Source organism: Mesoplodon densirostris, chromosome 11 (genome assembly GCF_025265405.1).
Source record: "Mesoplodon densirostris isolate mMesDen1 chromosome 11, mMesDen1 primary haplotype, whole genome shotgun sequence".
In the NCBI taxonomy this organism is placed as follows: Eukaryota; Metazoa; Chordata; class Mammalia; order Artiodactyla; family Ziphiidae; genus Mesoplodon; species Mesoplodon densirostris.
This window is the reverse complement of record NC_082671.1, coordinates 103,519,098-103,807,455: the sequence shown is the minus strand read 5'-3', so window position 1 is coordinate 103,807,455 and position 288,358 is coordinate 103,519,098. Positions and strand designations below refer to the sequence as shown.

The 288,358-nt window shown below is 36.8% G+C and overlaps 1 protein-coding gene and 1 non-coding gene across 13 annotated transcripts; both read right to left on the bottom strand.

The window, feature by feature from the left end:
• Positions 1 to 60,320: 60,320 nt before the first annotated feature.
• TRNAE-UUC (transfer RNA glutamic acid (anticodon UUC)) lies at positions 60,321 to 60,393 on the bottom strand. The gene has a single exon. It is a non-coding gene; the product is annotated as a tRNA-Glu (tRNA).
• Positions 60,394 to 81,665: 21,272 nt separating this feature from the next.
• Positions 81,666 to 282,911, bottom strand: KCNC2 (potassium voltage-gated channel subfamily C member 2). Of its 12 annotated transcripts, XM_060112721.1 has the most exons (5): positions 282,231 to 282,911; positions 90,469 to 91,396; positions 89,944 to 90,073; positions 87,742 to 87,761; positions 84,177 to 84,211 (listed from the first exon to the last, which is right to left on the bottom strand). In XM_060112721.1, the coding sequence occupies exons 1-5, from the start codon at positions 282,909 to 282,911 to the stop codon at positions 84,177 to 84,179; spliced, it is 1,794 nt and encodes a 597-aa protein (XP_059968704.1). The 12 variants fall into 12 exon arrangements, with proteins under 12 accessions (XP_059968698.1, XP_059968709.1, XP_059968701.1 ...); XM_060112715.1 differs by lacking the exons at positions 84,177 to 84,211; positions 87,742 to 87,761; positions 89,944 to 90,073 and adding exons at positions 81,666 to 81,763; positions 88,235 to 88,399; XM_060112718.1 differs by lacking the exons at positions 84,177 to 84,211; positions 87,742 to 87,761; positions 89,944 to 90,073 and adding exons at positions 82,714 to 82,775; positions 88,235 to 88,399.
• Between the last annotated feature and the right edge of the window lie 5,447 nt (positions 282,912 to 288,358).

The following is a 288,358-nucleotide window of genomic DNA, read 5'->3' as shown; positions in this document are numbered from 1 at the left end:
TCATATTTTGAAATATCTAATTAAAATGAGATAATTCTGGGGCCTCCCTGGTGGCGCAAGTGGTTGAGAGTCTGCCTGCCGATGCAGGGGATACGGGTTCGTGCCCCGGTCTGGGAGGATCCCATATGCCGCGGAGCGGCTGGGCCCGTGAGCCATGGCCGCTGAGCCTGCGCGTCCGGAGCCTGCGCGTCCGGAGCCTGTGCTCCGCAACGGGGGAGGCCACAACAGTGAGAGGCCCGCATACCGCAAAAAAAAAAAAAAAAAAATGAGATAATTCTGGTAGGAGTGAACAGTAAGAAGGTGAGAGAAGGTTTAAATGACCAAAGTCAGAAGAGACAAAGCAAACATTGCTACAGGTTTTTCAGATATTAAACAAACCAACCAATGAAAGGGTATTATGAAGCATTTTATGCCAAAAACCAGAAAACGTATATTAAATGGATTCCCTAAACAGTTTTCAATTTGCCATGAATATCATATGGTAAATATAAAGGACTGTGCCTTTAAGACCCAAGTAGACTATCATCTCTTGGCCAGTTAAGATCCCCCACAAAACTCTAGGTAACAAAACTTTCGAGGAAATTATTTCCTGAACTGATCAGCAGCCAGCCTTTGCCTGTGGGTCTTATTATCTTGATAGTTTCTGTTAGTTTAGAGTTTTAATTTTCCTACAGACCTTTATGTTTACACTTCCAACAATATTACAGTTATTTCCCTGTGGACAGGCATGACTGTGAGACCAAAGCAGGTAAGGTGACCAACTACCTGGTTTGTCCCAAACACTCCCTGATGTAACCCTCATAGTCCCACCTCTTGAAAAACCCTCAGTCCCACAAAAACTGGGGCTCTGATCATCCTTGAAGTAGGATGATATGTATTTTTAGAAACTATGGTTTCTGCTATGGAAAAACACATTAAATATACCTATAAATATTAATAACTAATATTTTAAGGTGTAATGAATATGAAATAGTGCTCATCAATCTTACCTGTTCTAATGCTTTTCAAGTCAAATTATTTACTTTTTTGTGATCTCCTTTTGTAATTTGGTGTATTGCAACATCTAATTATATAAATACTCAAATATTTAGTGAATCCCTCACTTGGTAACCTAGGAAATTTAAATTTTTCTTCACAAAATCTCTGTGCATGTACACTGCCCTGAAAATATCCATACAAGTTTATCAGTGGAATAGCTAGCATTCAGACAAATGTATCTGCCATTTATCACATCTGATTGAGAAATGAGTTTCATTAAATGTTACTGACTTTGCCTTCTGAAATGTTCCATCTTGATCACCTCTTCCTACCTCCTGTGAGAAACAACTAAACAGTATGTTCATTTTAAAGCTCCTGGAAAACTCAGCAAGAAATGAAAATTCAAGGGCTTTTGTGCTTCTAATTTTTATTTAGGCAACGGAGAGGGTTATTCATATAGACTACTTCTCACCACAGGATGGAGAAGATCCCTTTTTAACATGACATTATTAAACACAATGAGAAAAAAAACATAGGGGAAAGATTCTATAAATGATTCTGTGGCATATGTGATAATATAGAAAAGAGGTCCTGATATATTACTAAGTGGAAAAAATAAGGAGATTATAAAGTGGTGTGTGGATTCTGATCCTCTTTTTTTTAATATATGTATAAGTCTGTTACCAAGTCTGTAAGAAAATTCACCTAGGTGTTAACATGTTATTTATTGCTAAGAGGTGTGATGTAACTGGAGAATTTTACTAAATTCATTTTGCTTCTCTATTTTTAAAACTCTATAATTCATATATAGTTTTATATAAAAATAATGAAAATTATTCAACTAATCAAATTATAAAAATTACTCATTTCTGAATATTTGCATGAATAATTCAAAGCAATACGGTATCATCCAAAGTGCACTGGATAACCAATCAGGTGACTTTAATCCAAATTCTGGCTCTAGTTCTTAGTGACTATGTAAAAAAGGTGAGCCTTAGATTTCTAGGGGGCTTAGATTTCTCATTTAAAGAAATTAAAATGTCTCATATGGTTTCTGGGAATATGAAATGAGATTACATATGCAAAGATACTTTGAAAGCGCAACTGCTTTTTAAATACTTAACATTGTTTTGAAATAATTGCTATTTGTGGTTTTTTGGCTGGATTCAATTTTCTTAGATTACGATTTAAGTTTACTGCTAGCTGGTTTGTATATTTGAAAGAAAAAATTTTAAAGCTATTTTAAAAAACAGAAAACTTCGTATAAATAGTCTTTAGTTAAATCCTTAGTGGAGAATAATATGTTCCCAATAAAGTATACATGTATTCCTTTTCTTAATTTTTTTATTTTTTAAATTTTTGGCTGCGTTGGGTCTTCGTTGCTGCACGTGGGCTTTCTCTAGTTGTGGCGAGCAGGGGCTACTCTTAGTTGCAGTGCACAGGCTTCTCATTGCGGTGGCTTCTCTTGCTGTGGAGCACGGGCTTCAGTAATTGCAGTGCATGGGCTCAGTAGTTGCAGCATGCGGGCTCTAGGGCATGCAGGGTTCAGTAGTTGTGGCTCACCGCCTCTGGAGCACAGGCTCACTAGTTATGGCACACGGGCTTAGTTGCTCCCCAGCATGTGGGATCTTCCCAGACCAGGGATCAAACCCATGTCCCCTGAATTGGTAGGTGGACTCTTAACAACTGCGCCACCAGGGAAGTCCCATATTCCTTTTTTAAAAAAAAATCCTAAGTATATTCTCAAAAAGTATTTTTCCTAGCATTATGTATTTTTTCTATTTTGAATATATGAATGAATAATTATCTCAGAGAGCTATATGGTTTTAAAACAAAAATGAGTCAGATTAATTTAGATACTTTTATTCACTATCAGATTAGCAAGAAAAATGTATGGAAATTTGAAATACGTTCCCAAATTTCTTTGAAATTGTTGTCTTAAAAGATAACTATCACATTTCCAAAACCACGTTACTTGGTACTACTGGTAGAGACAGGGATGGCTGTGCCATTTGTCCTACTGTGCATGTGTTTAATTCCAAGTGAACATAGATATATTATGAAATGAAGCCTTGGTTTTATAAATATTTAGGAGAAATATTTTGAGAATCTGGTCCTCAGGCTATTGAATGGCAAAAATTTTTTAATTTAGGCTGATTTTACTGGTTATAACCATAATGTCTCTCTCAACCTCATGTCTATTTCAGCTTTTAATATTCTAGATCTATAGCAAAAAACTCATGTTTTCTGATTTTATGCTTTTCCCTAATAATTGGTCAACAACATGTATTTGTATGCAGAGGAATTAGAGTACTTCACTAAGTGTGAAAATAAAAAGAAACTGAATGTGAGGTTACTGCAATTTACAAGTCACAGATCTATAAAACAGTCAGATTTCCCCATCCAGTTAAGGAGAAAACATCCTAAAGATTTTCTTTTTCCTGGTAGTCTACTGATATTGATTCAGTGCTTCATAAAATCTCAAGAGTTCATCCTCTATCCCATTATTCACCTTTCTACAGAGTATATATACAGCCCTGGTTGTGTTAGGTCTAATTTAGGTTCTAAACTTGCTGGTCTGTGACTAAATCTGAATTCCTTATGCAGAGGGGAGCTGTGTCAAAAGGAGATATTTGAAGATGCTGAAACTCCTAAGATGCTGTTTATGTGATCTCTAAGCCATGTTCACTAGAGACACTTCCCAGTGGTATTTTATCAGATTCCCACCAACTGACAAAAGTTGAGAGCTGGATTGCCATGTTTCTTGATGTTTATACAAACTCAAATCTACTCAATAACCTAAGTAAATATTCTTTCCACCTTGTAAAGAGTTCTTTCTGATTAAAAGCATGTCCTTAACATGATGTAGAGGTGACGTTATATTCATTAGAGAAAAATGGTGAAATGTTTCCACCCCCCATCTCTATCTCTAAATATTTAGCAGAAATCTTGATGATGCAAAGTAGCTTTTCACACTGTCCTAAAATCCTTCATCTGCACTAATTTTTACGCTTTGGTAATGTGCCATTTGATTCTCTTTCATGCTTAAAATAGAATTGCATTGAAAAGGAACAAACATGGGTGGTTACAGTTAATGATCTATTACTTGGGTATCTGAGCATAAAGAGACTTCATGACTCAAGGGAATAAAGAAAAGTACAAATGAACACTTTTAATCACAGCCCAATTATACTTGTCCAGGAACACTGTATTGTTTATAGAAAGCTTCTTGAATACCACATTACTGTTTCAAAATTAAGTCCTTTTTTTCTTTTCAGATGTATCTCATATTTCATTTCTTTGCAGTGTTATGCATTTCTCTCTCTTCATGTTGGAATGCATGACTCGCAATAGCATCAATAAACCACATATGAAAGAATCACTAGAGATCCATGAAGTAAAAGAGAGAAAATTTCACAGTGGTATTCCCTGTGCCTAGAACAGCACCTGGCACTTAGTTGAATAAATGAACTCATCATAGTCCATTTGCCTCCTGTACTCCAGGGATACTATACACCGTTTAAATTCAATATATATGTTTTCCATATGGGTGAACTCAGCTTAAAGATATCCTATATGCCTAGATTTTCATCAACAGATGCTCACACTTTTTATTGTAATTTTTTAAATTTAAGTTTTTTCTTAGGTTGTGCCTACTCAGCTATATTCATTGGCCATTCCACAGGTAATATTGGTTTTATAAATTAATCATATTATTCATAAAGTTTTGCATGGTTTTAATAGATTCTTTGAAGTTGTGCAGTTTAATCCTCAGTCTTGACCTACTATAACTATCTAAAAATCCTCTTTGAGTACTTTGTGCAAAAATCTTTCTAAGCAATTTTGGTGAAATGTTACCATCAGTGGAATGCAAGTAGGCGAGTCAGACATTTTTCTCACTGTTAAGCATTCAAGATGGGGGCTTATTCACAATGTTAGTATTCTGTTTGCAAAAGAAGGCCCAGATATAAAGTGAATATTTTAAAAATAGAAACCAAATTTAATATATAGAGTAAGAACAGGTAATATACGTATTCTGTTCTTTAGCCCTTAGAAATCTGTTTATTCAATGATATTGAAAAACACAGAATTTGTGTAAATTTGGCAAACACAAGGTCCTATACATTCTCTAAAATAGAATACATGTGCCTCTCAAAAAGAACTATTTGAAACATGACTAGAAAATGGAAGAGTCTCTTTTCAATTTTCAGAACCCCCTATTAGATGTGTGCTACACAAAGGCAGCCAGGTTTCAAGCCTCAGATTTAGGAAGAAATTGTCTTCACTGACCCTCTGAATTACAATGCCTGAAGGTTCAGTCTTCTTTGACATTTGGTTAACAGTTTATATAATCTTCATCTTTTATTTCTGATATGGACTAGTTGCATCATGAAATGAAAGTTGTGTTTCATACTCTCAGGGATACAGAGATGACATGGTTAGCTTTCCTTAGGTGATATCCTGTAAAGAGAGAGGCCATGTAGAGAGAGAATATTTATGTACCACTGAATATAGAAAATGCCAACAACGTGCCAGAGAGTCCAGAGAAGGAAAAGGACGAGTCTTCTGGTAAACATCTCAGAAGCATCTGAATTTAGTGATGAACTATAGATTGGGAAAGGATTAATGAACATTGTAGTAGGCATGCCAAAAGAATCTCGTGTTTAGGAGAAGAAACTGGTACAAATAAAATCACAGAGGTGTGAAAGAATCATGGACCACATTCAGAAAACTAACAAGAAGCTAACCTAAAGGAAACATAGCCCTAGAGAAGTTGAAAAATGAAGAAACTAAATGACATGCATAAATATGTGCCTTCTATAAATCAGGAAATGAAAATAACTGCTTGGGCACTGCATACAGATATCTCTGTATGAAAATATCCACATGTGAGTGCAGGAAATGTGGAGAGAAAAAATGACTGCGTCTGAAATAGGTCAGCTGATTATGCAGCACCTGGCAAAACCTTGGTTCACAAGCTTATTTTGGAAAGTTTTCATTCTGTCCAAAGGAAAGGATAAGAAGGGATGCAACAAAGGAGACTGAAAGGTCTGAAAATAGCTTGGTACTTTGCCAGAGAGTGAAGCAATGCAAGTAATTGTGGAAAAAATGAGAAGAAAGGGAAAGACTGAATATTCTAGAGTAATAGCATCAATTCTGTACAAACTCAACAGTCGACTACAACCAGAACTATGGACAGATTTATCAGGAAGAGTGATTTGCAAATGTCAATTTGAAAAAAGTGGCCTGTATGCCCCTTGCATAAATAAGGTTCGTTAGTTACAAACACTGATTCTTCTCACAAATTATTTATATGAACCTAAAAACAACCTAAAGAGACAGGAGAAATTTTCTTACCATCCAGAAAGAGAGGATGTGATATTCTTGCTTTTTTTTTGTTAGTGTATAAAGTTGTTATTCACAAAAATGCAAGTATAGCTCTCAACTAGCTAAGTGGAGGAAGATGAAACTTCCCTGAAGTACTCTGCAGGTGAGAATGACCCTAAGTTAAAGCCCAACCCAAATTCACATACTAGTACTGTTTTGATAATAACTATGCCTGTCTCTCAGCTCTCCAAACTAATTACTTTCCAGATTAGTAAAGAGAATTGCCTAAGAGTTAGAGAAATCCATCCCCGCCCCATCACTCTTGTATTAATGTAAAAGTGTTCTCAGCTTAAAATAAGGTGGCAAAAGAAAGAAAAAGTCTCAGAATCCCACAATTCAGAATAAAATTTGGGGAGTATATATACTATCAAATGTTCAATCCAAGCAATAGAAAATGAAAATTAAATATTTCACATATATAAATATGTGTTCAACTGTGTACAAATGTGAAGTTCCTGGTAAAGACTTACTGAAAAACACAGTGAAAATTAGAAAAGAAAAAAAAAATCATCACTTGCATGAACTCTTTCAGCTGAAGCAGTATTTACTTTTCAACTATGCTAACAATGGAACATATCTATGAACCACTGAAAACATTAATGCAGTAAACCTTCACTAATTAAAGTAAAGAAAGAAGAGGAAAAGGAAACACTGCCATGAGTAGAAATAATTCCAAATTGTATAACGATTTTAGAAGAAACAGATTTTCCAATTACTCTTCATTTTAGAGATGAGACTATGAAAGATCACATCAATGTAAAGAAAATATGGTAATAATTTCATGTGATATTCACACATAGCTGACATAAATTATTATCCAATATTTATTTTGTTTAAAACATTTCTTAAAATGAGCACCCACCAGTACATTTCATATATTACACAGAGGTGTGTTTCTTTGAGAAATTGCTATCAATACAGTAGTATGATTATTACATTATTTCAGGTTGCATATTATTGATTTCAAGAGTTAAATATTTTAAAAGTTCAGATGATAATTGCACTTTTAATATTTAAAAATTATATATTTCCTTTTCTTCATACAAACTTTTCATTAATGAAATTGAAATTGAATTTGGGGAGATACACTAGTCCAAGGAAAGAAGGAAAACTATGTAAGCTGACACATTTCAACAAAGGATATCCAAGTAACAAACTTCAGCAAAAAATTTTGAATAATCACTAGTCTGTAAATATCAGCCAATGCCTCAGTTTCTTGACTTAAAGATTAAGAGACCCTGGAATAAAATCTGTGTTTTTATGCAAACTCTGCACATTTCTTATCAGTAGAGAGACAGTCTGTAGATTAAAATGAGCACTCTGATGCCAGACCACCTGGGTTTAAATCCTGGCTCTGCCAGATACTGGCTGTAGAGTCTTAGGCACAGGGCCTGCCAAGCCATGCTGGAGTCAGACAAATGAAAATGTGTGTCTCTGTGTACATGTATCTAAATATTCCTCCCTATTTTGAACCAAGCATAGAAAGTTAATACAGCTTTTATATGTATACACACACATAGGTCTTATAGATACACTGTATATATGAGTTTATATATATATACACGTGTGTATGTGTGTATGTGTATAGATAGACGATAGATACACAGAGATATATCTCTGAATTACCAAATCCATTTGAACACCACTGTCAACCTTCATGAACGTGCCCAGCAAGAGGACATGACAACCGCGTACACTCAGGAACAGGGAATTGATTGGAAACACCTACTCTGGTTGTACAATCTGTACAATCACACTGGGTCATAAGACAAACACAACCTGTCTTTATTTTAAATTTGGATATTTTGCTTATCATGGATTTATTTTTTGATTTTTAATTCATTGCTTTAAATATTATTAACCCGGATTATTGGGTTTGTAGGCATTATTACATTTTTCACAAGAGTAAAGTGCCTCACTTGACTCAGCTTCTTCTCGTCCCTATTTAGACAAGTTATTTAACTGTTCTGTACCTTATTTTCTTCATCTAAAAATGAGTTATTGCTTAGAAAGCACTTAGAACAGTATTTGCCAGCACTTAGTACGTATATAAAACATGTTATCATTATATTATTATTCCATTAACCTTTTAATTAATATATCTACTATTATTTTTAGAAGACTTGATTTTCCAAGGAATAGCTTCCTGGAGTTCTTCATTTATTGGAAATATGACTCAAGGTAGAACTGACCTCAGAGCAAAGGTTAGGATTATAAGGAGACAATACAGCCATTCTTAGCATGTCCTCAACATGCCTAAGAAACAGATTGTAGGCTACTGGATTTTCATAAAAGTCCCTGGTCATAGCTCCTGAGAATTTAATGGAAGAAATACAACAAAGCTAAGAAAGAAGCAGAGGGATCAGCCTCTCCTTCTGGGAACATTCTCCCAACAGGTTCTTTTTAAATATTTTCAAAGTGTATGTTGATGTGATACTTATTAATACTATGATGGAAAGATAGTAGATGAAGGAGTATGAAAGCAAGAAAATGACACACCTAAAGAAGGTAAAGTCTAGGCTTCTTCTACAGGCTTAGCTACCTCTTCCTGCCCCCAAGATATCCAGGCTCAGGGATGTCAGAGCCTGGCTACGCTTCTGTGGAAGAATTAGAATTCAGGCCCTTCCCTTTGGGGAAAACAGGCTCTACGACATAATTATCAGCCTGACAAGAACATTTAGTGTAATGTCAACAAGATATTGTTTTCCAACAGCTTCTACAGGGAAATATATTATTCTTAAGAATTTAGACAGAAATAAAAGTGTTATTTATGTTTTCTGGCGGATCTTATTTCTTTATTTTCTGCACTTTGAATAGCAGAGTTCCCTTTCATGAATATTCTAATCAGGTTGAAGATTACAGCCATAGCAGAGAGTTCCCCACAAATGGCAATACCCGGGTAGAGTAAAGCAACAAATATCTGCCTTTGGCAGCAGGAGAAACTTCTGATTTTTCATAAATAGCTCCAGTGCATTTTGGGTATTCATATCAGGAACGCTAGACAGTTTTAAAGAAAGAACTGTCATGTTTTGCTTCCACATTTGCCATTACACCAGGCTGAGTTTTATATTATCTGGCTGTTCTCTCAGTAATTAGATCATTTAAATATATGAAAAATGTAAACTAGGACTCTACTGCTTCTAAAAGAATGAACTAACCTTGTGAATGACTGAATAAATGAATGACCCATTGACAGAAAAAGTACAAAAGTCTGACATGTTTTCTTATTCTTGACACCCCCTGTTAATCTTCCTTGGCAATAAAACCTTCTCAGTGAAAAGGACAATTTTTTGACTGGTAAAAATAAAATTAGCCTAAAATGTCACTGGAACATTTTTGAACTGGGAAAACTATGCCAACTTGAGGAAACATTTTTTCTGTCAAATATTTGGCTAGAAGAAATGACAGAACCAGCCAATAATAAAAAGCTCCACATTTTTAAATAATAGAGAATGTTCTGAACATCTAAAAGTATACAGGAGAGGTTTGCAGAAAATCAATTATCTTTAAATAATCATTTAAAACAGCCATTTATATTAAAGTCATTCAGTATAGATCATAAAGGATGTGTGCCCTAATGATAATGTTTAATTAATACTGCTTCTTACCCTTTGTGGCAGATAATGAGTTGAAGTTTTTAAACATATGAAATTACATAGCAAATTGATGTGTTTTCTAAATAGTTACTTCATGGATATGGACAAATCAAATACGTTTTATCCTCTGTACACATTCAAGGTTATATATATATATATAAAATATAATTATATACATTATTAATATATGTATATATTACTTTCTATATGGTAGACATATAATAGGAGTTTAGTAATAAATATAACATACTCTCTGTTCTAAATTAATTTATATCCCAAAGGAGGGGACACCTAGGCAATTCCAAGGCCACCTGCCATGAGCTGTGACAGCACCTAGGAAGAATTAGTCTTGGCATGAATGGGTAAGGAAAGTCTTCTTGGTGTACATAATGGCTAGAAGAATCATAACAAATGAGAAGCTAATTAAAAGTCTGATTAATAGGTAGAGAAGAATATCCCTAAAAATCTCAAATTGTGGTAAACATGCCAATTGCGGTGCGTGTTACAACGACAGGGTCTTTTAAGAGAAACCACCCCAATCCACTTGTCTAAGCTACAGCTGTGGCCCAAGTGCAGCCATTTTCTGGACTCCACTGTGGCCTCTGCCCTGGCCTGGCAGGGTGACCTCTGCAATAACAATGAGAGGTCAATCTTGTCACTGCTCTTTAAAAAGTAAAACAGTTGGCAATTTGAAAAGCTGCCGAGAGAAAGACCGAGAGAGAATGGAAGACATAAGTAATCTGAGATTGTAAGAAAATACACAATAGATGTTGGTAGAATCTCTGTGTAGATACCAAGTTGAGGGTGAGGCAAAAGAGAAGCAGTGTCGGAAAAAGTAACTGCTGAGCCAAAGGCAGAAGAAAAGAAGGAAGGTCTCAGCTTTGGGTCTAGTTTTAGTCTCCATACGACCCTCTCACTTCAATCTCCCTCACGTTTCCTAAATTCCTTGCCTCCTCACTGATCGTTGAAATAACTTTCCTATGTTTAAAGTAATGTGAGTGTCAGTCCCTTGAAGCCAAATAGGTCTAACTCTAACAGAAGTTATCAGCCTTCATTATAATCTATAGAAATGTATTTTAAGATCCCCAAATCATTTAAATTACCTTAGTGAGAATACATTTTAAGGAAAGGGAGAAAAGAAGAAAGCTTAAAACAATAAAGATGTGGGGACAAGATCACATAACTTAGACTAAGGGAGATTGTATGTGTTCAATCTTATTTGTAAAAGGAAAGAAGAGGAAACATCTCTTGGTAATATCTTGGTGCACACACTGACATTAAATGGATATGGAAGAACCACATGTTTATACTGAGTTCCTGCTCACTGGTCAAAACTGCTAGGCATCACCTCGGAAAATGGCTCTGCAGTTCATCTGGCCAATCTGCATAAAAATATCAATTATCATGGTCCAGTGACCACATATTTTCCACAGATGCTTTGAAGTTGTCATTGAGTTTCTCACTTAAGTAGACAGAGCCAGGCTCACTCCTGATGCTTGTTTATTTAGCCTCAAAGGGTAAGAGAAGGGAAATGGATTGACATTGAGCAACTACTGTGTTATATGCTGGGTGCTTTTCATTGGCCATTTTACCTAATCCCAACAGTATCTCCATGATTTAGTGTATCCTTTCTCTGCAGATGGAAACAGTGACATCAGAGAATTGTCCAGAGGTCACATTACTGGCATTTGAACTCAGTCTGCCTAGCTCCAAATCACCTATACCATGCTGCCTCCCGAACTCCTGGACAGATTTTCCATTTTCATGCTTTGTTTAGCCTCCACAAATTGCTTTATCCTGAAACGCTAGAGACAAAGGGCACCAGGAACTGAGGTTGCCGCTATGGGTCACACAGGCACAACCATGACACTGAAGGAGATGTTTGAAAAGAGACTAGAGAATGTTTAGCTATTGTGGACAGACTCTGCTGGGGTGATTATTAAGTCTACATATAGAAATTCTCATCTAAGAAGGGAAGACTCATAATCCAACACAAGCCAAACACATTTGGATAATGGCTGTCACAAGTTAAAAAATGCATATATTACTCCCTCAACTTTCAGCCTTTCCCTCCCTTCTCTAAAGAGAGAAGAAAGGGAATAGGATGGTCTTTCTTTTCCGTTTTTCCTGTTTTACACTGACAATGTCCCTATGTCTGTGAGGGTAGGGAGACACAGTCAGTCTTGCCCAAGCCTATCCCTTGAACTCTATGTTCTGGCTCCCAATTCTGGGGAACAAGAATTTGGGCAGGGTACAGTCAGGATGGCCTGTCTCTGTACCATGATATCTAGGTTTCATCCAGGTAGCACAAATGTCAGGATATGGCTGAGACAGCCACAGGTCTTGGACTTCAGTTCTTTCCCACGTGGCATGTTCTGGGTCTGGGAAGTCCAGGATGACTACCTCACACTCATTACTGGTATCTGGACTTAGGTGGAAGAACAACTGGCAAATAACCAGTATTGCTTTCTTTTTGTATATCCTCTCCACATGACCATTTTGGAATTCCTCACCAAAATGGAGGACTCAGGTAATTCGACTTCTTTTTTTTAAATTTATTTTTATTATTTATTTTATTTTCGGCTGCGTTGGGGCGCACAGGCTTTTCTCTAGTTGCAGAGAGTAGGGGCTACTCTTTGTTGCGGTGTGTGGGCTTCTCAGTGCAGCGGCTTCTCTTGTTGTGGAGCACTGGCTCTAGGTGTGTGGGCTTCAGTAGTTGTGGCACTTGGGTTCAGTAGTTGTGGCTCGTGGGCTCTAGAGCGCTGGCTTGGTAGTTGTGGCGCATGGACTTAGTTGCTCCACGGCATGTGGGATCTTCCCGGACCAGGGCTCGAATCCATGTCCCCTGCATTGGCAGGTGGATTCTTAACCACTGCACCACCAGGGAAGCCGAGGTAGTTGGACTTCTAATGTGGTGTCCAGTTTCCCCTAAAGAGAGCATTTCAAGGGACAAGAAGTAAAACATAGCAGATTATTAAAGCCTGAATCTAGAAACTGGTGAGACTTCTGGTCTAGTCTGTTGGTCAAAGAAGTCACAGGACTCACTCATATTCAATGGAGGTGATATAGACCACCCCTCTCAATGGAGAAGTTGTTAAAAGTGCGTTGTTAAAACTGCCATACCAGGCTTCCCTGGTGGCGCAGTGGTTGAGAGTCCGCCTGCCGATGCAGGGGACACGGGTTCGTGACCCGGTCCGGGAAGATCCCACATGCCGTGGAGCAGCTGGGCCCGTGAGCCATGGCCGCTGAGCCTGCACATCCGGAGCCTGCAACGGGAGAGGCCACAACAGTGAGAGGCCCACGTACAGCAAAAAAAAAAGACACGAATAACATTAATCTAGATACCGTCTGACTTTGCAGAAATGGATATATTTCTCGAGGACAAGCTACATAGTTTCATAGGTACAAGTTAAAGCTCTACGATATCCACTGGATTGATATTGAAAAACTATAATATTCTTCCTCCAGCATAAATTCGTTTTTATAAACAGACAATTTGATCATGCATAAACAAGTGTGAATTGCTTCCTTGCTTTTTATTTTCAAATTCAATAGTGTGGATTCCTATAGTTTGCATAATTTGTAACTAAAGACATTTGCCTAAAAGAAAAGTAACTTTCCGATGAAATTCCAGTTATCTTATAAATTTAATATATACATTTTATATCATAGAAGTCACTTCACAATTTATTTATTATTGAAAATTTAATTATGAGATGTAGACCTTAGGAATAATGTGTATCATTTATTTCCAAACCATGAAAGAGCCATTAAAACAATGTAAATTTTATATTTCAAGAATATTTTTAGTGTGTGTACATAGCTTCCACAACCACAAAAATCACATCAGCATGCAGCAGAAAATAGAAAATTTTAGGTAAAGTAAAAAGAATATTAAAAGAAAATTTATATTATTAAATTTTCTTACATAGGCTGTGACTTGCTACCTTTCTGTGGTTTTTTTTTAATTAGTCCAATTCTATATGGGGTATATAGAAAATTTAGCTGTCATTGAGATATTGAAATACAGGAGTCTACTATTTAACAAATGAAATGCTAAGCAATGAAAATGGACTAATAATTTAGAGGGGTTTTATTTTAAGTATCTGTCAATTAGAATGAATGCTCCTATTGACAATTAGTAATAATATAATCCTTTTAACTAATATTTTAAAACTTAAGTTACATAATAAAATTATTTATCTAATATAAAAAAGAGATTAAACATGGACACTGTCAAGCAGAAGTCAGGTGATAATGTTAGGAATATTATAAGGGAATCCTTTCCATTACTAGACATGTGTTCCCTCTAATTCTATGAAACATTCACAATGCACTGGCAAATGAACACTATATGAAATTTAAACATAGTTCCTGCCTAGTAATTACCTAAAATAATTTATATGAAAAATCATCCTCTTATTTAACTAAAAAATTGTTGGTATGCCAGAAACAAGATGATTACTGTAGAAGGAATTGCTAAGAGCCTTGAAATGCCTGGGTTACAATTACAGAAATATGACCCTGAGTCTAAAATACAAATAGAATTGCACATAATCAAAGTGTTTTCTATTTGAATCCGAATTTTTAGAAACCAGGTCAACTGTCCCTAGTAGTTTCCTGTTGAGTCCACAGAGACTTCCTTCAGCTGAGTCTGTCATTGTTAGTTTTCGTAAGTGAAAAATGTGCCTTTCACTGTCCCCTCATTCCTGTTGTTCACTCACTTTTAGATAAACTATTCAAATACTACCAGAGCTACTAAAATTGAGAATTCAAAAACAAACGTCAGTCCTAAACAATGAATTAATCTACACCTTTTTTTCCCCAGCTTTTTTGAGGTGTAGCAATATACAAAAACTGCATATATTTAATGTATCCATTTTCATGAGTTTGGACAGATGCATACACTTGTTATATCATCACCAAAATCAAGGTAGTAAATACATCTGGTACCTCTAAAAGATTAGTAACACCTAATATGATGTCTACCCTCTTGAGTTTTAGAATGCACAACATTGTGTTAATTATAGGCACGGTTTTATAGCAAATCTTTAGAACTTATTCATCTTGTATAACTGTGATTTCAGACCCACTGAACAACAACACCCTACTGCCCCCTACATCCACCCCCTGGCAACCACCCATCTACTCTCTATTTCTATGAGCCTGATTATTTTATCTACTTCATATAAGTGAAATCATGAAGTATTATCTTTCTATGACTGTTATTTCACTTTAGCATAATGTCCTCCGAGTCCATCTGTGTTGTCGCAAATGGTAGAATTTCCTTCTTTTTTAAAGCTGAAGAATATTTTCATTGATTTTTTTCTATTGTTTTCTTGGTCTCTATGCCATTTATTTCTGCTCTGATATTTACGATTTCTTTCCTTCTGCTAACTTTGGGTTTTGTTTGTTCTTCTTTCTTTAGTTGCTTTAAGTGTAAGGTTAAGTTGCTTATTTGTGATTTTTCTTATTTCCTGAGTAAGACTGTATTGACTTTCTAAGACTTACCTCTTAGAAATGCTTTTGCTGCATCCCATAGGTTTTGGATCATTGTACTTTTGTCTCTAGGTATTTTTTGATTTCCTCTCTGCTGGTTCTTTGAAAAGATAAACAAATTGATAAATCTTTATTGAGACTCATCAAGAAAAAGAGGGAGAGGGCTCAAATCAATAAAATTAGAAATGAAAAAGGAGAAATTACAACAGACATCACAGAAATACAAAGGATCATCAGAGACTGCTACAAGCAACTATATGCCAATAAAATGGACAACCTGGAAGAAATGGACAAATTCTTGGAAAGGTACACTCTCCCAAGACTGAACCAGGAAGAAATAGAAAATATGAACAGACCAATCACAAGCATTGAAATTGAAACTGTGATAAAAAAAAAAAAAAAACTCCCAACAAACAAAACTCCAGGACCAGGTGGCTTCACAGGTGAATTCTATCAAACACTTAGAGAAGAGTTAACACCCATTCTTCTCAAACTATTCCAAAAAATAGCAGAGGAAGGAATACTCCCAAACTCATTCTATGAGGCCACCATCACCCTGATACCAAAACCAGACAATGATATCACCAAAAAAAGAAAATTACAGGCCAATATCACTGATGAACATAGACACAAAAATCCTCAACAAAAATACTAGCAATCTGAATCCAACAATACATTAAAAGAATCATACACCATGATCAAGTGGGATTTATCACAGGGGTGCAAGGATTTTTCAATATTGGCAAATCAATCAGTGTGTACACCACATCAACAAATCGAAGAATAAAAACCATATGATTATCTCAATAGATGCAGAAAAAGCTTTTGACAAAATTCAACACCTATTTGTGATAAAAAAAAAAAACTCTCCAGAAAGTGGGCATAGAGGGAACATACCTCAACATAATAAAGACCATATATGACAAACCTACAGCTAACATCATAACCTATGGTGAAATGCTGAAAGCATTTCCTCTAAGTTTAGTAACAAGACAAGGATGTCAACTCTCTCCACTTTTATTCAACATAGTTATGGAAGTCCTAGCCATGGCAATCAGAGAAGAAAAAGAAATAAAAGGAATCTAAATTGGAAAAGAAGAAGTAAAACTGTCACTACTTGCAGATGACATGATACTATACAGAGAAAATCCTAAAGATGCTACCAGAAAACTACTAGAGCTAATCAATGAATTTGGTAAAGTTGCAGGATACAAAGTTAATACACAGAAATCTGTTGCATTTCTATACACTAACAACAAAAGACCAGAAATAGAAATTAAAGAAACAATCCCATTTACTACCACATCAAAAAGAATAAAATACCTAGGAATAAACCTACCCAAAGAGACAAAAGACCTGTACTCTGAAAACTGTAAGAGGCTGATGAAAGAAATCAAAGACTACACAAACAGATGGAAAGATATACCATGTACTTGGATTGGAAGAATCAATATTGTTAAAGTGACTACACTACCCAAGGCAATCTACAGATTCAACACAATCCCTATCAAATTACCAATGGCATTTTTCACATAACTAGATCAAAAATTCTTTAAATTTATATGGAGATACAAAAGATCTCAAATAGCCAAAGCAATCTTGAGAAAGAAAACCTGAGCTGGAGAAATCAGGGTCCCTGACTTCAGACTATACTACAAAGCTACAGTCATCAAAACAGTATGGTACTGTCACAAAGCAGAAATATAGATCAATGGAACAAGATAAAAAGCCCAGAAATAAACCCACTCGCCTATGGTCAATTAACCCATGACCAAGGAGGCAAGACTATACAACAGAGAAAAAACAGTCTCTTCAATAAATGGTGCTGGGAAAACTGGATAGCTACACATAAAAGAAATGAAACTAGAACATTCTAACACCATACACAAAAATGAAACTCAAAATGGATTAAAGACCTAAATGTAAGATCAGATACTACAAAACTCTTAGAGGAAAACATAGGCAGAACCCTCTTTGACATAAATTGCAGCAATATCTTTTTTGATCCTTCTCCCAGAGTAATGGAAATAAAAACAAAAATAAACAAATGGAACATAATTAAACTCAAAAGCTTTTGCACAGCAAAGGAAGCCACAAACAAAATGAAAAGACAACCCACAGAATGTGAGAAAATATTCACAAATGATGAGACTGATGAGGGATTAGTCTCCAAAAATTACAAACAGCTCATGTGTCTCAATATCCAAAAAACAAACAACCCAATCAAAAAAATGGGCAGAAGACCTAAATAGACATTTCTCCAAAGAAGACATACAGAAGGCCAAGAGGAACATGAAAAGATGCTGAACATCACTAATTATTAGAGAAATGCAAATCAAAACTACAATGAGATATCACCTCACACCAGTCAGAATGGCCATCATCAAAAAATCTACAAACAGGGCTTCCCTGGTGGTGCGGCGGTTGGGGGTCCACCTGCCAATGCAGAGGACACGGGTTTGTGCCCCGGTCCAGGAAGATCCCACATGCCGTGGAGCGGCTGGGCCCGTGAGCCATGGCCACTGGGCCTGCGCGTCCGGAGCCTGTGCTCCGCAGTGGGAGAGGCCACGGCAGTGAGAGGCCTGCGTACCGCAAAAAAAAAAAAAAAAAATCTACAAACAATAAATGCTGTAGAGGATGTGGAGAAAAGGGAATCCTCTTGCACTGTTGGTGGGAATGTAAACTGACCCAGCCACTATGGAGAACAGTATGGAGGTTCTTTAAAACAGTGGTCCCCAACCTTTTTGGCACCAGGGACTGGTTTCATGGAAGACAATTTTTTCACAGACCGGGGGGAGGGGGGATGGTTCAGGTGGTAATGTGAGTGATGGGGAGTGATGGGAAGTGGGAGATAAAGCTTCTCTCGCTCGCCACTGATCACCTCCTGCTGTGCAGCCTGGTTCTTAACAGGCTGTGGACCGGTACCAGTCCACGGGCCAGGGGTTGGTGACCTCTGCTTTAAAAAAGTAAAAACGGGGGGCTTCCCTGGTGGCGCAGTGGTTGAGAGTCTGCCTGCCTATGCAGGGGATGCGGGTTCATGCCCCAGTCTGGGAAGGTCTCACATGCCATGGAGCGGCTGGGCCCATGAGCCATGGCCACTGAGCCTGCACGTCCGGAGCCTGTGCTCCACAATGGGAGAGGCCACAACGGTGAGATGCCCACATACCGCAAAAAAAAAAAAAAAAAAAAAACTAAAGACGGAACTACCATAGGATACAGCAATCCCACTCCTGGGCATATATCCAGAGAAAAATATGGTTCAAAAGGATACATGACCCCAGTGTTCATTGCAACACTGTTTATAATAACCAAGACATGGAAGCAACCTAAATGTCCATTGACAGATGAATGGATAAAGATCTGGTACATATATACAATGTAATATTACTCAGCCATTAAAAAGAATGAAATAATGCCATTTGCAGCAACATGGATGGACCTGGAGATTATCATACTAAGTGAAGTAAGTCAGACAGAGAACAACAAATACCATATATCACTTATATGTGGAACCTTAAAATAAAGTACAGAATGAACTTATTTATGAAACAGAAACAGACTCACAGACTTAAGAGAATGAACTTATGGTTACCAGTGGGGAGGGGTAGCAGGGGGGGACAGACTGGGAGTTTGGAATTGACATGTACATACTGCTATATTTAAAGTAGGTAACCAACAAGGAACTACTGTAAATAAATGTAAAGCTGAAAAATATTCCATTGTATGTATCTACCACAGTTTCCTTATCCATTCATCTGTCAGTGGACATTTAGCTTGTTTCTATATCTTAACTATTGTGAATAATGCTGCAATAAATATGACAGTGCAGATATTTCTTTGAGATCTTGATACCAATTCTTTTGGATAAATACCCAGGAGTGGGATTGCTGGATCATGTGGTAGTCTTATTTTTCATTTTTTTGAAGAACCTCTATACTGTATTCCACAGTGGCTGCACCATTTTACATTCCCACAACAGTGTACCAAGTTTCCAATTTCTCTATGTCTTTAGAGACAACATTTGTTGTCTTTTGTTTGGGGGCATTTAAAAAAATTTTTTTTAATTTTATGTTGAGGTATGGTTAATTTACAATGTTGTGTTGGTTTCTGGCATACGACAAAGTGATTCAGTTATATATATATGTATATATAATTTTTCGTATGCTTTTTTATTATGGTTTATTACAGATATTGAATATAGCTCCATGTGCTATACAGTAGGACCTTGCTGTCTATTTTTATATAGTAGCTTGTATCTGCTTATCTCAAACTCCTAATTTATCCCTCCCCACCCCCTTTGCCCTTTGGTAAACATAAGTTTGTTTTCTATGTCTGTGAGTCTGTTTCTGTTTTGTGCAGCCACTATGGAAGACAGTATGGAGTTCCCTTAAAAAACTAAAAATAGAGTGAGTATATGATCCAACAATTCCCCTCTGGGCATATATCTGGAGGAACTCTAATTTGAAAAGATACATGCACCCCAAGGTTCATAGTAGCATTATTTACAATAGCCAAGATGTGGAAGCAACCTAAGTATCCATCGACAGATGAATGGATAAAGAAGATATGGTGCATATATACAATGGAATACTACTCAGCCATAAAAAAAGAATGAAATAATGCCATTTGCAGCAACATGGATGGACCTAGAGATTATCATACTAAATGAAGTAAGTCAGACAGAGAAAGACAAATACCATATGATATCACTTATATGTGGAATCTAAAATATGATACAAATGAACTTATCTTCTGTAGGGTATTTTTTTTGATGACAGGTGTGAAGAGGTATCTCACTGTGGTTTTTTCTTCCCTCTGAATGTTAGTGATGTTAAGCAACAACAAATTATAACTGCAAGAGAAACATATGAAATACCTTCTGTGACCATGAGATGTCACAAATATAATACTAAGATAGATTGTTAAATGCCAACTCCCTTTACTAGTACAAGGGAAGTGGTTTTTTTAATATTGCACACAATTATGTCCCTTGGCAATATGAAACAAAACTCAACCATTATGTGTCCTTAGCACTGAGAAAAAAAATGTGGCATGTCCCTGGAACTGATCCCTGAAAAGCAAGAGAAAGTCCAAATATTTGATTGAAAACAAAAAGGAAAAATAAAGTTGTATTGTAACAAAGAGCAATTGAATTGCAGGCAGCTCTCCAATTTGCAGCTAAAACCATTTGGAATATATGCTCTTAAAATTCAGCCAGTTGCTCCTTTAAATTGCAAAATGCTTTGAAGACAATAATAGAATGAAGTAAGTAAGATTTAGGTAAGTAAAAATGTCTGTTATGTTCTTGGAGAAACTAGACTGATATAAATGAAGCAGTTAGAAAATCTAGGATAGTTTGTGATTTGGTGCTGAACTATTTAGTACAAACTATAGGTCCCTAGGAGTTCAAAAAAAAGGAAGAATTAATGTAGCATAACATGATTTTTGAAGACTCCAGAGGCTTGAACTCTGAGTCTTAAAGATGACCAGAATTTGGAGAAGAAAAAAAGTCAGAGATGTTTTTATACATCTTCTGGAAGGAAAAGAGTCTGTGGGAGAAAAAAGGTAACTAATTTTTTCATATGTATAACGTCTTGCTTTGCTTATCAATAAAAAAAATAAGAATTTTATAAAATTGTTGTGAAAATTTAAGGTGACAATATGTGCAAGGTATTAATACTATGCCTGAGACATTTAAGCCAAAGAACTTAATAAGACAACCGGCTTAATAGGATTTCTTCAATTAAGAACCAGCTTAATATAAGCAGCCAGTGTTAACTAGTTGCCACATATAAAAAAATAAATATGTTTTCTGTTAGGTAGCTGAGTTTTCTGTTACTAAAAGTGACAGAAGCTATTTGGTTATTTATTAGATCAGTGTGAAGCAATGTCAGTGTTGGGTGGAAGGTGGATTGATTGATTTCTACCAGCTCTTCCTTTAATCTTGCATTCTTCGAGTTAGTATAGCTCTATTATGGATCAGCCTGATGTTTCCTGAGAATAAGAACCATCCTTAAGCTCTGGAATACAGTGGACAAAACAGTGTTTCTTATGACAAACTTCTTCAGAAACTTACAGCATTTACTTTGCTGAACTGTTGTGTGTCTTTACTTTGCTGAACTGTTGTGTGTGTGTGTGTGTGTGTGTGTTAGTGGGGGAGATGATTACTAAGAGATAATTATTGTTTGGGTTGGATCTACATTTTTAGAGGGAAATGGTTCAGTTCTACATTAAGCACTGACTAAAATTTTCCCTCTACATTTTATCCAGATTTATTTTCATAACATTGAAAATGTTTTTCTAGACTCCTTTCAAAAACAACTAGTCTAAGAAAAAAATCATGATGTGATTAAAAATGTCTAAATATGAATAAAAACTCTTCTTGATTAAGTACAATAATTAAATGACCTACTCACAAATTGAATTAATGAATACATTTCACATGGATCCTTATTGAAAAACCTGGGGTTTCAAGTATTTGTATTTATTTTATTGAACATAGCCTATAGGTTTCTAGTTTTATATGACACCCATATAAAATAGTTATATCCAGTTTCCAAATAGGACATGACTTTAATTATAATTCCAGAATTCCATGTCAGTAAGGGATTCACTGATAATGTGTCTAATATGGATTTCCATATTCAATAGAATATTAGAATATTAATGCAAATATTAAAAAACTGCAGTTAGGAGCTATGAAGACTTAATTCACTGTTCTCTTTTTTATTTACAAAAGAGAGGAATTTTCTAATAAAAATTTATTATGGTGTCAAGGTATTAATGACAATAATATACCATGGAAAAAATCTTAAGCAATACTTTTTTTAAGTTAATGTGAAGTATAGATGAAAAGAATTCTCTAGGTTAGAGGTGTATGAACTTTTTTCTTTACAGGGGCCAGATGGTAAATATTTTAGGCTCTGTGGGCCATATGTCTCTGTTGCAACTACTGAATTCAGCCATAGCTAACTGAAGAAAATACACAGATGCATAAGTGTAGCAATGTTATAATAAAACCTTATTTACAAAAGCAAGTGGTGAACCAGATGGATTTGGCCCACAGGCCTTAGTTTACCTTAGTTCACCTAAGGTGAGCAGTTAAACATATTTCTTATACAAAATAATGGATCCTTAGATCCATAGATTAAGAAGTATATTCTGCCAAATCCCTGAGGATTTAGTTGGGAGGAAAGGTGTTTTCTTCAGATACTTGCACACCAAGGCCTCAAGGGTTTCTCTGCCATAAGCTAAGACTCCCTTTTTAGAAGTAAATGCTTGACTAAGTCTGCAGAAACCTCTTTAGAAACTAGACTCTCACAATTAGAAAACATGGAGGAAGAAAAACACAGCTGCATAGGATGCTGTGGACCGGTAATCAGTGGAATTGCTGGTTATTTTCTGTGAGGACAATAGATCTTAATTTAGTTCTGCTATCTTCTCCTATCTTTATGCTACATACTCATCTTTATCCTAGAATAGCGTATATTGAGTATAACATTGCTGCTTTATCAAAATTCCATGATAGGTATATTTTTTGAGGTTGATTTGGCTGTTAGAATTTAAATGCTTCATGATGTCAAAAAAAAATTCTTCAAAACTCCCTTATCCTAGATTCTGTGTTATGAGAATCTATAATATCTCTTTCAATGTCTCCTAACACAGAACCACAGGCTACCAGGAACTTAGGAAAAGCTTTCACAATATAAAGAGGTAGAATTTTTATTTGAACTAAAAATAAGATCCTGTTGAATAGAATATATTTAACAGGATAAAGGATAATCTTTCTCTCACCTCTGGACAAGAGAAAACATCTTGATGTATATCCTTCTGTCATTTGAATATTAGAAATACTTCAACCAATTTCCTGCTGTTGACATAAAGGTCATTTCCAATTACTTACTGAACCAAGTAATGTTATGATGAATATTTGTACACAAATCTTTAATGCCAAGGATAATTCCTAGAAGTAGAATACATCAGACTGATATTTTGAGGCCTTTCTATGCAACTTTGGATCAGTACAGGATATTTTTGTTTTAATTTTGCCATTTTAACATACAATAATAGTAATTCAATGGTTCTTACATCTATATTGAATTGAGTTTAAATTTTATATGTTTAATGAAGATATATTCTTCCAACCAATATTTGTCATCATCCACTTGTGCCAAATACATCAGAGGGTCCTGGAAAATACAAGATTGCTATTCCTCTAGGAGTCTAACTTGTGGTGTATATGTCTGTCAATTGATCAACAAATATTTACTGAGGGTCTTCAAAGCACTGAGTATATAGCAATGTATAAGAGAGAAAAGGTCTTTGTTCTGAGGTGGTAAGAGAATGGTATTAAACACAGTGAGCTAATATATATTTCAGATATTAATTCTACAAAGAAATTGGAGTAATATGGTAGAGGACAAGCAGATACAGTGAGGTTTGGAAGGGGAAACCTGCTGTATTTAGAGGAGTCTGATGAGGCAGCATTTAACTTGAGACGAGTGATTAAAGGAGTCATGTTAAAATCTAACTGGAGTATCATCCAGCTTGGTGAAAAAAAATTACAAAAGGTTCTGAGATAGGAGTGAATCTTCTATCCTGGAGGGTTAGAAACACAACCAATGAGTCTAGAGTATGAAGAACAAGGTAGTGAACAGAGGGGAACAAAATCACAAAGTTAGGCAGTGAACAGATCATGCTGGATCTTGTAGGTCAATGTAAGAAGCTGGAGTTTTATTTTAAATATAATAGGAACCTATTGGACAATTTTGACTAGGGAAGTGATAAGAAAGGGGCTGATAAATTGTTAGAAAATGGAGTAAAATGATTAGAAACCTTGATGAACTAGCAGATCTGGTGGACAAAATAAATACATAAATTTAAAGATACAAGATTGATCTCAATGCTTTTGGAGGTCATATATTTACAGTGTGTCCATGGTGTGGTTACTTGAAGTCGAGGTAGAATTCATTGTATTTGAGGAGGTCAAAGAACTTTGATGGGACATACAAAGTGACACTGAAGTGAGAGAGGATATCAGGCCTCGGAAGGGAGAAAGGATGAGAGGCAGGTGTACGTGATGTGATAACAATATAAGATAATCAAAGATGTTAACCAATAGAATGTGCCATAGGTAATTAGCATAAGGGTTCATTACATGATGGTGAAGATGGATGAGTGATCAACTGGAAATATAAAATATGAGCTGGGAGAATACCACCTTACCTGGCATTTCTATAGTACATGGCTGTTAGTGGAGCATGGATCTTCAACTTGATATGGCTGAAGGGGTCAAGTATTCTGGGAACCAGCATATTTTATTTATAGCAAGAAGCAGCGGTTTGTTCTGCGATGAGACTGAAGAATGAAGGGAACACAGTTCCCTAGGAACATGCGTGTCTGAGGCACTTTAAGAGCGCTTGGGATGAATGAGAAGTGGAGAAGGAGATTCAATAAGTGCAAAAGAATGAGTTTGTAAGAATGGGTTATAATTGTCTTTGATCAGGTTCCAAACAGAAGTTATTATAAAACCTTCACATAAAGCATAAAAATAAAATTATCTCAGGACTTGCATCTCGTGGTGAAGACAGCCACAGGTCTTAATACCAAAGGGATTCAGGCTTTTCTTCATGTATTATTTATTAATTAAAAACCATTGAAGCATTTGCCAGGCACCACTGGGTGCTAGAATTATAAAACAAATAAGAATTGATCCTTTTCCTCAAGAGGCTTACTGTCTAGTAGAAAGAGGCAGAATGCATTTTCTAAAAGTGTATGTAAAGTAACTAAGACTAAGTATGTGTAAATTCATAAAATATTAATCATCTTTTTTTGCTCTAAGATCAAAAGTTCTTATTTTTAGTATTTCAGGAACTTCATACTACAATAATATTTGCTAAGTAGTACAGAATTCTAGGCTGAATTTCACCCTTGGTATGGCATATAGAGGGCAATGAAGTATGTATTTATGAAAGGTCTTAAGCAAGGGGCTTTTGTATAGAGAATCTTCTAAGACAAATCTCACATATACCTGGATCAGGAGCCAGGTCTTTCTGCCCAGTCCTGCCCTTTACAATGCAAATGTCCTGTTATATTATTTAAGGATGGTTTGGTCCCTATTCAGAGAAAACTAAGTAAGGTTGTTTGCTTAAAATGTACGCTGGACATGTCAGAAGTAGTCAGATTTTCTCATGCACTTATTTTATGACAGATCCAGGCCATAGACATGAAGCTTGGCAAGTGCCTTATAAATTAGAGCTGTGCTGAAGCCTACAGCAATGCTAACTGTAGGCTAACTCAAGCCCACCTTCCAAATATTCTTGCAAAACTAAAAATGATACAGTTACCTAACACAGGAAAGGAAAAAGCAATTCCTCCAAAAAACTAAGTGTCAAAGCATCCAATAACAGTCTTAGATTTTTAATTAATCTGCTTTATTTCTCTTTTTAACAAACCTAAGACTGTCACTATTAATAGAAAACCATGTAATATTATGTAATGCTTTTCTTTAAAGTTTAACCAGCCCTAATTCTAAAGTCCTGGCACAGTTTTTATTTGACAAAATTTCACTCCAAAGAAATGTGATGCTAATGTCACTCTTTGCTTCATTTTGAATATTGATTTGGTAATCTTTATATTATAAATGGAAATGGTCTGCATTATCTGTATTCTACCTTCTAAGAGGGCAGAAAGGAAAATGCCATCATTACTTAGAAGTAATGTATCTCTTCATTCACTAATTTAGAATAATTGTTCAGTATTATTAAGAGACACTTTATTATAATGGCAATAAAGGTTCCAGTATAAATCTAATATTCAAACTAGAAAAAAATCTATAATAAACCAATGAAAGATTTTTTCACCTCAGACAGTCTGACACATGAGCCCGTGTGTTTCAACATTAGATTAAACTTTCACTATTATAAAAAATTTATATAAAGTCTTATAGCACCATTTAGTTCTTTATAATTTGTTTGTGAATAGTATAAAAAAATACAATAAATCCAAAAAGTCTCAAAGAATTTTGATTATTTTTTAAATTACCAAAATTTTCTTCACTTTTGGGTAATTAATTATCATGGACTTATTACACATTCTTATTGACTTTCATCATTTTTATATTCTTTCTAGGAAATACTTGCCAGTACACGATTCCCCTCAGACTACTAAGAAGATGAATTTCGGGCTTCCCTGGTGGCGCGGTGGTTGAGAATCTGCCTGCTAATGCAGGGGACACGGGTTCGAGCCCTGGTCTGGGAGGATCCCACATGCCGCGGAGCAACTGGGCCCGTGAGCCACAACTGCTGAGCCTGCGCGTCCGGAGCCTGTGCTCCGCAACAAGAGAGGCCGCGATAGTGAGAGGCCCGTGCACCGCGATGAGGAGTGGCCCCCGCTTGCCACAACTAGAGAAAGCCCTCGCACAGAAACAAAGAGCCAACACAGCCATAAATAAATAAATAAATAAAGCAAACTGTCAACAAGTAAAAATAAAATAAACACTATTAGCAGATGAATTTGTCTTTTCCTGGCCTAGGGTTGCAGAATAGCTTCTATGGGCAAACTTGAAGCTTTTGTAATTATTCAATTCCAAAATTCCTTAGTAAAAAAGCATGTTTCAGTCAATATAAACAATTTTTAAAATATGGTGCTTAAGGTAGAACCATTTAGTGTGTAATTGTATGGACAAATATGAAATAATGGAAATAATTCTAATTGTCCAGTCCTGTGAACCCAGTATACGGGTACAACAGTTTTCTCATAATAGTGTTGAGGAGAGCATATTACATCTAGATTCTGAAACATTTTCTTCCAAAACAATAGTATGAACAGAGGTCTGATTTATTTCAAAATGAAGAACCTTCCCAAGAGAAATACTTCCATAAAGCTTTATCTTTTTGGTGAAGATAGATAAATAAAGACATAGAAAATGATATGAATATATTTTTTTAAATAAGAAAAATAAAACTAGGATCTTGCAATTCTCAGCATGATGGGAAAACTGTGCCCTTATAGCTGTGCTGAAGCCTACAGCAATGCCTTTGAACTAAAGCCCACCTTCCAAATATCCTTGCAAAAATAAAAATGAAGTTATCCAACACAGGAATGAAAAAACAATTCCTCCAAGAAGCTGTGTCAATTATCCAATAATAGGAGCTAGGAACTGGACACGATATATGAAACAACTTTTTTCAGACACTGGACAAAATGCAACTCAGAACTCTAATCCTTGAACTAAGAAAAACAAATGAGACGATCACTATCGTCACCCTGTCTTTCTGCCTACAGCCACATTCCAGACCACGTGAAGGCAAAGGAAATCCAAGCAGAGCATAGTTGTATCACTGAATTTAGGAGATAGAGAATCTAGTTTGGGAAGACTGAGAAGAGCTTCAGAAATTTGAATAGAGGTTGCCTTGAGTCTTTGGATGAACACTAAGCTGAGCGTGATCAGGTTTAAGCTCCATAAGGCTCATCAAAGAATACCATGGAGCTGTAAACTTAGCAATTCCCAAGGCTCTCACAGGACAGAGAGATACTCAAATTCCCAACAGAGTAGAGGAACTTTAGTGAGTAACCAAGCATTCATTAGAGACCCAAGAAGGTCATACTTCAGTAAAAGGGCTAAGATGGTGTTAGGGGTTACAGCTATTCTAGGTGCATCCTAACAAATGTTAAAATCTTCAAAAAAGCAAGTTGACCCAAGATTAACTTAAATTATTGTAAAACAAAACAAAATGCCCAAAATCTTTAAAGAAGAACAACCAAATCCAGACATCAGACAATTTAGTATTTACAATACCCAGCATACAATAGAACCTTATTAGACAAGGCGAAAAGCAGGAAAATGTGAGCAATAACCAGGAGAATTACCAATCATTAGAAATAGACACAGACGTGACAACGATGGTAGAATTAACAGATAGTTTTAAAAAAAACTATCATAGTTATGTTTAAGAACTTAAAGAAAACCATGAATGTAATGAGAAGCAAAGTATATTTATAAAACCAAATGGAACTTTTAGAGATGAAAAATACCTGAAAAAAAATTTACTGGATGCGTTAAATATCAGATTAGACACTGTCGAAAAAAATAAAAGACTATCCAAAGGTAAACATAAAGAAAAAAATTCAAAGTTTGAAAAAGTAAAAAGAGCCTAAGTGGCATGTAGAACAATATCAAGCAGTCTAAAATTCTGTGGTTGGAATCACAGGAGAGGAAGGAAATTCGATGGTGAAAATATTTGAAGAAATAATAAGTTTACATTCAGAGGATTAGATTTCTATTGACTTCTTTTCAGATATAATGCAAACCAGAAGAAAATGGAATAGATTTATAGTGCTGAAAGAAAACAACATTAAATTAAAACTTAATATCCAGCAAAAATATTTTTAAGAAATAAAGGTGATATAGAGACATTTTCAGAAAAAAACAAAAGATGAGAGAATTAATCGCCAACAGCCTTGCACTACAAGGTGCGCTAAAAGGAAGTCTTCTGGCTGAAGGAAAATAATTCCAGATAGAAGATCAGATCTACACCAAAAAAATTTAAAATTCCAAAAATGGTAAATTAAAAATAAGACATTCATTTCTTGTTTTGTAATTTATTTAAAAGATCATAAAACATCTTCTATTTTGCACAGTCACCACAAAAGTTTATCATTAAGTGGAAACTGGAAAGAGAGTGTTTAGTTTAAAATATGCAAGTTTCAATATCAGAAACAACCAAGCAAAATCTGACTTCATGGACCTGGTCAGCCTATTTTAAGTGGAGGAAAAGTAAAAAGAAAAATTGAGACAGGAATTAATTTGCAAATTTTGAAAACCAAAACTCAAGTCTTTTCACAACATGGCCTCAAACTAATTTTCTAGAGTTATTCCTTGCCATTTCCCAACATGTTACAGAGAGTTCATGCCTTCTGTATTGTTTTTATTGGTTATACTTTCTCAGCACTTCTTGATATTCTCACTACCTAGAATGAAAATTTCACTAGCTCAACAACCTTTAAATGTCTCCTCTTAGCCCAAACCTATCTATTATTTGAGGTCTGTTTCAAAAGTGACTTCCTCCATGAAGCCTTTCTTAATTCTCCTTGACAAAAATAATAGCCTCTTTTTTGAACCTCATGATACACTGTAAGAAACTCTTATACACATGATCTGTGTTTATATTACTTTTGTGCTCAGCTCAACTTCATTGGTCAGGCACAAGCAGAGAATGTACCTTTCTTACTGTGGTATCATCTATCTCATGCAAGATAAAAAGTGAATTAACATTTACTGAGTACCTACAATGTATCTTCAGGGAACTAACCATTTGAGAAATACTTATCTCTACCACAACCCAAAGAAATGGGAATTAATATTCCTGTTTTACATATGATGAAATAAAACCTGTGTAACTTGTCCAATATCACATAAATACGAAGGCAAAGCCAGAAGGATAACCTGTGATTCTATGACGACGAAGCATAGTTTTATTTCACTAAATATTCTATATAATTAACTGGCAAAAATAAATACAAACTGAACAGTTTCAGTTCAGGTAAGTTGTTAATGTACTAAGTATTTCAAAGATAAAAAGAAGGAAGGAAGGAAGGAAGGAAGGAAGTGGAGGAAAGGAAAGAAGCGGGAAGGGAGAGAGGAAAAAGAAAGTAAGAAAAGAAAGAAAGGAGGAGGGAGAGAGGGAGGAAAATGGCAGAAGTGGAGGAAGATGCTAACACATATTCGAAGCAGAAATGCCGAGCATTTTCGTTTAGAACATTTCATATAGAACACCCAAGGGAGTACAAAAGGATAAATCAAAGTAACTTTCAGCTCAATACAAGACAGCCATATTCTAGGGAAAAAAAAAAAACCAAGCTACTACTAAAACTGATAATTGTAAAGAGATAAAATTTCTATTGATTTAGATTTCTTAGAGTTAGAGGAAGTACCATAAACGATGGTACTGAATAAACGATGCCCTGAATTGCTGTTGGCAACTCCAAAAGCCATTTTATGAATGCCTGAACGAGAAAATATATTTCTTTCAAGTAGATCAACTTTCTTCAACAGATGTTACATATGTATATAATGAGATCTACATCCTTGGAATTAGCATGATGATGATGAGAGGACTTTTATTTTGTTAATAAAATAAACACATTAGTTAAAGCCTTAGTTACTACAAAAATGTCAGGAACACTTTCGTGCTATGGAGCCTCAAAGAATATTATTTCTTGCTCAATGACAGTAATTTTTTAGATAAATAAAGCCGTGGTCTCCACCTGTTCTTTTAAACATATGGTTTGGAGCAAGTATCGCATAAGTTGTTAAAATATTCACAAGTATTATTTGTGTATATAATCTGTCTATTTATGTGTGTATACATATATTTACAAAAACATACATATATATACAAATGTAGAATAAATCTATTTACAAATACCTCTGAATCTTGCTACAGAACAATATAAAAATGCTGGAGATTACCTACATTGATAGATACATATCACTGCCAATAAAAATAGTTGCATGATTTACTAACATATTTCAAAAAGTAAAATGCGCAGGTGTTATTAGCCTCCATTTTGGTCACATTAAGTCACAGACGTGCATTGTGATGACCACCACCAATGCTCTGTAGAAATATGTTAAGTGCTTAGGCATATGAAGTTAATATCTAAAAGATGTATACATCTCATAAAAATACACATGTAAATCTCTCCCTGAAGGACATTAACAGAGTTTCTCCAATATGAGATTTTAGGATATTGAACCATTTAAAAAATGTATTTACTAAGGCTCTCTCTTCAACATACATTCCAAAGTGGTTCATAATAACAATAATTAAAATTTAAAACAATGATGAGCTTCAATAATAGGAAGCAATTATTGAGGTAATAATCTGTGGACGATAACTTCAAGTAGCTAATAGCAAAGGCAAAATTATAGGGACTGAATAATAGTAGTAATCAAATGAACAATTTCTCTACTAAAAATTCTTATTTCACGGCAGCCTGGTTAATTAATATTGTTGGCTGCAAATCAATTAAAAAACAAACAAGTATATTAGCTAAAATGATTAAGCAGAACACCTTTCAAAATAACTGAGAAAAATATTCCTGAGCATCACACAAAAGACTCAGTTGATAAATATTTGTGGAAACATATCTCAATTAGGTAAGTAGATAAGAGACTTAGATGCAGTGGTGAATTATGGATCATAGTGCTAATTGATATAGTTTGCATCACGTCACAAATATTACCTAATGTTTAAACTCCATGAGATCAGTGACTTTGTTTACCACTACATTCACAGATCTAGCACTTGTGCATTGTAGATGTTATTTGTTGAGTAAGTGGATTAGAAGATGAAAAATCTCTTCTGAAAATATCTTTTGCGATAGGAAGATCCATATTTACTCCTTTTCCATAGATGATATGCACTTAGTCTTTTTCTGTAATCTCTTAATGAGTCCATGTCTTACAAGGCCATTTTCCAAGGTAAAGGGGCAGATATATCGCTAAATTGCTAATAAGGTGCCTAGCAGATTACTTTTTTTACTTTTTGCTTCATTTCATTGAACAACATGTAGCCCAGAAGGAACTGGAAAGCTTAACGTATGGGTTAAATGTTCCTTTTGATGTTTCACTGTGGCCCTGCACAGTAAAGCTTTATAGCTTCTAAGAAAACAAATGAAAACAGTAATTCAGACTCTGGTCTATCTATCTCTATAACCTTAATTTTTGTTCTCATTTATGGCATAGTCATCTTGGGAATTCTGATTACAAAATTTAACTGCTGAACCAACAGAGCAATTCAGAAGCAAAGCTGTTCAACCCATCAAAAAGGTTTGTGTTGCAGAGGGCAGAGGAAAGGCAGGAACCTCTTTACGTTCATTCATGTGGTCTTAAGAACTGACACACTCTGTCTGGTATCATAAATTCCTTGCCACTAGAGCCGACGGAGGTCTTCTGTTAAACCAGGTTAGTTCTCTTACCTGTTCAAAAATGTCCCTAGCCCCAGCTCTAATATATATGCTCAAGATTTCATGAAAAATGAGTTGTCAAAGCTACCAGCTCCTTGAATATGATAAATAGGCAAGAGATGAATACTGGGACTTCCCTGGTGATGCAGTGGTTAAGAATCCGCCTGCCAGTGCAGGGGACACGGATTCGAGCCCTGGTCCAGGATGATCCTACAGGCTGCAGAGCAACTAAGCCCATGCACCACAAGTACTGAGCCTACGCTCTAGAGCCTGCAAGCCACAGCTACTGAAGCCTGCGTGCCACATCTACTGAAGACCACGCGCCTAGAGCCCACGCTCTGCAACGAGAGAAGCCACCGCAATGAGAAGCCCGTGCACCACAACGAAGAGTAGCCTCCGCTGGCCACAACTGGAGAAAGCACGAGGGCAGCAATGAAGACCCAACACAGCCATAAATAAATAAATAAACAAACAAACAAATAAGTAAATAAAAATAAAATTTAAAAGAAGATGAATACTGTCAATGATTATGGGATTAAATTTTTTTAAAGAATATTAAAAAGGTCTTAGAAGAATTCTGTCCTAAAAAGAAAAAAAAAAGAAATAACAGACTCAAATTAAGATAAGTGAGTAAAGCCATTCATCACTGAAGTTAAGGGGCAGATCAAGAAAAGTGATAACCGCGGGAGGAGAGGCTAAAGTAAAATCAAAATACAAAGTAAATTTGTGATTCAGTATCTTGTAACTAGCTAGCTCTAGCTCATGTGTAAAAACAACGTGGGAGAGACCAGGGTAAATGTGGTGATCTATGGTGCTGGGTTCTGGAACTTCAAAATTCTTCAGTATTTTTTAATGCTTCAATTAGATGGGAAGGGCAACAAGTGGTTCAATAAGTGTCAGGGTTGGATGAAGAAATTACATTATATGTATTATCCAGGACACATATAAAACTTCCGGCGATTTCTCTTGTTAAAAATCAATATTCCAGGTCATGTGAAATAAAATTACTGGGATAGACTCCCAGTTGGCATTCTGGTTTTCTATTCCTGGATTGGAAATGTCAGGGCTGAGCTATGTGTTGAGTCTTGTCTGCTTCTCTCTATGAATAAGAGAATAGTATAAAGAAAACAGCTTTCTTGAAGTTAATGGAAAGGAAAGGTGATTAAAGAAAGCAACCCAAGGGCTTCCCTGGTGGCGCAGTGGTTGAGAGTCCGCCTGCCGATGCAGGGGACACGGGTTTGTGCCCCGGTCCGGGAAGATCCCACATGCCGCGGAGCGGCTGGGCCCGTGAGCCATGGCCGCTGAGCCTGCACGTCCGGAGCCTGTGCTCCGCAACGGGAGAGGCCACAACAGTGAGAGGCCGGTGTACCGCAAAAAAAAAAAAAAAAAAGCAACCCAGGAAGGAACAGCCCAGGTTCCTGAGATCTAGCCAGGGAACAGTAAACAACCAAGGTGTCACCATCTCCAGTTACGTGAAACACAGCCTGTTGCCAAAGATTCCAAGGATGATTCAGATCCTTTGGGAGAATTCAGTCTTTGAATATAGAAAATATTGCTCTATCTTTTGAGTTATTTGATACATATAATCTCAGCTTTGAGACACAGAACAGTCATAGAACAATCCTGGATTTTCTGAGTCAGTGCCAAATTAAAATTTTCTGTTGTTGATGTGCCCTAGATTTGGACTCAGGAAATAATGTCCCCTTGAATCTGACATCACTGGCATTAATAAAGCCCTACCTTAACTCAGTCAGGGCAGGGAAAGGAAGAAGGGGTTTTCTTAGAGTTCTAAGTCCCACACCGATTTTTAGCTTCTTAAAAGAAAGGACGCAGACTTTGAAATATCAAAGAGATCATGATAGTGAAGAGGTTGGCAGAGAATATGGATTATTTTTAGATAAAGAATATTTGCATACCTTTATCTTATTTATTATCATCGGAGCAGTTAGAAAAGACCCTAAAATAACCGTAGAAATTGAGAGCAGACATAATATAAATGCACCTGCTTTTATCTCTTCCATTCACTTGTTATGCTGTGTGCATGTATGTGTGTGTATGGGTGTTTTCTCAGCATTTCCCCCACTATATTGTGAGCGTTCTTCAGGTAGGGGTATATTTTTTAATATCTTTATGTTCTAGAGCCTGACTTAGAATAGGTACTTAATAAACGCATATTTGTTGCATCAATGCATGCATACTTGAATGAATGAATGCTATTCCCAAGACAGAAAAATTAAACAAAACAACAGCTACGTTCATTTTAGCTAACATGCTTAAATACCGTGGTGAAGAAGATAAAATCTTGGCTTTTAAACTGGAATGTAATTCGTTTCTCTAGCTCGGATGTAGGAAGCAGTAGGGGTCTAGGCTTGGAATCGTTGCCTAGCTTATCACTGCTTATCACTAATAAGGAAAGGTCTCAGAGACAGACCTGAAGAAAGGATCCTAAACCACTGTAGCACAGAATTTATTTTCTAGCTCAGGTACAGTAAATTCTTGATTATTTAATTCAGTTTCATGATCTGGTTTATGACTAGCTGTGGACTACAGGCCTTGCCTACGAGGAACGTAGAGCAAGCAATATTCTCTATTTGCCTTATTCAGTCAAGCCTTTGCACCCCTCTCTGCTACACTCAGTGCTGAAAACGTAAAGCTGAGTCAGCTTTTCAAAGGAAGAGGTGAAAAGCATATGGAAAACATGGAGCCAAAAAATCTGCTTGTCTGGAAGCAGGTCAGGTATGGGGAAAAGCCACATGAAGCAAAGACGGCCACTCTGGATGATTCTGGGAGCTAATTTCACCCAATGGAACTGTGTCACTCACTTAGCTTAAAACCTGGAGAAGCTTGCATTGCTTATACCAACTCAAGGCCTTCGGACTGGGTGTATCTGACAGACATGTTTTCTTAGGTCTATTCACTATTAGTCTTCATAGTATTTTAAAACTATGGTTTATCAACAATTACAATTTGGATTTGGGATACTTCACCAACAAAATGTGTAAGTCGACGTTTCTTGAAAAATTGGAAGTTGTGGTAACACTGGGTGATTACAGTTTGTGCTCTGTAGTAGCCACTTTAGATAATAAAGTATTCTCCAGTCTACCACAATCCTCATCACTCCTAAATAATCAAATGACTGTCAGGTCAGGACTCCTTTCTAGTGTACGAAGGAAAGATTGAGGAAGTGGTATGCTGGAGCTGGCTAGTTCTGGCTCAAGAGAAAGAGTATGCACGTCTCCTCCAAATTTCAAGTCCAATGGCACCTTGCTGGTAGCTTAACCGGTCAGGTTCTTTAGCCAACCTTGGAGACCAGTTGTTAAACATTTATCAGTGCACCACTGGATTGAGGTGAAATGAAGAGCAGCTGCAATTCACAAAGCCTCTTCAGTTAACATATGCTACCTGCTTTATAATGCTGGAGAGGGTGTGGAAAAAAGGGAACACTCTTGCACTGCTGGTGGGAATGTGAATTGGTACAGCCACTATGGAGAACGGTATGGAGGTTCCTTAAAAAACTACAAATAGAACTACCATATGACCCAGCAATCCCACTACTAGGCATATACCCTGAGAAAACTATAATTCAAAAAGAGTCATGTACCACAATGTTCATTGCAGCTCTATTTACAGTGGCCCGGAGATGGAAGCAACCTAAGTGTCCATCATCGGATGAATGGATGGGGAAGATGTGGCACATATATACAATGGAATATTACTCAGCCATAAAAAGAAATGAAATTGAGCTATTTGTAATGAGGTGGATGGACCTAGAGTCTGTCATACAGAGTGAAGTAAGTCAGAAAGAGAAAGACAAATACTGTATGCTAACACATATATATGGAATTTAAGAAAAAAATGTCATCAAGAACATAGGGGTAAGACAGGAATAAAGACACAGACCTACTAGAGCATGGACTTGAGGATATGGGGAGGGGGAAGGGTAAGCTGTGACAAAGTGAAAGAGCGGCATGGACATATATACACTACCAAACGTAAGGTAGATAGCTAGTGGGAAGCAGCCGCATAGCACAGGGAGATCAGCTCGGTGCTTTCTGACCGCCTGGAGGGGTGGGATAGGGAGGGTGGGAGGGAGACGCAAAAGGGAGGGGATATGGGAACATATGTATATGTATAACTGATTAAATTTGTAAAAAAAAACATATGCTACCTGCTTTATAGAAAAAAAATCACAATCCACAATAAAAATATACTGAATCTATGATGATTGACCTCTATACTTATTTTTTAAGCATAATATCAAATGCTCCATTCCAGCCTTACTGAACTGTTTGCTATATCTAAGATGGAGCACCATTTTTTCTTTGTTTCTTTGTAAATATTGTTCCCTTTTTCTGGAATAACCTTTCCATCTTCTCCATCTGACCAGTGCCTACCTGTCCTCTAAGATTCAACTCAGGTAACATCTTCTGCTGAGTTATCTCTTTAACGGGCTTCCATCTCTGTGCACTTGAACATGGAGCACATTTTTCTAATAGCTGTTCAATGTTTGGCCATTGCCTCTTTGATTGTCTCTTTCCCCTCCTGGACTTTGTGCCACTTGAGAATAGAGCTTTGTTTTTTTTTTTTTAATATGCTTATAGAAAGAGACCTGTTTTCCAGTAAACATTCAATAAAAGTTTTTTAATTTTAATATTTAATATTTAAGAATATGAATTTCTTTGTATTTTGAGACATTTAATGCCTGCTTGTTCTAGCTATTAGTACTTGCTGTCTGTTGATCAAAACAAGCCTTAAACACTGGAGATAAGTTATGGTGAGGGATTAGAATGGCAGAGAAGAGAAACAGCGTGGGTCACCAAGACCACAAGGCTCTCAGTAACTGACTGAATCAGAACTCTAGCCCAAGGTTACTGACAACAAATCCAATCTTTCCACTGGTTCCCAGCTTTCCTTTAATCCTATTATTTAATCTTATTACTCCAGTGTTTTCTCCCCACTGCTAAAAATTCCAGCACTGGTATTATCATCTTCCTAAAGGCACTGAGATTCAATACATAATGTAGATACCTAATTATTATAATTTAACACCTTAAATTTCTACTTATGAGTCCATTTCTACCTTTCCTGGAGTTCCTCACAGACATCCCCTATCATCATCTTATCATTGAGATTTATTGATATCATTTCATTTACCAACTGCCCTTTTCAATTTCTGTCAAGAGGCAGATGTTCAATCTGGCATCTCCCCTAGCTACAATCAATGTATATAATGCCACAGCTCCTTGATTGGCTTCAAAACATTTTCCTGTCCACAGACAGGAAGGCAGTTTAAGGTTTCTGATGGCACATTTCAAGGGATGCTGCTTAATTCGTCTCCAGTTCTCAATATCTTTATTGTTTTATACTGATCTTTAAAAATAGACTCTCTGATGTTGCAAGCTGAAAAGTGGTCCCAAAGAAAAGGAGATTAAAACCATGATGGTTCAATATAGATACTGGACATCCTATTGCACTATGAGTATTAAAATAAATGTGTAGGAGAAAAATATAGATGTTTTGGCCATGAGAAGTTAGATAATACCTGCTAGGTGATAAAGTTGTTTACTGTGTTTGTTGTTACTTTCCTATTCAGTTTTTTTTTTAAAAAAACTGCTCTTAATGTAAAAAAGTAATGATTTTCTTGGCAGTACTTATATATGATATTCATGATCCATAAGAAACATTATCAATTAAAGAATGTTTTTAGAATAATTGTTATATGGATTCTCTTATGCTGAATTAAAACAAATTGCTCCAAATACACTTAACAAAATAAATGTCATTTATCCAAGACCTTTATAAATTTCTCAGTGTTTTTATTTTTTTAATTTTTAAATTTTACATATTTTATTTTATTTTTTTAACATCTTTATTGGAATATAATTGCTTTACAATGTTGTGTTAGTTTTTGCTGTATAACAAAGTGAATCAGCTATACGTATACATATATCCCCATATCTCCTCCCTCTTGCATCTCCCTCCACGTGAAAAATTTAAAAATAGGAATAAAAAAAATCAAATAGTGTTTTTAAATGATTTTACTTAGAATAAAATGTGCAATCTATCCTCACTGAAATATTTCCATTAATATTTTCATACGAATGCTGTTGTCATTTGTATCATTTCTTTGCTGTCCATTGATTCAGTACACACAGCACAGCCAATGCTTTGGCCATTCTCCACTGAGTTTGGCTCTGCTCCAACTCGTCCTCCCTCCCCAACTGCTGAGACAATTCAACCAAGACTACCTAAAAACTGCAGCTGCAGGGCTTCCCTGGTGGCGCAGTGGTTGAGAGTCTGCCTGCCGATGCGGGGGACACGGGTTCGTGCCCCGGTCCGGGAAGATCCCACATGCCGCGGAGCAGCTAGGCCGGTGAGCCATGGCCGCTGAGCCTGCACGTCCGGAGCCTGTGCTCCACAACGGGAGAGGCCACAACAGTGAGAGGCCCGCGCACCGCAAAAAAAAAAAAAAAAAAAAAAAAAAAAAAACTTCAGCTGTAGTTGATGAATTTTGAAAATGGGGTGACTTTTAAGAAAACTTTTTCACAAAAATCATAATAGAAAACACACAATTTTTTTAAAAATTCCTCTAGCTTCTAGAGCTGTGTTCACTTTGCTCACTTGTTATAAATTGTTATTTTTTAGGTAGATTAAAACAACCTGGTATTTGGAAAGTCTAATAGACTGGCTTTTAGGTTTCTACTGTTCTATTTAAAGGTATTTTAAAGAATTTTTAGCAGTATTTGTACCACAGGGGATCCAGGTTATATGAGAAAGGTGGAATGAGGTAAGTGTTTCTCAAAGTGACAGTTATAAGTGAGTAAGACATAGGGAGATGAGTCACTTGGTCATCATACTGATCTGAATTCTCTGAGGACACAGACCATAAATTTGAAGGAGAAGGGCAATGCATTCTGCAAATGGATAGAGCATACGTCTCTAAAATGCTCCTTGAAATAAATGGGACACAAACGAGGTTGCTGTACCCTAACATGATCTCACCTCCAATCTTAGCAGATTTCAGAATTCTTGAGACTTCTTGACTATCCTCTTAGATCAGTGTGTCTCTAAGGGGGTAGGCAATGGCGTATTGACTGGATGAGACTCAGAGGCCTTAAGCAAGTCACTCTAAGCAAGTAAGTTACTCTGAGTATTAATTGTTCCATCTGTAAAATAGACCTTGTTGAAGAAAAATGTTCACAGATCTCAAAAATCCTGTGACATACAACAGTGCAATGCAGCCTCAAACCAAAAGCCATTCTATTTTCTTCATAGACCACTGTCTCAGAAGCTAGTGGAAAATATTCCAGTAAAACATCTAGTAATTCCTGAAAATTCTGGTGCTGTATATACATTATGTTGTTATATGATAAGGCACTAAGCATGTAGGTTAGATCTCAGTAAAATTCGTAATTGGTTTATTGCCAGAAGAAATTGGCAAACACATATAAATACACAAAATTTTAATTTCATCTTTGCTACTTAGGATTTTCATTTTAGCTAAATAACCTTAGCTATCTCACAAAACTCCTCTGAGTTTCATTTTCTTCCTTCTATAAAGTGGAAAGAAAAATCCCAATTCTGATTATATCATGGGTTATTAAAAGTAAATTAGGGCTTCCCTGGTAGCGTGGTGGTTGAGAGTCCGCCTGCCAATGCAGAGGACACGGGTTCGTGGCCCGGTCCGGGAAGATCCCACGTGCCGCGGAGCGGCTGGGCCCGTGAGCCATGGCCACTGAGCCTGCGCGTCCGGAGCCTGTGCTCCGCAACGGGAGAGGCCACAGCAGTGAGAGGCCCACGTAGCGCAAAGAAAAAAAAAAAAGTAAATTAAACAAGGTAAAAAAACTAGCTATTATATTACCTACGGATGACTTGTGTATATGAGTAGAAACCAAGAGTCTCTCATAAGCAGTGAATTGCTTTACTGGCACGCTCGGAAGAGGGGCTGATTTTTAAGTGAGATTCATTCATTCATTTACTCATTCAAGCCACACTGATATATTTCAAATATCATACCAAGGTGGAGGATACGGAGATACATAAAGCACACCCTGTACCTTCAAGACAGGCATAGTGCAGAAAGGGTTGTAGGCTCAGCTCCTTGTGGGCCACAGATATATTTTGTTGGTTAGCACAGTTTATTTAAAGTTTGATTTAGAAGACATTTTAATATACTCTCCAGTTAGCCACATGCTCAACCACTTCCCTTCTTCTTACATTAATCCACTTTATTCAAACATAATATATGTATTTGCCTCCCAAAGTTCATGTGATAGAGGTGTGATACAGGCATGATACTCCTTGCCTTAGCCAAATGAGCACCGTAGTATAGATGCCTTATTAATTTTGTTGTTTGACTCTCAGGCTACTTTCAAGAATGCATGTTCCCACACAAGCTGTTGGAATAACATTCAGATCATCCTTTCTTATATATGTGCCCCAAAAGCCTTTTTTTTCCATTTTTCTTCTGGATCATGCATATCTCTAAATATTTCTTAGATTTGCTGTATTTCACTATAGTTTTGCTGAAACATAGCCCTGCCATACAGGGTATGCTTCTGTTACATCCTTCTGAGGCCTGTATTTCCCTCAAACTCAACAAAGTGAAATCTTCACTACTAGACTGGTTTACTCTTTAGTATTTGCTCCCTTTTCTGAATTCTTGTAGCATTCTTAATGCCTATACCAGTCATTTGGGAATGGAACCACATTTGGAAACATTTCTTTAGCTACTTCAAATCTTTCTAAAACTGCTTTGTTTATTTTTTGAGAACAGGCACTGGGTGTTACATTCTCTTGCTTCCAGACCTTCTTCTAGTGAAATCTTGGTGAAGTATATTAACAAATAAGCAGTGAACGATGACACAACTCAAAATGTTACCTCAAATACATAGGTCTAATAATGTACATGGCACAGTTACATGAAATATAAAATTATATACTATATATAGTAAAAATTACTCTTAATTCTCAGAAGCAACATAATCAACTAAGAGTAACTTGTATGTCTACTTTATTCATCCTTAAACACAAACAACAACCAAAAAAAAAAAAAAGCTCCAAACTCTCATTCCATAGTTACCTGCAATAGCAATTATAATAATATTATCTGTGGTGCTGTATTATACATTAGTTTTCCTGGAGGGCTAGCCTTATTTTCTGTTGCACTTGAGAACCTCTTGATTTTATGTATAAACTTATTTTTCTGAGGCTAAGTGTCTTTACCTTATAAAATCACACTTTAATGCCTCTGGAAATAAAGCTTGTTCTGAGAAACTATATGGAAACCTAGAGACTATTATCTTAATAGTTTCACCTAATACATAGCTATATAGTCCGCTGCTCCGAGTCTCCATGTAATTCCTAGGAGACTACATTACTTTGACGTGCAAGATTTTAAGACTACATTTAACCATGCTTAGGCAAGTCAGTTATCCTTTGTGGCTTTATGCCATGTAAGACTGGCCTCTTTTTGTACACATTCATTTTTCTTTCATTTTCTTTAATGGCTCACAGCATGCTGGTCAGATATTCTCAAATGATTTCCAAGTAGAAAAAATGTAGATTTGGGATCTTTATAAATGTCTCCCAAAGGGAATGATATTTTTACATATAAATTGAAAAGAATTAGCAGAAAGTGAAATTATTACTGAAGAAGCATTGAACTTCAAATGAGGACATCAAAATTTGGCTTCCAGGGACTTCCCTGTTGGCGCAGTGGTTAAGAATCCACCTGCCAATGCAGGGGACACAGGTTCAAGCCCTGGTCTGGAAAGATCCCACATGCCATGGAGCAACTAAGCCCGTGAGCCACAACTACTGAGCCCACGTGCCACAAGTACTGAAGCCTGCACATCTACAGCCTGTGCTCTGCAACAAGAGAAGCCACCTCAATGACAAGACCGCGTACCACAGTGAAGAGTAGCCCCCACTCGCAGCAACTAGAGAAAGCCCGCACACAGTAACTAAGACCCAGTGCAGCCATAAATAAATAAATAAATGGATAGATAAATAAATAAATAAATAAATGTATTTTTTTTAAATGGCTTCCAGTTTTGTTAGTTAATAATGATACAGGGCCTCCCTGGTGGCGCAAGTGGTTGAGAGTCCGCCTGCCGATGCAGGGGATACGGGTTCGTGCCCCGGTCTGGGAGGATCCCATATGCCGCGGAGCGGCTGGGCCCGTGAGCCATGGCCGCTGAGCCTGCGCGTCCGGAGCCTGCGCGTCCGGAGCCTGTGCTCCGCAGCGGGGGAGGCCACAACAGTGAGAGGCCCGCATACCGCAAAAAAAAAAAAAAAAAAAAAAAAAAAAAAAAAATTAATAATGATACAACTTTGGTTGACTAACTTTTCTGAATTTAATTTTCCTATCCATGTAGTATGATAATTATAATCTTACCACTCATTAAGAGTAATTGAGAGGATCAAATAAAATATTTTAAGTGAAGAGATTTGCAAACTTTTAAACATTACACAAATGTCATAGTATAACTGCTAAGCATGAATAAATGATTGCTAGAGCCTCATACTTGGCACCATTAATTCTTGCATAGTCACAGGACAAGCCATTGTTGATGGAAATAATCAAGAAACAATCTATAATAGGAATAGGAAAGAGTTTTATTTGAACCAAACTGAGGACAATAAGCCAGGAAGACACAGATTCAAGAAACTCTGGACTACAAAATGAGGGAGGCTTATAAAAGGCAAAACCTGCAAAATTACGCAGACTATTTTTCAAGAATTAGGATTGGAGCTGGCAAGAAGTAAGGGTGCTTATTAAACAAGGATTGGAGGGCCTCCCTGGTGGCGCAGTGGTTGGGAGTCCGCCTGCCGATGCAGGGGATACGGGTTCGTGCCCCGGTCTGGGAGGATCCCATATGCCGCGGAGCGGCTGGGCCCGTGAGCCATGGCCGCTGGGCATGCGCATCCGGAGCCTGTGCTCCGCAACGGGAGAGGCCACAACAGTGAGAGGCCCACATACCGCAAAAAGAAGGAAAAAAAAAAAAAATTAAACAAGGATTGGTTGGGGTCCGAAAAGGTTGCATAGTTACAAGGGGTGAACTTGAGAGCATAAGCTTGCAGCTAGCAGCTACTAGCAGATATTGTTTTAAGAATGCCTTGCCGTGTCCTTGAGTTTGATACAGTTCAGAAAATTCATGTTCTCAGTGATGCAGGAACATGTCTGAAACCATATCCACAATGGCCACCCAGCTCCATTCCGAATGCCTGAACAAGTTACTCCATTTTGATTTTTAAATGCATTCTTTTCTTTAATGGTTAAAACAGATACACAATGAATGTTTAATAGGCTACAAAACAGGTTGTTCTAGTTGGTAAAAAATTTAAGTTAAAGCATGTATAATTCATAATGACTTCCCCATACCTCAATAGCAGAAAATTCCTCCCATCACCACACAGTATGGGAGTTGAGTGTACTCACTGACCTGTGGAATTATGTAGAGTCAAAATACAGTTTTGAATACATGAGAAAGAGGCCAGAGTTAGATATCTGAATGGTGAATAATCAGAACAAAGTAATTTTGAGAATAAGTTCAAAACCAGGAAATTCCATGTGAGAAAGCAGCAGATAGTGTGTGAACAAATAAATAGTACAGTGGGTGGTTGTTGTGATTCTAACCTAAATTTTCAATCAGTATACAAAATTCAGGTAATCTATCCAAGTAGAAATGGAGCAAATAATCAACAAAGAGCTAAGAGCTATGCATTTAGTAGCAGTCAAGGCAAGCAGATAAGCAGCTGGCATTCATGTAATCTCACAATAAAATTTCAATCTAGTCATGATAACATTAAAGTTGATTGGAAAAGGTCCAATTATTAGAATGATTTGTTAATCAACGAGAAAGAAAATGGAAAAGGAGTTCTGTTTGTTTGAGTTGTTTAAAGTAGTATATTGCAGTGGTTAAAGAATATAGCTAAAATCTCTGTTGGACAAACCACAAGGCAGATCTGACGTTTGGTCATGTAGCAATGGCCAAAGGAATCTCTTTACTTCCCAGCAACACTCTCAAAATTTAGGCTGGTACTTGCATACATTTCAGGATGAGACCAAGGATGGCATTAATAGGCTAATCTACTAGTATTAGAGGAGATTCATGCAACTCCATTGTATTTTGTATCTTTAGAGAGCTCACCTTGTACTCAATAGAAATCAATCTAAGCAGCATACAAGGCTGTAAAATTAAACCTGTGATAAGAGCTATGTCAAAAAGCTGGTGATACTATTAAACTTCTAAATTGGGCATTTACTTGCTTGTATATGCCAGGGAAATTTCCCTGAGCAAGTAATAACCGAATTAAAATATGAAGAAAAAAGAAATTAAGTGGTGGGGAGGATGAAATCGGCAGGAAGCATTCAAACAGAGGAACAGTATAACCTCTTCAAAGGTAAATATCTTCTCCCTTTCAGTATAGCCAGCCTTTGTGTTTTGTTGATAGTTTCCTTATTTGCAAATGATATGTCTGATAAGAGGTTAATAGCCAATAAAGAACTCGTACAACTCAATATCGAAAAAACAAACACTGTGATAAAAAATGGGCAGTGGACTTGAATAGACATTTTTCCAAATAAGATATACCGATGGCCAACAGGCACATGACAGGATGCTCAACATCACTAATCATCAAGGAAATGCAAGTCAAAACCATAATGAGATATCACCTCACATCTGTCAGAATGGCTGTCATCAGAGGCAGGAAATAACAAGTGTTGGGGAGGGTGTGGAGAAAAGGGAACTCTAGAACACTGCTGGTGGGAATATAAATTGGTGCCACTATGGGAAACAGTATGGAGGCTCCTCAAAAACCTAAAAAAGAGCTACCATATGATCCTGCAATTCCACTTGGGTATTTATCCAAAGAAAATGAAAACACTCATTTGAAATGATATATGCAGCCCAGTGTTCATTGCAGCATTATTTACAACAGCCAAGATATGCAAGCAATCTAAGTGTTCAGTGACAGATTAATGGATTAAGATGTGGTAAACAGATATTACGCAACCATAAAAAAGAATGAAATCTCTACATTTTCAAGAACATGAATGCACCTGGAGGATATTACACCTAGTGAAATAAGTCAGAGAAAGACAAATACTATATTTTTTCACTTATATGTGAAATCTAAAAAACAAAACAAGGAATAAAATAATAGAAACAGGAGGAGAGGAGCTTCAAGATGGCGGAGGAGTAAGATGCGGAGATCACCTTCCTCCCCACAGATACACCAGAAATATAGCTACACGTGGAACAACTCCTACAGAACACCTACTGAACGCTGGCAGAAGACCCCAGACCTCCCAAAAGGCAAGAAACTCCCCATGTACCTGGGTAGGACAAAAGAAAACAGAATAAACAGAGACAAAAGGATAGGGACGGGGCCTGCACCAGTGGGAGGGAGCCGTGAAGGAGAAACGGTTTCCACACACTAGGAGCCCCTTCGCGGGCGGAGACTGCGGGTGGCGGAGGGGGAAAGCTTCGGAGCCGCGGAGGAGACCGCAGCCACAGGGGTACGGAGGGCAAAGCAGAGAGATTCCCGCACAGAGGACCGGTGCCGACCGCCACTCACCAGCCCGAGAGGCTTTTCTCCTCACCCGCCGGGGCAGGCGGGGCTGGGAGCTGAGGCTCGGGCTTCGGTCGGAGCGCAGGGAGAGGACTGGGGCTGGCGGCGTGAACACAGCCTGAAGGGGGTTACTGCGCCATGGCTGGCCGGGAGGGAGTCCGGGGAAAAGTCTGGACCTGCTGAAGAGGCAAGAGACTTTTTCTTACCTCTTTGTTTCCTGGTGCGTGAGGAGAGGGGATTCAGAGCGCTGCTTAAAGGAGGCTCCAGAGACGGGCGCGAGGTGCGGCTGAAAGCGCGGACCCCAGAGACGGGCGTGGGACGCTGGGGCTGCTGCTGCCGCCACCAAGAAGCCTGTGTGCGAGCGCAGGTCACTCTCCACACCTCCCCTCCCGGGAGCCTGTGCTGCCCGCCACTGCCACGGTCCCGGGCTCCACAGACCACATCCCCGGGAGAACGCACGGGCGCGCCTCGTGCTGACGCAACGTCACGCCGGCCTCCGCCGACGCACGCTCGCCCCGCCTCTGTGCCCCTCCCTCCCCCGCGGCCTGAGGGAGCCAGAGGGCCCGAATCAGCGGCTCCTTTAACCCCGTCCTGTCTGAGCGAAGAACAGACGTCCTCCGGCGACCTGCACGCAGAGGCGGGGCTGAATCCAAAGCTGAGCCCCGGGAGCTGTGCGAACAAAGAAGACAAAGGGGAATCTCTCCCAGCAGCCTCAGGAGCAGTGGATTAAATCTCCACAATCAACTTGATGTACCCTGCAACTGTGAAATACATGAATAGACAACGAATCATCCCAAATTGAGGAGGTGGACTTGGGAGCAACGATTTATTTATTTTTTCTCTTTTTCTCTTTTTGTGAGTGTGTATGTGTATGCTTCTGTGTGAGATTTTGTCTGTATAGCTTTGCCTTTACCATTTGTCCTAGGGTTCTGTCGGCCTGTTTTTTTTTATTATTAAATTTTTTTTTCTTAATAATTATTTTTAATTTTAATAACTATTTTATTTTACTTTATTTTATTTTATTTTATCTTCTTTCTTTCTTTCTTTCTTTTTTTCCTCCCTTTTATTCTGAGCCATGTGGAGGACAGGCTCTTTGTGCTCCAGCCAGGCGTCAGGGCTGTTCCACTGAGGTGGGAGAGCCACGTTCAGGACACTGGTCCACAAGACACCTCGCAGCTCCATGTAATATTAAATGGAGAAAATCTCCCAGAAATCTCCATCTCAACGCCAAGATCCAGCTCCACTCAACAACAAGCAAGCTACAGTGCTGGACACCTGATCCCAAACAACTAGCAAGACAGGAACACAGCCCCACCCATTAGCACAGAGGCTGACTAAAATCATAATAAGGGGCTTCCCTGGTGGCGCAGTGGTTGAGAGTCCGCCTGCCGGTGCAGGGGACACAGGTTCGTGCCCCGGTCCGGGAAGATCCCACATACCGTGGAGCGGCTTGGCCCGTGAGCCGTGGCCACAGCGGTGAGAGGCCCTCGTACCACCAAAAAAAAAAAAAAAAAAAAAAAAATCATAATAAGGCCACATACACCCCAAAACACACCACCGGATGCGGTCCTGCCCACCAGAAAGACAAGATCCAGCCTCATCCACCAGAACACAGGCACTAGTCCCCTCCACCGGGAAGCCTACACAACCCATTGAACCAACCTCAGCCACTGGGGACAGACACAAAAAACAACTGGAACTACCAACCTGCAGCCTGCGAAAAGGAGACCCCAAACACAGTAAGTTAAGCAAAATGAGAAGACAAAGAAACACACAGCTGATGGAGGAGCAAGGCAAACACCCACCAGACCTAACAAATGAAGAGGAAATAGGCAGTCTACCTGAAAAAGAATTCAGAATGATGACAGTAAAGATGATCCAAAATCTTGGAAATACAATGGAGAAAATATAAGAAACGTTTAACAGGTTGCCCTGGTGGCGCAGTGGTTGAGAATCTGCCTGCCAATGCAGGGGACACGGGTTCAAGCCCTGGTCTGGGAAGATCCCACATGCCGCGGAGCAACTGGGCCTGTGAGCCACAACTACTGAGCCTATGCATCTGGAGCCTGTGCTCTGCAACAAGAGAGGCCGTGACAGTGAAAGGCCCGTGTACCGCGATGAAGAGTAGCCCCCGCTTGCCACAACTAGAGAAAGCCCTCGCACAGCAACAAAGGCACAACACAGCCAAAAATAAATAAATAAATTTATTTTTTTTAAAAAAGATCAGGAACAAGACAAGGTGCCCACTCTCACCACTATTATTCAACATAGTTTTGGAAGTTTTAGCCACAGCAATCAGGGAAGAAAAAGAAATAAAAGGAATCCAAACAGGAAAAGAAGAAGTAAAGCTGTCACTGTTTGCAGATGACATGATACTATACATAGAGAATCTTAAAGATGCCACCAGAAAACTACTAGAGCTAATCAATGAATTTGGTAAAGTAACAGGATACAAAATTAATGCACAGAAATCTCTTGCATCCCTTTACACTAAAGATGAAAAATCTGAAAGTGAAGTTAAGAAAATACACCCATTTACCACTGCAACAAAAAGAATAAAATATCTAGGAATAAACCTACCTAAGGAGACAAAAGACCTGTATGCAGAAAATTATAAGACGCTGATGAAAGAAATTAAAGATGATACAAATAGTTGGAGAGATATACCATGTTCTTGGATTGGAAGAATCAACATTGTGAAAATGACTCTACTACCCAAAGCAATCTACAGATTCAATGCAATCCCTATCAAACTACCCCTGGCATTTCTCACAGAACTAGAACAAAAAATTTCACACTTTGTATGGAAACACAAAAGATGCCGGATAGCCAAAGCAATCTTGAGAAAGAAAAACGGAGCTGGAGGAATAAGGCTCCTTGACTTCAGACTATACTACAAAGCTACAGTAATCAAGACGGCACGGTACTGGCACAGAAACTGAAATATTGATCAATGGAACAGGATAGAAAGCCCAGGGATAAACCCAAGCACCTATGGTCACCTTATCTTTGATAAAGAAGGAAAGAATATACAGTGGAGAAAACATAGCCTCTTCAATAAGTGGTGTTGGGAAAACTGGACAGCTACTTGTAAAAGAATGAAATTAGAACACTCACTAACACCATACACAAAAATAAACTCTAAATGGATTAGAGACCTAAATGGAAGGCCAGACACCATCAAACTCTTAGAGGAAAACATAAGCAGAACGCTCTATGACATAAATCACAGCAAGATCCTTTTTGACCCACCTCCTGGAGAAATGGAAATAAACACAAAAATAAACAAATGGGACCTAATGAAAATTTAAACCTTTTCACAGCAAAGGAAACCATAAACAAGATGAAAAGACAGAATGGGAGAAAATATTTGCAAATGAAGCAGCTGACAAAGGATTAATCTCCAAAATATACAAGGAGCTCATGGAGCTTAATATCAAAAAAGCAAACAACCCAATCCAAAAATGGGCAGAAGACCTAAATAGACATTTCTCCAAAGAAGATATACAGACTGCCAACAAACACATGAAAGGATGCTCAACATCACTAATCATTAGCAAAATGCAAATCAAAACTACAATGAGGTATCACCTCACACCAGTAAGAATGGTCATCATCAAAAAATCTACAAACAGTAAATGCTGGAGAGGGTGTGGAGAAAAGGGAACCCTCTTGCACTGTTGGTGGGAATGTAAATTGATACAGCCACTATGGAGAACAGTAGGGACGTTCCTTAAAAAACTAAAAATAGAACTACCATACAACCCAGCAATCCCACTACTGGGCATATACCCTGAGAAAAAACATAATTCAAAAAGGGTCATGTACCACAATGTTCATTGCAGCTCTATTTACAATAGCCAGGACGTGGAAGCAACCGAAGTGTCCATCAACAGATGAATGGATAAAGAAGATGTGGCACATATATACAGTGGAATATTACTCAGCCATAAAAAGGAACAAAACTGAGTTATTTGTAGTGTGGTGGATGGACCTAGCGACTGTCACACAGAATGAAGTAAGTCAGAAAGCGAAAAACAAATACCATATGCTAACACATATATATGGAATTAAAAAAAAATTGGTCATGAATAACCTAGGGGCAAGACGGGAATAAAGATGCATACCTACTAGAGCATGGACTTGAGGATATGGAAGGGAGAAGGGTAAGCTGGTACAAAGTGAGAGAGTGGCATGGACATATATACACTACCAAATGTAAAATAGATAGCTAGTGTGAAGCAGCCATATAGCACAGGGAGATCAGCTCAGTGCTTTGTGCCCACCTAGAGGGCTGGGACAGGGAGGGTGGGAGGGAGGGAGATGTAAGAGGAAAGAGGTATGGGGACATATGTATATGTATAACTGATTCACTTTGTTATGAAGCAGAAATTAACACACCATTGTAAAGCAATTATACTCCAATAAAGATGTTAAAAAAAATAGAGACAAACTCACAAATAGAGATAAGAAATTAGTGGTTGCCAGAAGGGAGGGGCATGTCGGTGATGAGCAAAATATGTGAAGGGTATTAAAAGGTACAAACCAGTTATAAAATAAATAAGTCACAGATATGTAAGGTATAACACAGGGAATATAGTCAACAATATTATAATAACTTTGGGTTTTTTTGTATACTATATCCTTACACTTTATTTATTTTATGTATTTAATATATTTATATTATTGAAGTATAGTTGATTTATAATGTTGCGTTAGTTTTAGGTATACAGCAACGTGATTTAGTTATATATTTATTTATATATATATATATATATGTTATTTTTCATATTCTTTTACCTTACAGGTTATTATAAAATATTGAGTCCCCTGTGCTATACAGTAGGTCCTTGTTGGTTATCTATTTTATATATAGTAGTGTGCATATGTTACTCCCAAACTCGTAATTTATCCCTCCCCCCACTTTTTCCCTTTGGTAACCATAAGTTTGCTTTCTATGTCTGTGGGTCTATTTCTGTTGTATAAGTTCATTTGTATCTTTTTTTTAGATTCCACATATAAGCGATATCATATGATATGTGTCTTTCTCTGTCTCACTTACTCACTTAGTATGATAATCTATAATAACTTTGAATGGTGTGTAATCTGTAAAAATATCAAATCACTATGTTATACTACTGATATTAATATATTAAAGTCAACTATACTTCAAACAAACAAACAAATAATCAAAAAAATGTTAAGTAAGGCTAGAGTTCTGATAGCAAATGGAAAAATGGAGAAAAATGAAGCTGTGAAGGTAAGTAAGGTCAGGTCTGGAAGACCTTGTTTATGGGCCCTGCCAAATATGCTGGAACTTTTGAAGGTTTTAAAGCAAGAGATCACATGTCTAAATTTACATACCGTAGAGCATGTGGCTTCAGTGTGAAGAAGAAATGCAATGATGCAACACTGGTTTTGGGGACGATTGCAGTAGGAAGGAGACAATACTGTGTTGACTAGGGCAATAGCAGTGCAGATGGAGAGAAGACCGATTTGAGAAACATTTAGGACATAAAATCTATTCACAGTGCTCACCTCTACATTGGAGGAAAGGAGAGGGCAATGGAAATTTATGTTGGAAACAGTGGAAGAGATCCAATTTAGGGGGACAATAGTGAGTTCACAGATGTTGACTTACAGGTGCCTTTGAGACATCCAATTAAGGATATTGGAACCCTAGTTGGAAATATATTTCTGGAGTTCAGAAATTTCAGGATGATATAAATATAAATTTCTCAGTGATTTGCATATGTTCGATAGTAGAATGGTTGAACTGCATTCAGACCTATTTTAATTTGGTGATCACTTTGCTGTGTTGTGGTACAATGTGGCTAGTGTTGCCAAATCTGGCTCCCTGTGCACCAATGCCGAATAAAAATACGGAGACAGAGAATTGGAAGATAAGAAATAGAGAGGCTTTTTATTTTCCTTGCCAGGCAAAGGGAAGACACAGTAGGCTAGAGCCTCAAGAACTGTGCCCCACCTTCCTGGGGAATTACAGGGATTCTTAATGGGGAGTTTACAGTCCAAAGTGACTGATAAGGATCAAAATGGTGAAGGTCTTGCATTCTTCTTCTTTCATTATTTCAAAACAGTCATCGCTGGAGTCAGGCAACCTGGTAATTGGGTCCCTTAGCCTCTGGGTTATCGGTCTACGACCTCCCCTCTGAAATGTAAACAGCTACAGGGGTGATTTGCTACAAGAGTTTATAGGGAGAGTAAAGAGTAAATACCAGGTACAGGATGTAAATTACTTAAATTACACAGGGTTAGGGGTGACAGGTTAGCTTTGTGAAGGACAAATCTAACTACAGACACAACAGATTTGTAACAGTTAAAATAAAGCTAGGACTGATTAACTCAGGCCAGTTTATGTTTCTTCTCTAGCCTGTTCACTGTTCCCTTTATTTTCCTGGTTATCAGGAGAGGAAAAACCTCATTTCTATTTTTGCTGCAACACTTGTCTCAACAGTATGTGACTGGTGAAGTGCATTTACTGAGAAAGCAAGTGGTTGAACTTATTCGCAGTTGGGGGTTTGTTTGATGCATGTGACAAAACAGCCAAAGAGGCCAAGGAATTGAGAGTATTATCAAGAGTGTGTTGAAATATGGCTAGTAGACTCTAAGGAAAGTGGAGATATTTGAAGTCAGGGAAGAAGTACAGGGGATCAGTGGCCTTGAGAGACCAATGAAGTCATAGATCAAAGCAGCTAGATTGGGAGAAGTTTTGAGATCGGAGTGTGATGAGCTTTAATTCTGACTGAAGATGAAATAGTTACAGGTGGCAGCAAGATGCCCCATCAGAATGAATGAAGTGGTGCAGTGGGAAAGAAACTCATTGGTAGTGAGGTCAAAGAGCTGGGGAGCTACATGTTGAACATTCCATGCCCTCAAAGCAATGATGAAGAGAAAGAATGAATTGTTATGCAAATAAAAACACAAAGACTTGACTTACATACTATTTCCTTGCTTAAGAATATCAAAGAAACTAGAGCATATTCTGTTCCAGGAACTTTAAAAACATTATCACAATAAACACTTTGGGGGGTCTCAGTTTTTGATTTCAGTGCCAAATATTTGTACATAAGAACCTAGTGCTTTTGGATATTTCACATTTTAGCTGATATTACATCCTTGTCTCTCATTATCACACACGCAAAAAAAGCCCAGAAAATATAGCACAGAAAAATATCTATTTTGACAGTTTTGATCATTAAGAAGCAGTGAAAACAGTCACAAGATATTTCCTAGTAGGCTCTTGGATAGAGAAAGGAAATGTAATTAAGATCTTGAATAATTTAATGATGTACTAATAATTTAATGGTATACTCTCTAGAGCATACCTGCTTTTACTGTGGTTGCTATTTCCAGATCCTATTTTCCAGCCAGCGATTTTTTCATGAGTTGTGATATTCACTTGAAACCTTAATCATTCTCAGACACCCAGCTTTAAAATGGAAGCTAGGGCTTTTCCCTCTACCTGAAGCTCACTTGAAAGGACTACAGCTGCTGTCAACTGCTTTCAAGAATTATGGAGGGCAGGCCAAGGGAAAGCCTTAAGAATAATGTAATAGTTGGGTTTTTTTGTTTGTTTTTTTATTTTTGTTTTTTAAAGGCACTGGTTATCCAGACTTTCCCTAAGAAAATTTCAGTGCTGAATTTTCAGGTCCCAGATTAAGATGCTGGTTAGATGCACAGTATAATCTAGGTAAGAATCTCTAATAAAGACCCTATTATCGTAAAATGAACCATAGCCAGCATCTAAAATAATGTTAACTGCAAAGTAACTAGGAAGCAAAATTTTCATACTCAAAACTCTAATTTGAAGAGTTCTATTAATTAAATTTCAATTTGTTTTTAATGTTATTCTACTGAATATATTTACCAAATTCTACCATTTTTACCTTTATTTACCAAATTCTATCATTTTTACCTAACACTGTGCACACACTTTTACCTTTGTTCCTGACTTTAAAACATAATCCTCATTCAGTCCCAATTAGCACCCTCAAATTTGTCTCTATCGGTCTCCTGGCTATATCATTGTTTCCATGCAGTCTTTATGATATCTCCCAAAATGACTCTTTAATTTTGCAAATGCTTTCCTTCCCCAGAGGGAAGATACAGTGATTGATCTCATTCCACCATTGTTTTTCAAGCTGTAGCAGAATAATGTCCCCCCATAGATACATATGTGATAATTCCAGGAACCTATAAATATGTTATGTTATAATACATGGCAAAGGGAATTAAAGTTGTAAATGGAATTACATTTACTAATCAGCTGATTTTAAAGTAGAGTGATTATTCTAGATTATCCCAATGTAATTGCAAAGGTCCTTAGAAGTAAAGGAGGCAGAAGAGAGTCAGAGTCAGAGATATTTACTGATGCTACACTGCTTGCTTTGAGGATGCAGGAAGGGGCTTTGAGCCAAGGAATACAAGTGGCCTCTAGAAGCTATAAAAGGCAAAGAAACAAATTTCCTTCTAGACGCCTTAGAAGGAACACAGCCCGGCCAGCACCTTGACTGTAGCCCCGAAAGGCCCACTTTAGACTTCTGATCTCCTGAACTGTAATATAAGTTTGTGTTTTTTAAATCACTGCATTTGTGAAAATTTGTTACAGTGTAAAGGTAAACTACTACACAAACTTTTACTTATGTGTCTATCAGCAATTTTCAGCCTCTGAATTCTCACCTTCATTAACAACTTGCACAGATTCTCTACCCACATCAGTGACTGGCATTGTTATCAAATCCGCACCAGTTAGTTTACTGCACAGTAGTTAGGGTTTTCCATTACTCAGTGGCAATATCCTGAAATAAAAGCACTCCCATAAAGGAAACATTGGAAAACCCAGAATTAGAGATGACAGAACTTCCAGTAAAGCTGCAAAGAAGGATCACTTTGCTTAACCTCTGCTCATATCACTCACCAGGCTTTCTCGTCTACAGGGCTGTTTTTCCCGTATTCCCAGATTCTCTTCTCTTATTGCTTACCAGATCCAGAGTCAAACTCATTTGAATGTACCTATATGTGTGCCCCAAAGTCTGTATCTAGGATTCATCCTAGGACAGTAATATCCCTTATTGTTGTTGCTAATTAAAACAGCTCGTGAAGTATCTCTTCCTCCTAGGTAGTTCACAACTAATTGGAGGAGATACATTGGTCATCTAACTAATTTGTCTAAATAAATAACAATTTCCCAAAGGCATATAACTTCCAATTATTTCTAATAATAATCTGAATTATTGGTTCTGACTAGTCCTGAGTGTTAAAAAGATGGAAAAGACTAGTCTGAAGATGAGAAAATCTGAATGATATGATATTTCTAAAGGATAAAATTTTAAATTTGTATCATTGACCTAATTATGTTGCAGCTCTCAAGTACTGAACTATTTTTCTTAAAATGATGTCAAGGTTATGAGCAACCTATCAATGTTTCTATGCTTATAGATGCTTCTAGTGTGAAAAAAAATAGCTTGTCCTCCTAAAAAGAAGAAAAAGTTGAATATCCTACTGGAATGTTACTCATTTTCTCATCATTTTTTTTCTTTCTGAGAAAGTAGAAAATTAAGTTTGTGTGCCTAGAGATGGCAATTTCTAAATTAATGAACAACCAATTGGTTGGATTTTTATTTATGAAACTGATGTATGTAGTACATATTAAACATACTTGTCTACATCCATAGATTTTTTTTTTAATCCCTTCCCTCTTGCGCCTCCCTCCCACCCTCCCTATCCCACTCTCTATGTCGTTGCAAAGCACCCAGCTGATCTACCTGTGCTATGCTGCTGTTTCCTACTAGTTAATTATTTTACGTTTAGTAGTGTATATATGTCGATGCTACTCTCACTTCACCCCAGCTTCACCCTCCCACCCCATGTCCTCAAGTCCATTCTTTATGTCTACGTCATTATTCCTGTCCTGCAACTAGCTTCATCAGTATCATTTTTTTTTTTAGATTCCATATATATGCATTACCATATGGTATTTGTTTTTCTCTTTCTGACTTACTTCACTCTGTATGACAGACTCTAGGTCCATCCACCTCACTACAAATAACTCAATTTCATTTCTTTTTATGGCTGAGTAATATTCCATTGTATATATGTGCCACATCTTTATCCATTCATCTGTCGATGGACATTTAGGTTGCTTCCATGTCCTGGCTATTGTGAATAGTGCTGCAATAAACACTGTGGTACATGTCTCTTTTTGAATTATGGTTTTCTTAGGGTATATGCCCAGTAGTGGGATTGCTGGGTCATATGGTAGTTCTATTTCTAGTTTTTTAAGCAACCTCATGGATAGGGGTTTGAGAAATGCATTCTTTAAAAATTAGCAGTAAAAATAAACATAGTAATAAATTTTTTCACCTTTCAACTCAAAAGCCCCAAATTCACAGACAGAATGTTTTAATTAGAAAACAAGGATAAAATAAACAGATTATCTTGAAGGACTATCATGAAAACCATTACCCTGATTGTGTACCTCAGAGTATACTTTCAAAATCTATTTGGAAGAATTAATATATTGATGATCCAATTAGAAAACGCATGCTTTTGGAATATCCTTTTGGTGAAAAAGAAATGCCATGCTATAGTTTACAGGAAACATGAGGGATAATGAAACCAACACCCAAATAAATAAATAAGCAAGCAAGCAATTCCTGCCACCAAATATGGGCTATATTCCTTAGATTGATGATGAACCTTTTAAAAAGGTTAACCTTTTTAACATTTTTAAAAAGGTTAAAAAGAAAAGGTATTTCTGAGAAACACAATTTCACAATATTTTAAGAGATATTTTCTTCTGGGCTGGTAGCCTTTGAAAGAATCCATCAGGTTGTCAAATCAAGATGAAATAAACCCGGATCAAATGGAAAAACAACAAAGCCTAGCAAAAATATTCTGAACCTTCTCTTATTACCCTTTCTTCTGGAAAGTTCAAGCAAATAATATTAGCTTTATTCTATTTGTGGAAAACAGCTATCCACTTACAATAGGTATGCATTGAAAAATATTGAAAAGTAAAATGACTTGTTTTTCATTATTTTAAGTGAACATTGTACTGTTTTACTGATAGCCTTACCCCCTATGGCCAAACATGAGAGAGAGAGAAAGACAGAGAGAGAGAGGGGGAGGGAGGGAGAGAGAGAGAGAGAGAAACACAGGTGAATACTGTGCCTGTATGGAACTGGGTTGTGACAGTTTGATGGTTTAAATAAAAATGTCCAAAGTCAGGTCTTTTTACCTATGTATAGATACCCATTGTGCCTAAATAAACTTTTCAAGAGGAATATTTGATGCCCAATCACCTCATCTGAACTGCCACGTAAAACAATATCCTTTATATTCTGTTTGTAAAAATGGAGCTCATATGAGGCTCACAATTTTGCTATTCTGAGTCATTAAACAGTCCACAACACTTGAGATAAAGAGTTTTTAGAAAATAAGCATATTATCTGTCTTTATACCATATTATTTCAGTAGTCAAGATTCCTTAATTTTTTTGTGAAGCTTCATATATGCCACACAATGTAAGCAATGTTTCATTATTACTCAAAGTTTCCTATTGCAATTTGGAAATAAAATTATTTGTGTCCACCTTAGTGGTAAATGTAGCTTCTTACGTTTTCACTTACAGAATTGAATGGCCCTAAATCCTTTGAAATTTAAATAACTTCAATAGCTAGAATATTAATTTTATCTTTGAGAACTCATACTCTTGAAGAAAAAGACCACTAATGCCAAATATGGTATTGATATATTGCCCACAGGATTATAAAACAAATTTACTTCTGGGTTACATAATCAACTACAACTTTTGGGAAATTTCCCTTTTGGCTACTACCATATATTTCTGTAGCCTCCAAACCAGAGAAGGATTTAAGGAACATTAGGAAAAATAAGACTAATTTGGATCTAAAAATTGCATCGTTAAACCATGGCATAAAAAAATCCAACTTTTATTCAATTATGCTCTACTTAAAGTGAAAAAAAGGCCTAGAATATGATCTTTAAATATTTCATGTTATCTCTATGTTATATTCTTTTCATGAACAGGTGAGAACATTACCAGTTATTTTGGATTGTTCTGTCAATTAATTGTAATACAAAAATCAGTGCGTTGGAAGAAGACCAAGGAGCTGTTGATTTGTGGGGTTTTTTGTTGTTTTTTTTTTTTTTTTGCGGTACACGGGCCTCTCACTGTTGTGGCCTCTCCCATTGCGGAGCACAGGCTCCGGACACGCAGGCTCAGCGGCCATGGCTCACGGGCCCAGCCGCTCCATGGCATGTGGGATCTGTCCGGACCAGGACACGAACCCGTGTCCCCTGCATCGGTAGGCGGACTCCCAACCACTGCGCCACCAGGGAAGCCCAGTGTTGCTTTTTTAAACAGACAATTTGAGAGTTTTTTAAATTTTTTAAATATTAAGGTTTTATTTAAATTTTATTAAAGCGATTAATGTTTTTAAATAGTTAAGTGTTCTAGAGCATCAGCTTCACGAAGGAAACAGTCTTTAAACTGCTTTGTTCACTGACACCAAAGCACTTAGGAGAGTACCTGTAAAATAGTAAGCAATCAGTAAATATTTTTACCATACCCTGAACTAAAGTCACCACATACTCAACAGAATTTGCAGAAAATAGTCATCTCTCTGATCTTTGGACGTTAACCTACCGATGTTTGTTCATTATATTCAAATTTATGTAAATAAAGTGTACTTTATTTAATAAGAATATAACGAACATTTGGGAATAATTTTTTTTCTAACTTTTTTCTTTTTGGTGTCAGATATCAGAAATTCAAAATATAATATTACAATATGTGTTCAATATTATGTTCAAATTTCTTCTCAATTTTATTCTAAGTTCAAGCTATGCATCCTAAAGAGCAATAGATTTATAATTACCTCAGCAATTCAAATCAAGAGAGACAACTTTCTAAAGTTGAAATCTCAAAAGATAAAGGTCTTTAAATTTTGCCTTTGAGGGTACTTCCATTTATAAAAACGATATACTTGAACGTTTTATGTAGCACACTTTGGATATAGGAGGGATTTTGCTTCTGGCTTAGGTTTACACCTGCCATTCCCACCTCACGCCCCTCCTCGCCCATGTCAAGAAAATGAGAGCTCCGATTCTCTAGTGAATATGCTTTCTCAAAGAAAATGACACAAACTAAGGCATCTGGTTCTGTCATGTCTTTTGTTTTGTTTCAGAATAAAGATATCAAGACGAGAATAAACTGCAAATTGAAAACTAAAACGGTCCTTTAAAAATGCATGCCTAAAAATTATACCCTTTTAATCATTGATATTTAATACAGAAACTCTAGATACTGCTTTGTAAGCCCAGAGTTTATTCATATGAATATACATAACATAATCCTAGGTAAAAGAGAGTGAATGCATGTTTTATTAGTAATGTGGTAATGTAAAGAGAGAAGTTGCATAATTAAATTATCCATTCCTTAGAATATTTCATTCCTCCATCAGCAACAAATTTTATTTTTATAGTGTTGAGGGTTTTTTTATAGTTTATATATATGAATGTGTTGGAAAAATGCTAAAAAAATGTATTTCATGTAGGTTTATTCAGTCACAAATATTGGAAGGGTTCGCTTATCTAGTATGTGGTTTCTTTGTTAAGTAGGACATGATCACCATTCTGATATTGTTCAAAAAGGAAATGTATAAACCTCTGATAGCTATATGGTATTTTGTTAGCTATATGATATTTAAAGTCAATTATTTTGGTTGTTTGTGTGTGTGTGTGTCTTAGTCTGCTCTCTCAACGAACTTATTCAATGCTGAGACAAGTTCAAAGGAGACGTTTGATTGAGGTTTTTGATGGCTATATTTTGAGTCCATTGGGGAAAAAAACCTCTCCCTTCCCTGATTCTGGTGTCATCCCTAAATTATCACTCCATTCAGGCCACCAATCTCTGTGGCTACTACAAATGGAGAAATCACTTGTAAATTTCCAAGTAATGAGCCCAGATGAGAAATTCTCAGATAATATCCCTGGATAACTGCAACTGATTTTAATTTGTATACATATAGATCTTCAAACAAACAAATACTGTCCTGCTATTCCACTACCTCAAATGTTGTCACTTTATTTTTCCTAAATAAAGCAATTTGGTGTAATTATTTTGAAAATGAGCATTATCTGAATTCATTTTTCCCTTTGGTCCTCGGATGAAAAGAAGTGAATTAGTCACTCTCAACAGTTCATGGCTCACTCTCTTTCTCTCTTTTTTTTTTGCAGTGCTCGCAGCTTGCGGGATCTTAGTTCCCTGACCAGGGATTGAACCCGGGCCCTCGGCAGTGAAAGTGCGGAGTCCTAACCACTGGACCACCAGGGAATTCTCAGATCTCTTTTGATTTTATGTTATTTTGTATATTTACCAAAATCTACGCCCCCATAATTGTCTTTCTCATAGAAAATCATTCTCAAATATTTAATTTGTTACCTGAAAAATATTTTGTACATGGAGAACACATGACATTGTCTTGTGTGTGTTTGCCGTGTTACAGATCTCATTCTTTTCTACATTTTCCCCTTGACATTATGTTTTTAAGATCTAGTATTGTGTTTACTGCTTCATTTGTTTGTGATCCAGAGATTGCTTTTCCATTGCCCTAGAAGTATACACCTAGGTTACTTCCAGTTTTCTGATACCGAAATTATATTTCAATGAAAGTCTCCATACGTATCCTCTGACATACCTGTGTGAGATTTTCTTTGGGACCTATAACTGGGTGTGATTGCAGAGTACATGCACACTTACTGTCACTGAGGAGGGCAAGATTGTCCTGTAAGACAACTGTGTCCATTTTCATTCATACAGCAATGCAGCCTTTCCACACTTCACCAATGCTTGGAAATAATCTGACTTTTTAAATTTACCAACTGATCAGAATAACGTAGCACTGCACTGTCATTTTTATTTGTGGTTTTCCATGAGATTATGAGCATCTCTTCATATGCTTACAGTCATTTGTGCTTCTCTTCCTATGAATTACCTCTTTGCCCATTTTTCAGTGGAAGTTCCTTGTGTGCATGTGTGCACACATTTGCATATTTCCTTGAAAACTAAGTTTTAGAATTTAAAGTGACATTTCAAGAAATAAATCATTTGTTAGATTTTGGACGTGTCATTTCTTGAACTGAAAATTTTAATTTTAATGTAGCAAAATCCATCATACATTTGCATTGTGATTGTCAACTGCACTTTTTTATTAGCTCAGAATTATTCCTTTCCAACTGTTTTTAATTCATTTGGAATCCAACAGTGATCCAATTATTCCTTCCATATTAGCAGTCAATTTTGTCAATGTTGTGTCCTATTAAACAGTCCATCTTTTCTGTACACATGGGTCTGAGTTCTTTATTCTATTCCATTAGTCTTACGTCTGTTTTTTTTCATAAGTACTACACTATATCTTTGGACTATATTCTAATTTTTGTAGAGTGAGTCCCTTTCTTTGCTCTTCTTTTTCAAAATTGGCATAGTCAATTTTTATGTTTTTTTATGTTTTTATGTTTTTATATAAATTTTAGTATACACTCATTAAATGCTTCAAAAATTCTATTGGGATCTGATTTAATTTATAAACATTTGTTGAGAATTAACACGTTTTAGTAAGTTATTTCTTCTATGGTAAGATTTTGTCTGTGAGCATGAAGAGATCTTTATTTATACAGGTGTTATTTTATGTCTTTCAATAGAGTTTCAATTTTTTTCCATAGAGCTTTTCTACATCTTTTCTTAGATTAATTACTAAATTGTTTTAATTTTTTGTTGTCTGAGAATGACACATTTTTCTAATATAATATCTAGTTGGTTATTTGTAGTATAAAAGGGTATTATTGATCTTTGTAAGTCAATTATGCCAAATTTATTTTTATTCAGAAGCTTTACAAACTATTTTATTAGTTCTATAGTGTTTCGAGTGATTCTGTAGGGTTGATCAAATAATATGCAAAAAATGACAGCATTTTTCTCTCTTCTAACCCTATAAAGATTGTATTTCTTTTTTCTTTTTTATAAAATTAGTCAGGGCACTTAGTAAAAAGTTACAGAGTAACAGTACTAAGGTACATCTCTGGTAATGCTGATCTTAAACAGAAAGTAAGTAATCCTTTCTGAATTTCCTGCAGGTGTTTAATATTACAGCTTTTAGTAAGCTATGGAAAATTTTCCTTACCTGTAGCTTCCTGAAAGTTTTTTTTAATCATAACTATTAATTGTATCAACTTTTTTCTGACTCTATTGAGATCACTGTTTTCCTTCAATTAATGTGGTAAGTTGATAAATTTTCTGATGTGGAATAGCCCTTGCATTCTTGGACCAAACTCTAATTGACCATTATGAAATATTTTGAATACTTTTTTGACTTCTGCATGATCATAACTTAAATAAGTCTATTATTCTTTTCTTTTCTTGTTCTTTCATTTTCCAGTTTGGAATCAAGGTTACATTAACTTCAGTTGAAAACTTCTATCCCCACATTCTGCAATAAAATATATAATATGAGGATAACCTGTTCCTTGAACTTTTGGAAGAACTCATCACTAAAGGCCATTGACCTGTGACTTCTTATTGAGAAGGTGGCATAGGCTCTAATCATCATGTGAATTTTTTAGTAGATAGTGGTCTACCCAAGTTTTCTATTTTGTCTTGTACCTTTTGGCATTTTACATCTTTTCCCCAAACTTAAACATTTCTGTTCAATACTCAAAATTTATTAGATAATTTTCCTTTGCTATCTTGCAATTACTATTGTGTCTGTAATTAGACATTTATTTTTCATTCTGGATTTTATATCTAAATTGCTTCTGTTTTTCTTGACCAGTTACCTGATGATTGTCTATTTATTAATCTTTTCACGAACGAGGTTTTGCTTAGTTAAACTTTTGTTTGCTTTTTGTTTCAATGCTCTCCTCCTTACCTTCTTCTATGTCTGGAGTTTTTTCTCCATCATTCTGTCAGTGGTTTACTAACTTCTTGAAGTGAATGCTTATCTCAATTTTTTCTTTTTATTCTCTCTTGCTCTATGATAAATGAACTTAAAGCTAAAAATCTTTCTCTAAGCAGAATGTTGCTGTGTCACACAAGTGTTGGTATATTGTGCTTTCACTGTTATGCAATTCCATGTACCTTCTAATTTATCTTATGATATCCTCTTTCAAGCAAGAATATTTAGTAGTATACTTTTAAGTTTACAGATGTATTGCATTTTAAGATGTTCTCATTATCAATTTCATTTTACTGTATTATGATCAAAGAAGATGATTTTTTAAAATGTTGTCTTCGAATTTATGAAGGTTCCTTTGAGACTTAAAACAAAGTTGATTTCTGTGAGTGTGTTTGAAAAGAATGTATGTAGTTATATATCCATTCCAGCTCTTGTGTTCTAGACCCATTGTTCTTTTACAAGAACATATCTATTTGTTTCTTATACATTTAAAAAATCATCTTATATTCATTAGTCTGTTATTAAAATTGTTAATCTAGTTTCCTTTGGTTAATATTTGCCTGAAATATCTTTTATTCTATATAATTATATTCAAACTTCTTCTGTTGTTCTTTTGTTTCAAGTGAGTCTAAGCACTGCAACAGGCTTCCGATTATCACTTAGGAAAGTGCTTTCATATACATTTTCTGTTTGATTCTTCAGCCTCACAGAAAGTAAAACAACCTACCCAGTTCTTCTGCTTCCAGAATCTCAATGCTTTCCCCTAGACCATAGCAGAGTGAGCAGAGTTTACTCTGAGAATAAGTCAACCACTTTCCTCTTTACTTCCAGTGCCCTCATTTCGATCCCCCCTGTGGAAACGCCATATTCACAAATTTTGACATTCACACTCTCATGAAACCTCACTTCTGCTCCATCCCCACAGTGTCTTACTAGATGACTGCTCAGCTCATAGGATTTGAGGGGATTTTTTATAGGTAATGATTAATTTGCTTTCTTCTCAAAGGGTGTTTAAATAATTACCAGCAACCTCCAGTGCCTCGCCTCATGTGAATGAATAATGTGGTAATTTCCAGCCCTGTGGCGGGGCTTGTGGGAAAAATGGTTTTGAATCATGGGGTGTGAGAGTAGCAAGAATTGGGCTTGACATGAGCTGAACCACCTTGTGTAGGCAGCTCTGTCTGCACTATCCACACAACAGCTTAGCACCCTCTCTGAGTAGGCAACCTAAAATTACAGGTGTGTAGAGGCCCAAGACTCAACTTCAAAAGATGACAAATATCAACACTTTTACAACCATTGAAAAAAATTACATTTATGAATTAATTATTTATGTATATTATGCTACTTATAAAGCATTTACTATGAATTTTAATTTTATCCAAAGAGTATTATAAAAGCATATTAACATGTTTTGCTCTATACTGTGTACTCATATCTTATGAAAACAATTGTCAACTCATAGATCAATTAAAGTCATAATTTTGAGTTTTTGTTTGATTTGTCAATGAAGTTCTTACGATGGCCTAAATGTCCCTAGGTGTTCTATACACCAGCTCATCCCCTACCTTTTTTCTTCTTGCTGACTTGGCTCCAGCACACTAGTTCCTTTGCTATTCCTTAATCATACCAACCACATCTCTGCATTTCTGTCCTCTCAGCTATAAACACCCTTGTCCCAGATTTATCCCCGGACCAGGCCTTCCCTGACTACCCAATATACATGCACCTATATCAACCACTCCCTCTCTTCACATTTCTATTTATTTTATACACCTTTTCACCAATTAGAATATGATAGATAGCATTTATTTATATAAATTCTATGAAAGCAAAGACTTTGGTATATGAAAACACTATGCCTAGGAGAACAACTGGGGATTCAATGATTATTTGTTAATGAATAAAGCAAAATAGAATTTAAGTACTATGCAAGTTACAATAGAAATCATGTAACTCTAAATTAATGATGTATCAATGAAAATAGTATAATGTTTCTGCAAATGTCTTAAAGTGCATGCTGTTTTATATAAATAAAAGACATTATTAAAAATGTTTTGGCTTATGACACTGTATAATTCCTACTTATTGCTTTTAGCAGTCAACATTTGTGGAGGAATGAGTTTTAATCATTTGAATCACATTTAATTGAAAATATTTGGAGATAAAAGCATGCTAATAAAATCACCAAATACCTATGTGCAAATTTTTAGATATTTCATTACTTCTATACTGTCAATTGAAAGATCAGTAATTGATTTTGTTTTGTGATTGGGGTTTTAGGTTATCAGAATGATTATCAGAACATATCATAAAACCTGGTGGCAGATGGTTTTTTGTTTTATTTTGTTTTTGAATTTTATTTTTTCATACAGCAGTTTCTTATTAGTTATCCATTTTATACATATTAGTGTATATATGTGTATACACTAATAATGTATATAGTGTATAGTGTACATATGTCAATCCCAATCTCACAATTCATCACACCCCCCACCCCCACTTTCCCACCTTGGTGTCCATACATTTGTTCTCTACATCTGTGTCTCAATTTCTGCCCTGCAAACTGGTTAATCTGTACCATTTTTCTAGGTTCCACATATATGCATTAATATACGATATTTGTTTTTCTCTTTATGACTTACTTCACTCTGTATGACAGTCTCTAGATCCATCCACGTCTCAAAAAATGACCCAGTTTCATTCCTTTTTATGGCTGAGTAATATTCCATTGTATATATGTACCACAACTTCTTTATCCATTCATCTGTCGATGGGCATTTAGGTTGCTTCCATGACCTGGCTATTGTAAATAGTGCTGCAATGAACATTGGGGTGCATGTGTCTTTTTTTTTTTTTTTTGGTTGTTTTTTTTTTTTTTTTTTTTTTGCTGTACGCAGGCCTCTCACTGTTGTGGCCTCTCCCGTTGCAGAGCACAGGCTCCGGAAGTACAGGCTCAGCGGCCATGGCTCACGGGCCTAGCCGCTCCATGGCATGTGGGATCTTCCCAGACCAGGGCACGAACCCGTGTCCCCTGCATCAGCAGGAGGACTCTCAACCACTGCGCCACCAGGGAAGCCCGCATGTGTCTTTTTGAATTATGTTTTTCTCTGGGTGTATGCCCAGTAGTGGGATTGTTGGGTCGTATGGTAATTCTATTTTTAGTTTTTTAAGGAACCTCCATACTGTTCTCCATAGTGGCTGTATCAATTTACATTCCCACCAACAGTGCAAGAGGGTTCCCTTTTCTCCACACCCTCTCCAGCATTTGTTGTTTGTAGATTGTCTGATGATGCCCATTCTAATGGGTGTGAGGTGATACCTCATTGTAGTTTTGATTTTCATTTCTCTAATAACTAGTGATGTTGAGCAGCTTTTCATGTGCTTCTTGGCCGTCTGTATGTCTTCTTTGGAGAAATGTCTATTTAGGTCTCCTGCCCATTTTTTGAATGGGTTGTTTGTTTTTTGATATTGAGCTGCATGAGCTCATACTTTGGAGATTAATCCTTTGTCCGTTGATTCATTTGCAAATATTTTCTCCCATTCTGGGGGTTGTCTTTTCATCTTGTTTGTAGTTTGCTTTGCAAAAGCCTTTAAGTTTCATTAGGTCCCATTTGTTTATTTTTGTTTTTATTTCCATTACTCTAGCAGGTGGATCAAAAAAGATCTTGCTGTGATTTATGTCAAATAGTGTTCTTCCTATGTTTTCCTCTAAGAGTTTTATAGTGTCCAGTCTTACATTTAGGTCTCTAATCCATTTTGAGTTTATTTTTATGTATGGTGTTAGGGAGTGTTCTAATTTCATTCTTTTACATGTAGCTGTCCAGTTTTCCAGCACCACTTATTGAAGAGACTGTTTTTTCTCTATTGCCTCCTTTGTCATAGATTAGTTGACCATAGGTGCGTGGGTTTATCTCTGGGCTTTCTATGCTTTTCCATTGATCTATATTTCTGTTTTTCTACTAGTACCATATTGTCTTGATTACTGTAGCTTTGTAGTATAGTCTAAAGTCAGGGAGTCTGATTCCTCCAGCTCCATTTTTTCCCCTCAAGACTGCTTTGGCTATTTGGGGTCTTTTGTGTCTCCATATAAATTTTAGGAGTTTTTATTCTAGTTCTGTAAAAAATTCCATTGGTAATTTGACAGGGATTGCATTGAACCTGTAGATTGCATTGGGTAGTGTAGTCATTTTCACAATATTGATTCTTCCAATCCAAGAACATGGTATATCTCTCTATCTGTTGGTATTATCTTTAATTTCTTTCATCAGTGTCTTATAGTTTTCTGCATACAGGTCTTTTGTCTCCCTAGGTAGGTTTATTCCTAGGTATTTTATTATTTTTGTGGCGGTGGTAAATGGGAGTGTTTCCTTAATTTCTTTTTCAGATTTTTCATTAGTGTATAGGTGCATTAATTTTGTATCCTGCAACTTTACCAAATTCATTGATTAGCTCTAGTAGTTTTCTGATGGCATCTTTAGGATTCTCTATGTAGAGTATTATGTCATCTGCAAAGTGACAGCTTCATTTCTTCTTTTCCAATTTGTATTCCTTTTATTTCTTTTTCTTCTTTGATTGCCATGGCTAGGACTTCCAAAACTGTTGAATAATAGTGGAGTGAGTGGACATCCTTGTCTTGTTCCTGATCTTAGAAGAAATGCTTTCAGTTTTTCACCATTGAGAATGATGTTTGCTGTGGGTTTGTCATATATGGCCTTTATTATGTTGAGGTAGGTTCCCTCTATGCCCACTTTCAGGAGAGTTTTTTTTTTAATCATAAATGGGTGTTGAATTTTGTCCAAAGCTTTTTCTGCATCTATTGAGGTGATCATATGGTTTTTCTTCTTCAGTTTGTTAAAATAGTGCATCACATTGTTTGATTTGTGTATATTGAAGAATCCTTGCATCCCTGGGATAAACCCCACTTGATCATGGTGTGTGATCCTTTTAATGTGTTGTTGGATTCTGTTTGCTAGTGTTTTGTTCAGGATATTTACATCTATATTCATCAGTGATATTGGTCTATAATTTTCTTTTTTGTAGTACCTTTGTCTGGTTTTATTATCAGGGTGATGGTGGCCTCATAGAATGTGTTTGCCATCTGTTTGGATGATCCGTCTATTGGGGTATGTGACGTGTTAAAGTCCCCCACTAGTATTGTGTTACCGTCGATTCCCTATTTTATAGCTGTTAGCAGTTGCCTTATGTGTTGAGGTGCTCCTGTGTTGGGTGCATATATATTTATAGTTGTTATATCTTCTTCTTGGATTGATCCCTTGATCATTGTATAGTGTCCCTCTTTGTCTCTTGTAACATTCTTTATTTTAAAGTCTATTTTGTCTGATAAGAGAATTGCTACTCCCGTTTTCTTTTGATTTCCATTTGCATGGAATATCTTTTTCTATCCCCTCACCTTCAGTCTGTATGTGTCCCTAGGTCTGAAGTGGGTGTCTTGTAGACAGCATATTTATGGGTTTTGTTTTTGTATCCATTCAGTGATCCTGTGTCTTTTGGTTGGAACATTTAATCCATTCATGTTTAAGGTAATTATCAGTATGTATGTTCCTATTACAATTTTCTTAATTTTTATGGGTTTGTTTTTGTAGGTACGTTTCTTCTCTTGTGTTTCCCACTTAGAGAAGTTCCTTTATCATTTGTTGTAGAGCTGGTTTGGTGGTGCTGAGTTCTCTTAGCTTTTGCTTGTCTGTAAAGTTTTTGATTTCTGTGTCGAATCTGAATGAGATCCTTGCTGAGTAGAGTAATCTTGGTTGTAGGTTCTTCCCTTTCATCACTTTAAGTATATCATGCCACTCCCTTCTGGCTTGTAGAGTTTCTGCTGAGAAATCAGCTGATCAGCTGTTAACCTTACGGGAGTTCCCTTGTATGTTATTTGTCATTTTCCCCTTGTTGCTTTCAATAATTTTTCATTTTCTTTAATTTTGTCAATTTGATTACTGTGTGTCTGGGCATGCTTCTCCTTGGGTTTATCCTGCCTGGGATTCTCTGTGCTTCCTGGACTTGGGTGGCTATTTCCTTTCCCATATTAGGGAAGTTTTTGACTATAATCTCTTCAAATATTTTCTCAGGTCCTTTCTCTCTCTCTTCTCCTTCTGGGACCCCTATAATGTGAACGTTGTTGCGTTTAATGTTGTCCCAGAGGTCTCTTAGGCTGTCTTCATTTCTTTTCATTCTTTTTTCTTATTCTGTTCCACAGCAGTGAATTCCACCATTCTGTCTTCCAGGTCACTTATCCATTCTTCTGCCTCAGTTATTCTGCTGTTGATTCCTTCTAGTGCATTTTTCATTTCAGTTATTGTATTGTTCATCTCTGTTTGTTTGTTCTTTAATTCTTCTCGGTGTTTGTTCTTTAATTGTTCTAGGTGTTTGTTAAACATTTCTTGCATCTTCTCGATCTTTGCCTCCATTTTTTTTCTGAGGTCCTGGATTGTCTTCACTATCATTATTCTGAATTCTTTTTCTGGAAGGTTGCCTATCTCCACCTCATTTAGTTGTTTTTCTGGGGTTTTTATCTTGTTCCTTCATCTGGTACATAGCCCTCTTCCTTTTCATCTTGTCTATCTTTCTGTGAATGTGGTTTTAGTTCCACAGGCTACAGGATTGTAGTCCTTCTTGCTTCTGCTGTCTGCCCTCTGGTTGATGAGGCCATCTAAGAAGCCTGTGCAAACCTCCTGATGGGAGGGACTGGTGGTGGGTAGAGCTGGGTGTTGCTCTGGTGGTCAGAGCTCAGTAAAACTTTAATCTGCTTGTCTGCTGATGGGTGGGTGTGGGTTCCCTCCCTGTTGGTTTTTTGGCCTGAGGTGACCAAACACTGGAGCCTGCCTTGCTCTTTGGTGGAGCTAATGGCAGACTCTGGTAGGACTCATGCCAAGGAGTACTTCTCAGAACTTCTGCTCCCAGTGTCCTTGTCCTCACAGTGAGCCACAGGCACCCCTCGCCTCTGCAGGAGACCCTCCCACACTAGCAGGTAGGTCTGGTTCAGTCTCCTATGGGGTCACTACTCCTTCCCCTGAGTCCTAATTCATACACTACTTTGTGTGTGCCCTCCAAGAGTGGAGTCTCTGTTTCCCCGTCAATGACCTGCAATCAAATCCCACTGGCCTTCAAAGTCTGATTCTCTAGGAATTCCTCCTCCCATTGCTGCACCCCCAGGTTGGGAAGCCTCAAGTGGGGCTCAGAACCTTCACTCCAGTGTGCGCACTTCTGTGGTATAAGTGTTCTCCAGTTTGTGAGTCACCCACCCAGCAGTTACGGGATTTGATTTTACTGTGATTGCGCCCCTCCTACAGTCTCATGGTGGCTTCTCCTTTGTCTTTGCATGTGGGGTATCTTTTTTGGTGAGTTCCAGTATCTTCCTGTCCATGATTGTTCAGCAGTTACTTGTGATTCCGGTGCTCTCGCAAGAGGGAGTGAGCATACGTCCTTCTACTCTGCCATCTTGAACCAATATCTCTTGGCAGATGGTTTTAATTCCACCACATAAATCAGACACAAGAAGCATAAATGACTATATATTGGCAATCAGATTAAATCTACCTCTATGCCTTTTTTTTTTCACTGTGGCAAGAAATTCAAATATAGCCATTGTTGGGGAATGTCTCTCTTTTTGTCTCTAAGATTCTATGAAAATCCCAGGATCTTATGCAGTCCAGAAAATGAAGGGCCCCTGGTCTTTTGTTCTCACTGAAAGCTTAAGGCATGCTTATATTTTAAGTTGGCATTTTCCCCTGGAGGAGGTAACATGCCAAGGGCAACAGCAGCTATATGCTGCCTGACTCATTCTTCACTTCCATTTTATTCTCCTTCGCCTTCCTGGAACACAAGAAACTATAAATACTAAAGACTCAAATTACCAGGCTCTATGGCAGCTTGGGTTAGCCATGTGATACCGTCTGGGCAATGAACTGAATGCAGAAGCTCGCTGGTATTGCTACTCCCCCCTGGTGTGTTGTACATGACTCACTGGCATACGGCTACTTCCCCATTCTGCTTCCTGGAAGAGATGTGAAGCTGGAAGTACAGATGCCAAATGAAAAGCAAAAGTATAAAAGCCAACATGCTAAGATTGGCAGAACAGAGAGCCAGCAAGGGCCTGTGTCCTTGAAAGCATTGCTGAATAGCTGGTACAATGCCAAGAACCAACCACCTATGAACTAAATTTTATTTCCAAAAAACAAGCACCTATTTGTTTAAAATATTTTAAAATTCTCTTTCTTGTAGCTGAGCACACCTCTAATTGAAATGACAGCCTTCGTTAAGGGGATCTTTGCCTAGCATGGTAGCCCTGCTACCTATTTTCCAAGCTCTCTAGACACATCATGCTGTAATTTTCTGCAGTTAGTGCTGCCTCTCTGGGCTATGGTGATCAAGTGGGTACAGTTATCTGTTGTTCCTGGTAACCTCCACAGCCTGCCTCCTTCCCAGTCTTAGGGAATTTCACCTTCCCCCAGAGTGGGCAGTTCCAGCTTTCACCCTCCAAGCACTTATTTTGTTCTCTTCCCCTGTGGAAAGATCAAGCACATTCACTGCAAATTGGTCTTTAGACCCTAAATTGAGATCTCTTCTAAAGGATGAGATAGAGGAAGGATTGGAATAGGGAACGTAGATGCTGCTGTTCAGTACTTTTTCTTTTCATATTAATTGCCCAATTATGCTATTATAACCTACCCTCTCTAGGTTTAAGTATTTAATTTAGTCATCCAAAAGATCAGTTTTAAATTCCAGGGTCTGTCTCAGCTACCAATCAGTCAAATGAATGATAGACACACCCAGTACATTGTTGGTTAAAATACCAGAGAACAAATTCCTGTATTTCAAACCTTAAGCTCTCCTATAAAAGACAATCACATACACAACCAAAGTTTAATTTGAAAATAGATTTTATCACCAGGGATAAAAGAAATAAAGTACCATTTCAACTTTATGTTATGTTAGCCACTTGAAATCACCTTCAATCCAGAGCTCATGTATTATGCTCATGTCAAGCATAATTTAAAGACATTTCCCTCTGTCTAAAAATAAGCAGAACTAGTTTTCAAAATGGTTAAGAATATTGCCTCATTTTTTTTGGCTAAAGAGAAATATGCTGTCATTTCTTCCACCTTATTAAAAAAAATCACTCAACTCCACATTTCTCATCTGCAATTGCCCTGTTTCTCTGTTCTCCTTTGTAACAAGTTTCCTCAAGAAAGTTTCTCTATGTGCTGTCTCTAGTTCTCCTCCATTCCCTGAAGCCTATTCTAATCAGACTTTCACTTCCACACTGCCACCAAAGCTGATCTTGTCAAGACTGGCAATAGCCTCCTCCGTGCTAAATCTGATGATCAGTTTTCACAATTGATTATTCCTTCCTCCTTCATTGCTTTCGTTTCTAAGTTTTCAGGTCCCTGCATTCTCTCAGTTTTTGTCCCACCTCACTGTTCGCTCATTCTCAATCTCATTTGCTGGTCCTGACAATTTCTCCTTACCAATGTGGAAGTGCCCCAGGAACCAGTCCTTAGATCTCTTCACTTTCTCATCTACACACACCCCTTGGTGATCTCACCTATTAGGATAGCTGTAAATGCCATCTTTATGCCAGCAACTCCCAAATGTTTGTCTTCATTCCAGACCTCTTACCCAATATACCTTTTACCTAATAACCAGGCTCATATATCCATCTGAATACTTAAACTATCCACTTGGCTGTTCAGTGGAAACCTGATATGTATATATTTATTATTTTATATTATTATGATTTTAAAATTTTTGGCTTGTAGGATCTCAGCTCTCCGACCAGGAAGTGAACCCATGCCATTGGCAGTGAAAGGAAGGAGTCCTAGTCCCTGGACCACTAGGGAATTCCCAGAAACATTATAACTTATACATAAATTAAAAATTCATGGGCTTCCCTGGTGGCGCAGTGGTTGAGAGTCCGCCTGCCGATGCAGGGGACACGGGTTCGTGCCCCTGTCCGGGAAGATCCTACATGCCGCGGAGCGGCTGGGCCTGAGAGCCATGGCCGCTGAGCCTGCGCGTCTGGAGCCTGTGCTCCGCAACGGGAGAGGCCACAACAGTGATTCATTTTCCTAAGAACCAAGAATAAAAAGTTCATCAATTTATTTTCTAAGGAAGAAATCTACAAGTAATAAATATAAATATACTTTTTGTGCCTAGCCATTTTCTTCAATAATTGAATCTTTCACAGATTATGAATATTTTAGAGACAGTGCTATAGATTTTTAAATGCAACTTTTAAATTAGTAAATAATGTGTTTCAGAAGCATTAAATAAAGTTCTCTCTTTTCCCAAATGTACTCTATTCTCCTCAATTCAAGGAAAAATACGCCAAGTCACAAACCTCAAGGAAGAGTTATTCTATCTTTGTTCATTATTGTCTCAGAAAAGAACAAACCCAAAGTCTTGTGTTACTGCTGTTGTTAACAACATTGGCCACTGCTTCGCTCATTCTCAAGCTAAATGAGGGCATGTTTTCCATTTTCACAGTATTGTGAGAAATGACTAGGAGAATAACCATGTTAATAAAACCATGACTTTAACCAGTTCAGAATAAAACTTCCTCCTAATGTGAAAAATAAACAGACAATTCCACTTTTGTGGATTTGGTATTTTCTAAAGAATTCTTAATAGACTAGGGAAGTCCCAACACCACCCAAAGATCATGTCTAATTTTGGGTGGTCTTAGTGTGACCTGGGGGTAATCTTGGAATCTCTTAAGCCTACTTTGCAGAATTAAATAGAAATTATATATACATATAATATTTTTATATTATTCAGGAAATATGCTAAGACTTTCCAATCGTATTGAAACTTTAAATTACCAAAGAGATTCTGCCGACTTCTATTTGCTGTTATAAAATGTAAATACCTCCATCTCTGAGATTTAGTCTGTAAACAATTTTTTAAAAACCATTGAAAGTATGTTCATGTTGATGCCAGGATGAATTTGAAAGGAAGATTTCATTATCTTTAAAGGCAATTGGAAATGGGTTTAGAAACTGTTGTCAAAATTTTGTCCCGTCTACCACACACAAAAAAATCAACACTAGAGAAAAAATTACAAGTTACTACACTATAAAAATTCTTTGTAAAAAACAGTAACATAATAATAATTATAATCATAATTGCAGTTCACATTTACTGAGCAGAATCTCTGGATACAATACTGTGCTAATCATATTACATGCATTTTCTCATTCATTCAAAACTCATGACAAAATTATGATGTAGATATTATTCTCAGAAGTTTACAAGTTTCTATGAAATTTATAGTTTAAGTTACTTGTCCTAAATCATATAGCTAGTAAAGGGTGAGAACAAAATTCCAACTCAAATTTGCTTTGACTCTAAATGCCATTTGCTTTACCACAGGTTAAGTAGGTTTATCTACAAAGCACAATAGGACTTAATTACTTGTGCTAATTAAGGGGAGGGGGCACCAGAGGAGATCTGTAAAGTGAATTTCTGATCCTGGGAGTTAATTCTGGCATTGCTGTTGAAAAAGTTTAGATAAATACAAAAGAGGTTTAAAATAGAGTAACCATAGAATCTGTGGCAAATTGAAGTTTAATCCAGATAGTTATTAGTGTCCAAGAAGGTCCAGACCAATAGGCGAGGCAGGGCTGTAAGAGGTCCAGGGACAGCGGTGAACACTGTGTCTACCATATCCTAGAGACCGTGTGAGGCCCTGGAGATGCTGAACAAAGGAGCCAAAGAAAAGAATAAATTGTTGACTATAGAGAGGTAAAAAGAAGCCAAATGATAAAATGTCTTGAATGGCAAGCTTAAAAGTTTGCATTTTATTCTGATGTTGATAGATGTACAACTAGGAAAGAACATAGATACAAATTTCAGAAAAATCAGTCTTAGTAACAGTTCAATTGAATAAATATGTATTGAGATTCTTCAGTGAGCCTGGTAGTGTGCCAAGCAGTAGAGATAGAGTGATGAATGCCTGCTGGGGGACTCCAAGGGACAGTGTCCAGAAAAAGAGCAGATCTAATTAGATCATTTTATCATATTTTTGGCAGTAAAATGAAAAGACATGAATGACAGCAACCTTTCAGTTTACTTACAGCTCCCCTTCAGTTTAATCCTTTCAAAAAAGGAAACTTAACTGTTTCAAAAAAGGAAAGAAGCTGAGTTTTATTCATTTTCAAATTATATTTATGATATTATTAAAATCTTCTAAAGATTTATTTCAAAATTAAAGTGACTAACAGAGTGGTTGGAATTCCTCCCCACTCCTACCCAACCCATGTAAGTCCTCAAAGTTGCTTTTTTTTTTCTATGATTCACCACAACTTATAATATCTATCAAGGAACTGTTAAAGACAAATTGTGTCGTACTAGTTAAACAGGCAGTGAAGATTTTATTTAAGACCACTGCAATAAAGGAAAGAGATGGAACTCAACTACACTGAAACAAAAGTGGTAGAGATTTTAAGCCCCGGGGTGAGCTAGTGAAAAGTACCAGAGGACGTTAGAGGGGAGGTTGGTTAATGGCCTCCGTGTTTGCTAATTGGCAGTTAAGAAAGTTAGGCTCCTACCTTCCCACAGAGACTAGGAGTTAGAGGTGCTATCTTTCGTGATTATTACATTTCAAAGAAATGGCTCCCCGGCCCTTGAGAAAGATATTACTGGGTTGTAGAACTGGCAAGAGCTAGGAGAAGACTTACACTTCCAAGGGGCAGAGAAAGAATTTACACTAGCAAGTTTTCAAAAGTAAATGCTCTAAGAAAAGTGTTGTCAGGGGCCGATGGTCAGGAAGAAACATGTTTTGTGGACTTGAGGGGAATGTTAAGGCATCTTGGTCATAACCATCAGTTGGCAATTCAAAAGATAACATTCGTGTCATGAAACAGGCTCATAGTTAAACCTAGTTTAGTTGGATGAAGGATTATTCAATGGTGTGAGGCTGTAGAAGTTTCTGCCTATGGATCTCGAGTGAACCACTTAGGTCAGAAGATGCTAAGGAGTAATTCTGTGTGTCCTTTTGCCACAGGTCCAACACACCGCATGTCAATACAAGGACATTTGGTGCCAAGAAAAGATGATATTAAAGGCAAATAATCTTATTTCCCCTTAATATTTTGACACTCAATGTTACGGTTGTTATGCATTATCAGTTCTAAAAAACAAGTAGGTAAATCTGAGCCTGGAGAAATTTAATTTTGGAAAATAAACCTTATAATGATATTTTTCCTAGGAATCTCATTTGTGTCATTAAGGAGTTTCACATTAAAAGGCAATGTGTTCTCAGTAGTACTCTGTCATGTGGTGCTCTTATAATAAATTTTTAAAAACTTGTACAAATACATTTTACACAAATCAAAACAAATATAAAGCTAGTGGTATTTTATATTTTGACAGTCATCAGTTGGTTCTGAAAACATTTAACCTTAATGTAAAAGTAAAGAAAGGATACTTCTTTGTCAAAACTGAAAGCAGCAAATAAAAACAGAGCATCTAAGAGAAAATTGTCTAAATTCATTCTTCGCTAGGGAACGTGAAAATTGATGGTCTCTTCTATAGCCCCCTGTGATGTAATGCAAACCTTTCAAGGTCTCCAGTGAAAAGAATGTCTGGTCCTTTTGTGCAGAATTTATTCTAACATGGCTAATGAAGCAGAATTAAATAATTATTCCTTTACCTTTGACTTGTCCTTTTGTTTATTTCACACTAAATGACCTTGCTTCAGGCAATATTCAGCGTTTGCTGCTTTATCTTTGGCTTTTCTTTGTCTCTGAATATCCAGCGGTACGTGTGTGTTTTAATCATTATTATCTTAGATTCTGGTGCTCTCTACCAGCCATCCGTCCAGAATTCCCATGATTTTTTTAAGCTTCCTGCCAGCACCCAGTGTGATAAGGAACAGCTACTGCAACAGGAGAAAACATCATTGTAGAGTGTTTAAACTAGTGCCCTTTGTTTCCAGTGAGACCAAATTACTGGTAAAATGTGAGCTCTCAGGGAAAAAAAATAAAAAAATAAAAAATAAAGAAATATACATTCAGTCCTTAGGTACTGACTTCATGCTTAATCCTTTGCAATAAAATTACAGGTTTTGTTTTATTTTTTATCAGAAAATTAGGCATATCTTTAAGTAATATACTTTCTCTTGGCCATTAAGAAAGAATTGGTTTTAAATAAGAGTTCAGTTCATTGCTAACAGATCTCAAAAGGAAATAAAAACAGAGACCATTGATTAAAGAAAGGTTTAATCAAAGGTTTCAGAAACTACCACCTTCAAATTACATTAAGAATCCTTTCATATGCTAGCTGTTTCATGTCACTATCCAGCACTCCTAAGATAAATGTGAAATTTTCACTAATGCCGAAGAAATTTTAATCATTTTGGTGTGATGACAAATCTTCCTGGCTTATAGACAAAAGTCTAAATGTTTACCAAATTTATAACAAAGATCAAAAAAATTGAGTTTCCCTCAAAAATAAGTTCCTTGATCTTGAGTTACATGGAATGTCCTTATATCATTTTTTATTATAAGAAATATACTGAGAAATGAAGAATAAACTCTATGGATTTATAATACATGCACAAAAAATTTTTTAAATGGCTCCTCAAATTTGGAATCACATTTAAGGACTATGAAAAAAAAAAAGAATTTCCTAATGAAGTACTTGGTTGGTCTGCTAGTAAAAGACTAGCTATACAGTAAATAGGGGCATGATATTTCTAAAATCTATAATAGCTTAATTCATGCTAATTTTTTGTTTGTTCTGTTTCATTTGTTAATAATATATATATGCTAAGTCTTTTTTAAAAACAGTGTATGTCTAGGACTCATCTCCAGATATAATTTCAAAAGTTTAGAGTTGAGCGCTGGCATTTTTTTTTTTAAAGGACACCAACAGTTTTTCTGATGCAGAGCCAGAATTAGAGATCAACATAGTAGATGGAGTTTTCAATGATAGGAATGATGTCTTACTCATCCGTGTTGCCCTGGGATGTTTCCATGAACATGCACATAGTTAGAACACCGTACATGAGAGAGAATGAACAGAGGCTAGAAAGGTAGTAGGCCAAATTGCAGCATGACTTGAATGATAGGTTAAATACACACACACACACACACACACACACACACACAATTAGTATTATAAAGTGAAAATAACAAAAGGGAAAAAAGTCAAATTGATAAAAACATTTGATTTGTGGAGTGGAAAATTATGGAATTATAGTTAATTTTTTAAACTTTTTTGATTTCTATAAGAGCTTTTACTATTTTTGTAAAAAAATTACTTTTACAGAGAAAAATCTGTTGGTGGGTAATCAATCAACATATTTACAGCTTGAAGTGAAGTGACAGATTTATAAATAACTACTGTGTGGTTCACATGATTGACAGTAAGAAGATGAATTAGGAGAAAAGTAGTTCTGATAAATATGTTAGGGAACCAAATAAAAAAAATGAGTGTAAATACCAGCAGCTGTGTACCTTGGTATTTACCCAGATGAACTGAAAACATATGCCCACACAAAACCTGAATACAAATGTTTGTAACAGCTTTATTCATAATTGCCAAAACTTGGAAGCAACCCAGCAACTTCAGTAGGTGACTGGATAAACTATGGTACATCCAGACAATGGAATATTATTCAGCACTAAAAAGAAATAAGCTATCAGTCCATGAAAAAACATAGAGCACCTTAAGTGCATACCACTAAGAGAAAGAAGCCAATCTAAGACTACATCCTATATAACTGTATGACATCTAGAAAAGACAAAACAAACCAGGAAGACAGTAAAAAGATTAGTGGTTGCCAAGATGAGGGGAGGGGTAAATAGTTAGAGCACAGAGGATTTCTAGGGCAGTGAAATTATTCTGTATGATACTTCAATAATTGATTCCTGTCATTAGACATTTATCAAGTTCCATAGAATGTACACCACCAAGAATGAACCCTAATGTAAACTATGGACTTTGGATAATGATGCATCAATGCAGGCTCATCACTTGTAACAAATATCACTGGTGTAGGATGCAGATAATCAGGGATGTTGTGCATGGTGGGGGGCAGGGGATAAATGGGAACTCTGTACTTTTTGCTTAATTTTGCTGTGAATCTAAAACTGCTCTAAAATATAGTTCATTTTTTAAAAATTGAGTGCTAGGTACCTGGGATCTGCAATGGAAAATCCATAGTCTTTGAACATTTTAATGTTCAAAATGCATATTCAGTGATCTGTCACTTTGACGTGACGGTTTGATAAATAAAAAAAGAAATCATGTAATACTAATTCAATTAAATTATTTAAAATTTAGACAATAGTGAAAACAATTATTTTAGGGGACAACAGGAAGTAACAAAATTTAAGATGAATATTAATGACACGGCAATCATGTTAGAGAAAATTTGTATAAATCTATAGTTTAATAGTGTCCAAGTATTTAAACAATTCATTAAATTTTGGCAGGGGAATTGGAAGGATGACAATTTTTTTCAGTAAGGAAAATTTTAAACCACATATGTTAATCATCATAAACTGCTAAGGATTTCAATTTTTTAACAGATTCATTTAGCTCTAAATGTCTTCAAGCATGTTATAAATCCTCCAAAGTCCCTGCTTGGTACTATAGCCTTTTAATATACTGATTGTCTCTTTCCAAGTTAAGTTCACTGTTGCTATTCAATTCATCTGTCTTGTGATTTATTTCAAAGATAAAATGAATATCTTCACTTTTCATTCATAGCTATTTAATCTTGATTTTTTAATCAAAATTTGATGGCAATTATCATCTATTAAAATGTATTCTTTCCCCATCCTACATATTTTCCCTTTTTACAGTAACTCCTACATCCTGACACAATCATTAAAAACTTTTTATCAGTAATTATATTTAGACAGATTTCCTTTTCTGAATCTCAGTTTCTTAATAGTCTCTTAATAATCAACACTGAGCACTTTAGACCTAGAAAAGATTCTGTTGATGCATTATGGGAAAGTGTTGGATTACCCAACCTTATTTCTCTTTTCCATTTTACCTTTCCTCTAATCCTGTTGGCATCATAGAATTTACAGGATAAATTTACACATAACCCCCCAATACAAATGGAATGTCAGCTACGTGTGGTGTGCTGCTGAAACAGTGGTCCATTACCCAAAAGTGAGACAGAAGCCATCTTTGGGAGATAAGGTATTTACAACAAGAGGCTCAGTAAATATTTAAACCATAAGAAACTATGACAGGGGAAATTATCTGTGACACAGTTTTGCCTCTGTGATTCTTCACTTCACCACCAATAAAATGAAAACAAAAAATATTTACCTCCAGAATCTCTGTGATGATTAAGTTGGAAAGTGTAAGTGAAAATTCAGTATTAGTCATAAAATGCCATATAAAAATCAAATATCATAATAATTCATAATTTTACCACTTCCGAATCATAAGAGAAAAAAGCACTTAGAAAAGGAAGACACTGGCTACATGCCTAAGACTTAAATGAAAATGTGAGCTATGTATGTTTATAAATCCTTTCATCTCAAATTTTTTTATAATGTATGAGTATTTGGTTTGGTATCATGATGCATAAAAATAGTAAAGCCTGTTGAAAACTCCAAAACAAAGAGAAGAGCCAAGAAAAGAATATGGAGAATTTAATCAGATAGGATTCAAGTTTATCCCCAGCTTATTTGCCTTTTATTCTTCATTTCAGTTATTTACATTTCCATCGATTATCAACAAGGATGTGCATGCACCTTGAGATGTTCACAAAATGTCCACAATACAGAGGTTCATAATTGGATTATATGTTATATTCAGAATCCCAGGGGAACTAATAGATTCTGGAAATACTGATTAAGCAAGATGAAGAATTCTTATACAGTTTCAACTACAACAGTTTTAAAGACAAGTACAAGCTTAATTTGCCACAAAACACAAAAAAGTAATTGATTGAAGAATATCTCTTTTATGCAAAATATACATTTTAGGATATAATTCAATTAATATTCTACTATATACTGACATTGTTCCTTGATCATTTAATAAAAAAATACTCTCATTGCCAGAATTTTATTTTTTGTAATATTAGTAATTGAGGTAACAATGACAAAACACTTCAACTATAAGTAATATTAGTGAGTTTTTAAAGTCAAACAATTCTTCAGAACTTAAACAAATGGGGATTCAAAATAGGTCAGTTTTGATAAATAGGCACTGAAAATTTCACAACATAATCTGACAAGCTGATCATATAAGTGGTTTATTAAAAAAATGATACAGTTAGTGTTTGTGGATCCAACCAACAAAGGAGAAATAAGGGAAATTAAGACAGACCTATACTACACCAATATCACTGCTTTTATGATTCACAGCACAATCTACTGCAACTCCATGAGGTGGTAATTCACAGAGGTATGGGCCTTACTTGAAGCTCCAGAGATGTTAATCATGAATTTGGCTTCCTCTGACGTGAGCTGGCCAAAGCTGTTGATCCGTGCACACACGCTGGTATTTACAGTTGTCTCATGGACGCTGGCCAGTCCACAAGCAGACCACTCATATGGGGAGCACCAAATGAGTTCCATCCACAGGTCTCTTACAAACTTTTAATGCCTCATAAAGACGGGAGGATCTCTTCCAAGTGCAACCTAGTCACATCAGGGCACATTCAGCAGCAGAACTCTGTTTCCAGTACAGTCCTTGGTATGGCTAAATTCCACAGTCCCTTTTTCAGAGTCAAAAATCCATGATAAATTCTGTACCACACTGCAGTCAATAACAGCAGCACCAGACAGTATATTAATTTCTTTACCATAAAGCTGTGTGTAATTATAACTTTCTATGTATGGTGTTATCAAAAGCATCACTGAATCTCTAAATATCAGATGTTTATGTCTGGGTAAATACATTGCTGTACAAGGTCTTTGACATGCAGGTCATGCTCTAGGACTTGGGAATATAAAGTAGTACTTGTTACGTGGCCAATCATAAAAGTGACAATTGTCTTCCTAACTGAAAATAAACATGAGCATTAGGAATTAGCAGAGTCTCTAGGATCCTAAATGCCTTAGAAATATTGTTTATCTCTCAAATTATAGTATGACGTTTTTCCTCCCTCTCATGCCCAGTACAGCAGACACACTACTGCTATTGCATTTGTAGGGATGTGTAAACAGAATTCCTTCCACTTGGACTGAATAAGACACCCTGGGGGTTTCATTGGAGTGAACAAGCAGAGAGGCTTGTTCCAGGTAACAAAGAAGGCAAGGGGCATGGGAGAAGACCCAGGACTAAAATCATGAACACCTTATCAAGGCATTTCTGTGCTTCATGGAGACACATGGCATATACACTTAAGACAGGGAGCTAAGACAAACGGACACAACAACATACAGGACAAAGCACCTGATTAAATACTGCCTGAAAATCTGATTAATCCTGTGAGTCAGAAAATTTAAGGCTGGTCAAGAAAGCTTCCTGTGAACAACAATGCTCCTTGTTGTTTGCAAAAAAAATTAATAATTAAAATAAAGGAAGGGGGTAAAAATGACAAGAGCTTTGAATGATATTTGGCACTCTGCCTCTGAAAATGATGACAAATTCTGGGATTTAAAAAAATATATATGACTCTAGTACCAAGCAGCAATTTCTATCTAAACAATGCAAGCCTGGCTGGCAGTTACCTTTCTCTCATGTTTTGTGCCTTCCCCAAGCCATTAAGTAAGAGATCTGGCCTCAGCTTGCGTGTAACCAGTAATGACAACCTCTTTGCAGTTATCTGTGTGCAAACAACCAGAGACATTCAGAACTCCAATACAGCATTTTGGAAGAAAAGTAAATCAATCAAGAAATTAAATCTTTTAAAACAAATATTTTTTTCAAAGAATAAGAAAAAAGAAATGTCAAGGAGAAACTCGCCCTCCATGGCCCACAATTCAACATGCAGAACAGTCGACCAGTGCTTTCACATCAGCAGGACGGTTCGATGCAAGTACACATATCCCGAGCCATCCATGGTCCCCGAACTGTGCGACATTGCTTTCAGGTGATAGAGACAAGATGGTCCATGCAAATGAGCTGACCAAAGTCATGTTGTGAGCAATCAAAATAGAATCCCAGACATCTTCAGAATGGTTTAGAGAGTCACAAGAAATGAAGTTCCCATGAAGTGGTTGGCATTTGGAAGCACACTGGTTTAAATATATCTCCCTGAAGATATGTTTATGTATTAGGGTACTGGCCAATATCTGATGCTATCTGTCATTTTATTGCGAAAGGAGATCAGGGCAATTAATATGGAGAAGTAGTAGCACTACCAGGATAAGATTCATTTAAAGCCAGGATAAGATTTGTTGGCTACCCAAATGGCATTTCTGACTTCAGATAGTAGTGTCATGCAGGACTGGTACTGTATTAATGGAGCTTGGAGTAAGTCTATGTTTAATTATTTCCATTATGGGGTAAACAGTACTTGAATTAAGACAATTAAGCCGACTGATGCAGTTTGGTTTACAAGATAGATGGGATGGGAGATCGAGAGCGCCTCAGAGGACAAGGAGAGTTGTAGGGTGATGTTACTGGAGAAAGCCTCAGAGCATTGCCTGCCAAGCCCGCTATGTTGTTTAAGCTTCGGGATTTTTCATATCCTTTTATGAAAAAATGCACAGACATCAGTTGAATTCAACCAGAAAATAGACAAAGACAAACAATATCATGCAGGGTAATCAAAAGTGCTATTTTTGAGCTCAAAGAATTTGTTTACAAAGAATTCAATATTGAGACAATTTACAACTCTAAAAAAAAAGAAAATGAAGCTCACTGTAGCTGTCACTTCCAAAAGATTAAACCAGCTATCACAAATTACTGTTGCAATACTTCAAAATCTATTCGTTCGCAGATTACAGTTTGTATCAATGTAATTTTGGCATACACAATATCAGAAAGCTTTTAAGAATTAGGCAAAGCAACTTAAGTAAGATATTAATTTGGCAAATATTTTTAAATTTCAGAATATGTTCCTTAAAAAATGAGCTATTTTTTCTCTTTTCACTTTTTATTATTACTAAGCTAATAAAGCATGCTTAACTTTAAGTGAACAACTCTTTTCCAGCATATTTAATCTTCCAGCCTTATGGGGTTAAAAGGATGATTCCTAAATAATGGTTTTTAATGCCATTATCTAGATGATGTAGAATGAATGCCCATTTCTAATCCCTTGTATTAAAAAAAAGTAAAAAGAAAAGAATATAAATTGAGTCATAATTTTAGTAAATTAAAGTCTGATTTTGATTATATATTTTCAGCTGACTCTCCCCTGCCAGGAATTGAGAACAATTTGATCTTAATCCACCTTTTCTTTCTATTGTCGTGCATTCTAATCTTTTGTTCATGATCATCATGAATTTACAGAATGAAAGACACTTCCCACAAGCTTTAACCTATTGATTTGCCTTAGCCACTCAAGCAACATCCCATCAAGGTCACCTTTGGAAGGATTCATATATTGCAGTATTTTTTATTAGAAAAGATTAGAGGAAGGTAAATGAGGAAGGGAGTACCTAGTATAAAGTTAGAAGTAAAATTGTCTTAAAAGCCAGGCAACTATTAACTGAATAAGTAGTTATATTATACAGCTTAGCAAATAAATGTTCTGACAGCTCCACTGAAAAAGTGTTGTAGATAGGAAGATGAAATAGCTCTACTGTGGGGTAAGGGTGGGATGATAGGAAGCTCTCCCTACACATACACCCACAAGCCTTCAGCAGGTTAGATGTCTTCTTTGATATTTTGTAGATGGAAATTTATGTCCTCCATCAACTACAATCAAGTTCTCTGGGACATAATTTCTGCTAATGAGAAAATTATCTGCCTATACATTTTGTTAGTATTTTGAGCTATAAAGCATGGGAGGTGGTATATATTTCATTCTCCTTTGGTGGCTAATGGAATAGATAATGGGAGAATGTCTTAATTAAAAAGGAATTGCAAGTCATTTTTTTCTTACATAGGGATCTTCACGTGCCTGGAGGGCTAGTTATCACTATTCTTCTGTAATGCGATTGGAAATATAACTGGGAATTGTAGAAAGAATAATTTATACAAGTTGACTTGGATATTTAGTGCAACCGAAAAATGTAAACTAGACTGTAAACACTGATTGGTTTTGATTAAAAGCAAACTCATGAATATGTATGAAACAAAGAGGTTGTTAATAACTAAAAATCATCCTTATAAAAATGTACCTTTTGTCCTCGCTGCCACCATGTTCTCTATAAGACTTCCAAAAAGGTAAAAAATCTGTTTGACAATTTATATTAATCATGCTAGTTACATGGAAATCTTGGTTGCCATTCTCAGTGTTTACTTTTCTGAATTATAGTTATTAACACAAATATTATTTATTCTATTTATAGGTCTTTTATTTTTAATAACTATGATTTCAATGTGCATTTGAGAAGGCTTCCCTTATAATTTAGTAACAAGTATTTAATTAGTAAAAGTATAAGTTATTCATATAAATATATTGTTCCTTTATTCTGCAGGTTCATTTATGAACAGAAAATTTGATAAAATTTTGCCTTATCAAACTTCTACTGAATGGAATGACTAAAAATATAATTCATGAGAATAAACAATGTTGAACACAATACATGGTATACAGTTTATACAGCTTTTAAGAGCACATATTAGTTTGGGGCAGTATTGAAACTGCCTATTCATGTACTATCAATGGGTATGTTTGTGTTCATGTAAAATGATTTCATAAAACTACTATATAAATGAAAACACAGGTTCTAAGTTTTGGGAGTTTACTCTTTTAGGGAATCCAAATGTTTTCTTAATGTATGCCCAACTACATTTACATTTGTTGATAGAAAAATAATACAATGGGAATCCAGTCATTTTTCTCATCTACATAGGGGAGAATTTTCATAACTCTAAAATCAGGTTAGGGTAGAAAGCAATTTGAAAGGCAAGGAAGAAATCATATAGGAAATAAATATCCAAGTAGGAGTAATAGGAGACATCTCTAATCTACATAAAGGAAAAAGGAGAAGAAATGAATGGATTTCTAATAGACATGACAAAATAAGACACTGAGAAGATTAAGTGAAATTAGCCAGAAATGTTATTAGACCTAGGAAAAGAACACAAATCTGCAAAAGAATTAAGCAAGAATGAAAATGAAGTTGATTATGGTGAGAAATGACAGAGAATAAAAAGCTCACAGATGAATTTTCAAAGATGCTCTCACTGATAGAATTTGTATTTGTGAAATAAGATTGAATGTATAGTTTTCTCATATAAACTGAATATCTTATGAATTGCTTTGCTCATGAAACTTTGCTATTTTATGGAAAAACTATATTTATATAGTGCTTTATAATTTGCAAAGTCTTTCTTCAGATGTGATCCCCTTTGACAGTTTAAAATTCAAAATATTTTCTTACCTGGAAAAAAAATTCTATCTAGATCCTTAAACATGTAACCCTAGTATAAATATTGCATGTGATACTTTATTGAATGATGCTCAAAATGCACATAAATCTAACCACATATTACATAAAAATACACATATACATATATAAGTATATATGTATATACATGTATAGTGATCTAAGATTACAATGCACTTAAAATACTATGTTCTATATTATTAGTTAGATATTATTTAATATATGTATATACATTTTGCGCAAATACTATGACAGAATATTAACTATCTTTATAAAATATTTTAAAATTGTTGTAACACGATATTTAAATGTAAAATAGCAAAAAATCAAATAAATCTATTAAGATCATTGAAATACATTTTGGTGCAAGGGACAGATGTAGAGATTGAAAGTTCTTAGAATGAAGAAGGATTTAAAATATGACATATTAAAGAAACGAAAGAAGAGTCCTTTGTCTTCTCTTTCGCGACTCACAGGTATGGAGACAGAAAGAACAATATAAAGTGCTCAGAAGAAATGAAAGAGAAGCACAACGTGGGTAATGAGCTATTTCAAAGACAGTAGTCATCACAAAATAAATATTTTAGGCTTAAAATGGTAAAGTATTCAATAGGAAGAAACTGCAATGAATAGCAAATAAGCACAATATTTTAAAAATGCACTTGCACTAACATGAAAGTTTTGGAGTGGCTTTTCATTCAAATTCAGTCAACTGCATAAGAAATTATTATTTCTTCATAAGAAATTAGTAGTTCTTTCTTTATTCTGTCAATAAACAGAGAAAAATAACCATGACACTAAAGCCACTGGAATTCTCAAAGTAGGAGGTAATCTAAGAGCATACCAGCACTTTGACAATGGTGGGTTATAAGTGTCACAAAACTACTGCTTAAGGAGAAGAAAAGGGTCCAATTGTTGGTTCATAAAATTTACTAAAACAAAGACAAAAACTAGCACCTAAGTAATAGTCATAGACACCTGGCACAATCTAGGGAAATGAAACAGTGCTGGAGTGGAGCTTCAGTATCCTGTCATATTCCTTAACAAAGATGTCTGTCCAATACAATGTATTCATTCAACAAATATTTATTAAGTATCTTCTATGTGCCAGGCACTGTTCAGTGTCAATTAAAAAAATAATAAACTTAGAATTATTCCTTCCCTGAAGAAAAATTCCATAAATACATTTTGTAAGTACACAAGTAGCCTTTCCAGTGATTGGGTATATTGTTCTATATGGCTGAGGATCTTGTACCTTAGCAACCTTCTGACATTCAGGTAAACCACTGGGAAAAATTGCCCAAATACTGGGTAAGAGACAACTAGACTAGGTTTAATGTTTTACTTTGAAAAAAGCTTTATTATTGTTTTAAATTATTAATTACTTATCAAATATATGCATAGTGTCAATTAGTGAGTTTAATTCATTGTGGGGAAAGAGATAACTTTTAAAGACTGCTGAATCCATTGTATTAAAATAATTAGACGAGTGACTTAATTTTTAAATACTTCATTACAATTCTGCCCACAGACAAATGAAAAACCAAAATATAAAAAAAAGAAAGAAGGGTGAAATGCCTTTTAGATATGACAATCAAGTCGGCTGTTATGATATGTATTTTTAAATGTTTATAAAGAGAGAAGATATGATGAGGAAAAGAGCACCATGATGGCACAGTTGCTCCTAGAAAATGATGAAAGAGCATTTTACAGCACTCCATATATTTGCAGCATTTAATTGCTAAGTCACCTGTTAGGATCTGATTAAATGCATGCCTACCTTTCCTGATCCCTCCATCAGAAGCACACGTGTAATCACCTGTCGTCAGTAGGAAACATGTTTCCCCTCTTCTGTGTTTGTCTCTGGTACTAGAGCGTCTGATGGGGAGCCTTTCTGGGGGTGATAGTGGCGGCTCACTTCCTGTACTGTCGTCACCTGATAACACTGGTCACAGCACCACGCCCAATGACAGACAGTGACGGATGAGGAAATGAGACAGCACAAAGAGTTTACGCCGAACGTCCAAGTACAGTCACTCGATATACAAAACACAACAATCACATCATGATAAGAGAAAGGACTTTCATCACTCCTTACAAAAATTTATGTGGAGCAAAATGGAAATGTATTGAAAGGGAGAGAAATGTTGCTTGGGAAATTTTAACTTCGTTTTGGATTTTATCTAATAGGACAATAACTTTTACAAAATTAATGTGAATTCAAAATAAGTGTGATAATGAAGTAGCACACAAATTAATATCTTTCCATTTTTGACATGTTATCTAGTTAATGCAAATAGACATCTTTGAAAGTGGAGCCTGCTGAAGGAAAAACTCCTAAGTAAATACTTGTCTTTGCAGTGCTTTAAGACACCTGCTTTTATTATTTTCTGAAAGTAATTTTCCCCAATAAATTGTAATGAAAAGAATCCTGAAGTTCACAAACTTTATGTCCAGGTTCTCTATTTTGAGGTGACATAATATTTTCGAGCATACCAGTGGAAAAAGATCAACTTCTCAAATGCGCTTGAAACAACGGTCTACTTCTATGTGCTTGCCAAGAACTTTCACATCCTATCAGCCTAGATACTAACTTATAACGACGTTTGCCCAGGCTGAGTGTGTCCTCCATTCCATGCCCTTCATACGGGCTCTGCGCGAGTACGTGAGAGCAGTCTAATGAGAGCAGCAACACCAACGAAATTTCATCTTTCATAAAGACATTCCTGGCATAACAATTCTCAGATACATATTGACAGAATTTGCAAAACAATCTACTAAATAAACATAAGGACTGCAAATAAAATCTATTAAAAAGCAGTTCAGTTCCAGCCAGTTTCTTTTTTTTCCCATCTACCCCATAATAACTTTTGGAAGCTAAGGAGGGAAGCTGTGAAAGTGTCACTTGCCTTTTCTGTTTGTTTGTTTGCTTGCTTGCTTTGTTTAATTGGTGTTATTTCTAAATAATGCAAAATTATTCACATGGGATTCTAGTAAGTCATTTTTCTACAAGAAAAAGATCAAACCTATCTAAGTTATAGGGAATGCATATATCTTAACTTTTCATAGTGGACAAAATCTAAATTGTGTAAACTAAAAAATATTTCATCTGTAGTAGACATAATAGACTAGAGATGACCCTATTGACTATCACTTTGGCAAACTGAATGTCAGTTTACAATCAACCCTAGATTATTTATGACAATAGAGAGGAGTAGCAATTCAACTAATTCAAGCAGTAAATCATCCAAAACTGAGTTCTGGGAGGGGACAAAGCCCAATGCAGAGTGCATAAAAAAGGAAATCCACAGAGAAATTCAACCTTGCCATTGATTAGCCAAAGCAGATTATCTATCCCCTGAATAATGTTGGGCTGATTATGTTACATAGCACCTTACCCAATCCAAAGGGCTTATATTGAAATGTGCTAATTTAAGAATAAGGAAAACTTAATGAACCCTCCATAGTATTACTGAGGAAGCTATTTACTTTGAAAAGGGACATCTTAATATCACCTCTTTGGTGTTTAGGCCTTTGAAATGTAAACGTCCATTCTTCTTACATATCTTCTTCTTGTGAATTAGGTTAAAATGCATGGCCCCATGTGGCAGAGATAAAACTGAGACAAACACGCCAAGCCAAATGATACGAAGATCAACATTTTGAGGATGAAGGATGGAAAATGTCCAGTATCGTACCATCACATCGTGCAGGGAAACAAAGAAACATTGGCACAAAAGCAACAAACAGGCAAAAGAAAATATTGGTACCATCAGCAAAGGGCATTCCCACTAAAGCAGGAGAGCTCTACAGACAGCTATGCAGACTTCTACTTAGGATTCATTTAGAAAAGCTATAATCTAGCTATCTACAAGCCTGACAAACAAATATTTTGTGAGGGGGTAGAACGGAAAACTCATGAAAATTTGCGGAAAATGAGATGCTCGCCTTCTATTTCAGGGACATACTGGTCTGTAAAGTATTTAATGGCATGCATTTGAAATTGTGCCTTACCTGATCTGTTATGTTCCGGAAGCCGATTGTCTTTGCCCAGACATGTGTCACCCTGTGTGCTATTACAGGCCATATTTAATTCTGTCTTGCAAAAAGTAGGCGAGGTTGCCTGAGGGGCAGGAGGGATGTGCTTCTTTCTTTTTCTTGGAAGTTTCTGCTTCGCCATTGCCAAGGAGTAGTACATTCCAAAATTGTTGACAATGACAGGCACCGGCATGGCTATTGTCAGTACTCCAGCCAGAGCACACAGGGCTCCCACAAGCATCCCTGACCATGTTTGGGGGTACATATCTCCATAGCCCAAGGTAGTCATGGTCACTACAGCCCACCAGAACCCAATAGGAATGTTTTTGAACTGCGTGTGCTCACTAGCTGAAGGGTCATTGGGTTGAGCTCCTACTCTCTCCGCATAGTAGATCATAGTAGCAAATATCAAAACTCCTAGAGCCAGGAAGATAATCAGCAGCAAAAATTCATTAGTACTTGCTCGAAGAGTGTGTCCAAGCACCCTCAGACCTACAAAATGGCGGGTGAGCTTGAAGATTCTCAGGATCCTCACAAACCTGACCACCCTGAGGAAGCCAAGTACATCTTTAGCAGCTTTGGATGACAGCCCACTGAGTCCCACCTCTAAGTAGAAGGGTAGGATGGCCACAAAGTCAATGATATTCAAGAGGTTTTTGATGAATTCAAGTTTATTGGGGGAAAAAACAATACGGACTAAAAATTCAAAAGTAAACCATACCACGCACACTCCTTCTACATACATCAAGGCAGGATCTGTTTCGATTTCATACTGTAGAACGACACTTGTGCCATTGATGACTGGTTCTGTCTTGTTTTTAACAATATTGAAAGCTTCATGTGTCTCCAGGCAAAAAGTTGTGATTGAAACCAGGATGAAGAATAAAGAAGCAAAAGCAATAAACTGTAGAGAAAAAAAAAAGAAATAAAAGAAGAAACACAGAGTGATCTAACCATAATATATTTCAAACCAAATCTAAATGTATCAAGCCCTGTAGTAGAAAAAGTATAAACATATATTTGAAGATTTCACTTGGCATGTTACTCAAGTGTAAGAAGACATGTGTAGGGAACATTCATTAGAGTTGCACTGATGATATGTTTCAAGTTCTGTTTTCAGCTTATATAGGTAAAAAGTTTTGATTTATGTTGGAAAATAATTTGACTCTTTTGTGTAACACACTATACCTGTGAAAAGAGCATAAAAATCCTTGCAAAAGAATGTTAAAGGGCAACAGGCTGAAAAAAAACAAATGTAGACAATGGCTCCAGATATTTTTTACCATCCTAGAAATCTTCACATATTAGATCAAGATTTACAACCATAAATATAAGGTGCAGTCCACAATGATAGAAATTTGGTAACCACCATATTTAACTGTAGGTTTCTTCTATAATGTTCAGATTGTCATGAGGTATGAACATGAAAAAAAATTTGAGCTATGTTACCATTTATATTATATCAACTTAAGGCAGAGTCTTGTCCAAAAAAGCAAATCTAGGAAGAGTAAGCATCAAGACTGAAGAGAGAGAAAGAGTTAAGGAACAAATTAAAAGGCAGTCTTCTTCCTGTCCTGAAAAAGAACTCCAAATGTTAAAGTAATATGTTATAAAGTTGCAGGTTTTTTTTAATTCAACATTTCTTTGGTCAATAATATATGAATACACACCTACTAATACAGAATAATAATAATAATAATAAAAGCTCTCACTTATATAGTTCTTACTAGCGCCAGATGCTCTTCAAAGCAATTTACGTAATTAACTCATGTCAACACTACACCATCACCTTTTACAGTCACAGAGTTTGTCACTTCTCCAAAGTCATAAGATTACAAAGTGATAGACCTGAGACACTAACTTGATAAGTTTTGCCCCCAATTCTGTTCCCATAACTACCAAACTCTCAAATGTAGAGTACAAATATGTTGAAACCTTTATTTATCTTGGGATCACATACTTCTTAATATTAAAGATCTGAAAACTTGAAACCCAATTGTTTTATTAAATGGCACTGTTGCCATTTGCCAGCACCAGAGGCTTTCAAAGAAGCTGGCAGATTCCTGGTGCTCTCTGATAATGCTCTTAGATTGAGCATGCTTAATGAATACCAAGAGACTATTCCTTGAATGTCTAAACAAATGAATTATTCAGGGGGACAAGGTCATCAGTCAAGTGGAGGGAGGCCATTATTTAGAAATAATAGGGTGTATCCCAAACCCAAAGCTCTTCCCTAATATCCTGCATCTCAACCATGACATTGAAAAGATCTAAGTTTCAAGAAGAGAGTGAAACCACCTCTTTTTTTCCCCCTGGTTGATCTTCAATAGACGAGATATACAGATCTCGCCAAATACATAAAAGATACACAAAAAGACTAAAAAAAAACTTCGGCCTGAGATTATCTGCTTTAAAGGACTACACAAATACCTGTGAATAAACAAAACAATGGAATAGTTTCTAAATATACACAATTCTAAGACACAAAACTTTAGAAACAAAAATTGTCTGTTTTTATGTCATTGGAACTTGCATTTATAAATATTTTTATTAGCATTATTTAAAGAACTACATGATGATTTTTGTATTTGTATTATTCTTCATTGTAATCTTTATAACTCAGTATATCTTTAGCTTTTAAAGACTTTGTAAATCTGCTGGAGTGTGATAATACTATAATAGGAAACTAAAAAGAGTATAAAGAATGGAAACAAACTTTGATATTCCTGGAAATATACAACATTCATCTTAGAAGTACCTCAGTATTTTGCTTAAAAAAACAGCTAGAAAGGTCATTTTTTATTTATAAAGGCTAAGGACACTAGGTATGGTCTACAACAAGAGTTGTAACTGAGAACCAAAGTATGCTTCATAATAACATGGTAGGAAATTGGAAGTTGGCCTCTGTCAGCCTGCAAGTGAGAACCTTGGAAGGAAGTTGAATTCTGAAGAGAAGGAAGTGGAAAATGTCTCTAAAGAGAAGGAGCAGTGGCCCACAATATGAGCACAAACAACTGAGAAATCCCCCCACAGGTACAGCAGCAGAACTGTGGGAGACCAATGGAGAAGATTAAATTCTAAGATGATGCTTGCTCTGTTATGCCTTCAGCAAAAGGTGGTTGTACAAAACAGCTTGGTGTTGAAGGTGCTTTGAGTAATGAAGGCATTGGACCATGGGAGAACAAAAAGAGGACATCAGTCAACCACGAGAGGCAAAATACGTACTGAGATTCAAAACCATAAGAGAGTAACAAATAAAAGTAAAACGTAATAAGGAGAAATGCAGCTCCCAATAAAGTCCTTGGAGATAGTGGGAGACAGAGCTTCCCATGGAATGAAGAACAGGATCTCAGTTTAGTAGGAACTTAGCTTGAGTATCAAATGAAAGGGTGACTCCAGAAACCTTGAAGGTCTAGAATTATCCAGACGCCACATTTGGATTCCTTTAGCAAGGAAATTGTGCACTTTATCTGAACTTAAATCTATGAGTCTTGGATATAGAAAATGTCTTCTTTTGTTCCTGACTCACTGAGTTAAGCCAAGATGGGTAAATATGCGGTTAGATTGAATAATATTAAAAAGGAAATAAATGGGGAAAAAGAAGGTTTTATTTGTTTTTCCTCTTCACTGAACTGGGAACTGTTTAAGGACTGGAATGATGTCATATTCATTTCTGTACCTCCTGCTTCTGTCACAATAGTTAGTATTTAGTATGGCTGGATGGATGAATAGAAGGATGGAAAACTTAAAAGAATGAATAACTTAACAAAATAATAAGGTAGACTATATTCTAGTGAGGATAAAAATGATGTGAAAAAAGGAAGTAACAGAAATGAAAAATGAAAGTGTGCATAAAAGCAAATTTACAGCTGAAGCAAACTGAATTGGCTCACAGGCCCAAATGTTGCCAATGTTAGCTTCCATTCATTCTGTTAATGAAGCTTGTATCTTACCAGGGAGTTGGGGAAGAAACTTATACTGCCATCTTTCTTTTCCTTTTCCCCTGTGATAAGACCACAGACTCCTACAAGCATTAATTGAAAATAAAAAGAGGCATGTTAAATACTAATTAAAATGTTAGAAAGCTTTCCAGACAAAATGTAGCATGTTGACTGAATTCACAGAACTGATATTTCACCCAAGGCAGTTTCAGACTGGGGATATCCTACTAAAATATTGGCTTGTGCGTCCAGTAAGTAGTTACTTTTTCTCCATAAGCTCAGTGCCCATGCTTAGCAACATAGAGTGCCCCAAACTCTCTCTCTCTCCCTTTTTTTTTTTCCAATTAGCAATTATGGAGTAGAAGTCCTCAGAGTCCAGGTTCTACATAGAAGGTATTATGTCAATCAACCTCAAAGCAAACATTCAAGTAGAATCTCCAGGTACATATAATAGGCTGAGAGAAACAGGGGGAAAGTGTAGTATATTTTTATGTTTCATCATTTTCTCTTTCAGGTTAGCATTAAAATATATGTAACTGAACTCAACAACTAACATTCTCTAATACTATACACAAAAATAAACTCAGAATGGGTTAAAAACCTAAATGTAAGGCCAGATACTATGAAACTCCTAGAGGAAAACATAGGCAGAACTTTTTTTATTAGAACTATTCTTTTATTCTTCTAGTTTTATTGAGATATAATTGAAAAACACTCTTTGACATAAATCACAGCAATACTTGTTTGGATCCATATGCTAATGTAAAGGAAATAAAAGCATAAATAAACAAATGGGACCTAATTAAACTTAAAAGCTTTTGCACAGCAAAGGAAACCATTGACAAAATGAAAAGACAACCTAATGAATGGGAGAAAGTACTTACAAATGATATGACCAATAAAGGATTAATATCCTACATATATAAACAACTCCTACAACTCAACATAGAAAAAACAAACAACTCAATTAAAAAATGAGCAGAAAAACTGAATAGACATTTTTCCAAAGAGGAAATGCAGATGGTTAACAGGCACATGAAAAGATGATCAACATCACTAATCATCAGGGAAATGCAAATCAAAACCACATGAAATATCACCTCACACCTGTCAGAATGGCTACCATCAAAGTACAAATAACAAGTGCTGGCAAGGATGTGGAGAAAAGGGGACCCTCATATATTGTTGGTGGGAATGTAAATGGGTGCAGCTGCAGTGGAAAACAGTATGGAGGTTTCTCAAAAAACTAAAAATAGAACTATCATATGACTCAGCAATTCCATTCCTGGATATATATACAAAAAAAAAAAAAAAACCCCAAAACATTAATTCAAAAAGATACATGCAGCCCAATGTTCATAGCAGCATTATTTACCATTGCCAAGATATGGAAGCAACCTAAGTGTCCATCAACAGATGAATGGATAAAGAAGATGTGGTGTAGAGATACACACACACACACACAATAGAATACTACTCAGCCATAAAAAAGAATAAAATTTTGCCATTTGCAACAACATGGATGGACTTATAGGGCATTATGCTAAGTGAAATAAGTAAGACAGAGAAAGACAAATACTATATGATATCACTTATATGTCAAATCTAAAAAATGCAACTAGTGAATATAAAAAACAGAAGCAGACTCACAGATATAAAGAACAGACTAGTGGTTACCAGTGGGGAGAAGAAGGGGGGAGGGGCAATATATAGGGGTAGGGATCAAGTGCTACAAACTATTAGGTATAAAATAAGCAACAAAGATATACTGTATAATACAGGGAGTATAGGCAATATTTTATAATAATTGTAAATGGGTATAACCTTAAAAAGTGTGAATCACTATATTGTACACCTGTAACTTATATAATATTGTATAGCAACTATACTTCAATAATAAATAGCTAGCTAAATAAATAAATAAATAAATAAAATTGAACTCAATAACTAATTCAAAAGCTCCAGAACTTACAAACATAATGAGAACCAGACTCATAAAGTGACCCTTCTCCATGCTTCCCTAGTCCAGGATCACTGATGATATTGTAGCAATTTTCACACACTTTTCTTACTGATTCTACATGCCCACAAGTTCTTCAAAGAGAAGGACTTAACATCTATCCTTAGAGCCAAGGACAAGGCCTAACCCATGACAAGAAGTCGGTGCTCAGTTCTTATGAAATTAGTAAAGCAGCACTTTTTAAAATATTTATTTGTTACATAAAAATTCTGGCCACAACACAGAATCTGTCTTTAAAAGTCACTTCATCTTATTAATTCACAGTCAGAAATATGGACCTTCATTGCAAAACTTAAAGGGAGAAAAAATCTGAAGAAAAATGAAATTCACCTCTATTTTTTAATGAAAGTCAATGAGATAATTTAATACTTGGAAATAAGCATTATGAGAAGATTTTTAAGACAAGTTACTTAGATATATGCTAAGGAATTTGTTTTTACAATCCCATATGAGGTACACCTATTTTTAGTTTGTGTTTCGAGAGCTTAAATGAAATCAATATACGAGAAGAGCAAGGACGTCCAATGATGAAGTATCAGAGCTCATAGTGCCTCCTGATCCCAAACCTCCACTTTTAGAAATTTACTCTGGTAAAATATATATATATAAGTACAAGGATATATGTAGGGCATTAATTTAAGCATTATTTGTACCCGAAAAGACCCAGAAAAATGTAAATATTCATAGTCATGGTATGCATCACAAAGAATGATGTAGCTCAATACATACTGACACAGAATGATCACTAATGAAACATATCAAACAACAACAAGGGGCTCATAGTAAATACTGAGTATCTGATTCTATTCTAAATGGCTGTGGCACAACAATACACAGAGTCCAATCCCGTTTCTTTCTTTATGTACAACTAGTGTGTGCAAATAAATAGAAACACTATATTCTCAGCAGTGGTGAAGTCTGGGTATAAGAGTGGCCTCAGGTGAGTGTATTTCTAATGGAGAATCATAACTGATTTTATAAATGCCTGCAAAGTTTACATTTTTCACAAAATTTTTATCATGTATTTTAAGTTTAACTTAAAAACAAAATTCAAAGAAAGTAACGACCAAGAGAGGATTAAACCTGGATCTTCATTCTCAATGACCATGAAGCTGATTTTATTTGTCCATAGAAATTATACCTTTGCAAATTTTCTTCTTTTCGACAGCACCTGAAACTCAGCAGATACTCTTAATTATGTACATATTCAAGTCCCATGTACTACTTTTGCCATAATTGACAAGTGTGGTGGTGTTTACAGAAATGTGGTCTCTAGAGAGAGAAAAAGTCTCTTTCATTAGTAAGCCTATCCTCAAAGGCCAGCCAAACAGGGAAGACTAGAGACCAGTGTCTGCTGGTTCCATGCACAGTTGACAATTACTTTGACTTCTTCTGAAGCTGGTAAAGTCAATTTCTCTTCATCCAAGTTTCACCATTTAAAAGCAGTTCCACAAACTTAACTGCATTTATCGTATTGAGTTAGATTGAAGAAAGCTGATCACATACATGGTTACTAAACTCAGAAATCAGTGAAGAAGATTAAGCTACAGGTAACTGTATATAATCATGTGTGTGTTTATAACAAGTTATATGTTTTATGTCTATATCTACATATAAAATGTGTTATATGTATGGATATATGTGTATTATACACAGTAGGTATAGATTAAATATAGACACAAATATATTATATAGATAGGCATAGAAACAGACAAAAAACCCAAAAGACATAGAACAATATAAGATTTAGATTCCGTAAATCAAGAAAATATACCCCAATATTTCTTTTGGCTACTGAGACTTATGTGGCCCCTAATAAATATCTTCTATCATGTTTTTTGGTACCTTTATCCAATATATATACCATTCTCTCTACATTTTTTTCTATGCCACAGACTGATTTCATTGAAATTTTAGTTGTTTGTTTACAGTCAAGGCCTATCCACTCACACCCAAGTATAATTTTCCAGGATACAGGCAAGAGAGGTCTGTACATAATATTGGTTTTATCATAATGGATTGTTGTATTCAAAGTTAGGGAACTAGAATTGAAAGTCATCAAATATGAATATACAAAATCATTTTACTTCTCTAAGTCTCACAATGAAATGTAAAGTGTACAATTAACATACTTCATGAAAATAATTTTTATAACTGTCTCATTAGGGTGAAGAAACATTCTATACCTTTTGAGTCTTAAGAATAACAGATTATATATAGTCATTTCACAACATAAACATGAATTGTATACCCTAAATTCCAATTATTGAAAGCTCTCCCCAAACCAGATTTTCCATCTTTAGCATATATTAATTTGTCTTAAATTTATTTTTTAAATGATTCAGTTTGTCTTGAAATGATATGATGTACACAACCATGATCTAGAATTTTACACGGGGGGCACATTTTAAGCCCTATGTGCCCAAGTATATCTTTCTTTAGATTAACAATTACTTTCCACAATGAATTATTTAAGGATCCTTGATTTTACTCAGTTCAAAGTGAGAGAGATGAAGGGAGGATTAGCTGAAGGTGAAGGGAGGTGACCAGCTTTCAAACACCTGCCAAAGATTCGCTGACCCATAAACCTGTTTCTTTCAACACTATGGTGCTGTGGTTAAAACACACTCTACCCAGAGACATGAACGGCTGTCTACCCTGCAGTATCACCTCTGCTGTACACCACAGAGTGTCCCAAGCTTCGGTCTCAAACACATTGTTCTCTTTTTTCCATATCTGCTTGCTCCGCAATCCTTTCTATAAACAGGACCTGTGCCAAGGTACCTGAGTCCTGAGAGTCTTCCAAGCCCAGGCATAGCTCCAGCGGATCTGGCCCTTCCCCAAACAGATTAACATACTTGTTAGGGCTTTAGTATTCCCTCCTCCTCAAGATGATTTTGTTTTAGTGGACATCTGCTCCTCCTTGCTACAAAGCCTGTGTCAGGACCTTCCAGTCCACTCTAGTCTACCTCCACTGGTATCCCTATGTGGACAGAGGACACTAGAGTGTCAGTTCCTCCTCTACCTGAAGATCTTGGGCATCTTGCAAATAGTTCAAATTCTTCCCAGAGGGCAGAGGCTCATTTTCTATATTCCACAAAACAAAAGCCTGTGTGTAACTTGTAATTTTGTTACGAGATGCAGAAAAGCCATATTTAAAATCGGGAGGGGATTGATTGGCTGTGTAATTGGAAACCCAGTAGGGTCGACCTTAATGTTGCTTGCCTTAGCGATTTAACTATATCAACAGCTATCAAAGTGTGGCCTGGGGACTTCTAGCGGTCCTCAGAACCTTGTTTGGGTCTACAAAATCAAAATTAGCTTTGTAATGATATTAAAATGATTTTTGCCTTTCTCATTGTCATTGTCACACCAGTTTACAGGGAAGTTTTCCAGAAGCTACATGACATGTGGTATTACAACAGACTAAATGCACAAGGAGATATGAGAATCCAGCCATCTTCTATTAAGTCAGACATGAAAGAGATTTGCAAGAATGTAAAACAATGCCACTCTTCTCACTTTATTTTTTCTCTTTCAGAGATGCTATTCTTTTTAAAATTTTATTTTTTATTAAAAATGCATTTGCTCACATCACTGAGTTATATCCTAACCCAGGAAAATAGGTACTCCTGGCCCTTCTACATATAGCTAATAGGACCCAACAGTGACTCTATACAAGATCACAAGGTCTCCAATGTGATTTTCAATACAATTAGCTGCTTTACTAGATAAATAAAAACATGAATTTACCATATTAACACTTTTAAAGCTGTCATGAATGAACTGAACTCTAACCTAAGGAATTCTCGGTATTTACAGAAATCTGGAATAATCAGAAATATCTGCGTCCACAGTTTAAATATTGAAATCTCTGGAAATCTGGTAATCTCATCTACTTCCACAATTCCAACTGCCATCAATGCATGAAATGTCATTCTTCAGGTTATACCTTTTCTTTGTGATTTATAATCATAATTCTCCAAATCCATACAGTTCTTCAGTCTCAGTTAATTAACAAACAATGGCTCTATTAGTCCAGGTTCTCCAGAAAAACAGAATCAATAGGATATATATAGTATATAAAAAGAGATTTATTATGAGGGATTGGCTCACAAGATTACAGAGGTTGAGAAGTCCCACGATCTGCTGTCTGCCCCCTGAAGGCTTAGAAAAGCCAGTGGTGTAGTCCCAGTCTAAGCCTGATGGCCTCAGAACCGGGGCAGCCAACGATGTAAGTTCCGGTGTGAGTCTGATGGTCTAAGAACCAGGAGTGCCAATGTTCGGGGGCAGGAGAAGATAAACGCCCCTGCTCAAGCAGAGAGAACTAATTCACCCTTCTGTTTTTTTGGCCCTAAGCAGAGTGGATGATGCCCACCCACACTGGTGAGGGGATCTTTTTACTCAAGTGGACAGACTCAAATGCTAATCTCTTCCAGAAACCCTCATAGACACAACCAGAAATGTTTTACCAGTTATCAGGGCATCCCTAGCCCAGTCAAACTGACACATGAAATTAACCATCACACTATTTATACATTTTATTATTGAAGATTTTAAAGGAACTTCAAACTCTACCTGCCTAATATACTGCTCAAATCTGATCTTACTGTTCCATTATATTTTGTTATTTTTAATTAATTTATTTATTTTGCAGTACGCGGGCCTCTCACTGTTGTGGCCTCTCCCGTTGCGGAGCACAGGCTCCGGACGTGCAGGCTCAGCGGCCATGGCTCACGGGCCCAGCCGCTCCGCGGCATGTGGGATCTTCCCAGACCGGGGCACGAACCCGTGTCCCCTGCATCGGCAGGCGGACTCTCAACCACTGCGCCACCAGGGGAGCCCTATTTTCTGTTATTCTGAACCATCATTTACCCATTAAACCAGCTTGGTACCTAGATTCCTTATTTATTTTCCCAGCACCTTTGTCTGTTGAATCACTGAATTGTGTAGATTCTCAGACTTGAAATACCTCTAGTTAGTATTCTTCTCCCTTCTCTCCATTCCCAATGTCAGTGGCTTATCTTTTAATTTTCCTTTAATTAGCTTGTCTTGGATTACTAGGAATAAGCACTCCTTTAAGGGAACAAATGTGATTATGTCACTCATCTGCTTAAAATAGTTTAATGGCTCCCAATTACAGGATAACACACAACACTCTTAATATGTCATTCAAGAAGTTTCTTTATGTGGACCTTACACACCTTTCTACTGTGAACCTCACCATCTTCTATGATGTACCAGGCACTCTAATCCTCATGCCTTTGTACATGCAGTTCTTCTGTCTGAAATACACCTCTTTGCTTTGTGTGACTGGCAAAGAACTACTTAACATTCAAGACTCAACTCAGAGATCACTTAGTCTTTGAAAGAAATCCCTGAAATCTAAGGCAAAATTAAGCACTTCCTTGTTAGATTCCTATTCATATCTCTACTATAGCACTCGCCTCATTTCTGTAATATTTTATTTTTTCTCCTTTGGTTGAACACAAGCTTGTGACAGCAGGATTTTTATTCCTATTTTATGTCAGTGTTACTGAGTAGTGCTTAATAAATATTGACAATAGCAGAGACTATGGCCACGCCAAACCTAAAGTTTAACACAACTTTGGTTCACTTATTTACACCCAACCACTTCCCCCAAATGGATGCTTAAGAAGGCTTATGAAAACAACAAACATAATAGATTAGGAAGAAAAGTATAAACCAAGACTGATAAGGGACTAATAAGGGAACTAATCAGGGAACAGATTGTCAGTTTGAGTGACAAGAGCAGGGCAATGTCAGAGATAAGAAAAGAAAGATAATGCTTCAAGAAGAGGGATTAACAATGCCAATTTCTGCAGAGTTCAAAGAAGATAAAAATGGAGAAAGGGCTTTTGAATGAGATAATTAGGCCATCCTTAGTTCCCCTTGATTAAGCACTTTTAGTGAAGAAATAGGAGAGAATCCAGATTGCAAGGGATTAACAAACTAGTGGGTGCTGAAAAGTATGAGTCGCAAACACACACACACACACATTACTGCATTCACAAGGGTAAGCCAGCTTTATTCATAGAGATCATTACCAATTTTTAATTTTTTGGCTCTACTTGCTATAAGAATAAACAAAATGGGCCAATTCTAGAAAATATAGAAAGTTATTCAGTTAATACAGCACCAGACCATAATTTTGAAATTGTGAAGATAAGAGCTTAGTAATGAAAGCTAATACCAAACATTCCCAAGTACTATAAAGCTGTCTAAATCATAGACATTTTCTATCTATAACCAATCAACAAAATATGGTAACTACACAATTGTTTTATACTGTTTTTAACTAATTCTACCTCCCAAATCTAATTCAGTGTCCATTGTCCTCAGACATCAGGAAACTAAGAAATTCAAGGCTATGTCACCAATGACAGTTTATATGATTAATAAGTGACTTTAAAAAACTAGGGACAGGGCTTCCCTGGTGGCGCAGTGGTTGAGAGTCCGCCTGCCGATGCAGGGGACACGGGTTCGTGCCCCGATCCCGGAAGATCCCACATGCCGCGGAGCGGCTGGGCCCGTGAGCCATGGCCGCGGAGCCTGTGTGTCCGGAGCCTGTGCTCCGCAACGGGAGAGGCCACAGCAGTGAGAGGCCCGCGTACAGCAAAAAAAAAAAAAAAAAAAATAGGGATAGTTTTAAGATGCCAAGAGCAACATTGCCTTTGTCATTTAAAAATAGCAACCAAAAATAATAAAAATAACAATCTAAAACCAAGAGCAATAATAATATTAACAGGTAAAATTCAGTGAGGGCATCGGTCCTAAAAATATAATTTGCATCTCTTCTAATCCTGCAAACATATTGCACAGTAGATTCCACTATCCCATTTTAAAGAAAAGTGAACCAAGGTGTAGAGATGAAGATCAAAGCTCTCTGTTTTGTAACATATATTGCTTCTCTGAAATCACCTGTTTTCAAAACAAGAATCTTAAACCCTACTGAACACAAATATTTAGAAAATAAATATTACAGTATTCCAATAAATAGCATTTTATACACATATATGCATTCAAACACTCATGCACGCACACATGCTAAACTTTTTTCAACAATAGTGCAAAAGCAGCAAAGCCAGGAAAATGAAATTCCTAAGCTTTATTCCTGATTTATCTTATGGATCTTTATATATAGTACTTTTTCAAGGTCCTTATAAAATAACTGATATAATAACCAAATGCTGATTCTACATAAGCAAAAATAACTAAGCAAACAGGTGTCAGGATAGAAAGCAATCGTGTGCTCATGATTTGGACAAAGTCAACTATACATTTTGTTCCTAAAGTATCTAAAAAAGTCTGAAACTTACATGAATGGACATGTATGAATTTTGCGGTACGCGGCCTCTCACTGTTGTGGCCTTCCCCCGTTGCGGAGCACAAGCTCCAGACACGCAGGCTCAGCGGCCATGGCTCACGGGCCCAGCTGCTCCACGGCATGTGGGATCTTCCTGGACCGGGGCACGAGCCCGCGTCCCCTGGCGGACTCTCAACCACTGCGCCACCAGGGAAGCCCTCCTTTACATACTTTTAAAAAATATATCTTCTAGCTAGAGAAAGAAATGGTGGTTCTCACAGATTATTTAGCTCATTTCAGAGCTTCCAAAGCAAGGTTTACAGGACTTGCCCTTGATACAGAGACAACAAAAGGGAAGCTTCTGAATACTTAATAGGGCTAGAAAATCCTACAGTTAATATTCTCTTGAGCTTGCACAATGCTGACTTAGAAAGAAACCCAAAGTATCTCTTTTCCGCACTGTAGAATCTTAAAAATGCTGTAAGCTCTAAAATGACACACACAACTTGAATTGGTTTCATTCTTAAAGGTAAAACATTTCTTTTAAAATATGTGCTAAAAGTTTTAGTCAATCAGGAAAAGAGAACTCTGACTGTGCCTTAGGTTTTCGTTAACATCCCATTTTTTATTACCTTATTTCTTCTTTTTAGAACTTCAACCGTTTGGCAACAGCCCAGATTTTATCTAGGTTTTGTTTTATTTTGTTCTGCTGTGTCATTTTTGTATTGTTTTGTTTGCATCAGTGACACATTTTAGGAATACTAAGCAAATCAGCCATCTAATGCCATTTAACAGTTTTTGCACATCCAACAGGCTTTGTTGATTTTGATTTTGCAAATGTGAAAATTTCTTTAAGACAGGGTAAGCTTTTGAAAGAACTAGGACTGGAGAAGGAACCCCCGTACCTAAAAGTCCTTCTCAAATGGTTATAGTAATCCTTCATGGGATGTTTTTAATGACCTATGGTTTTCTTTCTTCTCTGTTCTATTACTTTGTTGGTTGTGCAAAAGTCTAATTCAATTCAATAAATATTTCTTGTTCAACTATTAAGTTGAAGGCTCTCTGCACTGAGATTCTGGAGAAACCACGACAAGTTCTTATGTACAGAGAGCATGTAATCTATTTGGGGGGAAAGATAAAAAGAAACAAATGCCTCAAATAAAGGTAGAAATTGTTCGTTCGATAAGAAAGAGACAAAATGTTTAAAAGTCAGCCATCCATTCATTTCAGTCAGTCTTCCATTCATATTTCTCCAATTAGAGCAGCCGGCTCTTGTAGAGGTCATCAGTTGCAAGTCAGTGGCCAATTCCAACGGATATTTTTATGTTCTCACTCTCAGAAGCAGTAATCACTAAAGGTCCTGTCCCTTTGAGACACTCTCACTAAGTGATTTTCCATGTTCTTCTGATTTTCACCCTACTTCTCTGGACAATACTCTCAAGTTTCCTTTGCTACTTCCTCTCTTCCACTTGATCTCCAAGTGATGGAACAACATACAACTTGGCTCCAGATCCCTTTCTATATTTAGGTGACCTGACATGGTCCAATGATTAAAACCTACATCCATTTGCTTCTGATTCAAAATTTATATCACCAGCCCTGACCTCGATGAGCTCTAGACTGCATTCTTGCTCAGTTGCTTTCTTGTCATTGTCACTGGACATGGTGTCAAGTAGGTTCACCAAATTTTTAAATTTCTTTCCCCTCAAATCTGTTCTTCCCTTCATCTTCTTTATCTCAGTAGATGGAACACTGGTACTCAAGTCAAAACTGAGAGGTCATCTTGGCACCTCCCTTTCCTCCTCACTTCAGAGCCTAATTCACTAACTCACTGGAATCCAAGTGACAATCATCTCTTTGAGAAATCACTACAGTCTTCTAATTAATCTCCTTGCTCCCGTGCTTCCAGACATGAAAGTTGTAGTTATCTACTGCTATGTGAATATTACCCCAAAACTTAGCAACTTAAAACAACAGATATTTATTATCCCAATTTCATATCAGTCAGGGTGGGTCTGGGTGGGTTCTGGCTCAGAGCCTCTCATGAGGTTGTAGTCAAGATTTCAGCCAGCAGCTGTGGTCACCTAAGGTTTAACTGGGGCTGGCAGATCTATTTCTAAGGTAGCACACTCACAGTCTGTTGGTAGGAGACCTAAATTCCTACTGTCTATTGAGAGAAGGCCCCAGTTTCTTACCATGTGGGCCTTTCCATAGGGCTCCTTGAGTGCCTTCATAACATCACAGCATGTCAGCTGCCCACACCAGAGAGGAATCCAAGAGAGAGAAAGAACAAGGAAGGAAAGGTGGTGTCTTTTATGACCTAGTCTCAGAAGTTACTTTATGTACCATCACTTTCTCCACATTCTATTTGTTAGAAACAAATCACTAAATCCAGCCCACATTCAAAAGGGAGAAATCAAACACTGCCTTTTGAAGGGAGAAATATCAAGAATTAGGGGAATATTTTAAAAGTACCACAGCCTTCCTTTGCCCAGAGTGCAGGGCCTTTACATAAAACAACTCCAAGACCATCAAATAACATATGGAGAGTGGAATTAAAGGGTTCTGAAAATGATTAATTCAAGAACTGTGAGTTTCTGCTGATATTGATTCAGAGAATAGCATTTACTAAAAGAAATCTAGGTGAAAAAGTCTAATGTTAACAGGAGGGATTGGAAGAGGTTCAAAAATTCTGTGGGTAATTTCAGTGAAAATGGATGGCCTAAATGCATAAACTACAGGGGCCAACTTTACTTCAAATGAGGAAAGCTTCAAAACATGGTATGAACTTGGCAGCAGGGAGGAAAATGAAAAGTACTTCTTTTCAAGGCATGGCAAAAGCAGGCTCTGCTAATTAAAAGCAATCTCAGGAAAAGTTACGTTTCACTTAGGCAAGGAGGTGGAAGAATGACAGGAAAATGAACTATAATCTGGGTTTGTTAGTCTGGTCTAGCTGCCATAACAGAATACCACAGGCTAGGTAACTTAAACCAGGGGCCCCCAACCCCCGGGCTGCAGACCGGTACCACTCCGCAGCCTGTTAAGAACCGGGCCACACAGCAGGAGGTGAGCGGCAGGCCAGCAAGCGAAGCTTCTTCTGCCACTCCCCACTGCTCACGTTACTACGTGAACCATCCCCTACATCGTTCTCATTACCGCCTGAAGCATCCCACCCCCCTGTCCCCTGACCCAGTCCCTGGAAAAATTGTCTTCCACGAAACCGGTCCCTGGTGCCGAAAAGGTTGGGGACCACTGACTTAAATAAAATAACAGAAATTTGTTGCCTTGCAGTTCTGGAGGCTAGAAGTCCAAGATTAAGGCAGGTTGTTTCTGGTAAGACCACTCTTCCTGGCTTGTAGGTAGCTACCTTCTCCCTGTGTCCTTACAGGGTCTTTCTTTTATTTGTGCTCATTCCTGGTATCTCTTCCTCTTCTTATAATAAGGTATCAGTCTTATTGGACTAGGGCCCCACACTTATGGCCTCATTTAACCTTAATTACTCCCTTAAAGGCTGTGTCTCCAAATACAGTCACATTGACAGTTAGGACTTCAACATATTAATTTGCAGGGTGAGCAAGAGACACAATTCAGTCCATAATACTGAATTAGTTAATTCATACTCAAAATGGACTGTGGGTTTCTTGGGACCAGATGAAGGAAGAGAAGAACATCATGGTCCAGGTTGCTGTAGGCACAGGAAGGAGTTAGAATAGATGTTAAGAAGGTGGAAACATACAATGGGGAAGGAGATCTGAAAGCAAGGACGCAGAGTCAGATTCAGGAGTGGGGGGTAACTGAGGAATAGTGGGGTGTTGGTCTCGAAGCAAGAAAAAATTGCAGGCAGTGCAATGAGATGGAGAAAACTCCATATTAAGTGAGTATTATGAGAAGTTGGAAATTAGAAGTTATTCAATGTTCAATTTATATATTAGAAATTTGGCTTGAATTGGTGCCAAATTATTAGCCTCCTCAGAGCACCCACGTGCCTTCTCTGATCTTGGAAGGGCGATTATTCTGCACACAAAAATGATTTTCAAGACCCAGAATGAAAGAAGGAGGAACTTGGTAGGAGTGTGTTAGCAACAGGTTGAGGGTGGAAGGGGAAGCAGAGCTGGATAAGCAGTAACTTGTCACGTCATGAACTAAATCACCTCAAATACTTCATTCAGTGAACAGCCATCGAGTCATTGGTGGTAAATTCCAGAAAATGCTTGAGATCCTTAAGTTTCTTTTTATACATTTTGGCAGAACATGCATATGGACCAGAGACGGGACAAATCCTTTCACAATTTATGATAAACATGTTCAGACATGTGAGAAGCTGGATAAGAAGAATTAGATGCAGAGGCAAGATTAATCAAGTATGTCTACACTTCCTTAGCTTGACAATGTATTAATTTTCACAGTCAATTATTATTTTTCCCAACAAACGATTCATAATAATTTGGATGAACTTTGAAACACTACAACTAAAATTACATAATTTTCACTTTCTTGGTGTTATAAAAGTGATTTCCTAATTATAAGTTCCTAACATGGGGATATAATAAAAAATATTCCCATCATGTTTGAAACTTCTATTAACTTGTTAAACTAGACTGATTCCAAGATAGATAAATACCGAGAAGCAAAAATTGATATGTATGTCACTTAATCTCTCTTAAATTCCATTTTGGAATAATTTCATTAGCTCCTTTGTTCCTTTATTCCATTACATTACTACCCTAAGGTGCTACATGCAATGTCTCTTTTTGGATTCTAAAAGATTGTAAAGCCAAAAAAAAGCCACATTGGATAGGCAATATCACCTCCCCATAACACCTTTATCTTTCACGATGCAGCTCCATGTTATGGCTGTGACTATTTTAATAAGGTGTCCCAACTTTTCTTGAAATAATTATAACTTTTCATTTACTGGAAAAAAGCTTGAGTACACTAAATTCTTCTGATCGAGAAGTATATATTAAGTGTTTCACATAATTGTAGTAGGAAAACAATAAATATTTCTCTAAATTATATGCATTATACAGAAGATACAGAAATGATGCCTAATTTTTTGCTACTGTTGTTATTAGATTACAATTTCTTTCCATTGAATTTTTTTTTTTTTTTTTTTTTTTTTTTTTTTTTTTTTTGCGGTATGCGGGCCTCTCACTGTTGTGGCCTCCCCCGTTGCGGAGCACAGGCTCCGGACGCGCAGGCTCCGGACGCGCAGGCTCAGCGGCCATGGCTCACGGGCCCAGCCGCTCCGCGGCATATGGGATCCTCCCAGACCGGGGCACGAACCCGTATCCCCTGCATCGGCAGGCGGACTCTCAACCACTTGCGCCACCAGGGAGGCCCTCCATTGAATTTTTGCTCACTGTTGTCAGCAGTGGCAATTATTTTTCAATAAGAAAGATGTTTTCAAAAGTGGACTTAGAAATGACAATAGAAATTATGCTCAAAAATGTCATTTCCAAGTTTATTTCTTATGACAGGGTGTATAGCCTTTTAACTTTGAATTTAACCAATTAGAAAATGTTCTCTTGTTTTAAATTTTGAAGTTGCATGCTTGAATTTTGCAGACTTAACCCTCCATTGAAGTATGCCATTTACAACTTTTACACCAAGCAAAACTTTTTGGTATGCATTATTTAGATTGTGAGTGTATACACTCCATTATATATACATGTGTGTAGCATAGGACCAACAAATATCATATGAAAGTTATATAAAACTTATGAAATTGTGTGTATATTTCCCCAAATAACATAGGCAACTAGATAGGTGGAAAAGAGAAACTATATCAGTGAATTTCTTCACCATTTGAACATCTAATAATCTTTATTCACTAATTTGATTTTCTTATTAGCTAGCATTTACATTATAAAATACAAAATTAACTATAATTATCAGTACTTGAAAAATGGATTTCAGTGGTAATGCAAGACTGAATCACTGGGATTCAAAGAATCCCTAGTAGGGATGCAAACAGTAACAATCAATATTTTTTGGCTCAGTTTCTTCAAAGGACCCCAACAGCAGTGCGAATGTAGTCATTCAGTGTGTTGGTGTGCCTCAGGTGAAGCCCCAGTTTGACATAATTCTAACTTTTTAGAAATCGATAACCATGTGATTTTACTTAAATTTAAATATTTATAGATTTTATAAATTTTATATTTATAATATTATAAATATGTATTATATTGCCAGTTATTCATTTTCTCTAAATTTTATTTTTATAACTGCTCAAAAGCAGCATTTGATCAGGCTTCTTGTGACTTTCTTAAGTAAAATCATATTCATGTTTTCAATCTGCTATAGATCCCATTTGCACCAATTTTTTTAAAATGTGAAATATATTATCAAAATCTTATCTTAAAACACAATATAAAATATCTATTAAAAATAAGACATTATTCTTCTTTTATAGAAATATAAGAATAATTCAAGAAGACCTAACTTTATAGTAATATTTTCTTTTCAGCCATCTGTATCATTTTTTAATCAAAAAATTACCATTTATTTGGCACTATTTTTTATAGTTAGCCAATGTCTAATGTGTCACAATAAAATTTCTAGTTTGTCTTAGGTTATGTTACAAATTTTGTTTTTATATGATGTCTAATACAGTAAATATTAATATTTTCCTACAAGACAAAGCTTAAACTATAATGTGCTCCTCACACCACTGGAAGAAATAGTAATTATTTTTTTCAACAGAGCAAGATCACTTATAATTTGGATTATACGAATGTCACAACCTTTGTCTAAATTAAAATTTCCTAGATAATTTAAGCCTTTGGACTATAATTGTTATTCAGTTGAAATAATTCATTTGCATATAAAAATGAAAGATTTGGATAATAACCAAATCAAATAACTCACTTAACTTCAATTAATGTTACTGAAATAAACAGCACTCTGTTACTACTTGAATGATGTAGTTATATTACATGGACCTGATTTTAAGCCATGTGTTCTTTCTCCTTAAGTAATCATTCACCATTTAATAAATAAGCTTAAAATATTAATTTCAATAAATCTAACATATTTGGGACCTGGAATTGACCTATGTATTCTTGTTCTTACTAGTTAATTGAAAATAAAGATTTCCAAATTTAACAAGATGTGGTTTAAAAGTGATATTGTTACCTTAAATATACCAAGGAAATATATTCCAATTAGTTTTTATCTGTTACAAATTGATAGAAAATGAAATTTTAGACTTTTTAAAAACTTTAAAAGCTTTTTATCTAACCTCTTCAATTTATGGATGAAAAAAGCCTAAGAAGTTGGGTCTCATGTCCAGAGTCACCTAGATAGTTTATGGCAAAGTCTCTAACTCACCAAGGTATTTACATAGAGTTATTTTTAAAAGTTTACACACAAGTAAACAGATAAATTATGAAACAATGTAGTATATTATGTCCTATTTGAGAAATTCATTATATGTGCATTTACCCAACACTTGTTGAACACCTACAATAGGTAAGACCCATGATAGATCAGATATAACATGATCAGATATAACGTGATATAACATGACAGATATAAATGGAGTTCTGTGGGAATGGAGAGACAGAAAAGGTGAATTCTTCCTGGGGGATATGGAAAGGCTTCACTGTGGAGAAAGTATTAGACTCTACCTGCTCCTTTAAAAAGCTTTCCCTGACCCTTTTGCATGGCTAGTTGTGTTAGAAGAAGAAACATACCCCAAATCCTATGGCAGCACTGAAAATAGATTCTAATTTTTAGCTATCTGCTCTAAATATATAAAGATCTGAAAAATCATCACTATGGAGAATATATTCAAAAGTAGTAGCTACTATCACTGTAACTCCCTGTGTCATTGATTAGCTACTCCCTTCCTGGGTTTCCATGATATTCTATCAATTAGTCAATATCTCTCACATTCTCTTTACAGACTGTGAACTATTTCGGAGCAGAGAAAATCATTTTTTCTTTATATTCTCAGTCTTATGCACATACAGAGCCCCTACAAAACTTCTGTTAAACTAAAGTAAATTGGGTCTAATGGAATGATCATAGTGTTTACCTCTTAAGCAAAGAAGCTGGAAAATGACTTCCCAGGGAAGGAAAAAAAGTGGAAGAGGTACAGAGTTTTAAAAGACTCTACTAAGTCTGAGGTAGAGTTTAGTCAATTATGCATACTTGGAGGGGTAAACCATGGTATGGAAAGTGGGGGCATGTTACTTGTGAAGTAAATGATGAGTGATGAGTTGGATCTAAATAGGGAATGGTCTTAGATGCCATAATAAATATTGTGTGTTTTTCTGTTCACCACAGGTATCCAAGGAAAGTTTTAAGCATGGTAGTGACATAATCAATCTTTATTTTTTAATAAATTTTAATTAATAAGAAGGAAGGAATTTGGAGAAAAAAATAGAGTATATTCTAATCAACTAAGCAAGAGAAGACAAGGGCATGGGTTAAAGCCATGGCAGCAGCCATCAGGATGGAGTAAGGAAATAGGTTCAAGATATATTTCTGAGGTGAAACAAACAAAATGTACAGATATATTTTGCTAGGGATTATTTAATGAGGTTAATTTGTAGAAAGCAGAAGTTAGAAATTATAAGAGGTGAAGCTATCCAGACAAATTAAGTGTGCTTTACTCCTATGGGAATTGTCTACTGACAAAATGATTATATTTGTACTGATAAGTTTAATTTTCAAAAACCCAAAGGAGGAACAAAATTTGAGGAGTAGAGTGTTATTAACAGTTACAAATATCAGGGAGAAATAAAAGAAAACTTAAGATGGGTCTTTGGACTTCCGCAATGGGAGGTCATCAGTGACCAGAATGGGAATCTTTTCAAGGGAGTATTGGGCCCAGAAGCAAACTAGGTTTAGGAAAGACTGGCACAGAAGAAAGAAGGGCTGACTCTTCCTCACAAAACTCACCGTAACAGGAAAGCAAAACGCTGAAGGGGAGTTGGAGTTAAAGGAAGGTCTGTTTGTCTTTGCTTGGTTTTTGCTCTTTTTTTTTTTTTTTTTTTTTTTTTCAGTACCCGGGCCTCTCACTGTTGTGGCCTCTCCCGTTGTGGAGCACAGGCTCCGGACGCGCAGGCTCAGCGGCCATGGCTCACGGGCCCAGCCGCTCAGTGGCATGTGGGATCTCCCCGTACCGGGGCACGAACCCGTGTCCCCTGCATCGGCAGGTGGACTCTCAACCACTGCACCACCAGGGAAGCCCTGCTCTTCTTTTAGAAGATATTAGGCAGAAAGAAAGAAATCAGTGGAAAGGAAGAGCTTGAATATACAGGAGTCAGCACATTTCTCTGTGAAAATATCTTCAAGAATTAAAATAAAGGACCATTGAAACATGTTAAAAGAACTAAAACATAGCTTCACTTTTATATAATCTAAAAATCAAAACAATTTTCATCTCAGGCTTAGTGTATTGTTTCTGTTGAATGATTCCAGTAGGCCAAAATTTCACTATACAATATGGCTGTTGCACAATGACTACTGTGGACAAATTTCAGTGGTTTACAAAGATCTTATTTCAGTTCTTCCAATCTAATCATAACTGGGCTTAATTAACCATTCTTTATTACCAAATACTGAAAAAGAGGAAAGGAAGTCCCTTTATTGGGTATAACGAGAAAAGGAAAGCATTCCTTTCCACCTTCAGCCTCTGGGTAGAAGCTTCTTGCAGACCTAGGGGATAAATGAAGCTTCAAGACAATAAGGAGTTATATCTTCTCTATGCCTCAGCTAAACTGTCTGCATCTTTCCTATTTCAGGGAGACCCAGAGGAGTACAGGTGGGCCTCAGAGGATCAATTTTTCAGGCTGTAAAGTCAACTTCAGTAGCCCCAACTATACATCAAGAAAACAATAAATAGGATCTAAGTGACTCCTCTGCAACAAATTTCACAAGTGGGAGACTTCTCTCTCTGGCTCCTTTATTCATGTATAGAAATGTGGCTGTTAACAATCATTAGCTAAGCTCTATGAGCTAACTTAAGAAAATGCACTGAATTAATAAAAGAATATTAATAAATAAGATTATTCTTCTTGCTAGTATAAGAAATATTTTATGATACATTTTTAGACAAAGCAGAGTCACTCTTTAACTTGCATAATATTAAAAATTGCAAAGGCAAATTCTTTCAAGGAGAATTAAATATTTTCAGAGAAAAATTCCCACACAGTCTGATACCTATATTGTGATTTTATCTCAATCCTCAAGGTGATACTCATAAATAGGACTTAAAAAAATCCTTTACATATTCTTAAATACAAAATTATAAAATGATAATATACAAATGTGTAAATGCATTTATAATACATTTAATTTATATGTACCCTTTATAAGATGTCTGTGTATTAATTTAGTTTAAAAGAAAATGACTTTATAAATTATAAATACTGATTAAAACAGCATTTTTGGGAAATAAATGGAGAGTACAAGTATTCTGAAAAACTTATTTTTCAGACTGAGGTGCTAAAATATACTCATAGGACATATAAATGTAGAGGGAGAAAATTACATATTAAAAATACAAGATTTAAAATTAATAGTCTATTTTATTAGCAACAGATGTATTTTTTACATTAATTCTTATATTTATTTTGCTAAGTTCTTTATTTTCATCTTTCTCATGGTTTTCCTGTACCTAACCACATTTTCATGGTATAATAGAAAATAAATTTTATAGGACTGGAGTATAATCATATCTTCACCATTCACTATCTGTGTAACTCTGGCTATTAGTGTCCCACTTGAAGAAGAGAGATAATAAACTCTTTATATAGTTACTATTTGAGCTTCAAAATTATCTGATCTATGTAAAAGGCACTGCATAATGCCAGGGTCTCTGCTAGCATAAGATGTCTTGAAAGCAATTTAAATAAACATTTGCTCTGGGCAGACTAATTTCTAAAAATGCTTCTGTGCTTCACCAAAGTCTCATGGTTTAAGGAACTGAGAGAGGGGATTTCAGATCCCCACTTATACCCCATGACAGGAGCCATGACATGCAGCACAACCTGCAAAACCTAACTCAGAGTCCTTAACATTTACTAAGGAGGTACTTAATAAATATTATGTTTTATTCCCCTCTTCTTCTTAGACACACCAGGTTTATGAATAAAGAAGTATGCTAAAAATATTGGTACACTTTTTAAAAATTTATTTTTTTAATATAAACACTTCAAAAGGAAACCCAACACATTCTTTGTTATGTTAAATGGTTAGGTTCATAACTTATTCTTATTGGAAGTTATCCTATGTGCCTCATGCATATTATATGTTCTCAAAGAATTAGAAAACAATGAACTATGCTTCGTACTAAAAGTGTACTCCACCAGATAAACCTCTTTTGTCCTTCAGCAGACACTTAAGAATACTCTATTGATAATTCCTCAGGGCTATCATCATGAAAACAATTAACCCTCCATCCAAGTGAGAGTTAGCTAAGGTGCTGGTTAACAGAATGCCAGATACAGAGATTTTGTTTATATAAATCTCTTTCAAATGAAAGCTCAGTAGGGGTATTCCTTAAAATAATGTCAATTTGATATATGTAACATAGCTGATATAGAATTAATATGTCATGGAGCTGGTTGTGAAGCTGCATATTGCTCTCTTTGTCTTTCTGTTGATACCCCTGTTACCTAACGGTTCATAGCTGTTACTAGACATCATGTCATCAAAAGGGAGAAGAATTAAAGTGACCTTGACATTTGTGGGCACTGTGGCAAGACAATGTGATATCTAATTTGATTCAATTAAGGTTTAACATTATGCTAATCACTGGTAAATAGATTCAACATAGATGATTCAAACTGATATTTATGGAAATAAAACCAAATAATGGTAAAAAGAAAAGAAATTTATTCTTCTATAATTACAAAAAAATGATACTTCAGAAATATATCCTTCAAGAAGATCCTTCTTGAGATCCTTCAGGAAGTCCTATTAAGTGTGTGTATTACAGATGCTTAATCTCCCCACAAGGCTGAAGTTTTAAAAATGGATAACATCTGGGAAACCCAAAGATATGAAACATCAGGATATTTAAAAGGGAAAACCAAGAGAAAAATCAAGTAAGTCCTATATACAAAAGGTCATTTTATGATTAGCATTTCAGGAACTCTTTTTTTTTTTTTTTTCTTTTTGCGGTATGCGGGCCTCTTACTGCTGTGGCCTCTCCCGTTGCGGAGCACAGGCTCCGGACGCGCAGGCCCAGCGGCCATGGCTCACGGGCCCAGCCGCTCCGCGACACATGGGATCCTCCCAGACCGGGGCACGAACCCGTATCCCCTGCATCGGCAGGCGGACTCTCAACCACTGTGCCACCAGGGAGGCCCAGGAACTCTTTTATAGAACACAAAAATTTCTCTGGAACTTGCTTAATGCCCGGGAATGACAACCTCAACTTGCAATTTTCTTTTGCTTGTCAGTTTCAATCAGACCTCTAATGCTATTTCAGTAAAGGGTTTTGAACCAAAGATCTTGAAATGGCTTTGATCTGACATGATTTTAAAACACAAATCTGTCAAAACTGTCAAATAAATATAACTTGTAGACTATTAGGGGATTTAGGATCTTTCAATAAGACAGTTTCTACTGATGTGGGCAGAATGGTGCCCATTCAAAGGAATAGAAATACATACCTCATTACAAAAATGACTGTTTACGTTGAAGAAAAACAAGTCTGACCTAACCTGCAGCGAACTGAATCAAGTATGATAAAGCTCATTTCCTGGTTTCATAATTCTGCACAGGCTGTTATCTGTTACGACATGACATTCTATCATCATAAAAGAGCTACTGCCATATCTCTGATTATTCAGTCTAAGCATACAATGTCTGTACAACTCTCTAGCTCCTCTGAAATAAATGTTACCATTCAGTAATAACAATAACAATATTGTTATTTTTAAAATAAATACTTCTAAAATAAGTTCTTGGCTGGCTAAATTCTGCTGAAAAAAAACTTTTGATTGAAAGTAGGAAGTACATTTTAAAAAGCTTTCAAAGTCAAAGGAACATTTCTATACCAATTTCTGAAATCCATCCTCTTTGTAATTTTGTATCACTTCCTTAGATAGGTAAGATTTTCACAAAATTAAACTTCTTTCACAATGACACTCAATTGAGTGTTGTCAACATGTTTAACAAAAATTTTCCCTCTAGGGCTTCCCTGGTGGCGCAGTGGTTGAGAGTTTGCCTGCCGATGCAGGGGACACGGGTTCCTGCCCCAGTCCGGGAAGATCCCACATGCCGCGGAGCAGCTGGGCCTGTGAGCCATGGCTGTTGAGCCTGTGTCTGGAGCCTGTGCTCCGCAATGGGAGAGGCCACAACAGTGAGAGGCCCACGTGCCGCAAAAAAAAAAAAAAATTTCCCTCTATACTTGTAATATTACATTAGTTTCAAGTAGGTACAAATGATCTTATTTTGATTATTTTGTGTGTTTCTTTGCTTAATGCACAATTAGAAATGCTGCACCTAAATTTAGGAGACTGTGAATTATTCATATAAACTATATGCAACTAAGATATCTCTTTAGAGAAGGAAGAATATAAAATTCCAAAAATACAGAAATAGATGACTTTCGAATGCCTCGATTAAATAAATCACGGAAATGATCTAAAATTCCAGAGAGCATATAAATTTACGGGCTACCTAGATCTAGGTAGTAATTATCCTTAAGATGTTGCTATGCCTCTCAATTGATGATTTTTAACTCAATAAATCCAAATAAAACTAGAGGTACTTAACCTAATTAAAGTTGCCATTTTGTACTGAAGTTCTTCCTAAACATTCTGGACAAGTGACTTTTCCCTATGTCAATTTCACATATAGTAGCACTTTTATTTTTTGTCTGCCTATTGAAATTGTAAGCATTTTGAGAGGAAAGGTGGCTCAAAAAAATAACAGCCAACAGAAAAATAGACTTAGAGTTGACAGTAGAGGTTTGGTTTTAGGATTGTCATAAGAATCTATTCAAATAAAAAAGAAAATCTGTTATAATATTACTTATAAGAGAAATTAAGTAGAATGCTCTCTCTGATACCCAAATCTTTATGAAGTTGCTACTACTTCACCGATTCTACTTTCCTTGCCCTTCTGGAAACTTAACATCAAATCAAGTTGCCTCAAGGCAATGACTGCATTAACACTTTGAGTTTCAGCCTCATTTAGAGTTTTGGTCTCAGTCTGTCACTGAAGTCCTGACCTCTTGGTTCCTGTGTGTAATTCAGGATTTGGATATGATCTTGGAGACCACTTTCAAGTTCAAAAGTATCTGCCTGGTCTAAGAACTAAGCCTCGCTCACCTCTTATTCATTTCATAAACATTAATTGTAGACCTACATTTTTGCAAACATTAGATATGAGATACTGATACCACAAAGATGTATATGATACATTCTCTACCTCAAAGAGACTGAAGTGCTAAACAAGTGAGATGGGTAAAGTAATACTTATTGTAAAGGTATAAGTATTGTGTTTGAGAAACACCGTGTGCCTATAGAAGCACAGAAAGAGGCCTAAACGCAGGGGGACAGGGAGGGTTCACTTGAACCAAAGTCCAGATCACTGAAGGAGGGAAAGGTGTTCCTGCATCAAGAAAGAGAAGGAATAGAAATGTTAGAAAGCAAGATATGTAGTGTTATTGAGCGACAGTTTTATGTGGAAGAGCAGAAGAATGTGAGTCTAGAAAGATCAGACAAAAAAGAAATAATTTAGGAACCTAAATTTAATCTACAGACTTTGAACTCTAAGCCCAAAACAATATTGAAGGTCTGTGCAAGACAGTGATAGAATCAGATCTTCTATACTCTGATTAAAGTGTGAACTAACCAAATGTCTTTATTTTGTTTTGTTCTCGTTTTATCTATTTATCCTAATCCCCACCCCACCAGGCCAACGTTGGTGGTTAAACTCTGCTCTGGTCAAGAGATGCTATGATTCCTCCTCACATTATCCCTTCAGAAGAAAACACCCCTTCAGGATCTGAATAATCTCCTTAATCTCTCTGAGGGAAAGGTGAATGTTTCCAAACATTAAATACAAGTTTCAGGAGAACAAAATGCATAAGTTCCTCAGTATGTATACCTTCTAATCTGAAGACTGAAGGGGAATTAATGGAAGCCTCTTCAGAAGAAAAACACATAGCCAGTCTGGAATCTGTTGGGGTTGAGGAGAAGGCAGATGACAGCTATGATTGTATTATTGGTTTCCAAAATGTTAGAGTTTTGACCTAAATGTTGAAACTCCTGACTTCATCATTTTAAGAAACTGATGGAATTATGGCTGCACTCATGCTCTAAATAAAATAAACTATATACCATTACTTACATTAATAACTTAAGAAGTATAACTAGGAAGAGGTACAGTATAGGGTCTTTTTCCACATCCTTTTACAAGTTTATTTTAATATCTTATTTTCCAGCTATATATATCTATTTCTCTCTACCTAGACAAATATATCACAAGCATTATTGAGTTCCAATAAAGCTTAAGAGTAAGATTTTTTGTGGTTTGAAATAGCTCCAAATTTAATCTAATCAATGAAAAAACCAAGAGTCAATTCATAAAAATTTTAGTTTCACCAACTTTTAATAATAGATTTATTACATCAATAGTACACCTTGCTAATGCCAGTGCTAGTTTCATTAGTATTTGCTGAGAAAAAAATCACTTTTGTCCTCATTATTTAAATGAAAAGGCAATCATATCTCTATGATAAACCCCATTAAAATCAGTCCATTTTCTAAGGCTTAATAAATTCTTATTTTTATGGATCTAAATGACTCATACAATAATTACTTTCCACACATGGTCATTTTGGTAATATCACATGCTGTCTGACCAAATTTGTTTATTTCCTAATGGGATATTCCATGGCTCCTAGTAACTTTAATTGAGAAAACAAGGTAAGGTTTCTGATGCAAATCAACTTCTTGGCAGTACTCATTTGTTCTTTTATTGTTTAGTCCATTTTAACCTTGAAGGAGAAAAATTTCCTCTCTTGTAAAGCATTCCAGGAGACACCTTAATTTGTAACCACGGATCTGTCAGCTGTCTTATAATATATTTATTCATATGGTAACCATTAGAATTTTAGAAGGGAAGTCTAGGTTTATTTAGGCAATGTCCTTTGTTAGACTATCTAAGTAATGATACAGTAAGACCTCCAAAATGTATTACACAAATTTACAAGGGGCAAATGAGTTGAAACCCCACTTCCTCTGGTACTTCTGAAAGGAAAGCAGGATGGAGAGTAGAACATTTAAGAGCAGAAATACATAGTATCCAGGTATCCCAGTAGGAGGCTGGTGTTGCAAAAAGATAGCACATGTTCAGTTACTCTCTGAGTTATAAGAGGAGACCCCTGATTATCCTTATTATTACATTCCCCTTTCTACTTCAGAGCTCAAGCTCTCTGGCTGTATTATTCTTGTCACTTGTATTCATGCTTTGTGTTGTTACTTCCATTTTTGGGTGACTATGGTTAATAACACAAAATACATTCAGCCCATCTTAGGTAGCTTGTATATAATATTCATTAGGCAGATGGTCAAGAATAAGAAACCATAAACTGTGAATAAGTGCTAGGAAAAAGTAGTCTGAATAAAGATTCAAGAATGTTGGGTGTGTGATTTCACAGGCTCAGAAAGCCAGAGTAGTGGGTAGTGGGAGACCAACCCTGGTTGGAGGGTACTTTATTATAACTCGTTTTCAGGATATATAAATACAAAGGAGTTTAACTCCTGGCTTTGCTCAAACTTATGCTTTTGAACATTCAGTTCAACATTTCCAAATAAACCTATATGCTATCATTGTAATGACTGACTTTCAAGAAAATGTGATACTAGCGTAGAGAATACAAAATGACTTGTTGAATGGTGATAGCAATTTCCTTCAGTGCAATCAGTCTTCATCATCATAACAGTCAACACATATTGAAAGCTCTTACTACATAACAAGCACGGTTCTAAGTTCTGTACATGTGTCAACCCCTGTAATCCTCGAGGAAATCCTTCATTCTATAAATGAGTGAAGCACATAGACACTCACTTGTGCAAATTCACACAGGTAGGGCTGGGATTCCAATCTAGTCAGTCAGCTTCTATATTAACCAGGAGAGTAAATCTGGTAAGCAAAAGGAATGATGTGAAGGTATAGTGAGGATACTTTTAACATAACTTACATCCCTGCTATATTAGAGTTTCAGCGGTCTTCACTTAACATGGTCTTTGAATACCACAAGTTAATTAACTTGGGTATGACTAGAGAATACCTAAGTAAAAAAAAAAAATTCTGTAGGTTCTATCTATACCCAAGTTTAATGTAAGAGCACAGAGAATTTTATTAAAGTGTATTTTCTTACTTCACTGAGATAAACATGTACTAAACACAGAAGCTTCATATTTTACCATGAGAAGCTGAAATTAGACTAGGAGAGCAGAGAAAACTAGAATTATATATTTTACATAGATCCTAAAATATATAACACCAAATGGTGTTTGCACCTTAGAGAAAATGTTTGTGGTGTTGTGGGTAAGAGTATATAGGAATATGTTAAACCATATTTATGGTCTGTGCCTCTTCCACTGTTAAACATGAAGAAAGATCAAAGCTTTGATCTTTCCTATGGATACATTTCCAAATGCCCTAGAGCTACAATTTCTCCATGATTCCCCAGAAATTCTCCAGTACCCTACCTTAGGGAATGCAATTTTCTTCATCCCTGAATATAAAGATTATATGTAAAATTTCAATTTCAAAAGGTAAAAAGTTCAACTGTGAAAAACAATCTAAGGTCTCAAGATCTTAAGAATCGTTATATTTATTGTAATTGGCATGTAACACATATGAAGGAATACTTTGTTGACTAAATGAATGAGTGAGTGAATAAATGCATACTGAACCCCTTTGGTAGTATATCTATGTGTTTAAAATGGGTATGTTTGTATGAGTGTATAGATGCTTATGAACTGATCACCATAACTAACTGCAAGGTAAATCTTATCATGCATCATAAAAATAAGCAGTCTCTACAAAAGGCCAGAATTCTAACAGAAATCAAACAAAAACTCAGTTACTGAACATCAAAATCTGGAATAAATCTAAGCATCTAAATGGCTAGCTGAATTTTACAGCTCTTAGAGTTTCTCAATATAAGATAACCAAATAATCAAAAGTTAAGATAATTCTCTGACATATTTTTTAACATTTTAGAGATAGAGAGAGGGGAAAAGTATAGCATCCCTCTTTGATACAAAGCATTTCTTTTGTGGATGCAACTCTTTTGCCGGGGACAATGTGTTTTCCTGTTCTTGTCTCTTAAGACTTTCTACATTTCATCAGCAATGAGAATAAAGAGGAATAAATGAGATGCTAGATTTGGCAGTGACTGTAAGAGAAGGAGGCTGGGTCAATGACTGTAATGGTTCTTCAGTAGAGACTTTCTTCCCATCAGTTTAATTTTACATGAAATTTTTCCTTTTTTAATTTAAAAATATATTGCCTCTGTTCTTTCTATTTTCTTGCTCAATCTCAGGATCAATTCTGTTGGTAATGAATTACTCGTCCAAAACAACTTAAGAATTTCATTGAAAATAATTTTTAAAAATCAAAAATGTAGAAAAAGTAATTAAATAACACGTTAAGACAGAAACAGATGCACTGTGCAAATATCCTTTATCTGTGGCATTGTGCACCAAGATTGAGGATTAGAAACTGTCCTGTCTTGAATATGTGAGCAAGAGAATGTGTGTATTCACCATCATGCATAAGCTCCACTTAGAGTGGTAATATAGAAGAAAAAGCAAAACACTAAGAAACTACTCAAGTTGTCTCTTGATATAAACCAAATAGCCATGCATAAAGGGAACACAGAGTTCAATCCAACTTTAGAGCTTCAGATTTACAACAAAAACAAAAGGCATTTTTGAACACATACAACATCTCTATAAATGGAAATGGTATACTGAGCTAGAATTGTACTAAATTACACATAACAGATCAATTTTTAAGATACGATTATCCTTGAAGAAATACCTTGTGAAAATAAATAAAAGAAGCCTCATTTAAAAACAAATGAACAGGGTTTCCCTGGTGGTGCAGTGGTTGAGAATGTGCCTGCCAGTGCAGGGGGCACGGGTTCGAGCCCTGGTCTGGGAAGATCCCACATGCCGCAAAGCAACTGGGCCCGTGAGCCACAACTACTGAGCCTGCGCGTCTGGAGCCTGTGCTCCGCAACAAGAGAGGCCCGTGCACTGCAATGAAGAGTGGCCCCCGCTCGCTGCAACTAGAGAAAGCCCTCGCACAGAAACGAAGATCCAACACAGACAAAAATAAATAAATAAAAATTAAAAAAAAAAACAAATGAACAAACATAACTAAACAGAAACAGAGCCATAGATATAGAGAACAAACAGGTAGTTACCAGAGGGGAGAGGGTGGAGAGAGGAAATAGGTGAGGGAGATTAACAGGTACAAACTTTCAGCTACAAAATAAATGAGTCACATATGTGAAATGTGTAGTATGGGAAATATAGTCAATAATTATATATCTTTGTACGGTGACAGATGACAACTAGACTTAACATTTTGATCATTTTGAAATGTATAGAAATATGGAATCACTATATTATGTACCAGAAACTAACATAATGTTGTAGATCAACCAACACTTCAAAAACAAACAAACAAACTCATAGAAAAAGGGGTCAGATACATGGTTATCATAGTCAGGGGGTGTGGAGGGAAGGAGGAATTGGATGAAGGTGGTCAAAAGTTACAAACTTCCAGTTATAAGATAAATAAGTACTAGGGATGTAACGTAGAACATGATAAATATGATTAACACAGCTGTATGTTACATAGGAAAGTTGTTAAGACAGTAAATCCTAAGAGTTCTCATCAAAATATCTTTTTTCTATTTCTTTAATGTTGTATCTGTATAAGATGATGGATGTTCACCGTACTTATTGTGGTAATCATTTCATGTGTATGTAGGTCAAATCATTGTGCTGTATACCTTAAACTTGTACAGTGCTGTATGTCAATTATATCTCCATAAAACTAGAAGAAAAAAATTGAAATTAAAGTCAGGAAGCTCTGAGGGGGAACTCTCACACACACATCACTCACCACAGCTTACCGACCCCAGCAGGAAGAAAGATTCCCTGCTGACCCAGCAACAACCAGCTTCCCACCACCTGCAGCTGATGAAGAGCCATCACAGTCTCCCCAGTTTCCTCCTAATCCCTGTTGAAGGCTGACCTCCCATTTGTCTCCTCGGACTTGCTTGTGGTTCACCATAGTTTGCATGGCCCAAATTGGAATTCCTCTGATCTTCCCAAATAAACTCATTCTGCTGGTAAAATAACTGGCTCTTTTGTGTTTTCAAGGTCAACAAACTCAAGGAACAGCTCTACACTGAAGCTTTCCCTGGCCCCTTTCACACACAGAGCCTCTCTCTAACCCTCTGTCCTCTGGCTGTGTGCCAGGCCCCCACGCCCATACACACAGGCAGAACACTGAGATATGTGCCTATACTAGAATTTCATTCCTAGATGGTTGTTTGAGTTTGTATTTGACCACCCCCATGATAGCATAACCTTCAGCGCATAGTGCAGGGCTGAGCACATATCAGAAGTCACACTAACTGACAAAAATTGATGGATCGATTATGGCTTCTTAATCTTCTCATGGCAAATTCCTCTCTGAAAGAAGATTGCTAGCGTAGGGTAAAATCAATGGTTTTCAGAATGCCTTTCTCTTGTCTGTAATTATATTCTATAGCCTCCCTGTAACTCTACACACTGTCTTCAGTATCCATTCTATCAGAAGTGTAACTTTAATACATTTTTCCCAATAATCTCTATTCAATCTAAACCATATCCCATCCCAGAGAATTTTTTTTTTCACATCATGACTGGGGTATGTCAACACATTTATTTTGACCTTAGAAGCCCCTTTGGTAGAAGACAAGATTTATAAAGATAGTAAAGTATAATAATACGACCTGAGACTGACTTGACCAACCTCAAAATACCTTTTTTCTATAGATTTACAGCTTTCTTGTAATAATTTGGTTGCTGGGGATAGTTTGCTAAATATTTCATTTACAAACAGCCTGATTCACTTCTTGTAATAAATTTCCTCAGCTATCCTGGAAAATGCTAGCAATAAAAATTTCCATTGCAGGTAATGGAGTCATGCCTATATAATTGTTTGAAAAATATAAAAAGACTATGAGAACTATTTATACCTAAGAAAAGAAAAGCATAAATGCTTCAGTGGAAACACACAAATTGAAAATCATGATGCACATCTGCTAAGTTTAGAAAACAAATATAACCCATGTTAGTAGACATCCTTTGATATAATTGTTCAGTACCTAGAAGCCTGTGCTGGACCCAAAGCCAATACCATGTGGACCATACCTTTTTACTGGTTTCTACTCACACGCATCTTCAAAATGATTACATTACAAAACTAAGTTGATTCCAGTTTCCTGGACGTATGCATTTCCATAGAATCTCTTGAGAACCACTTAATTTCTGCTCAAGCTTGAAGAAGTTGCCTTTCTGCTAAGTATTTTCAGAATGCGTGAAAGAGGCACAATACTACTTATTTCTTACTATTACCTCAGTGGTGTGAAGATTAATTAAAAGCACTGTTTGCTGACAACTTTGAAAAGTGCTATATAAACACAAGGTATTACAATTTTGAGGAGTAAGAAATTATCTTAGGGAAGTTTTAAATCCTGGAAACAAATGATACATCAGAAGGCATTGTAATCATCTATAAAATTCATGAAATAATAATAATAATAATTTTACTTAAAATTATAGAATGACAGTGGAAGTGAGATTTCTACACCTGACCCTGCCACTACCAACAACACCAGTTTTTTGTGTAAAAGAAAAAATTTTCATAGATAACAACCTCTAGAAAAATACAATGAATAGCACTCTTAACACAGAGGTGAAGGAAGGACAGACAACATTATTTATTAAGCATCATATTATATACCAGATACTTTGCCAGTTGTTTTTATGTAGTAATCTCATTTGAGACTTACAACAATCCTTAATGTAAATGGGTATAGTTTTAATTATTTCAGAGGTGATGAAACAGTCTCAAGCATGTTCAATAATGTGCTCAAATCAAACAACTTTTAACTACCAGAGCTAGGACTTCCAACCAGGTCTTCTGCTCTTTGCATTTCAACATGTTGTGAGTATTTATTTTTAATGGTCATTGACCAAGATATAGTTAATATTTCTACCATTTAATGAGAATTTAAACTTCTAAAATTAGAGAGATTGCTCTATATAAGAGTAGACACTTCCTTATGAGGGAGTGGTTATCACCTGTGTGCAGGTAGATACTGCCCTATGTGTAGGTACATAATTAAAATTTAGTTGTCACTACCACTGTGCAGAAAGACAATTCAGATTGTTAATATCACATGTAAAATGAAAATACAATTAACAACCTAAGACGAAAATGACATTTGCAACATATGTGATGTCGATTAGCATACTTAATATGTGAAAAACTCTACTTTTTAAATGAACTATACAATATTTTAAGGTGAAATATGAGTCAAAGAACACAATCAGTGAATTCACAGAGAAGAAATACAAATTCCATGTGTGTTTTTTAATGTTTAGCTTCACTTATACTAAAACAACGCAATTCAAACAATATTTGCTGCCAATCAAATACATTTTTGAACCAATGTTTATAAAATTCAGGGATGTTTATTCCTCTGGTTGGAGTATAAACTGGTACAACATTTCAGAAGATTTTAATGTAATCTATAATATAAACCCCAAATCTTAAAAATTTAATTTCTATTTGATCCAGAAATTCTTCTAGAAAATCAACTAAAGGAATTAAGCTTCAATGTGTCAAAAATTTTTGCTATGAGAATATTCATTGTGGTGCTGCTTTTCATACCTCAGTAAAGGTAATAAATAAAGAATAATTTAGGTAAATCCTGGGCATTCATATATTGAACTTCTTTGTAACCAATTAAAATGGTATTCTGGAAAAATACTTAATGATATGAAAAAAATGTTCACAAATTAACTGAAAAGAACTCAGTGTACAAATTAGTATTGAGGATGATTCTATTTTGTTTATATAAAGACAGCACACATTTCATTTTTGCATCCAGAGATAGAGATATCTATATAGAGAGATAGAAAGACATCTGTACAATAGAGATTGAACCAGAGAGAAAATGAGAGAGACAGAGACAGATATACCTACCAAGATAGACGTGGAAGTAAAATAAAGATAGAGATATCTACATAGAGTAATAAAATATATCTATAGAGATAAAATTACAGATTCAGAAATACATAGATATAGGTATGCATATATATTTATATGCATACCTATATCTATATACAGCAAAGGTTTAGAAGTGGTTATCTATAGGTAGTGAGGATTAGATTTTTTTTCTTTTGTTTATCTGTCTTACTTTGTTTAAAAATTTAGAAAATTTAAACTAAAAAATTAATATGTAATATTTTCTTTAAAAAAGTCATTTGTAAAGACAAAAAAATTATGAATAAAGGTCAGCATCATCTTACCAAGAAGAGTATCACTGCTGTTTTCTGTTAGCTGTTTTAATTCATAGAGAGCAGAAAAAACTCAAGACCCTTTTAGACTTCTCCAATCACAACTTAATTTGTTTGTTAATTTTATTGGTAATTAATTAGCATATTAAAATTTTTTCAGGTTCGCAAAAAAAAGTCCTTAGAGACAACCACCCTGGGTGCATTTAACGGGTCAATGTGTGGAGAATGTAGTTAGTTAGTAGTTAACTTGATAAAATTAATAAGGGTACATGTTAAAGCCAAAAGAGAATAATAAATTAGAAGTCATGAAAATAAGAGCTACAATCCTACTTCATTATTCACTAGGCACAAAGCTTTGAAATATTTCGTAAAAATTTCTACCCCTCATTTACTTCATTTATAAAATTGGGCTAAAAATAACTGCCCTCTACCGTAACAGAAATATGTAAATACTGGCTCTGGCAGTACGCATAAAATCTAAGAAAGTTTATATAAGTATTACAGTCAGTGTGATTATTACTATTTAAAAATAAACCAGGAAGATGACAATGTGAGTTAATTGTCGTGTCTGTTAATCAGTACAAAATACTTAAATTTAGCATTTTTAACCCTTTAAGAAGATATTTTACTATAATAAATACATGATTTACTAATGTTTTTCTTACTCTTTTTTTATAGACTAGAAATGCGCTGTACTGCAATTAGTAAAAATTCAGAAACATCAAGACATATAAAATAAAATGACATTTAGTTAAATTCAATGAATTTAATTCATTTTTATTCCCTCTATACTGTATTCTCGAACCAAGTGGAATATGTAAGCACCGATGTTCCTAAATTGGATACACCCTTTTAATTAGAATCCTCTGTTTAATTTTTGATTTGAGTGTTTCATACTTCTCTTGAAGTATCCTAGAATTAAACCACTTCAAGTGTGTTCACAAAGAAAGTTGGAAAATGTGGACATGAAAGTAATTCACCCAAAAGTATCTAAGGAGCATCTTCTTTACCAAATACAATATGAAAAGGAAACCTTGCTCTCCAGGAGTTCATAATCTAATTGATTTTATATCTATATCTATCTATCTGGCTATCTAATAAATAAAATACACACATAAATACACCAGTTAAATATGAGAAGCAGTAGGATTTTAAGCCCCCCCAAATGCCATAAGAATTCATAAAAATAAGATCTCATCCTAGTTCTAGTATTTTTAGATGATTAAAGTAATTACCACCCATATGTTCTTACAATTAGGGAGTGGCGGAGCTAGGATTCTAAAGATAGATTCCTTTTAACTGATTATGATCACTTATCTAGTAACTTCCTAACTTCTCATATCTCAAAATACAAATAAGAAGAAAATTAGAAAATTAAAGATGAACTTAAAGTTGTGCCATTAATGCAATGGTTGTGATGGAAGAATATTACATTAAGATTCAAAAGACTTGATTTTCCACTCTCTAAACATTTCTTGGTGAAATTCCTTTTCTGCTGAAGGTATCAGCCTAACTCATGCCCATGCTGGTTCTAAAATTTATAATTTTAATATAATTCAGCTTTTTTAGATAAGTATTTTTTCCACCTTCAGTATGCTCCATTCATATTCTAGGAAAGATTTAGGGTGCAAGAAGTATCAATAGTGACTGTAAAATTTCTCTACCCCAAAATTCAAGAAGCCATCATTTTGCTCTAAAACTACTGGGAAGGGCTTTTGCTGGCGTGTGTGTCGGGTGGGGTGGGAGAAAGAGTGGAGGGGGCAATGGGTGAGAAATCTGGTCATTAGAAGACATGATTTTGTGCCAAATATGCCACACACGGCTCGTGGCTTTTGAGCCTCTGCAGTCCCTGCCATCTGTCAAGTGTGCAGTTTAGGTGAGTTGGAAGAAAGTGCGTAACAAAAAAATAATGAAAATAATTTAGTTGGTGCTCTCCTCTTGAAATACTAAAATGTATATGACTAAGTCAGATCTTTCTAATGTGTTCTCAACCTGCATTTGGTCACGGAATAGACAAGCGCACGGAGTCAGCAAGTCAGCACCAGGATTCAGGGCTAAGAGGTGTATTTAGTTCACCTTCAAACAAGTAGAATATAGTCCCTTAAAAGCAGATTCGTTTACCAAAAAAAAAAAAAAAAAAAAATGCAATTTAAGATAAATGATAAAGGCAAGTTCAAGAAATGAAGAAAAAAATGAACATTTGAAATTTCCCACATTAGACACTAATATATAAATTATTTACATTACATTCTAAGTGAAGTGGGTTTATTTAGTTGTCAGCCTTCTGTATCCACGGGTCCGCAACCGCAGATTCAACCAACCGCAGATTGAAATCCTCAGATTCCGAACTGGCTGATAGGGAAGGCGCAGTACTATGCCATTTTATATACGCCTTCACGAATTTTGGTATCCCCGGGGTCCCTGAACCAATCCCCCACGAATACAAAAGGGATGACTGTAATTGGCGCAACCAATAAACTGGAACTAAATAACTATAAAATTTATTTTTACGATGCTTTTTAATGTTCAACAGCACTTTTAGACACATTTCATTTTATTCGTGTAGTCATTCAACAAAAAGGAAACCGTCAAAATACTTCCTCTGTACCAAGTTCTTTGCTATGTACTGGGGATGCAAGGATAAATGACACTGTGTTAGTCTTTGCGCTTACGAAGCTTTGGAGTTTGAGAAGGAAAACACATAACAAATCATTATTATTCTACGTGAGAAGCGCCATATGAAAGAATGTTCAAAGTGTTGAACCACTTACCTTCACAATAACCTTGAGTTAAAATAATTAATGTTTGCATCCCCATATTAAAGGTAGCATTGGCGTTTGGAGGTGTAGTAGGATTCTTCTAAGGCCTAAGAGCTAACTGAAAGCAAAATCATGATGAGACTTCATTTGTAACATTCACCTTGGCATTAGTGCATGCCCTCTCTTCCTGTTAGTAAAGATAATATTCTAGAGGTTTAGATTTATAAATCCTTTGCCTATTATTTTAGATATGTAGAGTAATATTAGTTGGTGGTCTCAGCATCATGCTATAAGCAATTGTTCCTACAACTGGTCATTTCAATAATTTTTAAACCTCTAATTGTGTGAAGACATGATACATTTTTTGATTAATTACTATTTTGTAGTACTTTCATTATTTTGAGGTTCGTGACCTTTATCACTCAAGGAAATCACCATTTGGTTTTTCTTTTTGATGCCCATGACTTTAGTTCCACTTGTCCACATTAAACTTTTTCAAATTAAATCTTGGGGAAACCCAGGCCAGCACTGCTAGTTACTTTGCAGATCCCCATCCACGGGCACATGTTACCATGGAGTATAATAATGCAAAGCCTGGGCACAGGCTGGGAGTAGACCAGGCATGAGAACGTGAAGATAGGCCAGTGGAAAGCTGCCTCTTCCCCCAAGAATCTGACTAAAGTGTTTCAAATGAAACCCTTTGGCCACCAGTACCATCCTCTTCCTTTTCCCTTAAGCTCTTGATTGCCCCAAGTGACAGAACCAAAAGTTTCATGGTAACAGAAATTAGCCTAATAACTGAGTGACAGGCTTTTTATTTGGTGGATCTGGGTTTATATCCAGTCTATGACACTTATCAGCTGTATAACATTGGGCAGCATTTTCATCTCTCACCTGTGAACTGGAGGTTAAAACACTATTGGTCCAATAGGATAATTCTGAGGATTAAATGAGGCAATGAACATAAGTGTTTAGCACAGTGTCTGGCATACAGTGAAATCAATGGAATTTAGCAAATTGTACAAAGATGAAGTTCTAAGTTTCAATTTCCAAATCTGTGAAACGTAAGTAAAAATAATTTATCCCATAAGCTTTGAGAATTTAATGAGGTTATGCATGAGAGCATTTCACTTGGTGTCAGGTCTATAATATGAGCTCAATAAATGTGAACTCAATATATTGCACAAGCATAAAGTTACAGTGGAAGCTCTCTTAACCTCTAATTAATTAGTTGCCTAGATTAACCAAAAATTCTGTTCTTTGTGTAAAACATATGAGCTGATGTCCAAAGGATCCAAACAGCATGGCTAGTGACACACCCTCTAACTATGGTAATCATAGGCCTCCGTTTGTCCAGGACTGTCATAGTTTATATTTTCTTTTACTCTTAAAATCTTCTAGGCATGGATGATAAATTACATGCCTACTCTACAAGTACACCCCTGCCCTCCATACACGCCAGAAAATTTGTATGCTCTCCAAGTGCTCTCTGCATTAGTCTGCAGTGCTGTTTTTGCAAATTTTCCTTATTATTGTAAATTCATAATTCAATTAAATTTTATAAAAACTGATGAAAATGCTATGGAATTAAATATAATTTAATTAAAAATCTACATAAACTAATGAAAAACTCTACAGCATCGGACATGAGAGAGGAAAAGAAAGATCAGGAAGGGGGGCTAGAGAGTTTCTGAAAGCGTAGAAGCTTCCACACTCATTACTTCCCAAGTGTAAGTGCTTGCTCTCATTCACAGAAATTCAAAGTAAAAATTGTAGAGAATGAAAAAAAGAAAATGTGAAATGTGTCACTGGATTCATACATACATTTCCTTTATACCTCAAAATAACCTTGCAAGGAAATAATCTGTCTAAGTCCACTAGTAAACAACAGTGCTGAATCACAAACCTAAATGTGTCTGAAACAGAAATCTTTGCTCTCAGTAGCTAGATAAGAGCTTCCACCACCCCATAACGAAGACATAGTATGTAAAGGCTAGAGCAAGCAAAAAAATGTGTTATCTTTTGAATAGAAGCCTAAAGAGCTTGATTTGCTAATTCTGGAAGAGTGACTACTTAACTGATTATAAGTTAAGGATACATCTTTATGCTCTATGTCAGCATTCCATTGATATAGATATAGATATTTTTAATTGCAAAAGGGAAAAGTGAACAGAGATTGGGTACATCCTGGTGATTTATTTTCTCTGTTAATGTTCTACTGAAAATTAAGTGCCTATATAATTCTGCTGTAACACACTAAAGGAATATATTTAATCTGCATTCCATCAACGCATAAACTTTTATGTTAAATAAGAAACTGCCATTGTATTCTCACCATTCACTATGTCATACTCCTAAATTGATATCTTCTATTAGACCTCTGTGTAATATAACTATAAAATAGACTCCAGTTGCATCAGTAATTGAATTGGGCTCTGCTTTGAAAGATTATCTTAATTATAGTGAAACCAGGGAAATAAAAATGCAACCTAGGTAGATTTAAAGTACAATTTATGAATTTTAAAATATTGAATGCTGTTTTACCTACAGGTTTCATTAATGTCAATGGGAGATGTGCAGCTAAAAGAACATGCAACATTTAACAATTTTACATTTAATTGGGCACTTTTTTCCATTTTCCTTATCAGTGATGAATTTGGTGGAAAATTACAAATGGAATTGTGGTCTACAAACTGTTAATAATGCACTCTGTTTTAGATTAAAATATGTGATTAAAATATGCATAAAATATCTAGATTTATACATTATGAATATAAATTATAAATATCTAAATTTATAAATAAGATGTTTAATATATTACATAAAATTTAAAATTCACTCTCACCAGCCATGTTTCAAGTAGTCAGTAAATACATGTGCTTAGTGGTTGCCATATAGGGAAGTGCAGATATGAAACAGCTATTGGAGAGCCACTAAATAGGCTTTAGAATCAACTATTTTTAGCTTTCACTTTTCCATGCATAAAAGTCCAGTTTGTGACTTTCTAATAAATGAGAATGGATTTTTTAAATAATATATTGTCATTATTATTAATAAACCAGGGAGGTTTTGAATGTTACCTTATAAGGAGCTCCAAATCCTCATTTCAATAGCCTGACATATCTGCCAGAAGTTTCTAAATATCCTCAAACTCATTGCTTTTGGAAACTCTACTTATCTGCCATACACAGTTCTCCAAGGTTTCAGTTTCCCTTCTTCCTCTATTTATGTTTATGGTACCACTATCTCCACAGCCATGTCAACATAATCTTCAAAATCATGTCTCTGATTTCTTCCTCTTTCTCTCCTCGTACCTCTAAAATGGTCACGGCGCTATTTCTTCAATCACGTAATTCTTTGTCTTTTCCTCCTCTCTACCCTCATGAACTCTTATCAATCTTTTTCTCACTTTAATGTATCTTCCAAACAAAAGCCACAGCAGCCTTACTAGAACACAGATAATATGACAGATCCAACTACAAAATGAAAGGCGAACTCCTGAGCATAGCTTTAAGGAACCTCATAAACCCACGCTACTGCTGCCCCCCCCCACAATGGCTTGGTAACTCCTGTTGGCATATTTTGAAACTTTTTCTAAATACCTGAAAATAAGTTCAAGGTCTTTAATCTTTGTGACCCTCAGTTCTTCTGTCATAAAGTGAGGGAAAGAATATTTACAGGACTTCCCTGATGGTCCAGTGGTTAAGAATTGGTCTTGCAATGCAGGGGACGCCAGTTCCATCCCTGGTCGGGGAGCTAAGATCCCACATACCGCGAGGTAACTAAGCCCGCACACCACAACTACAGAGCCCACGTGCTCTGGAGCCGGTGCACCACAGCTAGAGAGAAGCCCACACACCGCAACAAAAGATCCCGGGTGCCGCAACTAAGACCCGACACAGCCAATAAATAAATAAATATTTTTTTAAAAAAAAGAATATTTACTTCCAGGGATAATTTAGAGCTTAAAATTAGGGATAATTTAGAGCTTAAAATTAAGCCACGTAATAAATTGCTGCTGTTTATATCATCATCATTCATTTGGCTCTAACCTCCACATTTCTGGTTGCATTTTCAAAGAAGTCTGCATAGACAAATTGCTAAAGATCCCTATGTTTCATTTCACTGGTGAAGAAAAATAGGTCAGACAAGGCACCATGCACTTGCCATGACCAATTGTATCACTGGGGTGTAGCCTCAGGATACCAATGACCTTCTCATTACTACTAAAAGGTACTCAAAGGCTGTTGAAGCCTAATGCTATAAATGACCTTAAATTGTTTTTATAAGATTTCTGAATTTAGTGCAAAAATTTTCATTGTACTTCATCTACCTCCTGATGCAAAGATTGCATCTGAAGCCTCCATGCCTTATTGCTCAGACACATTACAATACCGAGTCTATCCAGTTGGTAATGTTACCACATTACTACTAAATAAAAATGACTGGAATATTGTTACTATAAGGCTTATCTAAATGTTCATTCTTTTCTGTTTCTTCCAGTTTTATTGAGATATAATTGACATACAGCACTATAGAAGTTTCAGGTGTACAGCATAATGGTTTGACTTACATACATCATGAAATGATACCACAATGAGTATAGTGAACACCATCATCTCATATAGACACAACATTAAAAAAATAGAAAATAATATGGTTTCCTTGTGATGAGAACTCTTAGGATTTACTCTCTTAACAACTTTCACATATAATATACAGCAGTGTTAATTATATTAATCGTGTGTTGTACATTACATCCTTATACTTATTTTTCTTATAACTGGAAGTTTGTACCTTTTGACAACCTTCACCAATTTTCATTCTTCACTTTCATTTGAGCTTTTTAATTCTTTGAGTTTATTTTTTTTTTTAGCTCTTCATGCAGCAACAATTTAGGAGCAGTCATCAATAAGATAGCTGCCTTTTGATTTAATAAAGGCAACTTGTTATTAACAAAAGCATCAAATTTGCTGAAAGATCATAACATCTTTGTGAGGCTGTCCTAGCAAGTGAATCCTCTTGAATCTCAGCTTTCCTCACACAACAGTCTTGTTTTGAAAAAACATTAAAAAAATGCTTAAAAAGCAATTTATAAAATAAGAGGTCCTTAAAATAGAACTTTTATCCTCATAGAAAATAGGTGGAAAGTCAAGTATTAAGTTACTCTAATTAAAAGGTCTTCAGTTTCTATAATGCAAACTATGTGTTTGTTTTTGTTTCATTTTGCTTTTGAAACAAAGTTTAAAAGTTGTTAGAATATGTGTAGAATCCTCTCTCACTGGTGGTAAAAACATTTATGGTTATTTTTGAAAACCATAACAGAATATAATGCCATAAGGACTGTAGGTAAATATAAAGTTGAGTCCTTTATTACTCAGCCATAAAAAGAAACAAAATTGAGTTATTTGTAATGAGGTGGATGGACCTAGAGTCTGTCATACAGAGTGAAGTAAGTCAGAAAGAGAAAAACAGATACCGTATGCTAACACATATATATGGAATCTAAAAAAAAGGTTCTGAAGAACCTAGGGGCAGGACAGGAATAAAGATGCAGACATAGAGAATGGACTTGAGGACACAGGGAGGGGGAAGGGTAAGCTGGGATGAAGTGAGAGAGTGGCATGGACATATATGCACTACCAAATGTAAAATAGATAGCTAGTGGGAAGCAGCCGCATAGCACAGGGAGATCAACTTGGTGCTTTGTGACCACCTAGAGGGGTGGGATAGGGAGGGTGGGAGGGAGACGCAAGAGGGAGGAGACATGGGGTTGTAGGTGTATGTATAGCTGATTTACTTTGTTATACAGCAGAAACTAACACAACATCGTAAAGCAATTATACTCCAATAAAGATGTTAAAAAATTTTTTAAAAAAGATATATGCAAATACTATCCACTTTGGTTGTAAGCCAGAACTTATAAGATCTCAATGATTTTGTCATTTATGGCAAATGTTTAACAACTCAATTGTGGTTACTAGTTAATTGAGGGAAATAATGTACGTGTTGCACTTTTGTATCATGTTCCTCAAATACCAACATTATTTCGTTACACCATGTGCCTCAAAATGTGCTCCTTGGATCAACTGTATCAGATCCACCTGAAATGCTTGTTTGAAATACAAATTCCTTGGAGAATTTGAATTTTGGAGGCAGTGCCTGATCTGCATTTTAACAATCTCCTCAGATAACTCCTAGGTATTCAAAATTTAAAAACACCGCACTATATTTTTTAGAATGAAAGAAATTAAATGACAAAGCCAAAGGCAGACGAAAGGCCATGTGGCCCATCTCCATCCTCTCCTCTAAATCACACTGAACAATTGGAAGTGCTTACTTTAGGGTATAGTCAGCATGTTTAATTACCCTGTAGCATAACAGATCTGGTTTTCAAATTTTCTTGACAAAGTTTTGATAGTTTAAATAGGAAAACAGACTGTTGCTTAAATATCCAACGTAAATTTATTTGTAAAAGTATCTTAATCAGTGTAAGTGTAGCACTTCTCTGGAGGGAGAGCTTACTTTTCATTGCCTTGCAAACATATTCAAATAAATTTTACTCAAGTTTGCATTAAAATTCATTGATGACAACTTGTATAAATATCTTCAAGGCAAACTGAACAAAGACATCTATTCCTGAAAAATGAGACTCTCCCTTGGGAAAGTGATGATTATGATAATCAGTTGCACAAAACTCTAAACAATAATGATACAAAAATTAAAATAGTATGGTTAAGGAAAATAAAAGAATAATGATCAATCTTCCCTTCCCCTACCTCTTCATATTTCTGTCACAGTCTCTAAAGGAAACACATAGCAAATATTACATTTAGTCCTGAAGAAAACATTCTTTGAATAAAAGGCACAAATTAATAGCTATGCTCACAATTAAACCTAATATGTGGATAAGCTTATCATATGCCAGAAGTCATTCTTGTATATATTGTTCAATCAGTTCATCACAAATCTTTATCACAAGAATGACGCTAACTTTAAAAGGTCATGAATCCAGTATGTGGTTGCAATTTGACCTTCAGTTTTTTTAATTGGTTGAATAGTTATCTGTTCCTTCCCCTATACTTGAAACCTCTAAAATCAATGAGGATAGGGAGTGGAAAGAAACCAATACAGCAATTGAAATTGATCCTTTATATCGTTTTATGAATTCATAGATCCAAAATACATTGGCAACCATAAACATAAAAAGAAATGTGCATATTCAGATGGAATGGCAGCAATTCATAAATTAAATGAAATTCAGGAAAGTCTTCTTTTAAAATTTGTTCTCGGGCCTCCCTGGTGGCGCAGTGGTTAAGAGTCCGCCTGCCGATGCAGGGGACACGGGTTCGTGCCCCGGTCTGGGAGGATCCCATATGCCGCGGAGCGGCTGGGTCCGTGAGCCATGGCCGCTGGGCCTGCACATCCGGAGCCTGTGCTCCGCAACGGGAGAGGCCACAACAGTGAGAGGCCCGCATACCGCAAAAAGAAAAAAAATAAAAATAAAAATAAAAAAATAAAATAAAATAAAATTTGTTCTCTTTTTCCACGATAACAATTGTCTCAGTAGTGTCAAGTCTGCATATGTTACAGGATGAGTTTATGTCCATAAAAAGAAAAAATTATGTTAAAATATATTCCTTCTCTCACGTGTTTGTGAAAAATCAATCTCTGTAAGAAGCTAATGGCCCAACAAGTCTGATTTCTCCAGATGCAACATCTGTTCTTTAGACCTTTTCACCACTGATTGGTCACCCATGGATTTGTGGAAGATTAAAAAACTTGAAGCTCTTTTTTAGTTTGCTGAGGGATAGAAGCACTAATTTCATCTAGAAGTATAGACAACAACATAATAAAAGTAAATTATTCTTAAATTAAAAGGGCTAATGAGGTTGTCAAAGATACTTAATTTACAGTGCGGCCTCCTAGGTGTGGAGAACCTAGCCCAACTTGACATTGACTAGAGCTTAATGCACTAACTTTGCTTTAATTTAAATGACCAGTGGCAACTAAGACCCATGGTTACCTACAAAAGATTCAAGCTTTTCTGAAAAAGATTAATTTATAATCCTTATTATTTCCAGTTAGTAAACATATATGTACTGACCAGCAAGAAACCAATAATGTGAGGCTGCTTTACTAGAAGATTCCACTTTAAGAGTGCAGTTTAGTACATTTTGAATGTATAATAATGCATAATCTCAGTGTAGTGTTTTATTAGGTCCTCCTTTTAAATTTTTGGCTATTTTCCAGTTCACACAAAAGCAAACTCTTGCCCCCCAATTGGGTTAAGGTTCAGAATACCAGTCCTGCTCATTTAGTGACTAGTTCACAGTTTGGGTGGGGTGGGTACAACTTTCTGCTTGTTAAAAGTAAAGTTAAATATGATATTTCTTTTAAAGTTGTCTTTTGATTTTTCAATTAAATAAAATTTAAACATACATAAAGTACATATTAAAAATAAAAAGTTATCTATTCCATCTATACTAACATCAAATATTCCATCAACTAATATTTTATGAATGGGCCACCAAAACACATTGCTACCAAGATAATACATAGTTGAATGAATTGTCATTCTCAAGTTGAGTGAAGTAATAGCCTATTTGTTAAAGGTGATATAGCAGAATTATTCTCCTCGTCTGCTTATAAATAAATACACCTATTCTCATATTGTCTTAGCTTAAAAGTTGAACCTGAATAGCAAAATTCTCCTGCACCCCTTCATAATTATGTTCAGTAATATTTTGTCTTCTCATTTAAATCAATTATATATATAACTCTTCTCTTATCCAGGGAAATGTCTAACTCATTAAATCCTTGTTTCTGTTCAGCAAGAACTTTCACCTTTCTAAGAGCAAGGTTTCCATAAGGGCAATTCAAGCAGACATTGAGAAGTTTCCAAGAAGTTTTAATTGAATCAGAACTGATAAAGATTAATTAGCTACATCTGTCCTCATGACAGCCCTGATATGGGAACATAATCAAATAAAAGCTCTGTCAACAGAAATGGGCAGTGATAAAGATTTACTGCATCTCTCTATCTCAAATACAAATCCCCACTGCAAAGACATTACAGAAAATGAAGTTACAATGAGATAGAGGATAAGTGACCTGCTGTGCTTGGAAACAGACCCATGTAGTCTAGGAAGATATAGCTCTTTTAAAAGTAACAATGGGTAAAACCAGAAATTAATAACACCTAATGTCCCCTGGATAGAACAAAGTCTTAAAGGCATCATGCTTCACATAGAGTGGACTATACATTGTCAGCACGTTTATATACTGAAGGAAGATCTGTGTTTATTCATCTCTGATTTATAGATAACAGAAGAAGTGTAAGGGAGAAGTATAAGGATGGAGAATGATTTATAGCTGCTCATTAACAAAGAAAATTACACAACCATACCTTCCGCTCTCATGTTCAATTTATGATTTTAATCATTAAGTTGTCCCTCAGTGCTGGCAGGCAATTCTACTGTAATCTTTTAGCCACCTTAAAATGCATGGGTGTATTTGCACAAGGCCCACATTTAGGAACCATGCTTGGTTTTATGCATAGCTGTCACTGTCTTGAATTTTTTAATAATTTATTAACAGGACACTGACATTTTGTGTTGCCTGTGCGGTCTCTAGTCAAATCTCTCTTATATTCCTCTACTTTCCCAAATAATTATTATTGCTTCCTTTTATTATTCCAGTGTCTTCTTCTTTCTTGCTCTCAGTTTGATGGTTTGGGTATATTATTTTACTCAAAAGAAAATGAAAGTAATCAAAAGAGAAATTCCACCTCCTCATGCAACCATATTCAGCAACCTAGCTACATCTGTACACATATAAACTTGGGTCTCCTCCTGATACATTGAATGAATGTTTCTTTATTTTATCTAAAGCCACCTAACCCACAGGGAACATGACTCCTACTTAATGCCTGGTCTAATCAATCCCATGACAGGACAGTAAATCTGCCTAATTCTGGAATGCAGTATTAGGAAACCCATTTTGTCCTTGCACATGAGCTACATTCCCCATTTCCACCTTTAATACTACTAGATGTAATATGTTGGGATCTCTGTCTATTCATTCTTTGTCTTATTTTTCAGGAGAAAAAGATTTTTAATGTTGTTTATAAGAGTCCCTCAAAGACCTCAACCGCAATCACTTAATAAATATTTGTTGAAAGAATGAATGAGTGAAACTAATCATGTTCTTAAATATTTGTTTGCTTAATCTACCAAGTAACCTTAATTTTTAAAAAATTTCCTAATTTTTACTTCCTTACCATAATTATGATACTTTATTCTTATTCCATTAGATAGTAATGTGGATGGGTACAGGAATCTATTTCAAGTAATATTGGAGTGCTCAAATAATTTACTTGAGAAAGTAATTTAGAATGGCTTTTGGTAAAACAGTAAAGTTGTGGATGACTCTATAGAATTCAGATTTCACCCTCTCCCTACAACAAGCCATCTACAGCTTGGCTGAAGTTCTTAATTTTCTTCATATACCACAATGGACAAATCCCACAATTTGCACTCCTGTTACACCACTTCCAACCAAATCAAACACAAACAGCTCAGCTCAACTTTATTTCCGTTTAGAAATAAACTTTCATTTCCCATGCTTATAGGAGATTCAAACTGAGAAGAATGAATTAGATTAATGTTTTCTAATATTGTCGATTTCATGAAAATATTTTAGGAACAGACCTGGGGAAGTTCAAACCAGTTTGAACCATTGGTTTAAATTACTACCTTCTGCCTACTCAAGTTCTGTAGTAGGAAAGCTTATTATTTACATTATTTAATATTTCATGAAAATATTTTAGGAACAGATTTTCTCCACTTGGGGAAGTGGAGAAAATAGGAAAGAATCCCAGTGAATTCCCCACTTTCTACCAGAGCAACTCTGTATTTATCTTCCTTATTCATTGCATTTTCTCATAACATTTAAGATATTCTTCTGCTAAAAATTGTCTAAGTTTCCTTACAGTTCTAAGTGATTAAATAAAATATTTTTGTTGAGTATGGGAAAAAAGTATATGGTCAATTTGTTACTCAAAGGATCTTTATCAAAGAAAGAAACGGTATATTTCTTCAGAAGAAAGACTGAATGACAAAAGGCAAGTGATTATGCAATTACAGGATGAGTAGAAAACAACAAAAGAATAAGAAAAAGTTGCAGAAGCACATATTCATCCCTACTATCATTAACCTACTATCCTTAAGCACATAGGAAATGGGTTTACCCAGATTTAGGAATTTGAAAAAATTCTGCAATTCATAGATTGAGAGATGAATTTAAAATCAAATATAACTCATAATATTTAGTGCCTAAATAATATCCTCATTAGTTTCAGGCCTTTAAGGAATTTCAACTTTAATATTATGGAGAATAATTTAATTTATATAAATATAAAACTAAAAATAGAACTACCTTTTGACCAAGCAATTCCACTCCTGGGTATATATCTCAAAAAACCAAAAACACTAATTTGAAGATACATATGCCCCAATGTTCATAGCAGCATTATTTACAATTGCCAAGATATGGATGGAACCTAAGTGTCCATAAACAGATGAATGGATAAAGAAGATGTGATGAATGTATGTATTATATATATATTATATATAATATGTATGTATATATAATATATATATATACATATACCTACAATGGAATACTACTCAGCCATAAAAAGAATGAAATTTTGCCATTTGCAACAACATGGATGGATTTGGAGGGTATTATGCTTAGTGAAATAAGTCAGACAGAAAGACAACTACTGTATGATATCACTGATATATAAAATCCAAAAAATGCAACAAACTAGTGAATATAACAAAAATGAAACAGAGTCACAGATATAGAGAACAAACTAGTGGTTACCAGTGGGGAGAGAAAAGGGACAGGAGCAATGTAGGGGTAAGGGATTAAGAGGTATAAACCGTTGTGTATAAAATAAGTAACAAGGACATATTGTACAACACAGGGAGTATGGCCAATATTTTATAATAACTAAATAAAGTATAACTTCAAAAATTGTGAATCATTATATTAAATACCTGAACTTATATAATATTTTACATCCACTGTACTTCAATAAAAATAAGTAGCTAGGGACTTCCCTGGTGGCTCAGTCGTTAAGAATCTGCCTGCCAATGCAGGGGACATGGGTTCGAGCCCTGGTCCAGGAAGATCCCACATGATGCGGAGCAACTAAGCCCCTGCACCACAACTACTGAGCCCACGTGCCACAATTACTGACGCCCGCGCGCCAAGAGCCCATGCTCTGCAACAAACGAAGCTGCCACAATAAGCCCATGCACCGCAACAGAGTAGCCCTCACTCACCACAACCAGAGAAAACCCACTAACGAAGACCCAACGCAGCCAAAAAATTAATTAATTTAAAAACCCAAAAAACACGAGATACTACTTCACATCCATTAGGATGGCTAAAGTTAAAAAAAAAAGTAACTAAATAAATAAAGAATGAGATATGTTCATGGAAAAGCCTGTACATGAATGCCTATATCAGCTTTTATTTTATTTCTAAAACTTGGAAATTACCAAGACATCCTTCAATAAGTGAATGGATAAACTGTGGTACATTCGTACGATGGAATATTATTCAGTGACTTTTAAAATGAGCTATCGGGCTTCCCTGGTGGCGCAGTGGTTGAGAGTCCGCCTGCCGATGCAGGGGACGCTGGTTCGTGCCCCGGTCTGGGAAGATCCCACATGCCGCGGAGCGGCTGGGCCCGTGAGCCATGGCCGCTGAGCCTGCGCGTCCGGACCCTGTGCTCCGCGAGGGGAGAGGCCAAAACAGTGAGAGGCCCGCGTACCACAAAAAAAAAAAAAAAAAAAAAAAGAGCTATCAAACCAGAAAAAGCCATGGAAGAAACTTAAATGCAAATTGCTAAAAGGCCAAACTATATGGAGAGTAAAAAGATCAATAGTCCCGGGAGTTTGGGGGAGGGAGGGAAGGATGAATAGCTGGAGCACAGGGGATTTTTAGCACAGTGAATATACGCCGTGTGATGTTATAATGGTGGATATGTGTCATCATGTATTTGTCAAAACTGTAGAATGCACAACACAAAGAGCAAGTGTGAACTGAGGACTTTAAATAATAATAATGTATCAATATTGGCCCATCAATTGTAACAAATGTACCACTTTAATGCAAGATGTGGAAATGGGAAGAGAGGAGAGGAGAAGCATATGGGAACTCTCTGCACTTTCTGCTCAATTTTGCTGAAAACCTAAACTGCTCAAAGATAAATAAGTCTATTTTTAAGGCCCATAAAAATGAGAAGAGAAAATAAAAGTACAGTAGTGAAGTAATTCTACCTTATAAAAAAAAGCATTAGAAGCCTATATATAGCATGATTTTTAACAACAAGGACTTTGAAGAGAGCTCAACCAGCATTTCAATGGAAGCTTTGTTGTTTACCACCTGTTTGACCTTGGGAAAAAAATGTTTTAACCTCTCAAAAACTAAGTTTCATCATTTACAAAATAGAGGTGATATTTGTACCTATTTCCCTCCCTTTGTTTTTTCTCAATATGAAATATTCAAAAAACTAGTAATATCCTTTTATTTGTTCTTTTGGAAATAAAAGCAGCATCAACTTATGAAATGGTTCAGTTTGAACCACTGGTTTAAATTACTACCTTCGGCCTACTCAAGTTCTGTAGTAGGAAAGCTTATTATTTACATTATTATGAATACGGGCAATTCAGAAGTCTTGCTCATTTTAAAGCCTTAAAGAAGTGGTGAATTTATAGCAATAAGGCTCCAATCTGAACTTCATTAAGTAGATGCAGTTCTCATCCAGATAAGGGCAACTTAAGGACATGATTATCTTATTGAATATTTCATATTAAAACACATCACCATGGGCTTCCCTGGTGGCGCAGTGGTTGAGAGTCCGCCTGCCGATGCAGGGGACGTGGGTTCGTGCCCCGGTCCGGGAAGATCCCACACGCCGCTGAGCGGCTGGGCCCGTGAGCCATGGCCGCTGAGCCTGCGCTCCGCAGGAGAGGCCACAACAGTGAGAGAACCGCGTACAAAATAAACACATCACCAGCATTTAATAGAAGAGAAGTTTGCTTCTGTTCTTCCTAATAAGAAGTATGAGAAGCACTTTAAGTACTTACATGTATTACTGGGCGCTTATATTACTGTGCAATCTGTTGCTATTTGTAAAGTATTTATTTCGCATTACTTCGGTTGGTTGATTCAGGTTTTATTTCCATGGAGAACTACAGAGAAGCTTTTCGAACATTCTAAAACTATTTTAAGTCTGCTTTCTCTGTGGAATTCTTAAATTGTGTTGGTCTTGTACAAGGAATTATTTCTCAGAAATCATACTGGAAGAATTCTGAAGCTATACAAAACTATAAGGCAAGCGTGGTCTGAGAAAGCATAAGAGAGCTGTTGATCCAGAGTGGGGCTTTGCCCTCATAGAACTTGGACAGATTCTGTTCTCAGTGTCCTGCTGATTCACTGTTTGACCTCTCTCAAGAACTCTTCCTCACTAAGGGAAGAAAACGAGCAAAAGGTGTCAACATCTTCTACATTCTTTAATGACAACTTATGAATTAATAACCTTACCTTATGATACAAATCTGAAGCAGAAATATTTCTAAGAAATGCAAAGCATTATTATTATTTATGCAAAATGTGATAAGAAAACTGGAATGTATTAATTCAAAAAATTACGAGCAGTGTCTAGAGGTCTGGCACATATGCAAGGTGCCATTTGTGCTGAGATAAATTTACTTTCTATTTCTAAGATTCAAACGAGAGAACAAATTGAATATTTCACACACAAATGCACAACTGTACAAGGCATCCAGGGATTTTGGAGTTGAATTTAGTTCAAAGTCAAATACAGTTCAGTTGTTGTATATTTTGCTTTGTTTTGTCCATGAAAGGCCCAGCTGCTTGCCCAGCTGTCTATCAGTCATTCTCGATCATAGCTTTATTAGTGTGATTCTGTACTCCTGCTATATCCTTTGCAACTAAAAATTGTAAACATATATTTTCTTTGTTTGAAGGTCATACAGAAAAGCTTCTGACTCGATGAACATGAAGATTATAAAGAAGACATTATTTAAAGATTCTTATACAAAAATATGGCATTTATAAGAATTCAACCCTGATTGAGTTATTATGGCTTCCTTAGATAGTTGTTGAATGACCAATCATCTCAAGATAAACAACTCAGCTTGTGCTCAAATACTAGATTTCTATTATTCCCACTTCAATCTCAAGTCTCTATTGAGTAACTTCAAATTAACAAACAAACAAAATATATCACAAGAGAGAATGTCATGTTTCTTAAGACCTATAATATTTGTCAGAATGAATAAAACAAAACAACTTGCTGTGGAAAAGTGAAGCAATAGACCAGGATCAGAAGAGTTTTCTCTGACCCCAAATGATGCTGTGATCTTTGGAAACTATCTGGACCTCCATTTACACATAACAGTTGAGAATAGACTAGATGAATGTTTTTTCAAATTGTATTCCAGAACCTCTGGGTTCTATGAAGATATTGTAGGGGAAGGTTAAGGTTGCAAAAAAAGGAGAAAGAAAAGTTCACATGGGTAGGATTTTCACTCCCTTTTTCATTAGAATCATTCTACACTTATTTTTTTTACTCTTGGGGTTTATCATAAGATTTAGTTTAATAAAAATGTTTGCTTTTCTACACATGCTTTAAATAATTAGGTTATTTCTAGAGTCTTTTTTATATCTACCAGCCAAACTAGAAAAAAAATTCAATGAATTTCAGACAAATCCTGGTCAGCCTGTTCCTCAAACAGGTCTACATCCGAGGTTTTCCCCTCCTTTGGTTTATTTGTTGTTATTATGGTATTATGTACTTACTGTGCATGTCCAAACAGCAAAACATATTCTAGCAATCCAAACCACCTGAAAAAGGCAGTAAGAAAATGTAAAACTCCATGAATCAATAAAGCTCCCTAAAGATGTTACAAAAGAATATATAACTTTGCATACTGAATAGAGAACTATTTTATGTGGAAATAATATTTATGTAAAACATATGTACAGCACACGTATTTTGGGGTATCATGAAGTACTATATTTTCCTTTTTTATGAGTCACATTGCTGCTACCATTTCAGGGGTCCCCCTTCTTTACTGGTTAGAGAGACTAGACATTTAGAAAGTCTTAATGTAGTATATTCACAATGATTATAAAAATTCCAAATTATAGCACAAAAACTTGACTGCACTTATTTTTAATACATTTTTGTCTTAGGAAAAAAACTTGACAAATCTAAATATTAAATTAATATTCCTTATTCTTCTTAGATCATGAACTACAAGCTCTGTAGAAGCAGTTAATGATAAAGGTGAAATTAGGAGTTTAAGTAATCAGGTATCAAGAGAAATACAACATGAAAAATAGTAGGAATTATGAAGCAGTAAAATGTTTAAATAAAGCAGATCTCCAAAATCATATATAAATATCAACTCAATTTGGATAACAGACTTAAATGTAAGAGCAAAACTACACAATTTCTAGAAGAAAGTACTTTAAAAAAATCTTTTTGAAATTCTGTTAGACTCAACCTTAGATAGGACACAAAATTCAGGACTTATGAAGATAAGTACATAAATAGGACTTTATCAGAAGTAAAAATCTTCTGTTTCCTGTTTTCATGCTAAAAACATGGCACAAGAGGCCACAAACTATAAGAAAATATTTACAAAATACATGATCAGTTAAAGAACTTGTATCTACAATATGTAAAGAACTCAAAACTCAATAATATGAAAACCAACAGTCCAATCTAAAAAAGAACAAAAGATTTGAACAGACACTTCATCAAACAAGAGATGAATATGATGAATAGGCACATGAAAAATGCTCAATATTATTAGTCATCAGGGAAATGCAAATTAAACCACAATGAGCCAACTACTAGAATGGCTAAAATTAAAACAAAACAAAAAAAGACAATACAAATTTCTGACAAGGATGCAGTAAAATTGAAATGCTCAAAAATTTCCTGGTGAGAGTGAAAAATGTTACAACTACTTTGGAAACCAGTTTGACAGTTTCTTATAAGGTCACAAGCATATCTACTATACGACCCAATAATCCATAGGGTAATTACCGAAGAGAAATGGAAACTTGTGTCAAACAAAGTCCTGTACACAAATTCTTCACTCACAATTGCCAAAAACTGGAAACAACCCAAACTTCCATCAACAGATAAATGGATAAACACATTGTGACAGATCCATACAGTGGAAACCTATACAGCAATAAAAAGCAACAACACTACTGAATATCAAAAGCATTGTGCTGACTGAAAGAAGCCAGACACAAAAGAGTACACACTGTATGATTCTATCTATTTGACATGTGGAATAGGGAGAGCAGTGATTTCCAGGGGCTGAGATGGCTGGAAGTGGTGAAGGAAGAAAGATTGAACATAAAAGGGCATCACACTTTGGAGTGATGGAAATCTTCTATATTTTGATTGAGGTGCTGCTTCCAACTATATACATTCACCAGAAATCATCAAACTCCGACCTGAAAAGGGTGTTTTCTTTGTTTGTTTTTTTTGTTGTTGTTTGTTTTTTTGTGGTACACGGGCCTCTCACTGCTGTAGCATCTCCTGTTGCGGAGCACAGGCTCCGGACGCGCAGGCTCAGCGGCCATGGCTCACGGGCCTAGCCGCTCAGTGGCATGTGGGATCTTCCCAGACCGGGGCACGAACCCGCGTCCCCTGCATCGGCAGGCGGACTCTCAACCACTGCACCACCAGGGAAGCCCTAGGGGTGCTTTTTTAAAAAGAAAATTATACTTCAATAAATATCTTTTCAAAAAATAGATATATGGGGCCTCCCTGGTGGCGCAGTGGTTGAGAGTCCGCCTGCCGATGCAGGGGATACGGGTTCGTGCCCCGGTCTGGGAGGATCCCATGTGCCGCGGAGCGGCTGGGCCCGTGAGCCATGGCCGCTGGGCCTGCGCATCCGGAGCCTGCGCATCCAGAGCCTGTGCTCCGCAGCGGGGGAGGCCACAGCAGTGAGAGGCCCGCATACCACAAAAAGAAAAAAAAAAAAAATAGATATATGCTAATTGTGGTTTAACAATAAAGGGCTAGTTTTTAAAAAGTCATTATAGAAAGATATGCATAGACATAGGATTCATGGAATATTTCAGTTTACTCAGAGCTTTTCAGTATCACTTTAGAGAACCATGTGTGATTTGAACTTCCTTGGCAAAACCTATGGGGAACTAAAACAAGAAAAAAAAGAAAGATAAAAAGATACCTCCAAACAAACAAGAAAAGCTGGAAGGAAGAAACTTATAAAACAATAAATGTTGGGACATATAACGCATATTAAAAGAGCAGTAGGGCTTTAGATAGCACAAATTCTCAGGGCTCCTATCTCGATTAACTCTGTAGTGCCTCTCATACCACACTTCCTTTCCTGTGGCCCTTCCTGGCTGCTGAGAATGGAAGAGCATCTTCTTATGGGATTTGCTAATCCCCCCACTCCTCGGTTCTTAAGCAATAGCCCAGAGGGCCCTCCATGTCAGACCAGAGTTCTAAGAGTAAGCAATATGTCTATGTGGTGTTTTATTTTTAAGATCAAAGAGTTGTATCTTAATGGAGCTAATTAGGGGAAGTACAGAAAAAATTAGGTTTATAACATGGTGAACTTTCAGTTTTCAGAAAGTGCCACTGCCCATGGAACATATCCCCTCCCATACAGGTTTACCGATAATGGATCTTTTAATAGAGAACAAAGCCTTCAATTTTATAAGATAATATGTTTCAGATAGGAATCTACGGAATGCAATGTTTTGATCTGAACTTTTCCCATATGATATAAAAATTTGTAAGTAACATTTTCCTCAGTGCAGGTCTTCATAGCTGGAGGAAGGGCACTGGGACGTGAGATGCCTCCACCGACTACAAGCCTGACAGACAAGGCCTGGACGCCAAGAGGTGAAATTGAGAATGTCGAGACACATTCCAGCTTTCCCTAAGAGGGTACTGAATTGCTTGAAAAATAATCTCCAAGGGCAAATCATAAGCTCTCTAAATGAAAACGATTAAAAGGGTTAAATCGAACTCCATGGAAAACAAGCCAAAGAATGTAATTGGAAATTTCCAACCATGAGTCAGACTACATGTATGGGTTCTATAGCCACTATTACGGTTCCCAAAAGTGTAGGGTGTTTTCTTTCCTTATTGTTATGTAGAATTATTAAGGAAAGCCTATGATTTGTCCTTATCCATCTTCTTGAAACCTGAAAATATAGCCACTCATAAAATTCCACCAGTAACTTTCTATAAGATATCAAAGCAAGGACAGCAGTTATATGTTCTGCGGATTGGTCCTTCCTCTTCAGTGCCAGGGTTGCTGAGTAATTGATGTACTTAGTACCAACCATTCTGTAGGACATTCTACTGGGTTACAAAAGATGTTAGGAAAAACCCAAACAAACTTTTTGGCCAATCCAATATATCTGTTACCTTATTTGCTTATTATGCTAGATCTCTATAGTACAAAAATGCCCCCATTTAAAAATGAGGTGGATAAAATTTAACATTAGTAACCTAAATCCACACAGCTAGTGGGAGAACTGGAACCACAAATCAGATTCCAAAACCCACACTAATTGTACAACGTGACAGTCATATACAGGGATCAGTACAATGTGTTCCCCACAAAACAGGAAGTGAAAGAAACAATACTAATAATTAAGTATAATCAAACTAATTCTATGACCACCATTATATCAATATATTTTACTTCTGAGCATAGTTTTTTTTTAACATCTTTATTGGAGTATAATTGCTTTACAATGTTGTGTTAGTTTCTGCTGTATAACAAAGTGAATCAGTTATATGTATAGATATATCCCCATATCCCCTCCCTCTTGTGTCTCCCTCCCACCCTCCCTATCCCACTCCTCTAGGTGGTCACAAAGCACCGAGCTGATCTCCCCTTGCTATACAGCTCCTTCCCACTAATTATCTATTTTACATTTGGTAGTGTATATATGTCAATGCTACTCTTTCACTTCGTCCCAGCTTACCCTTCCCCCTCCCTGTGTCCTCAAGTCCATTCTCTACATCTGTGTCTTTATTCCTGTCCTGCCCCTAGGTTCCTCAGAACCATTTTTTTTTAAGATTCCATATATATGTGCTAGCATACAGTATTTGTTTTTCTCTTTCTGACTTACTTCACTCTGTATGACAGTCTCTAGGTCCATCCACCTCACTACAAATAACTCAATTTCGTTTCTTTTTATGGCTGAGTAATATTCCATTGTATATATGTGCCACATCTTCTTTATCCATTCATCTGTCAATAGACACTTAGGTTGCTTCTATGTCCTGGCTATCGTAAAAAGAGCTACAATGAACATTGTGGTACATGACTCTTTTTGAATTATGGTATTCTCTGGGTATATGCCCAGTAGTGAGATTGCTGGGTCATATGGTAGTTTTTTTTTAGTTTTTTAAGGAATCTCCATACTGTTCTCCATAGAGGTTGTATCAATTTACATTCCCACCAACAGTGCAAGAGGGTTCCCTTTTCTCCACACCCTCTCCAGCATTTATTGTTTGTAGACTTTTTTATGATGGCCATTCTGACTGGTGTGAGGTGATACCTCGTAGTGGTTGTTTTGAACTGCATTTCTCTAATGACTAGTGATGTTGAGCATCCTTTCATGTGTTTGTTGGCAATCTGTATATCTTCTTTGGAGAAATGTTTATTTAGGTCTTCTGCCCATTTTTGGATTGGGTTGGTTGTTTTTTTGATATTGAGCTGCATGAGCTGCTTGAATATTTTGGAGATTAATCCTTTGTCAGTTGCTTCGTTTGCAAATATTTTCTTCCATTCTGAGGGTTCTCTTTTCATCTTGTTTATGGTTTCCCTTGCTGTGCAAAAGCTTTTAAGTTTCATTAGGTCCCATTTGTTTATTTTTGTTTTTATTTCCATTTCTCTAGGAGGTGGGTCAAAAAGGATCTTGCTGTAATTTATGTCATAGAGTATTCTGCCTATGTTTTCTTCTAAGAGTTTTACAGTGTCTAGCCTTACATTTAGGTGTTGAATCCATTTTGAGTTTATTTTTGTGTATGGTGTTAGGAAGTGTTCTAATTTCATTCTTTTACACCAACCTGAGCATAGTTTTGAAACATGTCTAATTCATATATAAATTTAAAATAATAATACTCCTTGTGCAGTATATATACAGGTAAGGAAACCGATGGGATAATTAAGTAACTTGTCTAAGGTCATACAAAGTAAATGATAAAGCCAGGATTCAAACCTAGGCAGTATGACTCCAGTCTCAAGAATCTTACCACTAGCTTGAATGGCCCTTTAAGTAATAAAAGCATGTTCTCAATATTAATGGCAATTATTATAATCCATTAATTCAACAAACATTTTTTGGGTGCTTACCTTATGTCAGGTCTTGATCTATGTGCCTGAGATGAAGCTAGAATCAAAACACATCAAGGGGCTTCCCTGGTGGTGCAGTGGTTGAGAATCTACCTGCCGATGCAGGGGACATGGGTTCGAGCCCTGGTCTGGGAGGATCCCGCATGCCGCGGAGCGGCTGGCCCCGTGAGCCACAATTACTGAGCCTGCGCGTCTGGAGCCTGTGCTCCGCAACGAGAGAGGCCGCGATAATGAGAGGCCCGAGCACCGCGATGAGGAGTGGCCCCCACTTGCCGCAACTAGAGAAAGCCCTCACACAGAAACGAAGACCCAACACAGCCATAAATAAATAAATAAATTTTAAAAAAAAACAAACAAAAACATATCAAGGTCCCTGACCTCAGGGAGGTTGTATTCCAGCGGGGAAGTCAGAAAATAGGCATCATCAATAAGTAAAATATATGGCATGTCAGTGCTTTAGAGAAAAAATGTAAATAAGTGAAATAAGAAAGTCTAGGTGTATAGGAAATGAAGATTTCCTATTGATATTTTAAATCTCACTACAGAGATGACATTTAAAGAGAGAGCTGCAGGAGGTGAATGTGTGAAACAAGTAGATGCCTGGGGGAAGAGCATTCTAGTCAAGGGAACAGCAACTGCAAGGGTCCCAAGGCCCAAAAATGCTTAACCTCTATGAGTAACATCAAGAATACCAGTGTGGCAGGAGCAGTATGAACAAAGGAATAGACTAATAGCAGTGAAGTCAGAGATTAATGGAAACCTAGGTCCAAAGAACCTTGGAAGGACTTTGGCTTTTACTTTAAGAGTAATGAGATGCCATTTTTGGATTTTGAGCTGAAAGGTGTTTTGGTCAAGAATGGACTAAGAGGGAAAATGTCAAGGCAGGAAGATCCATTAGAAGGTTATTGTACAAAAACAGGTAATATGACAGTGGTTTGGATTTGGCTAGTGGTGGTAGAGATAGAGAGAAGTATCAAATTCCAGATATATTTTGGAGGCAGAGCAAATAGAATTTCCTGAGGAATAGGATATAGGAAGTAAAAGAAGAGAGAGGTCAAATTTGACTCCTGTGTTTTGGAGTCACAGGATAAAGTTGCCATATCTTGAGATGGGGAAGGCTTTTAGAGAAGCTGGTTTAGAGTTTACCAGAATTTCATTTGGGGTCATGTTAAGTCTGCAGTGATGACTATAAGGCAACAGGAAGAGGATGTCAATTAGAGCAGTTGAATACAAGAATGCAGAGTTTGGAGAGGAGGACTATATGGATGAACATATAGATGGAATTTAAGTGTCTTAGACTGGAAGAGATCACCTACAGGGGGAACTAGAGAGAGTAAAGTTTTGAGGACCTGTCTCCTAGAGACTCAGTCATTAGGACATTGGGCAGAAACAGCAGAAGAGACTGAGAAGGAGCAAAGAGAAGGTCAAGGGGAAATCAGATGACCTGTAAACCAATGTTTCAAGCAATATGGAATGATCAATTGCGTCAAATGCTGTTGATAAGTGTTAGTGTTCTCGAGGATTAATGATTTCACCTTAGTTTTCACCTTAGTTGTAGCAATTAGAGGACTCGGTTACCTTGAAAAGAGCAGTCTCTGTGAAATTGAGGGTTGAAAGCCTGAGAGTGGTAGATTCAAGCAAGACTAGTAAAATGGAGAATGTAGAGAGAAAAAATGGACAACTCTTTTGAGAAAATTTTCTGTAAAAGAGCAGAGAAGTAAGGTGGTGGCAGGAAGAAATTATAGTATGTTTCTATGCTGATGAAAATTATTCCAGGGTAAGAGAAAAAGCAATGATAAATGAGAGAGAAGGGAGAATTGCTGGGGAGGTGTCACTGAGAAGAAGAGATGAACTGGATTTGCTGAACAAGAGGACAGATGGTTATCAGATGGGAAATGGGAAAGTTCATTCATGGAAACAGGAGGGAAAGCAAAGGATGAGGATATGGCTAATAGATGCAGACAGGTGGCTAGAAGCACATGTAGGTTTCTTTCAGATTGGTACTATTTTCTCAACAAAATATGAAGTGAATAAAATATAATACAAATACAATCACCACTAATATTGACTGAGCATCAGCTATGTAGCAGGCACAGAGCTGGGTCCATTAATTATGTGATTTAATACATCTTTTAGTTTAGATATTATCCTTACATTACTATGGTGTAAGCTGATGTCAGCAACAAAACAATTTATATATTCGATTTCAAAAATATATTTTTAATTCCACACATGTTAATATTTAAGGAAAGCCAACATTAATCAAACAACAATATATACTAAAAAACAGTAGTTTTTTGAATCAAGTCAATTTTCTGTCAGCAAATTTAAAGTTGTCTTTTTTTCTTTCATAAGAAGATAAACCAAAAAATAATATAACACAGGGATGTGAATAGAGTTGAAAGAGTAAGAATAATCACTCATTATGAAAAGCTTTTCTTATAAAGTTCATTATAAAATCAAAAACATATAGAAGTCAAATAATATTTTCCATCTTCTATGTATTATCTGAAATGTTTAGTCGATTTTATTAACTTTTGTCAGAAAAAGAAAAATTTCTCTAAGACATCTCCGATTAATGACATGGCCACACAATCTTCTCAAGTCTTTGCTAGATTTATGTTTTCAGCTGAAGAGCGGAAGGAAAACATGAAGTGTGTCTTTTTATTTGAATACGTTTCTTGCAAATATCTTTCATATAACACAGCTATAATTTTTAAGTTTAAAAATCAGAAGAGTAAAAGGAATGTGATTATGACAATCATAAAGAATATAAATTTTAGAATAAGTTGTAAGAGCAAACAAGGAAAAATAAGGCCCAGGACATTGATTTTTACCTTTTCTAAACTATCAAGAAAAACTGGAAAAGAATTACTTTTACCTGATGCATATTAAAACACAGAGCTCTCCAGATACTCTTATTTTCTGAAAGTAGCAAGCAGAATCCTGCTTATAAACCGAATTTACTTTTAAATTCTGTATTCATATCACAAAAGATGAAAAAAGAAAATAAAAAAACAAAACAGGGAAGAGAAAGAAGACAATTGCAGAGTAGAAAATAAAGTCACCAGAAGTGTCCTTAGGCCTATGACCTCTGAGAGCTGACACATTACTTCAGTCAATAGTGAAAAAGAATGTTTGCTGAATAAAGCAATAAATAAATATTGAGCAGATACTTGGAACAGCATTTTGGGTTATTTTCCACCTACCTCTTTAGAAAATGACCTCTCCAAAGCTAACTGAATATATCCAAGAAAAATTAATTAACAGCCTGAATCTTGACTCAGAATGACTAGTGGTTTAAAAAGCTGATATGCAATAGACCAATGTGACCTTGGGCAAGCTGACTAACCTCTCCAATCTTTAGTTTCCACATCCATCAAATAAGAAAAAATATATATATATATATTTTAATTTAATGAGTTATTATAGGGTAACTTGTGATAATATAAATAAACAGCATTCAGGAAGGGGTCTGGAACAAAACAAAATGAAATGTCTGCTGCCATGATTATGACCTCGTATAGCCTTTCCCAACCTCACTGTGATGATATATTTCTCCCTTCTATTTCATAATTTTTAATAGGTTCAGAAACATCCATGTCCATTCTTTAGGCATCCCACCACCCCAACTACTTAGTTCCTTATATTATCATATGACAGTGAATTTGAGAACAAATTTAATTAAAAATTAGAAGAGGAAAGAACAGTGACTAAAATTTGGTTCTGATTATAGATATATAAAATAATTACTAATATTTGCATATTTTTGTTTACCCTATCTTTTCTGTGACTATTGAACTGAAGACTATTTAGGGGCAAGAAAAGGAGACATTGCCATCCTTTTCCTTTTACCCTTCGACAGCTTCTAGAACAATTTCTCTAATATTGTTGTTTATCCATTTCACTTTAGAAGCAATTATTTAAAAAATACATTTAGAATTGGGACTACTGTTTACCATGACCAAGCCTTTAACTGCCCTTATCCATTCCAAAACAGCTGCTAAATTTCCTAAAGCCAGCAATTACAATTTGCTCCCCCAAACCCTCACAGCTTCTTGTAAATGGATTCTTTGCTTAATTCCATTCTAAACTAAATAAGAAATGGTGTTTTCATGAAACCAATGTGGTAGTTTCAAGGCTGAGATAGTTTTGTTGGGCATGGAAATTTAAGCATTTTTTCTCAGAAGTTCAACTGAAATCAAGCTATCAGATACAGCCATTTAACTTTACAGTAAATACCATCCCTAGTATCTAGCAATACTTTCACATATGTGCTAGAAGGAAAGAAGGGAATATTATAGCAACTTTCACAATTTTTCTGCAATTAAGTTCAGGGTAACTCAGAAAGTAAGACAGTCACCTATTGAAAAGAGTACAAAGTTTAAAGTCCAGACAAACAGCAGTCAAAATCTGAGCCACTTACTCATACAACTGTGAGAGGGTTACTTATTTATCTAAGCCTCAGTTTCCTCACTTAAAGTGGGGCAACTATTACATATCTAGTGCGATTGATGTGGTGATTAAAAGTAGATAATGCTCGACACATAGTAAACCCCATAAAAGGTATTCTCTTTCATGTAAAACTGATCAATCTTATAGAAAGATCTGGGAGATTCTGGAGAGGCAGTGTCTCCTAAACTTTACCTTAATGCTCCCACCATACTCCCTCTTGCTCTATGGTTCAAGACAGCAGCCAATGAAGACAAACTGTTCACTCTCCTCTGTGTTTTGATGGGAGTTCAGATACCACTGGTCTGGGATGATTATTTGGACCTTCATACACCCAGAAATAACTTCATCCTTGAAAATCTGTGAGTTATTTTAGGGAATTCATGCTTATGTGGGGTCTGAGAACCTATAGAGAAGCCATAATTGGAGCTACATTGCTAACGGTCTTTGAAGTTAGTGGAGTATTAAAGTTTACATTGCACCCCAGCAGGTCTAGGAGCACCCAAGAAGTTCCTTCATGGTGCCTCATCAGATTTCAAGTCCCCTATCTATTCACCACAGGCCTAAAGGAACAAAAATCATCTGGGCTCCCTTTCCTGGTTGGCCAGCACTTACAGGACCCTAATAATCTGATCGGATGGCTACCAACAAGCAATGGAACCCAAAAACCTCTGGGAGGACTTTCAAGTAGATGATCTCAAACTGAAGGCTTTGAAAAAATTCACTGGGCTTCCCTGGTGGCGCAGTGGTTGAGAGTCTGCCTGCCGATGCAGGGGACACGGGTTCGTGCCCCGGTTTGGGAGGATCCCACATGCCGCGGAGCGGCTGGGTCCGTGCGCCATGGCCGCTGAGCCTGCGCATCCGGAGCCTGTGCTCCGCAACGGGAGAGGCCACAGCAGTGAGAAGCCCGCGTACCACAAAAAAAAAAAAAAAAAAAGAAAAAATTCACTAAGAAGAGTCTGATGATGACTTGAAACTAGTAAAAAGCAATAAGACTATATAAAGATATCCTTTAGATCTTAAAAAATAATCTGGAAGTTTTTTAAAAATCAGTAAAGGAAATGAAAGAGAAGATGACAACGTTTAGGGAAAGATCAATGAACAGGAATATCTCAAAACATACCAAAAAAGCTACAAGAATATAGAGTCATGGGAGAACAGTTAAGAGTCTGAAGGAAAAATACAGGAGGTTTGATATGCAAGTAATATGAATTTAAGGGCTTCCCTGGGGGTGCAGTGGTTAGGAATCCTCCTACCAATGCAGGGGACACAGGTTCAAGCCCTAGTCCGGGAAGATCTCCCATGCCGCAGAAAAACTAAACCCGTGTGTCACAACTACTGAGCCTGCACTCTAGAGCCCACGAGCCACAATTACTGAGCTCGAGCGCCTAGAGGCCATGCTCCACAACAAGAGAAGCCACTGCAATGAGAAGCCCGCACACCGCAAGGAAGAGCAGCCCCCGCTCGCCACAACTAGAGAAAGCCCACACACAGTAACGAAGAGCCAACACAGCAAAAAAAAAGAAAAAAAAAAAGCATGGAAAATCGCTTCTTTTTTTTTCTTAACATCTTTATTCGAGTATAATTGCTTTACAATGGTGTGTTAGTTTCTGCTTTATAACAAAGTAAATCAGCTATACATATACATATATCCCCATATCCCCTCCCTCTTGCGTCACCCTCCCTCCCACCCTCCCTATCCCACACCTGGGAGAATTGCTTCTTAAAAAAAAAGAAAAAGAATTTCAGATGAAGGAAAAGGAACATTTGGAGGAGGGAGAATAATCAAGCCAACAATAGACAAAACGTTTTCTCAACTGAAGAAACATTTGAACTGCAGATTGAAAAGATTCACCACGTCTCAGAAAAGACTAATAAAAAAACATATTTTTATAACTACTCTGGTAAATTATCCCAAATTCCTAAAATGAGGTAAATTATTTTAAACTTCCATACAAAGTAACTTTCACAATAAAAAGAATCAGAGTAGCATTCAAACTCATCTGAAATCCCAGAAGGTAAAAGAAGTTCATATTCACAGGCCCCTGAGAAAGGACTGTAATCAATAACCCATACCCAGATGAGACACCTGTCACCTGGGAAAAGAAAAGAAGTATATCTCTGGATACACAGGGAATCTGTCACTCACGTATTCCCATTTGCAGAAAATATGAGAAGGTACCAAATATCAACTGAGCAAGACTGGAGACCTTGGGATAGGAAAAGATGAAGGGAAGAATGGTAAGACAGGAACCTCATAAAGCACACAGATAAATCAAAAGAGATGATAGCCATGATAAGGCTGATGACTGATATGTTATGTTGTAAATATGCATTCTTTTTTGGAAATATTTTAATGTAATGTTTTTAGTTATAAAATATGTTACATATATAAAAGCTATAAAGAACAATAAGAAAAAGAATATTCATGAACCAAACACCTAACTACTCCAATACCTTGATTGTAGGCTACAATACCTCTGCCTTACTGTACCAGCAGAGACCACTATCATTTTCTTGCTTTTTGAGTTTATGTTTTAAAATATCTATATGTATATTTCTATATGATACATTCTTTGCTTTTCTTGTTTTTAACATTTATAAAAACTGGTGTCAGACTATGCAACTTTCTAGACCTTACTTTTTATGCAGTAATATGCTCATTAAGTTCATGAATATTTTTATGTAGATGATCTGCTTTCACTGCAGGATATAATCCATTGCATGAACCCACTGCAGTTTGTCTATTTTTTTGTTGGAGAAACCTGGTCGCTAGCAGTTACAAACAGCATTGATAAAAACAATTCTATTTATATTTCCTGGTGCAATAGTTTCTCTAGAAAACATACCAAGATAAATATATCAATATTTTTTATATTAATAAATATATGTTCTACAAGGTAATGCCAATTTCATTGTCACCAGTAGTGTATGAGTTTTCACTGAAAGTTGTCAAGATTTGGCATTGTTGGGGTTTCCCTTGGTGGCGCAGTGGTTGAGAATCTGCCTGCCAGTGCAGGGGACATGGGTTCGAGCCCTAGTCTGGGAAGATCCCACATGCCGCAGAGCAACTAGGCCCGTGAGCCACAACTACTGAGCCTGCGCGTCTGGAGCTTGTGCTCTGCAACAAAGAGAGGCCGCGATAGTGAGAGGCCCGCGCACCGCGATGAAGAGTGGCCCCCGCTTGCCGCAACTAGAGAAAGCCCTCACACAGAAACGAAGACCCAACACAGCCCAAAATTAATTAATTAATTAATTTAAAAAAAAAAGATTTGGCATTGTCACTAAGTAATGAGTCTTAAAAGCTAAAGTGACACATTAAAAGAGAAAACTTATTAACTCTGGAATTAAGAATATTAAGCTATCTCCTCAAAATCTAGAGACTTGAAGTGATTTAGGGAAAGATGGGAAATATATGCATTTTAAAAATATGTGCATTTAAAGTATGCATTTTGTGGACAGAGGCACATTATACTTGTTTCTTTTTTAAAATAATAATCACAAAATATGAATATAAAAACTAATGATTAGGGCTTCCCTGGTGTCACAGTGGTTGAGAGTCCTCCTGCCGATGCAGGGGACACGGGTTCGTGCCCCGGTCCGGGAAGATCCCACATGACGCAGAGCAGCTGGGCCCGTGAGCCATGGCCACTGAGCCTGTGCATCTGGACCCTGTGCTCTGCAACGGGAGAGGCCACAACAGTGAGAGGCCCATGTACCGCAAAAAAACAAAAACAAAACAAAACAAAACAAAACAAAACCTAATGATTAGAATGGGAATGTAAGCACCAGCAGAAATGAAAGATATATTAAAAGCTCTAAATTTATCAATTTAGAGAGAAGAAATTCCCTATCAGTTTATAAAATAAGAAATAAGAATGAAGATAACTAGAAAACTTCAGAGAGCAGAATTAAAAATCATGCAATAAAGCTATCATTAGTTACATTAAATGTGACTGACTTGACTGCTGCTTTCCCCTATTACAGAAGAGGGGCCGAAAAAAAAGCACAAAAAAAACCCTCTGTTGTTTTTTCTTTAAAAGTACACATAAAACAAAAAGTCTAAAAATAAAATGAGGGTCAGCTATTAGACAAATGCAAACAGAAGCAAAGCAGAAGTGACAATATCAATAAAGTAGAATTTAAAGTCAAAGCATCAAATAGGACAAGAGACATGTAATGTAATCATAAAGACGCAACTTACAAAGTTCTTCTATAAACTCTGCAGTTAAATATAAAAACTCAAACTTACTCAAAGTACAAGGTGACCTTGATAAACAAACAATTAAGGTGTGAGATGCTAATTTACATCTTCCTGAATAGAACAGAATACAGAGCAAAAACATTTGTTAAGGAATGAGGTGTCTGAAAAATATGACTAAAAAGCTCAGTTACGTTGATTTACATTTTTTTCCATCTCTGTATCTATCTAATTATGTCTTATACTGTAAGCACTGAAATTCTTTTCATGTCTTATGACCAAGGAATATTTACAAAAATGCATCACGTACTTAGGAATTAAAAATATTCAGTATACTTTACAAAGAATAAATCAACCAATAAACTTAGAAATGATAAAATCAATAGAGTAATTTTCCTTACAATTGCATCCAACTGATCAAGAAAAATATGTACTTATTCTTCAAATAAAAGGCCACAAAATAGAAAATATATGAATGTCTATTATTAATCAACCAATAAACTTAGCAATGAATTAATTGTAACCATACAAAGAATGAATACTGATAAAAGTCACCATGCCAAAAGCTAAAAATTTGAAAATGTGAGAGATATTGCTAACAAATGCCTATGGTATACAGATATTCAGTCTTTTCTTGACAATCAGCCTTGCCTTGATATTCAAATAATAGGATTCAACCAATAAACTTAGAAATGATAAAAAGACAACTAAAAACCTTACTACAGTGGCATTTTCTAAATGTTTTTCTTAACCCTTGGGTCAAAGAAATAACCAAAACTAAATTTATAAAATATATTTTAAAAATAAAAAGAGGTCTTTTAGAGAGAGCTAAAGATCTACTCAGAGGAACTCTGATAGACTTGAGTATCATCATCATTATTATTTTGTGTGTGTGGTACGTGGGCCTCTCACTGTTGTGGCCTCTCCCGTTGCAGAGCACAGGCTCCGGATGCGCAGGCGCAGCGGCCATGGCTCACGGGCCCAGCCAATCCGCGGCATGTGGGATCTTCCCGGACCGGGGCACGAACCTGTGTCCCCTGCCTCGGCAGGTGGACTCTCAACCACTGCGCCACCAGGGAAGCCCAGTATCATCATTATTAATATGTAGGAACTGAAAAAAATAACTTAGTGCTCATCTTAAGAAACTGGAAGGTAAAAAAGTAAATGAATGAATAAACCAGTAAAGTAAGAAGATGTAATTAAATACAGGTAAATACAGTTGGCCCTCCATATATGTGGGTTCTGTATCTGCAGATTCAACCAACTACAGATTAAAAGTATTCAAAAATATAAAATTCCAGAAAGTTCCAAAAAGCAAAACTTGAATTTGCTACAAGCCAGCAACTATTTACCTAGCATTTACTTGTATTTGCAACTATTTACATAGTATTAGGTATTATAAGTAATCTAGAAATGATTTAAAGAAGATGTGCATTGGTTGTATGCAAATACTGCACCATTTTATATAAGGAACTTGAGCATCTGCAGATTTTGGTATCCGTGGGGGTCCTGGAACCAATGCCCCACAGATACTGAGGGATGACTACACTAAAATAAAAGAAATACAAAATAAAGAAGGAACTTCTACTTTCCAAACCATCTTTTAGTATTTCATTCTAGCTACCTTTATCATCAGTGTCCATTAATCACATTTTACAGTTAACTACCATAACACTCATAATAATAAAGAGCCTGGAGTTTTTAGAAAGAGAGATGGTCATAATTCATCATTGTTACATTAGTTCACTAGAACAGGTCACAAACGCAAATGCCTAAAGAATTCAGGTAATTGACATAATTAAGTATATCAAGACAGGTCGGGGTATAGTAGGGAAAGATGTGCACTGCTGTGAATTGGAACACACAGGCTGATCACAATGCTTGAGGGAAACACTGCCATGTGGGAGTGTGGGCCAGTGCAGCATATCTTCCAACTTTTCAAAAGATGCCTATTAACTCAATTTTGTTTTATTTTGTTTTGCTTTTACATGAAATTACTTGGAAACTAAACAAATTTTAAATACAGTGAGGAACTATGCTATGTGAACTAAAACTGGTTGGCCCAATAAAACAGATCTACAGCTAAAGTCAGTCTATGGGCGACTTGTTAATCACCCTCTTCCTTACAGCCAAAATCTAATGTTCTCTAGGGTATTACAGCAAACACATAAATAGGAAACACAGCGATTTCATTTTTAAAGTTCCTCGACAAACTATCCCATCAGTGTTGTGTGAAAAATTAGACACTTTTTAAATACTCTCATCGTTTAAAAAATAAACATTCTATAGACAAGATGAAGAAAATTATGAAAATATTGAATTCTCCATCCAATTCACACTAGATTTTGTATCTTTAATTTTTAGAAACCTTTTCCATTAAAATACAAAATGTCTGTTATAATTTCTTTTATAAAAATTTAAAAAGAATTTTATTTTGTATTGGAGTATAGTTGATTAACAATGTTGTGTTAGTTTCAGGCATACAGCAAAGTGATTCAGTTATACATATACATGTACCTATTCTTTTTCAAATTCTTTTACCATTTAGGTTATTACAGAATATTGAGCAGAGTTCTCTGTGCTATACAGTGTTATAATTTCTTTTTGATTAAGTTTACTTATAACTTTATGTAATGTAAAAAAAATGAACTACCACAAAAGATTGCTAATATCTTAAAAAAGAGTATCCAATTCTATTCTTTGCTTATGAAAATTATTCATAATTCACAAATTATTCTCCAACTATCATATATTAAGAAAAGAAGAATATTTCAACTGAAGTAAAGTTTTCTGAATTAATGCCTCCTTGATAGTAATGACTACTGAAGATTACATTTAGTTTAATACAACTTCTAAGAACCAAAAGATATTTTACATTTTCAATTTTTTATGCTTTTCTTGTTAACCCTTCCTACAATCAGCCTGTCCCCCATGTGTTTTATTACTACCTCAAGTCTGGCCATTCCATGTTAATTCTATCTCATTTAAAAATTCTACTATGTTCTACTTTTTCCCCCATTGTCTCCTTTTTTTAATTTCTCTTTGAGCCAATATCATCTTCTTTTCCTCAATTGTAAGTTCCTACATATTTTCTCCACTTACTTGTACAATTGGAATGTACAATCAATGCAAGCCTGAACTTTGTTAATAGACAATATTGCCCAGAAGTGGGCATAGCACAAGTACCACAAAACATAACAAGCCATCAAACTTCATAGCAGCCATAAAATTAAGCATAAGGAGACCAACAGTCTAATAGAAATCTTAAGTACATAACTTTTGAATTAATTGTAACAATACAAAAGAGGAATACTGATAAAAAGTCACCATGGCAAAACTAAAAATTTGAAAACGTGGAAGATACTGCTAAAAAACACCTAGAGTATACAAGTATTAGTTCTTTCCTTAACAATCAGCATTGCCTTGATATTCAAATAACAGGAAATTGAAATGCTATAGAAAATTCTCAAATCTACACAAAGCAGAATCAAGTTAGTATAAGTAGGAAACCTGTATTCATTTTACTATTTATCTCAAAAGATAAGCAATAAGTAACCATCCGTAGTTCAGAAGACATGAAAATCAGAAGCACGTTATATGGTAGAAAATGATGCTTATAATTATATATGTACCAATATTTGAACATCTGGAATGTTCAAAGTGAATATATACATATGACAGTGCCTGCTATTTGATGAATTTAATTGCTTTAAAATCAATGTACTGATACTAATCAAAATTTCCATACCAAGGGATTTGGACCAGTAAGGTGAATGCACTTAATTTTCATAAGAAAAGACCTCAGCATTATCTCTTGAAGGTTGAATTCCCAAACTTGATCCCAAATGTATTAGTCATTTGGATATGCAGTCTCTGATCAACCGAATATTAAACCCACTATTTCCCCTGCACAGTAGTCCCCCTTATCTGTGGGGGATACATTCCAAGATTCCCAGTGGATGCCTGAACTGAAGACAGTATCAAACCCTATATACACTATGCTTTTTCCTATGAAAAAGTTTAATTTATAAATTAGTCATGATAAGAGATTAGCAACAATAACAAATAATAAAATAGAACAATTATAACAATCTATGGGTATAAAAGTTATGTGAATGTGGTCTATCTCTCTCAAAGTATCGTATTGTACAAATTTAATGCCTTTTTCATCTTAACTAAGCCCTTATTATGCACTGTGGCCATAACTTTTGCAGTTTGAGCTGTGACAGCAAAACTAGCCCAAATTTCTTTTTCCTTCTTCACAATTTCATGGGTAGAAGAATTGTTCTTGTCGTAGATCTTAGCAACCTCAGCATAAAATTTCTTTTCTTTCCTGATTAGGTCAAGAACTTTCACCTTGTCACTTAAAGGAAGCACTTTATGGCTTCTCTTTAGCATCTCTGAATTGCCAGCATCACTACTCTTGCACTTTGGGGCCATTATTAAGTAAAATAAGGGTGACTGGAACACAAGCACTGCAACACTGCCACAGTAGATCTGTCTATTAAGTGACTAACAGGTGGAATATGCTGGACAAAGGGACGATTCATGCCCAGGGCAGGGACAGGACAGGACACTGTGAGAATGGTACATAATTTAAAACACATGAATTGTTTATTTCTGGAATTTTCCATTTAATACTTTTGTAGCATGGTTGATGCAGGTAACTGAAACCATGAATAAGGAGGGACTATTGTAATTTTTCAAAGAAAGATAGAGAATTTAGTTCAGTATAATCTTCCAAAATAGTAGTGCATTTAGGGCTTGTATTTATAAAGGAATCACACCATCCTATGACAGAAATCCTGGCCTGTTAACTTCCCAACACTGCAACCCAACCTCCGTATCTCCAGCTCCAAATGTTGTAGCCACCCTCAATTCCAATGGAGTTTAGAATGCTACGAATACACGGGCTGCCCACTATTTATGAGAAACTGTCACCTAAATCGCAGAAACCCATTTTTGCAAATTCACAATACAACAGAGACATGAGGGGACAAAATACCTCTTATTCAGGGAGACCATCAAGATGGCAGAGGAGTAAGACGTGGAGATCACTTTCCTCCCCACAAATACAACAGAACTACATCTACACGTGGAACAACTACAGAACACCTACTGAACGCTGGCAGAAGACCTCAGACTTCCCAAAAGGCAAGAAACTCCCCACTACCTGGGTAGGGAAAAACAAAAAACAAAACAGAGACAAAAAATAGGGACAGGACCTGCACCTCTGGGAGGGAGCTGTGAAGGCGGAAAGGTTTCCACACAATAGGAAGCCCCTTCACTGGTGGAAACAGGGGTAGGGTAGGGGGGAAGCTTTGGAGCCACAGAGGAGAGGGCAGCCACAGCAATGCAAGGGGCAAAGGGGAGAGATTCCCGCACAGAGGATCGGTGCCGACCGGCACTCACCAGCCCGAGAGGCTTGTCTGCTCACCCACCGGGGTGGGTGGGTGCTGGGAACTGAGGCTCGGGCTTCAGAGGTCAGACCCCAGGGAGACAGAGGACTGAGGTTGGCTGCGTGAACATATCCAAAGGGGGGCTGGTGCACCACAGCTAGCTGGGAGGGAGTGCGGGAAAATGTCTGGACCTGCCTAAGAGGCAAGAGACCATTGTTTTGGGGTGTGCGAGGAGAGGGGATTCAGAACACTGCCTAAATGAGCTCCAGAGATGGGCGCGAGCCATGGCTATCAGCGTGGACCCCAGAGACGGGCATAGGATGCTAAGGCTGCTGCCGCCACCAAGAAGCCTGTGTGCAAGCACAGGTCACTCTCCACACCTCCCCTCCCAGGAGCCTGTGCAGCCCGCCACTGCCAGGGTCCTGTGATCCAGGGACAACTTCCCCGGGAGAACGCACGGCGCGCCTCGGGCTGGTGCAACGTCATGCTGGCCTCTGCTGCCGCAAGCTCCCCGGCATCCCCTATCCAACCTCTAATCAGCTGCTACTTTAACCCCATCCTGTCTGGCTGGGGAACAGACGCCCTCAGGTGACCCACACACAGAGGCACGGCCAAACACAAAGCTAAACCCCAGGAGCTGTGAGAACAAAAGAGAGAAAGGGAAATCTCTCCCAGCAGCCTCAGAAGCAGGGGATTAAATCCCCACAATCATCTTGATGTACCCTGCATCTGTGGAATACCTGAATAGACAACAAATCATGCCAAATTGAGACAGTGGACTTTGGGAGCAATGATAGACTTGGGATTTGCTTTCTGCACCTAACTTGTTTCTGACTTTATGTTTATCTTAGTTTAGTATTTACAGATTATTATCATTGGTAGATTTGTTTATTGATTTGGTTGCTCTCTTCCTTTTTTTCATGTATATATATATATATATATATTTTCCCTTCTTATCTTTTTGTGAGAGTGTTATGTGTATGCTTCTTTGTGTAACTTTGTCTGGGTAGCATTGCTTTTACCATTTGTCCTAGGGTTCTGTCCGTTTTTTGATTTTGGTTTTTGTTTTTTAAGTAGATTTTAGCACTTGTTATCATTGGTAGATTTGCTTTTTGGTTTGGTTGCTCCTTTCTTTCCTTCTTTTTTCTAAATACTTTTTATTTTTAACAATATCTTTTCATTTTTTATTTTAATAAATGTATTGTACTTTTATTTATTTATTTATTTATTTATTCTTTCTTTCTTTCTTTTTTTCTCCCTTTTCTTCTGAGACGTGTGGCTGACAGGGTCTTGGTGCTCCAGTGAGGTATCAGGCCTGAGCCTCTGTGGTGGGAGACAAGGGTTCAGGACATTGGTCCACCAGAGACCTCCCAGCCCCATGTAACATCAAACGGCCAAAGCTCTCCCAGAGATTTCCATCCCAATGCTAAGACCCAGCTCCACTCAATGACAGCAAGCTACAGTGCTGGACACCCTATGCCAAACAACTAGCAAGACAGGAACACAACCCCACACAATAGCAGAGAGGCTGCCTAAAATCATAATAAGGTCACAGACAGCCCCAAACACACCTCCGGCCGTGGTGCACCCACCAGAAAGACAACATCCAGCCTCATCCACCAGAACACCAGCACCAGTCCCCTGCACCAGGAAGCCTACACAACCCACTGAACCAACATTAGCCAACGGGGGCAGACACCAAAAACAACAGAAACTACAAACCTGCAGCCTGTGAGAAGGAGACCCCAAACACAGTAAGTTAAGCAAAATGAGAAGACAGAGAAACACACAGCAGATGAAGGAGCAAAGTAAAAACAGATCAGACCAAACAAATGAAGAGGGACTAGGCAGTCTACCTGAAAAAGAATTCAGAGTAATGATAGCAAAGATGATCCAAAATCTTGGAGACAGAATGGAGAAAATACAAGAACGTTTAACAAGGACCTAGAAGAACTAAAGAGCAAACAAACAATGATGAACAACACAATAAATGAAATTAAAAATTTTCTAGAAGGAACCAATAGCAGAACAACTGAGGCAGAAGAACTGATAAGTGACCTGGAAGATAAAATAGTGGAACTAACTACCACAGAGCAGAATAAAGAAAAAAGAATTAAAAGAATTGAGGACAGTCTCAGAGACCTCTGGAACAACATTAAGTGCACCAACATTTGAATTATAGGGGTCCCAGAAGAAGAAGAGAAAAAGAAAGGGATTGACAAAATATTTGAAGAGATTATAGTTGAAAATTCCCCTAATATGGGAAAGGAAATAGTCAACCAAGTCCATGAAGTGCAGAGAGTCCCATACAGTATAAATCTAAGGAGAAACATGCCAAGACACATATTAATTAAACAATCAAACACTGAATACAAAGAAAAATATTAAAAGCAGCAAGGGAAAAACAACAAGTAACACACAAGGGAATCCCCATAAGGTTAACAGCTGATCTTTCAGCAGAAACTGCAAGCCACAAGGGAGTGGCAGGACATATTTAAAGTGATGAAAGGGAAAACCCTAAAACCAAGATTCCTCTACGAAGCAAGGATGTCATTCAGATTCAACGGAGAAATTAAAAACTTTACAGACAAGCAGAAGCCAAGAGAATTCAGAATCACCAAACCAGCTTTATAACAAATGCTAAAGGAACTTGTCTAGGCCGGAAACACAAGAGAAGGAAAAGACCTACAATAACAAACCCAAAACAATTAAGAAAATGGTAATAGTAACATACATATCAATAATTACCTTAAATGTAAATAGATTAAATGCTTCAACCAAAAGACATAGACTGGCTAAATGGATATAAAAACAAGGCCCATACATATGCTGTCTACAAGAGACCCATTTCAGACCTAAGGACACATAGTGACTGAAAGTGAGGGGATGGAAGATATTCCATGCAAATGGAAATCAAATGAAAGCTGGAGAAGCAATTCTCATATCAGACAAAATAGACTTTAAAATAAATACTATTACAAGAGTCAAAGAAGGACAGTACAAAATGATCAAGGGATTAATGCAAGAAGATATAACAACTGAAATATTTATGCACCCAACGTAGGAGCACCTCAATACATAAGGCAAATACTAACAGCCATAAAAGGGGAAAAGACAGTAAAACAATTATAGTAGTGGCCTTTAACACCCCACTTTCACCAATGGACAGATCATCCAAAATGAAAATAAATAAGGAAATACAAGCTTTAAATGATACATTAAACAAGATGGACTTAATTGATATTTATAGGACATTCCATTCAAAAACAACAGAATACACTTTCTTCTCAAGTGCTCATGGAACATTCTCCAGGATAGATCATGTCTTGGGTCACAAATCAAGCCTTGATAAATTTAAGAAAATTGAAATCGTATCAAGTATGTTTTCCAACCACAACGCTATGAGAGTAGATATCCATTAGAGCAAAAAAAAAGAAAAATCTGTAAATAATACAAACACATGGAGGCTAAACAATACACTACTAAATGACCAAGAGGTCACTAAAGAAATCAAATAGGAAATTTAAAAATACCCAGAAACAAATGACAATGAAAACACAAAAACCCAAAACCTATCGGCTGCAGTAAAAGCAGTTCAAAGAGTGAAGTTTATAGCAATACAATCCCACCTCAAGAAACAAGAAACATCTCAAATAAACAACCTAACCTTACACCTAAAGCAATTAGAGAAAGAAGAACAAAAAAACCCCACAGTTAGCAGAAGGAAGGAAATCATAAAGATCAGAGCAGAACTAAATGAAAAAGAAATGAAGGAAACAAGAGCAAAGATCAATAAAACTAAAAGCTGGTTCTTTGAGAAGATAAACAAAATTGATAAACGATTAGCCAGACCCATCAAGAAAAAAAGGGAGAAGTCTCAAATAAATAGAATTAGAAATGAAAAAGGAGAAGTAACAACTGACACTGCTGAAATACAAAGGATCATGAGAGACCACTACAAGAAACTATATACTAATAAAATGGAAAACCTGGAAGAAATGCACAAATTCTTAGAAAAGCACAACCTTCCGAGATCAAACGAGGAAGAAATAGAAAATATAAACAGTCCAGTCACAAGCACTGAAATCGAAACTGTGATGAAAAATCTTCCAACAAAGAAAAGCCCAGGACCAGTGGGCCTCACAGGGGAATTCTATCAAACATTTAGAGAAGAGCTAACACCTATCCTTCTCAAACTCTTCCAAAATATGGCAGAGGGAGGAACCCTCCTAAACTCATTCTACAAGGCCACCACCATTCTGATACCAAAGCCAGACAAAGATGTCACAAAAAAAGAAAACTACAGGCCAATATCACTGATGAACATAGATGCAAAAATTCTCAACAAACACTAGCAAACAGAATCCAACAGCACATTAAAAGGATCATGCACCATGATCAAGTGGGGTTTATCCCAGGAATGCAAGGATTTTTCAATATAGGCAAATCAATCAGTGTGATACACCATGTTAAAAAATCGAAGGAGAAAATCCATATGATCATCTCAATAGAGGCAGAGAAAACTTTTGACAAAATTCAACAGCGATTTATGATAAAAACCCTCCAGAAAGTAGTCCTAGAGGGAACTTACCTCAACATAATAAAGGCCATATATTACAAACACTCAGGCAACATCGTTCTCAATGGTGAAAAGCTGAAATCATTTCCACTAAGATCAGGAACAAGACAAGGTTGTCCACTCTCACCACTATTATTCAACATAGGTTTGAAAGTTTCAGCCACAGCAATCAGAGAAGAAAAAGAAATAAAAGGAATCTAAATTGGAAAAGAAGAAGTAAAACTGTCACTGTTTGCAGATGACATGACACTATACATAGAGAATCCTAAAGATGCTACCAGAAAATGACTAGAGCTAATCAATGAATCTGGTAAAGCAGCAGGATACAAAATTAATGCACAGAAATCTCTTGCATTCCTATACACTATTGATGAAAAATCTGAAAGAGAAATTAGGGAAACACTCCCATTTACCACTGAAACAAAAAGAATAAAATACCTAGGAATAAACGTACCAAAGGAGACAAAAGACCTGTATGCAGAAAACTATAAGACACTGATGAAAGAAATTAGAGATGATACAAATGGATGGAAAGATATACCATGCTCTTGGATTGGAAGAATCAACATTGTGAAAATGACTATACTACCCAAAGCAATTTACAGATTCAACATAATCCTTATCAAACTACCAATGGCATTTTTCACAAAACTAGAACAAAAAATTTCACACTTTGTATGGAAACACGAAAGACCCCAAATAGCCAAAGCAATCTTGAGAAGGAAAAACGGAGCTGGAGGAATCAGGCTCCCTGACTTCAGACTATACTACAAAGCTACAGTAATCAAGAGAGTATGGTACTGGCACAAAAACAGAAATATAGATCAATGGAACAGGATAGAAAGCCCAGAGATAAACCCACACACATATGGTCACCTTATCTTTGATAAAGGAGGCAAGAATATACATTGGAGAAAAGACAGCCTCTTCAATAAGTGGTGCTGGGAAAACTGGACTGCTACATGTAAAAGAATGAAATTAGAACACTCCCTAACACTGTATACAAAAATAAACTCAAAATGGATTAAAGACCTAAATGTAAGGCCAGACACTATAAAGCTCTTAGAGGAAAACACAGGCAGAATACTCTATGACATAAATCACAACAAGAGCTTTTTTGACCCACCTCCTAGAGAAATGGAAATAAAAACAAAAATAAACAAATGGGACTTAATGAAACTTAAAAGATTTTGCATAGCAAAGGAAACTATAAACAAGATGAAAAGACAACCCTCAGAAAGGGAGAAAATATTTGCAAATGAAGCAACTGACAAAGGATTAACTGTCAAAATATACAAGCAGGGCTTCCCTGGTGGCGCAGTGGTTGAGAGTCCGCCTGCTGATGCAGGGGACACAGGTTCATGCCCTGGTCCAGGAGGATCCCACATGCCACAGAGCGGCTGGGCCCGTGAGCCATGGCCGCTGAGCCTGCGCGTCCAGAGCCTGTGCTCCGCAACGGGAGAGGCCACAACAGTGAGAGGCCCACGTACCGTAAAAAAAAAAAAAAAAAAAAAAAAAAATATATATATATATATATATATATATACACACACACACACACACAAGCAGCTCATGCAGCTCAATATCAAAAAAACAAACAACGCAACCCAAAAATGGGCAGAAGACCTAAACAGACATTTCTCCAAAGAAGATATACAGACTGCCAACACACACATGAAAGAATGCTCAACATCACTAATCATTAGAGAAATGCAAGTCAAAACTACAATGTGGTATCACCTCAAAGCAGTCAGGATGGCCATCATCAAAAAATCAACAAACAATAAATGCTGGAGAGGGTGTGGAGAAATTGTGCATTGTTGGTAGGAATGTAAATTGATACAGCCACTATGGAGAACAGTATGGAGGTTCCTTAGAAAACTAAAAATAGAACTACCATACGACCCAGCACTCCCACTACTGGGCATATACCCTGAGAAAACCGTAATTCAAAAAGAGTCATATACCACAATGTTCACTGCAGCTCTATTTACAATAGTCAGGACATGGAAGCAACCTAAGTGTCCATCGACAGATGAATGGATAAAGAAGATGTGGCACATATATACAATAGAATATTACTCAGCCATAAAAAGGAACGAAATTGAGTTATTTGTAGTGAGGTGGATGGACCTAGAGTCTGTCATACAGAGTGAAGTAAGTCAGAAAGAGAAAAACAAATACCATATGTTAACACATATATATGGAATCCAAAAAAAAAAGAAAATGGTTCTGAAGAACATAGGGGCAGGACAGGAATAAAGACGCAGACTTAGAGAATGGACTTGAGGACACGGGGAGGGAGAAGGGTAAGCTGGGACAAAGTGAGAGAGTGGGATGGACATATATACACTACCAAATGTAAAATAGATAGCTAGTGGGAAGCAGCCGCTTAGCACAGGAAGATCAGCTCAATACTTTGTGACCACCTAGAGGGGTGGAATAGGGAGGGTAGGAGGGAGACACAAGAGGGAGGAGAAATCGGGGTATATGTATATGTATAGCTGATTCACTATGTTATACAGCAGAAAGTAACACAACATTGTAAAGCAATTATACTCCAATAAATATGTTTAAAAAATAAAATAAATAAATAAATAAACCTCTTTTTCACTTTGTATTTTTATTCTGAAGTTTATTTTTGTCCATTACAGGACATTCTTAGTCCATTCTCCTCACCTGGATCATAATACTGTGTTGATGCTAAGACATAGAGCATCTAGCCATTTAAAAATCTCCTCTAGGAAAGAGTTAATTTTTTTAATCAAAAAATCTGTTTGGGCTTCCCTGGTGGCGCAGTGGTTGGGAGTCCGCCTGCCGATGCAGGGGACATGGGTTCGTGCCCCGGTCCGGGAGGATCCCGCATGCCGCGGAGCGGCTGGGCCCATGAGCCATGGCCGCGGGGCCTGCGCGTCCGGAGCCTATGCTCCGCAGCGGGAGAGGCCACAGCAGTGAGAGGCCCGCGTACAGCAAAAAAAAAAAAAAATCTGTTTAATCTGACTTAATTATGGCTTATTTATTTATTTATTTTGTAAAGAAGATGTTGGGGGTAGGAGTTTATTAATTAATTAATTTATTTTTGCTGTGTTGGGTCTTCGTTTCTGTATGAGGGCTATCTCTAGTTGTGGCAAGAGGGTGCCACTCTTCATGGTGGTGCGCGGGCCTCTCACTATCGCGGCCTCTCTTGTTGTGGAGTACAGGCTCCAGATGCGCAGGCTCAGTAGTTGTGGCTCACTGGCCTAGTTGCTCTGCGGCATGTGGGATCCTCCCAGACCAGGGCTCGAACCCGTGTCCCCTGCATTAGCAGGCAGATTCTCAACCACTGCGCCACCAGGGAAGCCCTGGCTTATTTATTTTAAATCTAGTTTTCCTTACCCCAAGTAACTCCCCCCCCAACACATATTTGTGTATGAAAGTTTAATTTCATACATAAATCAAAAGAAAAATCAGACAATTTAATTACTCTAACTTACATTTGAACTTCTTTCAGCTAAATTTTTAATTTGAAGCAGAATGGAAGACATATGAAAACTGATGGAATACTATGTAAAGCAGTCAACCAAAATGAGAGTTCAGAGATTCAAAACCAGCTATGAACAGATATCACTAAACAAAAAAAATCCAAAATGTAAAGATAAAATTGTAGATGGTTGCCAGTTTCGATCTTTCCCCTGTTTTGTACCCTATAGCCAATTTGTCAGCAAATATGGGGGGTTCTTTTTCCTAAATATCTTGCAGGCATTATTAATTTAGTTAATGCATATATAGAGAGTATATAATAAATACCAGATACTGTTTCAGCAGCAAATACCTAGTAGTGAGCAAAATAGACTAAGTCTTGCCCTCTTGAGCCTGTGTTTTATAATGTACTGCTGCTATTGGTGGTATAAGCACGATCAAGAAAATTATATCAGGACATAAAACGTTAGAGGATAATATTTCAGATTGGGGATTACAACCCATAGAGGTAACATTCAATCAAAGTGTAAGTGATGTGTGGAACTGAGCCTTCCTTCAGGTATGTTCAAAGGACCTGGAATCCTCTCTGTATCTAGAGTTACTTACATCTTCTGTTTCCTTTATCTGTACATTTGCTTGTATTGTTCCCTCTCTAAAATGCCCACCACCCTTTTTGCTGCTTTTTAGAATCCAATCAGTTTCTTGCATGCTTCCATGACCCTGTCTCAAAAAACTCCAGTCAATACTCAACTTCTGTCTTTCATGGCCAGCTATCCCACTTACTGTGATCTGCACCAAATGTCATTGAACTTAGAATCTAAAAGAGAAAAGAAGTGATACTTAATAGAACTTCTAATATGAACCAGGATCCCTGCCCATAGCCTTTTACGTATTATCTCACTAAATACTCATGATACTTCTATAAGGTAGGTATTAATATTCACTTTTACAGATGAGGGAACTGATCTTCCAAGAGATTCTGACCACACAGCTATTAAATGGCAAAGCCAAAATCCATACCCAGTTTTATACCATTTCATATATTTAATTTTATTTATTTATTTATTTATACTCCTACATCAAAACAGTTTGTCCCATGTCTTTTTTCCACGTTAAGGAGTTAGATGATTTTCAGTGCTTTTGCCTGGAATTCTGTTAGGTTTCTCCTCTACATATTAAATTCTTCAGGGCTCAGCATGCTACAATGCCTTTCCAAATTAGTTAAGGTACACTTGGAATCAGAATTGCACAGATTGGAACCTGTTTCTTTCTTTACTTGTGTGATTCTTAATCCTTCTTCTAAACAAAATTATTTAAGAATCTAAAGCGAGCTCTAGACACTCTCCCCAGAAAAATAATGAATACAATTACATTACAATTATAACTGTGCATACCTGAAACTCATCCCTGGACTCCCTGCTCTGAATGCATCTATTTAAACTATCCAAGAAAATTACCTATTCCTTGAGAACAGCAGCTATGATTTATTTTCTCTTGAGCTCCCTGCAGTGCCTGGTACAGTGCTGAACAAATATACTAAGCGACTTGCCTGTCAAAGAATCTTGTGCTTTGGATTATGCAAAGTGATAGGTTTTCAGCATAAACTCATCTAATTCCAGTTTGCAAAATAAGAAAGTTGGATGCATTTTGCAGAACCCAAAGATCAGGGGATTATACTTTAAAAAGGGAGCACAATAGAGTTCAACCCCACTGTTTTGAGGTCATTGAGCTGTGAATTCTGAACCTGGCTGCAGAATCTGGATTTTTTTCCCTTTTTTTAAAAAAATTAATTTTTATTGGAGTATAGTTGATTTACAATGTTGTGTTAGTTTCTGCTGTACTGAAAAGTGAATCAGTTATACATATACATAGAACCACTTTTTTTTCGATTCTATTTCCACATAGGTCATTGCAGAGTATTGAGTAGAGTTCCCTGTGCTATACAGTAGGTTCTTATTAGTTATCTATTTTATACATAGTAGTGTGTATATGTCAATCCCAACCTCCCAATTTATCCTTCCCACACTCTCTTTCCCTCTTGGTAACCATAAGTTTGTTTTCTACATCTGTGACTCTACTTCTGTTTTGTAAATAGGTTCATTTGTACCATTTTTCTAGATTCCACATATAAGCGATATCATACGATATTTATCTTTCTCTGTCTGACTTACTTCACTCAGTATGACAATCTCTGGGTCCATCCACGTTGCTGTATATGGCATTGTCTCTTTCTTTTTTATGGCTAAGCAATATTCCCTTGTATATATACCACAGCTTCTTTATCCATTCATCTGTTGATGGAGATTTAGGTTGCTTCTATGTCCTGGCTATTGTAAATAGTGCTTCAATGAACACTGGGGTGCATGTATCTTTTTGAATTATGGTTTTCTCCGGATATATGCCCAGGAGTGAGATTGCAGGATCATATGGTAGCTCTATTTTTAGTTTCTTAAGGAACCTCCATACTGTTCTCCATAGTGGCTGTACCAATTTACATTCCCACCAACAGTGTAGGAGGGTTCCCTTTTCTCTACACTCTCTCCAGCATTTATTGCTTGTAGATTTTTTGATGATGGCCATTCTGACCCTTATGAGGTGATGCTTCATTGTAGTTTTGATTTGCATTTCTCTAATAATTAGTGATGTTGAGCATCTTTTCATGTGCCTCTTGGCCATCTGTATGCCCATCTATCCCTCCATTTCCCTTGAGACATTCCTCTTAAGCATGTAAATCCAGATTCTGTAGACATACAGAAGGAGGGATAGATGGGCTCAAGTGGGACTCACACTCCCTTCCTCAAAGAGAGTATCAGATGAATATTTCCACCTGGTTATATTTTTGGACTTGCTCATTATAAAATAATAACAAAACTAAAGCAAAGGGGAATATTATTAGATTTCAAAAAGAATACTATAAAGGCAGCTACTAAGAATCACTGTTAGGAATTCTTCCAATTCACATAGTATCATTTTCTTATTCAGATTCAAGTGAAATGAACATTCTGAGGGAACTGTCTGACTATATATATTCCAGCAGAGGAAAATACTGTAAGAGCAAACCAACATTTAAAAATAGCCAAATAAGAACAGTAGGAATAAGAGACAAAGCACCATATTTTATCCTGAAATTCAGATCAATAGATAACAAAACAATATTTAAAAGTGGAACAAAACAGTAATAAATGTAGGAAATGTTGAGCTGCAAGATGGCCCCTTTCCTAACATCCTCTGTCTTGGCAACCTCAGCCCATATGCTGCACCCACTTTCCTTAGTAGACCCCACAGACTGACCCCCATAGACATGTCTCCAACTCACGGTTGATACAACTTTTTCCCTGCAGCCCATCTACCTCCAAAAAAACCGGATTTGCCTTAATTATCTAGCAGTAAAGGGTGGCATCTCACTTGCTTCAGCTATAATTTCCAGCTTAGCATAAGAAAACTTTCCTTTACAATTGCTCTCCCTAAAATTCCATTCACATAGCAAAACAATTTTTCTTCTGTTTTGGGCACAGTTACTCCCTGACTCTCGTTATAACTGGTAATTGAGCTTTTTTTTTTTTTTGCACTGTTTTTTAAAAAAGAAGAAGAAAGAGAAAACAAAAAGAAAGAAATGACTTCCAGATTTAATTACACATCTATCTCCATACATTGAGAAGTTTCTGGGTATAAAAGCTTAATGTTTTTCGTTCTTTCTAATGCTCCGAGAAGGTTTTGTTTTGAATTCATTTTGCCTGCTCCTTTCAAAATATACAAAGGAGAAAATCTGGGCAAGATACAGGCTGCCCTGTCAACAGGCTGGCCCTGTATTGCTTTTATTGTCTTGACTGCAAAAAGACAGCAGACAATTTATATAAGCTACCCATAACAACTGTTCACCCTCCCCGGCCCTCCAAAACAACTGTAGTGCTGACTTTTTTCTTTTGTGGCAATTGTTAGAACCATGGATAGTCTCGGAATGTCCAAATTACTTTTATGGTCAAATGCTATTTTTCTACATAACCAAGCACTGCAGACTACGGTTTTAATCATTATTCTTTAACCAAGGTAATACTGAAGAAGGTTCAGGGAATTTTTTTAACAAGGAAATCAGCAATAATTGAGAACAAACTAAAAATTAGAGCTTCTAGGTTCGAAAAGATAAAGCAGAGAGGTAAATAATCAAAGTTTAAATTCATGCAATACCTAAATAATAGTAATAACATATGTAAGAATAGCATATATACACTCTCTTATAGTGAACTCTTAATATGGACATTTAACTATCATCCTCATCAGTTTTTTATGAATATCACATGAGTTAATGCTTAAAAGTGTTTAAAACAATGCATTACATAATTTAGGGCAACGAAGCTGGGTACTACATACCACAAATTGAATGGCACCCCTGGAGTTGTACAAAGCAGTGATCCTGTATAGTGGTCAACATGTGTCAAAGTTATTTGTCTATGTCCTTGCCTACCTCACTGCATGGTGCTCTCTTCAAAACAGGCCCTATCCTTCATCCTTGTACCTCAGTCCTAACACAAGGCCTTAAAAGGTGAATGCTAACATTTTCAGAGTGTTACAAAATCCCTGGGAATTAGAGCAGATAATTATCATTCTCTGTAGACAAATCAAGAAGCCAAATCTCAGAAAGGATAAGTGAATTAGGAACTTTCAGTTAAATGATCATTGGTCATTTACTAAGCACCATTTCTGAATACTATGGTGTGCCAGACTCCAAGGGCACAGCCAAGGATAACACATAACTGTTACTGTATAGTAGCTAACATTCCACTGGGGAGAAACAGATGATGAGCATGTAAGCAAATAAAAGAACTTCAGATACTACTGATAAGAAAAAAGAATAAGGTAGGGTGGTAGGGTCTAGAGTGGGTTGGATGGCAGGTTTACAACCTGCCCTGTTGGAAGAGGTGACCTTTGCATTTCAACCTCAATGCTGAGAAGGCTGCCCTGGAGAAAGCATCCCAAGCAGAAGGAAATCAAGGATCAAGACCTGAAACAAGCTGGCAAGGAGTAATAAGAAACCCAGAGTGGCTGGAATACTGTGAGCAAACAGGAGATTTTAGGAAGAAGGCAGAAGGAAAGGCTGGGCATTATAAGTCATGGTCAAGAGGGTAGACTTTATTCTGGTTACATTGGAAATCCATTAGATGGTTTTAAGCAGGGAAGCAGTGGGATACAATTTAAACTTTAGAAAACTTACTCAAGCTAATATATAGAAAATAAGGTAAGAAAAGGGCTAAAAGTTCAGTTAAGGGCCCAGTACAGTAATCCAGGAAAGAGATTATGTTTTGCATTACATCCCTTTCTACCACAGTGAGAGAAAGAACTTCTAACTAGACAGAATGTACTGAATGAATATGATATCCCAAATTTTATGCCTTACAGGCACAGGAAAAGGAAATTTGCTTACAAGCCAAATGTGACCTGCACCTTACTTTTTATCAAGTTCACTCTAAATTACCAGGCCTTACAAGAGTCCAGCTAAATCACAGTGAGACACTGAAATTACAAAGAATAAGGCAATGCACCAATTACATTGAAATGTTATGTGGAATGTGTTTGCTGGATATCCCCTCCCATTGTATCCTTTCAGGCCTTTTCATTTCACTCAATGGCCCTTTTGAATAGATTAATATTAAATGCACAACTTAGTAACTGCAAGATGGATCTTGAAACTGCTCACATTTGTTTTCAGGAATACAACAAAAACTCGTTGCAGAGACTGCCAAATGAGCCATTTCACAAATAAGTTCAAAATTTAGGTTTTCTTTAAAAAGTGGCTTTGACCAAACCAAGTCACAAGTAGGGAGATATTCTCTATCTCTAATAGAGATAGTGAAAAGAGTTCGGTTAAAAATAACTAATATTATATGTCACTTTACTATTTGTAAAGTGCTTTCCCATACAATGCCTTATATGATCCTCAATCACTGTGATGTAGGATAATAATAATTATTATTATCTCTAATACAGAGATGAACAAACAAGTTCCGAGAAGTTAGTGACTTAACCAAGAATACTCAGCCAGTAACTGGTCAACTGGGTCAGAACTTGAAGCCAGTTCTTCTGTCGTTCAAGGTCACGCTAGTTCCATCACTCTACTCAAGCTTGCATTTAGAAAACATTGTCTTTTCCCAGAAAGCTGCTTAGTGCTGGGGGTAAGAACACAGGCTCTGAGGTCAGATGTAGCTCCAGGGATCTATACGTCGACTCTTCTACATCATTGGCAATCTCTCTGTGTCTAAACGTTTCCAATTTAGTCTCTTATGAGCTTCAGTTGAATAGTTCCAGCCATCTGCATTTACGAGATGTTCAGAATAACTCACTTCCCATTAACCCCAAATATTCTATCATTTTAACAGTTGAGAGACTCCACAATATGGCAGCAGTGTCTGGTCAATATTCAGGATTGATTTATGTTGGAGCACAGACCATAGGTTCCTGGGCATTCTGGCAGTCAGGCTTGGCAGACACAGTACCCTAACCTGGCCTCCCACCAAGGAGCCTTAGCCTCCCCCTGCTGGCCTCCTTTGACCCCATATTCTAAATCAAGCAGGATTTACAGCTGGGATTACATGCAGCGGCGCTTCTTTATAATGCCATGCCTTGAGCCCAGCCAGTTCTTTTCACAGCTGGAACAAATTCATATACTATATCCTATGTCTTAGGGAATGGCACCCTTTTAAGATTCTGAAGCTGCATGGACTGAAGCCACAAATGAGGCCAAAGCCATCAAAGGAATGTCCTAATCCCCAAATACAAAAGTGCTAAATTTGATGAAAGACTCTGGCAACAAGGAGAGTCTTTCACAAAACGTTCCTTGGCATTTGGTTATTAATTACCCTGCCAGGAAAGGCAGTCACTTAGTGGTCCTCAGAAAGCATCTCTTTAAGAGGAATTGTGGGAATTACCTGAGAGGGGCTCCACGTATGTCTTTTCAGAAGACTTTGAGATTATGCTCTCATTTCTTAGCTGTATACATCTTTTCATTTCCTTTTAATCATTGTAACATTTTTTTCCTTAAACACTAGCTCTGATTATAAAACCACAAAAGATTTACTTTATGTATTTTTCAACAGTAGGTGATGCTGTATTTTATCCCCTTCTCTGAGTTAATATGGAACCTCACCAACAGCAGCCTACTGTACAGTGCAGGCTTCTTTCTACTCTAGTCCTCTGGGTACACCTCCCAGAGGGCCACATGACCCACAGTGCCAAGACTGGCCGTGGATACCTTCTATTTTTCTATTCCTAGCCTTTATGATGTTTCCAGTTCTTAATTCATCTCACCCCTAGTTCCTAATAGTACACACTACTATAACCAATGCTACTGACTTCCCCATTTGGTTCTTAAATACATAGCTGATTTCAATGGATTTCCTATTTATTATACCTGCTTTGTTTCCAAAATTCTCCCTTTTGGGATTCATAGAGAAGCCAAGTATTCTCTCTACTGAGTCAGCTGATTTAGGACAATTTGCTAACAAGTCCTTTTTCTCATTTTACAATTAGTTACTGAGCACAGGGCCAGGCATGAGGTGAGATGCTAAGAACACAGCAGTGAAAAATAGACATGATTCCTGCCCTCAGGAAGGAGAGGATGCTAAGCCAGTAATCACACATATAACTAGAGAATGAAAGTTGTGATATGTGCTAGTGAAAAATATCGGAGGTGGGAGGGAGTCAGGGAAAGCCCCTGAAGAAGTGATTGTCTTTGTCACGGGACCATAAGCACTCTTCTTTGTTTAATTGCACATTTTTTATGAGCTGTTGAAATCAGAATGTTGTATTAGTTTGGTTAATATTCAGCATGTGATTCAGATACTCTGCAGCTGTGCCTGGAGAGCTTGGTCTTATTTCTTCTAGAATTTCCAATGGAACAGAAGCATTCATTTCCCATGACCATATTTGATGGATTAAAATAAATGCAACTCATTTGTCAGCTCAGTTGTAATGTCAGAGTAAAATTCTGCATTCCATTTCTGATATTCACTGGGATCCTTGGCTACCTCCACTGTATAAAGGAGAAAAGTGAAGTCCTTTTGTGCTTCAGTGATCTCATACAAAGGACTCCACAAGTTCATGATGGAGAAAAGGTCAGAACACAGAGCTCTGGGTTATTCGCTCCTTGAGCACTGACTCAGCCTCTAAAGTGAGTGACCGGAAGCATCACATAGAGGTTGCTGAGGACACTGCTTGAGTCACACTAAGTACTTTGGCCCCCACCAAAGTACTTAGAAGGATGGTACACTGAAAGAGAAGGAGCATCTGGGGAAATAATAGCCATGTTCCACCACCATCAAGGCAAGAACATGAGTCTTCTGCCAGAAAAATGGAGCTATCTCTGCCCTTCCTAGACTCATGGACAGTGGAGTTCATTTGTTAGTGTGAAGGGAGATGAGAAATAGGAGCTATTTTATACAGTCATGACCACCCTCCAAAAATCATCATCCAAATCTTATAGCAACCCTATAGGATATGAAATCTTGTTTTACAGATGCGGAAACTGAGTCCCAGAGCCATTTATGCGGTGGAGAAAAACAGCACTCATTTTAGTACCCACATAGGTGGGAATCCAAAGCTGCCACATTTCCCATTACACCTACCAATGTTGAAAAATAAGGTATGAATTAAGAGTTAAGTTTGTTGTAATATATGTACTATTTTCCACTAAATTTCCTTGATGAGTGCCCTTTTTTGTATGTTGACTTATCAACAGAAAGTTTTGTTTTTAAAAAGTCAGAAGACCAGGAAACAGAACTTCAAAGCTGAAGGTTCTGACCTTCAACATACTTGGGTTTTTATCCTGGCTCTGCTGCTCATTAGACATTTTGTCACCTATAAACTCAGGTCAATAACTGTATGTTTCTATTAGGACTTTTTCAAGTATTGTGTTGAATGGTGTAGACTTATTTCTTGACTCAATGTCTGGCACACACTCAGGAAATGTTAGCTATCTTTTTATAGTCTATATTCACGTGAGTGAAATTGTTTCTTGAAGCTGTGTTATGTGACTGAAAAAGCTCAGCTAACTGAGCATACATCATGACACATTTTCAATAAAATCTCAGTTCCACAGTACATATCCTAAGGGTCTTTAAACTTTGTATTCCATTGCTTAAATCTCAACCTTCTAGAAAACTTAGCTCACACATCCTTAAAGCAAAACATAAGAACAGCGTGTAATAAGTAGATGACAGATTCAGAATCCAAAGACCAAAGTTCAAGTCCCAGTTCTTCCCATCTGTGTCTGCGTGATGTACGACATTCATTTAATCCTTGTGAACTGATCACTAATCCTATATTTAAGATAAGGAAAATAGGATTCAGCTCTTCCACATGGCTTCAGTATCAAAGTAAATCATTGCCAAAACAGGAAAATCTATTAGGTATAGTTTTTAGTAAGTAAAACAGATAAATTCAAGGACTGAATGTTCTTATTTGATCTGTTAGGCCAAATAAGCACTAATACAATTAAAAGGCATCAAAGTAAACGAGGAAGTACAAACATTTTTTTGTTCATCTATGGAATATTCATTATCTTCTAACATTTGCTAAGATTGTATAATGAAATATCAGATACTAGTTAAAACCAGAAAGCTGGAAAAATATCAGATAGTGCTGTAGGTCATAGTTTTACTAAAAGAAATTTAATCTTTGAAACTCAGATTTATTTTAATCAGAGGATATTTTAATTCAGGTCTTAGGCCAATCTGCCTTGATAATTTATAAAGATATTTTATCAAGTATTATATTTTTTAAATTGAGTGTTTAGCAAATCCTCGATGAAATAAAATCCCTACCTAACTAGATCAGATAATTACATTAAATTAAATATATTTCTTCAAAAGTAAGTACAAATTTTGTAGAAAAAAAGTGAAGATTGGTATATAGGTCTTGCTCATTTTTAAAGGATGAATGTTTCTCTAACATCATTATATAAACGTAATGTACCACTTTAGGACAAAAATGAAAGCAGTTGCATAAGATTTCAGCTTCAAATTTGGGTGTAAGAGAGACACACATGACAAAATATTCTTTTTTTAAGGCAATTTTTACTGCATATTAAGCCTAAACATTAAGTTTATTTTAACTGATGCAGAATCAATGACATATAAATCTTAGAGTATCACTTGAAACCAATTCTATTCTTAATAGTACTAAAATAGATACAATGAAATACTTTTCTTCTAATTAAATGTTTTAAAAATACACTTCAGGGGCCTCCCTGGTGGCGCAGTGGTTGAGCGTCCGCCTGCCGATGCAGGGGACACGGGTTCGTGCCCTGATCCCGGAGGATCCCACATGCCGCGGAGCGGCTGGGCCCGCGAGCCATGGCCGCGGGGCCTGTGTGTCCGGAGCCTGTGCTCCGCAACGGGAGAGGCCACAGCAGTGAGAGGCCCGCGTACCGCAAAAAAAAAAAAAAAAAAAAAAAAAAAAAAAAATACACTTCAGGAGAAGAGCAAAACAAACAGATTGGTATCCACCCACCATTCTAAGCTTCTCTATGAATCCCAACAGGGAGATTCCCAAGTGCCTCTTTTGGGGCTGAATAGTCAGTGAGTTTGTAATCCTTACTTCTACCTGAGGTTCTCTTCCCTAATCATTCATTAGGAATGAATGCAAAGGAAACCAATACAGCAACATCCCCTCCTTCCTTTCATGTGGGAACAACACGATTTTTTCTGAGGACACAGTTTAAGGTCTTGATTCTAGACCAATTAAGTCAAGGGTTAAAAGGTACCAGATTCCCTGACCTGCATGTCAGTCCAATACAATCTGAGTACAGTTCTTCCTCTGGGGTATGCACCCCTCCACACTTCTTTCCCCTTCAATTCTTTCCTACCTGGTGAAACCCTTAGGGATCTGATGGTCTTAGAAACCCCAGGAATCAGTGAGCACCTCTCAGAATCACATAGAAAGCAGGAGAAACTTCAGAATCAGCAGCACTTGGAACATTGGATCTAGAAGAAGCTGACCAGAGGAGGTTGCAAAGGCTACTTGTCAAAACCCAAAACTGAATACCACTTTTGCAACACGGTGGAGCTATCCTTCAGTAAACACTACACTCTCTAAAGCCTTATATGTTCCCCATTCATCTAGTGAAGGGAATAAAATTTCACCTAAGATCGCTAAAGGAAGCAAGTACAAAATTCCACAAAATTTCAATTCTTGCTACATGAAATTTTATTACCTTCTGTACACAGGATTTGGTTCTGTATGAACTTAAATCGTCCTCATTCCCCTGAATCAATTTTCACCTTGTGTATAACTCCAGAAGAGCAAACAATCTGTCCTCTACTGATCAATTTTTATGCTTCAAAAAAACCCAAAGGTATGACTATTCATACTTCAAAAACATATCCAAGGGATTTAAACACCCCAAAATGCCTTTACACCATAATTTTTTAAGTTAAAAGTCTGCAAGTTTACTTGATCATAATCTTCATCTCTATGAGGATTTACTATATAGAAGTTTTATAGCTTCACTGAGGCCAGAACAAGAGTTTAGATTTCAATGAGAAGGTTTTTATGAGATATAAATATGAATTGATGGTAGAGGAGGCTTTTAAGATGCTTTAATAAGTGATTAAGAATTAATTATCTGAGATAGTTTAAATACTTAATCATACATAGAGACAAAAAAATGAGCTCTGGGGATTCTTTGCAGAACTATGATTCTATAGAAATGGGCCATGACACAGGTGAGTCTTTGAAGATAAAGATGTTTTCTACATATCAAAGAGGGATTAAAGATGTAGAATTTGCATATATTGTGATTAAATCTCTATCTCCTACCAGGTTCATAAAACTTTAAAAATAAAAAATATTTTGCAACATTCTGCAAAGAAGTTCATAATCTTCCCACTGAAATTTACCATCCTTGATATCTTTATTACTATTCCTATTGAGGAGACATTAATCAAAATGCATCAAATGTTGTGGGCAAATATGATGACCAAGCTGGCAAAGAACATCAAAGAGGTTCATATGATTGGTGTATAGTCCACCACGGCGGGAATAACTATGCTATTTGTCAAACTCATGAGGCTACCATTCTCCTGCAGCAAGTTTTTCACAGTCTGAGTGATACACAGATTAACAAAGCATGCAAAATACACATCTAAATTGAATGTTTTGGAAAATAATTTTGAAGTCCTGAACTTGAGCCAATATCAGACCAACCTATTTTAGCCAACCAACCAACAGTTTAGGGTTCCATGATTATACTGTTATTCTTCTAAACAGAAACTTACCAATAAATTTACAATCAAAAGTAATCAACTGTGTTTCTCAGCAGAAGAACCAAACTAAGTGAAGAAAAGAGGAGCAGATGCTTCTTAGCTGCACTACTTGCATATCCTTATGAAATGGTGCAATCAGAAAATAATCATTCTGAATATGAACCATAGCTTCTGTTTCAATATCACCTTTTGTAAGGTATTTAGCCAAGACTATTAGAATGTGTAGGGTCAGTCATGGGAAGAATTTTTACAGGGACAAATTTTATGTCATTGCCATTTTGTGCACCAAACACTCCTTCTGTACTCCTTTAACCCTTTTGTATGCAGTGTTTTCAAACTCATACATACTCAGGCTACCGGCCAGCACCCTCAAACTAAATTCACTTAGTTTTCTCATTCCCCATCAGAATTCTCCCTTTCCTAGAAACATGCATTGGAAAATAAAGTGTTCAAATAAAATTTCTACTTGAATATTACCCTTAGGAAATGAGATAGGTAGATAGATAGATAGATACATACATACATAGATACATATAGACACAGAGAGAGACATTTCATTTTGCTCCTTATAATAATACCGAAACATGGACATCATTCTCTTCCTTTTAAATGATAAGGGAAATAAGGCCAAGAGATGGATATCTAGCAAGCTGTGAAGCCGAAACTGAAACCCAAGTCCCTATTCTCTCAAACTCAAGACCTTACTATTACACAAAATAGTGAGGAAATTAATCTTTAGAGCCTAGCCCAGTGTTACATGAACTAGTTTTAAAGAATATTTGTTGCACTGAAGGAGGTAAAACTGAGTTAGTGTGTCATCTCACTTATAATAATTTGCATTTTAAAAGAAAATAGCTTGGTAAATTAAGTCCTTAAAACAGGAAAATGAATTTCCAATGTTGAAGTATCAGCATTAATTTATTCATTCACACACTCATTCAACAAACCCTTACTGAACACTGTACAATGTGCCAGTCACTGTATAAGCTGTTAAGGGTACAACCTGAATAGGCTATTTTTACATCTCTAAGTATTTTATGTCAGGGGATATAGAAAATTAAATGCCATTGATTACAGTGGAGTGATATATAATACATGAGGTTTACACAGGATGCCATGGAAACAAAAGGAGTTTGGAGAAAACATTCTATAAAGGTTTCATGTGTAATGTGACAAATGAGCTGAGTTTTGTAGGATTAGGAAGTTGGTGATATGAGAGGGAGGATGCTCCAGACACTTAGGACTGCATGAAGAAGGCACAGGTGTGAAACAGCCTGAGACAAGGAAGGAATCACAAGCCATTCAAAATGGCTCTGGATGATGTGCAAGGCTCAATGTAGAGGCTTAAAATGAAGGGTCATGGTCATGGGCTAAAGCTGAAGTTTCTGAACTTTATCTTGAATCCTATGGGGACATCAAAGGATTATAAACAAGAAAGTTCAGGATAAGGCTTTTGTTACAAAAAAGATTACTCTAGCAGTAGGAAGATTAGAAATATGCCTTTGGAGAAGCATTTGGGGGCAGGAAGGATTTCCCAGTGTTCTTAAATCACATGGTCGAGAGTCAATTCTTCAAAATTACCCAGATATATTAAAAGAAAAACTCATGTATGATAACCAAACATTTCAACAAACTTTCCATCATGCCTACTAAAACACTGCTGTATTAAGCATTCCCTACTCTACAATATACCATTGTATATTATACTGTATATTGTATGTACTGTATACTGTATATTGTTAAAGACTTTTGCTTCCTAGTTTGTCTCAGTTAATGTTTTGGGTTTGGCACTTGTCTCAAAGATTTATGAGTGAGAACTCATCATGGAAATTACAGAAAACAGGTAGTAACAATCTTTCTGTTCTAGGGAAAGCCACACTTTAACAAAGTGAGAATTAGTAGCTACATAACAGCACTAGTTGAAAATGTAGCTGAATTAAATTCAAACAATATAGAAAATTATAGGATCTCTCACTTGCTTTCAGAGAAAAAGGTCAGTTCTCCAACTGCTAACAGGAAGAGAAAAAGGAGCTTGCTATTTAAGGAAAATTGCCTATGGCTTTATAGAACCATGGAGAAAACTGGTAGTCTCAGTGGTCTGTTTTATTTGTCTTGTGATGGTTTGGAAATAATAATTGAACATGTCCATTGGAAAATATAAAGAAAAAGGATAGGGAAAAAAACTAGTCCTTTATTGAGTAATCAAAACACACAGATTCTCATTCCCAAACTGGAAAGCTTTAAAGAGGATGATGAGGCAAATATACACATTGCCCTTAGGAATGAAAATAATAAAGACTAGAAATGATGGAGAAGTAAAAAAGGGAGAGCAAACCAGATTTGTCTAAAAAAAGGAGGAAAGTGAAAAAGACAGAATTTAACATTTGAAAAAAAATGCAGATGTGAGCATGTTTGGAAGACAAATATAATGAGAAGAAAGTTGAGTCCATTAAAAAAAAACTCAAGGGAATATTTCTATCTCACAACTCAATGTACCTTTTCAAATAAATTATCAATTATGGAATTGCTAATAGAATTCCCTTCTTATCTTTAAGTAAAATATTAAAATTTTTTCATGGCATTTACCTGGAGAGGAACGAAGACTATAATCATCTAAAAATATATGGATATGACTTTTCTCCAAACTAAGAAAGAAACATGTCAAGCCAAAACCATTATTATTTCATTAATAAAGGACATAATCATGAAAATTTTCTCAATATTAAAGTGGTGTAGCAATGAAAATGTCTAGTAATATAATAGGATGTCCCAGCTTCAAACACAATTTCGCAGTAAATTCGTATTACAGAGTACACTCTACGGTCTATTCTCTATTACTTTTTCTCATAATTAGTCTACTTTTCTTATTATAATATCTTTAGCCCCCAAATATTTACAATTTAGATTTTTAAATGGGCATTGGAATGATAAAGGAAGATCTTCAGCATAATAACCATAAAATTAGTCAATAAAAGATGTTCAATCCTCTGTGGCCCACGTTGGAAATCTGTTCTATTATACTCATACGTAAGTAGAAATATACTCAACATAGAGAAAGACAAATGCATGTAATTCTCTAAGCCTATTTCTGCAGAACACTGTCAGTGATCAAAACAATGTGAGGACTGAAAGGTGTAAATAAATTCTTACAAGTCAGCTTCATATTCAGCATACGTTGAAACATGCCAGGGTATGTGGACCTTTCAAAGTTCCTCGTAATTTCATGATCCCAACACCTAGTTTACAAAATCAGTTAAAACAGCAAGTCAACAAACTCTACCATTAAATAGGTGTTGTTTAAATCAATTAATGCTTAGAGAATGAAAGTCCCTTGTACTTTTAAGTGTAAGCACCTACTCTCCCCATTTACAGACTCAAAGAGAACGTTGTTACCAAAAAGAGTAGTTCATATTTGCACTTCAGGAATTTTAGACTTTAACATTTATGCATACTCAATACCAGTCTTCTTTGTTAATAGGAAAAGAAAATCTATCTAGGGTTTTGTCTTTCAAATCCTACAAGAGCAAAATAATAGATATTCAAGCCTCAAGAGGGTTTTCAGACCCTGGTGATGTTATTCAAAAAGAATGTTAAGCTTTAAACTAATTAATTTCTTATAGGAGGCAAAGAGAGATGCATACAATCAGATAATCACCAGTGGTGAGTCCCATTGTCTACTGATTCATGCTTCATTTATTTCCATGTTTTCTCTAGAGAAGATGCAATTAGCCTCTCACCTGCTAATCAAATGTGTGGCTTCATGCCTCTCGGCATTTCCATTTATAGATTCATGAAACTAAGGTCAGATTGTCACTAACTTGAAAATCCTCTTCACTGACTTCTACAAGTGAAATTATTATCCAGGTGGCAGAAATAGCTTTTTTTTTAAAGAAAACCTGAAGAGTCATAGGAGATATTTTAGTTTATTTTTTAATTAAAATATGGTTGATGTACAATATAATGCTAGTTTCAGGTGTACCACATAGTAATTCGACATTTACATACATTACAAAATAATCACCATGGTAAGTCTAATAAACATCTGTCCCCGTGCAAAGTTATTACATTACTGACAATATTCCTATACTGTATATTATATCCCTGTGGCTTACTTATTTTATAACTGGAGGATTGTACCTCTTATTCCTCTCACCTATTTCTCCCTCTCACCCTCTTCCCCTCTGGCGACCACTTGTTTGTTCTCTGTATCTATATGTCTCTTTTGGTTTTGGTTTTGTTTCTTTGTTTTGTTTTTCAGGTTCCACATATAAGTGAGATCATACCGTATTTGTCTTTCTCTATCTGACTTATTTCACTTAGCCTAATACCATCTAGATCATCCATATTGTTGCAAATAGCAATATTTAATTCTTTTTTATAGCTGAGTAATATTCCATTATGTATAAATATAAATTATAAATATAAATATTCACATATACACCACATACACATATATATACTACACTTTATCCATTCATTGATCAGTGGGCACTTACGCTGCTTCCATATCTTGGCTATTATAAATAATGCTACAATGAACATTGGAGTGCATTTATATTTTTGAATTAGTGTTTTTATTTTCTTCAGATAAATACCCATAAGTTAAATTTATGGATTGCAGGTCTACATTTAATTTTTTGAGGAACCTCCAGACTGTTTTCCATAGTGGTTGCACCAATTTACAATCCCACCAACAGTGCACAAAGGTTCCTTTTTCTCCACATCCTCTCCAACACTTACTACTTTTTTTCTTTTTGAAGATAACCATTCCAACAAGTGTGAGGTGTACCTCATTGTGGTTCTGATTTGCATTACCCAATGATTCATGATGTTGAGTATTTTTTCATGTGTCTGTTGGCCATCTGTATGTCTTCTTTGAAAAAATGTCTAGTCAGGCCCTTTGCCCATTTTTTAATTGAATTTTTTTGATGTTGAGTTGTAAGAGTTCTTTGTATGTTTTGGATATTAACCCCTTATTGGATATACTGTTTGCTAATATCTTCTATTCAGTAGGCTGCCTTTTCCTTTTGTTGATAGTTTCCATCACTGTACAAAAGCGTTTTAGTTTGGTGTAGTCCCATTTGTTTAGTTTTGCTTTTGTTTCCCTTTCCTGAGGAGGCAGATCTAAACAAATATTGCTAGAACCTATTTCAAAGAGTTTACTATCTTTATTTCCAGAGGTTTTAGAGTATCAGCTTTTACATTTAAGTCTTTAACCTATTTTGACTTTATTTTTGTATATGGTGTGAAAAGGTAGTCCAGTTTGATTCTTTTGTATGTACCTATCTATTTTTCCCAACATCATTTGTAGAAGGGGCCGTTTTTCCCTCCATTGTATATTTTTGCCTCCTTTGTCACAGATTAATTGACCATATAAATGTGAGTATTTCTGGGCTCTCTATTCTGTTCCATTGACCTATGTGTCTGTCTATGTGTCAGTATCATATTGATTTGATAAGTGTAGCTTTGTAGTTTAGTTTGAAATAAGGGAGCATGACTCCTCCAGCTTGTTCTTCTTTCTCAAGATTGCTTTTGCTATTTGGGGTCTTTTGTATTCCCATAAAAATTTTAGAATTATTTTTTCCAGTTCTGTGAAAAAATGCCTTTGGTATAAGACTGCATGGTATCTGTAGATTGCTTTGCATAGTATGGTCATTTTAACAATATTAATTCTTCCAATCTATGAGTATGACATCTTTCCATTTGTATTGTCTTCAATTTTCTTATCAATGTCTTATAGTTTTCAGATTTGACCTTTTTGGTTAGATTTATTTCTAGGTATTTTATTATTTTTGATGCAATTGTAAACTGAATTGTTTTCTTAATTTCTATTTTTGATAGTTTGTTATTAGTGTATGGAAAGACAAAAGATTTCTGTATATTAATTTTGTATCCTGAAACTTTACTGAATTCATTTATTAGTTCTAATAGTTTTTTGGTAGTATCTTTAGGATTTTCTACATGTGGTATCATGTCATCTGAAAACAATTTTACTTCTTTCTTTCCAGTGTGGATTCCTTTTATTTTTTAATTTGATTGCTGTGCCTAGGACTTCCAATACTATGTTGGATAAAAGTGTCATGAGTGGGCATCCTTGCCTTGTTCCTGATCTTAGACAAAATGTTTTTAGCTTTACATTGTTAAGTATGACGTTGGCTATGGGTTTATCATATAGAGTCTTTATTATATTGAGGTATGTTCTCTCTATACCCACTTTGCTGAGAGCTTTTATCATAAGAGGATGTAGAATTGTATCAAAAGTTTTTTCTGTGTCTATTGAGGTAATCATATGATTTTTATTTTTCAGCGTGCTAATGTAGTATATCACACTGATTGATTTGCAAATATTAACTCATCCTTGCATCTGTGGTATAAATCCCACTTAATCATGGTGCATGATCCTTTTAATGTGTTGTTGAATACAGTTTGCTAATATTTTGTTAAGGATTTTTGCATCTCTGCTGATTAGTGATACCGGTCTGTAATTTTCTTTTATTGTGGTAGTTTGTCTGGTTTTAGTATCAGGATGATGTTGGCTTCATGGAATGAGTTCAGAAGCATTCCTCTCTCTTCAATTTTTTGGAATAATTTAAGAAGGTATGTGTTAACTCTTCTTTAAATTTTTTTTTTTAATTCCCCTGTGAAACAGTCTGGTTCTGAACTTGTTTGTTAGGAGTTTTCTTTCTCTTTCATTAATGTTTCAATTTCACTACTGGTAATCTGTCTGTTCATATTTTATATTTCTTCCTGATTTAGTCTCGGGAGATTGTACATTTCTAGGAATTTATCCATTTTTTCAAGGTTGTCCATTTTACTGGCATATAGTTTTTCACAGTAATCTCTTATGATTCTTGGTATTTCTGCAGTGTTGGTTGTATATTCTCTTTTGTTTCTAATTTTATTTATCTAGGCCATCTCTTTTTTTTTCCTGCTGAGACTGGCTAAAGGTTTATCAATTTTGTTTATCTTTTCAAAGAACTAGTTCTTAGTTTTGTTGATCTATTCTTTTTTTCTTATCTCTATTTCATTATTTTTGATCTTTATTATTTCTTTCCTTCTACTAACTTTGGGTTTTGTTTATTCTTCTTTTTGCTAGTTCCTTTAGGTGTAAATTTAGATTGTTTATTTGAGATTTTTCTTGATTCCTGAGGCAGGCTTGTATCACTATAAATTTCCCTCTTAAATCCATTTCTGCTGCATCCTTTACATTTTGGATTGTCCTGTTTCCATTTTCATTTGACTCCAGGTATTTTTCAATTTCTTCTTTGATTTTTTCAGTGACCTATAGGTTGTTTGGTAGCATGTTGTTTAGACTCCACATGTTTGCAGTGTTTGCCATTTTTTTCTTGTAGTTGATTTCTACTCTCATAGCATTGTGGTCAGAAAAGGTGGTTGACATGATTTCAATCTTCTTAAATTTATTGAGGCTTATTTGTTGCTTAGCATGTAATCTATTCTGGAGAATTTTCTACATGCACTTGAAAAAAATGTGTATTCTGCTGTTTTTGGATGAAATTTTCTGTATATATCTATTAACTCTACCTGGTCTAATTTGTTATGTAAGACCAGTGTTTCCTTAGTGATTTTCTGTCTGAATGATCTGTCCATTGATATAAGTAGGGAGAAAACCATTTAAAGCATGAATCACACTGAGGTTGCCAAGATGTCAACTTGAAATTTTCAAAAGCTAGTTACACTTGCTCTCTCTCATGGTTATATACTTCACCCATAACTCTTGCAAAACTACTATCTTATAAAGGCAGGCTATGGATCTCAAAGGGAAATGGGAAAATAGGGGCATATCAGCACAAACAAGCACATCAACACCACGGGATGAACAACTCCTCTTGGAACATGTTTCAGCCAGGGAGTCAGGGCACTAACATTTTATGAAAGAGTCCCACTATAACTCTGCCATGGTTGCCAGTTAGCCTCGGTAACAAGTCAGCACATATATCCACTGATAGTTTTCATGGATAAAGTGGCTTACATTGAGCTCACTTTTCCCTACCACTCAGTTTACTAAGTGCCGAATATTAAATAGTAGAGAGCATTGTGCTTTCATTGGTGTTTATATTTTGACTCTTGCCTACATTCTAATTTCCTTAAGGGCAAGACTGTGTTCTCACTGTTTTGGCTCCCTTTTCAATGTATACCACACTGCTTGATGCACAATAAGTGTTTAATATATACACCTTGAAATAAAGGAAAGTGAATAGAGAAAACAGGAAAGAGACTGAGAGAAGAAATAAAATGACTTTCTGTAATCTGTACCACTATATGGAAATCATGCAGAAAAAATGGGGATAGGAAGTGTTTGCTAGAAACAGAACATTCTGAATGGTCCTGATAATCATTATACTAATAAGATATTTGTAGAATGGTATGATGCCTAAGAGCTTACTGTACTTTAATATATTTTAGAAGGCTGAAAAAATTATGGCAGAATAGTAATTTGATTACATATTTGCTTGACTAGGTAAATAACTTACCTAAAGACATATGCAGAAATAAATCTCATGCATAGTCCTAAAATCATTAAGTCTATATAACACTATTTAAGTTCTGTGTAGTATCCATGTTATGCCAGTAGGCTTAATTTTCAAAAGTATGGGAATGGTCCTAAACACTTCTGAGATGCTTATAACACATTTTCAGTCTTAGTTCATATACCTGTATTAAAGTGCAAACACCACACAAATATTTATATCTTTCAAGTCTTTAACCTCAGTTAGGTCTTTCTCCTTCATGTTTATTTAATACTCTTGATCATAGCATTCACTACTATATTATAATAATTTATTTATATGTTGTTTTCTGCTACTCCACAAATTTTTAAAGTATCTTTTTCCAGTGTATCTCTCTCATCCCAGGACTTAACAATGACTAACATAACATAGGCCCACAATAGCCCTATGCAAAAATGAATGATGTGATTAAGTAATCAAAATTAAGCACATGTTTTGTATTAGAATCAGTATTAGGAAATGTTAGGGCTGTAATATGAAGCCATGTAAGTCATGACTTAAATGACCTTACAGATATTATTATAACATCGAAAGCAATAAAACCATCAACAAGAAATTATTGTAAGGATGTGGGAAGAACTAATTCATCTGCATCGATGTGGATATTGAAAGCATATGCTACCCATATTTGTGAGGGCAAGAATTTTTAATTTGACTTGGATACTTTCATTTTTAAAATCATATAGGGAGTTTCATATCTTGTGAAAGATCTCCTACTAATAAAAAACAATGCATATGCTGGGCAGGTAAAGTGAGGTAGGAAAGCCACATAGGGAAGCTCAGATTTGGTTTGCCGTAGAATCCACTTTAGTTCATTGGCAATTCTGAATGAACAACCAATATCTTCCATTCACAGATAAAATCATTTCCATCTGTTGTGCCTTCTAAATTATTACTGCTTGGATGCACCAATGCAATTATGTGTAGAATACCTTTCAGGATATAACCAGAATAAATATATGTTGAGAAAAGACCTAAAGCTTCAGAGCAGTTGTGGTACTTTGTATATTTCCACCAAAATAAACAAGACTAGATGATTATAAATTTTCAGATGTGCAATGCAACAAGTCAGCTAGAATGCCTCAAATAAATACAAAATGACTCATAGCCTATGGAAGGGAATATTTCACAAGGAAGATGACCAAAATTTTTATTGATATCTTGGTATATTTGGTTTTCAACATATATGCAGAAATCAAAAGGTAAATGTAAACATTATAATAATTTCTCACAGATCTTATCCTCAAATATTAATTATTCTTTATAGTTCACTCTTAGTAAAATTTTTGGATAATCAGGATCTCTTTTTCAAAATAGAGGACTTCTGAAAGCAATGGCATGTAACTGTGATTGTAGCAGGCAGAATGAACTCCTCAGTGTCTTCAGACTTGTGAATATGTTACCTTACATAACAACAAGGACTTTGCAAATGTAATTAAGGTTATAGACATTAAAATACAGAGATTATTCTGGATTATCTGAGTGGATCCAAACTAATCAAATGAGTCATTAAAAGCAGAGTGCTTTCTCTGGCTGGAGGTAGAGAGATGAAGTAGAAGAAAAGTTAGAGATATTCAAAGCATGAAAGAAACTCATCATTGCTGGAGTGGGGCTATACAGAAAGTTTAAGAAAGTCAGCCAGCCTCTAGGAGCAAAAATGGTCCCCGACTGACAGCCAGTAAAGAAAGGAAAACCTCAGTTCTACAACTGCGTGGAACTTAATTTGGCCAACACGTGAATGAGACAGAATCTTCTGCAGAGCCTCCAGATAAGTAACCAGCCCAGGTGACATATTGCTTTCAGCCTTGAGAGATCTTGAACAATGGACCTAGATGAGGTATGCTCTACACAGATTTCTGACCCATGAATCTGTGAGATATTTGCTATTGTTTTCTTGATTTCTTTTTCATTTATTTCTGGTCTGATTTTTATGATTTCTTTCCTTCTGCTAACTTTGGGATTTTTTTCAGTTCTTTTTTCTCTAATTGCTTTAAGTGTAAGGTTATGTTGTTTATTTGAGATGTGTGTTGTTTCTTGAGGTAGGATTGTATTGCTATAAACTTCCCTCTTAGCACTGCTTTTGCTGCATTCTAGAGGTTTTGGGTCATCGTGTTTTCATTGTCAATTGTTTCTAAGTTTTTTTTTAAATTTCCTCTTTGATTTCTTTAGTGATCTCTTGGTTATTTAGTAGTGTAATGTTTAGCCTCCATGCATTTGTGTTCTTTAAAGTTTTTTTCCTGTAATTGATATCTAGTCTCATAGCATAGTGGTCAGAAAAGGTACTTGATATGATTTCAATTTTCTTAAATTTACCAAGGCTTGATTTGTGACCCAAGATAGGATCTATCCTAGAAAATGTTCCATGAGCACTTGAAAAGAAAGTGTATTCTGTTGTTTTGGAAGGAATGTTCTATAAATATCAATTAAGTCCACCTTTGTTAATGTGTCATTTACAGCTTTTGTTTCCTTATTATTTTCATTTTGGATGATCTGTCCATTGGTTAAAGGCCACTACTATGATTGTGTTACTGTCGATTTCCCCTTTTGTGGCTGTTAGCATTTGTCTTAGGTATTGAGGTGCTCCTATGTTGGGTGCATAAATATTTACAGTTGTTGTATCTTCTTCTTGGATTGATCCCTTGATCATTATGTAGTGTCCTTCTTTGTCTCCTGTAACAGTGTTTATTTTAAAGTCTATTTTCTCTGATATGAGAATTGCTACTCCAGCTTGCTTTTGATTTCCATCTGCATGGAATATCTTTTTCCATCCCCTCACTTTCAGTGTGTACGTGTCTCTAGGTCTGAAGTGGGTCTCTTGTAGACAGCATATATATGGGTCTTGTTTTTGTATGCATTCAGCCAGTCCATGTCTTTTGGTTGGAGCATTTAATCCATTTACATTTAAGGTATTTATCGATATGTATGCTCCTATTACCATTTTCTTAATTCTTTTGGGTTTGTTATTGTAGGTCTTTTCCTTCACTTGTTTTTCCTGCCTAGAGAAGTTCCTTTAGCATTTGTTGTAAAGCTGGTTTGGTGGTGCTGAATTCTCTTAGCTTTTGCTTGTCTGTAAAGGTTTCAATTTCTCCATCGAATCTGAATGAGATCCTTGGTGGGTAGAGTAATCCTGGTTGTGTCTTTTTCCCTTTCATCACTTTAAATATGTCCTGCCATTCCCTTCTGGCTTTCAGAGTCTCTGCTGAAAGATCAGCTGTTAACCTTATGGGGATTCCTTTGTATGTTATTTGTTGCTTTTACCTTGCTGCCTTTAATATTTTTTCTTTGTATTTAATTTTTGATAGTTTGATTAATATGTGTCTTCACGTGTTTCTCCTTGGATTTATCCTGTATGGGACTCTCTGCACTTCCTGGACTTGATTGACTATTTCCTTTCTCATATTAGAGAAGTTTTCAACTGTAATCTCTTCAAATGTTTTCTTGGTACGTTTATTTTCTCTTCTTCTTCTGGGACCCCTATAATTAGAATGTTGGTGTGTTTAATGTTGTCCCAGAAATCTCTGAGACTGTCCTCAATCCTTTTCATTCTTTTTTCTTTATTCTCCTCTGCAGTAGTTATTTCCACTATTTTATCTTCCAGGTCACTTATCCGTTCTTCTGCCTCAGTTATTCTGCTATTGATTCCTTCCAGAGAATTTTTAATTTCATTTATTGTGTTGTTTATAATTGTTTGTTTGCTCTTTAGTTCTTTTAGGTCCTTGTTATATGTTTCTTGTATTTTCTCCATTCTATTTCTAAGATTTTGGAACATCTTTACTATCATTACTCTGAATTCTTCTTCAGGTAGACTGCCTATTTCCTCTTCATTTGTTTGGTCTGGTGGGTTTTTACCTGCTCCTTCATGTGCTGTGTATTTCTCTGTCTTCTCCTTTTGCTTAACTTACTGTGTTTGGGTCTCCTTTTTGCAGGCTTCAGGTTCGTAGTTCCCATTGTTTTAGGTGTCTGCCCCCCGTGGGTAAGGCTGGTTCAGTGGGTTGTGTAGGCTTCCTGTTGGAGGGGACTGGTGCCTGTGTTCTGGTGGATGAGGCTGGATCTTGTCTTTCTGGTTGGCAGGACCACGTCCGGTGGTGTGTTTTGGGTTGTCTGTGACCTTATTATGATTTTAGGCAGCCTCTCTGCTAATGGGTGGGGTTGTGTTCCTGTCTTGCTAGTTGTTTGGCATAAGGCGTCCAGCACTGTAGCTTGCTGGTTGTTGAGTAGAGCTGGGTCTTATTGTTGAGATGGAGATCTCTAGTAGAGCTTTCGCTGTTTGATATTACTTGGAGCCAGGAGGTCTCTGGTGGACCAATGTCCTGAACTCGGCTCTCCCACCTCAGAGCCTCAGTCCTGACACCCAGCCAGAGCACCAAGATCCTGTCAGCCACACAGCTCAGAAGAAAATGGGGAAAAACAGAAAGAAAGAAAAAAGTAAATAAAATAATGCAAAATAATTAATATAAAAAATAAAATTATTAAAAATAAAAAAATTAGAAAGTAATAAAAAAGAAAGAAGAGAGCAATCAAACCAAAAAACAAATCCACCAATGATAACAAGAGCTAAAAACTATCCAAAAAAAAAAAAAAGACAGACAGACAGAACCCTAGGACAAATGGTAAAAGCAAAGCTATGCAGATAAAATCACACAAAGAAGCATACACATACACACTCACAAAAAGAGAAAAAGGAAATATATATATATATCTATATATTTAAAAAAAAAGGAAGACAGCAAACAAATCAATGAACAAATCTACCAATGATAGTAAACTCAGATAAACATAAAACCAGAAACAAATTAGATGCAGAAAGCAAACCCCAAGTCTACAGTTGCTCCCAAAGTCCACCACCTAAATTTTGGGATGTTTCATTGTCTATTTGTGTATTCCACAGATGCAGGGTACATCAAGTTGATTGTGGAGATTTAATCTGCTGTTCCTGAGGCTGCTGGGAGAAATTTCTCTTTCTCTTCTTTGTTCGCACAGCTCCTGAGGTTCGGTTTTGTATTTGGCCCTGCCTCTGCGTGTGGGTCACTTTAGGCTGTCTGTTCTTCGCTCAGACAAGACGGGGTTAAAGGATCGGCTGATTAGGGGACTCCAGTTCATTCAGGCCAGGGGAGGAAGTGGTACAGAATGCGGGGCGAGCCTGTGGCAGCAGAGTCTGGCATGACGTTGCAACAGCCTGAGGCGTGTCATGTGTTCTCCCAGGGAAGTTGTCCCTGATTCACGGGACCCTGGCAGTGGCTTGCTGCACAGATTCCTGGGAGGGGAGGTGTGGAGAGTGACCTGTGCTTGGACACAGGCTTCTTGGTGGCTGCAGCAGCAGCCTTACCATCTCATGCCCGTCTCTGGGGTCCATGATGATAGCTGCGGCTCGCACCTGTCTCTGTTGCTCATTTGGGTGGTGCTCTGAATCCAGTCTCCTTGAGCACCCCGAAACAATGCTCTCTTGCCTCTTAGGCAGGTCCAGACATTTTCCCGGACTCCCTCCCGGCTAGCTGTGGTGCATTAGCCCCCTTCAGGCTGTGTTCACGCAGCCAATCCCAGTCCTCTCCCTGGGGTCTGACCTCCGAAGCCCGAGCCTCAGCTCCCAGCCCTGCCCACACCGGCGGATGTGCAGAGAAGCCTCTCGGGCTGGTGAGTGCTGGTCGGCACCGATCCCCTGTGCGGGAATCTCTCCGATTTGCCCTCTGCACCCCTGTTGCTGAGCTCTCCTCCGTGGCTCCAAAGCTTCCCTCCCGCCCACCCCGTCTTCGCCAGTGAAGGGCCTTCCTAGTGTGTGGAAACCTTTCCTCTTTCACAGCTCCCTCCCACTGGTGCGGGTCCCATCTCTATTCTTTTGTCTCTGTTTTTTCTTTTTTCTTTTGCCCTACCCAGGTACGTGGGGGAGTTTCTTGCTTTCTGGGAAGTCTGAGGTCTTCTGCCAGCATACAGTAGGTGTTCTGTAGGAGCAGTTCCACGTGTAGATGTATTTCTGATGATTTGTGGGGAGGAAGGTGATCTCCATGTCTTACTCCTCCACGATCTTGAAGGTCTCCTGATGTTTTGTATATGGCTTCTTTCTCTTAGCATAAAGTGTTCACAGTTCATCCATATTGTAGCACATATCAGTACTTCATTCATTTCTATGACCAAATCATACCACATTTTATTCAGCCTTCCATCAGTTGATGGGCATCTGGGTTGTTTCCACTTTTTGTTTATTATGAATAATGCTGCTATAAACACTCATGTCTCCATTTTGTGTAGACAAATGTTTTCAGTTCTCTTGGGTATATAGCTAGGAGTGAAACTGCAAAGTTATACAGTAACTCTGTGTTTAACCAGTTGAGGAAGTACCAAACTCTTTTTCAAAGTGGCTACATTTTACATTCTCACCAACAATGTATGAAGGTTCCAATTTCTCCAGTATCCTCATCAATATTACTTATTGTCCATTTTTTCTATTACAGACATCCTAATAGATGTAGAGTGGTTATGTCATTGTGGTTTTGATTTGTATTTCCCTAATGACTGATGACATTGAACATCTTTTGGTGTGCTTATTGGCCATTTGTAAATCTTCTTTGGAGAAATTTCTATTCAGATCCTGTGCCCATCAATAAATTTATTTATCCTTTTTGTTACTGAGTTGTAAGAGTTCTCTATGTATCATGGATACCAGTCCCTTATCAGATATATAGCTTGCAAATATTTTATTTAAATATGTGTATTATCCTTTTTACTTTCTTATGACTTAATTTTCACTATATTTATTTTGTTATGTTTCATTGATTTTTTTTCCCCTGATTATTGGGCTGTATTATCCTACTTCTTTGTGACTTTTGGTGATTCTACTGAATTCTCTGTGTATTAGGTCTTTCCATTCTTCACTGTTGGAGCATGAGCTATGCCCAGTCCCATGTGGCCTTTGGGATCGTTCCACCTTCCACCTTCCAGTAGTTCTTTCCCTGCATATGCAAATGAGTACTCAACCAAAAATTGAAAGAAACTCCTTTGCATATGTCTGAGACAATCTGTGCAGTTCCACCCTCTTTCATATTTTGCTCTGCAAATTACAGCAGCCCTGACATCCCCACACATTGAACTCTGTATCCTCTACTGAAACAGGTTATTGGGTTCTTTTTGAAATTCTTTCTCTTTGCCTGTGGCCTGGCAACTATCTCCAGGGAATCATCTGGGGCCATGGTAGAACTCACCTTCCTTCTCTCAGGGATCACTACCCTGTGGCCTGGTTATAGTTAAATTAGGAGAAAATCAAGAGTTTGGAAAATGTGTTTAGAAAGTCCTAAAGCATAAATTCCATACTAAGAAATTTACCTCTACTATTTTTATTGTTTTGTGTTGTTTTTTTCCTAAAGAGGAACATAATCAGTTAGTTATGTGATGAGAAAATCACCAAGTAACAGTGTAATAGATGGATTACAGGGCAAAAGTTATGACTGGGGCCTAAAACAGGGTGAAAACTGTTGAAATATTGAAAGATTGCATTTAAAAGTCACTCTAGAAATAAACATATTCTGATGGGTATTCCACTGACTCTGGAGAATGACACAAAGGAAGAAGTTCATGATGATGCTAGGTTTTGTAGCTTAAGAAAATTGGTGATAATGATTCTAGAGAAAGCATTAAGGAATGCAAAAGAAGGAAGAATATTTTTTATGGGGGAAGAAGCTAAATAGTTAAAATCAGGATATACACTGTTAGGCACTCTATGTGATACAAAGCTACATGTATTAAAACCCCAAAATGTTTCTCTTTGACATCTGTGGGTACTGTATATTATTTGGTTATCCTATATTATATAATGGGAAAAGGTTGGAATTTGGTAAGCAAGGAGTGTTCATTTCTTATAAGCCTTATCTAAAGCCTCATTCATTAGTAATTTCTTTATCATAATAATTGCCCAATTGTTGACCATCTGTTTTAACTGCAGCATAATTCAATTTTGGATGCATCAAAATTCTGCTTTGAAACCAGTGTGGATCAGCTTTCAGCTCCCTTGAGTCTATTTGTGAGGTTTTGGCAGAAGTGTCAGTATACCTAAAGAGAGTGTTGGAATTTTTGAACAAACTAAATTAAAAGATGACTCTTCCTCAAGCAGATTCTTAAAGCAATGTTAAGACAAAATTATAAAATAAAATATTCTTTTCCAACAGGAAAAGAATTTTGAAAGATATTCTGGGCAAAAGCAAAATAAGGAAATAAAGCGTATGTGCTAGGGGTTGGATAATTCCCCAAACTGTAATAGTTTCTTTTCTAAATGCAACAGGCACTGCAAGTTAGCTCCTGTATCAAATGAGGACTATAACTCATAAAAATTGCCCTGATCTAAATTTTTGTCCCTTACCAAAGGAAAATGAGTTCAACGAATATTTAGACTGGAGTGCCAAAAACTGTCCCTGATTAATCAGCTGTTCATTACTGGCTGCAAGACTCCTTTAGAGATTTTCAATATATGTAAGAGCCATGGAGACATACATTTACAGATCATGATCTTTTAAACAAATGATGAGAACTTCAGCAACGCTGTACTACAGACATCCAAGAGTGATTTTTTTTTTTGTAGTTTTCTATTTTAATGGCTTTTATTCCCCCTAGAACTCCTACTGGCTGGAGAAGTATGAACATTTGTTAAAAGTTATAAATGACTTCCTGATTTCATCGATCACTGAAGAAATATCTATTTGGATCTACCTTTAGAAATAAAAAGTATTAAATTAATATTTTCAGCTTTAAAGAATGTACAAGACTCAATAACTTCAAATAAAACAACTTGTACAAGTTTATAGAAGAGGAAATGATTTTGTCCAGTATTTGTCTTTCATGCTTAAAAATGTCTTCAAGATCTGGCTACTAGCATCATACAAATTAAGACTTGTGTTACAGAATGATTTATAAACCAAGTATTGATATTGCTTGAGCATTGTTTATGTAGGGGTTTTGTAGCTAAGCTCAGAGCTCAATGGTATTACTTCCCCATCATTTAGGATAGATGAGCATTCATTGCAATTAATGATGTCTATAAAAGGAAAGTTTTCAAGAATCCACTCAAACCAATTCCAAAGTTTACATTAAGACACTACCAGAAAAACCTTCCTTATGTACCCTTTCATATTTCCAATGCTAGAACTGAATCATTTTCCTCAATTTTCTCTCAGTTGAGATGACTAATAATATCACTTTTTTTCTGTGAGACTTCTGCAACAATTGAAGATCAGTCACTGAGCTCCACATGTATTGGAGCTCCAATTTTATTGGTTACCATTTTAGGCAAACAGCATGGATATGGCCCAATGGGGTAGTGGGGGGAATAAGTCCCAGAAATATAAGAAATAGATTCTGGCTCTGTCTCTATAAATTTGAGCACATATTTTGATTTCTCTGTAATTCATTCTTTGATAAAATGGGAATACATTCATCCAACAAATATTACAGAACCTAGGCCCTGTGAAAGAAACTGGGCTAGACAGCAGTGATGTAGCGATAAACCAAGCAGACATGGCTCTTGCCTTAAGCAGAATAGTTGGGATGAACAACTAAAATAATAATAATAGTAATAGTAATAAACAAAAAAACAGAAAGAAAAGGAAAAAGGTGGCAGAGGTGAAGGGATACAAGAGTACTACAAGAGCATATAATAGTGGGTGTTTGTTAATATTTATTCTAATTTCCTCAAACAAATAAAACTTGTCATACAAATGAAAAGCTGTCTATTATTATCTTCAGTGGTGATTAAAATGTGCCTGGACAGTTGTCAGAGTCACCTGGCAAGTCAGCCATTATCCACTTAAAATGGTATAATTAAAATTAAAGCATAATGAACTGTCTATAATAAACATCAAGTGATTACTTGTTGAATAAAGTATTGTGATACTCCAAATATATAATTATATTATGTTTCTGCTCATACCATGGAAGCATATGATTAACTGACACACATGAATTTTTTATAACACAGAAGGTCTGATATCTGTATTCTCTGAAACAAGAAAAATGCAGTTCTATTGGGCATAAATTATTATTTTTTAAACATGATGTTAGAATGGCAGAAAAATAAGCATGGATATCTTTGTAATGACTTAAAAATGATTCAATGTCTAAGTTCATTGTTGGAAGCCATTGCAATATACATAAATATGTAATGCACATGTTTATAACATCGCCTGTCCCAACCCATCCATAGACCATAAAGGACATTATTATTCTCCTTTCATAGACCAATCCAATGTTCTGGGTTAGACTCAGAATGGATTTTGCAAGGCACTAAGATTATAAATTCTTTTAAAGTAGTATCAGTCTTTCTAGAAACAACTATTCACGGATAATTTATTGATACAATTATAATCATTTTATAATACAGGAAGTTTCTTAAAGCTCACCCTTAGAAAACACTTTCAGTCTAATACTAAATGCAATGTTCATTTGCAAGTGACAAAATCACATTTGCTTTAAATGTTCTAAAATTCAGATTCAAACTGGAGTTCTCCCCAGTTAGTCTGATTAACCGGGTTTCATATAATTATAATTACACTCATAAAAAAGAATGGTTTCTAGTAAACTTATTCATAACCAATATCAGACCATTTTTCTCTAAATAAATAAAAAATATTTTCCTATTTGCTCTCTCAAATGCTACACAGCCCAAGTCACTAAGTAAAAATTATACTGATTCTTATGACCTAGGGTCACAAATACTTGTTTTCCTTAGAATCCCTATCCACAGTTACATACCAAATGGGAATAAGTCCAGGACAAAACAGATGGAGAGTAGCTGGGTTCATTAGGCAACATTCCAGGTGTTTGTTTCTGGCAAAAATGCCACTGAATCCCTGACCATTATGTCCTCACAGTTCTGCTTGAACGTGATAATGGCAGTAGTTAAATTAATGTGTCCTCTTTGCTACAGGGCAGGTCTGTGTTATTTCAGTCAGACATTCAAACATTTACCGCATGGAGACTCAATGTCCAACTTTCCTCATATTAAAGTCCTAAAATTCTCTCTAGAGAAAATAAGAGAGATAAAGAAATAGCTAGCTAAACAAACAAATGCTTATATCCAAACTTCAGACATCTTTCTGAAAATAAATATTTTTAGTCCAAGAGAGAATTTATAAACTAAGAAATACTGTAGATGTTACAGCAATAGTTTTATAATTGCAGAACTTTTGATAGAGCTTATTATTGAAAATCAAAAGAAGAAAATGTAAGGACATTCTACATTTGTACTGTGACAAATGGCTTCCCTTCTCCACACATCACAGAATTGTGGCTATCACAATGGACATGATCTCTGTCCACTCATTTCCTCAGACCAATGACTTAGCTTAGCTCTTTAAAATAATTGGCTCATTGTAATTCCCCATTTTCGGTCATTAATTATGTACAAAGGATAATTGCACCCTACCTGTACCCTGAGCATGTTGATATTCTAATTTAACGTAGTTTCTTCTTTGACAAGTGTGTAATCTATCAAGAAAAAACTAAGCATTTTTCATTATATACATTAAACTTAGCTTCAGCTCCTTTAATCTCCAGTTAAGATTAATCTGTCAATTTAAGCACTCAGATCTCCCCATATCATCTAGGACTCAGTTCCATCTATTATCCTTTCTCTCTTTTATATATATAACCTCTTCACTGTCATCAAAATAATAGCTTACTCTAGCTGTCTTCCTTTTTCTTCTTTCAACTCACTACAGTAAGTTTCTTCCAAAAATGCCTTTGCCAAAGTCACCAGTGATCACCTAACAGTTAAATCTAATGGGCTCTTTTAGGGTTTTTCTTCTCTATTTGGCCCTCAGGATACTGTCTCACCTAGGTCTTTCCTATCTCACTGATCATTCCTTTTAAGTCTCCAGCAGTAGGCTTTTTTTCCTTTTTGTCTTTTATAAATACTAATTTCTCAAGGATCCTGTCCTCAACTTGTTTCACACACTGCATGCACCACCTGGAGAATTATATAACCTACTGGTTTTATCCACCATCACTGCAATAACGGCTTTTTACAACTGCATCAGTGTGTTCCTGGCTTCTCCCCAAAGTCCCAGGATATTGTGTTCAGTTGTGAATAGTCTGTATATTTTTTGTTATTGTTGTTTATCTGTCATAACTAAATTCTTTATAAGACCAAGGAAAAAACTGGACTAATCATATTTCTGAAAAAATTGTATGGATAAAAGAAATGATGACATGGTCAAATCCATTAAAAATAGCAGGATTATCATTAATATTTTGTCCCAGTGCACTGTTTTCACATATATCTTTATGCTGAAACATTTCTGCACAGATCACTCTTATTTCTGAATGAAGAAAACTTTACAGTCAATATGATCTTTTAAAAAAGGATATAAATGAGACATAAAGTCAGCTTAAATTTCCTTCCTCAGTTCACATTTCCATTAGCAAATATCCACCCAACAAATATTCTCACCTCTTCAGCATGGGAAGGAACAGAGTGCCAATACCTCTGATTTAACCTTGGGACACACAAATGTGCCTGTCAGCAGTTTACATTTATTTTAATAGCTATGAACATGAAAATATAGCGTTGAGTTCACTTTCTAAAGAGAAAAGTCTAATGCATCAAGATTATAAGCATTGCTGAAAGCCCACTATGGGAATGTAGTGGCTGCTTAGAATGGGTTGTCATTAAGCAGTAGTCACCCATGCTGTGCCCTCATGTGGAATGACTCACTGATATGGACATAAACACAATCCTGCTAATTTCATTTTTAAAAGCAATGCTTATTTTAGGAGGACTGCATATCTGGACTATTTCTTGACATGAGAGAACAGCAACCACCTGAATGTTTGCTGTGGCATTTTGTCTTTGCCAAGGGAAAAAAATATCCACTGTTTAGCCATTTGCTTGTCTTGTATCCACTATAAAAAACTTTATCACTTAATTGTTCTCACTATCTTTATCATAGGTCTTAAAATATTGTTTATACACATGTGACTTACCAATACCAATTAGAAGATAACAAAAATATAATTATATCTGAGTTTATGAAACTATGGTTTAGGCCATTTCAGAATCACCTGGATGCTTTTCTAAACACAAAACAAAACAAAAACAGATTCCTGCATCCCCCAGGAAATCCACTGAGTCAGAAGATTTTCAGTGAAGCAAGAGTCTATGTTTTAATAGACTTCCCAGGCGATCCTTATGCACACTAAAGTTGAAAACAAGACATTTTCATTGCTTTTACTAAGTTGACTTTGAACAAGAAATCAGAAAGAGCGATTGAAAGCAGAGGAGGTTATCAAAAATGTTTCACTTTTTAAAAAAATGGGATCCTATTTAGAAAAGGTTCAAGGAGATTCCTGCCTGTGCTCCTCACCTGAGAAAAAGCCAAGGCAATGAAGGCATTCTAGCATGATGTCCTAGAGACCTCGGGACCTAACAAATCATATTATTTACTGTCTACATCTTTAAGAGCAGCTTGACTGCCTTTGCTCTCTTTAGAGTTAAAATAACCAATTCACTTCACTTCCTTCTGCTGCACAAAAATCAGTCACTTCAAGCATCCAAGTTGGCCCAGATATAATAATAAGGCCATGCCTTGAAAAGGAAATGAAAAAGAATAAAACATGAACCAAAATTTTACCTCTTCCTCAAAGGAAGCTGTGAATTATGGTTAGAAATAAGTTGATAAAATTGTAAGCAATGTTCTACTTTAAAAACAGCAGCAAGTGAAATACAATTTGGCAGCCAGGAAGAGCACAAAATTCTCTCAAAAAGAGATCATGATTGAGGGTGAAATTTTCTTATGTGAACAAAACTTTCTGTGTAAATTTAGTTCCACTCTAACTGCTATTCCACATCCATAAGTACTACCCTCATTCAAGTTTTCTCTCTTTTCCTTTAAGTGTATGTTTTGATGGTGGCTAATACAACTCTTCTCCAGCACTGAGCAAGAAATGTCTTAGCAGAAATATAGCTACTTTTTCAAATATAAAATAAAATAATTTTGACCTTGGAAATATGATTCATATTTTGTCCTAGAATTTCAAAAAATTTCTAAAGAAGCTTATTATAACATAATTATTAGACTTTGTTTTTCTTCTAAATCTGCTGAAGGAATTAATAAAGTATCATAGTAGAAGAAAACCTAATAGCATCCTTATAGATTCCTCATGTATAAAATTGAGACAACAAAATCTTCTCTAACTGCTTCACAGAGTTGATATCCCCACATGCTTCAAATAGCAATATGTGTATCAGTTGCCTATTGCTGTGTAACAAATCACCCTGAAATTTAGGTGTCTAAACAAAAACCAACCATTGACTTAGTATTCTGCTTTGGAATGGAGTCTTCTAATCGTCTCCCCTATGTTCACTCATGAGGGGTATCTGTCAGGCATGGATGGTCCACAGCAGTCTCACTCACATGTCTGGTGTTTCACTGGGACTTTTGTTCTGGGCACTTTTGCTCTTCTCCATGTAACTTCTCCAGCATGTTCCAAAAGAGCAAGTCACAATGTGCAAGCATCTCTCAAGCCTCTGCTTGCATCACATAGATGAATATACAGTTGGCTAACGCAAGTCACATGGCCAAGCCTAGAGTCACTATGGGAGGGGATTGTACAAACATGTAGATGCCAGGGGTGTGATTCATCAGGGATAGTTATTATCACAATCTAACAAAAATGTATTACAGTTGTGTAGTAACTATAAAGAATCATATGAATATAAGAATTATAACATTTAAAATAGTAAAGTAGTAAAATTATAATAAAAATAGTAAAAAAAATTATAAAAGTAAACTTGGACCAAGTCTATCAATGCCTTCCACCCTTGACCATTGACCTTGTTTCCTACATTGTAGTAAATCTGATTGATTCAAATTTCATCAATTTTAAAAAATACCCTTTGAAGTACATGTCGGTGGAAACACATTTGAGATACATACCTGCTCAAGAATAAAGGACCAAAAGGCAGGCAGACAGAAAAAGATATCTGCTACTTAATAGGCAAAAAAGAAAAATAAAAACCTTAGACAAACGAATAATCACAAACTCAGTGAAATAAAAGTTAGAAATAGAGACATATAATCTATCATTGCTTAAAAAATGGAATGATTGGGACTTCCCTGATGGTCCAGTGGTAAAGAATTCGCCTTACAATGCAAGGGACGCAGGTTCGATTCCTGGACAGGGAACTAAGATCTCACATGTCACGGGGCAACTAAGCCAGCATGCTGCAACTACTGAGCTTGCATGCCTCAACTAGGGAGCCTGCATGCTGCAAACTACAGAGCCCACGAGCTCTGGAACCTGCATGCCACAACTACAGAGACCACACGCCCTGGAGCTTGCGTGCCACAACTAGAGAAGAGAAAACCCGCAGGCCACACCTGGAGAGAAGCCCGCGCGCCACAAGGAAAGATCCTGCATGCCTCAGCAAAGATCCCACATGCCTCAACTAAGACCTGACGCAGCCAAAACTAAAAAATAAATAAATAAATAAATCTTTAAAAAACATGTAATGATTAATGTCATAGACCCAGAAATACGAGAAAAAGAGGTTATCTCCTCTAGAACACCATTTAATGCCATTCTAAAGATAAAACTATGCTTTTAAAAAAGTGAAGAAAAAGTTCCATCTCTTCCATTAGCTCCACTCAGTAGTCTCTCAGTGAGGGAAAGACATTTCTTGCAACCAACCTATGTTACTCATGCTAAAACTTGCCCTTATTAGCTTTGCCCCTGTCTCTGGGGAATCCTCGTGAAAACTGGTTAGCGCCTTCACACAACCACATAACCCTCCATTCACCTGAGTGCTGTTCTAATGACATCTTTTTTTTTTTCCCTTCTGTAAACCAAATTTCAGTTTTCTCAACTGTTCCTCAAGATGTTTTATTTTCAAACCCTTGAATCATTTCCACCTGTACTCTTCTAAATCCTCTCAAAAATTTCAACATTCATCTGAAGGGAGTGAGGCTCCTTTATCTTAGGTTATGATTAGCCAGAGACAAGTATAATGCAGTTAACCTCTCCAACCTTAGATTGTCTTGAGGATTAAATAAACTGATAGTTTCTTACAATGAGCTTAAATAGTAACTAGTATAAAATATGTTCGCAAGCAGTAATTATAGTAGCTGCTGGGCACATTAATTTTAAACCTTCTCGGGTATGGGCATTTTTACTAACAGTATGTACTATATTATCGGCTAATATGGAGCGTCTCAGCCACTATGGCTACTAGCTCTTCTTCACGTTTATTCAGATTGAATCAGTGATTTCCCATTTGAGCATTCCATTTTTTAAAAATTTACTCAATTGGGCTTCCCTGGTGGTGCAGTGGTTGACAGTCCACCTGCCGATGCAGCGGACACGGGTTCGTGCCCCGGTCCGGGAAGATCCCACATGCCGCGGAGCGGCTGGGCCCGTGAGCCATGGCCGCTGAGCCTGTGCGTCTGGAGCCTGTGCTCCGCAACGGGAGAGGCCACAACAGTGAGAGGCCCGCGTACCGCCAAAAAAAAAAAAAAAAAGAGTTAGCCTGGGAAGTCACATAGTGACACTTTGCTGTAGTCACAAGTCAGGCTGCCCATATTCAAAGGATGGAAACATGGCCACCCATCTCTTGGGAGGAGTGTCAAAGTGATAAAGTAATTAAACTCTTGGACTCATTTTACTTGAAAAGCTGCAGTCCTTTAACCCTAATTAACAACTTTAGTCCCACTCTCAACTCTCAGATCAACTCTGTCTCTAATAAAGAGGATGTACAAAGCCCTGCTGAAGCAGTTCAGTGGCTTTGCGAAGAGTCAGAACTGCAGGCCTATAGAAGCAGTCATGCTGTTCAAAGAACACTCATCCGGGAAATCAGGCAATCCAAGATCTCATTCCAGGAGTTTCCTTAATCCTGTTTTACGATTAAAGACTCTACAGGCCTTAGTTTCCTCAAATGTAAAACGGTTGTTGATCTAGGTGACCTCCAAAACCTCTGAGATTTATGATGAAAGTAACTCCTTACCTACACATTCTCCCATACTTATGTCCCATACCTCATGTTCTAGTGCTCACCCAGATACAGAATTTGTCTGCCTCTGAAAATCTACCTCTGTGACTAGGCACCTAGTACCTGGTCCTACAACCCTCTCAGAGGACAGCCTGCCTTCCAGGGTTTCTATCACATGCAACTCTGTCACTCAGCTGCCCCAAATGACTAGGATGGTAGAGGCTCGGTTTGGTACCTGATCTGGATGAGGTCCCAGCAGCCTGCTCCTTAGGTAGATTGACTTGCCAGAGATTTATCTTCAGATTCACTTCTTCATACCTTTCCCTGGAATAGCAGGCCCCATCCTTGATCCCCTGCTCTCCTTGACCTTCACACCCCCAAGAAGGTTCTAGGAGAAATCTCTGATTTTCTGGCTTAGAATTCCCCAGTGCCATCTGTTCTCGGGTTCTCATGTTTATTTTATATTCCTTTCTCTTTCCATCACTGGCTTTAACAAAAGTGTCTAGTGAGTTCTTGTAGTTTTCACCTTGATTTTTGCTTCTTTTTGCAAAAATAGTAGCAAAAACCTTCCCCAAAGTTTCCATAAGTCAGCTTGAAAACTCCTATTATGCACGATATGTTTTGACAGGAGTCTTAATTATATAAAACTAATTTAAGTGTCAGCAATATTTTTTCTAATATGCATGTAGACATACTTTTCATCTGATAATAAAAATGACACAGAGGTAAAGAATTATTGTGTGGGAGTAAAGATTGCCTAAGAAAACATTGCACTTCATGGTGAATACCCATTTTTATAAAACTGACATTGTATTAATAATTATAATAGTTTTACTTGTCACTGAAACAAAAAAAGGAGAATATTAGTTTTATTGTACAAAGATAAGAGTCATCAAATGTATTGTCTGTGAGTATAACTATTGTTTTTTTAATTATCATCTGTTTTTTTAATTAGTATGTGCTAGTATCCACAGGGAACTAAATATTCTGGAATACAAGTTATCGAAAGACATGGCTGTTATCCCCAAACATCCTTAAAAAGAAACAAATCTATGACTCATTGTCACACGTAAATTTAACAAAGTCCCAATTCAATCCTTTGCATGGCTAGTAAAAAAATAAATGAGATAACCTCCATCCAAACTGACAAAACTTTAGAGCTCTTCTATGGCTGACATCCAATCTGTACCAATTATTCACTTAAAATGAGCTCTCAGGAAATGTTTTTCCTCCTTCACTTGCTTTTAAACTATGTATGCTTAGGTCAGGAGGTCTGCCTTGCCTTAGTTGTATGGATAACACAGAGTAAGTGTTTTGTTTTGTCTGTTTTTTTTTTCCTTCTGGATATATCTTCCTAATGTTAAAAATAGTCATTTGAATCAAAAAATTAACTTGGTGACTATGATTTTAATATTTCCACTTAGCATATTAAAAGAAAAAGATTTCTTATGTGTTTTATGTTGCATTTTATAGGTAAAATAAAATTGCATTATTTAATTGTTTTTACCAAGAACATAATGCAAGTTCACTGGCAAACACTGCTGTAGTTTTATAGTTTCTCATCAAACTCTGGTCCAATTCTTCAAAGAACAGTGAAATCCTTTTTTGGCTTAATTCTCTTTAATATCTATCTAGAGAAGAAAGAATGAATCAGCATTGCCAATTCAGTTTTTTTGCCTCTATTTCAGCTCAACAGTTTGAGGATTTCCTGTTTGCCAATGCAAACATTTTTAAAGCTGCGTTATTTCTTACAAAACTTCTTATGTCTCATGGCATTTCACGATGTCAATGAGTGTGAAAAGCTTTTTGATAACTGAGTTACTAAAAAAAAAAAAATCCTTGGTGGAAATTGAAAGTTGATATCATCTTATCACTGTCTACCAGAATATTAAAATGTGAACTGCAAGTGATGAATGACCAATTCCCAGTAACTCAATGAATCAAGGATGTAATTTAAGGAAATCTTTATCTAGTCATTAAAAAAGGTAATGGTGTAGAAAAGTTGGAGGACGTGTGTGTGTGTGTGTGTGTGTGTGTGTGTGTGTGTGAAGTCTGCATTTTATTTTATGTTTTCCCACTTACTCTACGCCTTGTATTAATAATATTAATGTGTAGAAAATAAGCAAATCCTGCATCTACACATTTGCATTCACAGATCAAGGCTGTACACTGTCTATTTCTCATTACCTTTTAGTCTTCTGAAGATCACATATTTTCCTCTCCTCCAAAAATTATTCTGTAATATGGTAAAAGCCAAGAAAATGTACACCATTTAAAAGTGGATAGAACCTACATCTGTAGAAGTTTTCTTTACTAGTCTTCTAAGCCATACAAATGAAAAAAAGCAACCACTAGTTGTGGCATGTCTTTCCACCGATATTCTAGCTCAAATCTCATATTAGTCATCTTTAATCTTCATTAGTGCTCCACATTTGTGAGTGAAATAGCAAATATTTGTTTTAATTTATGTTTTGACATGTGTCCCAGAATTTAAAATATTCATTGGAAGACATTTAATTATCTGCTAAGAAATAAAAAATCAAGTATAATTACCTAATAATGTTTTAAAAGGAAGATAATAAATCAAAATGCATACGTATGTTTATTAAGTTTGGACAGACAAAAACTTAACACCTTCTTACTCAAATCATGGGCATCATAACTAAGAGGTACAAATGAGGATTACTGAGAAAATTCAGTAAGAATTCCCATTTTATTCAACAAGCAGATACAGTGTTATTGAAACACTAAATTTAAATATCTTTAGGTTGGGCAAGGACTTTTTAATTGACCACGGTGCCCTCATATCTTACTATAACCCACTCCCTATTACCTGCCTGACCCCTGAAGGCACTTGATCACAACAACCTCAAATATAAACCAAAATACTGCAGCTCTACCCAGAGTCTACTAGAGCTCACTTCTGCTAACTATTTATTTCTGTTTGGCTTTGTGCTATTCCCTATGTTACTTTTTTAAAAAATCAGAAAATCATTCAGTTTCAATTATTCGGATGGTTCATAAAAATAAAATAACTTCAATGACCTCTGCTTAACAGTTTATTCCTTTTTCACTACACACTCATCGTCCACACTAACACATTGTATAGTCTCTAGTAATAGTGAGCTTAGAGTTCTATATTATACTGCTCTGCACAAAATGCTATGCTTTTATAAACTATTATCACCACCATCTCCAACTTATTAACTTGGTAAATGCCTATTAAAAATATCAAGACCAGGGCTTCCCTGGTGGCACAGCGGTTGGGCGTCTGCCTGCCGATGCAGGGGACACGGGTTCGTGCCCCGGTCCGGAAGAATACCACGTGCCGTGGAGCGGCTGGGCCCGTGAGCCATGGCCGCTGAGCCTGCGTGTCCGGAGCCTGTGCTCTGCGGCGGGAGAGGCCACAGTGGTGAGAAGCCCACATATCGCAAAAAAAAAAAAAAAAAAAAAAAATATCAAGACCATTCTCTTATTTTTATTTATTTATTTATTTTTGGCTGCATTGGGTCTTAGTTGCAGCATGCAGGATCTTTTGTTGCAGTGTGCCCGTTCTTCATTGCAGCGCTTGGGTTTCTCTCTAGTTGTGGCACATGGGCTCCAGAGCACGAGGGCTCTGTAGTTGCGACACATGGGCTCTCTAGCTGTGGCATGCGGGCTCAGTAGTTGTGATGGGCAGGCTTAGTTGCCCTGCGGTATATGGGATCTTAGTTCCCCTACCAGGGATCAAACCTGTGTCCCCTGCATTGGAGGGCAGATTCTTAACCACTGGACCACCAGGGAAGTCCCTCAAGACCATTCTTAAAATTCCCTTGATTCTCACAGGCAGACTGAGTTGATCCTTCCTCTAAGCACCATTAATATGTACATGTATTTCGAGGTATGCAGTTATCTGATTGCATGGCTATCCATTTACTTAACCGTGGGCTTCATCAAAGCAGGAACATCCCAAGTGCTTTGAGCAATTCTTGGGACATAGTAAGCATTCAAGAAATAATTTTCAAAACAAGGAATGAATTGTTACATAAATAATATCCTCAATCTTCCAAGTCACTTAGAGAATGAATATTTGTAATGTAAATGCATTGTAAATTAGTAAGTGTATTGTCATTTAAGAAAACTGGATTCTAAAGCCATACTGTCTGGGTGCTAAATCTGACGTGGCTGCAAGTAACTGTGTAAATATGGGTGAGCTACTCAGACTCTCTGACCTCGGTTTTCTCATATATAAAACAGGTATTAAAAAGTACCTTCCTCAAAGGGTCATGATGAGGACTGAGTTAATAAATTTTAAAAACTTAGAACAGTCCCTAGCACATAGAACTGCTCAACAAAAGTTAGCTACTTTTACTACTGAACCTAAGCATAGAAATAATGCCTTTTTATGGGCACCATAAACATATCATTCATAAAAGAAAACAAATGAAACTGTGTAATCCTCACAATTCTTTGATTCAGAAGTTTAAAAAATTCTGTAAAGGCTTACTGGCCAAGCATATCTTCGCATATACATATGAAATACCGGCTTCAACAACAACAAAAAATATTACATGACCACATTACTCTAAAAAAGATTTTATATATAAATAATATATATAAATTATATATATTTATATATTATAAATTATTTATATATTATATTGTTTAATATAAATAATATATCAATACTTTACACATTCACTTTTAATGTTATGCCCCTCTGAATATCAACAATTTACTAAATTTTACTTCATTCACTAAATTTGTCTTCATATGGTTACAAGAATAAAATGCACCTTATAACAGCAACTCAGCTATGTAAAACATAACCTTCAAAACCCTACAGTAAAATTAGGGGTAAAATCAATCTTGTATGCACTTGTAGTCCTTAAATTAACACTCAGGATATCTAGTTCCATCTGTACAGTGGATTATATACCCTGCCTGATGCTCCTTACTGAGGAATTAAAATTATATATGAGTGTGTGTGCATATGTGTGTAATAAATGTTATTTTGAACAGATCACTGAGTTCATGTGAAAAATACAAAAGAGGAAGCAAGAGCTCTGGGGGATGAGCAAATACCAAAGATGATTTTTACCTGGACAATTTTTACCTGAAGCCAAAAGACTTTGAGCTTCCATTGTGATTACTGCACACAAGGACAAGAGTGGTAAAACCTGAGGTTCTCACAATGCAGGGAAACTAATAAGAAGATTAAGTACAGGAGAAATAAACCCTTCCATTTGGGAAGATACATGACTGTCTAGCTGCTGGATGTGGGTGAAGAAAAATTAAAACTCCTCCTGAGGATCTGTAGCCACAGATTAGTTTTCACCCAGGTCTGCAGCTGGAATTCACACTATCTGTTTAGACCCAAGGTCCTCATGTAGGGAATGTCAAGGTGTCCTGGGTTAGTGCACTGCCATATGACTCGCAGAAACAAATATAAACTCTCTCTGGAAGAGCTCAACTTCAAACCAGACCTCCAAGAATCCCCACTGGTAAAAATTCCAAGAGAAATGAATAGCTCACAGTCAAAATTCACAACCTGAGCCAAAACAAGAACCAGCAGAATGTAATATATAGATAGACAGAAGAGGGAAGGAGAGCGGGAGGGAGGGAGAGCGAAAGTAGGTTAGACGGATATACAGATAGATAAATAATACACAAATTAAAATAGACAACGGATTCTGGAATTATCATATACTTATTTAAAGCAATTAAAATCCTAAATAAAATATGTTTGATAATATGACCAGGAATCAAGAATATTTGAAAAAAAAACAAACAGAACTTACAGAAATGGAAAATATAGTAAAGAAATTAAAAACTTATTGGACGGATCAACTAAATGCATTAGTTTAAGTGAAAGTTAGTGAACCACAATAAACACCTGAGATATTATCCAGAATATAATGCAGAGGGTTAAAGAGAAGGAAAATATGAAAAAGAGAATATGAGACATGGAGTGGAAGAAAATCTAATGTATGTATAATTATAGGTCATAAAAGTAGCCAATAAAGAGAAAGGGGAGCAAATGGTATTCAAAAAGATAATGCTGAAGACATTTCCAAGACAATGGTTAAAGACTCAATCCTCAGATCCAGGAAGCTCTATGAATCCTAAGCAGAAAAATAAAAAGAGATACAATTAAAATAAAAAGTACCAAAATGAATGGGAAGATCTTAATATCAGTGAGAGAGAAAAATAGAGACAATCTTCAAAAGAATGATTATTCAAATAATTGCTGGTTTTTGAACAACAATAGAATCCAGATAAGAATGGATCCCTTGGTTTACTGAGAACAAATAATGGTTAACACAGTTCTATTTCCAGTATTGTAGATTTCAAGTCATATTCAAACAAGTAATAAATGAGAAAGTATAGTACCAAAAGACCCTCGCTGAAAGAAATTTTCATCTATATCCTTCAGGCCAAAGGAAAATTATCTCAGATGTGAGATTTGACATGTAAAAAAGAATGGGAAGATAACATATTAATAAATATTTGGGCAAATTTAAACAAACATTGATTGACTACATTAGCAGTAAAAATCACTAATTGTATGTTTGTGTGGGGTAGAGGGTAAATAGGCCAGAATTAAAATACTGAGCCATAATAATATGTAAGTTGTTATAAGAGTGTTCAAGATAAGGAATTCTAAGGTATTTGAGTTGTTGCAGAGAAAAGACATGGAATAAGAATTTAGGGGCTTCCCTGGTGGCGCAGTGGTTGAGAGTCTGCCTGCTAATGCAGGGGACACGGGTTCGAGCCCTGGTCTGGGAGGATCCCACATGCCGCGGAGCAACTGGGCCCGTGAGCCACAACTACTGAGCCTGCGCGCCTGGACCTGTGCTCCGCAACAAGAGAGGCCGCGACAGTGAGAGGCCCGTGCACGGCGATGAAGAGTGGCCCCCGCTTGCCACAACTAGAGAAAGCCCTCGCACAGAAACGAAGACCCGGCACAGCCAAAAATAAATAAATTAATTAATAAACTCCTACCCCCAACACCTAAAAAAAAAAAAAAAAAAAAAAGAATTTAGAGGCCTCAAGTAAAGTATTCCTGATATATGTACTAAGGTAGCCACTAGAAAAATAGTTATAGTCCACATAACTTCCAAAAATTAGAGGAGAAATATACAATATGAAAAATAAATTTGAAAACTCAATTTATCTCAAAAGACTGGGGCAAAGGTAGGGGTGAGGGTAGGGAAAAGGGAGAGCGGGGAAAACAGCAACAATAAACATGGATGAATTTCAAAATATTATGTTGAGATAAAGTCAAAAGAAAAGAAATACTTGGAGGGGGGAAGATGGCGGAAGAGTAAGACGCGGAGATCACCTTCCTCCCCACAGATACACCAGAAATACATCCACAGGTGGAACAACCCCTACAGAACACCTACTGAACGCTGGCAGAAGACCTCAGATCTCCCAAAAGGCAAGAAACTCCCCCACGTACCTCGGTAGGGCAAAAGAAAACAGAAAAAACAGAGACAAAAGAATAGGGCCGGGACCTGCACCAGTGGGAGGGAGCCGTGAAGGAGAAAAGGTTTCCACACACTAGGAGCCCCTTCGCGGGCGGAGACTGCGGGTGGCAGAGGGGGGAAGCTTCGGAGCCACGGAGGAGAGCACAGCAACAGGGGTGCGGAGGGCACAGCAGAGAGATTCCCGCACAGAGGATCAGTGCCGACCGCCACTCACCAGCCTGAGAGGCTTGTCTGCTCACCCGCCGGGGCAGGCGGGGCTGGGAGCTGAGGCTCGGGCTTCGGTCAGAGCGCAAGGAGAGGACAGGGACTGGCGGCGTGAACACAGCCTGAAGGGGCTAGTGCACCAAGGCTAGCCGGGAGGGAGTCCAGGGAAAAGTCTGGGCCTGCTGAAGAGGCAAGAGACTTTTTCTTACCTCTTTTGTTTCCTGGTGCGCGAGGAGAGGGGATTAAGAGCGCCGCTTAAAGGAGGCTCCAGAGACGGGCACGAGGCGCGGGTATCAGCGCGCACCCCAGAGACGGGCATGAGACGCTAAGGCCACTGCTGCCGCCACCAAAAAGCCCGTGTGCGAGCACAGGTCACTCTCCACACCTCCCTTCCGGGGAGCCTGTGCAGCCCGCCACTGCCGGGTCCCGGGATCCAGGAACAACCTCCCCGGGAGAACGCACGGCACGCCTCACGCTGGTGCAACGTCACGCCGGCCTCCGCCGCCGCACGCTCGCCCCGCCTCCGTGCCCCTCCCTCCCCCGCGGCCTGAGGGAGCCAGAGCCCCTGAATCAGCGGCTCCTTTAACCCCGTCCTGTCTGAGCGAAGAACAGACGCCCTCAGGCAACCTACACGCAGTGGCGGGGCCGAATCCAAAGCTGAGCCCCGGGGGGCTGTGCGAACAAAGAAGAGAAAGGGAAATCTCTCCCAGCAGCCTCGGGACCAGCGGATTAAAGCTCCGCAATCAACTTGATGTACCCTGCGTCTGTGGAATACCTGAATAGACAATGAATCATCCCAAATTGAGGAGGTGGACTTTGTGAGCAAGATATATTATGTTTTCCCCTTTTCCTCTTTTTGTGAGTGTGTATGTGTATGCTTCTGTGTGAGATATTGTCTGTATAGCTTTGCTTTCAACATTGGTCCTACGGTTTTGTCCGTCCATTTTTTTGTTTGTTTGTTTTTTGTTGTGTTTTTGTTTGCTTTTTTATAAAAAAATTTTTTTCTTAATAATTATTTTTTATTTTAATAACTTTATTTTATCTTACTTTTTTATTTTATTTTATCCTCTTTCTTTCTTTCTTTCTTTCTTTCTACTTTTTCTCCCTTTCATTCTGAGCTGTGTGGATGAAAGGCCCTTGGTGCTCCATCCAGGCACCAGGGCTGTGCCACTGAGGTGGGAGAGCCAACTTCAGGACACTGGTCCACAAAAGACCTCCCAGCTCCACGTAATATCAAAAGGCAAAAATCTCCCAGAGATCTCCATCTCAACACCAACACCCAGCTTCACTCAACGACCAGCAAGCTACAGTGCTGGACACCCTACACCAAACAACTAGCAAGACAGTAACACAACCCCACCCATTAGCAGAGAGGCTGCCTAAAATCATAATAAGGCCACAGACACCCCAAAAGACACCACCAGGCATGGACCTCCCCACGAGAAAGACAAGATCCAGCCTCATCCACCAGAACACAGGCACTAGTCCTCTCCACCAGGAAGCCTACACAACCCACTGAACCAACTTTAGCCACTGGGGACAAACACCAAAAACAACGGGAACTACGAACCTGCAGCCTGCAAAAAGGAGACCCCAAACACAGTAAGATAAGCAAAATGAGAAGACAGAAAAACACACAGCAGATGAAGGAGCAAGATAAAAACCCACCACACCTAACAAATGAAGAGGAAATAGGCAGTCTACCTGAAAAAGAAATCAGAATAATGATAGTAAAGATGATCCAAAATCTTGGAAATAGAAGAGAGAAAATGCAAGAAACATTTAACAAGGACCTAGAAGAACTAAAGAGGAAAGAAGCAATGATGAACCACACAATAAATGAAATGAAAAATATTCTAGAAGGGATCAATAGCAGAATAACTGAGGCAGAAGAACAGATAAGTGACCTGGAAGATAAAACAGTGGAAATAACTACTGCAGACCAGAATAAAGAAAAAAGAATGAAAAGAACTGAGGACCTTCTCAGAGACCTCTGGGACAACATTAAATGCACCAACATTCGAATTATAAGGGTCCCAGAGGAAGAAGAGAAAAAGAAAGGGACTGAGAAAATATTAGAAGAGATTATAGTTGAAAACTTCCCTAATATGGGAAAGGAAATATTTAATCAAGTCCAGGAAGCACAGAGAGTCCCATACAGGATAAATCCAAGGAGAAACACGCCAAGACACATATTAATCAAACTATCAAAAATTAAGTACAAAGAAAATATATTAAAAGCACCAAGGGAAAAACAACAAATAACACACAAGGGAATCCCCATAAGGTTAACGGCTGATCAACAGCTGATCTTTCAGCAGAAACTCTGCAAGCCAGTAGAGAGTAGCAGGACATATTTAAAGTGATGAAGGAGAACAACCTACAACCAAGATTACTCTACCCAGCAAGGATCTCATTCAGATTTGATGGAGAAATTAAAACCTTTACAGACAAGCAAAAGCAGAGAGAGTTCAGCACCACCAAACCAGCTTTACAACAAATGCTAAAGGAACTTCTCTAGGCAAGAAACACAACAGAAGGAAAAGACCTACAATAACGAACCCAAAACAATTAAGAAAATGGGAATAGGAACATACATATCAATAATTACCTTAAATGTAAATGCAATAAATGCTCCCACCAAAAGACACAGACTGGCTGAATGGATACAAAAACAAGACCCATATATATGCTATCTACAGGAGACCCACTTCAGACCTAGGGACACATACAGACTGAAAGTGAGGGGATGGAAAAAGATATTCCATGAAAATGGAAATCAAAAGAAAGCTGGTGTAGCAATTCTCATATCAGAAAAAATATACTTTAAAATAAAGACTATTACAAGAGACAAAGAAGGACACTACATGAGCAAGGGATTGATCCAAGAAGAAGATATAACAATTGTAAATATTTATGCACCCAACATAGGAGCACCTCAATACATAAGGCACATACTAACAGCCATAAAAGGGGAAATCAACAGTAACACATTCATAGTAGGGGATTTTAACACCCCACTTTCACCAATGGACAGACCATCCAAAATGAAAATAAATAAGGAAACACAAGCTTTAAATGATACATTAAACAAGATGGACTTAATTCATATTTATAGGACATTCCATCCAAAAACAACAGAATACACATTTTTCTCAAGTGCTCATGGAACATTCTCCAGGATAGATCATATCTTGGATTACAAATCAAGCCTTGGTAAAGTTAAGAAAATTGAAATTATATCAACTATCTTTTCTGACCACAAAGCTATGAGACTAGATATCAATTACAGGAACAGATCTGTAAAAAATACAAACACATGGAGGCTAAACAATACACTACTGAATAACAAAGAGATCACTGAAGAAATCAAAGAGGAAATTAAAAAATACCTAGAAACAAATGACAATGGAGACACGACGACCCAAAACCTATGGGATGCAGCAAAAGCAGTTCTAAGAGGGAAGTTTATAGCAATACAATCCTACCTGAAGAAACAGGAAACATCTCGAATAAACAACCTAACCTTGCAGCTAAATCAATTAGTGAAAGAACAACAAAAAAACCCCAAAGTTCGCAGAAGGAAAGAAATCATAAAGATTGGATCAGGAATAAATGAAAAAGAAATGAAGGAAATGATACCAAATCAATAAAACTAAAAGCTAGTTATTTGAGAAGATAAACAAAATTGGTAAACCATTAACTTGAGTTGCCAAGAAAAAAGGGAAAAGACTCAAATCAATGGAATTAGAAATGAAAAAGGAGAAGTAACAACAGACACTGCAGAAATACAAAAGATCATGAGAGATTACTACAAGCAACACTATGCCAACAAAATGGACAACCTGGAAGAAATGGACAAATTCTTAGAAATGCACATCCTGCCAAGACTGAATCAGGAAGAAATAGAAAATATGAACAGACCAATCACAAGCACTGAAATTGAAACTGTGATTAAAAATCTTCCAACAAACAAAAGCCCAGGACCAGATGGCTTCACAGGCAAATTCAATGAAACATTTAGAGAAGAGCTAACATCTGTCCTTCTCAAACTCTTCCAAAATATAGCAGAGGGAGAAACACTCCCAAACTCATTCTACAAGGCCACCATCACCCTGATACCAAAACCAAAGATGTCACAAAGAAAGAAAACTACAGGCCAATATCACTGATGAGCATAGATGCAAAACTCCTCAACAAAATACAAGCAAACAGAATCCAACAGCACGTTAAAAGGATCATACACCATGATCAAGTGGGGTTTATCCCAAAATGCAAGGATTCTTCAATATATGCAAATCAATCAATGTGATACACCATATTAACGAAGGAGAAAAACCATATGATCATCTCAATAGATCAGAGAAAGCTTGCAATAAATTCAACACCCATTTATGATAAAAACCCCGCAGAAAGTAGGCATAGAGGGAACTTACCTCAACATAATAAAAGCCATGTAAGACAAACCCACAGCCAACGTCGTCCCTAATGGTGAAAAACTGAAAGCATTTCCACTAAGATCAGGAACAAGACAAGGTTGCCTACTCTCACCACTCTTATTCAACATAGTTTTGGAAGTTCTAGCCACAGCAATCAAAGAAGAAAAGGAAATAAAGGAATCCAAATCGGAAAAGAAGAAGTAAAGCTGTCACTGTTTGCAGATAACATGATACTATACATAGAGAATCCTAAAGATGCTACCAGAAAACTACTAGAGCTAATCAATGAATTTGGTAAAGTTGCAGGATACAAAATTAATGCACAGAAATCTCTGGCATTCCTATACACTAATGACGAAAAATCTGAAAGTGAAATTAAGAAAACACTCCCATTTACCACTGCAACAAAGAGAATAAAATATCTAGGAATAAACCCACCTAAGGAGACAAAAGACCTGTATGCAGAAAATTATAAGACACTGATGAAAGAAATTAAAGATGATACAAATAGATGGAGAGATATACCATGTTCTTGGATTGGAAGAATCAACATTGTGAAAATGAATATACTACCCAAAGCAATCTACAGATTCAATGCAATCCCTATCAAACTACCCCTGGCATTTTTCACAAAACTAGAACAAAAAATTTCACACTTTGTATGGAAACACAAAAGACCCCGAATAGCCAAAGCAATCTTGAGAAAGAAAAACGGAGCTGGAGGAATCAGGCTCCCTGACTTCAGACTATACTACAATGCTACAGTGATCAAGACAGTATGGCACTGGCACAAAAACAGAAATATAGATCAATGGAACAGGATAGAAAGCCCAGAGATAAACCCACACACATATGGTCACCTTATCTTTGATAAAGGAGGCAGGAATGTACAGTGGAGAAAGGACAGCCTCTTCAATAAGTGGTGCTGGGAAAACTGGACAGATACATGTAAAAGTATGAGTTTAGAACACTCCCTAACACCATATACGAAAATAAGCTCAAAATGGATCAAAGACCTAAATGTAAGGCCAGAAGCTATCAAACTCTGAGAGGAAAACATAGGCAGCACACTCTATGACATAAATCACAGCAAGATCCTTTTTGACCCACCTCCTAGAAAAAGGGAAATAAAACCAAAAATAAACAAATGGGAACTAATGAAACTTAAAAGCTTTTGCACAGCAAAGGAAACCATAAACAAGACCAAAAGACAACCCTCAGAATGGGAGAAAATATTTGCAAATGAAGCAACTGACACAGGATTAATCTCCAAAATTTACAAGCAGCTCATAAAGCTCAATAACAAAAAAACAACAACCCAATCCAAAAATGGGCAGAAGACCTAAATAGACATTTCTCCAAAGAAGATATACAGATCGCTAACAAACACATGAAAGACTGCTCAACATCATTAATCATTAGAGAAATGCAAACTACATTAGAGTTTGTATTTCTCATTAGAGAAATACAAACTACTTTTGATATCTCAAAACTACAATGAGATATCATCTCACACCGGTCAGAATGGCCATCATCAAAAAATCTAGAAACAGTAAATGCTGGAGAGAGTGTGGAGAAAAGGGAGCACTCTTGCACTGCTGGTGGGAATGTGAATTGGTACAGCCACTATCAAGAACAGTATGGAGGTTCCTTAAAAAACTACAAATGGAACTACCATATGACCCAGCACTCCCACTACTGGGCATATACCCTGAGAAAACCATAATTCAAAAAGAGTCATGTACCAAGGGGGCTTCCCTGGTGGCGCAGTGGCTGAAAGTCTGCCTGCCAATGCAGGGGACACGGGTTTGTGCCCTGGTCTGGGAGGATCCCACATGCCGCGGAGCAGCTGGGCCCGTGAGCCATGGCCGCTGGGCCTGCGTGTCCGGAGCCTGTGCTCCGCAATGGGAGAGGCCACAACAGTGAGAGGCCCGCGTACCGCAAAAAACAAACAAACAAAAAAAAGAGTCATGTACCAAAATGTTCATTGCAGCTCTATTTACAATAGCCAGGAGATGGAAGCAACCTAAGTGTCCATCATCGGATGAATGGATAAAGAAGATGTGGCACATTTATACAATGGAATATTACTCAGCCATAAAAAGAAACGAAATTGAGTTATTTGTAGTGAGGTGGATGGACGTAGAGTCTGTCATACAGAGTGAAGTAAGTCAGAAAGAGAAAGACAAATACCGTATGCTAACACGTATATATGGAATTTAAGAAAAAAAAATGTTATGAAGAACCTAGGGGTAAGATGGGAATAAAGACCCAGACCTACTAGAGAATGGACTTGAGGATATGAGGAGGGGGAAGGGTAAGCTGTGACAAAGTGAGAGAGTGGCATGGACATATATACACTACCAAATGTAAAATAGATAGCTAGTGGGAAGCAGCCGCATAGCACAGGGAGATCAGCTCGGTGCTTTGTGACCACCTACATGGGTGGGATAGGGAGGGTGGGAGGGAGGGAGATGCCTTGATATGGGAACATATGTATATGTATAACTGATTCACTTTGTTATATAGCAGAAACTAACACACCATTGTAAAGCAATTATACTCCAATAAAGATGTTAAAAAAAGGAAAAGAAATACTTTTCATTTATTTAGAGTTCACAATAGGTCAACAGTAAACCATATATTGTAGAGATGCATTTAAAGGAACTGTAACTTGGAATAACAGACATTTTGAGGAAGATACAGTGGTATGTGATGGGACAAGGGTCATGGAGGGTTCCCAGCATACAAGCAATTTTCCATTTTTTAGTCTCAGTGATGTGACAAGGATGTTTATTTTATCATTTTTTTCGGAAGTATGCATATAACTTTACACACTCATATAGGAATGGTGTATTTCACAATAAAAACGTTTTACTATCAGGTCTCTTCATAAAGGAAACTTACTTTCATTCCATTGAGTAGTTTCATGAGACAATTGACCGGGTAGAGCACATTGAAGTAGATGATTCCTTGGGGTCCATCCTAATATTTAATTATTTAGCAAAACGTACAATTACTGCATTTGTCGTATCAGGAGAAATAATTGTGGAAGATTTAGATGGGAGCATCTGAAAGACGGGCATCTCAAACAAGTCATATTCTTGAGATAAAACTGGCTGTTACAGACAGAGCAGCTGAGATCTGGGAGGCCTTAGTTGAGATCTCCTTTCCAAGGATCATCACACCTGTCCTCACAGTTGTCTATTTACAGACTCCCAGCCTGATTCTCTCTTGGAGGTTCAGGGGCTCTCATATTATGCAGCTTTTACACCTTGGCAAATGTCAAGGCATTAGGACTCTTAGTTTCTGGCATTTGTGGCATGTGGAGTATAAGCAACGATAAATCAGACTGACTAAATTTCCCAATCCCATCTGGTACTGCTGCTGCACAGATAGATGCAACCATGGTTTAAAAAAGAAATCTGACTGGCAGTGGTGTGTCTTGAGTCATGAAATGTGTGAGCTGGTCACCCAAATAAGCAGGAGAGGAAAACTCACTTAAAGCTTTTATAATTCTGAGCTATTTTTGTTTGATGTCATTTCATAAATCATATGGTACTGGTGCTATAAAACTAAATACACAGTATATAAATAGATAATAGAGAAGTCTGTGGTTTTCTACAATAGTTACAACATGGCAACTGCTATGTGATATTTCTTTCACATTTTAAGCGTTTTGAAAAACTAATATTTGCTTCTGTCAATTGTTCTGTCTTTATTGTCTCTATCAAGAAGTACTTTTCAAGTTCCAACACACTTTTTCACTGATATGCCATGCTGTGTGCTAAGTATAAAGAGAGTTTCAAAACTATCACCAAACACTTTGGAGCTCACACAAGTTCAGGGCAAATAAAGACACTAGATTCTGTCCTGTCTTCCAACTCTCTTTCAAGAAAATTTCCCCTCTCCTGCACAAGCCCCTGGTTCAAATATGCAATAACAACTATGAATGCACAAACTGGGTTAGGGCCAATTATATAAATTGAGGAAATTGTATTCTATGATGCCTGTAATGAAGCCATGTTCTCTCATGCACTCTACTATTGAATAGCTGATTTGGGGTCAGAGGAACAAAGTAGAAACAAAGAAAAACTGAGAATAGCTGTGATTCTTTTTTCCCCCAAAAGCTAGTCTCAAATCCAGTTTTAAACAAATGTCAGGGACAAGAAAGACCAAGAAAAATAAACTCACATCTCAAGGGAATAAGCTCAGCACCAGCATGATTGCACAACGATGGAGTCCCAAACAATTAATGTAGTTTTCCTTCAAAGTTAGAGTTCATAGCTGAGAAATTAGGACTCTATGAAGATAATGTGTGTTTATGTTGGCAAGGCTTTATATCTAATCCTGACATATGAGTTCATAGGCTGTATTTACCCATTGATGATAGAAAACGAGAGGGCTTGTTAAGACTGCAGGTGACCCTAACTGGAAAGGGTGCTTAGCAAGGAAGAAGATGGGAGAAGAATTCATAAGTTAAACATCGCCAAGCAGTTAAAGACAAGCAGAGCACCAATCCGTAATGACCAGTGTAGGAAGGTTCAGGTCACGGGGACAAGTGCTTTAGATAGAGTTCATCATTTCTTCTTGCAATAAGGCTGCAAGGTAGGTAACATTCACAGAAGAGGACAATATGAAATCCCAAAGAACTGGGACTACTTATATCTGAAAAAGGAGAAAACGTTGTCATCAGGGAGCATCAACAAAAAATAAGTACCTATGATGTCGCACTATGTATATTTTAAAAGTGGAGTGAGGCTTCAACATAAAAAAACATGTTCTAAAGGTCTGATTTCAGGTCACCAAGAGTAGTAGTTGTATATTTCTTCCTCGTAGTTTTTGAGGGTGGAGATATCACAGACAGTGCAGACATCTAGGAAATGCCAGTAGGATGTGGCTATCGCAGTTAGGTATAGCACCAAGATCAAAAGCACAGGATTTAGAGCAGTGGTCAGTAAACTATGACCCACGGACAAAAGCTGACACTCCTGCCCATTTTTCGGACAGTCCACAAGCTAAGAATGGCTTATACATTCTTAAGTGGTTGAAAAATATGAAAACAAAAATAATATTTTATCACACGGGAGAGTTATGACACTTACAGTCTAAAATCTTCACCCTCTGGCCCTTTACAGAGAAAGTTTTCCATCCCTGCTCTGAGTTGTTGCATCTTGAATTCAAATCCTGATTTATGTTTAGCCAAACTCACTTAATTTCTTTAAACCTCATGTCTTCATCTTTAAATGACACCTACCTTGAAGGTTTATTGTGAAACAAAATGGTAAACTATCTAAAGCACTTAACCTAGTATCTTGCACATAATAAAACACAAAAAAAGTATAGATACCCTGCTCAGATAAGTCTAAGCTCCTTATGTAACTTTACAGCCTACCAATTGTATAATATGTGATGGGTTCCATAAGCCCATTTAGAATTTTTCAATATCATTATCATACCCAAATAAGTCTACCATGTGGTCCATTTCCAGGAAAATGGCCAGTGTGTTTATGAGCCAGGGGGTGGTTTAGCTAAAACTAAAGTTCTGTAGGGTATCACCTATTCCATATAAATCAACTTAATTTCAGAAATATTTACTGAGAGTCCACCATGGTCCAGGGACAATCCTAGGTGCTACCCTGGTTCCTTCCTGTGCAGAGCCTGACAGCTGCATTCTCCCTTCTTCCTCACTGACAGAACTTCAGTTTTGTAGGGGGTAGCAATGTGCCCAGCTAAAGCAAAGCACTACATTTTCCTACTTACTTTGAAGGTAGGGATGATTGTGGTAATGAGAAGTAAGTGGGAATCACTGGGTAGATCCATTTTGGGATGGGTTACTCCTGCTTTTTGTTCTTAGTTCATGCCCTTCCTCCTCCTTGAACTGTGGGCATCATGGCTGGAGCTCTAGCAGTCATTTTGTGGTTATGGGGGAAAGGCTTAAAAATTTGCAGAAACCTAGGCTTTGACATCCTTGAGCTGCTGAACCAGCAATGCTCTATCTCAAGACTTCTTGGCAAATCAGAAAAATAAAGCTTTAATTTGTCTTTTGGTTTCTCTGTTTTTTATAGCCAAATCCAATCTTAACTAATATATCCACCCTCAAGGAGTTCTTTGATCCACATACTTCTTTGGGTCTAGGCATCCAAATATCAAGACTACACTTTAGCCATTTTAATCAGCTTCTGGTCACTTATGCCTGAGTAATATTATGTAATCTACTAGCACCAATCATCAAAAGTGAGGGGAAAAGATAAAGAAATAGGGAAAAGGAATCTGAGATGCCTAACTTTAAATGAGACTCCCTGCCAGCTGACTACTGACAGTGGTGATCTTAATTGATATCTCTGATTTGGGAGCTTGAATTCTGTCCTGCAAATCAGCAATATAATTACTTTATCATTTAAAGACATTTTCAATGGAAACTTCAAACTTCATAAACCTTTGGTTCACCCACTCCTCTGGAAACTTCTCTCTCTTACAATGACTAGATTAAATGACAGGGAGGCTTTATTGATGTCAAGTCCATCTAAGTCATAACTCACTCAGGCAGGTCACTGATTCAAGTTACATTTGAATTTGGCCAATCTTTGTCATTAATCTGATCCTATGGACCTAACTTATACAATTTACATTTGAAGTCAATAGAAGTCAGTGGGAGACTTATGTTTTCTCACAGGGTTCAGTAATGAATACATAAATTTTTACCAATCTTTTAGTTTATCAATTTATTGTCTGAATCTAAGTCTGTCATCCACCAAACTCAAGCTGTGAAATAGAACAGTAATAAAATAGTGTTCCTTAATAAGCCAAAAAACTGTAGTTCTAATTTTCTGAACTTATAGAATCTAACTTTTAACCTTAATTGAAAGTGGGAAAAAAGTGACAGACACAACTTTGCTGCCCACCTTTAGTAAGAATTAAATCATACGTATATTTGGAAATCATTCACTGTATCACTGAAGATTATATTTTTAGATATGCTTCAAAGAGAAAAAAAGGAAGCAGCCATACATTTTTAGTTAATGGAAAAAACAAAGTAACAGTCTATATCCTCTGATCTTTACATTGGGTAGAGCCTTGGTTTTCCTTACCAAGAGGGCCTGGTGCTTTGAAATCCAAACCAAGGGCTTTTCATGGTTATGACATTTCCTTAAAAAAAAATCAATCTAGCTTTTCAAGCACTGGAAACAGGGTCTTGTGAAATGTTGAAACCATAACAAGCCTTCAGCCAACAAAGTTACTTTGATTTTTTTTTTGCCCAAAAACCTTCTCAGAAGCTTCATCTGAAAATGCATCTAGTAACACTTCAAAGGCAAAGGCCACATAAGAGGCTTTTTATTAACAGCAGGGCTATCTTCTACAGATTTAATTTTAGTCCCCTGAGACTTTGAATATAATCAAGTCATAGAGTCAATACTGAGCAAAATTTAATTTGGTTTTGTCCTAATCAGACCCAAGAAATGAAACAGGAATGACAAAATTCTTATTTAAAAGGCTTAGAAGTATGGGGTGAAAATGTGACCTTTACTCACAACTCAAACACTTTACCCATTGGACTATGGCATGGAATGTGCTCTTTCTATTAATAAATCCAGAATTATAACCAACTTCTAAAGCAGGATCCAATCTGCAAAAACATGAAGGTGATTTGTTCGGAAACATCATGCTTTTCAGATAACACCGTTGTCAAATGCACATTGAGATCTTCTCTATTCAGATCCTCATTTGATAAATCATAAGATAAATGTACTCAAGGCTTCATTAAGATATAAAAGAAATACATGCATTTAACATCTCAGTTAAATGCATTATCATAGTTTCACAAGTGATATGTATGGTAGGTGATAATAACCACAAGAAACAGTTTTAAAACATGCAGTATAAATTTCAAGTACATTATTGATTTGAAAATTTTGCATCTCCCATGAAAAGCAAATGAGACAAAAACAACTTTAATGGAATTTGTGTCTATTCTTAAACAGGAAATACAATAAAATTAAAAATAAAAACAGAATAAGTTTCATTCCTATTTATTACTAGGTTGTGTGAGGTGGCAAACCTACATATTTGGGTTTTAACAAGCCCACATCATTAAAGGTTTTAGACATATCCATATATTAGATCTCATGTTTCAGAGATTAACAGATACTCAATATCTTAAAGTATAAACTCAGGACTGCTTTTGCTTTTGAAAAAAGCCTGATGGCCACAACAATAAATACTATGTAGAACTTTGTATTTTCAGAGTTAAAGCAAAGTATCAAATCTAAACTATTGTTGTAAACATCTGTGGATTCATCCCACAAGCACACTTTTAAAATGTAACTGGTGTCTACTCAAGTAGGAACTAATTTTACCCAAAGCCATATAGGAAGCTACTTTCAAGTAGTAGTCCCAAAACAAAGAGTTCAAATGAATAAAAATAATCTGTCAAATGGAGCACACTGATATCACTTAAATGAAAACTTCATTTTATCAAACATCAGGGTCTTTTACAGAATAAAGTTCTGCAAAGTTTGAACAACATGAAGTTAACGCATCCTGATTTCTGCTCAGCAGGGAAGTTTATTGCCTTTTCTCCTCCAGCAATGTAAAGAAAGAAAAGTGATTACTCTAAACACCGGTAAAATTTATAGTTCTGGCAAGTTTTACAGTCTAGAGCTGTCACATACACTCACGGAGGTTGTCCGCTGCCCAATTCTAGAGACTTGAATGTGAATTGCAACCCCTTGGAGTCATGTAATGCTGTTTCTAACTGGGAAATACATTTTAACTCTAAATTTTCTTACTAAGAAAAAACAGCCTTGTTCCCCTACCCATAGTAGATTACTATGACTTAAAGTGTAGAGGGGGAGAGGCACTGGCAATTGAGAAGCAATATCCAGGCAGAGATACGAAAACATGCTGAAGAAGGGAAGTGATACCGTTAATAGAACTGAACTCTTACAGTAACTAAATTCCCTCAAGGTTGTGAATTCTGTGCTTATAATATTCCCAACCTGTACACCATCCAACATTCATCAGCCAAGAATGACTGGACCCATGATGAGTAGAGTGCTCTGTGAGGTTCTATTTGGGATTATAGAAAATAAACAAAGACAGTCCAGTCATGTTCTCATTCTCTATTATAGACTGAATGCCTGTGTCCCTGCAAAATTCGTATGTTGAAACTTAACCCTGAGTGTGATGGTATTTGGAGATGGGGCCTTTGGGAAGTGATTAGATCATAAGAATGGAGCCCTCATGAATAGAATTAGTGCCCTTATAAAACAGACCCCAGAGTTATCCCTTGCCCCTTTCACCGTGTAAGAACACTGAGAAGATGGCTATCTGTGAACTGGGAAGCAGACTCTCATCAAACACCTCTTTCTGCCAGCACCTTGATCTTGGACTCCCTAGGCTCTAGAACTGTGAGAAATGAATTTCTGTCACTTATGGGCCACCAAGTCTATGGTATTTTTGTTATAGCAGTCTGAACAGACTAAGATATCCCCCCTCTCTCACTCTCTCTGATAGTGAGTCTCTCTGCATGACCAACTATTCCACTGAGCCAGTTTACCTGTCTCAAAACTAAACTTTTTGTTAAAAAATTAATGTTTTATAAACTTCTTTCTAAAATTTATTAAATACAGCTTCTTCAGCAGAATGCTTGACCTTAGTTTCTTCACTTATGAAAGATTTAGGTTATGTGGACTCCAAGGTCTGCTTTTTGAGTTTCTCTAAATGATCAGGGTTTGCTGCTTTCAACCTAATGATAACTCTTTTCCATGATATCCTGAGGCCACCAGGTTGGCTCAAGTTTATGGGACTCTTCGCCAGCACACAAAGTGGCACCTGGTGGCAAATGCCTTTCAAATTATTAGATTACTTCTATACTTTTGTTCTTTCTTCTCTTGCTATCACACTGTCAGAGGCCATGCTCTGCTCTGTTGAACATTGTTAAGTCCCTTTGCCTTGACTGATTTCCCATCTTAAATCATACGCACACTTACGCACAACCAAGCCTGCTAAAACTCTACGAAAAGAGGCTTGTCCTGTGCAGTGTTAGATTTTGAGGAGAAAGAACAGACTTAATGACATCTGTGTTGCCTCCTCATCATCAGAAAACCTCTCTTTCTCCCTTTCTTTTAGCTTCATTTTTCAGAAGAGGTAACTTCACCTGCTCTGCCTACTCGCAGGTTAGTGGAAGAAAATATTTCCAGCTCCTTTAGCAGCCCCCATCTCAAGACATTCACATGGGAGGTGTATTTTACTAGAGATTTAAAAGGCTAAGGCCACAAACTACTTCCTCTTTATTTCCTATAAATAAAGGTAGGAGGGTATTGCTTACAATTTGTCCTCACAAAGCCAACCTATTTAATTCGTAGTAAAAGTGGATCTGCGGATCCAGACCTGTCTCTCTCTCCCCATGCAGGCAAGCCTGAGCATGTGAGTCTGTTTTCTGTTCAGGGGAAGATAACATGCTCCATTTGCCTCAAAACCTAAGGCTCATATTGTAGCTTCCCTGAGAAGCCCAGCAAGGAGGGAGAGAGGGGATAAGGAGGAGGTCAAAGAAGAAAAGTGGGAGTTGCTGTCGTCATGTGCTTTTCCATTAATCACTAAAGCTGATATTTTATTTCCTTTTTGTTTTCAGTTCCTTGACCAGAAACCCCAAAGTAAAAAGGATTGATAGGTAAAAGAGCTGTTACTGTGAAATCACTGCAGGGAATAAACAAAGAGTTGTTGGGAGAAACCTAATTTTTCAAGTGGGATTCCTAAGCCAAGAGTCTACCAGATGGAGAAAAAGAACACTTCTCACTGGGAACAGATGCATTTAGTTTCTACACATTAATAATTCATTCTAATACCAGTCACTTACAGTTGAAAAATTCTGAGCATTAAATATAGCATTAAGCACACACATAGGTCTATGGATTGTTAAGCTTCACAATATGAGATAGATAAATAGCCCATATAAGAAATAGCTATTGCTACTTACTCATTCCAGCCATTTGTGCTCCATTTGTTTTTTAAAAAGCTGTTGACATTATCTTGAATGTAATTTAGAAAATCTCACCATTACACTTGGAGAACTGCAATGTCAATGATTTGAAAAATATAGATTACATTAAGTAAAAGGAAAGATGAGTTATTTTCCTGAAAACTAAAAATTTGAAATGCTAAGTGTTTGTGTTACAACACTTATAGTTTTTCTAGACTTCTCCAAACTGTGACCCCATTTCAAAACTGCCATCAGACTTCCTGCAAAGATTGTTACTGCTACTGTGAAGCAAACCCCAGTTATTCTAAAACTACCTTGGGGAAAATCTCACACTCCCCCTGATTGGAATTTGCAAGAAAAATATGAAAGAAGAGCAACAGAATGATACCTGAACTCAGGAATTCTCAAAACTCTCAAAAAGAATTGCCTTTAATACATGACTTAAGCTCCCTCTTGTATAACCGGCTTTTCTTTGGTCATTTGAGGAGAACACAAGCCCAGCCTCTGAACATTATTATCCTCACACTTATTTTTTGTTGTATTTTTAAAATATATTTTCAGTGGAGGAAATGGTTTGGACTTAGTGTGTGTGTTGACCCCTCTTATGTTCACTTAGCCCAATGCAACACACCACCATCTAAACGGAATTTGATTCACTTCATTTTGAACAATAAATCAGCATCCACTTTAGGGACTACTCTGGTTATATTATCACATGACTATCCTGGGGTATCACAGGTCAAATTAAACTCTCAGCTCCACACATATTCTAATACATTTCACACTGTGCCCTAACGAGAAAATTCTGGTTCCTGAAAACAACTCGAATTTCTGATCCTTTGCCAGTAGCCACTGTCCCTGAAGGTTTTCACTTAATGCATTTGGGCATAACTGTTGATTCTTAACTGGAGCGCATTCCTCTGGACTAAACAGCTGCCAGGTAGAATTTGGGTAATGGAACCACCAGTCATGTGCAAGAAGAACATAAATGTTCTCTGGGTAAGTCAATTAGAGTCCCTTAAACACGGACCTGTAATAAATGCTTTGTTTCCCCTCCCAAATCTATTTTTTATTTATGAGGACACCCAGTAGTATGGCACCTGGAGTTTTCTATGTATTATTCATAGGTCAGAAATGATTGAAATAAAAGTATCTTCATCTGCATGAATTATTCAAAATTTTTGTTGGATATTCATTAATACTTCAAAAGCTCATTTAAAAAACTCTGTCAAGTTTTCAATTATGTACTTCCCTAACTTCACCACCAAAAGATCTACCAACCTACTGCAGTTATAACAATTATTCTTAGGCCAAGCCATGACTGCTACACATACTTAAATTCCTATTTCATTTCTTAGTGATTATAACTTGTTCAGGTCAAGATAGTGAACTTGTACATTTCCTAGTAGTGTCCCCCACATCCATGGGGCCCATTTATGAAAATTCTAAGGGTAACTGATAAAATGAAGTCTGCATTGTTATCTTTGAGCCTGATTAGAAGTGTTTATAATATCTATCCTTTAATGATTCTTTTCCCATATTTTATCAGTGGACTAAATGGAAAATCTCAATAGGACCAAAAAAAGTAAAGAGATTGAAGTAGTAATTTCAAAAACTATCTCCCCAACAAAAATCAAACAAACAAACAAACAAAAAACCTAACCTACATAGTTTCACTAGTGAACTCCACCAAACTTTTAAAAAATTAATACCAATCCCTCACAAATTATTCAAAAATAGAAGAGAAAGGAACACTTTCCAATCCATTCTGTGAGGCCATTATTGCCCTAATACCCAAACCAGAAAAAGACATCACACACACATACACACACACACACACTACAGAACAATACTCCCTAAAAATATAGACCAAAAAAAAAAAAAGTCCTCAACAAAATACTAGAAAACTGAATTGACTAAAATATAAAAAGGATTATATATCATGACCAAGTGGATTTATCCCAGCAATACAAGGCTAGATTAAATCTATTAAAATGTAATAAAATTTAAAAATTAATCACTGTAATACATTCTATTAATAGAATATAGGACAAAAACCACATGATCATCTTAACTAATATAGAAAAAGGCATTTGACAAAATCCAACACTCTTTCATGATATAAAACACTCAAAAAAATCTAGGAATAGAGGGAACTTCCTCATCTTGATAAAGGGCATTAAGAAACTCCTTACATGGGCTTCCCTGGTGGCGCAGTGGTTGAGAGTCCGCCTGCCGATGCAGGGGACACGGGTTCGTGCCCCGATCCCGGAAGATCCCACATGCCGCGGAGCGGCTGGGCCCGCGAGCCATGGCCGCGGAGCCTGTGTGTCCGGAGCCTGTGCTCCGCAATGGGAGAGGCCACAGCAGTGAGAAGCCCGCGTACAGCAAAAAAAAAAAAAAAAAAAAAAAAAAAAAAAAAAAGAAACTCCTTACATTTAATGGCAAAAGCCTAAGATCAGGAACAGTCCAGTACCAGGAACAAGACAAGAATGTCCACTCTTGCCACTTCTATTCAACATTAAACTGGAGGTCCTAACCAGAAAAATTATGCAAGAAAAAGAAATAAGTCATTTGAATTGGAAAAGTATTTACAGATGACATATCATGATAATAAGGAATCCACTGAAAAAAATTATAACATAAACAATTTGAGCAAGTGTGCAGGATACAAGATAAATATAAAAAAATCAACTTGCATTTTTTTTTTTTTTTTTTTTTTGTGGTATGCGGGCCTCTCACTGCTGTGGCCTCCCCCGTTGCGGAGCACAGGCTCCGGATGCACAGGCTCCGGATGCGCAGGCCCAGCGGCCATGGCTCACGGGCCCAGCCGCTCCGCGGTATATGGGATCCCCCCAGACCGGGGCACGAACCCGTATCCCCTGCATCGGCAGGCGGACTCCCAACCACTGCGCCACCAGGGAGGCCCTCAACTTGCATTTTTATACACTAGCAATGAACAAACCAAAAATAAAATTCGGAAGGCAATTCCATTTAAAATAGCATAAAAAATACTTGAGAATAAATTTAATAAAGGAAGTACAAGATTTATACATTGACAATTACAAATATTTTTTTATTATTATTTTATTTTTGTGGTACGCGGGCCTCTCACTGTTGTGGCCTCTCCCGTTGTGGAGCACAGGCTCCAGACGCGCAGGCTCAGCGGCCATGGCTCACGGGCCCAGCCGCTCCACGGCATGTGGGATCTTCCCGGACGGGAGCATGAACCCGTGTCCCCTGCATCGGCAGGTGGACGCTCAACCACTGCGCCACAAGGGAAGCCCAATTACAAATATTTTTAAAGAAATTAAAAATTTCTTAAAAAATGGAAAGATAACCCATGTTCATGGATTAGAAGACTTAATATTGTTAAGATGGCAATACTTCCCAAATGATCTACAGACTCAACAAAATGCCAGCTGCCTTTTGTGCAGACATTGATAAGCTGATACTAAAATTAATTTGGAAATTCAAGGGAACTAGGATAGCCAAAATAATTCTGAGAAAGAACAAAGTTGGAGGACTCACACTTCTTAATTACAAAACTATAGTAACCAAGACAGTGTAGTATAAAGATAGCCATATTAATCAATGGAGTAGGATTGAGATTCTAAAAATAAACCCTTATATTTACGGTCAATTAATTTTTGACAAGAGTGTTAAGACAATACAATGGGGGAAATGATTGTCTTTTCAACATGTGGTGCTGGGATATCCACATGCAAAGAAGGAAGTTAGTTCTTTAACTTGGACCCTACACAAAACTTAACTCCAAATGGATAATAGACCTAAGTGTAAGAGTGAAACTATAAAACTTTTAAACATAGGAGTAAATCTCTGTGGTCTGGAGTTAGGTAATGGCTTTTTAGATGCTACACAAATACACAGAACAATGCCTGGCATACAGTTGGGTCTTATTTCTTTATTTTTTTTTAATCCAGCTAAATCATATTTATTGTTTCTTTTTATCTGTCATTATCAGAAATTTGAATATTGTGTTCCTAGGTGTGTTTAATTTTCTCACTTAGGGTTCTCTGAACTTCTTTTTTTAATTAATTTTTATTGGAATATAGTTGATTTACAATGTTGCGTTAGTTTCTGCTGTACAGCAAAGTGAATCAGTTATACATATACATATATCCACCCTTTTTTAGATTCTTTTCCCATATAGGTCACTACAGAGTATTGAGTAGATTTCCCTGTGCTATACAGTAGGTCCTTATTAGTTATCTATTTTATATATAGTAGTGTGTATATGTCAATTCCAGTCTCCTAATTTATCCCCCTGCCCTTCCCCCTTGTTAATCATAAGTTTGCTTTCTACATCTGTGACTCTGTCTTATAAATAAGTTCATTTGTACCGTTTTTTTAGATTCCACATATAAGCAATATCATATGATATTTGTCTTTGATTTCCTTCACTCAGTATGACAATCTCTAGGTCCATCCATGTTGCTACAAATGGCATTATTTCTTTTTTATGGCTGAGTAATATTCCCTTGTATATATATACCACATCTTCCTTATCCATTCATCTGTTTATGGACATTTAGGTTGCTTCCATGTCCTGGCTATAGTGCTGCAATGAACATTGGGGAGCACGTATCTTTTTGAATTATGGTTTTCTCTGGATATATGCCAAGGATTGGGATTGGTGGATCATATGGTAGCTCTATTTTTGTTTTTTAAGGAACCTCCATACGGTTCTCCATAGTGGCTGTACCAATTTACATTCCAACCAAAAATGTAGGAGTGTTCCCTTTTCTGCACACCCTCTTCACCGTTTATTGTTTGTAGAATTTTTGATGATGGCCATTCTGACCAGTATGAGGTGATACCTCATTGTAGTTTTGATTTGCATTTCTCTAATAATTAGTGATGTTGAGCATTTTTCATGTGCTTTTGAACCTAAGTTTTACCAGTTTTAGAAAATCCTCAGCCACTGTCACTTTAAATACTGTTTCTTTCATTCATTCCCCTCTCTTTCTAGTACTCTAGTTTCCCAAAGTTTACACCATTTATTATGCCCCGAATATCTATTAAGTTTTTTTCTGTTCTTTTTATTCTTTTTCCCCTCTGTGTACCAGATGTGTTTTTTATTGATCTGCCTTTTGATTTCATTAAACCTGTGTTCTGATATCTCTAATTGTTTTTAATCCAACCTAATGAGTTCCTAAGTTTAGTATTAGTAGAATATCCACTTGACTCTCTCTGATGGTTTGAAAGTCTATATAAAGTTCTCCATTTTTCAAATTTCATCTTTTAAAAATTCATATTTCTTTTATTTTTAAAATATGTCCATTGTAGTTAAAGTTCTTGTCTGCTAACCCTACTGTGTGAATTATCTGTGTGTCTGCTTCTACTGTCTAATAATTTTCCCTTGATTTTCTTGTCTTTTCACTTGTCTTTTAAGTTTTCATTTATATATCAAAAATTGTATATTTAAGAAAGAAAACATAGGCTGAAGTTGAAAATCTCTTCCCCGGAGCAGTTTCATCCTTTCCACAGTTAGGCAGATAGTTTGAGGGGTTAAATATTTAATCCAGTAAGGATCTGCGATAGATCAAGGATATTTTGCATTGTCTGTACAATTCAATACATCTCTGATTTAAATGTCTAATGGTGAGACTTGTAGAATGTTTATTTCAGGCCTCTCCCTCTAGAAGGATTTTGTTGCATCAGCAGTGAGACAGTGTACAAGATTTCACTCTGCTTTTCCAGCCCAAGATTAATCTCAATTTTACAAATATTATGATTTTTATCTTTGATCCATTAAATACTCATAACCCTGAGAGGAAACCCAGCAAGAGAAGTATTAAAAACTTTCCCCAAATTACTCATCCATTAGTGTTGGAGCTGACACTTGAACAAAGAAAATCTAAATTTAGGGACCATGCTCTTAACCATTACACATCTATTACTGCCTTTCATAAATGCTCTAAATGTTCAAAAATGGGAATTTCTTAAATAATGTAGCTTTCTAAGGAATATTATGTAACCATTAAAATTACCATGTAGATCTATATTCAGGCAGAAATGAGAGAATATATATATTGTAAAGTAAAAAAAGAGCGAGAGAGAACAAAACTGTATTATATGGTTTAATTTTTGTAAAATAAAACAGTGTAGTATGTGCATTCATGTACATGTGAACATATGAAAAATATAAAACAATATACATCCAAATAGTAATGGTGGTTATCAGCAAGCATAGGGCAATGGGTGAATTTTTACTCTATTATCTGTTTTTTTTTCTCCTTTTGTTTCTATTTAGCAACAAGCATGTTTTACTGTTTAATTTTTTCATTTGTAAAATAAAATTCATTTAATAAATACTACAAAGAGTAAATTGATGGATTAAAAATCTAACATTTTTCTCAAAAATATAAAATAAAGGTTCCTGATGGGTCACATTTTCCTCTTTAGAAATAATGATAATTACAAGCTAGGAACCATTCATAAATATAACACACGAAAAGAAAATCATAGGTAAATACTGGAATGACACAGCGAGAAAGCTGTACAAACAAAATAACCTTGAGGTTAACATATGTAAAGACACATGAAATTAGAAATAAACAAAGGTTGATAACTAGAGTTTTCTTAGCAGAGAGGTCTTTCTTTCACCAATCTAAGTTGTAATTGATGCACTGTGTTTACAGCTCTACACTTTGGGCATTTCTGTTTTCCTAAAAGTACCGCGAGAAAGACTGAGTTATTAAACATGCATTCTACAGGATAAATTTTTTATTATTTTCATTTTTTAAATCCTCTTTCTTTTCGGATAACTCCTATTTTATATAGAATTTAATCAGCATCTCAAGATTGTCTGACATCCTGATGGCCTTTAATCTATAATGCATTAAAAAAGTTATCTTAAATCCTCAATCATCATTTCCAATTTTGCTTAAATCTCTACAATTTATCTTCCATATTTGAATGGCAACTCTTTGTTAAAAGTATATTATATGAGATTGCCGAAGACCAAAATGAGTTCCACATCCAAGTGATTTGGAATACCTGTCTCCAAAAATCTAATCTCTTCTTGCTGTTCATCATTTACCCTCCTGTAATTGACAAAATGAATGCTGGTTTTTGTTTTTTTCAATGAATGATTTGAGAGAACTGAAAGTCATGGTTATGTTGGGCAAATCAATCAAGCACTGGAGAAAAAAAAATTCTTTAATGACTTTTGTATCTCATTTTTTGAGTATTTACTATGCATAAGTCTAGTAGGTATATGTGGTAAATATATTCGATAAGAAATAATAACGGACTGTTTATTATGCACTTGTCTATTTACCAGGTATTGTGTTTAGTCCTTTACTAAAGCAAAATAAGAGCACTAGCCCTGTTTTGCAAACTAGAAAACTAAGTCAGAGAAGCTGATTGCCCAAGGTCATAAAGGAGCTAAAAAGTGGTGGTGCCAGGCTGCAGAACAAGAGAGTTGGTTTAACTCCTATGCTCTATAATTTTAAACTGCCTTGTTTCCATACAAGCAATAATTTTCACGTAAACTTGCTAGGAAAATATAATTAAGTAAAAACCAAAACACAATGGTTTTGAGATTCAAAAATGATAAATATAATCGTTTGACTTTCTTTAATTCTGACAACCGCGTTTTCTGTTTAAAACCATATCAGCAGATGGAGAATTGCTCAAATATTTTTAAAAATGTTTATTCCTTCATCATACTTATTCCCAAATAATTCTGTAAAAGTATGGGTTGTAAATAATGTAATAATGTATACTTAATGTATAAGTAGGGGTTGTACATAATGTATGACTGGCTAGAACCTAGAATCTGTCCAAATGTATTTAATTCAGCCAAAATCAATATTAAAAATCTGTTTCAATATTTTTGGAAGAAAAGTTTACACAATCTTCATTTAAAGATTCTCTTACTTGGTTTAAGCCATTGCTATGACTATTTGTAAAGATTTGCTCACAAATATAATGCAAATAATAAGACTAACAGAAAGGCTTTCCTTTGCAAAAGTCAAGTAGATGATGTTTTTAATCATCAATCTTCTGTTGAGATAGATGCCAGAAAGGAAAGAGCAAACATTTTTTGTCAAAGTTATCTCTCCACCAGGCAGTTAATTTACTATGTGTAGCCTCCATTTTTGAAACCCAGAAACCAATGTGATCAAAAATAAATCATAGTAATTAAAATAATCTGTTTCAAGCATAAAGCTAATTGGGATTGCCTTTGTCTCTGGCCCTGATAGTCTTTCCCAGGTAAGTCTCTACACTAGCACATAGCACGGTGCCTGGCACACAGTAAGCACTGAACAAAAATATTTTTGAATAAATGGATGAATCATTGACTATCACAAAATAGACGTAAGACTGCAACAACTCTGAAAAAACTAGTAGAATTAATTATAGCCAATGAAATAGCACAAATTATTCAAAAGGTATACAACAAGACCTTCAATGATGTTCCATTAGTAGTGGTAAGATAATATCATTTAGGGTGCAAAATAAAAATTCTCTTTTAAAAGTTGTGAAATCAAAAGAAATATATACATAATTTGCTTAACCAACCAAATTTCATTTGTACTTTATCTTCTCTGGACAACAAGGTAAAAAACCAGTTTGGAAAGAATTTTAACCAATACAATCACTTGCAGGGTACTTTCATTTCCTCCTCTTCTGAGTTTCATTTTTTTAATCTTCATAATATACGTAACCCTTCCCAACAACAAAAAAGTCATTTTAAAGACTGTAACTTCTTTAATATAGATTTTGATTGAATTTTGGTTAAATATTATTCTTCCTCATAGCTCTGACATTTTTCCAACCTAGTTCCTTAATTTAACTGGTAATCAAAATCATAGCAAACTTGAATATTCTAGATCATTGATTAAGCTTGATCAGAATTCTTAAAAATTATTAAACACACAACTAAACTGTCATAAAATGGGTGCTGATATATAAAACTAATTTTTCAAATGTTCTGAAATATAATAATTGGATGACTATCTTAATCACTTTTGATGCTCTCCATGGCACGTGGATTCCCCTAGTGAATATAAAATAAAAAGTAACAAAAAGCTATCTTATTTTGCCTCATTCTCACCACAAGAATGATGAAAACTTTGCAGCACTGTTGTATAGTCTGAATCTCTTATTGAGATACAAATGAATTTTCCTTGACATAGTACAGGCGTTGCCTCTGATCCACTCCTCAGATATGAAAGTGGTCATTTAAATCCAGTCTTCACCTACTAGAGAATGGACTTGAGGATATGGGGAGGGGGAAGGGTAAGCTGTGACAAAACGAAAGAGAGGCATGGACATATACACACTACCAAACGTAAGGTACATAGCTAGCGGGAAGCAGCCGCATAGCACAGGGAGATCAGCTCGGTGCTTTGTGACCGCCTGGAGGGGTGGGATAGGGAGGGTGGGAGGGAGACGCAAGAGGGAGGGGATATGGGAACATATGTATATGTATAACTGATTCACTTTGTTATAAAGCAGAAACTAACACACCACTGTTAAGCAATTATACTCCAATAAAGATGTAAAAAAAGTTGCTATTAACTATTATATCTAAAAATAATAATAATAATAATAATCCAGTCTTCACTTAGAGTTTGAATCTCTCAAATTTCTTCCATTCCCCAATTCTTGGTATTTACTGCAATGTGTCTTCTCAGTTGTTAGAAAATGAAGTCCATTTCTGGCAGAAATCCACCAAAATTTGGTTATTTATCCCAAATGGATTCAAAAAGAAATTTCCCATTTGAGTAGTCAACATACTTTCCTATATGTTCTATTGAATTAACTGTGGTTTTGTACACATGTGCTTATGTGTGAACATCTGTTTGTCCGACCTGACTGAAAGGATAGCAGAAAACAAAAAGGTTAAGAAAAAGAAATTAATACCAGATTAATTCCTCCAAACTGGAGGCAGCATCAGTAAAGAGGTGCAAGGGGCAGAGAATGTGTTGTGTCCAGAAGCAGAGGGATCTGCCTCCTGCCTGCCATATTGTACCTCCAGGAAAACAGCCAGGCAAATGAGCAGCAGACGAGAGCCTGTGTACCTGAAGGACCATTGAAGACCACAACGCTGGACATCTCAACAGCAACGTTCAGATGAAATCCCACCTTCACACAGGGCTGGGACTAGACAGAGGTGAATGAGGCACAAAATGTAAGAACACTTCAACACTCATCAATTGAAGCTCTACTCTCCGTCAATATAATTCTAAGCTCTGCCTCTCAAATAATTTATCCCAAAAGGATTAAATAAGTAGAAAGTGGTTAAAATAAGATAAATATCATCAGGGAATAACAAATAAATCCCTACGGGGCTCAAGAAAGGGGAGATTACACCTATGGGGAATTGTACATAGAGATTACACCTTTGGTGCTTTTCTCTACATAGTTCCAGCCCTCTCTTTCCCAGGACATGATAGAATTGAACTCTGGCTCCTCTTTAGTTGATGGGCCCAAAGGACTATTTCTGGCCAATGAGCTGCAAGTGGCAGTTATGTTTGTTACTTCCAGGCCAGGGCATTTAATTGCTAACGTGAGATTCTGCAAAGCTCTCTATTTTCCTCCTCTGGCATCGTAAGAAGCAACTTTGAAATGGTAGTCTCTGAAGAACTACAATTAATAGGGCTTCTCTGCTGCTCCATAAAGTACATGTAGTATAAGCAGGAAACGAAACTTTGTTGTCTAAAGTCTCAAAGACTCTGGAGTTTCATTTTACCTTGGCATAACAAAACCTAACCTGACAAACTTCAGTGTTCAAGTACAGCTTATTAATAGGGTTGGCCAGATAAAATTCTGGACTCCCAGATGAATTTGAATCTTAATAAACAATGAAAAAATAGTAAACTGTTTCCCATGCAGTATTGGGGACATAGTTATATTTTTAAAGTATTCATTGTTTATCTGAAATTCAAATTTAATTGGACCTCCTATGTTTTACTTGCTAAATTTGACAACCCTATTTATGAAGGCAGTGGATCTGAGACAAATTTTATTTATTTATTTATTTTTCTTTTTGCGGTACACGGGCCTGTCACTGTTGTGGTCTCTCCCGTTGCAGAGCACAGGCTCCGGACACGCAGGCTCAGCGGCCATGGCTCACGGGCCCAGCTGCTCCGCGGCATGTGGGATCTTCCCAGACCGGGGCACGAACCCATGTTCCCTGCATCAGCAGGCGGACTCTCAACCACTGCGCCACCAGGGAAGCCCTGAGACGAATTTTAAATCATTAATAGAATTTTGACATGTAGGAAAGATGAGCAAATGCTCAGGTAAAGGGCCAAAGAGCAAAAAGTACAGAAGAATGGCCAAAGATCAGGAAGTCAGACTTAACTGAAACACTGGGTACCTGGGATGGCAGTTACCCTTGCATTTTGCTGTTTCTTAGGGTTCCATCCTTGGTACTACTCTCATTATTGTACATGCTTGCCCTAAGCACTGTCATCCACTCCAGCCATCCTCTCATCTGAGCTGGAATGGGACAAGAAACGTAGGTTGGGCTGTAACTCACTTCTATACCCTCCTTTCTGTTGAGAGCCACCATGTCTTGCCTATATTCTTACAATAACCCCCTAACCCTGATTCAGCCCTTGCTCCCAACCCTACAATGTGTTTCACAATAATGGCCACAGTAATCATTTTGAACAGAAGCCAGGTTGTGTCACTCTTCTTGCTGAAATGTTTCAATGGCGTCTGACTCAGAGTAAAATTTGAAGTCCTTATAACAGCCTGCAGGCCCTTCAAACACTCTGACTCCATTTACCGCTGCTCTCTTCCATCCCTGCATCAGCCAAACAGCCTCCCTGGTGCTCCTCAAAGGCACCAGGAATACTTTCTAGCATGGAAGCTGTGCACTTGCCAACTGTCTCTATCTGAATACACTTTTCACATAATTTATTTTTGCCCCACTTCCTATCTTACTTCCCTCAGGCCTCTGCTCAAATATCCTCTTTCCACTGAAGCCCTTCTTGATAGTTATGACACTGAAGCCCTCATCTCTTGTCAAATATTCTTCTCCATACTTTTATCACCACATAATATACAGTATTTAATTATTCATTTATTTTCTATCTGCTCCCCCAATAAAATGTAAAAACCACAAGAGTAAAGGTTTTGTCTGCTTTGTTCATTTCTGCATCTCCAGTGCCCAAAACAGCAACTTGCACACAGAAGTTACTCAATATTTTTAAATGAATGAATGCATAAATGCTGTGGAAGATAAGAATAGCCTTGGATGATTTGAAGTCAGTAGGCATATTATCTGAGTTGTGCTTTAGCAAGATTAACAACATAGTGTAAGAGTAGTTGGCATACCCTGAATAAATAACTTTAGAAAACAACCTGAACCATAAAATAAGTGTGCGGAAGTCTAATAAAGTTATGATTTTTTCCCAAAAATGCCTCTTTCAATGTATTTTTTAAATACCTAATACCAAATTTTGAAAGAAAAATACATGCTCCAACTTTCCCAATGCCATAATCTTCCCATGAATAATCCATGCAGGGGAGATAGGAAGTTCATTGTGGAAGCTATTTCTGTAATATCAAAAGAGCAGCAGTGTGCGAATGGGAAGAATATGTAGGTAAGAGGTAATAGTAAGATAAACATTTTTAAACTCAGCAATCAATTGGATATGTAGAAAATTGTAGAAAAATTTTCAAGATAACTGTGGAGTTTGAGACCCATGTGATTTTACTGAAAGTTGGAATTTTCAAGCCTTATGGGCACTCCTGCTTTATTTTAATCACCTACTGAATTCCATAATCTACTGTCTCTTAGCAGACCATGTCCCAATCAACTTTGCTCATCCCTATCCCATATCAATGTTTAGCAAACTATTTGCATTATTGCAAGAATATAAGCACAGTTTTGCTTTTTGGGTTTTTTTTTTTTTCCTGTACGCGGGCCTCTCACTGTTGTGGCATCTCCCGTTGCGGAGCACAGGCTCCGGACGCGCAGGCTCAGCGGCCATGGCTCACGGGCCCAGCCGCTCCGTGGCATGTGGGATCTTCCCAGACCGGGGCACGAACCCATGTCCCCTGCATCAGCAGGCGGACTCTCAACCACTGCGCCACCAGGGAAGCCCCTAAGCACAGTTTTATTGTAACCTAATTTTCAATAAGTAGGGAAATTCTTCCATGAGATATGTTACTTTCATTTTTATTAGTTTAATTTTAGATATTATTTATTATAATTTTATTTCAGCCATTATACTTTCTTATTCATAGTATTAAAAAATAATTAGTGTGATGATTTACCATTAAAACAGATAAAGTAATAGAAAAGTCTTAGAAAAAAATACAGGAGAATTGAACCATGACGTTGGATATGGCAATTACTTCTTAGATATGACATCAAAAGCACAGTAAACAAAGGAAAAACTAGATAAATTAGACTTCATCAAAATTAAAAACTTTGTGCATCAAAAATATTATCAACAGAATGAAAAGGCAACCCACAGAGTGAAAGAAAATATTTTTCAAAGCATATATCTGACGTGGGAATGTTATCTAGAATGCATAAGAAATCCTACAAGTCAAATACAACAACAACAAAAACCACCTGATAAAAAAATGGGCAAAAGACTTGAATAGACATTTCTCCAAAGAAGATATACAAATGGCCAATAAGCTCATGAAAAGATGCTGAACATCACTAGTCACTAGAGAAATGAAAATCAGAACCACAATGAGATACCAGCTTCACACTCATTTAAAATGGCTATTATCAGAAAAACAGAAAATAACAAGTGTTAGCAAGAAAGTGGAGATATTGGAAACCTTGGGTATTGCTGATGGGAATGTAAGCGTGTGCAGCTGCTAAATGGTATGGTAATTTCTCACTAAATTAAACATAGAATTATCATATGATCCAGAAATTCCACTTCTGTGTATAGATCCAAACGAATTGAAAGCAGGGACTTGAATAGATAACTGTACACCCATGTCCACAGCAGCATTATTCACAATAGCCAAATATGAAGCAACCCAAGTGCCCACCCGTAGATGAATGTATAAACGAAATGTGATACATACATACAATAGAATATCATTCGGCCTAAAAAGAGGAGGACAGTTTGACATGCTGTAACGTGAATGAAAACTTCGGAACAGTATGTTAAGTGAAATAAGCCAATTACAAAAGAACAAATATTGTATTATTCCTCTTATATGAGATTCCTAGAGTAGCCAAATCCATAGAGACAGAAAGTAGAATGGTGGTTGCCAGGGGTGGGGGAAAATCAGATGGGGAGTTAGTGCTTAATGGGTACAGAGTTTCAGTTGGGGAGGATGAAAATGTTTTGGAGACAAATGGTGGTGAATGTTGCACAGCAGTGTGAATGTACTTAATACCATAAAACTGTACACACAAAAATTATTAAAATGGTGAATTTTACATTATGTATATTTTACCATAATTTTTTTAAAGAAACAGATAAACTGTACCCAATGTACTGTACTCTACCAGATTCACACTTTTTGCAGCTTTGAATTCAAATCTTCTCATTAAAAAATACAAAAAATTGGTAACAACACTATACACTGAAGAAAAATAATATGACATACCATATTCCATGGCAATGCCCATTAGTTGTCATCTTAGTGAGAAAGATGAGAATCAAGAGATTTGCCCTAATCTCCCTCTCCACCCCTGTCCACACTCATCTCTCTTCATTGAGAAAAATCTCCAAACCCAGATCATATAATTATGTAGTAATCTTTCCTCCTGATAAATTCTTTTTCTCAGTAATTTAATATATATGGTACAAGCCTTTAATATCCTCTCAAATGTCCTATTCAACTTCTCACCTGCTACCTTCATCATAAAAACCAAAACCTCAGACATAAACTGGCTCATCTCCTGACCCATTTAGAATTTTATCTACATTTAAACCTGATACTATGCAATTACCTTCATTCTCAGGGGATGAGTGATTCTTGTGTGATTCATTAATCCCTCCACTGGTATCAACTCATTTATTCATTTAGGAAATATTGAGAGTCTACTATAAGTCATTTCATTTTCTGCCTTTTCCTTGACTCATTTCAAAATCTATTTATTTTCCTTTTTTTCAATTTCTTGATCTCTCCTGGCTCTGAATATGTTCGCCATATCCAACCTCAAACAATATCCTCCCTTGAATCCAGATCCACAGTTCTCTGAATTTGCAGTTCTTTCTTACTAAAACTCTATCTTTTTTTTTTTTTTTTTTTTTTTTTTGCGGTATGCGGGCCTCTCACTGTTGTGGCCTCCCCCGTTGCGGAGCACAGGCTCCAGACGCGCAGGCTCAGCGGCCATGGCTCACGGGCCCAGCTGCTCCGCGGCATATGGGATCCTCCCAGACCGGGGCACGAACCCGTATCCCCTGCATCAGCAGGCGGACTCTCAACCACTTGCGCCACCAGGGAGGCCCTAAAACTCTATCTTTTACTTTCCTTTCTTAGACAATATTCTTGAAATAATATTTTACACTAGACTTTACTATTTCCTCTCATCCCACTGGAATATGGAAGCTTCCCACACAGAAACTGCTCATCCAAAAGTCATCAATAATCTCCATGTTGATAAATTGGATAGGCACGTTTCACGTCTTATATTATTGGACTTCTAGACTGCACAGGTCACACTGACCTTTGTTTGAATCCTTTGTACATGTTTTACTCCCTTCGTTTGATGGTTGGCTCTCTCTTGGATGATGATATCTTACCTCCATGGCCATTATTTATCAAGCTACTTTGTGACTCCTCTCTGCCCACTCTTTACGTTTTGCCATCTCCTAGGGTTCTACTCTTTGGGTGGTATTCTCATTACTCTACATGCCTGTCCTGAACCCTCTAATATACTCCAGCCCTTACTCTCCCTAAGCTTCATGCATATGTTCAAATGCCTGACAGACACATGCATCTGCACATCCCACAAAGACATCAATTCAGCATGTCTAAATTGTATTTATCATCTTTTCTTACAATCTTAATTAATGACACCTGTCACTCAGACCAAAACCTGGGAGTTATCTGACTCTCTCTCTTTCACGTAATCACTTTGACATCATGTTAAGATCATGTCCTTAACACATTTGAAATCCAAGTCCCTTTCCCATATTCACTAGCATTGCCTTAATTGAATAATCATCATGGCCCCATAAATCATTAGTGGAGGCTTCTACCTCCCAACTGCCATTCTTGCCTTAATTTCTATAAACCCATTCTCCTTACTACAGTAAGAGTGATCTATTGATCTGATTGAACTGTCTTTTCCTCCACTTCAGTTAACAATGAATCCCTACCATCTCCACTTTGGAAACAGATAGAATGATTCATTTCAAATGATATTGTAAATTTATATAATCTCTTTGGATATTAATCTAGATTTTCTTATTAAAGGGCATTAAAAATATTTGTGACCTCTGAAATAGCAGTCCAAGTCCTGAGAGTTTGTCAAAAAAATTCAAATGGAAAAAATGTGTATTTTCAAATATGTTCTTAACACTAATGCCTCAGTAATGTTCTCAATAATTTAATTCACAATAGTGAAAAAAGGAATATCTTGATGGGATAGTGTGTCTCTCAGAAAGCATAAAGAGGAAGACTGCATCAATATGAAAGTGTTAAGAAAGTTAAGTAAAACATTGCTCCAAATTATTATACACTGCACTTCGACTTTACACATTGGAAAACAGGAAGAAATGAAAACAACTGTTTTAGAGTATAGTAGTTTGCTACAGCTGCTATAACAAAATACCACAGACTGGGTGACTTCAACAGCAGAAATTAATTTTCTCATAGTTCTGGAGGCTAGAAGTCCAAGATCAAGGCATTGACAGGTTCAGTTTCTTCCATGACCTCTCTCTTTGACTTGCAGATGGCTACCTTCTCGCTGGGTCCTCACATGGTTCTTTTTCTATTTGGTGTCTCTGTGTCCTAATTTCCTCTTCTTATAAGGATACCAATCATATTGGATTAAGGCCCACCCTATTGACCCCATTTTAACTTAACTGACTCTTTAAAGTCCCTAACTCCAATACAGTCACATTGTGAGGCACTGAGGGTTAGGGCTTCAACATGTGAATTGTGGAGGGCTACAATTCAGCCCATAACATAAAGTAATGGAATTATAGTTTAAACTTTTTTATTATATTGTCTTGTTAATATGATAATCAAGTGTTAACATAAAAACATAAAAAACAAGAGCTACTTTCCAAGAGAAGTTGCTATGGGATGAAGCGAGAATTAAGGAGAAGTTTTAATAAACTTACATTAGAGAATTTAATAAAATCTGATTTCTTCCCCTACTTCCTGGCAAAAAGAGCAGTGAAGAAACACCAGGAAGAAGTAACGTTATTCCATGAATAGACACAGGGTTCAGGAAATGTGCTTTTAATTCTATAAGCTTACTGTGGAATATCAATTATATATATATATATATATATATATATATATTTTTTAAAGAATTGTCAAAGTGGAAGGAAATTTGGGAATTGTGTAAATTAAGATGTTTTCAGCTGCAATAAAATACTGACTAAAACTGACTTAAAATATAGGAAAATTCATCTTAAACTTTATGCAAACCAGGAGTGGCTTCAAGGTTGGTTGACTCAGCAGCTCCCCTAGTGACCAGGTTCCTTCAATTTTTCTGCTCTAAGATCCCTTGTATTCACTTCATCCTTCATCAAACAACTGTTTCAGTCATTATATCTGGACATAATATCATACAGAGAAGAAAAATTAAGTTCTAATCTTGAGGCAAACTCTTTAGAAGGAAGACAATTTCTCCAAAAGTTTCCTTGGAGACTTGCCCTAAAATTTCATTGTTTTATTGAACCATTCATTGACAAGAGAAATGGGATTGTTCTTGGATCATTCAGGTCCACCACTGTATCTGTGTTGGAGTCAACATCACCTGAGACATATAGCTGTATACAGAGAATGGTGTCTATCTGAAAAAAATCAGAGTTATTTTATATAGGAACAAAGTGGAGGACAGAGGTAAACAACAATGTTCCTTGTCTGCATATGAACACACTAAAGATGATATCCAGAGTTGCATATTAACACACTAAAGGTGATATGCAGACAGAGTAAAAACCTTGTCCAAGAATCAAGTGACAAGGCCTACCATTGATGCCCATGTCTTCTGGAATGTGGAGTGCCCAATGAGAATACTGGTTAATCCTCTCAACTTCTGTAATACAATTATCCCCAGGAACACACTGAAGGCATGGCCCAGACGTGAAATACTAATGAAGTAGTCAAGACACTCTTCTACTTTCATCACAACCTACATCTAAGCTTAGCGATACAGTTCTACTGTACCACACAAGTTAGTGTGGATGCATAGGCCTACTAGCTCTCACTAGAAACTAGGCCTTTCCATAAAGAAATCAGGTGGTGGGTAAGAATTAAACTGGAAAATTGATCCATGCGGATGGCAAAATGCTTCTTGAAGCTCTTAGTGTAATCGACATCAAATTCATTTAGCAGAGTTATGTTGGTGAAGGCAGTGTAGAAAGTTCATTTCTTGACATTGTGTTTTGTTGACTGTTAAAAATATTTTCAAACACTTCATTGTAGAGTAAAAAGTACCCTAGATTTGGAGCAAGATATACCAAGTTTGCAGATTGGTTTTGCAGCTTACCAACTTTGTAAGCATGCAACTATTCAGAGCTCTGTAACCCTCAAATAGGAATTGAACCAAACAGAATAATAACAATAACAAAAATTCACCACCCTCCAAAAAAAAAAACTGTCACAGAACTGTAGTAAAGAAAAATGGGATAGTATAAATGAAAACATTTAGGAGCACAGCTTAGCACTAAGATACTTCTGCCTTTGATACGGAAGGATCCAAACTGCCAGCATGAAGCAAGCAATTCAGAGTTAAGGAACATATCCATCCCATCTATTCTTTAACAATAATTACATTATACAGTTAGTATCACTGCCATTTCATAAAGGTGCAAGCATTTCAGACCTCCTTATTCAGAAAAGGAAAAAAGTCATGAATAGTAAAGTTCTGGGACAGATGAGTTAATAGATCAGGTAATAGGAACCCAGTGCATATTTTATCTTTAGGCTTGAACATTACATCCCTATAGGAAACAAACAAACCAGAAGGAAATCTCACTTCAAGATTAATTATGATACACAGAAATACACTAAAGGAAAGAAAATAATGAAAGAGTAAGAATTAAATCCCATAATTCTAAAAAATTTTACCTACGTGTTCCAACAATATTTGATGTATATACTACTAAAAAATTAAATCAGTTCTAAGGTTGAATCAGAGTACTAGTAAAAATTAGGCTTTCTGTAGGAAATGATAGTGTTTTACTTGTCTATAACCATTCAGAGGGCAAATAATTTTTAAAAAGTGAAAATAATTGCTCCTTAGAAAAAAGACCATTTATCATTTTTATCAATCTCAGTTTTATTTTTCCTATTTTGGTTAAAATATAGAAGAAGAAATATGACAACTAGCTAAAGAAATGTTCCTTAAATCAGAAGACAAGAAGAAATTTACAAAGCATTAAAAAAAATCCCCATAATTGGATATCAATTCCAATTATATGAGGAAAAGGATTTGAAATCAATTTGATTTTTCCCCCAGACCTACTAATGTATTTTGGTTAATTTATGCATGTAAGTCTCCATGTAGTTGAATCGGTGCTATTAATTTCTAACAATGTGAAGCCTCTTTTATATGTTACGTCTGTGTATAAACTAGTTCTATTTCATCACAGGTTATTTCTTGGTATAAGGAAAACTAATGAATTTGGTATGTTCAATTTATTGTTAAACACTCTCTATTCCAATTAAGTTTTAATTGTTTTTTTCTTTTGATTTCAAGGCATGCAAGCTGTTTATTATTTCTTATTTGATGTGTTGGTTTGACTTGTTTTAATAATAGATTTTCACCCTTATAATGCCTATAATAAATGCAACCTGATTGTGGTAGATCAATGTTTTAATATCTTTAAATTCAATTTGCAGGTATTCCATTTAGTAGTTTTGCATTCTATACTTGTAGGTAAGTTTGCTGTATAAGTTTTACTCTGTCAGATTTAAAACTGCAAGATTTTCATACATTTACTTGGTATCTTTTTATAAAATCTTTTCTGTTGCTCTGAAATAAATTATATATTGTGAAAATTACCATTTTTCGAAAGTTTAGAAGAACTTGTTATGAAACTAGTCAGGTTCAAGCCTTCTTAGTGTAATTTTTGGCAATTTTCAGGGTCTTCCATAGTTAGTATTTTTGATAATTTATGCCTTTCCAAAAACATAAATTTCTTCACAATTTTCTTATTTACTCACACATAGTTGCATACTTTTTGTTCTTCTTATAACTTGTTGAGTACAATGCTTCACAATAAATTCTTGAAAAGAGAGCCTTCGTGGACAGTCTTCAATACTGAAGATAATGATCCTCAAGGTAAAGTAAGGAACGTGACGAATTGGTTTTCAGGATTCCCATGGAAACGTAAGGCAAAACTCAAAAGTCAACTCATGTAGTAACGATGCAGATGTAGAGAATGGACTTGAGGACACGGGGAGGGGGAAGGGTAAGCTGGGACGAAGTGAGAAAGTGGCATGGACATATATGTACTACCAAATGTAGAATAGATAGCTAGTGAGAAGCAGCCGCATAGCACAGGGAGATCAACTCGGTGCTTCGTGACCACCTAGAGGGATGGGATAGGGAGGGTGGGAGGGAGACGCAAGAGGGAGGGGATATGGGGATATATGCATACGTATACCTGATTTACCTTGTTATACAGCAGAAACTAACACACCACTGTAAAGCAATTATACTCCAAAAAAGATGTTTAAAAAAAAGTCAGTTCATTTAAAATGCAACCGAGTTATGATCCCAGGTACGAGGATTGAGGACCTCATTTGAATTAAGAAAATAATAATTCCTTACCCTTACTTTAAGAATAATGAACTGTGTTCATAAAGTAAGCTGGTTCGCTACTTCTAACAATAGTACTTTTTCACTTTTTCCAATGCTTAAGTCGCCCTTTTTCCAGTCTCCTTCTGTCTACAGGACATACCTGCCTATCCACAGCAATGCAGCTGCGACCAATCCTATGCAGTATTGTAGAGCAGCAAAAACTGTTTACCACTTTTATCTCGGCCTTTGATTTCTCTCTCCTCCCTTAAGTATAACTGTCCACCTTTTCATGGCTGCTGAGGCCCCCCACTAGAGTATCTACCACTTGACCTTCTCCAAGCAGCCTCTTTCTCTCAATATTTTCATTCCAAGCAGTTCATTAAAGCACCATTTTTTTGCAGAGAAGCAATAGAGTACAACAGTGAAAAGTGCAGATCTGATGACATCACAGATATGGATTCAAACCCTTCTCAATGACTTTCCTGCTGTGTGAACACAGGCAAGTTATCAAACTTCATTATATCTCAATTTTTTCATCTATAAAATGAGGAACATTGTGCCAACATCACAGTTTTATCAATATGATTAACAATAATAATTCTCTCGGGCTTCCCTGGTGGCGCAGTGGTTGAGAGTCCGCCTGCCGATGCAGGGGACACGGGTTCGTGCCCCGGTCTGGGAAGATCCCACATGCCGCAGAGCGGCTGGGCCCGTGAGCCTTGGCTGCTGAGCCTGCGCGTCTGGAGCCTGTGCTCCGCAATGGGAAAGGCCACAACAGTGAGAGGCCCGCCTACCGCAAAACAAACAAACAAACAAACAAACAAACAAAAATAATAATTCTCTGAAGCATAGTTATAAGTGCTTTGCATTTCTTAAGTCATTTTATCTCCATTAAAAGTCTATTAGGGAAATGTTACCTCTCTATTTTGAGATAAGAAAACTGAGGTAAAGGGAGGAAAAGACTAGTACCCAAAGGCATACAGGTGGTTAAAGAATAAAGCTGAAATTCCAACCCAGGTAGTTTGGTTTTCAAATCCCTGCTCTTTCCACTCTGAAACAGCTGCCCCTCATGTATTAAAAAGGTGACGTGTGTCAGCACATGGTGTCCTACCTGACTCATGGGAAGCACTGAATACGTGATACTTTCCAAGATCTTCAGTCTCTTACTCAAAACCCTTAGGGCCAGATGTACTTCAGAATTACGATTTTTTTAGATTTTGAAAAGGCAATACAGTACCTTTAACACATGTTACGTAACACCTCCAGCAGGGTCTGGGGCAGCACCCCATAATGAAGCATATTAATATTTCTGCAACAATCAAAACATTCACACTAAGTGGGATAAATAAAGAAGACTATAAATAGCCTCACCTCACTTCAGGACAAGTTTTACTACAAATCAGTTACTAAAAAATGTTCTCTTTCCAGAGCTTCCCCCTCTGCCCCAGGATTTGAGAACTGAGGACAAGATATTGTGGGCTATTTTGTGCCAGGCACTGTACTGGGTGCTAGGGACACGTGATGTCTAACAGCAGACCATGACTGACAGAATGAAGAAGTTATCATTCGGACCTTCTATCCCCAAACACATTGTTTTTTGCTTCTTACTTCTTCCAGACCCTCACTGATGGAACAGTTAACAATCTGATCACTAATTTGTTGTAGTGTTTGTGGCTAAAAAGAACCCAACAATGTCACCCCTCTCAGGAAACATATTTATATGTTAACAGAGACATTCCAAAATCACAGTGCATTAATTGAAAGGAGTGACTCCACTACTAGAAGTTTTCTTACAAGTTTCGTAATAAAGTAACATAATGCAGAGATTTTGGTGACCTTAGCTCAAATATTCCCCACAAACAGACTACTAATACATATATCTCAAACCTGGATTTGACAAATCCTTTGTGCTAAGCAAGTAGGAGCTTCTGTAACCATGATCATTTCTGAAACAAATTGTAGTCTATTATAGCAGATATCCACCATAATAAAAATATTTAAACTTTCTTTTCAGTGTCCAATCCAAAAAGTAAAAAAAGTAAAAAAATACAAAAACCACTGTGCCCAAAATTATCAGTCATACTCAGGAATAAAATAACCAGTGACTGGAAAGACCAGGAAATGACAAGATCCTAGAGATAAAAGCAAACTACATCTGAAATTTCTGTAAGGCTTTAATGTGTCTTTGAAATATTATCTACACGTTAGGAATTTCAGCATAATCACTATGCTTCTTTTCAAGTCCAACTGAACGATATCTTTTTCTTCTCACCATAAAGAGATGTAAGAATATGAAATGTCAGCTCCCCTTGAGATGGTCCCACAACTTTAGTAACAGAAATCTATTTTAACCTGGAATGTGAAAGTAAACTGAATAATATTCTTGTCTTAAAATATTTTGTTGATCAAAAAAAAAGTGAAGCTGCTACTATTTTTCCCAGTTAAAAAAATATAAGTAAAGTCCAGATTGTCCAATAAAAAGTTGCTTTGTTTTTAAGAAACTTGTAGTTCAAGTTTGCTATTCACTGTGTACACTTCTATAGGCAAACACTGACACAATTAGCCATGAAGGGGAAGTACATTAAGATGCTCAAACAGAAGAATCTTGCCTCGATTTGTGTAATTCCTCCTTCACTGGTTGTTCTTCCATTCTTGCCCTTGTCCTTTTATCCATACTTAAGTGGCTTACCAGGCTCTCCACTATCTCCATCTGCCTTTGCAATCTCGCCACCCACTCTCCCTCTCAGATTCTCAGAGCTCCAGCCTTGCTCAGCTCCATTCTCTTCCTCAAGAGTATCACACTCACCCCCTCGTCCCCCTGATACCCTCCCTCTCATAGCTCATACACATTTCCTTCACACCCACTTCTCCTAATCCACACTCTTCCTTCAAAGGATGGACCTAGAGTCTGTCATACAGAGTGAAGTAAGTCAGAAAGAGAAAAACAAATACCGTACGCTAACACATATATATGGAATCTAAAAAAGAAAAGAAAAGAAAAAAAGGTCATGAAGAACCTAGGGGTAAGACAGGAATAAAGACACAGACCTAATAGAGAATGGACTTGAGGACACGGGGAGGGGGAAGGGTAAGCTGGGACGAAGTGAGAGAGTGGCATGGACATATATACACTACCAAATGTAAAATAGATAGCTAGTGGGAAGCAGCCACATAGCACAGGGAGATCAGCTCAGTGCTTTGTGACCACCTAAAGGGGTGGGATAGGGAGGGTGGGAGGGACGGAGATGCAAGAGGGAAGAGATGTGGGAACATAGGTATATGTATAACTGATTCACTTTGTTATAAAGCAGAAACTAACACACCGCTGTAGAACAATTATATTCCAATAAAGATGTTTAAAAAAAATCTATAAAGTTTAATTCCTGTAGGTTTTCTCTGATTACCTTGGCTTGATTAAATCCACTTTCTATATGTTCCCTGTATACACACTGTTATAACACATCATATTTGCTTGTAATAATTGGTTCATGTTTTCTAAATGTTAATTCTATAAGGACTTGTGTAGCCCCATTAATGACACAGTCTTCCATTTTGTAGAAACACAAAATGAATAATTTTAATAATCATACATCCCTTCGTAGGAGCTGAACATTTTTTGCACCGTTCAAGAGCAGATACTTAGTAGTCCCAACTTCATCATCTAGTTGAGTCTCCACAGATGTCGATCGGCTAGGCTAAGGAAACCTGGGTTAATAGCACTGGATTTAATCACTAACAATAATATCAACCATTAGATAAGTACCTTCCATGTGAAGTCAATTTATGTTTTTCTCACTTAACCCTTACTACATCTCCCCTTTCAGCAAGGGAAGTGAGGTAACTCCCTGGAAATCAATAATTTAATTGACAGAGCGGATACGTAAACCCAGGTCTAATTCTGCCAGGCACTTCTTTTTACTCTCTTACATTGCCTGATAGAATGTGCTGCCACACAGCATTTTTTTCCTGAATTAAGGAAATGTAGGTAGGAGTCACCAGGCACAGTGATCTCTTTTAATTATCTCACAGCGATCTCTTTTAATTATCTCACAGCACCTAAGAAAGATTATATTCAAAATATTCATCTAATCCTGTAAGACGCATTGATTAAAGAGACACACATATCTCAGTGCCTGCCTGCGAAATGATCTGTGAATCCAGAGACAAAACAGAGTTTAAATACTCGTGGTGGTTATGTGCCCAATCCTCACTATTCAGAATCAGGGCTGATATTCTCATGGGAAATTTTTAGTATGTAAATATCCATTAATGGATACATGAATGCAGGCTATCTCTGAAAGGACAGTGGTATAGAGCTAGAAGGATATAGGGAACATATCTGGAGTGTTAAGAGCAAATTCTACATCTGAAATGATACAAGATCTGTCGAATTCTCATGGAAGAAATAGAATAATCAAGAGTTACAGGGCTTCCCTGGTGGCGCAGTGGTTGAGAGTCCGCCTGCCGATGTGGGGCACACGGGTTCGTGCCCCGGTCCGGGAGGATCCCACATGCCGCGGAGCAGCTGGACCCGTGAGCCATGGCCGCTGAGCCTGCACGTCCGGAGCCTGTGTTCCGCAACGGGAGAGGCCACAACAGTGAGAGGCCCGCGTACCACAAAAAAAAAGAGTTATGAAAAAGACTTGATGTGTAACCCTTTATAGGAATGCTATAACAGATGCTGTATTTAACCAGATAATAGAGGACAGAATTATGAAAGACATCTTTGGACTGTGGTGCAATGGTAACACGTTACTAAGTTTATGTGATTTATTAGTGTGCATACTTATTCAATTTGTATGTATTTCTGAAAACAGAATGCTATAAAATCTTCTATCTACTAAATAAATGTACTATCATAGTCTATAAATGTTACTTTAGTTATTAATTTCAATTTCATTGTAATGCCAATAAAGAAAATAGAGGTATAACAGTGGAGTCACAGTACAAAACAGCCTACAAATCCTAGACTATTGGAAATTTTCTTTAGGCTTCTTTGAGAATGATTCTTGGAGTTCTAGAACCATCTAGTGCGTTTTAAGGAAAAACACAGGGCTCTCTCTCACCATTCCTCTGTGTGTCTGTACTCTACTCAAGCCAAAATGATTGCCTTATGGGGCACTCAAACTCGAGGCATTCCCAGTGTTGCCCCCTCTATGAAGAACATATTGCTTCTTACTCTTCTGCCTACTTTGACTCAGCTCAGGTGTTGCCTTCTCAAGGAAATCTCTCCTGATTTCCAGGTCTGGGTTAGATGCTCATCCTATGGGTTCTTAAGACATTCTGTGTATCTCTCTCATGAATTTACCAAACTGTGTAATTTGTTTACCTGTCTGCTGTACCTCCAAATTCCAGTTAGACTGTATGATTCTTCAGGCTAGAGATAATCTCCAGCACCAATAGCACTTAGGAGGCATAAAGCTCAATAAATATCTAATCAATGAATAAATAAAAATTAAATTGGACACAATTTTTCTCACTGATAATTTCTCTCTGTGGTGTGCATTAGAGTTTAGACATTAGAGGTGAGATTTTTGATAATTTTACCTATTCCTTTAAAGCAGAAAGATTTACAGAATTCCCGACCTGCTACATCTTCAGTGCTAAGAGCTTTATTTTTGCACACTGCTATACCTTAGAAATGTGCTCTTTAAAACTGGTATGTTCATATTTTTTATAAAGTTAACAAATGACCACTGTACAAAACTTAGAAATATGTAATCCTTTTAGGATGAAAAAGTAAATGATCTCAAATCTCTATAGCTCAGTTATATAAATAACCTTTTACTAATTCTCAGAATTTTTTTACCATATATTTAAGTTGCTAATAATATATGAAATAAGTAAAATTTAAACCTGCTATGAGAATATTTTATAAATATTTTTCCATATTACTAAGATTTTTTCATACATATTATTTTTCACGGTACAGTAATATTTCATCATGTGGATTGTCATAATTTACATATATCTTTTATCTCCCTTTGATGGAAATTAAAGTTATTTCAAATTTTTCACTAATATAAAATAATTATTCAGGGAATATTTTTGTGCAAAGATTAGTTTCTTCATATTGAATACACTTTCTTATAATTCATCCTAAAAGTAAGATTACTAGATTGAGAAACGATCTTGGTTATTTACAAAGTTGACAGCATTTCACCAGTCTTTTCTATGCTTGAAAGGTCTGCTGTGTAAGCGTGAAGACATTCTTTTCATGTTACTTTCTTTTATTTTTTAGCTCTTGATTCCTTATTCTGTTATGGAATCACGTGATCAAACCCCTCAAATGTTATCTTGAATGGTGGCCAAACTCAAAGGCACACAGAGTTGAACCGAATCCTCATTTCATAAAATTTTAACTTAGATACCTGAACCACAGGTGTCATTTTCCTTTCATTAGCCATTTTAACACCTTTCCTGCAATACGTGACTCCACAGCAATGGCTTTAAAAACACACAAATCAAAACTCAGATAAGCAATGATATCATCTCCTTTTAAAAAGTGCCCAAAGGACAGTATTTATGAAAGATACTCACGTGTATACACTGCCGGGCGTGGGGTGGATGGTTGGTGGGGGGTGGCCGCGTGGCGCGGGGGGATCAGCTCTGTGCTTTGTGGCTGCCTGGAGGGGTGGGATGGAGAGGGTGGGAGGGAGGGAGACGCAGGAGGGAGGGGATGTAGGTACAGATGTATATGTATGACTGATTTACTTTGTTGTAAAGCAGAGACTAATTAAAAAAAAAAGAAAGATACTCCTTGAAACTATGTGTTTTGGGGAAGGAAATTGGAAGATAGGCAATTTTCCTTTTTGTTTTAAATGAGATTTCTCAGAGGCTTAATGCACAATGTGCACTGTGAATCGACAGGTGGAGATACAGTGTGACTCATTTCTCAAGCAGAATTTGTTTTTTATGATGCAGCATCTCAAAGGACTTGTGTACTGAAGAACACACTTCCTCTTGGGGAGATTATGCCCTTAGTATGACATTGCCAATGTTGAAAGCATTTTTAGAAGCCCTCTGTTGGAACCAACTTCAAGAGACAAGTTACCAAACACCAGAAAAATCAGTCTTACTGAATTACAGTTATAGTGTATGCTCTTTTGTTCCAACCTCTTTCTTTGTCCTTATTTTCTTGGCTGTATTCTTTCACCTGCCTATTCCTCACTTACTGAACCATGCGGAACTCACAGTGGGGCATGCTGGCTCTGCTTGCAAGGGGAGTTATTTGCAGAAGAGACACGGTGAAGGCCAAAGGGAATGACTGTGGAACCAAACTGAAGGCAGAGGCAAGATGCAACTTTGTCTCAAGTACATCATGGAACAGACTGCTTAATTTAAGTTTAATTGCCCACGGACTATGGCCTGCCTGAAAATAGCACAACTAATAACATAAATATAATAACCTGAGGACTATAAAATAAAATTATGAGAAATCAAATTTCCAGAAGTTAAGAATGCATATACCCATATATTTTAAAACACACCTGAAATAAGATGCATCTCTATATAGCTCATTAGCAGTTACTGAGTTTTCCTCAAATAACATAGCCTTTATGAGCAATTATTTCATAATAATTACAAGTCCTCTTTTTTGCAATCATCATACCTTTTTTGAGTAAAATATACTAGGAAGAGACTATTAACATGCAAGCAGAAGTTGTATAAAAGCCAACAAGAAGAGAAAAAAATACAGGGATATGTTGATCCAATAACGTTTGAATGAAAATGGTATTAAATTTTACCCTTGCTCCACCTCTGGGACCATAGAAATCACCCCCGGCAAGGACCCAACTATCTTTGCTGTTGTTTTGACACTGGTGTCACTGGACAGCTGGGGAAGTTATCTGCCTCTATTTGAACACTAACTGCTTCAAAAGTTAGAGCTGGGCTTCCCTGGTGGCGCAGTGGTTGAGAATCTGCCTGCCAATGCAGGGGACACGGGTTCGAGCCCTGGTCTGGGAAGATCCCACATGCCGCAGAGCAACTGCGCCCGTGAGCCACAACTACTGAGCCTGCGCGTCTGGAGCCTGTGCTCCGCAACAAGAGAGGCTGCGACAGTGAGAGGCCCGCACACCGCGATGAAGAGTGACCCCCGCTTGCCACAGCTAGAGAAAGCCCTCGCACAGAAACGAAGACCCGGCACAGCCAAAAATAAATAAATTAATTAATTAAAAAAAAAAAGTTAGAGCTACAGTAGACAATGTACAGTACTATGAATACATTCAGTTGGAAAATTTGTGTTTGGAATTAAAGTTAAAACAGTGAGAAACACTGCAAAATGCAAGCATGAATTTTTTTCTGAATTCTCTTTAAAATGCAATGTAGCATTGCCAGATTTAGCAAATAATAATATAGGTTACCTGATTAACTTTGAATGTCAGATAAGAAACAAAATGTTTTTAGTAGAAGTATGACCCACAATGTGGTACACACATTTATACTAAAAGCACTTACTTTTCAAAGTTAACTAGGTGTTGTATTGAATATTTTATCTGACAACCCTACAGGCATAAAAACATATAATACATTACAATAGCCCAGAAAATGAAGGACAAAAACTCACAACATGCCAGGATCCAGGAAGAGTTTATACTTAATTAAAATATCTACAGATGAGAATAGTTAAGAATCAATGTTCATAGCATCCTGTGCTCAAACTCTTGAAATGGGGGTTGGGGGAAGTGAAGACTGGCCAGGATTAGAGAAACATGGAACCTCCCTTGAGCTTAAAAGTTACAGTTCATGCAGGCCTTACCTCTGACTAGGAAGGTCAAGATTATTGGTCGACTGATTCTTGGCAAATCAGTCGACCAATAATCTTTCAAGGAATGGGAACTACTTAATAAAAGGGGAGAATTCTACTTCTGTAACAATATTAGTTACTTAGTCGTTACTCTTTTGATAGTTCAGAAGTGGAGCGAGTTGCCAGTGTGGTGATGTTCTCCAATACCAGCAGTGTAACAATGCTCAAGAGTCTTCCTGTTCCTTCTTGTCTGACAACCACCCCAGGGAGCCACAGAGCTGAGGGAAGAAAGGTTTCTAGTTGCTCCCCTCAGAGATACATTTGCAGGTGAAGCAGTAGAAGTCTTTGGAGCACTGCAGGCTGGGAAGTATACCTCACCACTTACGAAATAATCAGTGGCCAGTCTGTCAGGAAACACTTCTTTGAGGACCTTCTGTGTACCAGTCTGTCCTAGGCATCAGTAATTCACTTAACAAAAGTAATTTCAGGGCTTCCCTGGTGGCGCAGTGGTTGAGAATCTGCCTGCCAATGCAGGGGACACGAGTTCGAGCCCGGGTCTGGGAACATCCCACATGCCGCAGAGCAACTAGCCCCCGTGAGCCACAATTACTGAGCCTGCACATCTGGAGCCTGTGCTCCGAAACAAGAGAGGCCCATAGTGAGATAGCCCGCGCACCGCGATGAGGAGTGGCCCCCATTTGCCACAACTAGAGAAAGCCCTCGCACAGAAACGAAGAGCCAACATAGCCATAAATAAATAAATAAATAAATAAATTTTTTTAAAGTGATTTCAGTCTCCCCTGTGCTTCATGATCTTTACTCCCTTCATGTCTTTCAGAGAAGTAAGCAATGGTATCAGGAATATTATCTTACATCATTTCAACACAGGGTCTAAACTTAGTGGAATTATAGTCAAGGCAATGATAGAAAGTTGTCAGCTGTGCTCCACAAACTATTGACAAAAATGCAAATAATCTCGGAAACTCTCCCACAGCATCCTGGATTTTCTACCTATGATCCAATGAAAAGAGGCTCTCCTGTCCCCAGATCTAGGGATACAACAAGCATTTGAAAGATGCCACCAATTATTAGACTAAAGATTTTGCACATCAGCCTGCTCTCAAGCTTCATATAATAGTTACCATTTACAGAAGGCTTACTTTATGTTAGGCATTCTGCTACACACATTAAATGCATTATCTCATTTAGTTCTCATATCATTTAATCCTCATAATACCCATCTTATGAGGAGGTTCTTTTACAAATAATGAGACAAAATCTTAAAGAAGTTAATTATATCATCCAAGGTCATGCAACTAATATGTCGTAGGGCCATATCCAAATCCAGCTCTGTCTGATGCCAAGATCTCTACTCTTAGCCATCACAATATGCTGCCTCTTAAGAGAGGTTATGCTAGAACATAAATGGATTAGGAGGAAATTCAGGACAATTCTGAATCTTGGCTGCAGAACACCAAGAAAACTGGAGACTAAAGGTGGAAGTAGAAGTGGAACTTGCAGCAAGAGATGTGCTTCTTGGGGCCAAGATTTGTTTAGTGCTCCTGCCTGTGCTTATAGCACAGGGAATTTCCCTATTCTCTTTTTTCTTCTACTTTCATTATTTCTAAATATGAGACAGAAACCGCAGATTTTAGTAATCAAAATTGTGTATCCAAATATTCTAAACGTAGCCGAGATAATTTTCATAGGTCAATGCAACAGAAAGATATCCTCAGATCTATGAATACCCACCAAAAAAATATCATACTCAACTCATTCCTAAAAAATAAAATTTAAAATATATAGCATATCACAAAGAAGTGTTTCCAAATTGACTCAAAAATGAGAAATAATGACAGAAAGTAATAGTGGTAATTTTTTAAACAGGTACAAATATATCTGAAAATTATGACCATAAATATAGTTACCAATTATGTACATATAATAAAAATAAAAAATAAAAGATGTATTAATTATAAAATGAACTATTGTTTACATATATGGCATATCCACAAAACCTAAAATGATAAACTGAAATACTATTTCTATCAATAAGGATTCAGTAAGATAACTATACATATGATTAATATACTGAAAGTAGTTCTTGCTCATATGCCATCAATAACTAGTTAAAATGTAATGGAGAGTGAGATCCCATTCACAATACCAACTAAACATAAAATATATAGTATAATACTTGAAGTAAACACATAGGACATATATGAAGTAAACGATAAAATTCTTTTTTGAGATGTAAAACCAGATTTGAATAAAATCGGAAAGTACTGTGTTCCTAATTACAAAGAGTAAAGATTGGATAAAAAAACTCTCTATACAACTATAGCTACAATTATCTCAGAGGAAATAAAAATAAAATAATTATACTAAATTTCTAATAGCCTTTGGGGGACAAAAGGGCTATTTTCTTTTTTCGTATATTATATATTCCCTTAATTGTCCATAATAGGAACATTTACTTTTATGATTTAAGACTATTTTTTATTTTAAAAATAGGGCTTCCCTGGTGGTGCAGTGGTTAGGAGTCCACCTGCCGATGCAGGGGACACGGGTTCGTGCCCCGGTCTGGGAAGATCCCACATGCTGCGGAGCGGCTGGGCCCGTGAGCCATGACCGCTGAGCCTGCACGTCCGGAGCCTGTGCTCCGCAACGCGAGAGGCCACAACAGTGAGAGGCCCGCGTACCGCAAAAAATAAATAAATAAATAAATAAACAAACAAACTACAATGGTCCCTTATCTTAAAAACATAAATTTGTCCTAAAATTATTCTGCTTTGAATACTATGATTTATTTTATAATTTTTATTTTATCTACTATCTCACAGTGGTTTTTCCTAAAAACAATACAGTTTTACTTGATCTCTATAATATATACAATATATTTGTATAAATGAAGGCTTTTCCAATTCCTTCTATTTGCATGACCACTATAATGTATATATGTTTCTTTAAATGTCTTTCTCAGTCTTCATATTTGCCACAATTTAGAGAGAATATCTGAGCATAATTAGGTTTTAGATGTAATGGTCTTCATTACTGCACTGGTTTGATAAACTGTATTCTAGGTAGCATGAGGAAAAAGTCACCTTTGGATATTTCCATTATATTAAATGAAATGAGATAACAATACTGTGATGAATAAGAATCTTTTTTTTTTCTGTCCTCCTTGTCTAATTTTCTTGCTGCTACAACGTCCATTCTTCAGCGTCTTTTCTTAGAACACAGCACACTTCACTGAAGGCCCCGTTTCCATGTAATAAGCAGGACAATCAGTGCCATCTATTATCGTCAGTCAGATGTTTCTCTATAAAATAAAGACTAAGCATTTGGTCCCATTGGCAATGTTTCTGTATAAAAAAATTAAAGCACACTAATATGTTAACATTATTTCAGCATGATGCTGTTACTTTACTGGGGAACTTTCAGTACCACAAACATCTGTTTAACCATCAAAGTTCATGTTCTTACAAATGTATTTTCAGTGGGCAGATGATAAATTAAAGTGTCACTGTTCTCCAAGTGATAATTTTCTAGGATTTTGTATTAATGTTAGTCTAACAAGCTTCTTATAGCAATGATAAAGTCACACACCATAGGTCGGCTTTGAATTTCTTCACTAGGATTATATATTTGGGGACCAGAATAGACAAAAAGTAGATAAAGAAGGTGGGCCCAAAGAAGGTAAGAAGAAACAATGAATTTGTAGGGAAGAATCATAGAGGAATACATCCTTGTAGACAAGAGAACTAATGGAATTGTTCATATGGTAATAAAAACCCATTGAGAAAACTACCAGACACAACAACAAGAACGGAATGGTGCCCCTAGGCAGAAGTTCATAACTAGTATGGGCAAGAAGTCTATATACATACAATCAAATTCTAGTGGAAGATAGTATACCTCATCTCCTTGGCCAAGTTTCATTAAAAATGATGAAAAAATATCACAGGGATAGGAAACATTGCTATCACTGACCCAGAAATATTAAGATATAAAGCAAACAGAATTGAACGAATCGAGATGCAGATTCAGGGGAGAGGGAGAATGGAATTCAATACAGGTGCAAGAGAAAGCTTTTCTGGGAGTTGGTCCAATTCTTCCCAAAGAGATCCAGAAGCCAGAGGAACCTCAAACTCAGAGGCAACGGGCCCTAAGACAAGGAGCTGGCTGTGGGACAACTCCTTGGAAGTTCCTGAATTACTTTAGTGGCTGGCTACAGAATTTTCCCTCAGGATATAGCCAGCAAGAACAGCTCTCTAAATTATGTAGAGATTCAACAGTAGAGAAGACAGTTTCTATTAGGTGTGTTGGTATGATAGAGAAAAGTAAAGTAAACTTCTTAGTACCTCAGATTTCCTCAAAGAGCATGGGGAAAAAGAAAAGAGAAAGGTCACCCTGCATTAACTGAAATTCACTAAATTTCTTTCCCCAAATACAGCTTCCTTTCTTAGACCTTGAGAGGGTCCCAAGCTTGCCCACCTGCTCCTCCCTACACACTCTGAAGGGAATTCTTTGTTTCTGCATGACCCTGCCTATCTACCCACATAACACTATAATCACCCCCACCTCTCTTTCAAAGGAAAAGATATTTCAAGAAAATAAATACTATAAAAAAGAACAAAGGTGAAAGAATAGAAAAAAAATACCCATTGAGGGACCAGAGTTAATACCAGAAATGAGACAGAACTTTAAAAATTATCTAACTGGCATCTTCACAGAGATTCCTGAATACACTGTATCCATTAAATGAGAACATACTAAAATCGAAAAGAAGTCAGAAAATAAATGACTTATTGGATACTACAAAAATGTTGCCCAAATGGAAAAGTCAGTGTACTGGGTTAAATGGTATCTACCCACATGCATGTTCACCCCAAACCTCAGAATGTCCTTATTTTGAAATAGCATCTTTGGAGAGGTATTGTAATTAGTTAAATTAAGATGCGGTCATACTGGGTTATTATGGGCTATAATCCAAAAATTGGTGTCTTTATAAGAAGAGAAAACTGAGAGAGACACACAGGGAAAATCAGCTTGTGAAAAGGGTGGCAGAGATTGGAGTGACGTGTCTACAAACTGAGGAACACCAAAGATTGCCAGGAACCACCAGAAGCTAGGAGAGAGCCATGGAGCAGATTTTTCCCTCAAAACCTTCAAAAGAAACCAATCCTGCTGAGACCTGGATTTCAGACTTCTAGCCTCCAGAACTATAAGAGAATAAAGTTCTGTTGTTTCAAAACATGAAGTTTGTGGTAGTTTGCTACAACAACTCAGAGAAACTAATACAGCCAGTTAAATGCTGTAATACTGTATCTACAAAGTGATATAGAAACTCAGGGGAAGAAATGAACTACTTTTGAGAGAGTTTAGAAGGTGTCAAGTAAGACTTGATAATTATACAGGCTATTGAAAGAAGATTGAATCAACCTGTTAAAGTGAGGAGGAGAAAGTATTCTAGGCTGTGAAAACAGTGTGCACAAATGTGCAACAATGCGAATGCATCTCGTATTCAGGAATGGCAAAGCATGCAGTCTGACTGGTAGAGCTGTGAGAGCTATTATTACATTTATGGATGATGGGCAAATTCTGGAGAGCCAGACTAAGGAAAATATAGTTTAATATGTAGCCAGCGGAAAGGGATAACAAGGTTGTAAGCAAGAAAATAGCATGGTACATTAATGCTTTAGAAGGAATTACTCTGCCTTGGATCTGAACACACCATCTTCTTCCCAGTTTAACTCCTTTGGTGTCTGTTTTCATTTCTGTTTTTCTTCCTCACTACCTTTGCTCCTTCCTGGACTTTTATCTAAAGGAAATATTTATTTAAAGCAATTTTCCAAAGAGTACTTTAAAGCCACAGAATCTTACTGGTATTTTTTAAATCCCCAGTTCACTTTAAGCTTCTAGCTTTGGAGTCTACATGAGCTACTATATTGAACTAGTCAGTTCCATTTCATAGAAATTATGCAAAAATTAATATTATTTTCTTGGGCTTTAAACCAAAAAAGCTGATGTTTCTTGTACAGAGGACTTCTTACTCCTCACCACCTTTTTATGGTGGTGAATTACGGCAACCAAAAAATTTAAGGGGCATACTCTGCATCTAACTTCACAACTATAAAATCTATGAAATAGCTATTAATAATCGAGTAATTGGTACTGAAGTATAAAAGATAAACCACAAAACATAATACAAAATATTATAGTGTTAAATCCCATGAAAGAATAACTGCTGATTTCTCAAATCATATAACCACTGACCCTTGAATTAGAAAAAAGTCATAAAGGTTGTCTTGTTCCACTGTGCAAACAGAAACTAGGGAGACATTCTTGACTTCTCTCTCTGCCTCATTCACTGCATGTAATTAACAGACAATTCCACTTTAATTATGTTCATTTTACTTCATCCCTCTGGCCACTGTTTTAATTAAGATCACGGGTATCTCTTACCTGGATTACTGCAATAACATGCTAAACTGTAGCTCTTCTGAGAAACTTGTACCCATTTTCCCCAGCCCAATCCCCTCTTCAAGTATAAAGGTTTCAGAATAATATTCCCAATTACAAATACGCATGCCATTGCTCTGCTTAAAATCCTTCAGAAGTGCCCCGCTACCACCAGAGGAAGACCAGACCTTCTCAACAGAGCTTACCAAGCCTCTGGATCCAACCTCAGCTTCTGTCTCCTGCCGTATCTCCGCATCCCTCACGCAATGCTGTAGCTGTCCTGAATTATTTACAGTATCTTGCACAGGCCTTGCCTTCTCTCCCTTTTAGGACTTTGTTTCAGCTCTTTTCTCTAAAAAGTCTAGCTATTTCCTCCTCTTCATCTTCTGGTACCAACAGAGGCATAATTCCTCCAGGAAGTCTTTTTCCCACCTTGGCAAGACTACGTTAACTTCTACTGGAGCTCTCCTGACATTGCACTATCATTTCCCTTCTGTTCTCTTCCTGGACACCATAACTCCTTAAAGGCAGGAAATATGCCTTTACCTTGCCACTCGTAAAATGCCTGGTATATAATACATACATGTTAGATATTGTTCTAATTAATCACCCTTTATTCATTAGGGATAGAATTACTCCTACAATTTTCCAGACAGTAATCCAAGACCCATATGAAAAATCTCAGGAAGAGACAACTTATTTTTTTATGAACATTCTAAATGCTAGAAAGTTCCCTTACGGTGGGCTATTGCAAACACGCTATCTCCCAAAATAAGCAATGCTTGTCGTAAAGAATAGTGATGATGATGACGATGATGATAATAATATTACAGCTAAAATTTAGAGAACCAGGCACTATGCTGGCTTCTGAACATGACTATGCTCAATCCACCCTTTTAACAATTCCTTGAATCAGATACAATTATTATCTCCCCAGTCCAGATGAAAAGAGGGAGGCTTAAAGAAGCAACTTTGTGAAAGTTATACAGCAAGCAAGTGGAACAGTCAGGATTCGAACTCAGCCAACTGAGTTTTAATTCACACGACTTCACTTCGCATTAATTCACTCCCATCTCAAAACCAACTGTCAGCTAGCCCTTCAACTCTTTGCCCTGAAAAAGAGCTGTAGTAAAAATGATATTAATAATAATAATAAAAATAAAAAATAAAAACCTAGTTAACTTTGTTTTAAACTAGTCTCTGAGTTCACCTGTCCATGGAACTCTTTTGAGGGGCAACATCTGTTAACACCCTGAAGAGCTGCAGATCTAGAAAGCACACTTTGCTGCTGATCCAAGCATGATTATTATCTTAATTCATTGTTAAATTGTATTTGCTTTGGCAGCAGCCACATCACAGTACTGTCATGTACTGGGTCAGTGGCCAACTACAACCCCAAAGATGTTCATCTGATCTGAATCCTATCCAAATCCTACTGCAGTGAGACCTGGGAAGTAAAAATTTTAGTCATCATCTTAAATTATTCCTATCTAAGCTTCAGAACCACTATTTTGGCATAAACTGAGATAACAGTGTTTATTCCTGCCCTGGACTGAATATCCATCTCATTAGAAAATCTCATTTATAAGCCCAGAAGCCCTCTCTTCCTCTGAAGCCTGTTCTGCCTTCTGATCTTTTCATTACCCCATTTAACATGGCATGGTATTCTCTGTCAAACTTCCATGTTTGCACACTACTCTGTTAACCTAATCCTTGATTGCTGGAAAAAATTTTATCTCTTGCGCATTAACTAAAATCTCATCTCCTCTGTATAGGAGAGTGGGTCCCTCCCAAATCTGTGTGTCCACACTATACCAATATCTCTATTATAGTGTTAATGCATTATATTGTAACTATGGACATACAGTTGTTCTTTTCCAAGAGAATACAAGCATCTTGAAGGTAAATGCCAAATTTTAACCCTTGCATTCTCAGCACTAACCTAGTTTTGGCCAATAGTTGAAGCTCAATAACTGTCAGCAGAGAGATTCAAAAGCATTTGACAACTTTCATCTTTGATGCTTCCAGTTTGTTTAGCTGAGAAAAATGTACTAATACCTGGTGACAGCACACTACTTCATCAACCAAGTGATGCAAACCAAGGTAGAGGAAACACAAAATGTTGTTGACAAAGAAACCTAGCAGTGAAGCACAAAGTCAAGTACTCAAAAGTAAAGTTACCAGGAAATCACCTATATAGAGAAATTTAAGATGAATTAAATCCATGATTAATACATAAATAGAAAAATGAATAAGTATTGAAAACAATCACTACATTTAAAAACAACTAAAGAACTGATAGTATGCACATGTTACAACTAAAAACTGAGCACTGGACTCTCAGGAGAAGGTGAAACAACTAAAGAATTCTGTTTCTGAATTAAGACTAATCCATTTTGAATGTCATTGCAGCCTATTAGTACATTAAAATATATTTGATTTCATTAATTTGCATGAATTTTATATCTGTAGCATTGTACTCCAAATATCAAAGCACAGTCAACACCATTTTGAACCTAGGAATTAAGCATAAGCTCACAAATGTTTCTCCATCATGATACAAATATGATGGTTGTTCAACTTGATGCACCCACTAATCATTTTATATGACCCTCATAGGTCACTCAGGCCTGATAATAAAGTTCCAGCTTAAAAAAAAAAAAAAAAAAAAGGCTACTTGCTACTTTAGATTCTGTTTGCACAAAAAAAGGGCCAGCTAAATCTCTCTTCTGTCCATTTCCTACTCAATTTATATGAAAGATGGGTTTCATTAAGAGTATTTTAATAATTTTCATAATTGCCCTCTTGCTGTTCACCCCAAGAGAGAAGCAGGACAATTTAAACAGTAAATCAAACTATAATGATGCATTGTTCTGTTTTCCTAAATACCAATTTTATCCAAATTAATATATTGGGTTGGCCAAAAATTTCATTCGGGTTTTTCCATAACATCTTACTGAAGAATCCGAATGAACTTTTTGGCCAGCCCAATAGTAAGGAAGCTTCCTCTTGCTGTGATTACTTTGCCATTGTTTCCAATACAGTTATTACACAATATTCACTTTTAGCAAATGGCATTTTATCCTTAATCAATAAACAGAAAAGTAAGCAACCCTATACCTGAACTTCTGTTGTATAATTTATAAACACAGATACAAAATTTACAGAAACTCTGAATAATCTCTGTCCCTTTCATTAAGCCCAATCTGACAAACTACTCAATGAATAATTTTATATTCATCCAAATTGTTTTTGCTTAAACATAATTCATAAACATGTCTTAAGTTTAGAATTAACAATATTATTTGGATATCATGACAATATTATCTAGGATCACTTTATTTTATAAAAAAAATTTTTGCATTTTATCATTTAGTGAATAACTTTCAAATTCTAGACAAAGTATTGGTGTAAAATAAGAGAATGTTTGTGGTCAAAAGGTGGCATATTTTCATCACTTGGACTTTCTCCATGGAGACAACTCAAAGGAGAACACCTTCCATTGCTAAGACTAAATCACAGATCACTTGCCAAGAAGGGCTATCTTGACCTTTGCTCCAGTTTTTAAAGATATCAGCAACGTTGTCAGATACATAAAGAGTGGCAAAGCTCCAAGATCTGATAGCAAACCCACCAGAGTATTCAAACAGAAAATGAAGATGACACTGAGTTGTCTGCATAGGATTTTCTTAATACATGAACACTGAGGAAATGTCAGATTACAAAGATGCCTCTATCATTATGAGCTTTCAGAAGAAAAGGTCAGTCAAGTAACCATAGCAATTATGGAGTACTTTTTTCCCAATATTACCAGAAACTTCTGTTTTGATTCCTATAAAATGCATTCTTTCAAAATTTTCAAAATTATAATGCTGCTTTACATCCCACCACAGGGAAGGAAACATCACCTTTGGCTAACTGTCTACTAAAAGAAGATTGAAGGGAAAGTTTTTCTGTCCTGTATTTGCTGACCTCAAACAATATATAATCTCATTTTCAGATCTTAAAAAACACTCCAAGTATCTTTCACTCTAATTTACCAGTTATTCCTGTGTAAAGCCAACCATGATCTGGTTAATTACATGTGAGAAGAGAATGTTCTATAAAACACATTAGCCATCACCAATAGGTTGAACTAGGGTTGCATTTAAAAATTCCAAAGGCAATAAGTCCAATAAAAGTAGAAAAACATATTACAAAAGACACACACACACAAGGATAGAGGGAAAAAATAGGAGGTAAGTGCACAGGCAGGTTAGTTTTGAGGCTTTAAAGGTAGTAGAACAGTAAGATATAGAACCGGTAGAGAAGGCAGCAATGGAAGGATTCGTCTGGAGGGGATCTGGAAATAGAGAGAATATCGAAAACAGTGACAATTTCCCTGCTATTGCTGAACAATAGGACATGGAAGAGGACAGACCCTACCCCAACTATTCCTAACATCTTACTGCTTCCCAAAAGCTAAAATCTGTGCACCTAACATTAAAGCCAACTGAGACTAAACAATCAAGATTGAATGCAAAGAGCGCCAGGAGTCAGAAGATCCAAGTTCTAGCCCCACCTGTCACTAACCAGCCAAGGCTGTGAACAAGCCAGCTGCTTTTTCTGTGAGTTGAGCTAATTGTGTCAGGTGATCACCAGTTTCCTTCCAATTCTACGTCTCATGCACACTAGAAGTCTGTTTTATATACCAATCTCATTCAAAGAGTATATATTATATACATATATAAATATACACATGCACACATACAAATTAATATTCTCAATCAATACTTTAAGCCATATTCCCATGAGTCTCTTCCTTCATTTATCCATATAAAATTTTTATAAACATATACAAACCCTGAGTGTGTATCTACAGTATGACAGTGAATATATCTTTTTATGTAAATATGTATATACTGAAATAGAAAAACTATTTTTTCTCAAAACAGAAATCTGGTGCCCTATATAATACATACATATATTTCTCTTGAAATAGTCTTCATTAATGAGTACATTAAAATACAAGCTTATGAAGTGTGCTAGACAGCATACCATTCTCTATGCTTACACTGACAGAATGAGCTGTGAAAGAGATTAGGACTAAATAATTTGACACTATTTTGTAAACACTTCAATGTGTTAGGCATATCTGTAAATCCTTAAGTGAATAAGACTTTCCCTTCTGTATAAGATACGGGAAGGGGAAAACGCTGGTGTCTTTGACAAGGCACTTTTCAAATGGAAATAAAACTGAGATTATCTAATCAGTTATCCTTGTGGGTGGATGGGTATACACCTGCACTGAATCTTAGACTTAGGAAATGACAGAGCCGATCATCTTTATGGGTTTCATGACAGAGCCACAGCAAAATGATTTCCTGAGATCAATATGTGGTTGAGAGAAAGCTGTTTTCAATGGAAACAAGAAGCTAGGAGCTAACCTGTTTCTATGGTAACCAGAGCAGCAGCTACCCAACAGCTGTAGGGGAAAGAAAGGGCAGAAAGTTAAAATGCAAAAAACAAAAGAAATCCATACTAGTTTACCCTATTAGGGTGATGGTCCCTAGAGTACAATCAAAACCAGTGCAGACATACTGTTCCCCCCACCCAAGGGATTTTTAGCAATCACTATCCTTATTTTTCCTCCAAACCTCAAAATCTTAGAGCTGGAAAGAAGTTTGGATACTTATCTCGTCCAGTGTGTCATCCCCATTTTTTTCTTTCAGAATAAGGCTGAAGGATATCAAGACTCAGGAAGATGAAGTAAATTCTTTAAGGTCACACAGCTAGTTGTGAAATCAAGGTTAGTGCCTAAGTCTCATGGATTCCAACTCAGGCATTTTTCCAATGCTGTTTCCATATATTCTCTACTTCTAGTCTCTTCTCCTCCCAACATCCATATTTTAGTCACTTTCTGAGAAAATATTGACTACAGAGTATTAAAATTAATCACCACACTTCAACCTATGAGAAAAGCAAAAAAGCAATGCTATCCTGTCATTAAAAAAAAAATCTTGACTGCTCTTCCAAAAGAAAAGCCCTTCATACTTCAAAAAGAATTGAATTAAGTTTATATCATATATTGATGGTTATTGTTTAGATTATGTTGCCACTCTATATTTCCTTATGGAGATCTGTTTTTATATTTTACCAGTCCTTTAGTGTCATTTACTATATCATTTAGATATACTTTAAAGGTTGCCATAATAAAAAGGATAAATGACTCAGAATTTGAAAAATATATGAGATCTGAAAACTGCATTTACTTTATTTGCAGTAGTAAAAATAAATAGTAATGATACATATTTCTAATGGGAAAGGTTGACCTGCATTTCTTTATAAACTTACACATTTCCTTGTTTTCAGTTGCTTTGAAAATAAGCTTCTTGACAGAGAAGAAAAATTTCCTTGACTCTCATTTAGTATTGTCAACTCAGTTCTACAGATGAGCTCTTGGGAAAATATAACAGAAAAAAGTCATACCTAATCTGTCCAGCTATTCACCTTTGGCATGCCTAATGCCCCAGCAATGGATCAGATCACCTAGTTTGTGATCAAATACACTATTGAAAATACAATTCTATCCAATTGATCTTATCCAATGCTCGGAATATAAGAATAAAATTAATTTGTGAACTATACAATTAGTGGCCTGGAAAAGGACAAAGGACACTTAGATGCTTATACAGCAAATGCAAACACACCAGACTATTACACCAGACTCTTTTTAGGGGCCTGAAGTTTGGATTTGCATTGTCACGTGGTTGGTCATAACTTGTAATTAAAATGGAAGGGATGAAGATACTCGACCACACTGCAAATAATTCAGTTGTTTGGTATATGTACATCATTTACCATATTCTTCAATAATGCTGCAGAAAGACAGTGTATAAATCACTTTGAAAAACAGAAAAATCAAGATTGAAAAAGCCTAACATTTTCACATAATAAAATAAAGACTAACAATACCTTAAGACCATCATTTCTTTTTTTTTTTTTTGGCCACGCCCTGCAGCTTGTGGGATGTTAGTTCCCCAACCAGGGATTGAACCCCAGGCCCTCTGCAGTGAAAGCATGGGCATCTTAAGCAGTGGACCACCAGGGAGTTCCTGAGACCATCATTTCTAGATGGAATATTTTCCTGCACATCTAGGCAATATTTCAATGTGAGATATTTTTTGAGGAAAACATCTATAATATTTCTGGAATTTTGTTTGTTGTTATTTTGTTGCATTTTTAATTGAATAGATAATGTTTTAGGAAATATCTTATTATAAATAGAGTGGTGAGCTTATTGAGGGCAAAGCACTCATGCATTCCCAGTAGCTTACACAGTTTCTGGTACAGTGACTGCATAATCAGTATTCACTGATTAAATAAACACTCTAAAATTTTAATAATTAAGAACAATATTTTATAAACAAGCTATATTTGACCATTAATTCTTTTAACTGGAGCAAGGCTCACAAAACAAGAATTAATACATTTCCTTTCTTTAATCTTAATATATGACTCAAATTGTCTTTGCCTTATTATAATTTTTTTAAATTAAACGTTACACTTAAAGCTAGCAAATAGCTACTTAGATAATTTCTTTCCTGTTTTGTTTTGTGCCTTGAGGTAGAGGAAAAAATGGCCCATAAAATGTAAATTACATATTTGCAATTTTGAATCCAATTCTAGATATTTAAGTTTAAATTTTAACAGCTTTAAGGAGTATATTTTAGTAATGCTGTGGAAATAAAACAATTTAAAATACTAATAAAGTATATTTTCAAGATTATAAAAATGGAGGATTCACTATCGTAATCCAAGTATAGTTCAGGATTATCTGCATATAGTGGTATATGGATAAAGGTCTGGAGAACATATACGAAGTGATCCAGACCCACACCAAAAAGCCAACATCTTAAATATGGTTCTATGGCAGTTTTTTTGTTTTGTTTTGTTTTTCTTTTCTAAAATTCTCTTTGAGAGTAAAAAAAATTTTTTTTAAAGGTTTATCAGGTAATCAAAGATATACATGCTGCCAAGGAAGGACCACACTCTAGACCAGAACCTAATTCAATCACTTTCCCTCCTTCCCCCAAAAAATAAGTGAAAAGAAGAGGGAGATCTAATATAACCACTCTTAGCTCTGTAATATTGGGAAATTTTGCGCTTATATTATTTTTCAAACTTCTAAAAAATCTAGAAGTTCTATTAAAGAATTTCTGCCTGGTGCCTGTTCACTTACTATTATATGCCTTCATAGGAAAGCGCATACAAGCTTCATTTCCTTCTAAAACTTAGACATTAAGTTGGAAATATACAATGCAGAACATTTTTACAAAAACATCTATGCCTCCTTGCTTTTTACCATTTGTAAATATCACTCAGTGGCATCAACGGAATAATCTCGCCTTTTCTTTCCTGATCTCATTTTCTGAACAACAGGTTTCCATGACAACTTATATTTAAGTTTTTATAAATTTCTATTTTGGAATACTATTCTTAAGGATATAATTCATAAATGAAAAGTATAAACTTATTTACCAAGTTAACCTGAACAATTTAGACCTCTCAAATAGGTATTTACATCATAAATTAAAAGTAATAGAGGAGGGGGAAATGCCAACCAAAACAAAGGCAAAAATACAATGTTGTAGAATTCAATTAATTATCCAGTTCCTATCACTCTTGTTTCAGTCTGCCACTTTAGATCATAAAAGTTAGAAATTAAACATGTCTATTATATAATTGAGCCAATCTCCTCAATGTTGGGAAAGGATAAGGACAATGTTGAAACAGGTATAACAAATTGAGAATAGAATTTGGACAGTTAAAATTGTTCATCTCAAGTATATCAATAAAAGATGAACTAATGTAAAATGAAAAGTAAGAGGGCTTATAAAAGTTAAATATTTCTATTAAGAATGAGACTTGTGGCAGTAAGACCACAGCTGAAACAAACCACTTGATAACTGATTTTATGTCTCCTAGAATCATGTCCATGAAAAATATAATTTCATCCAGTGACCTCCCAATGTAATTCTATTTATCAAATTAGTCAGATAACATTGTCAATCATCTGAACTAAAAGTGTCTGTATAAAAATATTAAATCACATTTAAATAGAATGGTTACTTCTGAGTGTTCTTCAGGCAACCCCTAATAATTTGAAAAGGGATTTTCTTGAAGACAAGTCCCACAAATGTTAGCCAATCTGAACAAAAAGGAAAACATTACGTATCAACTGGTCAATAAAAATGGAAAGTTAAAACAGCATTCATTTTAAGAAAACTGGAATCCCATATTTGCACTCTAATGTTGGGTGGTACAGCCAAAGACCTGGAAAAAAAAATATATATATATACACATATGTCATAGATGACCTTTCAAAGTTAGAATTCTAGTGACTGTCCTATGCTGCATTAAATCTCAAGAGCAACACTATCTGCAGAGATTTCACAAGCCAGACAGTCAGTTATAATCAGTGGTTGTGGTGGAAAGGGCCTGGGGGGGATGTCATGAGACCTCCAGCATAATTTTGGCTCTGCTAATAACTCGCTGTATGACCTTGGCCCTCACTTAGTATCTGCAGTCTTCATTTTCCTCATCTACAAAATACAGGGTCCTCACGAGGTGACCTCAAAGGAATTTTCCAGGTCTATGATTCTCAGCTGATTCTGCTTCTAATGGCTCTTTGACCTTGTATTAATCTCTAATCTATCTGTGTTCTTTTCCTCACCTAAAAGGGATGCAGGTCAAATCCTTAATATTACTACAATGAAATCTTAGTAAGATTTTTAAAAAACTCTTTTCAGTTTAATGGTCTAACCATTGACCAATATTCAATAGAATCAATTACCATAGCAATAATAAAAACTGAACATCTTAAAGTTTTTGCTGTGCAACCAGGTCTACAATAAAATGTATTCTATTATTATGAGGAAAGATAATAAAACTTCCTGTCTTTTTTTATACCACATAAAATAAGAAAATTATAGGATGAGTCTGAAAACAAATGCAGATTATCTTGTTAGCTGCCAAGTGGAAGGAGCACTGTAGCACTCAGCTGGAATCCAAAACAACAGAGGTAAGGGTCATGAGTCTATGATTTAACTTAAATAAATAAATATGCACTTTTTTCCCCCTGAATGCCAACTCTTGCTGAATTTATAGAATGGTCTTAAAAGGAAGATTTCAGAGTTGAAGTTAGTAATTCTACATTCAAATATGAGAACATGGACTTACTAGAATTTATGTATGCATTTAAGTACCAGATCCCATAAAGTAGCAATGCTTTAAATTGTCTCTTTGATATTCTATTTCAAATTGAAAACAAAACATATCCTCAGACTTCTACAGTGGTATCAGAAGCACATCTTCTGACATGTTATCAGCTGCACAACATCTCAGATGCAGAGACTTCTGACATTCAGGGGAACACAATAATGAGGATGGAGCCAAAGTTAAGCTGGGAGAATTCCCATTCTGCCCAAGGGGAATCTTTTCTGGGTGTCAGAAGCAAACCAGACACACGCAGTTAGAAAGATTTAACTAAATACAGTACCCCATTCTCACATATAATTAAAAACCATTCACATACTGTATGATTTTGGGTTATTTATATTTCTTTTCTTTCCTTTAAAACTAGAGAAACCATTATTAGTTACTTTTATAATCTCTTCATTGGGATTTTGAAGAATTAATCGCGGGTATCAAGGACTAAATTTAAACTGTCACTCAAGCTAAAAACTGAAAAGAAAAATTGAGGATGGGATCACAATCTATAGAGTATAATAAAGTTGCCTACAATCTAAATTACCCAGTCTTTAATTTAGAGACTCCCACTAAACCAGGATCACCAAAGTGACAAATTGGCGTTCAACCTGTAGAAAACACAGATACAGCACAAGGGGAAATGCATCAGACTCCAAAATTCACTGTGCAGGTGGGCTATCCCGTCAACTCACGGGGACAAGCAAACCCAGCACCGCTCTCTCTTGGAAGGAGACAGGCGGAAACAACATTAGGCAGATTTTCACAAAATGAACCTCCTGGCACACCCTCTCCCGGCCCAACCACGGACATATATTTCATTTCTCCTCTACTGTCCTCAGATGAGATCCCTAACTGGAGCCACTGCTCTGGGGGAGTCAGGTGTGCAGCATTGTCAGGTCTCACTGGAAAGGTCCAATAGTGATGACCAGAAGGCCTGAAGGGCCATCCGAGCTAAAGAAAACGTTGGAACAAGAGTTAGAAAAAGAAACTCAACAGGAAGTGTGACAGCGGTTTCAGAACAAGGGTCCAGACAGACTCGCCCAGAGTAGCCGACATTTGCCCTTTCGGTCCCATCTGCTGAAGTAAATCTCAGTTGCAGTTGAGGAGGAGAGGAGGGGGGTGCTGGGGGGCGGGGGGAGGGAGCAGGGAGGGTCGGGGCCAGGGTCCCTGAGTTTACCCTGCACGGGAGGGGCCCCTCGTCTCCTGCTTGGGGAACCCTGCTCTCTTCGCCCCCTGCCCCCATCCCAGAGGCCTCGGCGGAAAAGAACCGGAAGTTGCGGAAGGAGTTGGGAGAAGTTGGCGCCGCAGGGAAGGGGGCGACTCTGGCCTTACCCTGGCGGCTCTGGACGAGTAGGGGTCCTCAAAGAGGGCCCACATGCGGGGCTGCAGCCTCCTCCAGCGGCCGGACTTGCCGTCGGGGCCCCCCAGGCCCGCGGCGTCCTCGATGCCCAGCCTCTTGGCCGCCAGGTCCTCGTCGTCGCCAGGGTCGCCGCCGATGAGGTCGGGGGCCTCGAAGATGTCGAGCGCCTCCTCGGCGTCGCGGTGCTGCCGGTAAGTCATCCAGCAGCAGGGCTCCACGTCGGTCTCGTCGATGCCCCAGAAGGCCAGCTCCTCCTCGAACAGCGGCCCGCACACGTCGGCGGGGCAGTGCAGCTTGCCGGTGCGGTAGTAGTTGAGCACGTAGGCGAAGACGCCCGGGTGCCGGTCGAAGAAGAACTCGCGGCTGCCCCGGGGGTGGTCGCCGCCGCCGCGGACGCTGCAGTTGCCCGCGCCGCCCTCGAAGCAGCCGCCCGGCCCGGGGGACAGCAGGGGCGGTCGCGGCGGCGGCGACAGAGGAGGGGGCGAAGGCTGCAGCGTGTCGCCCGCCGCCTTCAGGCAGTCGCCCTGGGGCTCGGAGGCGGCGAGAAGGGCCAGGCGCGTCCCGGGCAGGGTCTTGAGGGTGCTGCGGTAGGTTTCGTGCCGGGTGCCCCCGACATTGAGGATCACCCGCTCGTTGTTCTCGATCTTGCCCATCTCTGTGCCTTAGACATGACTGGGGGGAGGCGAACACAGCACCAAGTTAAAGATCTCGGCCGGCGGAGCCGCGCTGTGACTCCCACCCCCACTCGCAGCCCGAGAGTCCCAAGATGCAGGGTTGACAGAAAGGCGAGGGGCAAAGGGCCCTCCCAGGATGAGTTTGGCGCCCAGCCCTGTCCCCGCCTCAAGCACCGTACCTTTCCCAGGCTTCTAGAGAACGGAGGAGATAGCAGGCAGAATCTTCCTTGACCTTCCCTGACGCCTTTCACCCGCACACCTTTCTCCCTCTGCTCTGCCCCCTTCACCCTCTCTGCCCTCTGTGCTCTCTCGAGTCTCACCTGTGCCCAGCCCCTAACTCTCCCCCGCCTCTCCCAAACCCCTTACCTTTCCCTCCTAAGTCCTCCCCTCCCCCTCTCCCCACCTCCGCCCTCGCCCCGTGCCCCGTCCCTTTCCTCCCTCATATTCCGAGACCCTCTCCCTCCTACCCTCTCCGGGAGGCTGTTCCCTTAGGCAGGGAGTTCTCTCTGCCCAGGCAACTTGGCAGTGTTGGGTGAGAGACCCCCAGACTGGGCGGCGCGCCCCCACTAAACGCGTCCTCTCGGTGAACTCTGGACAGCCCGCTGTTGCCTGGCTCGCGGGGAGCGCCCCTTGCGCGACCTCTACTCCGCTTCCCGGGCCAGGCAAATAGACGGAACGCGGAAGTCAGAGCAAAAAAAAGTCCCTGCTGGTGCCTTTCACCAAGGAGACCTCTCCCCAATTTCCTGATCCAATTTCCTTTTCACATTACTGCTATTGTTGAAATTATTATTACTTGGGAAAGGAAACGCCTGACTAGGATCCATTTGGGGGAGCAGAAGTGATCAGTGCATCCCACCCCATCCCCCTTTCCCAAGAACAACAAACGTCTTGCGGGCGGAGGGGTGCTTTCTAGGAGGAGCGCGGCCCGGGGAAAAGCTGCTGGAGGCACACCCCCTGCATCCCCGAGCTGGGAGTCCTGGCTGACAGTGTCCCCGTTTCCGACCTCCCAGCCACCTCTCGCCTGGGCTTCACCTCTGCAGTCCTACTGCGGAACGGAGCGGGGATGCCTGCCTTGCAGGGTCGGCACGCCCTTCCCGGCAAATCAGCCCCTTGCCCTCCCGCCTCTATAGGTACCTTAACGAGACCGAGAGAAAAGTGGTTCTGCTATGGTGTCCGAGTGGACGAGGTGCTCGGGGCAGCCGGACGGAGTCCCGACACCCAGCCGAGCCGCCCTTCTCCAACGAGAAACTACTTGTTGGCGTTTTTCGGGTTCAGGTGGCTGGGCCGCTTCCCGTGGCGCTGGGCTCGCGGAGACAGCCCCCGCCGGCCGCGCGCCGCGCCACCCGCCCTCATTGTGCGAGCTGCTGTGGGCTCGCTCCGCGCCGACCTCGGCGCCCAGAGTCACCATCGCGCGGGGCCGGGCGGACCATGGAGCTCGGGGCGGGTCCAGCCGACGCTCCGCGACCCCGCCGGGAGCCGGCAGAGCGGCCGGCCTTGGCTGCCGCGGAGATGACCCGAGGGCCGGAGAGCTCACCCACTCGAAGGTGAGGCCACCCGGCTCCGACTTGGACCTGCAGGTCTCGCTTCTCCCCGCTAAGCAGCCGCTGCTGGAGCTGTCCCTTCCCCGCCGCTCGCCTTCAGCCCCCGCCGCCAAAGCCCAGAGCTCGGGGAACGGTGGGTGGACCTGGGGAAGCTCTGTTGTACCAACCAGGTTCCTCTATTTTTCTTCAGTGAAGCTCTATTCCCACCCTCTCTGGAGCGTCTGTCTGCCTTATTTACACCCCACTGTCTACACCCTTTCTCTTCCCGCTGCCGCACCCCTCCCAACAAGTGAGAGAGAAAATCTAAGACAAATTGCTTTTTTTTTTTCTTAATGGCAGCTGAAGGGAGAGAGCTCTACTTACAGGTGACAAGTGTGTCCGGTTTCTCGCATCTTATCCATGGCTCTGGCTTGCTCTTTTCAGTGAAATGTAGGTCTCCAGTCACCACATCATGGTTATATAAAACAAAACAAGTTTTAAAAGTTTATTCCAGAAACATATGCTCTAGCAAGTAAAAATTCAGGTTTATCAGAAGCTAAAAAGACAAGCTACAGATATCCAAGTAACGAAGCAATGATCTCTTTAGCCATTTCTCCCTTTCTCAAATTTTTATTGCACCTTGTATTAGTTTGCTAGGGCTGTCATAACAAAGCACCACAAACTGGATTGTTTAAGCAGCAGAAATTTATTATCTCACAGTTCTGGATGCTAGAAGTTCCAGATTAAGGTGTTGTCAGGGTTGGTTCCTTCTGAGGGCTGTGAGAAATGGACCTCTTCAAGGCCTTTCTCCTTGGCTTATAGATGGTCATCTTCTCTCTGTGTCTCTTTACATCATTTTCCCTTTATGCATGCCTGTCTCTGTGAACAAATTTCTCCTTTATATACGAACACTAGTCATATAGGATTAGGTGCCACCTTAATATTTCCATTTTAACTTGACACCTCTGTAAAGACCCTATCTCCAAATAAGATGACATTCTGAGGTACTGGAGGTTAGGACTCCCACATCTCTCTGGAGGGAGGGGAGGTTTGAGGGGAAGGCTGAGACACAGAGCAACCCATATCAGACCTTACCACCAATGGATTATGTGTTTCTGTGTGTGTATTTCTAGAAAGAAAAGAAAGGAAGGAAGGAAGAGAGAGACCATAGTCCATGGAGATAGATTGATAGGCTTGAACTTGAAGTCCATGGAGTAGGTAAAACACCAGGTTTTATGTAGGAGAAAGTCTCTTTGAAAAACAGATACTGATATTGACATTATGGAAAGAGCAAGAGTTATGAGTTACTAATGAAAAAGTTTTAGCAATATACAGGGCCGCAAGGCAGGCCATTAAATATAAACCATTCACTAAAGAAAACTCCTACCTGTTATGACAGTAAATAACTAAACAAAGTAAAGAACTAAAAGGTCTTTGGAAGGCCACTAATGTCTAGGAAACTAATGCAAGAAAATATGGTAAGTATACATTTATAAGAAATTTACTAACAATATGACAGTAAATGTGTAATAATAACCTACCTAGCCTTGTGAAAATATAAATTTTACTAACATGCAAAAAAAATGTAAAGCTTAAATACTGAGGGAATGATTCTAGTTTTGCACAGTCACTGAGGCATTTCTAAAAGTAACAGTGATAGTAAATTCCATTGCCAGAAAATTTACAAAGAAAAATTATGTTCAGATTCTAACATGCATTCTCATATTGTCTAGATAGTTCCTTATATAGCTTATGTAAATTCAATAGGGAGAAAAAGGCATATGGTTTGCTTTAAAATAAATTAGTAATAGTAAGTGTAGTAGCAGCAGCATTTATAATTATAGATAGCATTTAGTGAGGGCTTACTATGTGCAAAATGCTTTACATAAATTACTCCTGTTAATTTGAATGGAGGAAATATTTACACTAAATTACAAGACTTCCAGAAAGATAACGCCTACAGATGGCAGGAATCAATAATGAAAGCTTTTAGCTTGATAATGTTAAGTTTGTATTAGAAAGGCTCTATATAGAAACCAAAAGAAAAGTGAAAAATAATGCAAAGGACTCATGGGGGGCAAGGAGAAAACAAAGATCTAATGAATCAAGTTGAGCCTGAGGTTATATAAGCTCTCTGGAAATAATCACATTGGCAAAAGGATCATCTTTTAGAAGAATTCAGAATTTTCTTGTGATTCATAAAGAAATAGATGTGAAATTAGAGAAGATTTTGGATAACTTTGGAAATAAGAATGCGGGAAGGTACAAGGATGAGATGCCTTATCAATGGAGAATTGGTAAATGAAACAGTGAATGAAATAACGGTCTCACATTTTTTTTTCTGGTCATTATAAGAGGGGAAGATCCTAAGACAAATACCCAGGCTTCATTATATAAGACAGGAGAGAACAGAAAACCCCTCCAGCTAACTAACTCCACTGATCCTGCTGTAAAACACACATAAAAGCGTGTGGGACGGCGGGGAAGCAAACCTTTGAAAGTTGGCAATGGAAAACTGAGGAGGAAAAACAGTTGTGGTTTCCTTTGTTGGTCTGTGTAGAGCAAGGATTTAAAAGACTGTATGGACATTACCTCTTGCAGAGAAGCAATTGAAATGCTGCTTCCTTTATATCGTTGAGTGAGCATCACAGACGGCTACAGAAACTGTGCCACGTCACCACCAGAAATGTGGGTTGATTTCACAAAGCCACACTGTGACTGTCAGAATGACATACTTGTCAAATTGTAACACTTTAACAAATTAACTCTTTTAAAGTCCAGTATAATGATTAGTTAAATATTATTCACCTTCAGAAAGCAACATATACATAAGCAAAATTTCTCTGCAGTAAATTTTTAAGATGGCCAGAAGTTCCCATCCCCTCCTTTAGGTATGCCCCTTTGTAATGTGATTTTGCATCTTCTCCCATTAAGTCTGTTTCTCCAGACCTTGAATCTGTACAGGCTTTGTAACTTGCTTTGGCCAATGGAAAAAGTGCAAGTGATTTTGTACCAGTTCAAAGCCTTGGCTTCAGAAGGTCTTGTGTGCTTCTTCTCTCTCTCTTCCTTGGAACCCTACCCTAGTGCTACGAGAACAAGCCTTAGCTGGCCTGCTTGATGATGAGAGACATATATACCATCCCCCCCCCGGCCACACACACACACACACACACACACACACACACACACACACACACACACCCCTCTTTGGTACAAAGAAAAATAGTACTAGAAAACAAGTAAGAGGACATAATACAATAAGGATTTAAAAGAAATAAACCACTAAAAGATATAAAGCACCCCGCACCAACAGCTAAAACTTCTCATCTCTGCCCCTGGAGGATACCCAGCTAATCTTCAGAAGTAGAACTGCCTTGCCCTTATGCATGTGTCCAGAAGAGCTGTCCAGCTGAACCAAACCCAGATGCACTGACCCACAGAATCAAGAACTAAAGAAAAGACTATGTAGAGACTATTAAGTTTTGGAATGGTTTGTTATACAAGCTGATTCATCCTCTAAGTTCCCTTCATCTGAAAAGTAAAAAACGAGCCTACTTACCTGACCTCTTAACAATAACTAACATTTATATCATGTATTGTGAATTCTAAAAAACCTAACAATATATGATATATATTTTCTTAAACTATAACTTTTTGAGAGGTAATATTTTATGGTGGTTAATTCCACAGGCCTTGGAGACAGATAAAATGGAGTTTATCTTCTGAGTGTCGCTCCCTAGATGTCTGACCTAGAGAAAATTACCCATCTCCTTGAGCCTCAATTTTCTCTTCTATAGAATGAGGAAGATGACAGTATAGTTACTATGGGAATTAAATGGCATAAGGCCAATAAAACACTTAAAAAGTTTCTGGCATATTTTAAGCATCTATGAATAGTAACTTTCA

What these genes read in the sequence shown, in the direction of transcription:
- KCNC2 (XM_060112714.1), bottom strand. Translation starts at nt 282,911, where the DNA reads ATGGGCAAGATCGAGAACAACGAGCGGGTGATCCTCAATGTCGGGGGC. An exon ending in ACTCGTCCAGAGCCGCCAGG is followed by an intron (nt 91,397 to 282,230) that starts GTAAGGCCAGAG and finishes TTTTCTCTACAG; the next exon opens with TTTATTGCTTTTGCTTCTTT. An exon ending in TCCGGAACATAACAGATCAG is followed by an intron (nt 88,400 to 90,468) that starts GTAAGGCACAAT and finishes TGCTGTGACCAG; the next exon opens with TGTTATCAGGTGACGACAGT.